General features: G+C 43.2%; 1 protein-coding gene and 1 pseudogene across 1 annotated transcript; one reads left to right on the top strand and one right to left on the bottom strand.

Moving 5' to 3' along the window:
* Positions 1-66,841: 66,841 nt before the first annotated feature.
* LOC124623434 lies at positions 66,842-66,958 on the top strand (annotated as a pseudogene).
* Positions 66,959-126,654: 59,696 nt separating this feature from the next.
* On the bottom strand, positions 126,655-257,594 carry LOC124622871 (ubiquitin carboxyl-terminal hydrolase MINDY-3 homolog). The gene is made up of 8 exons (XM_047148665.1): positions 257,463-257,594; positions 243,229-243,423; positions 208,950-208,999; positions 208,458-208,620; positions 163,721-163,879; positions 150,355-150,601; positions 135,189-135,367; positions 126,655-126,810 (listed from the first exon to the last, which is right to left on the bottom strand). The coding sequence occupies exons 1-8, from the start codon at positions 257,592-257,594 to the stop codon at positions 126,655-126,657; spliced, it is 1,281 nt and encodes a 426-aa protein (XP_047004621.1).
* Between the last annotated feature and the right edge of the window lie 30,764 nt (positions 257,595-288,358).

Here is a 288,358-nt window from a genome sequence, read left to right as displayed (position 1 = left end):
AACAACTGTCGCCCAGTGACATGGCGTACTGTCGTCCACAAAAATCCCATTGTCTTTTGGGAACATGAAGTCGATGAATGGCTTCAGATGGGCTCCAAATAGGCAAACATAACCATTTCCAATCAATGACCGGTTCACTTGGACCAGAGGACCCATGTAAACATAGCCCACGCCATTATGGAACCCCCACTAGCTTGCACAATGCCTTGTCGACAACTTGTGTCCATTAGTTCGTGGGGTGTGCGCTACACACGAACCGTACGATCAGCTATTACCAACTCAGATCGGGACTCATCTGACGAGGTCGCGGTTTTTCGGTCGTCTAGGGTCCAAATGGCGTGGTCATAAGCCCAGGAGAGGCACCACACGCGATATCGTGCTGTTACCAAAGGCACTCATGTCGGTCGTCTGTTGCCATAGACCATTAACGTCCGCCTGATTAGCTGAGTGGTAATGTGTTTGCCTACCACGCAGTGGGCCCAGGTTCAATTCCCAGCTCGGTTGGGGATTTTCTCCACTCGTGGACTGAGTGTTGTGTTGTCCTCCTCATCCTTCCATCATCATCACCTACATGAAAGTCGCTCAGTGTGGCGTCGATTGCAATAAGACTTGTAACCGGCGGCTGAACTTCCCCAGTTGGAGCTGCCTGGTCAATAATGCCACACGATCATTTAATTTCACTCATTAACGCCAAATTTGGCCGCACTGTCCTAATGGATACTTTTGCTGTACTTCCCACATTGATAAAAAACTTCATTGATACAATACAATGATAATTATACAAAATAACCCACTACCTGAACTAATAAGTGGGCCTTAAATTAATACGAACAACAATTGCAGCTTGTACTTTTGTTGGTGGCTATTACTATTGTTATGTGCAATGTTTATGTAATCTACAGGGTGATTCAAAAAGAATACCACAACTTTAGGAATTTAAAACTCTGCAACGACAAAAGGCAGAGCTAAGCACTATCTGTCGGCGAATTAAGGGAGTTATAAAGTTTCATTTAGTTGTACATTTGTTTGCTTGAGGCGCTGTTGACTAGGCGTCAGCGTCAGTTGATGCTAAGATGGCGACCGCTCAACAGAAAGCTTTTGTGTTATTGAGTACGGCAGAAGTGAATCGACGACAGTTGTTCAGCGTGCATTTCGAACGAAGTGTGGTGTTAAACCTCCTGATAGGTGGTGTATTAAACGTTGGTATAAACAGTCTACAGAGAATGGGTGTTTGTGCAAAGGGAAAAGTTCTGGACGGCCGAGAACGAGTGATGAAAATGTAGAACGCATCCAGCAAGCATTTGTTCGCAGCCCAGGAAAATCGACTCGCAGAGCTAGCAGAGAGCTGCAAATTCCACAATAAACCACATTGGCACTTATCTGTCTGTAACTACCTGAACGTCAACTACCCGAGGCGATGGATCGGCCGCCAGGCAGCCCGTGACAGAGCACTTCATCACTGGCCTCCAAGAAGCCCTGATCTTACCCCCTGCGATTTTTTCTCATGGGGGTATGTTAAGGATATGGTGTTTCGGCCACCTCTCCCAGCCACCATTGATGATTTGAGACGAGAAATAACAGTAGCTATCCAAACTGTTACGCCTGATATGCTACAGAGAGTGTGGAACGAGTTGGAGTATCGAGTTGATATTGCTCGAGTGTCTGGGAGGGGGGGGGGGCATATTGAACATCTCTGAACTTGTTTTTGAGTGAAAAAAAAACCTTTTTAAATACTCTTTGTAATGATGTATAACAGAAGGTTATATTATGTTTCTTTCATTAAATACACATTTTTAAAGTTGTGGTATTCTTTTTGAATCACCCTGTATTAATCTATTCTACAAAATGCTAAGTCTATTCTGCAGCGTTACAAGTGTGCCAGCAATACTACAAACCTACTGTTTTTGGCCTGCCCACCGAGCTAATCCCAGTGGGTGTGCCCCTGGCACTGGGCTGGCCCAAGTTCCTCTCAGCCACTGCAGTCCCTAAACATGTTAGTGTTGTTAGTGTATATCTACATTCTAATTTATACTACTAATACCTAATATCTAAATGGAAGTGCTGCATCAGGTTGACATTATTTATACACCTGCTTCCCTGATTATGAAGCGTGGCGGATCTCGGTCGTGACTGCGATCGGCCATCTGCACCCGGCAGTATTGGGCAGGTGCACCTCAGTCGTAATCGGTTTTTTGTTCATTGATCGTTATGGTACCTAATGAATTCCCTCAGATTTTTCTGTGATACCTCGTTTGCCAAGGTGTTGAGGACGTGATAGGTATCAGCACATTGTAGCAAGGAATATGTGTCTTGGTTCGGTAGTTGATGTCTCAGTTCAGTTGCCACATCATTGTATATTGGACACTCATAAATGACGTGGTCGAGTGTGCCGTCTTGAGCGCCACAGTCATACATGGGTGTAGCCCGTTTCTCAAATCAACATAAGTATGTCGGATTTTGTCCATGCCCAGTAAGGAAGTGCACCAGACCCCTACTCGCCTCGAAGTAACGCATCTGTAGTCACTCATCAGGCAACAGTTGAAATACCCTCCGTCTCGTTTCCTCTTTCTTCCATGACGTCTGCCACAATTCCTCCCCCCTTCTTATAATTGCAAATTTGTCGCTTACCTGTACCCCCACGATCTCCCTAGTCTTTTCAATCTTCACTTTCGTTATCCAGTACCATGCTGCCTGTTCTCTTATCTTGATGTCTAATGAACATAGCCCCATTAACACTGACAGAGCGCCCCCCCCCCCCCCCCCCAGGGGTTGTTCGGCACGCCCCAACAGAGCGTACCAGCATATTTCACTGCACCCTTCTTACAGTCATGGCAGGCATCACCCTCGTGACCTTGTGTGCCCAGAAACCAGTCCCATATCCTACAATTGCTGTTAAAATGCTATTATGGTAGAGTTTAATGAGAGTGGGTGACAGATGGAATCTTTTGTGGCTAATGTTGATGAGTTTATTTAAGACTTCTAAAGCTCGTTGAGGTTGGTATCTACATGAGATGTGTAGTTCCACTTCTCATCTATTATGACCCCTAGATATCTAGCCTCACGGCGCCAAAGAACTGGTGCACCCTCAATTCTTACAGTTGGATTCCTAATTAGACTACCTTTCAACAATAAGTATGTTCATTTGTGTGGTGCAACCTTCATTTTCGCTTAATGACACCATTCAGCGAGTGCTGTCATGGTCCGTTCTACTCTAGGTGCTAGTTCCTCATGGCTTCGGCCGCCGATCAACAGGAGGAAGTGGTCTGCATAGGCTCTCACGTCTAGCATGTCCTCACTGAGCTGTAGTTCTTCTAGCAATGGTTCTATGTTTACATCCCAAAAGAGTGGTCCCAGGACAGTTCTCTGAGGGAACCTTTTCGTAATGGTTTTACTTATTTTTCCACTAGGGGATGATAACCAGACCTCCCTGTCCTCACAATAGCTCCTTAGACCGCCATAGAGGGGCCCTGGGCCCTCCTTCCCACGCAAGTGGGAAAAGAGCGTGGGCCACCACAGGTTGTTGAAGGCGCCACTGATGTCTACCATGATGCCCACCACATACTTGTGCGGGGCTGAGCTGAAAATCTCAGCTGCCAGGGCAATAGCGTCAAACGCTGATCGCCCCAGCCGAAAGCCAAACTGCCTGTCGCTCACACCGCACAGTATCCTGTGTGCCATCAGTCTGTCAGCAAATAGCCTCTCCAAAATTTTCCCCAAGATGTCCAGGAGACATATTGACCTATAGGACTTGGCCTCTATAGGATCCTTGTCTTTCCCTTTCTTTATAATTACAACATTTGCCTTTTTCCAAATTTTTGGAAATTTCCCAAGCCTTAGGCACTCATTTAAAAGCCCCATATGAGGTGTAATAAGGGGAGGGGCGAAGAACTGCACAACCTCCGCTACTATGCCGTCTGGCAGTGGAGCCTTCCCCCTTTTACAGATTTGATATGTGCCGGCACTTCTTCCTCCGAGAAGGGGTACACCACGGTGTTGTTGGTGTACTCATCAAGATCATCCCAGAGGATTTAATGCTGCATTTCGGTGTCCTCATTTTCTTCATCATGTGGCAGCAGAGTCTGAAGGAGGACCTCGGCAGTATCTTGCCAGGACCCTGTCACTCAGCCGCCTTCACTGATGGTCGCAAGAACTGTGGGAGAATTTATTTTTCCCTTGACCAGCTTATAGGGTACACCCCAAGGGTGAGTAGCTAGCTGGTGCAGCACATATCTTCCCCAACTTTTAACCCTTACCTCCTTTAATTCTTTCTGGAAGACATCTTTGGCTTCCCAGTAACGCTGTAACCGGAATTGTTTTTCCTGCCAGACGACACCTCGCTGGTAGTAACTCCTCGCCCGTCTTACAGACTGACGCATACGTTCCAGGTCGGCAGTCCATGGAGATGGGGAGGCCGCAACAGCTCTCCTCCTGGTTCGTCCGGCAGTTTTCACCACTCTGACTATTGACCCTACCAGTTCTGTGGCATATCTATCCATGTCTTCGTCACTTTCAGGCAATGGAGGAACATCACACTCTCGATCTAGGCATTCCAAACCTGCTTTATTGAAGTTACATTGAACCTCCCATCTCATGCCCCAGTAACACTCCTCATCACTTAGGCTGAAAACGATCAGATTGTGGTCACTTGTTGACTTGATTTAGAAGTCTCCAGTTTTTAATGTTGCTAATGACACTTGGTGTTGACAGGGTGACATATACACTCCTGGAAATGGAAAAAAGAACACATTGACACCGGTGTGTCAGACCCACCATACTTGCTCCGGACACTGCGAGAGGGCTGTACAAGCAATGATCACACGCACGGCACAGCGGACACACCAGGAACCGCGGTGTTGGCATTCGAATGGCGCTAGCTGCGCAGCATTTGTGCACCGCCGCCGTCAGTGTCAGCCAGTTTGCCGTGGCATACGGAGCTCCATCGCAGTCTTTAACACTGGTAGCATGCCGCGACAGCGTGGACGTGAACCGTATGTGCAGTTGACGGACTTTGAGCGAGGGCGTATAGTGGGCATGCGGGAGGCCGGGTGGACGTACCGCCGAATTGCTCAACGCGTGGGGCGTGAGGTCTCCACAGTACATCGATGTTGTCGCCAGTGGTCGGCGGAAGGTGCACGTGCCCGTCGACCTGGGACCGGACCGCAGCGACGCACGGATGCACGCCAAGACCGTAGGATCCTACGCAGTGCCGTAGGGGACCGCACCGCCACTTCCCAGCAAATTAGGGACACTGTTGCTCCTGGGGTATCGGCGAGGACCATTTGCAACCGTCTCCATGAAGCTGGGCTACGGTCCCGCACACCGTTAGGCCGTCTTCCGCTCACGCCCCAACAACGTGCAGCCCGCCTCCAGTGGTGTCGCGACAGGCGTGAATGGAGGGACGAATGGAGACGTGTCGTCTTCAGCGATGAGAGTCGCTTCTGCCTTGGTGCCAATGATGGTCGTATGCGTGTTTGGCGCCGTGCAGGTGAGCGCCACAATCAGGACTGCATACGACCGAGGCACACAGGGCCAACACCCGGCATCATGGTGTGGGGAGCGATCTCCTACACTGGCCGTACACCACTGATGATCGTCGAGGGGACACTGAATAGTGCACGGTACATCCAAACCGTCATCGTACCCATCGTTCTACCATTCCTAGACCGGCAAGGGAACTTGCTGTTCCAACAGGACAATGCACGTCCGCATGTATCCCGTGCCATCCAACGTGCTCTAGAAGGTGTAGGTCAACTACCCTGGCCAGCAAGATCTCCGGATCTGTCCCCCATTGAGCATGTTTGGGACTGGATGAAGCGTCGTCTCACGCGGTCTACACGTCCAGCACGAACGCTGGTCCAACTGAGGCGCCAGGTGGAAATGGCATGGCAAGCCGTTCCACAGGACTACATCCAGCATCTCTACGATCGTCTCCATGGGAGAATAGCAGCCTGCATTGCTGCGAAAGGTGGATATACACTGTACTAGTGCCGACATTGTGCATGCTCTGTTGCCTGTGTCTATGTGCCTGTGGTTCTGTCAGTGTGATCATGTGATGTATCTGACCCCAGGAATGTGTCAATAAAGTTTCCCCTTCCTGGAACAATGAATTCACGGTGTTCTTATTTCAATTTCCAGGAGTGTATGTTTGTTCCAATTCCACTTCCACCTCTACAGGTGGGGGGATTTCCCAGTCTATTTGCCACAACTAGTTGGGAGGCCTTCTCCCCATTTGCATCCCTAGTGCCGCTGAACCATAGGGGGGATTTCGCATTCATATCAGAGGTTATGATGATGTTTCGCAGTCGCAATGCTGTGGTGACTCGTGTGAGGTGATCCAAAAGATATTCGAAATTACCTCCGTATTGGAAGTACATGTTGACGATGTAGACAAGCCCTGCAGGTGACTGTAGTTCCACGCCTTGGCAGTGGCTGTCTGATAGTTGTGTTAGAATTGTGACCTGTAGAGCCTTGTTTGCTACAATTAGAGCTGAACTGGCTCTTCCACGGTGTAAATTACCTGCCATGTGGCAGCCCTAAAGGAAATTTGCCAAGCTTGGGAGTATGGCTCAGGGGAGATTCATCGACTTTAACTGTATTGTCCACAGCCTACACTGTTGAGAAAGTGACTTTTCTGCCACATTTATGTCCTACCCGAACGACGTGCCTGAGTGCAGTTGCCAGGACAGCCAGCTACTCCAAGAGCGACAGCTGTATGGCATGCTCTAAATTGGGGTACACCCTTCTTGGGTCTGTACCCCTAGCTTTTATTTCCTGCGCTTCTTGTAGCAGTATTGTGCTGTTTACTGTTCTAACCTGTATTATTTGTTGTGACTGTTCTTCTTGCATCGGTATAGTGCTGTTAATTGTACAGGCACGTGAGCGTTTATCTAATGCTTCACCACCTTGAGTTACCACTGGCCAGCCCACTGCCACTGGTCGCCCCACATGTCTTTCCACTTCCTCTGTTTGATTATGCCCCTGGTTGAGGCAGGAGGAAACACCTGGAGGAGCTTGAGCCACTGGCCCAGTCTGAATGCACACATCAAACATCGTTGTTCTTTGGTCTCTCATCTCTAACAAAGACTAGAAAGTCTTTGAACTTGTATGCCCTCTCATCATCCCTCCTCCACTTACTCGCGGACTTTCTTTGCTTGACTATCCTGGTCACAAAGACAGCTTCAGCCATAGTCTATTCGAGATATCAAGCGCTATTCCAGCATTTTATATGTCGGGCAGTTTCTACCAGTGGCACTGCAGGTCCCCATGTGTGCATGGAATACAGATGCTTGGTTTTTGACAGTCTTTTCTTATATGATCCTCAGCTCTGCACTTGGACGATGCCAGCTTCCTGCTGCAGTGTTTGTGAACATGATCTGTGTCCCAACAGTTGTGGCAACGATTTATCACGAGGTAATCTCTAACATTTATAGCATGTAAACCTATGTAAACCTTGCCCATAAGCGTTAGTTTCTTCCACAGGGCCCCCGAGACCTTTGTGACGTGATGGACTACATCTCAGTCCCTAAGTCCTGTCCTGAACCTCTTGAAATCTTTCATGAAGGTATTAATGTCCGTGCCGTCTAAATTTTGTTGATAAAGGGTTTCACATAAGTTTTCATCCTTTAGAGACATGGGGACATCATATAGGACAACCAATGAGTTACGTTTCCAGGGTGGTTAGCATTTGATGGACTCACACAGCTTTTGAATGGCTAATAGTTTGTTCTTATCCTCCTCTGTGGCAACATCAACTATAACAACATTCTTGGTAGCTTTTACTCTATTTATTTTGATTTTTTCTCTAGCTGGGTTTACTGTTGTTGCAAAAATTTCCTGCAATTTTTTGACATACTGGCTGGGCATGGGTCTTAGAAAGACCGCTGTGTCTGGCCATTTGGAAACCTTTGCTATTGTGTCATTCGTTGATTGGGCCTTTGGTGCCCACTTGTGCAGCCACGCCAGCCCATGTGTCCACAGGTTCTACATCTGCATCTACATACGTCTCAGCAATCCACCATAGGGTGCGTGGCGGATGGTACCTCGTACCACAACTAGCATCTCTCCCTGTTCCACTCCCAAACAGAACGAGGGAAAAATGACTGCCTACATGCCTCTGTAGGAGCCCTAATCTCTCTTATCTTATCTTTGTGGTCTTTCCGCAAAATGTAAGTTGGCGGAAGTAAAATTGTACTGCAGTCAGCCTCAAAGGCTGGTTCTCTAAATTTCCTCAGTAGCGATTCACGAAAAGAACGCCTCCTTTTCTCTAGAGATTCCCACCCGAGTTCCTGAAGCATTTCCGTAACACTCGCGTGATGATCAAACCTACCAGTAACAAATCTAGCAGCCCGCCTCCGAATTGCTTCTATGTCCAACCCTCTATCCGACCTGATAGGGATCCCAAACGCTCGAGCAGTACTCAAGAATAGGTCGTATTAGTGTTTTATAAGCGGTCTCCTTTACAGATGAACCACATCTTCCCAAAATTCTACCAATGAACCGAAGACGACTATCCGCCTTCCCCACAACTGCCATTACATGCTTGTCCCACTTCATATCGCTCTGCAATGTTACGCCAAAATATTTAATCGACGTGACTTTCTTAACCTATCATTTTCCTTTTCCAGTTCTTCAATACAGCCTTCTAGCTTGGCATTGGCAATTGCCCATGCAGCCGGCTCATTTTTTATGGTCTGGACTGCAGCGTGACTAATTTTCCCATTCTTAATGCTTTAATCAAGGATCTGAGTGATCCTTGTATGCCTGTTCATAATGTTTTCCCCCGTTGCCTGACCTAGTCCATCTTGTGGAAAGATATCGGCTAGTATTGAAGCCCTCATGGGTGCACTGGAATCTCTTGTCTCATCTGTAGCCATCATGTATTTGACAAGCAAAAAAGATTGGGAGCCATGTCTCTTACCCCGAACCAGATCCTCTGACTTGGGGGGGGGGACTAACTGCAGTTCGCCCACTGGCCTCGTCCCTAGGCCAAGGACCCCTCAGAGCTGCTGGGTTCAGCGCCGTTTCCAGCACGCTGGTCCCCTTCAGTACCTGGTCGCAGTCGATTTTACTCGTCCTGCATCAGCAAGTGTACCCTGCACTCTGGGGAGGCAGATGCACCTCTCGCCCTTCACCCCTTACTAGCCCGAGCTTCCACTTTGCGGCCAAGGACCCACTCCTATTCAGGAGGTGGGCCTGTCACTCAGTCGTTCGGGGGTCTGGACCCATCTAACCTAACCTGGGCTGTGTTACCACCTCCCGGGCTTGGCGGAACATGCCTCGAAAGACCAGAGGCGCGGCGAGGTACACATGCCGACTTGGGACAAACCAGGCTACCAGCAGCAGAGACAAAGATAGAGGCGTGTCCCTGCATTCTGGGGAGCGGCGACGCCAGGCAGACGCAGCATGTCAGCAGGCCAGCAACATGCCACACACGCCCTACATCTGCCGCTCGCCCCAGGAGGGACAGGTTGTTGTGTCCCTTTTGTGCAGCTTCCCCTGCGCCATGCACCCTTTGCTTTCGTCTTGGGTTGGGGGACTTTTAACGTCGTCCAGGCCGTGAGGAGCGGCAGCAGCCAGACTGCAGGAGCCCAGGCTCATCGTTAGACTTGCCCTCACCTCCCCACCTGACAGCCGCCGCTAAACCCAGGAGAGACAGATGCTATGTCTCTCGTAATGCAGCTTCCCCTGCGCCACGCACCCTTTGCTTTCGCCTCGGGTTCTACATCTACATCTACATCTATACTCCGCAAGCCACCTGACGGTGTGTGGCGGAGGGTACCCTGAGTACCTCTATCGGTTCTCCCTTCTATTCCAGTCTCGTATTGTTCGTGGAAGGAAGGATTGTCGGTATGCTTCTGTGTGGGCTCTAATCTCTCTGATTTTATCCTCATGGTCTCTTCTCGAGATATACGTATGAGGGAGCAATATTCTGATTGACTCTTCAGTGAAGGTATGTTCTCGAAACTTTAACAAAAGCCCGTACCGAGCTACTGAGCGTCTCTCCTGCAGAGTCTTCCACTGGAGTTTATCATCTCTGTAACACTTTCGCGATTACTAAATGATCCTGTAACGAAGTGCGCTGCTCTCCGTTGGATCTTCTCTATCTCTTCTATCAACCCTATCTGGTACGGATCCCACACTGGTGAGCAGTATTCAAGCAGTGGGCGAACAAGCGTACTGTAACCTACTTCCTTTGTTTTCGGATTGCATTTCCTTAGGATTCTTCCAATGAATCTCCGTCTGGCATCTGCTTTACCGACGGTCAACTTTATATGATCATTCCATTTTAAATCACTCCTAATGCGTACTCCCAGATAATTTATGGAATTAACTCCTTCCAGTTGCTGACCAGCTATTTTGTAGCTAAATGATAAGGGATCTACCTTTCTATGTATTCGCAGCACATTACACTTGTCTACATTGAGATTCAATTGTCATTCCCTGCCTCGTGCATGTCAGTACAATTTTCCATTCTTACTACCTCTCGACATACCACAGCATCACCTGCAAATAGCCTCAGTGAACTTCCGATGTTATCCATAAGGTCATTTATGTATATTGTCAACAGCAATGGTCCTACGACACTCCCCTGCGGCACACCTGAAATCACTCTTACTTCCGAACACTTTTCTCCATTGAGAATGACATGTTGCGTTCTGTTATCTAGAAACTCTTCAGTCCAATCACACAATTGGTCTGATAGGCCATATGCTCTTACTTTGTTCATTAAACGACTGTGGGGAACTGTATCGAACGCCTTGCGGAAGTCAAGAAACACGGCATCTACCTGTGAACCCGTGTCTATGGCCCTCTGAGTCTCGTGGACGAATAGCGCGAGCTGGGTTTCACATGACCGTCTTTTTCGAAACCCATGCTGATTCCTACAGAGTAGATTTCTAGCCTCCAGGAAAGTCATTATACTCGAACATAATACGTGTTCCAAAATTCTACAACTGATCGACGTTAGAGATATAGGTCTATAGTTCTGCACATCTGTTCGACGTCCCTTCTTGAAAACGGCGATGACCTGTGCCCTTTTCCAATTCTTTGGAGCGCTACGCTCTTCTAGAGACCTACGGTACACCGCTGCAAGAAGGGGGGCAAGTTCCTTCGCGTACTCTGTGTAAAATCAAACTGGTATCCCATCAGGTCCAGCGGCCTTTCCTCTTTTGAGCGATTTTAATTGTTTCTCTATCCCTCTGTCGTCTATTTCGATATCTACCATTTTGTCATCTGTGCGACAATCTAGAGAAGGAACTACAGTGCAGTCTTCCTCTGTGAAACAGCTTTGGAAAAAGACATTTAGTATTTCGGCCTTTAGTCTGTCATCCTCTGTTTCAGTACCATTTTGGTCACAGAGTGTCTGGACTTTTTGTTTTGATCCACCTACCGCTTTGAAGTAAGACCAAAATTTCTTAGGATTTTCTGCCAAGTCAGTACATAGAACTATACTTTCGAATTCATTGAACGCCTCTCGCATAGCCCTCCTCACACTACATTTCGCTTCGCGCAATTTTTGTTTGTCTGCAAGGCTTTGGCTATGTTTATGTTTGCTGTGAAGTTCCCTTTGCCTCCGCAGCAGTTTTCTAACTTGGTTGTTGTACCTCGGTGGCTCTTTTCCATCTCTTAACGATCTTGCTTGGCACATACTCATCTAACGCATATTGTACGATGGTTTTGAACTTTGTGCACTGATTCTCAACACTATCTGTACTTGAGACAAAACTTTCGTGTTGAGCCGTCAGGTACTCTGAAATCTGCTTTTTGTCACTTTTGCTAAACAGAAAAATCTTCCTACCCTTTTTAATATTTCTATTTATGGCTGAAATCATCGATGCCGTAACCGCTTTATGATCGCTGATTCCCTGTTCTGCGTTAACTATTTCAAATAGTTCGGGTCTGTTTGTCACCAGAAGGTCTAATATGTTATCGCCACGAGTCGGTTCTCTGTTTAACTGCTCAAGGTAGTTTTCAGATAAAGCACTTAAAAAAATTTCACTGGATTCTTTGTCCCTGCCACGCGTTATGAACGTTTGAGTCTCCCAGTCTATATCCGGCAAATTAAAATCTCCACCCAGAACTATAACATGGTGAGGAAATCTACTCGAAATATTTTCCAAATTATCCTTCAGGTGCTCACCCACAACAGCTGCTGAGCCAGGGGGCCTATAGAGACATCCAATTACCATGTCTGAACCTGCTTTAACCGTGACCTTCACCCAAATCATTTCACATTTCGGATCTCCGTGAATTTCCTTCGATACTATTGCACTTCTTATCGCTATAAACACGCCTCCCCCTTCACTGTCCAGCCTGTCTCTGCAGTATACATTCCAATCTGAGTTTAGGATTTCATCACTGTTTACGTCTGGTTTCAGCCAACTTTCTGTCCCTAGTACTATATTGGTGTTGTGACCGTTTATTAATGAGAACAGTTCTGGGACCTTTCTATAGACGCTCCTGCAGTTTACTATTAGCACATTAATATTGTTATTCCCTGTTGCATTTTGCCTACTCCTACCTTGCCGCGTCTCAGGAGGCGTCTTGTCGGGCCTAGGGAGGGAATTCTCTAACCTAAAAAACCCCCTTGTGCACTCCACACGTACTCCGCTACCCTTGTAGCCGCTTCCGGCGTGTAGTGCACGCCTAACCTATTCAGGGGGACCCTACATTTCTCCACCCGATAGCGGAGGTCGAGATATTTGCACCCCAGATCTCCGCAGAATCGTCTGAGCCTCTGGTTTAAGCCTTCTACTCGGCTCCAAACCAGAGGACCGCGATCGGTTCTGGGAACGATACTACAAATAGTTAGCTCTGATTCCACCCCGCGAGCGAGGCTTTCCGCTTTCACCAATTCCGCCAACCGCCTGTACGAACTGAGGATGACCTCTGAACCCAGACGGCAGGAGTCATTGGTGCCGACATGAGCAACAATTTGTAGTCGGGTGCACCCAGTGCTCTCTATTGCCGGCGGCAGGGCCTCCTCCACATCTCGGATGAGACCCCCCGGCAAGCAGACAGAGTGAACACTGGCCTTCTACCCCGACCTTTCCGCTATTTCCCTAAGGGGCTCCATCACCCGCCTAACGTTGGAGCTCCCTATAACTAATAAACCCCTCCCCCCGTGTGCCTGCTCGGACCTTGCTGAAGGAGCAGCCACATGTCCACTCACAGGCAGAGCGGGCGATGCCACACGGTCAGCCTCCACGTTTACCCTCCGCCTCGTGCGCCGCGAACGCCGCTGAACCCGCCACTCCCCTTGGGGAGAGGGTGGCCCAACCGCGTCCGGTACCCGCGAAGATGTCTCGACAGCAGGGACAGTGGGTGAAGCATGTAACACCTGGGGTGTACCTTGCGACGCACCAGACTCCCCACTGCCGCTACATTCCGAGGCAGCAGCCTGAAGACGGCTGACCGCGGCCATCAACACGCTCAGCTGTTCGCGAACAGTGGCCAGCTCCTCCCGCGTCCGTACACAGCAGTCACACATCCTATCCATCCTGAGGAATCAATTTACTGAAGAGCGTTAATCAACTTTTAACTAGACTGCTAATTCACTAAAGGCGGCTGTTTATTGATTAAACTGTGGTTGCTAGCCACTTCTTGTAGAAAACAATGAAAATAGCACTCACTACCTGTCTCTGGACTGTATTGAAAACAAACACTAGCACTACTGGCACTATGGTTGACAAAGGGACTCTCTCTGACTGTATTCAAAACAAACACGAAATCTATGGAACACTATTAATAGCACTCGACTGGGGGCGTTTACGTCCTACCATGGCAGGAGTTTAACGTCCTTCCTCAACGTTCAACGCAGCCCGGAGTTGTAGCCGGTCGTGGTGGCCGAGCGGATCTAGGCACTTCAGTCTGGAACCGCGTGACTGCTACAGTCGCAGGTTCGAATCCTGCCTTGGGCTTGGATGTGTGTGATGTCCTTAGGTTAGTTAGGTTTAAGTAGTTCTAAGTTCTAGGGGACTGATGACCTCAGATGTTAGGTCCCATAGTGCTCAGAGCCATTTGAACCATTTTGAACCGGAGATGTAGAAGGATGTTGGACCGGTTTGTGGAGTTTGACATCAACAAGACGGTGCGGCACTCAAAGCCGAGTTGCGTTCCCTGGAGGGCCCCCACACGTACTGAGGGATCATGACCGACCATGTCTCACCCAACACTTCTGATAATTCGCGGTGGGCCAGTGCAGACCAGTGAGGATTGCACCCAGTTAAGGGCTAGCCTTTTAACGTCATGCTTAACGTCTCACATCGATTTACGCAGTTATTTCACGCTGTGTTGCTTGTCTATTAGCACTGACAACTCTTCGCAAACACTGCTGCTCTCGGTCGTTAAGTGAAGGCCGTCGGCCACTGCGTTGGGCGTGGTGAGAGGTAATGCCAGACATTTAGTATTCCCAGCCTAGTCTTGACACTGTGATCTCGGAATATTGAATTCCCTAACGGTTTCCGAAACGAAATGTCCCATGTGTCTAGCTCCAACTAGCGTCACGCGGTCAAAGCCTGTTAATTCCCGCGCGGCCATAGTCACGTATCGGAATCCTCCTCATATGAAGGTACACTACTGGCCATTAAAACTGCTACACAAAGAAGAAATGCAGATGATAAACGGGTATTCATTGGACGAATATATAATACTAGAACTGACATGTGATTACATTTTCCGGCAATTTTGGTGCATAGATCCTGAGAAATCAGTACCCAGAACAACCACCTCTGGCCGTAATAACGGCCTTGTTACGCCTGGGAATTGAGTCAAACAGAGCTTGGATGGCGTGTACAGGTACAGCTGCCCATGCAGTTTCAACACAATACTACAGTTCATCAAGAGTAGTGACTGGTGTATTGTGACGGCCGGTTGCTCGGCCACCATTGACCAGACGTTTTCAATTGGTGACAGATCTGGAGAATGTGCTGGCCAGGGCAGCAGTTGCACATTTTCTGTATCCAGAAAGGCCCGTACAGGATCTGCAACATGTAGTCGTGCATTATCCTGCTGAAATGTAGGGTTTCAAAGGGATCGAACGAAGGGTAGAGCCACGGGTCGTAACACATCTGAAATGTAACGTCCACTGTTCAAAGTGCCGTCAATGCGAACAAGAGGTGACCGAGACGTGTAACCAATAGCACCCCATACCATCACGTCAGGTGATACGCCAGTATGGCGATGACGAATACACGCTTCCAATGTGCGTTCACCGCGATGTCGCCAAACACGGATGTGAACATCATGATGCTGTAAACAGAACCTGGATTCACTCGAAAAAATGACGTTTTGCCATTCGTACACCTAGGTTCGTCGTTGAGTACACCATCGCAGGCGCTCCTGTCTGTGATGCAGCGTCAAGGGTAACCGCAGCCATGGTCTCCGAGCTGATAGTCCATGTTGCTGCTAACGTCGTCGAACTATTCGTGCAAATGGTTGTTGTCTTGCAAACGTCCCCATCTGTTGACTAAGGGATCGAGTCGTGGCTGCACGATCCGTTACAGCCACGCGGATGAGATGCCTGTCATCTCGATTGTTAGTGATGCGAGGCCGTTGGGATCCAGCACGGCGTTCCGTATTACCCTCCTGAAGCCACCGATTCCATATTCTGCTAATAGTCATTGGATCTCGACCAACGGGAGCAGCAATGTCGCGATACGATAAACCGCAATCGCGATAGGCTACAATCCGACCTTTATCGAAGTCGGAAACGTGATGGTACGCATTTCTCCTCCTTACACGAGGCATCACAACAACGTTTCACCAGGCAACGCCGGTCAACTGCTGTTTGTGTATGAGAAATCGGTTGGAAACTTTCCCCATGTCAGCACGTTGTAGGTGTCGCCACCCGCGCCAACCTTGTGTGAATGCTCTGAAAATCTCATCATTTGCATATCACAGCATCTTCTTCCTGTCGGTTAATTTCGCGTCTGTAGCACGTCATCTTCGTGATGTAGCAATTTTAATGGCCAGTAGTGTAATTGTCACCTGGCAATGAAGAAAGAACAAAACTATTCAACAATTTTATCCGTGTGGGTTGTAGCTACAGTAAATTTATGAAATGATTTCAGTCATTCATAATAACCTCGTATTTTTGGAGGGAGAGAGGGGTCATGAGATCAATGATCCCCTCTTGAATGCACGTCTGGTGACGTAGTGTCGTGTACGGCTTCCACGGTGCAGGCTACCCGTTGTGATGTTGGATAGACCTACCGAGGCCTGCCATTCTGCTCTTTAGACCTAAAGTGAGTAATTAGGCTTCAGAAGAGGAGGTGTGTGAGCAGCGGGGACGAGCTCCGGCGACCGGCGACTAGCGGCGACGTGGTGCGCGTGTGGTACTGCGGCCAGCCCAATAGGGCCAGGTAGGCCGCCGGGGACGTGTTCGGTGCGCTGTTTCGCGCGGACCGAATAAATGAAAAGCGAGAGCGCCGGTGCTAAGTGCCCGCGCCGCCGCACCAAGAGTGGCTCCATCACGTCACGTCACAGACAACAGCGCCGCCCTGATAACATTAAGGCGCACAAAGTGCCAAAAATTACATTTCCGCCGCGCCGCTGTCCTCGGGTGGAGCACGCCAGAGGCCCCGGTGCGCTTGCGGGTCGAGCCGGGCTGCAAAGGGTGGCAGCCCTGGCGGCGGCGGCGAGGGGCGCGTTTTTGATGGAAGGCGACGGCAGCGCCGGCCGCGCATTGTTGTCGGCAAAGGCTAAAAGCACATCAACACCGGCACAATGCCGCGCAGGGCTGCGTCAAAAGCACGCCCCCGCCGCTGTTTTATATAAAGGCTTCGTGTTGGCGAATATGATAAAATAAGCGCGCAATTGGATTTGGCGCCTCTTCGCCGCTGCGGGAGCCGAGTTCCCCCCCCCCCCCCCCTGCCCCACCGTCTCCTCCCACCCTCTTGCGGCTGACGCCTCTTCCGCCTACACGTGTGCCGGCCACCGGGGACAAATTGTGTCAAAAACGTCACACCCCTTTTCCCCCGCGGCGCAGACAACGCGGGACAGAGCATCGCGGAATTCTGACAGTATTTTTTTATCGAATCGTCCGTCCGCGTCGTCGGCGACGACAAAAATTTCTGGTTGCTCTGCGCCGTTCGCCGCCGGCAGTTCCGGAGGGACAGAGTAGGCGGGAATAAAAAAAAATAGAGGCGGTGGAAGAAAAAAAAGCGCTACACGCTCGACTGAGCCGGGCTACCGTCTGTCGCTTGTGTGATGCAAAGTAGCGCCCAGGACCCATCCTGCTCACCTCACTCCTCCTCCGTTCTGTTTTGAAGCATTCGCTTCAGGCCCTGTTGCCTCCTCGTAATGTGCTCATTCGTGCTATTAATGCGGATAATCCTCAAGTTTCAAAAACTTGTGGACTTTCGTAGGTTCCCCATGAAGGCGCGGAAGTGCAGGTCCCGACTAACAAGAGATCATCACTAACTCGACCTCGTATTTTTAGGGGAAAATGAATGCATGGACGATAGGGTACAGCGGGGCCAGTCCGTTAACGGCACTAATCCGCCTGAAATAAGAAATAAGTTTCTGACAAGGTATAGCGTCCCCAGTGAAATACACTCCTGGAAATGGAAAAAAGAACACATTGACACCGGTGTGTCAGACCCACCATACTTGCTCCGGATACTGCGAGAGGGCTGTACAAGCAATGATCACACGCACGGCACAGCGGACACACCAGGAACCGCGGTGTTGGCCGTCGAATGGCGCTAGCTGCGTAGCATTTGTGCACCGCCGCCGTCAGTCTCAGCCAGTTTGCCGTGGCATACGGAGCTCCATCGCAGTCTTTAACACTGGTAGCATGCCGCGACAGCGTGGACGTGAACCGTATGTGCAGTTGACGGACTTTGAGCGAGGGCGTATAGTGGGCATGCGGGAGGCCGGGTGGACGTACCGCCGAATTGCTCAACACGTGGGGCGTGAGGTCTCCACAGTACATCGATGTTGTCGCCAGTGGTCGGCGGAAGGTGCACGTGCCCGTCGACCTGGGACCGGACCGCAGCGACGCACGGATGCACGCCAAGACCGTAGGATCCTACGCAGTGCCGTAGGGGACCGCACCGCCACTTCCCAGCAAATTAGGGACACTGTTGCTCCTGGGGTATCGGCGAGGACCATTCGCAACCGTCTCGATGAAGCTGGGCTACGGTCCCGCACACCGTTAGGCCGTCTTCCGCTCACGCCCCAACATCGTGCAGCCCGCCTCCAGTGGTGTCGCGACAGGCGTGAATGGAGGGACGAATGGAGACGTGTCGTCTTCAGCGATGAGAGTCGCTTCTGCCTTGGTGCCAATGATGGTCGTATGCGTGTTTGGCGCCGTGCAGGTGAGCGCCACAATCAGGACTGCATACGACCGAGGCACACAGGGCCAACACCCGGCATCATGGTGTGGGGAGCGATCTCCTACACTGGCCGTACACCACTGGTGATCGTCGAGGGGACACTGAATAGTGCACGGTACATCCAAACCGTCATCGAACCCATCGTTCTACCATTCCTAGACCGGCAAGGGAACTTGCTGTTCCAACAGGACAATGCACGTCCGCATGTATCCCGTGCCATCCAACGTGCTCTAGAAGGTGTAGGTCAACTACCCTGGCCAGCAAGATCTCCGGATCTGTCCCCCATTGAGCATGTTTGGGACTGGATGAAGCGTCGCCTCACGCGGTCTGCACGTCCAGCACGAACGCTGGTCCAACTGAGGCGCCAGGTGGAAATGGCATGGCAAGCCGTTCCACAGGACTACATCCAGCATCTCTACGATCGTCTCCATGGGAGAATAGCAGCCTGCATTGCTGCGAAAGGTGGATATACACTGTACTAGTGCCGACATTGTGCATGCTCTGTTGCCTGTGTCTATGTGCCTGTGGTTCTGTCAGTGTGATCATGTGATGTATCTGACCCCAGGAATGTGTCAATAAAGTTTCCCCTTCCTGGGACAATGAATTCACGGCGTTCTTATTTCAATTTCCAGGAGTGTAATACGAAAAGACTTAAAAAACAGTATTTATAAAGAAGAGACATTTATAAATTGAATAATATATATTTTTATCATGTACCCGTAAAATAATAATTTCTCTGTGTAAGTTTCGAGTGAAATGATCTAAAGAGACGACAAGATACGCTCTTTTGTTAATTTTTTAGTCGTCTTCACTTCTTCTCTTTTCTTGGTTGCGGGTAGACGGACATCTTGCGAGTGCTGGCAAATGTATACATATTTGTACTAATTAGGCAGATAATATATTGATTTAATATTATTGTTCACTTTTAATTTGTAAGAGGTGATCCCGATTCATGTCCGCCTTCCTTGATTTAACCTGCATTCGAGCTAATTACAGTGCAACAATCGCAGCGGCCGATGCAGCCAACGACGCCATTACGTGACGATATTAACTTATAAAATTTAGCGGAAGCGAAAAACTCGCCCGCTATTAACATAATATACATTTTTCTCCACAGCCGCCCGACGCTGCAGAAAATACGTAGCTTTAAGATTCTTATTTTCAGTACCATAGCCGAGAGCCGGAGCCAGGACTCCGACTACGAAGCAATGGTTAACAGAGGTAAGAAAAAATAGTCTCGCGCGTGTGTGGGCCGCAATAGTAATTAATAACTAAAGATTTTTTGCTTTGAAGTGAGCTGACTAGCCGAGGAAATTAATATGAAAATCTTATTCCATTGTTCAACTTATATGCTCATGTTTTAAGATTCAGTGAGTCTAACGTTCATTAACGTAACAAATAGTTTATACTGAAGATTAATAGTGTTAACAAAAGGGAGAACCTCACAAAAGCGTTTAATTGTAAATCAAAATAAAATGAAATATAATTTTTTATTAACGCCCACCACGGAAGTCGGCAAAAACAAACAAATAATAATAATATATTAAATTACGACGGACGCGAGAAAGGTGAAGGTCGTCCTTACCTTCAGTGTGTGCCAGTACCTCTGTATCGCCGCATGTGGTTATACTAATGGTGTTTTCTGTTACATTATTGACAGGACAAAAGAACAAACTCTAAGAGGTTAGCGAATTGGGATGAACTGTTGCCACAGCTAAAGAATACAACCTGACAAATGAAGGTGTACCACGCACAACAACGTGGAACTTTAATCTCTTATGGTTACCTGTATAAGAACACAGGTTATGCAGTGTATGTGTATATCAACAAATACTGGTTGCCTTTTCCACAAAGGTCTGATATGTCGCATTTCCGCTCAGTCAGATTATTAGTTTAATTGATGTTTTACTGCTAAATACTAGATAACACGTTTCCTTGGTTTCTCTTCTGATCTAGAATTCAGATAACATGTTTTCTTGGTCTTACATACAAAAGGAAAAAGCCAATTGCTCCATTGTCTGATGAATATTGAAACAACCAGTAGTCTAACAAGTGTTATAGGCAGTTCCTCTGGGTAAAGTGCCAGCAATCTGCTACGTGGTTTCCGAAGAGTGTGTGGTTGAAAAGAACGAAAAATGTTTACTTGTGGTTTTGACACTAAAATACATTCGGCGGAATAGCCTCTTGACTGTGTGGAATTTTTATATATTGCGATTTCTGCTTTCTTCATATGTTTGTTATACTTTGTTTGTGTAAAGGAATTTCGACCTTGTATATACTCGAATGCATTCATAATTAAAATAGCGTAATTGGGCTTGCAAATGAAATGAGCGGAATATCCACGCTGTTCTCTATCAACCCCAGCAATCGATCTCGCCGGAAAATTTTGGGCCATAACTGTGGTAGTACTCTGCTATGAACTAGCGCTAGTACAAATACACGGCGCTCAAATTTCGCGCTCACCGGCTGGAGCATTTCCTTTTCCTGTAGAGTAGGAGGCAGCGGTGCCTTCAAATACTTTCCTGTCTGTAACACTAAATCCCTTTCTAAAGTCGTGGTCAATTCAAGGCGCCCGTCCTCCAGTCGTGCACGGGTTTTTAATTTATTATGCGCACTGATTGAGCGCTAAAAATCCGAGTTTGTTCGGGGGCATGTTTTGTGTGTGATGAATAGCCAGTAAAATCCAACGTCTTTCAGTATTTTGTATTATACAGGATAGAAATGAAACTACGTTCGAAGATGTATATGTTAGGCAATCAACATAACTAGATACCTATTTAAATATACACTACTGGCCGTTAAAATTGCTACACCAAGAAGAAACGCAGATGATAAACGGGTATTCATTGGACAAATATATTATACTAGAACTGACATGGGATTGCATTTTCACACAATCAGTACCCAGAGCAACCACCTCTGGCCGTAATAACGGCCTTGATACGCCTGGGCATTGAGTCAAACAGAGCTTGGACGGTGTGTACAAGTACAGCTGCCCATGCAGCTTCAACACGATACCACAGTTCATCAAGAGTAGTGATTGGTGTACTGTGACGAGCCAGTTGCTCGGCCACCATTGACCAGACGTTTTCAGTTGGTGAGAGATCTGGAGAATGTGCTGGCCAGGGCAGTAGTCGAACATTATCTGTATCCAGAAAGGCCCGTACAGGACCTGCAACATGCGGTCGTGCATTATCCTGCTGAAATGTAGGGGTTCGCAGGGATCGAATGAAGGGTAGAGTCACGGGTCGTAACACATCTGAAATGTAACGTCCACTGTTCAAAGTGCCGTCAGTGCTAACAGGAGGTGACCGAGACGTGTAACCAATGGCACCCCATACCATCACGCCGGGCGATACGCCAGTATGGCGATGACCAACACACGCTTCCAATGTGCGTTCACCGCGATGTCGCCAAACACGGATGCGACCATTATGATACTGTGAAAAGAACCTTGATTCATCCGAAAAAAATGGCGTTTTGCCATTCGTTGCCATCAAATTTTCGTGTTGTTCACAAATTGCAACACCTTCTAAGTTTTTCACGCTAATTAAGGCCGTATAAGCATGATCTTTTCCGAATGTACTTCTGATCAAAAACCAATACTGGTAGCTGGAGCGCAAAGTTCTTGTTAATCATCCCTTTGGCATTCTTGTGGAGATATCTCCATAGCAACTTTCATCCCCTAACAAATATTTCTTAATATGTAACAGAGAAGTAAAACACCAACTTTCATAAATTTAGCTATAAAATTTTTTTTATGTAACGAAATATTTAAAAAAAAAATTCATCCCCTATTACTCTTCCTTAGGGACCAAATTTCCAGAAACACTCAAACACGATTATTTAAATTTGCAACTGATAAGACAAATGCGAATCGACATAGCTGTAGCCTTAAAAATCCTTTGGTAGTGCTTTAGTAATATTTGTTTTCAAAACAACTGTCATCCGCTATTTTACCCCCTTAGTGGCTGCATTTCCAAAAATGCTGAAACATATATTTTTTATTTTCTAACTAAGAGTTTCCGTAGTTGTAATTTCGACATTGCTTCAATAGCGACATACTTTCAAAAAGCCTTTTACCCCCTATTTCGCCCTATTAGGAGTGGAATTTCGGACAATCCCTTCTTAAACGATGCCTATAGTGCAAGATCCACACACTCGCCGTACTTCAAGTTTCTGTCAGCGGTTTGGGCTGGGCGACGATGAGTCAGGGAGTAGAATTTGCAAAAACTAGGAAACATATTTTTTTTAATTTTCACAGATTTAGCTTTAAAAATTCTTTCATACTAAAATATTTTCATAAAAAATCTCATCCGTATTACATCACCTTAGGGTTTCAGTTTCCGAAAACACTTGAAAACAGTTTTTTATTTGTAACCGAGAAGTCAAACACCAGTGTCCAGAGATGTAGCTTTAAAAATACTTCGGTAGTTCTTCAATAATGATATACTTTGAAAAAAAGCTTTCACCCACTACTTCACCTCCGTAGTGTAAATTTCCAAAAATGCTGAAACACATATTCTTTATTTTTGATCGAGAAATCAAATACCAATTTTCGTAGGTCTGGCTTCAAAACTGCCTTAAATAGCGGCTTTTTTAATAAAAAAAAAACCTTCATCTCCTATTTTACCCCCTTTGGTTGGAATTTCGAAAAATCCCTTCTTAAACGACGCGTACAGCGTAAGATCCACACCTCCAAATTTCAAGTTTCTATCCATAGGCAGTTTGGGATTGCCGATAATGAGTCAGTCAGTCAGTCTTCAGGAGGTTTCCTTTTGTACATACAGTAGCAGATTTGTGAATCGTATCACGCCTCGGAATTCGAATACCTGGAAACTTCTGTTCAGACAATCGGTGGACGAAGCAAGTGAACTCTGTACGCACATATGAATCTTAAAGAGACACTCGTTGTGGAATGGACTAATTCCAGTTTGCCATTGTCGCAATCGAAAACTTCACCGTTACACTCGCGACGTTTGTTTCCGTGTTCAAATGAGACTGATAGCACGCTGGAACCACGTGACCGGCCTGCGCGACTCTGGTGGCCGGCAACACAACCACGGGCATGCGGCCATCAGATAAATGGAACACCCTGCAATAGGCACTAGATGTGTTATTCTTCAACGAGGTTGGCATGATTAAACTGTAAATCGATAATAATTAACGTCATGTCATGTTAGTTACTCAGTTGCTCAGCTTTACTCATTTTTATTTTTAGGCGTATATAGGAGCAAAATATCAGTGTGAGAGCACTGTTAAATATATTGCAGCGCCAAAGAAACCGGTATAGGCATGCGCATTCAAATACAAAGAGCTGTAAACAGGCAGAATACGGCGCTGCGGTCGGCAACGCCTATATAAGACAACAAGCGTCTGACGCAGTTGTTGGATCGGTTACTGCTGATACAATGGCAGGTTATCAAGATATAAGTGAGTTTCAATGTGGTGTTATAGTCGGAGCACGAGCGATGGAACACAGCGTCTCCGACGTAGCAATGAATGGGGATTTTCCGTACGACCATTTCAGGAGTGAACCGTGAATATCAGGAATTCGGTAAAACATCAAATCTCCGACATCGCTGCGACCGGAAAAAGATCCTGCAAGAACGGGACCAACGACGACTGAAGAGAATCGTTCAACATGACAGGAGTGCAACCCTTCCGCATATTGCTTCAGATTGCAATGCTGGGCCATCAAAAGTGTTAGCTTACGAACTATTCAACGAAACATCATCGGTATGGGCTTTCGGAGCCGAAGAGCCGCTCGTGACCGCACGACACAAAGCTTTACGCCTTGTATGGGCCTGTGTACACCGACATTGGACTGTTGATGACTGGAATCATGTTGCTTGGTCGTACGAGTCTCGTTTCAAATTGTATCGAGCGGATGGACGTGTACGGGTATGGAGACAACCTCATGAATCTGTGGAACCTGCATCTCAGCAGGGGACTGTTTAAGCTGGTGGAGGCTCTGTATTGGTGTGAGCGTGTGCAGTTGAAGTGATATGGGAGTCCTCATACGTTTAAATACGACTGTGGCAGGTGACACGTACGTAAGCATCCCATCTGATTAAGTGCATCCATTCATGTCCATTGTACATTCCGACAAACTTGGGTAATTCCAGCAGGTCAATGCCACATCCTATACGTCCAGAATTGCTGCAGACTGGCTCCACGAACACTCTTCTGACTTTAAACACTTTCGTTGGCCACGAAACTTCCCAGACATGAACATTATTGAGCATATCTGGGATGCCTTACAAAGTGCTGTTCAGAAGACACTCCACCCCTCGTACTCTTTCGGATTTATGGGCAGCCCAGCAGGATTCATGGTGTCACTTCCCTCCAGCATTACGTGAGACGTTAGTCTTCTCCATGCCACTTCATGTTGAGTCACTTCTACGTGCTCGCGGGGACCCTACACGATACTGAGCAGGTGCAGCAGTTTCTTTGGCTCTTCAGTGTAATGTTGAACGTATATGTGCGTAAGTTTGCCGTGTTACGTGTTTATACTACGTACTATTTTTCGCGGAGTATAATGTGTGCTCTCGAACAAGGTTTCATAACACGCTTCGCAGATGGGTCCACATCCCATATCTCTTCTCTCGGCTACAGCATCCCGCGAATAGGAGGACACGCGAAGCATACAACACTGTTCTCGGATTGGGATTCAAAATGGCGAATTTTCAGTGTGTGCAAGCAATGCCATGTTGTGTTGTTGTTGGCTACAATTCTCATAATCGCAACACTTAGGGACTCAACAATGATTCGTAGTTTCCCTCGCGATGCAGATCTGCAGAAGATTTGGCTGTCGAAATGCCGTAGAAAAGTCGCTGTGAATGTTGCAAATGCTAGATACGTGTCCTCGTCATTTCAAGGAAACTGATTATGTTAGAGACTTGCGTTCGGAACTACTGAAGTTCGGAACTACTAAATTTACCACGGAAACGAGTACTTAAGAGCGACGCATTTCCATTATGTAACTTGCCTTGCTGTAGTAGCGCCAGTGATAGCACATCAAGTGCAACACAAGAGATAAAGTAACGTTTCAACCAACGTTTTTGATTCATTGAAGAAGCATAGAGACTTCAGAAAAGGTTCTAGGCGCTTCAGTCTGGAACCGCGCGACTGCTACGGTCGCAGGTTCGAATCCTGCCTGGGGAATGAATGTGTGTGATGTCCTTAGGTTAGTTAGGTTTTAAAGTTCTAAGTTCTAGGGGACTGATGACCTCAGATGTTAAGTCCCATAGTGCTCAGAGCCATTTGAACCATTTGAACTTCAGAAAAGCATTCACCACGAAAAGAGAGTGCTGTTAAAAGTACCTATATTTATACACGAAATTCTTTGTAATGATTCAGATAAAGCCAGTTTACAGAATTCCGTAGCGGCATTACAGGGAAGATATGCTCGTCTGTAAAACATTTGCACGAAATTGCGAGAACGTCATAAAGATCTTCGATGTCAGTTGCTAAATATTTTCACCCATTCAAATCAGAAATTAGTTACTGTGTTCAAAACGGGTTCTGTAGTTCAAAGACGGCATTTACAAGTCGATTACTTGGCGTGCAGTTCCGCAAAAATTTTAAATTTTCTCAATGAATAACTCGGATATCATCTACCTGAACCGGCAACCTTGCGTTCTCGGATAAACCTCAGTTCCACTTGCCACCCAGATTATTTTGAAGAGTGTTTCAGATGAGTGAGCTAACTTAAATTCTTTCGACAAATAAGACCATTGTATAATTGCTTGAGTGAAAACGACAGTTCCCGTCTATTAGTTGAAGTTCTTTCGAACTTGTAACGAATTTAAAATTAAAGTATCTCCAGTATAGGTCTTGTTTACCCATTACTTTTTTTCTGAGCCAATTTAGAACATTGCAAGCTCGTTTCGAACATTTATTTCATCATCTAATTGAAAAAACGAGCTGTACTTTAAACTTTTCTTACATGTTCCGATTCGATAGATACCCAATTTTCTTTAAAAAATTAGCAGTGTGTGTTTATAAGGCGGATAAGTCAGAGAATGTAGCAGTAACATATAGCAATAGCAGAACAGCGACTTACATTTCGTTATTTTACTAGAAAAAAAGGTACCACAAATACGAGGGCGTCCTGCAACTAATGTCTCAGAATTTTTTATGTGAAAACTCTTAAAGTTTTTTTAAGTAAAACAAATGATATTAACATTCTGAGCTTTTATTCTTCTTGTCTACGGATTTCCATCCCTCTGCCACTAGTGGACTCCTAAATGTAGCGTCTGACATAGCGTTTTGTAACGTACCTTTGTCGGTGCGTGAGAAACAACGTGCTGTAATCGAGTTTCGAATTCGAAGAATCCACACATGCAGCACTGCCCCCTTCAGCATGACAATGCTAGACCACACACGAGCGCTGCGACATCTACAACAATCCGACACCTTGGAGTCCCTGTCATTGACCATCCTTCATACAGTCTCGACTTGACCCCATCCCATTTTCATCTTATCAAAACTGAAAGAACTGTTGCACCCATTACACAGCTTATCCGATAATACGGCTCTACTGTGCTTAACATTTGTTCGTAATCCACTTTATGTAACAGTAAACAGCAGTTTTATACCACTAAAATGATATTTTAATAATCTGCGAGTTTTCCAACTACTAGTCCTGGAAAGAAATGAATACAACCTCTTATGTAGGAAATATAATGTAATTTAATCTGGTACTGGGAAACATTTTTGCTACGAGCTGCGATTTTCGAGTAATTCAAGAAAAACGTAAAAAAGTAATCTCGAAATGCTGCCCCACCCCCACGCTTACACCCGCATGGATGAGGATTTTTGTTATGTTGTTCATGACACTCCTTCCTATGATAATACAAAAATTCGTGATTAGACCATTTTCCTCCTATTCGACCTTTCTTTTGGCCTACGAAAATTCGACAACGTGACCATGATATTTTGTTTTTTATTTATCTATTTAATCTGATCTGATTAGGGCCATCAGGCCGTCTGTTACATTGTACCAGGATTTAATATATACAGTACCTTTTTACATCATATTTTCCTGAGAAATAACAATTTAAATATGACAAATAGTATTAAAATTATTTGAGTGTCTACAGTCACAGCCGGCCGGAGTGGCAGAGCAGTTCTAGGCGCTACAGTCTGGAACCGCGCGACCACTACGGTCGCAGGTTCGAATCCTGCCTCGGGCATGGACGTGTGTGATGTCCTTAGGTTAGTTAGGTTTAAGTAGTTCTAAGTTCTAGGGGACCGATGACCTCAGAAGTTACGTCCCATATTGCTCAGAGCCATTTGAACCATCTACAGTCACAAAGTGAGTAAATGATACTCATATGAATTAATAAAGTTAATACTGGCATTACTTCTACTGCTGCTGCCACTAATGGTGATAATAATAATAATAATTATTATTATTACTAGTATTATAATTATAGTAATAACGACAAAAGTAATGATAGCGATAGTGGATTTTGATATTTGCGAATTGTTGAAGACAAGGAAAAATTACAGCCGTTATATTTCTGGAAGATAGTTTTAATGACGGTGGCATCATCTTGTGAAAAGTATTTAGGAGTTGAAACATTCGGTTCTCTGGGTGGGGCTATTTAAAACTCAGGAGGATGCTGTTAGCACAAAAAAAACACCTGACATTCAACAGATCAGGCAGTAAATATTGGATCCCTTCAGTAGGTATGTAAGTTAGGGAATATGAGGGGAGAAATCAGTGTGTTGACTTTGTACATAGTGAGAATTAGTGAAGAGCGGTGGCAGGAGGAATAAGTTGTTTGGTCAGGTGAGTGCAGGGTTATCAGTGCAAAATTAAATAGGGTAACGAAGGACAATGTAAGAGAGGGCCTGATGGCCCTAATCAAATCAGATAAAATAGATAGATAAAAAAATATCGTGCTCACGTTATGGAAGTGAAGAAGCATTACGTGCTCTGCTGAATGGAATGGACGTGCTGATGACTGAGGATGTGGGTTGAGTGTAAATCGAAGAAAGACAAAATTAATGAGAAGCATCTGAAATGAGGATAGCGAGGAACTTAACATCAGGATTAATGGTCAAAAAGCAGATGAAGTTAAGGACGGACGGAGCAAAGAGGACATCAGAAGCAGACCAGCACAGGCAAGAAGGGCCAAGGGAAGTCTACTAGTATCAAATATATACCTTAATTTAAGGAAGAAATTTCTGAGAACGTACATTAGGAACACAGCACTGTATGGTAGTGAAACATGAGGTGTGGGAAAACCTAAATAGAAGAGAATCGAAGCATTTGAGATACGGTACTACAAACGAATGTTGATAATTAAGTGAACTGATAGAGTAAGGAATGTGGATGTTCTGCGCAGAATCGGAAAGGAAAGGGATGTCTGGAAAACACTGACAAGGAGAAGGGACGGGATGATAAGACATCTGTTAAGACTTCAGGGAGTGACTTCCATGCTACTGGAGGGAGTTGTAGAGGGCAAAAACTGTAGAGGAAGACAGCGACTGGAATACATCAAGCAAATAATTGAGGACATAGGTTGCAAGTGCTACTCGGAGATGAAGAGGTTGGCAAGGAAAGGAATCCGTGGCTGGCTTCATCAAATCAGTCAGAAGCCTGATTACTCAAATAACAAAAAAACGCAGGAGTAGCTGTAATAATGAATAAAAAACTGAAATGTGGGTGCCCTGCAATGAACAGCAAAATGAATGCATTATCATAATCAAGAATATACAAAACGCTAATTTCACCATAGATAGTGAAGAGACTGATATAATGTATGATGATACAAAGCTAAAAGAGATGACAGTTTGATTGTGACGAGGAACTGAAATTTTAGAGTAAGAAAACGAAGAGAAGGAACTATAGTAAGAGAACATGGACTGGGGAAAAGGAAGGAGAAAGCCTGTTGAAACTTTGCACATAATAAAATTAAATCACTGCAAACAGTTGGTTTAAGAATATCAAAGAGGTTTATGAGTGTGGAGGATACATTGAGTCACCAGAAGGTTTTAGGGAGATAGGTTTAGAAACCACATTTTAAATTGTAAAACATTTTCGGACGGCAGATATTGACTCTCACCATAATTTATTGGCGGTGAACTGTAGATGAAAAGTGAAGAATGCTTTTGAAAGATGTATTTACTTTTGGCCTTCGGATATGATCCACTCAGCCAATCTCCAATACATGATGTGTTCACAAGTTAAAAGGCATATCCAATGACAAACATTGTAATAAACTAAAATGTCTCGCTATGTCAGAAATAAAACTATTCTCTTTATCACTGTTAATATGTAGTAATCTGTAATTTGGTTTTTCAGTTCTTTCAAAATAATTGAAGCTGTGAAAGTCTCCTCACTATTTCATTTTGTCTTCCGTCCGTGCTCATGTAAGGACGCATTTCTTTGGTATTCATAACTTAATCAATAATAACGATGCTATTTAAGTTCACTTGTGCTTTTATTTAGTAGGAATTTGGTTAAAATGCCTTTACTAGTGTAGTGTTCAGATTCTGCTTATCATTCAGCTATTTAACTACATTGGGAAGCGATGGTTTGGTGACATGTTGATTTCGCGTCATCAGTGCGACTTCATTTGTACATTTGCGCTTTCTACAAGTCGAACCTCGCAAACTAATTGTCTCATTAAGAAGTCCGGTTACTGTTTTTATGTTACGCAAATCATTTAAGTGTATTACACTCCATTTTACCACGGTCCGCGGTCACCAAGCTTTTCTCCTCCCGACTGACGACTCTTCGGCTAACACTGGAAGAAATCTTAAAAATGCAGGTAAAGTAACCGTCTTTAGACAAGGAAGAGTTTTTGTTTTTGATGTTGTGGACTGGTTTGATGCAACTCTCCATGCTAGCCTCTTCATCTTCGAGTAACTACTGCATGCCGGCCGGAGTGGCCATGCGGTTCTAGGCGCTGCAGTCTGGAGCCGAGCGACCGCTACGGTCGCAGGTTCGAATCCTGCCTCGGGAATGGATGTGTGTGATGTCCTTAGGTTAGTTAGGTTTAATTATTTCTAAGTTCTAGGCGACTGATGACCTGAGACGTTAAGTCGCATAGTGCTCAGAGCCATTTTCTTTTTAAATCACTGCAACCTACATCCTTCTGGTTCAAATGGCTCTGAGCACTATGGGACTTAACATCTGTGGTCATCAGTCCCCCAGAACTTAGAACTACTTAAACCTGACTAACCTAAGGACATCAAACACATCCATGCCCGAGGTAGGATTCGAACCTGCGACCGTAGCGGTCGCGCGGTTCCAGACTGAAGCGTCTAGAACCGCTCGGTCACACCGGCCTGGTACATCCTTCTGAACCTGCTCACTGCATTCATATATTGGTCTCCCTCTACGATTTTTACCCTCGACGCATTCTTCCAGTACTAAACTGGTGATCCCTTTGTGCCTCAGAATGTGTCCTACCAATCGATCCCTTCTTCTATTTAATTTGTGCCACAAATTCCTCTTCTCCCCAATTCTATTCAGTACCTCCTCATTAGTTACGTGATCTACCCATCTAAGCTTCAGTCTTCTTCTGCGGCACCACATTTCAAGAGCTTCTCTTCTTGTGTAAACTGTTTATCGCCCATGTTTCACTTCCATACATGGCTAACCTCCATACACATACTTTCAGAAAAGACTTCTTGGCATTTAAATGTATACTTGATGTTATCAAATTTCTCTCCTTCAGAAACGCTTTCCTTGCCAGGGCCAGTCTACATTTTATATCCTCTCTATTTCGTCCATATTCAGTTATTTTACTCCTCAGATAGCAAAGCTCATCTACTACTTTAAGTGTCTCATTTCCTAATCTAATTCCCTCAGCATCACCCGACTTAATTCGACTACATTCCATTATCCTCGTTTTGCTTTTGTTGATGTTCATCTTATATCTTCCTTTCAAGACACTATCCATTCCGTTCAACTGCTCTTCCAGGTCCTCTGCCACATCTGACAGAATTACAATGTCATCGGGAAACCTGAAAGTTTTTTCTTCTCCATGGATTTTAATTCCTACTCCAAATATTCCTTTGTTTCCTTTACTGCTTGCTCAATATACAGATTGAATAACACCAGGGATAGACTACATCCCCCTGTCTTACTCCCTTCTCGACGATTGCTTCCCTTTCATGCCCCTCGACTCTTGTAACTGCCATTTGGTTTCTGTACAAATTGTAAACAGCCTTTCGCTCCCTGTATTTTACTCCTGCCAACTCTAGAATTTTAAAGAGAGTATTCCAGTCAACATCGTCAAAAGCTGTCTCTAAGTCTAAAAATGCTATAAACGTAGGTTTGCCTTTCCTTAACCCATCTCCTGTGAGAAGTCATAGGGTTAGTATTGCCTCGCGTGTTCTTACATTTCTCTGGAATCCAAACTGATCTTCCCCGAGGTCGGCTTCTACCAGTTTTTTCGTTCGTCTGAAAGGAATTCGTGTTAGTATTTTGCACCGGTGACTTATTGAACTGATAGTTTAGGTACTTTTCACGCCTGTCAGTACCTGCTTTCTTTGAATTGGAATTATTATATTCTTGATGAAGTCTGAGAGTATTTCACCTGTTTCATACATTTTGCTCACAAGAGATGGCTGGATCGTCCAAAGCTTTTAGTAGCTCTAATGAGATGTTGTCTACTCCCGGAGCCTTGTTTAGACTTAGGCCTCTCAGTGCTCTGTCAAACTCTTCACGCACTATCATACCTCCCATCTCATCTTCATCTACGTCCTCTACCATTTCCATAATATTGCCCTCAAGTACATCCCCCTTATATAGACCCTCTAGAGACCGCTTCCACCTCTCTGCCTTCCCTTCTTTGTCTAGGTCTTGTTTTCCATCTGAGGTCTTGATAGTCATACAGTGGTTCTCATTTCTCGAAAGGTCTCTTTAATTTTCCTATAGACTGTATCTATCTTACCCCTAGTGACATATGCTTCTCATCCTTACATTTGTCCTCTAGCCATTCCTGCTTAGCCATTTTGCACTTCCTGTCGATCACATATTTGAGATCTTCGTATTCCCTTTTGCCTGCTTCATTTACTGCATTTTTATAATTTCTCGTTTTATCAATTACACTGAATATCTCTTGTGTTACCCAAGGATTTCTACTATCCCTCGTCTTTTTACCTACTTGATCCTCTGCTGCCTTCAGTATTTCATCTCCCAAAGCTACCCATTCTTCTTCTACCGTATTCCTTTTCCCTCTGCTTGTCAGTTGTTCCCTAATGGTGCCTCTGAAACTCTTCACAGTGTCTGGTTCTTTCAGGTTATCCAGGTCCCATCTCCTTAAATTCCTACCTTTTTGCAGTTTCTTCAGTTTTAATCGACAGTTCATAACCAATAAATTGTGGTCAGACTCCACATCCGCCCCTGGAAATGTCTTACAATTTACAACCCGGTTCCTCAATCTCTGTCTAACAATTATATAATCAGTCTGAAATCTTGCAGCATCTCCAGGTCTCTTCCACGTACACAACCTACTTTCATGATTCTTAAACCGAGTGTTAGCTATCTTTAAGTTATGCTCTTTGCAAACTTCTACCAGGCGACTTCTTCTTTCATTTCTATCCCCCAGTCCACATTCACTTACTATTTTTTCTTCTCTTCCTTTTCCTAATATCGAATTCCAGTCCCCCAAGTCGATTAAATTGTCGTGTCCCGCAACTATCTGAATTTTTTTTTTTATCTCATCATACATTTCTTAAATCTCTTCATCACTTGCAGAGCTAGTTGGCACATAAACATGTACTACAGTGGTGCGTGTGGACATCGTCTCTATCGTGTCTACAATAATGCTTTCACTATGCTAGCAGGAACACTATTTCATCGGGAAACCCTAATTAGTCACGTCCTTTAATATGTTCCTGCTGTCGGCACTGTGACGCATCCCACTTCCGAGCAGTTAGCTTCGAAAGATTTAATTTCAGTTATTTTATTACGCATTAATTCCACCTTTGTCTTCTCATGGGATAAATTCCTACATCACATACGCACATTGACCCAAAACTCGCATAGAATATTTAGATTGATTCTATACACAATAGTTAATGGGTAACATCACTGTAGAATTTTCAAAAAATAATTTTTACTGGCTCTAAAATATGAGGCAAAAGGTCTAACCCCTGAAAAAAAAATTGTTGTTTGGAATTCCGAGCTGTTCCTCTTGCGCCTCGCATGACCCGAAAAAGTTTACTTGCGCCAACTCGATACTGCCTGTACTGTGCAGGAACATCTTCGTTGCGTCTGCAGAGTGCGGCCGAGAGTTGTCTTGAGGTAGGAACCACTTGACATTTATGTTATGTGGGCTGCATGATATCTGCCGAAACCTCTCACCAGACTCTCATACTTGGCGGCAAACAGGATTTTCTAGACGTCTTTACGTGCTTACTGTGTGCTCAGAAACGCCTCGAAAACTACGGGGGCTACGTTGAAAGGTAGCGTAAGTGTTGTAGAATTTTGTGAAATAAATTGCTTTCTTTATCTGTACTCGATTCCTTTTTTATTACCAAGTCGTACTTATTTCCCGAACTACCCTCGTATATGTCTATAGAGTGGTACAATTAGTGTCTTTACTGTGGTAAATAACTGTTCACGAAGCACCAAGCACTACAGCAATGCTGGAAAATGATGTGATCGAGGTCCTCCTCCGCACTCAATCATACTGGGTGGGCCAGTCAGTTGTAGCCGACAGAGATGCAGTAGAAACTGAAGAAACTGCAGAAATATAAGATATTAATGAGACGGATCTGTGTAGGTTGAAAGAAACAGAGAGTGTAGAGAGGTTCCAAGTAGGTATTAGACAACTATTGACTGAAACAGGGGAAAGTAACACAATAGATGGCGAAAGTGCAGCTTTGAGAGAGGAAGCAGCGAAGGCAGAAGAAAAAGGCAAGGTGCAATACAAATGTTTGGATAACACATGTGATATTAAATTAAGACTGGTCATAGAAGAAAGCGTGATACCGCAGCAAGTGAAGCAGGTAAAGGGAATACAGATACGTAAAAAATGAGATTTCACAGAAAGTGGAAAACGGCGAGGAAGGAATGCCTATGGATATATGAAGCCGCAGAAGCAGGCATGAGAGGGGAAGGATCGAAAGCGCGTATAGCAGAATTAGAGACAGTTTTGGAGAAAGCAGAAGCAAGTATATGAATATCAGGAGCTCAGAGGGTAAACCAATTCTAAGCAAAGAAGAGAAAGTCAAAATGTGGATGCAATACAAAGAAGGGCTATATAAAGGAAAGAAATTTAAAGGAAGTGTTGTTAAAACATACAGAGGAAGTGAATGAAGATGAGATGGAAGATTTGATACTGTTTCACAGACCACAGAAAGACTTAGGTCGAAATAAATAACCTTACGTAGACGAAATTCCTTCACAAGTGGACCGTACGACTTTCCTATCACCAATTTGATTCGTGTTGACAGGTTATGTACGGCATGACTAGGACTTCAGCATAAGCAAACAGGAAGACGCAACTCTCTGTTTTCGAGAGAATCGAGTTTGAAAATTTTACGCGTGCTTATATACTCTGTGGACAAAGGCCTTGGCGCAGTGGATACACCGGTTCCCGTCAGACCACCGAAGTTAAGCCCTGTCGGGAGTGGCCGGCACTTGGATGGGTGACCATCCAGGCCGCCATGTGTTGTTGCCTTTTTCGGGATGCACTCAGCCTCGTGATGCCAACTGCGGAGCTACTCGACCGAATAGTAGCGGCTTCAGTCAAGCATACCATCTTACAACCGGGAGAGCGGTGTGCTGACCACACGCCCCACCTATCCGCATCCTCAACTGAGGATGACACGGCGGTCGGATGGTCCCGATGGGCCACTTGTGACCTGAAGACGGAGTGCTTCTGCTGCTCAGTGCGCTTGCTGATATTCAAGGGGTCTGCAACCGAGGAATAAGCACTTGCTTTCAGACGAGCGAGGTCGTTGGATCAAGTCTGCTTACCAGCACTTATTTTTTTCTCATTCCCACGTCATGCTAACAATAGATTTATTATGACTGTGCAAATTATCAGTATTTAATGATGCAGGTGTTATTTTCATAAACTTTATCCGGAGAAGAAAAGAAAACATATTCGTGAGGTGATTGGGAATAAAAAAAGGATACACAAGTACTTCAACCAAATCAGTACAGTAATTTTATTTATATTACTGTATCTACATTTGTGACAACTATAGTGTGAGACATTTGGAACACTGCACAAAGGATGATATTGAACACAGAAACAAGGAAAACAATAATTATTGCGCTGTACACCACCTGAATGAACGTCGAGTTTCTGAATAGGGATTTTGTTTTTCAAAGATCTGTTGCAAAACAAACTGCGTTTACATTCACAAACGGCCCTCGATTATCACAAAGTTTCGTGGCGTACCATGCAATCTGTTGTTAGAATTACGTGGGAATAAAAAGGAAAGTATACCAGCAGCGAGATTCTATTCACGTACTTCAGACTTATGAAACTACGCGCTTACTCGCTCTACTGCTGTGGAATCTTTCAATAACAGCGACCATACGACTTATATAAGCTCGCCTAAAATATTAAAACCCGATTTTCTTGGAAACGGATTACAATTGCGTACTCATGCTTACATATGTTGAAGTCCTAGCGATGCTTTAGACACCCTGTCCATATGAGTGAAATCAGTGACGGGAAGTTCGTAGAGTCTCCATGCCAGATTTATTAAAATATAAAAAGAACCAACCATATCAAGACTTCCACTCGGTATGTAGGATATGTGAGGCTTGATAAATACCTTCAGGCACCAAGATGTATGGTAATAGTTCCAGTCCCAAGTAAAGCAGGCGCTGATAGCTGTGAATATTACTGAACCATCTGTTTAATAAGCTATGGTTGTCAAATACTAACATGAATTATCTATCAAAGAAAACTGGTAGAAACATGCGACTGTACGCTGTTTAAACTTAAACCGTGTTGGTGTGTACAAATGCACGACGTAAAACATTATTAGTATGAGTCCCTTCAAGTCCCAAATGTTTCATATATAAATGCTCTCAAAATTTTTAAAGGTGCTGAGGAAGGCAGAAAGAGGCTGCTGGTACCCCACGTTTCAGCCAGAGTCTTTTAAACAGGAGTAAATTCGCCTTTTTTGTCACGCAATGCGAGCAGAGCATTTAAATACTGCAGCATGTACAAATAAAGCTCATACAGCAGCAAATTGACGGTCAGAAGTCAGCAGAAAATACTTGAAGTTCGACAGCTCGAAAATCTTACGTACAGGCGAAACTAAAAGTTCATAAGTTGCAATCACTATCAGGACAAACATTAACAAGTTCGTCACACGCTGAATATTACAGTTCACAGTTGCCTTAAAAAGCTTAAACAACGTTAAAATTCCTGTGGTCACGAAACAGTGACCTAACACCCCACAAATAATTCGAAATATTATCAGAGTTTAGAATCGCGGAGAGAACTGCGAGGCTTTTTCCTGTGAGGCTAAGTGAAAACCGAAGTTTGTTCTAACCCTGCGGGCTTAGAGGAGGAAATGTTTCCAAGAATTCTTGCACCGGTCATCCAAATGCACAATGCACCATACATTTTCCATCGAACAGCGGTGGCTTACCATGACGATACCAGCTCTGTGCTGGAGTTAATAGCTCACTCTGGATATTTATTGTAACAGCCATCAGAACAATGAAGGACTGAAACACATTTAATACTATTTTAATAACCAGTTAATAAGCTGGATATTCCGTACTCATTCAATGGGCATTTCCGACACTTGGTTTCTTAATGAAATATATTCGTTGTCTTTGTCATCGTATCTGTCTCTCTAGGCATTGAAATTTTGAAGATCTAGTGTATAAATAACGTAGAACTTTTGGAGAGTGTCGTTGGTAGGGTTCCTGCAATTAACTTAGGATCCACTTAGCAACTAATAAATAACGAAACCCTCCATTGCCAAATTTACCTTAATTGTAATTTTAATTAACGTGGAAGCCATAAAAACACCAAATATGGAGGCAAAATGTACGCACCTAAAAGCTACTTAAAAAAGGAATAGAATCATTTAAATTTGTTTCCACAAGAGGAGAATACAACGTCCCAATTCGGACCTCGCTGACACTTACATTTTACTGACATTAAATATAACAAGATAAATAATCATACATGTGACGAGAACAAATGAATAATACTATCAATCTTTACAGATGAGAGTAAGACTATATCCACGAAGGTTCGCGCCCTGGCAAGGGAGGTACTTAACTTCAACATATAAGTTGATTACAGTAAGCCCTAATTCCACTAGACAAACGTAGTAACGATATAAGCGAGCCAAATGTACTGATGTAGGACAGCCGGATGTGCCGTAGTAAAAAGGGCCACTATCAGCCCCGTCAGGACGCGACCCCCGTGAACACGTCAGTTTCAGCTACCTGCAACATACACAGAGTCATTTGTAGCTTCTTAAAAACAATTAACATGAAAAGCCGCAACGCTTAACACACTGATAAAATATAAACGACTACTTCACAGAACTAGCTCCTCTTTAGACAAAGCAAACAGCAGAATATTAATAACACGTAAAATACTTGTAACCTGTTACAAACTAAGGTAACACGTAATAGAATATCGTCTTGAGCTCAAAGAATACTCAGTTTGACTTGCCTGTTTATAGGTCTTACAACTCAACTTAATAGTGTCAGCTTGAGCAAACCCGCGAATACAAAACTTGAAATAAGACAGGAATAATGATTGAAGCCACTGACAATGCTAGGCTGCCACACAGAGGAGACAATAGTATTTTACAGCGGCACACAACCGACCTTACATCTCCAATTTAGTATAATCAGAATAAACAATTTTGTGTATAATAATTACTTACAGTACCATACAACCTCCGAATAACACTTATTACCCAAGGTAGGTGCTGGTATGGAAAGACACCTTTAATAATACAGAGTTCGAGTGTATTCACTTATTGGAAGGGTTTCAACTTTACATTCCTTTCCACACAGCTCTCTGTTTACACACTTCTATAACTCCTACAACTAAAGAAGGGAATATAAATGCACATATAACTGATACAGATTTAAGCAGAATAAAACAGTACCTTAGTATGGCGCAAATGGCTTCATTTGCTTTACACGTGGGATATCTTCACCATTCAGTAATTGTCTCTGAGCACTATGGGACTTAACTTCTAAGGTCATCAGTCCCCTAGAACTTAGAACCAATTAAACCTAACTAACCTAAGGACATCACACACATCCATGCCCAAGGCAGGATTCGAACCTGCGACCGTAGCGGTCGCGCGGTTCCAGACTGTAGCGACTAGAACCGCTTGGCCAACATTCAGTAATTCCGAAATATATTCAACAACGTGTGAGAGCAAGACGTCGCCGTGGTATCAGCTGTTTACTTCACATAATTTCCTGCACAGACACAAGGCAGACGAAGCGTTTTCACATGCAACAGCGGCGAGCATCACACATTTCCTCCGTCACACCATAGACACAGCTCTGTTTCAATGGCCAGTAACAAGAACCCATACATGTCCTCGCAGCAGAAAAGCCCCAAAACACAACAGTGCACCACCGCGATACCAAACCCTAGGTCCCATCAAGTCACTGCCGGGATCTCTCGCTCACCCTGCCCATAGCGTACAGGCGTCGTACCACAGGCCTCACGGTAAACGTCAACAAGCCACCTCCGACCCTGCGAATCCACTCACCTGTCTCTTTTCTCTCCCCGTTAACCACCCGACCACCGGCCTGATTCGCGGAAGGCAAAGATAGTGACCCTATAATCGATGGCAGCGATGCCATTGTAAGTGCGAGAACACTGGCGCCAGCCGCGCCACGGCTCAGTCGTCTTGCAATGATTCGTAACAAATGTCAACAAAAATTGTGTTCTTATCAGGGTCCGGTTCATCGTTACAGAGAAGGCAAATGGTCGACTTCGGCTTAATGGGAGAATGTTAGGAAAGTGTGGTTCATCTGTACCTCATATAAGACACTAGTGCGATCCATACTTGAATAGTGCTGGAGTGTTTAGGATTCGCATCAGGTCGGATTGACAGAAGACATCGAAGCAATTCAGAGGCGGGGTGTTAGTTTGTTACCAGTAGGTTCAAACAAAACGCAAGTATTACGAAGATGCTTCAGGAACTCAAATGGGAATTCCAGGAGACAAGGCGACGTCACTTTCGAGGAACATCATTGAGAAAATTTAGAGAGCCAGTATTTGAAGCTGACTGCCGCCAACGTACATTTCACGTTAAGGACTGCGAAGATAAGAGATATAAGGACTCGTATGGAGGCATACAGATGGTCGTTTTCCCTTCGCTCTTCTTGCGAATGGAACAGGAAAGGAAATTAGTAGTGGTACAGGGTACTCTCCGCCACGCACCGTACGGTGGCTTGCGGAGTAGGGACGTAGATGTAGAGGTGGATGTTTTTCTGTTGATGAGAGACGTCATAATACTCCCGCTGCAGACTTTACAATTTTATATACTTATTCACGTCTTCTGGTATGTCAGACGTGCTGTAACCATTTAACTTAAGCTTTATGTTCATAACACTGAGCAGCGTGATTAAAATTTTTGGGATGAACCATACGTTTTTATTATTGAATGTGGCTCTTCTCTACAAATTCGCTACTTTCGAAGTGACGTCATTTAGCTGCATTGTATGAACTGACTACGTCCCAATGCTGCATCATTTTACAGATACTCACAAAGGGAAGACTTCAGACACGGCTAATCAGTTCGTCTCATATTTGCCAGATTACTTGTGTACAACCCAAAATGAAAGTCTCCAAGATAGTTTGGTCCAACACCTCCCCATTTTTGAGAAAACCATGACGCGCAATCGACTCAAAATAGACGAGGTCGACAGATAACTGAAAATTGAGCGTTTCTCATCATCATGCGTATATAGGGTCCGGAAACGCTTATTTACCTAGAAATCGAGGAAAGAAACTGTTTTGACTGCCGCTTAGGTACCCATAAGGTAAGCGCTCTGCAACGAAAACGTCGCTGGTGTAACGACGAATATCTCTGGCTGGAGAACAGAGCCAATATCTCTGGCTGGGGAACAGAGCGAGTGAGTTCGAGTCCCAAATGCATTATTTTCTTCATTTTTTTTAAGATTCAAAATTGGCATAAATACAAGGGCTAATAAAGTAAGTAGAACAATAACGAATAACAAAGTAGGAAGATAAATTTCTCAAACGACTAGGACTAGTAAGGAATTAAAATTTTAAGCCTCGTTTTGTGAAACCAGTTCCCAGCAAGAGAGCTGCGAAAACGAGCATTCGACGCGCGTTATCGCATGAGCGAGAGAACGAAGCCCTGTCCCAGTTTGTAGCGTTCACAAAATAACGCACTAGTATACGGCGCAATATTCCGTCACAGTGTCCGGAAATTTTGTTGCCTTTACGTTTTCTTGCGCTTATAAGAAACTAATGATTAATTTTGTTCCCGTGGTGTAGAAGAGATCAGTGGTTTAACCGACTCCTCAAAAAATGTTCAAGTCACTTCCACCAAATTCGGTAAACTGACAGATTTAGAAATCATATCCTGAGAACATTTTAAAACCATACGTTGCTAATAACAATTTGTCTGATATTCGATTCCTGGGGTGGACAAAATAACACCGTTACGTATGATGGCATGTTTATAGATGACAAGAGTCAACCGACTTGGACGGCAGAAGTAATTCCTCCAAACTGCGCAATTGTATGCCAAATTTGTCATGTGTATTTTCATCGCTAAGTTAAAAACTTTATTTCGAGGATTCAGTACTGAAATCAGCTTCTGGAAATGCAGCGGAAACTGCACAACCGTGCAGATGCAACAACTATTCATGGCATAATGTATGATCAACTTTCAGCACCGATCTTTCAGGCAATCTCATAGTATGGGTGGTACGCATCAAAATTAGTTAACCAAAAAGAAATGTTTTTAATGTAAACCAAGTTGATTTTAGGCCGAGTATTCGAAAAGAACGATGTAATCGCGCGAAGACTGCGTTCAAAAAAAAAAAAAAAAAAAAAAAATGGCTCCGAGCACTATGGGACTCAACTACTGAGGTCATCAGTCCCCTAGAACTTAGAACTACTTAAACCTAACTAACCTAAAGACATCACACACATCCATGCCCGAGGCAGGAGTCGGACCTGCGACCGCAGCGGTCACGCGGAGACTGCGTTCATTAGATCTTCTTGTGTCCCGAGTATATTTGTGTCGAGTGTTTATTGACGAATACCATCCATCTAGTTGTTCGAAAGAAATGGAGGACGTGTGACAGACTAAGTCAAAGAGCCATGAAAAGCGATCAGTGTTAAATTTTTAATTTTGTAATAACCGAAGTGTTTTGAGATATTTATTTGCCTACCTTGTTAGTCTTCCTTATTGATTTACTTATCTATTAACTCCTCTACTCCTATCAGTTGCTAAAAGGAAAAAAAATGTAAACGACATAAGCGGCACTCAGAGAAGTTTTTTTCCTTGATTTCTAGAAAAATATGCGTTCGCAGACCCCATATATGATGATGAAAAATAATCAATTTTTAATTATTTATCGACCTCGTCAGTCTTGAGTCCATTGCGTATCGTAAACTTATAGGTGTGGTTTCCTCAAAAACAGGAAGCTAAAATATCTTAAAGACTTTCATTTTTGGTTGTGCACCAGCGACGTACCAAATATGAGTCGAATCGGCTGGCTGTGTCTGAGGGCTTCCCCTTGTCAATAATGTATCATTTATATTTATTGTGTTTCATTTTGTAACACTGTTTTTCTTGTGTAAATCTAAATTAATTCGCATGTACTTCTGAAAATATCACATATCATCGTGTTCGGCTAGGTTATGTGCGCCCCACACTCAGTCTGTTAATATTAGCAATAATCCGTCTGAGAATGTACAATTCGGAGCTCAGCTTTCTATGGTAGTGAAACACGGACTGTGGCAAAATCGGAAGAGAAGAGAATTGAAGTCTTTGAGAGGTGGTGCTTCAGAAAAATGTTGAAAATTAGGTGGACTGATAAGGTAAGGAATGAAGAGGATCTCCGGAGAATCGGCGAGGAAAGGAACATATGGGGACGCGATGGTAGGGCATCTGTTACGACATCATGGAGTGACTTCCAAGTCAATAGAGGGAGCTGTCGAGGATAAAAACTGTAGAGGCAGATAGAGACTGGAATAAATCCAGCAAATAATTGAATGTGTAAGTTGAAAAAAAAAAGAGACTTCCAGTGGCCATTAAGATTTATTATAAGCATATTTAGCAATGAGATTCACTCCAAAGCATTTCTGTGTTCTGCAAAATTTAATTTGTAGACAATGGTAGTGACAACAGTTCGTTGTAGGATAAACTCAGTGTTTGCCCGTTATAGTTAGATTATCTACTAAAATCTAAAGCCATATTTGACAGGCACATTACGTGCTTTATGTAATAACATACAGAGTCGTTCTGCTAGACATGGCTTCCTGGTGATTGGACTAAATTGAGAATATTTCTGAATCCGTTTGGCCGATAATAACAATCGATATTTTAACCTGCAACATTTTAGAATCTGATAGAAAAAACCTGGGAAGAATGAGGATTATGGAAATAAGAAGAGGACATGGTTCTGAGGTTAAAGTATCTGTAATTGTGTCTCAAGTAGAATTAAAAACAAACTTGTTTATGCTACTAGGTATAGAATTTTAGTTACCCTGAGCTCTGTGGTATATTGAAACGAGCCGTTTGCTTATTATTATGTAACTGAGCTTTATTTCTGTGCTCTGTAGCATGTCCTGCGCCTTTGGCGGACAAATTCATAATCTTCCATGTCTTCCAGGAATAGGCAACCTCCATTGTGATGTGTTGAGCTGGACAGGACTGCGACATGTACAAGTGACATGGTATCCATTGTGTTTTATCACTCGTGAATGCCCTGAATACACATTAGGATGACCTCTTATCTTCTCATCCAGTTAATGGTGTCCATCAAGTTACAGAACAGATAGATATTGACTTGCGTTATCAATGCTAATGTTACAGAAACTGCCTCTTCTTGTCATTGGTAAAAACCGCTGTGTGGCACTGCATAGGGCGCATAGTCTCCTTTAATCATTGCTGCTCAACCTCCAGTAGAGTCTAACATTGCTTGGTGGCAACTCAAAAAGTAGAAGCCCAAATCACATCTACATTCATCAGTGGCACACTAATCAAATCTGGTTCAAACTCGACACCGTGACAAATAAAAATGGTATAAAATTGCCTGACAGATCAAAACCGTGTAGCTGACCGAGACTCGAACTCGGGACCTGTAAAAGTAAAGTTGTGAGGATGTGTAGTGGGTCATACTTGGGTAGTTCAGATGGTACAGCACGTGTCCATGAAAGGCAAAGAGTGAAAATCTCATTCTGGGAAACTAGTATAATTAACAAAATGTGTGTAAAAATAAAGTCCTGACTTATTTTCTTTTACTACTAGGAACAAGATATTCTCTCACTGCCTGAATCTTTACTGTATCTGACTAGATACCTTCCACTGGGATAATGTTACCTAAAAACTTAATACTCCGGCAACGAAATTGTGATTTATCTAAATTTACTGCGACTCCAACCCGCGCATATATTGGCAGTGGTTCCCCTCAAACCTAATATTGGTCTGCCCACGACCTTTCACCAATCTCCTCAACATTTAAGGCAATCCTGTTCTTCAGGTCATAAGGGAGGATCGTGTTTAGTTGCCTATAATAGACCAAAGGGAAGCCCCCTGAACTGACAACATGTGCCAAAGCACAAAAATGTAGTATGTTTCCGACACTTGTAATGCAGTGCAATCTGCCAGTAGCTTATATGTAAGTTGATGGAAGATGACACTTGTATTCAGTAAAATTTTTGCAGTGACACTTCCAAGCTCTTTGGCCAGTTGGTCTCAGGCAAGATGACTGTATTAATCTGCTTGCAATAATCGAGGACCAAGATGATAGGGTCATCCTCCTTCAGTACTACTAAAATGGGGGCTATTATATGACCAAACTGCTCTTTCTGTAATACCTCACACCCATGTATCTCGAACCTCCTTTTCCACCTTTGCTTTGTATACACGAAGAGTGGAGTAAGGCTTAAAAAATTGTTATGCTCACATGCCATAAACTCGTATTCAAAAGTCCTAATTGCATAGGATAGTCAGAGTACACATATACTTGTGTAAGATGCTGTAGAACTCGCCTCAATCTGCCTCAAAACTGCATTCTACAGATTTAACACTCTCTCCTACTATACTTGCAAGAAATTCATCTCACCACTGCTGGGAGAGCAAAGTACCTAGCCCACTCTCACTACCTGTTCAATGTCAGCTTGCAACTCCATTTCAGTAAGAAGTTTAAGACAACTTACTTCTTCAGATTCTCCTCCTGCAACACAATCTTCAAAACGTGTTCTCCCAATAATCCCCCTAACATTCAACGTTGCTTCACCTCCAGTCGAGTCTAACATTGCTTGGTGGGAACTCGAAAAGTCAACGCCCAAAATCACGTCTAAATTCAGCAGTGGCACGATCATCAAATCTGCTTCAAACTCGATACCATGACAAATAAACACTACATGAGTCGGTCTCTTCACCTCTTATACTCTTGCTGAACATCAAAAATGGCTCTGAGCACTATGGGACTTAACACTTAGAACTACTTAAACCTAGCTAACCTAAGGACATCACACACATCCATGCCCGATGCAGGATTCGAATCTGCGACCGTAGCGGTCACGTGGCTCCAGACTGAAGCGCCTAGAACCGCTCGGCCACACTGGACGGCTGCCGAGCATCACTCCCTTAACTCTGCCCCTCTTAATGACAAAATTAGACAAGCCTACTTCCTCCACGTTTAAAACACACTCTCACTGATAAGAGAAAAGAAATGTCCAGTGTTGAAAACACAAGTTAGACCCAATGGATCCACAGGCATCGATATGACTGGATTTATTGCCAGAGCTTTTACTTCAATGACTTCACCTAAGAGTGTCTCCGTTAAGTATTTCTTACAGACAATGTTAACAAGTCCAACTTTACCTCCACCTCCTGTATCCTTATTCCTTCTGTCATTGACACTTGTTATTGGTGGGGTGCTGGCCTGTTCTCTGACGGATTGTTATGTTGATCCATGGACTGTATCAGAGACACCTTGCAGAACCACAAATCTGTTTTTGTTTCTTGCCTCATGTCTTTATTGGGGTTTGTTCCCATAATTCTCTCTGTTAAAGTTTCCCCTGTCCGGGCTTTCCTGATCATGTCTTCTCCCACACTCGTTATGGTGGTGATTCCATCTATTCTGTCGGTAAGGTTGGTGCCATACGAATAAATGATTTAGCCTATTGTACCTGTTTGCCGGCTGCGGTGGCCGAACGGCTCTAGGCGCTTCAGTCCGGAACTGCGCGACTGCTACGGTCGCAGGTTCGAATCCTGCCTCGGGCATGGAGGTGTGTGATGTCCTTAGGTTTAAGTGGTTCTAAGTTATAGGGAGCTGATGACCTCAGATGTTAAGTCCCATAGTGCTCAGAGCCACTTGAACCATTTTGTACCTGTTTCTACTTTGTCCTGTGTTTTGTGTTGACCCATCATAAGGGTTTTGCTGCGTCTGGTCATTACATACATTACTGTCTCCTACATTGTACTCTAAATCTTGCGAGAAGCTCTTGAAAGCCTCCACTTCACCATTGTACGAAACAGCCAAAATAATGAGCTTAAGATGCACAGGTAGTTTGGTGATCCAAATTCCGGTTAGCTCATTGAAGTGTTTTTGTGAATCGAATTCCAAGAACCACGTCAGGTATGTAAGTACCGACTGGTTGTAATTTCATGACATAAATGATGTCATGGTTGGCAGTACGTTGCAAAGCCACCGACCAGCAAGCTAATAAGAACGCCTGCCATACTTGTATGGTGCGTACGACACCTGTACAATAGGTCTCATTTGGAGTGTTGGCTCTACCTCTAAATGCCCACAGAAACTCAATCCTATACCCGCTACGCCATGTGGGAGGAGAAGAATTGCTCCAACCATTCCCTGGGATGGATGCCATTGAACGAATTACTAAAAAGCTTGAAGTTCTGCATCAACAATAAATGTTTATAGGCAGAGCCATCCATTTCTTGCTGTGGTGAAAATCCTTGGACATTCTTAGTATCATTAGCCCTGTTGATGGGTGCTTATGCTTCCAGTCCACAATCCCATTCATCCTCTTGCCCAGAATCTTCTGACTCTACCCCACAGCATCTATCGCAAACTACGCAGTTCTCTCTTTAATGGCTGTGGCCTAATCTTCTTTCTACATACGTCACACATTTGTGAAGCTCGTGTGTCAGTCTGTGATGCCACCAATTAATTTTGCTGTGTCCATCTTTAAAACATGTAAAGATAGAACTTCGTGATTGTCTATCACTGCAACAGATACCATACAATCACTACTTTCTTTGCTCCTTGCTGCTTCCTTCGTGATAATTCACTAGCTCATATTTTAAATCTGAGGTTAATATTAACGCTTCAAATTTCTGTTCTAGTTCCCAGGCTGCCGTTCCTTGTTTTGAAATCTGTCTCTTCGATTTCGGTTGTCTGTCCATACCGTTTCATGTTCAGTGCATATGTTTTTGTCACATTCTGTCGTCTTCTTGCGCAATTTCAACAAATGTGCTTTTACTGCCACACCCCTCTCCCCAATTTTGGAGAACCTAGCGTCTTGCTCTGATCATAGTTCATGGCTTACCTGGATAGTGAAAACATGGAACTACTCTTCCAGACTATCTCACACACCTCTCTCATTTCCTTCCGTAAGTGCTCAATTTGTTTTCTCGCTTCGTCCTGTTGCTTCGTTACTCTATCGTCGCTATCTGTAATGCCTCATTATGTTTTATCTCATCATCCTGTTGCTTTGATAGTCTGTCGTTTAATTTCTCGTTTAGTTTTTGTCATTTCCCCAGTTAAATTTTCGTCTGATCCGTTATCATGCTCATGACATCCTGTAAACAAGCCACCCGTGATTATTGACCTATGACTAAACCCATTTGCTGTTGATTTTTATGCAACTACGTTATTAGTTGAACCTGATATCGCGGCTATGGATTTAGCAATATCACCTAAATCATCATTGTTACTACGAAACTTCACGTGTGCTACTACATTCTAACATTCACACGCGTTCAGTGTCTCACCGTCGGCACCTCCAGTCATAGCACTTTGCTCGTCGGACAAAGAGGCTATTTTCAGTCCACCATGTACCCTTTGAACTACCAACTGAACGTTCTGTAATACGTTATATTTGAACAATCTGCGTTCATATACTCAGGAAGATTCCAACTTACATTACATTTTAGGCATTCCTAACTTCTTTTCCATCTATTCTGCATCGCCATGTCACGTAAATGTAGATATCCATACAAAAATAATCTACAAAGCCACAAAGCAAATAAAATAAAATAAAATAAAATGAAATAAAATAAAATCCATACAGATTTACATTTCCTAACCCATTAATGTAATCTACATCCTACAAAAATTCCATGTGGTGTCAGCAACAGAAAATAATTGCTACACTAGGTTTCCACACACACATAAAACCCATCCAAAAAATAGACTCTGTTCATCACAGTTTAACACATGAAAAAAATTCATGACGCTCATAAACAAATAATTCCCAAAAGTCTCTCACACACACACACACACACACACACACAATCAGTCACTCACTAACACAAACACACACACACACACACACACACACACACACACACACATATAACATATATGAGGACTACAAAAATAATTGGAACAAACAAACCGATAAGAAAGACTGAAAAAAACGCAGAAAAAACTTTTAAATATTTATTTATTATAAATCATACCTTCCATGTCTAACACTTTCACAAAAGACCACATTATTTTTAAAAGGTCCTGGAAGGTTTACCAATTGAAAGCATTTGTTTTTACTACTGGTTATGGAATTTAATTAGCCTGTGCTCTGTTCCTTAGTGAAACATGGCGTTTGCTTACTCTCATTCAACTGACCTTTATTTGTGAGCTGTAACATATCCTGTGACTGTAGGGGATAATTACATTATCTTTGGCCGTTAATGAAGCTTTACCAACTTTCAAACTTAATTTAGGCAACAGAAACACAACATGTTCTGTTTAAAATGAGGCCAAGTACTTTATCAATTAACAGCAGCATCGAACATGATGCCAGGCCAGACAAACGTGTGGTTCCTGAAGAGGGGCAGCAGCCTTTTCAGTAGTTGCAAGGGCAACAGTCTGGATGATTGACTGATCTGGCCTTGTAACAATAACCAAAACGGCCTTGCTGTGCTGGTACTGCGAACGGCTGAAAGCAAGGGGAAACTACAGCCGTAATTTTTCCCGAGGGCATGCAGCTTTACTGTATGATTACATGATGATGGCGTCCTCTTGGGTAAAATATTCCGGAGGTAAAATAGTCCCCCATTCGGATCTCCGGGCGGGGACTACTCAAGAGGATGTCGTTATCAGGAGAAAGAAAACTGGCGTTCTACGGATCGGAGCGTGGAATGTCAGATCCCTTAATCGGGCAGGTAGGTTAGAAAATTTAAAAAGGGAAATGGATAGGTTGAAGTTAGATATAGTGGGAATTAGTGAAGTTCGGTGGCAGGAGGAACACGACTTCTGGTCAGGTGACTACAGGGTTATAAACACAAAATCAAATAGGGGTAATGCAGGAGTAGGTTTAATAATGAATAGGAAAATAGGAATGCGGGTAAGCTACTACAAACAGCATAGTGAACGCATTATTGTGGCCAAGATAGATACGAAGCCCACGCCTACTACAGTAGTACAAGTTTATATGCCAACTAGCTCTGCAGATGACGAAGAAATTGAAGAAATGTATGATGAAATAAAAGAAATTATTCAGGTAGTGAAGGGAGACGAAAATTTAATAGTCATGGGTGACTGGAATTCGTCAGTAGGAAAAGGGAGAGAAGGAAACATAGTAGGTGAATATGGATTGGGGGACAGAAATGAAAGAGGAAGCCGCCTGGTCGAATTTTGCACAGAGCACAACATAATCATAACTAACACTTGGTTTAAGAATCATGAAAGAAGGTTGTATACATGGAAGAACCCTGGAGATACTAAAAGGTATCAGATAGATTATATAATGGTAAGACAGAGATTTAGGAACCAGGTTTTAAATTGTAAGACATTTCCAGGGGCAGATGTGGACTCTGACCACAATCTACTGGTTATGACCTGTAGATTAAAACTGAAGAAACTGCAAAAAGGTGGGAATTTAAGGAGATAGGACCTGGATAAACTAAAAGAACCAGAGGTTGTACAGAGATTCAGGGAGAGCATAAGGGAGCAATTGACAGGAATGGGGGAAATAAATACAGTAGAAGAAGAATGGGTAGCTTTGAGGAATGAAGTAGTGAAGGCAGCAGAGGATCAAGTAGGTAAAAAGACTAGGGCTAGTAGAAATCCTTGGGTAACAGAAGAAATATTGAATTTAATTGATGAAAGGAGAAAATATAAAAATGCAGTAAGTGAAACAGGCAAAAAGGAATACAAACGTCTCAAAAATGAGATCGACAGGAAGTGCAAAATGGCTAAGCAGGGATGGCTAGAGGACAAATGTAAGGATGTAGAGGCCTATCTCACTAGGGGTAAAATAGATACCGCCTACAGGAAAATTAAAGAGACCTTTGGAGATAAGAGAACGACTTGTATGAATATCAAGAGCTCAGATGGAAACCCAGTTCTAAGCAAAGAAGGGAAAGCAGAAAGGTGGAAGGAGTATATAGAGGGTCTATACAAGGGCGATGTACTTGAGGACAATATTATGGAAATGGAAGAGGATGTAGATGAAGATGAAATGGGAGATATGATACTGCGTGAAGAGTTTGACAGAACACTGAAAGACCTGAGTCGAAACAAGGCCCCCGGAGTAGACAATATTCCATTGGAACTACTGACGGCCGTGGGAGAGCCAGTCCTGACAAAACTCTACCATCTGGTGAGCAAGATGTATGAAACAGGCGAAATACCCTCAGACTTCAAGAAGAATATAATAATTCCAATCCCAAAGAAAGCAGGTGTTGACAGATGTGAAAATTACCGAACTATCAGCTTAATAAGTCACAGCTGCAAAATACTAACACGAATTCTTTACAGACGAAGGGAAAAACTAGTAGAAGCCAACCTCGGGGAAGATCAGTTTGGATTCCGTAGAAACACTGGAACACGTGAGGCAATACTGACCTTACGACTTATCTTAGAAGAAAGATTAAGGAAAGGCAAACCTACGTTTCTAGCATTTGTAGACTTAGAGAAAGCTTTTGACAATGTTGACTGGAATACTCTCTTTCAAATTCTAAAGGTGGAAGGGGTAAAATACAGGGAGCGAAAGGCTATTTACAATTTGTACAGAAACCAGATGGCAGTTATAAGAGTCGAGGGACATGAAAGGGAAGCAGTGGTTGGAAAGGGAGTAAGACAGGGTTGTAGCCTCTCCCCGATGTTGTTCAATCTGTATATTGAGCAAGCAGTAAAGGAAACAAAAGAAAAATTCGGAGTAGGTATTAAAATTCATGGAGAAGAAATAAAAACTTTGAGGTTCGCCGATGACATTGTAATTCTGTCAGAGACAGCAAAGGACTTGGAAGAGCAGTTGAATGGAATGGACAGTGTCTTGAAAGGAGGATATAAGATGAACACCAACAAAAGCAAAACAAGGATAATGGAATGTAGTCTAATCAAGTCGGGTGATGCTGAGGGAATTAGATTAGGAAATGAGGCACTTAAAGTAGTAAAGGAGTTTTGCTATTTGGGGAACAAAATAACTGATGATGGTCGAAGTAGAGAGGATATAAAATGTAGGCTGGCAATGGCAAGGAAAGCGTTTCTGAAGAAGAGAAATTTGTTAACATCGAGTATAGATTTAAGTGTCAGGAAGTCATTTCTGAAAGTATTCGTATGGAGCGTAGCCATGTATGGAAGTGAAACATGGACGATAAATAGTTTGGACAAGAAGAGAATAGAAGCTTTCGAAATGTGGTGCTACAGAAGAATGCTGAAGATTAGATGGGTAGATCACATAACTAATGAGGAAGTATTGAATAGGAGTGGGGAGAAGAGAAGTTTGTGGCGCAACTTGACCAGAAGAAGGGATCGGTTGGTAGGACATGTTCTGAGGCATCAAGGGATCACCAATTTAGTATTGGAGGGCAGCGTGGAGGGTAAAAATCGTAGAGGGAGACCAAGAGATGAATACACTAAACAGATTCAGAAGGATGTAGGTTGCAGTAGGTACTGGGAGATGAAAAAGCTTGCACAGGATAGAGTAGCATGGAGAGCTGCATCAAACCAGTCTCAGGACTGAAGACCACAACAACAACAACAACGGAACATGGTTTGCTAAATAGAAGTCCTAGGATTTGTCTAAGACTTAACAAATCAAATTTATTTTCCATTTCTACAAAAACCTAAATCGACACGAACCAATCAGTACTCTACATAAGACAATAATTGCATTCGTAGAAAGATTAACCATAAATATACGATTACAGTTAAGATTTCGTAAGGGAAATGCTTAAATACAGAATCAAACACTCAATCACTCATACAGCAATAGATTTATCAAGAGAGAAGCTATCACTCCATATTATCTACTAGAATTACTGCAGACTGGGCAGAGAAGCACTTCATCACCATGAATAGCTACTAAAGCCGCGAAAATTCGTTAAATTACAGCAGTTGTTTACAAAAAGCTATAGCCTGTCCCAGTATAATCTAACAGATACGTAGGCAGACAGGAAAGGTCACATAAAAAATCGTGAAATGAGATAAAATCGTAAATCATAAAAACAGAAAAAATTTAACCACACACGGGGTTAATCGTTCCATGTAAGAGAAAGAGAACAATCGACTAGAAGAGCACATGTGTCCACAGAAAACAGTCTTATAAGAAAATTGTAAAAAGACTTTAAATCCGAAATGAGAAAAACACACCGATATTTAACTGATACATTTCCAGGAGATGGTGCCCACAGCTCACATATTTTTGAAAAATGTCATGTTAAGCCCTTCAGCTGCTGATAAAATTCTTTACTTATTCAATCATTTTCCGTTGACTAACCATCATTAGATACACACCATCATGCCATCATTAGATACACACCATCATGTTACACGAAATATCGATTTATTAACGTCAGATGATAAAACCATAAATTAGATTCGGTTTTCATAATACAAACTGCATTGCCAGTCTATAAGAACTGTGCTAGGTAGTGCACTCGTTCATGTTACGAGTGCAATCGGCGTTAACGGAGTAGATAGTGCACTCGTTCATGTTACAACTACAATCAGCGTTAATACCGATTGTAGACGTAGTATGAACGAGTGCTCTACCTAGAACAGTTTTCATAGATTGATGAAGACTTGCATTATTTGTCTGTTCATGGTTTTATCATCTGACGTTAACGATTTTATATTTCGTCTAACACGATGCTGTGGATTCTTTTATGAACCTGTTGATGGTCAATCGACCGAAACTGGTTGTGTAAATAAGGAATTTCATTAACAGCTCAAGGTGTATTCATTTTACGAAGAAAATTTAGTCCAGTTCAGTGATGAATACAAATCAGCATGATCAAGTAAACACGTGACAGAACACTGACGAGCATGTTAAGTACGAATCACATTTAGCCACAAAAATAACACATGAATGAAAATATCACGCACGTTCTAGACAAACATTGAAGTTGTGGCTGACTACGCCAACAAAGCCATCGATCTTATCACAATATCACACGAAAATGTGGTTGAAACAAAGACCTAATTACAAAGTCTCCTAAAAATAGGGAAATATAGAATTCCGAAACCGCATTAGGCGCAAATAGACCCCTTTCAATTATCTATTGCTTTGAAGATGAAACAAGCTGGTGAAATATGTAACTAAGCATTGTTCCTTCGTCTTAGTACCCCACGTGGTAGCCAAACAATGTTTAGACAAAGTACTACTCATGTAAACATCATAAACACTCACGCAAATGCAAAACTATACTCAAATGAATAATGTAAATTTTCTCCTAGTATTCCAAGCATAAAACTCTAGCATAAAAATTAAAGTGTGACAAGATCATGGCAACCTGACTTACCCACTCTGGTAGCCTGAGAGGGGAAAGTTCTACCGCCACCTGATACAAATTCTTCTGTACTCTTTCATACAGAAGCATTCTGTCCTTCTGCGTAACCACCCTACGTTGGCAAAACTGCTGTCATAGACTACAAGATTCCCTTTAGCCGCAAGAGAACAGACTTGTCTCATGCAGTCAGGCCAGACACACAGAATCAAAGCACAGGATTACAACATGGGAAAAAGGATTCAGGTACCAAATATAGAGGTAATGATTTAAAAAATGGATCTTTTGCTTCCTTGAGGTACACTTGCATCACACACAGGAAACCCAGAAACAACACAACTACATGGCACAAACATATGAAATGGATCTGATGGAACCCTTTCAGAATTACAAGTGGCAATCAACAAAAAAGGGAGAATGGCCTCTTAGTTTTTGAAGTGGAAGCCATGAAAATGAAACATGTTATAGAAAGCACATATTTTGTATCATGATACTGCAATAGAATGCATATAATACAGAACGACACTGCATATGAAAATAAAAATAGAAGTATTCCAATCAACTAAATGAGGTTATAATTTATAATGCTCAGCTAGAATGAAATCAAAACTGAAAGATAAAATACAATTAGGACAAAAAAGATTAAAGATATAAAAGATTCAATGGAGTCTGAGCTAAAAGAATTTAAAGAACACACTGAGAGTCTTAAGGAATGAGTGGGATAAAGTATGCAGACTCTAAATTTTGAAGGAAAGATAGTAAAGTTTAAGAATTCAGGGAAGACATTCAGGATTGATTCCTTAGGTTTCAAAACTGATGTAAGTGAAACTTTTGTAGCGATAGGTAATTTGGCATTACAGAAATAACTTGAGTACTAGATAATATTTTAAAAGATAAGACAGTTCATTTGCAATAAAAGGAAGGATGAAATTATGCAGTAATATCATCAGCTGATCGTTGAGCAGAAAAATAATTGTAAAGACGAACAAATTGGGATGAAGGAAGTTACTTCACTGATGAGAAACAGAGTAGATAATATACAGAAGAGATCGCAGTGACATGTAGTAATGAGTCCTCAAATCATAGTTATAATGAATGGTGTCTGAGCCAAAAGGAAGCCTGCACTCTGTAATATTTCTTGAAGGTCTGAAAGAAAGGATGAAATTATACAATAATATTATCAGCTGATCGTTGAGCAGAAAAATAATTGTAAGAAGAACGAAATGGGGTTAAATGAAGTTACTTCACTGATGAGAAACAGAGTAGATAACATACAGAAGAGATCACATTGACATGTAGTAATGAGTCCTCAAATCATAGCTATAATAAATGGTATGTGAGCCAAAAGGAGGCCTGCACTCAGTAATATTTCTTGAAGGTCTGAAAAATGAATTTACGGAAGGATAGTCTCAGAAAAGAAATGAAAGAGGAAGCCGCCTGGTAGAATTTTGCACAGAGCACAACATAATCATAGCTAACACTTGGTTTAAGAATCATGAAAGAAGGTTGTATACATGGAAGAACCCTGGAGATACTAAAAGGTATCAGATAGATTATATAATGGTAAGACAGAGATTTAGGAACCAGGTTTTAAACTGTAAGACATTTCCAGGGGCAGATGTGGACTCTGACCACAATATATTGGTTATGACCTGTAGATTAAAACTGAAGAAACTGCAAAAAGGTGGGAATTTAAGGAGATGGGACCTGGATAAACTGAAAGAACCAGAGGTTATACAGAGTATCAGGGAGAGCATAAGGCAGCAATTGACAGGAATGGGGGAAAGAAATACAGTAGAAGAAGAATGGGTAGCTTTGAGGGATGAAGTAGTGAAGGCAGCAGAGGATCAAGTAGGTAAAAAGACGAGGGCTAGTAGAAATCCTTGGGTAACAGAAGAAATATTGAATTTGATTGATGAAAGGAGAAAATATAAAAATGCAGTAAATGAAGCAGGCAAAAAGGAATACAAACGTCTCAAAAATGAGATCGACAGGAAGTGCAAAATGGCTAAGCAGGGACGGCTATAGGACAAATGTAGAGATGTAGAGGCTTATCTCACTAGGGGTAAGATAAATACTGCCTACAGGAAAATTAAAGAGACCTTTGGAGATAAGAGAACGACTTGTATGAATATCAAGAGCTCAGATGGAAACCCAGTTCTAAGCAAAGAAGGGAAAGCAGAAAGGTGGAAGGAGTATATAGAGGGTCTATACAAGGGCGACGTGCTTGAGGACAATATTATGGAAATGGAAGAGGATGTAGATGAAGATGAAATGGGAGATACGATACTGCGTGAAGAGTTTGACAGAGCACTGAAAGACCTGAGTCGAAACAAGGCCCCCGGAGTTGACAACATTCCATTGGAACTACTGACGGCCTTGGGAGAGCCAGTCCTGACAAAACTCTACCATCTGGTGAGCAAGATGTATGAAACAGGCGAAATACCCTCAGACTTCAAGAAGAATATAATAATTCCAATCCCAAAGAAAGCAGGTGTTGACAGATGTGAAAATTACCGAACTAACAGTTTAATAAGTCACAGCTGCAAAATACTAACACGAATTCTTTACAGACGAAGGGAAAAACTAGTAGAAGCCAACCTCAGGGAAGATCAGTTTGGATTCCATAGAAACACTGGAACACGTGAGGCAATACTGACCTTACGACTTATCTTAGAAGAAAGATTAAGGAAAGGCAAACCTACGTTTCTAGCATTTGTAGACTTAGAGAAAGCTTTTGACAATGTTGACTGGAATACTCTCTTTCAAATTCTAAAGGTGGCAGGGGTAAAATACAGGGAGCGAAAGGCTATTTACAATTTGTACAGAAACCAGATGGCAGTTATAAGAGTCGAGGGACATGAAAGGGAAGCAGTGGTTGGGAAGGGAGTAAGACAGGGTTGTAGCCGCTCCCCGATGTTGTTCAATTCTTATATTGAGCAAGCAGTAAAGGAACAAAAGAAAAATTCGGAATAGGCATTAAAATCCATGGAGAAGAAATAAAAACTTTGAGGTTCGCCGATGACATTGTAATTCTGTCAGAGACAGCAAAGGACTTGGAAGAGCAGTTGAATGGAATGGACAGTGTCTTGAAAGGAGGATATAAGATGAACATCAACAAAAGCAAAACGAGGATAATAGAATGTAGTCGAATTAAGTCGGGTGATGCTGAGGGAATTAGATTAGGAAATGAGACACTTAAAGTAGTAAAGGAGTTTTGTTATTTGGGGAGCAAAATAACTGATGATGGTCGAAGTAGAGAGGATATAAAATGTAGACTGGCAATGGCAAGGAAAGCTTTTCTGAAGAAGAGAAATTTGTTAACATCGAGTATAGATTTAAGTGACAGGAAGTCATTTCTGAAAGTATATATATGGAGTGTAGCCATGTATGGAAGTGAAACATGGACGATAAATAGTTTGGACAAGAAAAGAATAGAAGCATTCGAAAAGTGGTGCTACAGAAGAATGCTGAAGATTAGATGGGTAGATCACATAACTAATGAGGAAGTATTGAATAGGATTGGGTAGAAGAGAAGTTTGTGGCACAACTTGACCAGAAGACGGGATCGGTTGGTAGGACATGTTCTGAGGCATCAAGGGATCACCAATTTAGTATTGGAGGGCAGCGTGGAGGGTAAAAATCGTAGAGGGACACCAAGAGATGAATACACTAAGCAGATTCAGAAGGATGTAGATTGCAGTAGGTACTGGGAGATGAAGAAGCTTGCACAGGATAGAGTAGCATGGAGAGCTGCATCAAACCAGTCTCAGGACTGCAGACCACAACAACAACAGTCTCAGAAAGAGACAAGCAAGTGTCTCGCAAAGGGGAATCAGTTTGAACACTGTTCAGATAGATGCACCTGAGTAGTACGAGAGTATCAAGAATTTGCACAAGCTCTCCTAGAACAGAAATGCTTGAGAGAAATGCAAAGGGATCTTAAACAGACTTTGGTGAGTGCACCCAATTATAACAGGTGGTCTGTGAAAACAATGAAACAGTACTGTTGAAGCATAAGTGAGGGATTTGTGTATATAAGCACATCATTCATAGAGGATAGCATAATACATATTTTCATGGACAAATTGCGTTTATAAAAGAGATTTTGCATGTTGCAAATAAATAAAAGATTAAGAGAATTTTTGGAAAGAAAAGAAGACATATGATGGTAAAGAGATAACAACAGATATGATTCTAGTCAGGATGGATGCCCTCACAATAAGAGGTACAAATTAATAGGATTATGATTAATGATTACAGAAGTAGAGTAGGCAGAGATTGTGGTCCACTCAGATGTGCAAGATTGTATCCAGGATCTGTGGTATGAGGCAGAACTGACAGTAGTTTAGTGTGAATGCAGAAATTGTTTTGAGATTTCGCAACGAATGCTTCTGAGAACAATTGCTACTAGTCAGTATCCATTACATGTTCCGTTTTCCTTTAGAAGTGTACTAAACTGATATGTCAGTCTCTATGGTGGAGCAGCATTCGAGTCCAGCTTGTGAAGAATTTCTTTTTCTATGGGGTGGAAGATGTCCCTTTGCTGCCCTTCCTTCACTCTCTGTCCCTTACATAAGCGAAGTGCTATAAAGGACCCAAGTGGAGTGTTATACAGTCCATGAATAATGAATTCTATGTTTTGGTTGGAACAAAAAAGATTAGGTGTAATGTTCCTGAAAGGCAATGTGCATGTACTATCCCAGACAGAAGATGAATCCTGATACAGATAGTGGAAATGCAGCAAATGATTATATAATTGAATTGTTCAAATTTTTTGAAAGGCTCACAGAGTTATGGAAGAGGGAAGGACGAAAGACTTGAAAAGAGATAAATGAATCTGAAGCACCAGGAACATTGATAATAGTGATACTGAAGCAGCAATACCGAACGTATATCACATGCTCGTGGTAGTTCTGGTGTGCAGGACACACTGAAGAAAATTGAGATAGTTACATTCACAAAGACAATACTGTCTTTTCAGATTTATCAAATCCTTTACAAAGTTAAGAATATAATATAAGTTTGGGATTATTTGATTAAAAGAGAAGTCGAAATAATTGGGAAACGAGAAGAGAGGAAAGAGGCTGGAATATGTGTAAAACAACAGACGCTGTAAGGACAGGGACTGAAGAGATAGGTAAGGAGTGAAAGAGAGTGGACCCAAGAAGCTTAGTAACAGACTTGCTGTGAGAGCAACATGCAGATGGTGATAAATGCATAGGGCAAAAAAATTGTAGAACATCAAATAAAAAGCTTTAATTGCCACTGGAAGAGAAATTAGCACAAATTCTGAAAATACTTCTGAGCTCCTGAAGAACTTGTAATATGCAGTGTAAACTCCTGTGTCAATTATAAAGACTGTTGGAACCATTAGTGAGTTAGGTAAACTTATTAAAAAGAAAACAGACATGCAGTTCATGGCAACAAATAAAAGTAGTATATATGTTACTGGTCATCCGTTATTTATATTTGGGTGTAATTCTTGAACTGAACTTCCTATTTGTGAGGTTTAAAATTGCAATTAATTTGCAAAAAATATGTTCTGAAAATAGAGCTTAAAGAAACACTTGCTAGTATCAAATTACACATAATCTTATATATGGAGAAGAATCACAAATAGATCATTTGAAAAGTAGAAGAAATGGAAAGGAAATGTATTTGGTGGATCAAAACAGGGTTGATGAACATTGTTGGCCTTAGAGAATGAAATAAATATATGAGGCAACCTCAGACAATGTGCAGGTGATAGAGGGCATAATTGGCAACAAAAGAATCAGCAAAAACAGTAATATAAAAAACAGGAAAGTATTTTTAGGTAGACCTGCAAACATGTTCAATTTCGAGTGCAGACTAAAACAAAAGTGCATGAATCATTTTCAGTTAAAATTTGTGTAACATACTGTAAGCACCATTATTTAGAAGTAAGGAACTTGAAAGAAATTGCATTGGCATCTCAGTAAATGAGTGCAAATAGTTAAAATATCCCTTTGACTGTTGCCTCTAAAAATTTGTGGCCTTTATATATACCATAACTTTTACACTGTAGTGAAAAGCAGACTGTCAGGCCAGTAAATATAGATAATACTGGGTGGAAATTTAATAACATCAAATACATTACCGCTCATGATCTACGTGCAGGCTGTTGGCAAGTTACTTAGGCCAGTGGGCTTCAGAAATAGGTATATAATAGGGGTAAATGCTACCACAACAAAGTTGTCATTTGTTGTAAATATCACTATTTCTGTGTTATTAATGATCTTGGCAGGTATCGGGAGCATGTACCACTGATGATACTGATCACAGGGCACTAACCTTCCCGAAAAGATGAGGCTTTAAAATTCTAGCGTGATTCATTGAGCTCTGTTTTCCAACAGCATGGCATCATATTTGTTAATAGAAAGGAAAATACTGTGGCAGGTGCTATGCAAGGTTGCCAGGAAATCAGAAGCCCATGAGGAAGATTATGGGGACAAATTATGTATATTAAAGGCATATTTGGGAATAAGAAATAAAAAGAATTTTAGAAATACGTACTCAGAGCCGAATGAGAATGAAATTCACAATTTAACTATAGGAGACTTGCGTAAGATAAGGATATAACTCCCAAAATTTTGTCACACATACAGGAGTCATGTTTACAAGGGCATATAAAACTACTGCCTTCTTGAGAGTTTGTTGCCTCAGAGAACATGTAAATAAGATTATTGATTATCCATACTTTGGCCACATAGGATTAAGGAATTTATAGACAAGTTAAAGGAAAGTGTGCAGTTTGGTGGGATGATTAAAAGAGTGTAAGATTAGGTGAGAAAAAGTGACAGGTGTCAAATGCCAAAACTCAGTAACATAATTCTCGATTTACCACTGCAGTATAGGAATTCTACTGAAATTGTCGAACTGGTATGTGTAGATCTTTATGGATCATTGCCAAAGGCAAATGGGAATGTTATTGGTTGCAGCAGAATGTAAGTACAGTAGATGGTATCTGTTATACATGAGAAGTGGGAAAATAGTATGAGTATTTGAGTACAATGGGGGGAGAATACTTTGTTATCGCATGGCAAATCAAAAATAGCCTTGTCTGATCAGGTCACAATTTCTATCAGAGCAGTGGAAGGGTGGAATGGTATCCCAATGGGTTAATACAATGTATATTTCACTCTATTAGCCTGTAAATAATCACTTAGAGAGATATTTGTGACAGCTAGACTTTGTTTATAATCTTTTGTAGAAAAAACCACAAAGCATAGTAAGGGGGAAATATTATGAGATAGATAATGTAATAGACATTGTGTAACAAGAAGCTACCAAATGTACTCCATGTGAGACTGTGTTGGGCCTGCAATCTTTAGGTTTAGCAGAGAAAATATATAATCCCTTAATAGGACACAAATCCAGTACAAAGACAAACTGAAAGAAATAAGGAATGGTTCATGGAAGAAAATTATAGGTTGAAAAAAAGAAAATGAGAAAAAGATAAAGAATGCTTATCAGGAATTTGAAGACATTCCTTGGTTTAAGGCAAAGAAAATAAATTCTGAATCATCCACACTTATTAACATATAAGAAGGCTCATGTTTGTTATCTTGGCTACCCAAGAATCGAAAAAGTAGTATGGACTGAAGAAACAGTGGATATGAAGACATACTTGCCAATAATAGTAGCAATAAAAATGTGAATGTTTTGCAGAGTGTGGGAAACGGAAACAAATGAAAACAAAACTTGGAAGCCAGGTGTATTATATGAAATGTAGTTAATGGAGGCTTTGTTTCGTTTCTGTTAAATGATGTTTAAATTACAAGATTAGATTATATTTTGAATTGTGAAAGATAATTTAGATTAGATTAGATTAGTACTTGTTCCATAGATCATGAATACGACACTTCGTAATTATGTGGAACGTGTCAGGTTAATAAAAGGTGTCTATAGAAGATATTACATTACACAAAATATTACATGACACTTAATATTTTTTTTGTCGGGGTTGGGGAAATTACCCACTTACTACATCCAAAAATTCATCTAATGAATAGAAGGAGTTGCCATTAAGAAATTCATTTAATTTCCTTTTAGACACTATATGGCTATCTGTCAGACTTTTGATGCTATTAGGTAAGTGACCAAAGACTTTTGTGGCAGCATAATTTACCCCCTTCCGAGTCAAAGTTAGATTTAAACTTGAGTAGTGAAAATAATCCTTTCTCCTAGTGTTGTAGCCACGTCCACTGCTATTACTTTTGAATTCGTTCGGATTGTTAATAACAAATTTCATAAGTGAATATGAAGGTCTCTAGCACTTTAAATAAATGTCTGCAGGATAATCTGGGATAGGCTCCAGCAATTATTCTGATTACAAGCTTTTGTGCAATGAACACTCTTTTACTCAATGATGAGATACCACAGAATATGATCCCATACGAGAGCAGAGAATGAAAACAGGTGTGGTAAGCTAAAATTTGCAATGACCCTAACAGCATAAGTAGCTGAACTCAAACGTTTCATCAGATCCTCAGTGTGTTTTTTCCAGTTCAACCCCTCATCAATGCATACACCTAGAAATTTTGAATATACTACCTTAGCTACCGATTTCTGATCGAAGTCTATATTTCTTAATGGTGTCATTCCATTTACTGTGTTGAACTGTATATACTGTGTTTTGTCAAAGGTTAATGAGAGCCCATTTGCAGAGAACCACTTAATGATTTTCTGAAAAACATCATCTACAACTCCACCTGTTAATTCTTCTCTGTTGGGTGTGTTAGCTATACTTGCATTATGAGCAAAAAGTACCAGCTTTGCACCTTCATGAATATGGAATGGCAATTCATTAATATATATTAAGAACAGCAGAGGACCCAAGACCGAACCTTGCAGCACCCCATTCTTGATTGTTTCCTAGTTTGAGAAATCACAGTTTTTTGCATATTATGTGAACTGCTTATTTCAACTTTTTGCACTCTTCCAGTTAGGTATGATTTAAACAATTTGAGCACTGTCCAATTCATACCGCAGTACTTGAGCTTATCTAGAAGTATTACATGATTTACACAATCGAAAGCCTTTGATAGATCACAAAAAATCCCTATGGGTGACTTCCGGTTACTCAGAGCATTTAATATTTCATTAGTGAAAGTATATGTAGCATTTTCCATTGAAAAACCCTTCTGGAAACCAAACTGACATTTTGTTAAAACTTTTTATGCAGTGGTTTAACAATGGCATACTTCAGTCTATCTGGGAAAATACCCTGCTTCAGAGAGCTATTACATAGGTGGCTAAGAATCCCACTTATTTCTTGGGAACAAGCTTTTATTATCCTGCTGAAAATGCCATCAATTCCATGTGAGCTTTTATTCTTGAGAGAGTTTATTATCTTCCTAGTTTCAGAAGGAGAGGTGGGTGGAATTTCTTCTGTATCAAATGGTGTGGGTAAGGCCTCTTCCATTAACTGTGTTGCTTCTTCTAATGAACATTTAGATCCTATTTTCTCTACAACATTTAAAAAATGATTATTCAAAATGGTTTAGACTTCCGGCTGGTTGTTTATCAAGTTTCCATTCACTTTGATGGTGAAGCCGTCATCCTGTACTCTTGGTTGCCCTGTCTCCCTTGTAGTAATATTCCAAATTGTTTTGATTTTGTTATCAGCGGTTTAATCTCTGACATGATGCACATGCTTCTGGACTTTTTAATAACCTTTCTTAGTGTAGCACAGTAGTTTTTATAATATTTGACTGTTTCTGGGTCATTACTCTTTCTTGTTGTTAGATACAGTTCCCTTTTGTGGTTACAAGATATTTTTATTCCTTTAGCAAGCCAAGGTTTTTTGCATGGTTTCTTATAATTAGATTTAACTACTTTCTTGGGGAAATAGTTTTCAAATTCTCTTACAAGTGTATCATGAAATAAGTTATATTTTAAATTAGCATCGGGTTCCTTGTGCACCTCATACCAGTCTAACTGCTGAAGATTTTCTGTGAAATTTCTAATTGTTGAGTCATTAACTGAATGCACAACTTTGGAGGGTAGTTTTGAATCACTGAATGGAGCTATGTCATATACTGTAACTAGCTGAGCATCATGATCAGAAACGCAATTCTTAACAGGACAAGAATTTATGTTGGTCTATAAAAGTGTTATCTATCAATGTGCTGCTGTCCTTTAGTACCCGAGTAGGAAAATTAATGACAGATGTCAAATTGAAAGAACCGAGCAAGACTTCCAGGTCATTCTTCCTATTACACTCTTTCAGTGAATCAACATTGAAGTCCACACAAATAATAATTTGCTTTCCACAATCACACAACAAGGCATCCAGGTTTTACAGGAATAAATGAAAGTTTCCTGAAGGGGACCTATATATAGTTACAATTATGAAAGAGCCCTCCTTCAGTTTAAGTTGACAGGCACATGCTTCTATATGTTGCTCTAGACAATACTTTTTTGTATCTAAGCTTTCTACTCAGTGATAACTTTTGACATATATGGTAACTCCTCCTCTCACCTTATTCTCTCTACTCATATGAGCAGCTAGTTTGTAACCACTGATATCTACCTTTTCCATATAAGACACATGTGAGGCTCAGACAGACATAGTATATCTATTACATTGTAAGATTCAATGTCATCTAAACAAACCAGGAGCTCATCTACTTTATTCTTCAATCCTGGGATATTTTGGTGAAAAATAGTAACATTATTATTTTACTTTATTTTTGTGAGAATCTACTTTTTTTCTTTAATCCACCAATATTTTGGTTAAATATGGTAACATCATTATTTACTTTCTTGTTGTGAGAATTTTGTGAGATTTGGACCTCTTTAGCTCCTGCCTGCCTGAACTTCTCATTGGACACTGATATTAAGCTAAAAGAGTGGTACATCCATGAGTACTAGTGTTCCCCCTTATGGATTTCGCTAACAAGCCTGCCAGTTTACCCTTCCCTTTCCTATTGAGGTGTAGGCCATGCCTTGTGAAATGCCCCCTATCAATAGCCTCGACAGGAACCAATCTAATGTCTGACAGAGTGGCCGCCCTAAGCAACTGATTCAACTCCATATTTACCCTCCTGGAAGAGCGGTTTAACTGGGGCTGTTCATGCCGCACGAAAGCAGGCACCAGCTCAACATTGGTATGGGTCATTGCCGAGGCTATTTTCACCAGGTCACACTCAATGCTGTAGCCCTGATCCCTGTCAATACTGTTTCCCACTCCACCAACTATCATCATATGATCCTGCTTTGTGAAACCCTTGCACAAGGAACCTATATCATCTACCACCTGGATAAGACATGCACTTGGCTTCAAAAAGTTTGTGACCTGGTACCTGTCACCTAATTTTTCCTGCAAAATCTGGCCCACACCTCTTCCATGGCTGCCACCTAGCAACAGAACTTTCCTCTTACTTTCTACTTTTTTTGTAACAGTTGGTTTCCTAAGGAGATTCTGTTGCATCTTAACCACATCTACTTTTACTGGAGCCTCTTCCTTACTTAACTGTGGTAGCAAGGCAAATCTGTTGGTTGTGCCAATTGGGAAACTGTCAGACACTGTCCTCTTTCTGTGGTCCCTGTTCCCATCTACCACTTTCCACCGCTGTTTACCCTCCTCTCCCCTTAACCTCTTCAGTTCCTCCCTTGCTCTGTCCAAATCAGCCTGAAGGGCTCTAATTTTCTCCTCCTGTTCAGCTATAATCCTATCTCTTGAGCAAACCCTGCAAAAGAATGGAAGAGTCTCGTTTGCTTCCCCAATTCCCACGCCGCTACAATTTCCCCAATGAAACCACCTGTCACAGCAGCTGCACAAAGCCCCTGAACTAACTTTCCTACTGCAACTCACACACTTAGTATCCATGGTAGTTTGAAAATTAGTTACGAGATTTACTAAGTGATAACGATAATATATTAAATACAGATGCAAAAGGACACTAAATATATTTTAGAAACTAATATGTAAGTAAAGTATTACCAAATGCACTTAAATTTGTGGTATATCGCTAAATATGCATGATCAAAAATTAGGCCTAAATAGCCGAATGTAACCAAAACGAACTTTTTGTCATAAGTGGAAGAATATGTAAATAAAAGAAAAACCTTTAATGGCAAGCTTGAAGAGCACACTAATGAACGTATTTAATTAAAGTGAGGCAAAACCGCGAAATATAAACAAAACGAACTTTTCGCGATTACTGGAACAATATGCAAATAAAAGAAAAACCTTTAATGGTGAGCTTGAAAAGCACCCTAATGAACGTATTTAATCAGTTAACGACAGCAAATGCACTTACAATTGCGGTATAATGTTAAATATGCACAATCGAAAAATTAGGCCTAAGCATCAGTAAGTAAACAAACGAACTTTTCGCGATTACTAAGACACTACGCAAATAAAAGAAAAAAACGTTTAATGGTGAGCTTGAAGAGTACACTAAAGAAGGTATTTAATTAGTTAAAAGTGTTCAACTACAATTAATTACAACCTAAATTACTTATCTTTCACAAGAGCTCTGTCTCCGTACGTGCGGCCTTGTGCATATTGTTTGTGTAGCTTGCTATTCTTGGAGTAATCAGAATGTATGGATGAGCAAAACGTGGAAACTGTGAGAGAAGTAATGCATGAGACAGTGAGAACTTTGGATGACAGTTTTCTTTATAAAGCGTTATATGTTAGATAAACAAAATGGAAAGTCATTCACTGTTGGTGTGTACTGTTTATTTAGGATTAAATAAGATCAGATGCAAGAACAGTAGTGACAAACTAAGAAACTGAAGGAAACTACAATATAGTATGGAAACATTATTACTATGCTACGTTTCAAAGTTGTGAACAAACTGTTAGCAAGAATCAGCAGAGGATCCAGTGATGCCCAGTGTGACAGAAGTGGCTAGTATCCAAACGCCAATCAGCAACATTACCTGCAAGCTCCACTGTGAAATAGATTCACTAACAACTGTTAATCAAATGCTTCAGTTGTGAGAGTTAAACATTCTGACAGACACTAAAAAGTGGACAGAGTGAACACTGGAAGCTGGTTAAGTTAAAGATAGAAGAGATAATATAGAAGAAGAGGTCCAAAATTTTTTATTGTAAACGTATTGTCACCTTGCTTTCAGAAAATATTACTTGTTTATTGGTACTAGACTATAATTAGAATATATGACAATATTTTAATGCTTGATACATAAAATCTATTTTATACAAATGAAATGACACAATGTCAGAGACTTAACTGGTCTTATACAAATATGATTTTATATACTGAAGCAGTGGGTGAAAATTTGTGCCAAGGCCATGAATCAAACACATGTCTCCCATTTACTAGGCAGGTGCGCTTGCCATTAGGCTACCTTTGCACAGCAGTTCAGGCAACGGCCTTGCCGCAGTGGATACACCGGTTCCCGTGAGATCACCGAAGTTAAGCGCTGTTGGGCGTGGCCGGCACTTGGATGGGTAACCATCCAGCCGCCATGCGCTGTTGCCATTTTTCGGGGTGCACTCAGCCTCGTGATGCCAATTGAGGAGCTACTAGACCGAATAGTAGCGGCTTCGGTCAAGAATACCATCATTACGACCGGGAGAGCGGTGTGCTGACCCCACGCCCCTCCTATCCGCATCCTCCTCGGAGGATGACACGGCGGTGGGATGGTGCCGGTACGCCACTCGCTGTCTGAAGACGGAGTGCTTTTTTTTTGCATAGCAGTTACAACTGTATGACTTCCTTCTCGATCCAAATTCTCAAAGTCGTCCCAGTCTACTTTATACATAAAATCTACACTGACGAGCCAAAGAAACTGGTACATCTGCCTAATATCGTGTAGGGCCCCTGCGAGCACGCAAAAGTGCCGCAACACGACGTGGTATGGACTCCACTAATGTCTGAAGTAGTGCTGGAAGGAATCGACACTATGAATCCTGCAGGGCTGTCCATAAATCTCTAAGAGTGCGAGGAGTGGAGATCTCTTCTAAATAGCACTTTGCAAGACATCCCAGATATACTCAATGGTGTTCATCACTGGGGAGTATAGTGGCCAGCGGAAGTGTTTAAACTCAGAGGAGTGTTCCTGGAGCCACTCTGTAACAATTGTGAACTTGTCGGCTTCGCATTGTCCTGCTCGAATTGCCCAAGTTCGTCGGAATGCACAATAGACATGAATGGATGCAAGTGATCAGACAGTATGCTTACATACATGTCACCTATCAGAGTCGTATCTAGATGTATAAGGCATCCCATATCACTCCAACTACACACACCCCACACCATTACAGAGCCTCCACCAGCTTGAACAGTCCCCTGCTGACATGCAGTGTCTATGGATTCATGAGGTTGTCTCCGTACCTGTACACATCCGCTCGATACAATCTGAAATGAGACTCGTCCCATCAGACAACATGTTCTCAGTCATAAACAGTCCAATGTCGGTGGTGACGGGCCCAAGCGAGGCGTAAGGCTTTGTGTCGCGCAGTCATCAAGGGTACACGAGTGGGCCTTGGGCTCTGCAAACCCATATCAATGATGTTTCGTTGAATGGTTCACACGCTGACACTTGTTGATGGCCCAGTACTGAAATCTGCAGCAATTTGCAGAAGGGTTGCACTTTCGTCATGTTGAACGATTCTCTTCATTCGCAGTTGGTCCCGTTCTTGCAGATTTTTTTCTGGTCACAGTAATGTCGGATATTTCGTATTTTACCAGATTTCTGATATACATGGTACACTCGTGAAATGGCCATACAGGAAAATTCGCACTTCATCGCTACCTCAGGGATGCTGTGTCCCATCGCTCGTGCGCCAGCTATAACACCACATTCAAACTCACTTAAATCTTGATAACCTGCAGTTGTAGCAGCAGTAATTGATGTAAGAACTATGGCAGACGCTTGTTTTCTTATATAGGCAGTGCTGCATTCTGCCTGTTTACATATCTCAGTATTTGAATACGCATGCCTATACCAGTTTCTTTGGTGCTTCAGTATTTTTTGTTTTTTAGATGTACTGGGAGCTCGGTAAACGAAAGATACGAGGGATAATACTGAAGAAGAGGGCTAAAATTTCTAATTGTAAATGTATTGCCCTCTTCCTTTAGAAAATACTGCGTGTTTGTTAGTGTTAAGGCTGTAATCAGAATATAAGGCAATCCTTTACTGATTGATAAATGAAATACATTTTGTTTGTAGATGGATAGAATACATTAATATGTTTGGTAGGATACAGTAATATATGCAATAGGACACATTCGTATGTCTAATAGGATACATGAATATACAAGAACACGTGTCTTACTATTGAAGGAAATAATAAAGTGATGTGAGAGGAGGAATGAATATTCCATTAGATTTGAGAATCAAATTGAAAGACAAATGAATGATAATAATTTTAAAATGAAAATGTGGCTGTTAAGTACCAATTTGGAGAATGGTCTTTTGTCTTCACAGACTCTTAAATTACTGAAAAAAAAGATATTTAACTAAGTATATCGTAACTACGATTTTAAATTATATTTCAAATATTTCTGAATTGCATTTTGTATTTGTTTGTGTAAGGATGTTTTACTTCCACACACACACAAACACATACATACACACACACACACACACACACACACAGACACACACACACACAGATATATATATATATATATATATATATATGTGTGTGTGTGTGTGTGTGTGTGTGTGTGTGTGTGTGTGTGTTTGTGTGTACCAGTCACAAGATTTTGAGTTTTGTTGTTGTAATAGTGCCATAGATTTATCTTGATGTTACTGCATTGCCACATGGGAATCATACAATGGTTTAAAAAAATCCCAGTATTTCTTTTTCACAAAGTTTTATATAGCATATTAGATGTTTGGCAGTGAACTATATGTGTAAAATTGTCTCAACACTGTTTCATGACTGACATAAGACTGCCCTCAGACTGACCTCTATTTCTATGATTTTAAACAATTACAGTTATTGTTATCTATCAAATTTTTAAATTTATACAATTAAAATTTTTGCAGACATCTTCCTAAATTACATAGAAATTTACACGAGATAAAAGTGAATAATTTCATACAAAGACAAGAAAGAATTAATTTCTATTAAGACTATAAATTACATGTTTTTTCATTGCAACAATATATTTTCTTAATTGGCAAATATCATTTTACTTACTTCAAGAATGATCACCCCATCATTTACAGGTGAACAGAGCGATTAGTTCTGTTGAATGAAAGGCCTAGTTTCTTTTCATTAAATTTTGTGGAACTAAAATTTTACGTTTCCATATAGTCATAATAACAGTTCTGTTAACTAACACCAATTAGAACATGAGCATATTTGGTTCTGACTGAAAAATCATCATGTCATATTTCTATTAGAGATACAAACAATTTTTTAGCTTGAAAATATAAAAATAGCTGTCTTTCAATGACTAAAAACATCGGAACTTTAATCATTAATTACTCCATAATTACAATAGCAAAATTATTCCTACCATGTGGCTGAAGTTTGTGTAATGTACAAATTTTGGTAGTATATCAGCTTTTCATCCAACATGTTTCCTTCATTCTGCATACTGGTGAGGCCCAATGTAAACAGTGTCAGAACAATAGCTTAAATCAATGTAAATTACTAATTTGCTGCAAAAAGTCTTCGGTGTTTTGAATCCAGATATGACAAAATAAAAACAGCAGTTTAAAGTGGTGTAAATTACTGATATTACACTTATCCCATCTTCAAGAGAGTGGGGATGAGACTGAAAGAGGATAGAGGATCCCAAAAAGGGTTGTTGTATTACATTAACACTAAACATCCCAGAAATGTATTTGAGTTCATATACTGTAACTTAAAATTTGATTACTAATTTGTATAATCTATATTCTTCAAAAAAATATGAGGTTAGAACCTTTGCCTGAAGTACAAACCAAACAACTAATTGTGTTAAAATGAATGGCACATACTACAAGTTGACTCCATTCATTTCTGGTCATCTATATAAGTAAATTGTGTTAGCGTGGAGGGTGCAAATGACATCTTGACTATGTTCATTTATATTGTTTTGGCTTTAAGTCGATTCATGTACATGCAACATTTAATTGGTCAGCAGAGGCACCTCTCACCTGTTTTTATTCCTTGAATCAGTTTCAACTAATGCATTCTAAACATTACCAAATATTTTTGTGCAAGTAACTTAAGACATGCCTCACAGTAGATTGTTGGAACCCATGCTATTCATATTGCAAATTAATGAGCTTGCAGACAATATTAATAGTAACCTCAGATTTTTGCAGGTGATGTAGTTACCCACAATGAAGAACTGTCTGAAAAAAACCTGAAAAAGTATTCACTGAGATCTTGACGTGTTAGAAAGTGGTAGAAAGGTTGACAACTTTCTTTAGCACTTCAGAAATAAAAAATTATGATCTTCATGAAACAAAAAATGTAATATACTGTGATTACACTGTCAATGAGTCGTAACTAGAATCAGTCAGTACATTCAAATGCCTGCATCTAGTAGTGATATGAAATGCAATGATTATGAAGATTCAGTTGTAGGTAAATCAGGTGGCAGGCTTCAGTGCAGTGGTAGGATTCTAGAAAAATGCAATACGTTTACAAAGGAGACCGCTAACAAAAACACTGGTCTGACCCAACCTAGAATACTGAGCCGTGTTGCGGCTCGCATTGGTGCCGTTGGTAAGTTGGCATAGTGGAATAGGGATAATGGCTTCTCGTTTTCTTCTAGTGTTTGCATTTGCTGGTGTTGTCTATCAACAAGTGGCAGCAGCAGCGGTTATCGATATCTGGTACCATGGTGCTATCTTTGGAAGAACATCAAGTGTTTCTGCGTTGGAGTGTGTCAGGCAGTTCGGTTAGGATGGAGCAGCAGTGAGGTCTGACAGAGCAAGGACATACCGGGATTGCTGGCAGCATGCAGGCACTGCTGGATCGAGGGACTGCAGTTGCGAGGGCGAAAACTTTGTTCTCCACCGGACCCAGGACGTTTGAGTTGAATGAACATTAACCCAATAGTGAACCTCCCACCTCCCCACTTTGAGATCACACCGTTTGTTAGCGTGTTGCTGCTCACAGGGTACCCAAGATAAAGAGCAATGAGTGGAGTGTTTAGAGTTGCCGATTTCAATTAACTGTCCTCCATCTTTATTATTAATCATTGAATTCCTGGTGTTTATAGATTAAGTTCAACCAGCGGTATTTTTCTGAGTAATGGCCGCTAACACTCCAGTTACCTGCCCTGGATGTTAGCATATTTTCGCAGCAGCGTACCTTTCCTCGCCTTGCCACTGCTGTCTGGTAACGCATGTAGTTCGACAGCCTCCTTGGTTGTGGTTCAGATATTTGTTTCCCTTGAACTACTTTGGTCATAGTGGGTCCTTCTCCTTCTGGATGTTCTAACACCGGATTCAGAGGATGCAGTGCTGTCCGCCGGTTCTGCCTTGCTGGGGTTATTCCATCATTGTGGCAGTTATCAGACGTTAAGCAGATGTTGCAAGAGCGTTGTCCAGTGTTTAAGTGAATACAACTCTTGGTTGCCTGTCTCATTGTTTACGAAACTGAGCGACTTTCCCAGGTCGATCCTAGGAGCATTGTCTGAGGCCCACTTCTCTCTTGATTTGATCAGATTGTGATGATTGTCAATACGTCCTTCAGCCATGAACACAAATTTGTCTTAAGAATTTTTAATTAGATATTGTCTGTTAATATGATTGTCCTTTTTTATAATATGTTAGTAAAAATTTGCTATCTAGTCTCAGCTGTCAAATTGTGTTGAGTAATTACTATTGGGGCCTTCAGCCAAGAAATAATTTGAATTCCTTGTCGATAAGGCCTTCAGCCGTGAATGCAATTTGTCTTAAGAATTTTTAATTTGATATTGTCTCTTAATATGATTGTCCTTATTCTATAATATTTTAGTAAGAATTTGCTACCTAGGCCTTCAGCTGACAAATTGTTTTGAGTAATTACTATTGGGGCCTTCAGCTGAGAAATAATTTGAATTCCTTGTCAATAAGGCCTTCAGCCGTGAATGCAATTTGTCTCAAGAATTTTTAATTTCATATTGTTTCTTAATATTATTGTCCTTTTTTATAATATCTTAGTAAGACTTTGCCATCTAGGCCTTCAGTCATCAAATGGTAATTGAGTTATTACTACTGGGGCCTTCAGCCAATAAATAATTTGAATTTCTGGTCAACAAGGCCTTCAGCTGTGAATGCAATATGTCTAAAGAATTTTTAATTAGATATTGTCTTAACAGTCAAATTTGATAATTATTCCTTATTGTCAACCTTATATGAAATTAGTTCCAAATAAAGTGTATGTGATTTAAAGAAACAAACTGAGCAACCAACGGTAACTGACTAAGGCCCTGTCCACACCGAAATCTGCGTTTTCCCTAAGTAAACACGTCTCAAATACTTTTCTAGAGTGTGGGATGAAACAAGACTAACAGGAGATATTGAATGTATATACAAATGAACACCACGAATGGCCACAGGTTTCTCTGACCCAAGGGAGGGCCTCATGAAGATACCAAGGAAGCTGAAGGGGCAGGGGTTTGAAGACAGACACAAAGTGTCCTATGAAAATCTACTTAAAAGGCTTCAAGAAGAAGTTTTAATGGAGTAGACCAGGAATATAACACAGTGTCCTATGTATCACTCCATTAGGGACCACAGAGTTAAGTTTACACTAATTAAAGACCTCCCTCAAAGAAAGTTGTATATCATCATTTCTCAAATTTTCAGCAAGTAAAAATAATTACTGGCTTTCTTTGGTACCATTTATTTGTGCGAGGGTTGAATGAAAAGTAATGCCTCCATCTTCGTTAATTGGGTTTGGATGGGAATATTTTAATAAATCAAGTGCAGAAATAATCCTCATAATGTGTCCTTTAATTACCAATATTCACTTTCCCACATAATCACCAGCCAATTGGATATATTTCTGCCAACGTTGAACAAGTTTTCTTAAGCAGTAACGGAAGAAGTCGACACTCTCTTCCCGCAACCATAGTCTCACAGTTCTCTCAAGATCTTCATTAGAAGTATCTTCTGTCACAATTGAATCGAGAAAGGCGCCACTCTCATTCTCATAACAGGAGATGAGTTCCTGGCAAATTTCAAGTCTGTGCACTTTCATTTCAGGAGTCAGCATCCGGGGTACCCATCGTGCACAGATCTTCCGATAGCCAAGTAAATCAATAATGTGACCCACACGTTCTTGTGAAAAACCGATTGTACTTGCAATTTCTCTCTGAGTGATACGACCATCGTCCTGAATCAGTCTGCAACTTTTTGCTTGTGAAAATCTGTGGTTGTTTTCACAGGACGTCCAGCTCTTTGTTTGATTCGCGGGTCAGATGTTCCCGCCTCGACATCTTTAAACTTACCCAACGACGTGTAGTACTCACATCAACACAATCACCATAAACTGCTTTCATTCTCTGATGAATCTCCTTTGGGGTGACACTTCTGCTGTTAAGAATTCAATGACTGCACGTTGTTTAAATAGTGTTGACCGACCGTCTGCGCAGGGTTCCATACTTTACACTGTAACAACATAAACGTTCAATGCTAAGGCTTCCTGCCAACTGGAGCTGTAGAGAAGCAGCTACGGAACAAGCCAGTACCTGCCGCATACCAATGTTGCCAACTGTTGAAGAGTTACAAAGGTGGAGGCATTACTTTTCAGTCAACCCTCACACGTTTTATTATGTATGATTAAGTGATACAGCATGTATTACAGAACAACAATACATATTTGCAATATTTTACAACGTTATCTTAATTTTTTTGTAGTTTTCTATATACGACATCGTGTATTCTGTAAAAGTATAGTACAGTATAATGTTGTATATAAAAATATTATTTTTCTCTTACAGTGGCAAACATAATGTAAAGTATTAACAGAATATATTACCTGATGTACTGAAATAATGTAATGTATTTAGTTAATTAACCTCTAAACTAAGAAAACTAATATTGCATAGGACAAGAAACAATAACAAAGAAAAAATGAAACAAAGGAATTCAATTGTTCACTCAAAAGGTAAGTTAACATAAAATTCCCTGTACATCAAGGTATTTACATATATCCAACAAATCTCTCATTTTCTCGGCCGATAGAGGAAGAAGCCCCGTACACAATAAATGAAACTGCATAACAGGTATAGAGATGTTAAGTTCATTTTGATTTTCTCTTTCGTTACTAGCAGAGAATGACGCACCCAAGGGTGAATGACATTATGACTAAGTCGCATATACACTGAATTTCTATAATCTGCACAGATGTTCAACCATGTAACTAGTAATTTTCAGTTTGGATCATGCTTCATAATTCATTTAAGAACATTGGCAGGAACAAAGTCATTATGCCTCATTTTGTTTGTAATAAAGGTGTACATAAATAACCTACACGTATTACATACTTCCATTCACAGATAACCGCGACATCCGTTACTGTTCTTTTTTTTTCGAGTTAGTGCAGGGCAAAAAACTGTTCCAAAACAATAAACTTTTGCTCTATTGTTATAAAATATCCTGTCAAAGCAAGGTAGTTGTACAAAAAGTATCATTGTCCCTTTGTTGTTTTGCGCAAAGCAAAGGAAACACCAAACAAATTATTCTAGTGTACAATTTTTACATTATAATGATATACAACGTTCTTCTAGGTACCACATTTGATGTAGTTTTTACAGTCACATCACTGCCAGCTTTAAAAGTATAAGGCTTCATGTTTCCTCCAACTTTGCCAGACATTCTGATTCCAGTTTGATGCATCTTTTTTTTCTTACTATGCTATTATTTAACGACGCAAAATCGCTCAGAGTGAAACTTACATCGGCCATATCCACCATTTCCATTGCAATACGTCGTTCTTCCAGGATGCTCAACTTTTCAACTACAAATATCTCAACTTGTAAACAGGAAAATGATGTGATGTGATGTGATGTACCACTTTTTCCAATGAAGACTCAATATTGCCAAAAATGTGATGTACACCCTTCCTTGAGGTAGGTCTTCAATTGCAGCAGGTGCAGAGGCATTTAAAAAGTCACTCCCACCCATGCTCCATATAAGTGAGTGGAATGGGAAAAATCCATCACAACTGCTACAATGCGAATGCAATTCATACTAGTTGAGAGAGTATATATGTAGATGTTCGAAGCGAGTGGTCAGGTGAGCATTGTTGAATTATGATGTGGATTGCATTGGGAAGAGGGAGTTATACCATACCATTACACCAGTCAACAGGAGTAGACGTGCAAATGCTGCGATGAGTGTACTTGATACGCAGACTGATCCGTGAAGGATTCAGAGCTGATGCAGAAATACGTACAAGGAATCTAAATGACAACTTGGTGATAATTATGACACTGAAGCTGAAGACAGCAACTTCTCCACCACAGCTGCATTGGTAACATGTCAGAATTGTTTCTGCAACTTTAGTTTGAGCTTAGTTTCTTTGTGAAACTGAAATATTCTATCATAATAAATTATGTTTTCAGTTAAAAGTGTATGTTCCATCTGGTTAAATTGGTTCCTTTTCATCGCAATCAATTCTGCACTTATTAAATAAGTAAACATTATTTTAGTTAAAAGCAAATAATTGTTCAATTCGATAAGGATAGTAGCTGAAGCAATGAATTTCTGCCAAAGCCAGGACCTGAACCTAGGTCTCCTGTTAACTAGGCTCCAATGCGCTGCCTGACACAAAGTCCACTTACAACTAAGACCATCTTGATTTTCCTCTTCTTACATCGTCAGTGTCGTTGAGGTTCTGCAATACTGGAATAGCACCACAACATTGTACGTAATGGGGAAATCCTGCCTGTATCTTATCACATTACGTACAGAAGTGTGGTGCTATTCCAGTATCGGGGACTCTCGGCAATACTGACAATTTAAGAAAAGGAAAATCAAGATGAGCTGAGGGGTGGAATGAGGTTTGTGTTAGGGAGTGCATTCGACTATGGTATTCCGTGCAGCTTTGTTAGCCACAATGCCAGGGCGGTGTAGCGGACAGCATATTAGTCAAGTAAGCAGGAGACCTGGGTTAAAGTCCTGGCGGTGACACAAATTTTAATTCATTATTTCAGTTTCTATCCTTATAGGAGATAAAACTGAGACTTAATACGTCTCCGGAAGATGTAATTACATGAGATGAATAATTGTTAAATTTGAAAGTCTGCAAATATTTGTATAAAAAGCGCTTTGTTCAAAACCTGTTCGACGCTGCGGTGTTGTGAGCAGCTTATTTAAAATATTTTTGATACGTTCCCATGAGTGAATACGTTTCTTGCCTTTCCATTCGTGACTTTCGATGTGCGTTTTCGAGCCCATATTTACTAGACATTTTTTCTTGTTTGGTCCATACTACCACCTCTGACAGTTGCCTACACTACAATCTTAGCAACGACAGCATGTATTCCACTGTCAGAGGTATCAGAACAGATTTCGCTTGTAATTTTCGACCCGTTCGTTTCCAGTATGGGCCCGTTACCTCAAGCTGATACATTTATAGCATCGTATTACAGTGCTCAGTGATTTATTATTCGTTTCCACTTTTTGCCAAAATGTTTTTTGACTATGTCTAAATTAATGTGTATTTATTTTGGAAGGTAATTCATTGTTGTTTCATTGTGTTCCGTTATGTGTTATCGTCCAAAACAAATCAGTTAATCTCGCCCGTAATCAAATCATAGTCATCAAAAATTAATCGTAGGCCTATCTAGCGGTTAGATTAATTTCAGAGAGAGAATCTGCCATGCCAAATTTTGACATCCTACTATTCACAAAGGCTCATATAGGCTAAATCCGGTGTCTTTAGCGTTGCCCTTAATGATTACATATCACGATCTGAAGCCATATTCGGTAGAATCGTTTCACACCTCATGTAGTAACTATACCTAAACACCAAGAGGAGTTTTGCTACAACGCCTTGACTTCCACCTGGCCAGCAAATATGATAGGAATCAATGAAAAGTGTAGCTCCACTTGCCATTATAGAAGGGTATAATATATTTTAAGTTTTACACACCCTTCTTTCTCATTAACAGATTATCGTACCATTATATTTCACAGAAAAACATTCACAAGCAACACAGAAAACAAAAATTATTTAAATTAAAACAGAAATTTGTCAGTATGACCGCAAAAGCTACATAAATGTTACAGAAGACACCAAAAACAGAAAGTACAGTAATTCATCTACAATTAGGTAAGAGCTAATCACAAAGCCAGTTTTTCTGTAGAATACTGAAGAGAAGCACTCTGGCTTGTAAATTACTGAGAAAGACGTCTTCTGGGCCAGGAAGTGTGTCCTATTAATTTTGATACAACCTACGCTCCAGAATGTAAAATAGGATGATACAACGTGTTCGATACGTTTAAATGTACACTAAGTTACTTTTGATATAATTAAACAATATAAATACTAAACAATGATGCGGATAACCCAGTCTTTGACCGGTCCTTTGTCACTCGGATTCAGGGAGACACTGACTTTCTCTCGTTTGTGAGTATTGTTCCTAGATAGCATCGTTCTGCAGAGAGACTCACACTACCATTAATTCATATCTAAGTTATATTAGACATCAATTCGATATGCCAACAACCATAGATCGATAGATCTAAACGTGTCAAGTATCTTTGCCAAGATTTAACATCCATGATGCATTTTCGATAGTCAGTTAAAAAAATGAGGCTCTTGTCACCCATCGATTTTCATCTGTATTCTCTCATCTTGCATAATGTAAGCACGTCAGTTTATTGCTCGTTGTAAATTTGCAGCACTAGCAATAGCATCTAACTTAATGTAAGTTTCATTTTTCGAAAATAACAACACTATCCTTTTCTAACAATATGTGATGTTTCTTTTTATGTTTCAGCTTTTAGTCACGTTGGAAAACGACTGGTTTGGTGATGTGTCGTTTTGAGCGTCATTATGTGCAGATCTGCATTCTACAAAGAATCTAAATTTATTGTCACGAAGTCCGATCAACGTTTTTAGTATAATGCAGATCATTCTGACGCATTATACTTCATTTGATCATGATCTGCTCCCCAACAACGACTCCGAGCCTGACAATTACTAAATTAGGAAATTGAAGAACTTCAATTCACCAGCTCTAGGGAGATTAATTAAGAATTGAACTTATTATGGTATATCTTTCTATATTCTCCTCCCGCCATGGCCGTTGTGATGTACCACACTTCAGAACAACTAGTTTTCGGAAGAAAGGAAGATTATCATTTCAAATCAATTACATTTCTCCTTTCTTATTGTATGGTATACTGTTTAATTTTTGCATGATTTTCTGAGGTTAGATAACTTTTTTTTATCAAGGTCTGTAATCATTTTTTGGCTTAGATTTTTTTTTAGTTCCGCTTTTGTGTTCAACATTTGTGATCGCTATGAACATGCTATGATGGCATGAATAATGGTCAAATATTTACTGCTTCCACGTGAATAAATGCTGTTAAATTCTTCTTACAACGATAGGTTTAAGTAAATCCCATCAATTGTGAATGACTGTCCTATGAAACTCAATGGAGGTCCTGAAGTTAAAGAAATATGCGCAGATGAATTCATTGTAATTGCAAATATGTTTATTTCTGATTCGTCATGCATGGCTAGTTTGGTTCCATTAAACACTGTCAGATGTGCCAAAATAAAGCAATATTTCCTTTTAAAATTTTACGGAAAAATACAATAAAAATGGGAGGGCCATAAAAGATTACAATGGTGCATAAGTCGTGATGCAATTTATGTGCCATTATTTTCTTATGTTCTTCCTGTTTTTATTTTGTTTTTGTGTCGCACTGTAACAAGTCATAAATAATGTTCCAGGAGCAATATTAAGTGTTTTACGAGATGGTAGTGCTAAGTAATTTGAATAAAACAGTCCATGTAACATGTGTCTATTTTTTAATTTGTTACAGACATATTTCGTTTCATATGTTTGCATTCTATTTGCTATATATAATTTATCGATTGTCATCCTTGTTTTGAAGTTCACGTTACCAAGTTGCGATTGAGTTTCTATAACTGATTTGTTGAAAGGTCTCTGTGATTTATTTGCCAATTCTACTGCGACTTTTAAGTACGACACACACATTTCAAAATGGTGAATGTGCCGATATGGTGTTTATGTACGGTTTTTACAGTTCATCCAGTACCTTGTAGAAGCAGATGCACATAGACGATTGGAATTTTATCGTTGGCTTATTCCAAATCGCCTAGTAATCTCCTTTATACTGTTTACTGATGAAAGCACTTTCACTCGTGATTGGCCAGTTCTTTTAAATACACCACACACATTTAAAATGGTTGAATATGCCGATATGGTATTAATGTACAGTTTTCAAAGTGGATTCAATATCTTCTAGAAGGAGATGCACGTAATCAATTGGAATTTTATCACTGGGTAGTTCCAAATCGCCTAGTAATCTCATTTGTACAGTTTATCTGATGGGACCACTTTCACACGTGATGCTGCAATAACACACCTAACTCACATCGGTGGTCCTGCAAAAATCCACACAAATGTTCTTTCAAGGGCAGATCTGGAGATATTACTGGCCATAGACATCACTCAGACAGTTCCTAGAGACACGTGTCATGTGTGGATGAGCATTGTCCTGTTGAAAAATGGACCACGATACTGTCACATCAGAAATAACACGTGAGGACGCAGGATGTTCATGACGTTCCGTTGTGCCAACAGTACTCCCTTAGTCAATATCAGACGTGACCTGAAGTCGTACTCTATGGCTCTCCACACCATGACGTAAAGGGTAACAGCGCTGTGCCTCTTCAAAACACTGGTTGAGTGGAATCTCTCCCCAGGTCACCGCCATAATCGCCGACGATGGTCACGAGTGTCCAAATCTGACTTCTGATTGTCTCTGGCAAATCGTGAGGGACAACACAGAATGTTTCAGTGAATCCATTACTTATTTTCGGATGGCATGTGCAGATGTGAAGGGATTACGACGTGACTGGTGCGCAATACGGCGATCCTTTCCTGTGATGTCAGACTTGTTCGACCAGAAACTCAACTACAATTATGCCTGCCCTAATGTTTCCATGCATTCCAACATCAAGACGGTGTCACATCCAAATGCCCCGCAAATCTGTATATTGCAAGGTTGGAGGAACTGCACAAATGGAGACCCAGAATGAAGCCCCTTTGAAACTGTGTCAGGTGCTTGTAACGTGGTCTCACTCGAGTATGCAGCATCTCTGTGTCCTTCACAATGCTTACGCAACATCCGACGCCGTTCAAGACCAATATACACTGAATTTGCAAAAGTCATGGGATATCTCCCAATATCATTTCGGACCTTATTTTTCCTCCCATAGTGCAGCATCTCGACGTGGCAGAGACTCAAGAAGTTGTTGGAAGTCCCGTGCTGACAGATTGAGCCATGCTGCCCTCATAGCTGCCAATAATTGTGGAAGTGTTACCGGTGCAGGATTTTGTGCACGAACCGACCTCTCGATTATGTAATAAGTATTCGACAGGATTGTTGACGGGTGAGCTGGATGGCAAAATCTTTTGCTCTAGTTTTCCAGAATGTCCTCCAAACCAATTGCGAACAGCTGCGCTCTGGTGACACGATGTATTGTCATCCACAAAAATTCCATCGTTGTTTGGGAAATGAAGCCCAAGAATCGTTGCAAATGGTCTTCAAGTTGTCGAAGATAACCGGAGTACCCAGTCCATTCCATGTAAATATAGTCCACATCCTTATGGAGCCACCACCAGCTTGCACAATACCTTGTTCACAAATTGGGGCCGGCCGCTGTGGCCGAGCTGTTCTAGGCGTTTCAGTCCGGAACCGCGCTGCTGATACGGTCGCAGGTTCGAATCCTGCCTCGGGCATGGAAGTGTGTGATGTCCTTAGGTTAGTCTAGGGGACTGATGACCTCAGAAGTTAAGTCCCATAGTGCTTAGAGCCATTTTGACAAATTGGGTCCATGGCTTCCCTGGATCTGCGCGACACTCGATGTGGTGTCACCGCCAGACACCACACTTGCTAGGTGGTAGCTTAAATCGGCCGCGGTCCATTTAGTACATGTCGGACCCGCGTGTCGCCACTGGGTGATCGCAGACCGAGCGCCACCACAAGGCAGGTCTCGAGATACGGACGGGCACTCGCCCCAGTTGTATGACGACATGGCTAGCGACAATACGGACAAAGCCTTCCTCTCATTTGCCGAGAGTCAGTTAGAATAGCCTTCTGCTAAGTCCATGGCTACGACCTAGCAAGGCGCCATTAGCCTTACCTAGTTGAGAGTTATCGTATAAATGTCTCAAGAAGAACGTTGTAAACCAACAAAGAATAAAGTTAAGTATATTCCAAAGCTACGCATTTTCTTGATAGCAGTCATAACGTATCCTGTTCCAGACTTGACGCCAGTCGGCGTGTGTGTACGCGTGCCTTTCGGCTCCCTTCTCAGTGTGACGTAACTAGCTTGTTACGCCACAACACTCGAACCCCATAATCGGCTCCTACTAACTGCAATCGGGACTCATTTGGCAATTCGATGGTTTCCCCGTCATTTAGGGTCCAACCAACATGGTCTCGAGCCCAGGAGAGACGCTGCAGGCGATGTCGTGCGGTTCGCGAAGGCACTGGTGTTGGTCTTCTGCTGCCATAGCCGTACTGTCCTAACGAATAAGTTCGCCGTACACCCTACACTGATTTCTGGGATTATTTGATGCAGCGGTCCTTGTCTGTTAGCAGCAATAACTCTGCACAAATGCCACTGGTCTCTTTCTTTACGTGAACGCCGTTGGCCACTGCGCTGTCCGTCGTGAGAGGTAATGCCTGAAATTTGGTATTCTCGGCACACTCTTGACATTGTAGATTTAGGATTACTGAATTCCCTAACGATTTCATAAATGGAATGTCCCATGCATCTGGCTCCTTTCATTCCGTGTTGAAAGTCTGTTAATTCACGTCGTGCAGCCATAAACACGTCAGGGACTTTTTCACATGAATTACCTGACTACAAATGACAGTACCGCCAAAGCACTGCCATTTTATACCTTGTATACACGATACTACCGCCATCGGCTATGTGCATATCGCTATCCCACGCCTATTGTCACTTCAGTGTGTACCATACCAGCCTGGTTACAACACGAGCAACACTAATACATCCTCGTGGCCCTAGAGTGTACCAACTCTCTAACATATAGGGATGCCAAGCAGAGATACCTCTACATTGTCAGGATTATGTTGTGAAACATGCAGAGCATCGGCTCTAAGAAAACATGGCTAGCAAGTTAATGTTTATTCATTCAGGTTTACAGTTCTGTTTCCTCCTCAGCTTCGGCTAACGCCACATGCCACTCACATTGTGAAGTCCCAATGAGCCCCAATGTCGTCTCGGATGGCAAAGCTGCTGCTCCAGCAATTCAGTTGAAGTTTTGCTGGGTCACGTTTGTAATTGCAGCCGAAGCTGTAGTGTGAGATTATGCCCCCACACCGTACCAGAGCTTCATCGCTCCGAAAGATGACGACGACCCATGTATTTGCGACCCAAACTGACATGTAGGTCCTGGCACTTGTAGGTGTCTCCATTTATGATCAGAAATAGGGCCGCAGATGGCCCTGTCACCCAGCAGTTACAATGATGCTGAGTAAGAAGCACCGTAAGATGTACTGGTATTGCTAGAACCTCAGTCTCTCCATCGACAAAGTGGTAGGGGTACAGTGCGAAGTCTCATGAGTGGCAGATCGTGGTTACTTGGTTGTTGTCATCTAAGGAGCGGCAAGCAGCGTGTTCACGAGAAGAGCTGGAAGATCTAATACATGGATGTGTGTAAACGGTAATAAACACTGAACTCTCGCTAATACGGCCCTCAGTAAACCGGCGTGTCAGTAATCCGGCACATTTCCAGCTTCTAGCCGTTCAACCTGAAATGACGCTTACAATAATGAAATTTCGTCTGTGAACAATGTTGTTAGTTAATTATAATGTTCAGCATTCCTGCACACTTCGAAATTGTGGCTTTCCTTATGGATCATTATCACGGCTTCTGAAGGGAAACGCGTTATGCTAGACCTCAAACGGAAACTCGAAATTAGATATGAACTGATCTTAGGTTGTTTGCAGAAAACCGTTGTTGCTGGCAACAGTGTTGGACAAGCAAGTATTTATGACCAAAATTCAGCAGAAAAGAGATTATCATAAGCTCACAGGAACGTTACGATGAAACTGATGAGGAAGAGGACATAGGAGGAGAGAACAGGAGGATATCTCGTCTCCTGGTGCTGAAGCTGGAGACGTCTTCCTGGAGTACAATATGCAACAATCAGAAACATGGCAGGACCTGTGAAATGCTTGTAAAGCCGTTGTGTGATAAAGCATACTACCATCACGTATCACCATGGTGACAACTAAAACTTTGGGACATGTTTCATAGTGAATGTCGAGTGATACTAATATGCATGTACACATTCAAGGACTAAATTTTCTGTAAAATGAATGTATCTTTTGATTTGATAACGTGTTTATACTAAATTTTAGACACTGTCAACAATCCGGCACTTCCGCTAATCCGACACCCATATGTGCGAGGAATGGCCGGTTTATCAACAGTCTAGTCTAATTGAATCGAGTGCTTTGGTACGAACGCCATCGATACTAATGACTAAGTGAATTCACAGCTGGAGAACTGCGATATTTATGAAGACAAGCGGGAGGCAATGATGTGAAACCGTCTTCGTTATAACCGAATGTGTCTCGCGTCTTCAGTAGTTGTCAGTAGTGTTTGTCCCGTTACGTTTACTTAACAATTTTTTACAAGCTATTAACTGCACCGCCAAGTCTCCGACAGGTGTTATTGCATTCGAAGTACAGAGTGTTGCTCCGTGTAACAAGAGGTAGCGAATATATCTGCATCGCGGGATTAGCCGAGCGGTCTCAGGCGCTGCAGTCAGGAACTGTGCGGCTGATCCCGGCGGAGGTTCGAGTCCTCCCTCGGGCATGGGTGTGTGTGTGTTTGTCCTTAGGATAATTTAGGTTAAGTAGTGTGTAAGCTTAGTAGTTAAGTCCCATAAGATTTCACACACATTTGAACTTTTTTTTTCGAATATATATCTGTCTCTCTTTCAGTGAACGTTTTGCTCAATGCATAACTTGTGCATGATGATTGGTGCTGATATAGCAACGTGTGCTTATGTTAGCGATAAACTCAGTGTTGATTGTTTCTTTCTGCTGCATAGCTATGTCACCACCTCTCCTTGAAGTGGCCTGTGGCTATGCATGAGTGAACTTATGAAAAAGTTTTAATTTCAAAAAATGGCTCTGAGCACTATTGGACTTAACATCTATGGTTATCAGTCCCCTAGAACTTAGAACTACTTAAACCTAACTAACCTAAGGACATCACACAACACCCAGTCATCACGAGGCAGAGAAAATCCCTGACCCCCGCCGGGAATCGAACCCGGGAACCCGGGCGCGGGAAACGAGAACGCTACCGCACGACCACGAGCTGCGGACAGTTTTAATTTCTTCCTCCTTTTCTAGTGTGGCGTAACAGACCATTTACGTACCCATCGATAGCTTGTAATGTATGCGTTAACTAAGTTGACAGTTATGTAACAAAATGGAACACCTACAGCCGTCCTTATGACGTCATTCATTGTACTGCTACCAGTTTCGGTGATTCAGAGCACCATCGTCAGGCCTTAGGTGACACTTGGCGCGGTGGCTGATGGGAGCGAACGTAAAGACATTTCCCGTTTAAAGTCGCTCTCATCAGCCATCGCACCAAATGTCAACTTAGTTTGCGCGAATATTACATGCATGGCGTTACATTGACATCCGACCCTTCTGAGTGCTTCACTTTCTTTGTCAGAGTGTGTAGACTGAGCTCATTGATAAAATGATCACTGCTTGTTACGCATGCATAATGTCTACATTTGATATGCGGGAATAATTGCTAGATTCTACACTACTGACCATTAAAATTGCTACACCACGAAGAAGACGTGCTACAGACGCGAAATTTAACCGACAGGAAGAAGATGCTGTGATATGCAAACGATTAGCTTTTCACAGCATTCATACAAGGTTGGCGCCAGTGGCGACACCTACAACGTGCTGACATGAGGAAAGTTTCAAACCGATTTCTCATACACAAACAGCAGTTGACCGACGTTGCCTGGTGAAACGTTGTTGTGATGCCTCGTGTAAGGAGTAGAAATGCGTACCATCACGTTTCCGACTTTGATATATGTCGGATTGTAGCCTATCGCGATCACCGTTAATCGTATCGCGACATTGCTGCTCGCGTTGGTCGAGATCCTATGACTGTTAGCATAATATGGAATCTTTGGGTTCACGAGGGTAATAAGGAACGCCTTGCTGGATCCCAACGGCCTCGTATCACTAGCAGTAGAGGTGACAGGCATCTTATCCGCATGGCTGTAACGGATCGTGCAGCCACGTCTCGATCCCTGAGTCAACAGATGGGGACGTTTGCAAGAGAACAACCATCTCCACGAACAGTTCGACGACGTTTGTAGCAACATGGACTATCAGCTTGGAGACCATGGCTGCGGTTACCCTTGACGCTACATCACAGACAGGAGCGCCTGCGATGGTGTACTCAACGGCGAACCTGGGTGCACGAATGGCAAAGCGTCATATTTTCGGATGAATCCAGGTTGTGTTTGCAGCATCATCATGGTCGCATCCGTGTTTGGTGACATTGCGGTGAACGCACATTGGAAGCGTGTATTCGTCATCGCCATACTGGCGTATCACCCGGCGTGATGGTATGGGGTGCCATTGGTTACACGTCTCGGTCACCCCTTGTTCACACTGACGGCACTTTGAACAGTGGACGTTATATTTCAGGTGTGCTATGACCCGTGGCTCTACCCTTCATTCGATCCCTGCGAAACCCTACATTTCAGCAGGATAACGCACGACCGAATGCTGCAGGTTCTGTATAGGCCTTTCTGAATACAGAAAATGTTCGACTGCTGCCCTGGCCAGCACATTCTCCAGATCTCTCACCATTTAAAGACGTCTGGTCAATGGTGGCCGAGCAACTGGCTCATCACAAGACGCCAGTCACTACTCTTGATGAACTGTGGTATCGTGTTGAAGCTGCATTGGCAGCTGTACCTGTACACGCCATCCAAGCTCAATGCCGAGGCGTATAAAGACCGTTATTACAACCAGAGGTGATTGTTGTGGGTACTGATTTCTCAGGATCTATGCACCCGAATTGCGTGAAAATGTAATCACATGTCAGTTCTAGTATAATATATTTGTCCAATGAATACCCGTTTATCATCTGCATTTCTTCTTGGTGTAGCAATTTTAATGGCCAGTAGTGTATTTACCCACTAACAGAGACTAAGTGCACCAATATGAAGTCGTTGAAGTCGCAGTGAGTAGGAACGCCTTTTTGCATCCGGGCTACCGAGAACGTCAGGTTGCACGGCGCACACAAAATATTAGCCGGAAGCCAGTAGAACAGGATTCGTTCTGTACATTCAGTGCGAATAAGGCAGTCTTTTATTTGTCACCGTTTCTCCTCCCGATTTTCGGAGACTGATTCCCTAAATCGCTCGCGACGAGAGAAGACAGTGACAATAATTGTCGGTCCTTTCGGCGCAAATCTCTACGGTTGCGGACGTCCAGAATTTCTGCCGGTGCGTCGCGTAGCGTGAGGCGCTTCCTCGTCGCGCGCGGACATTTATTAACGCTTTTAGCGCACGTCGGCCGCCAATTGGCACGTGTCTTGCGCGGCGACTTTTAATTGGCGCGGTCCACCTAGGCAGGCGTTCGCTTCGCACCTGGCGGTAACCTCGTTGTCGCGCGAGCACTTGTTCGCTGCGCGCTCCGCTCGCTAGCCGCTCTCCTCCCCCCTACCGTGGCGTGTGTTCCCAGACGGACGTGCGTGAGCACGTGTGCGGGGGTGACTTAATTGCGGTTTAGGTATTCCGACAGCGGCGTGCGCCGGGTGAGGCGGGGGACGGCTCTGGCCTACAGGGAGGCGTCCCCGCGGGAGCGCGGCTTGCAAATGGCTGGACGTCTGCTCGCGAGTTTTCGCAGAACACACGTGCCTGTGTGACAGGAGCCGCCGAACGAGCAGCACGCGGGACTACGTGCGTGACTCAAATTCTGACGCTGCTCTAGCGAGTGGGACACGTGCGGTAAGGACCGGACAGTCTACGATTTCTTCCCGAACTTAGCGGACCAGCAGTGGCAAACTGTTATCACAACATCTGGATTAGGGGAATTACAGACCAATCAGCCTCTGAGACTATCTAAGATACTTGAGTGTGAGTTATTTAATAATAACCGTAAGCTGTGATTTTATTTGTCTTACAAGGGCAGACGACAGATTCCAATTAGAAAGTGGTGATTCAGCGTATAGGATTATTGTTCGTATAGTTTGCAGGATATGGTTGCTAATGATTCATGAGTTGGTAATTTTCGCCAAGACGGCGTTTTCTATTGAAAGGGAGACCTTTGCGCCTAGTTTTTACAGCTACATACATAGTCTGCAAACCATCGTATAGTGCATGGCGGGGGGTACCTTGTACCACTACTGGTCTTTTCCTTTCCTATTTCACTCGCAAACAGCGAGGGAAGAACGATTGTCATTATATCTCCACACGAACCCTAATTTCTCTCGACATATCTTCGTGGTACTTACGGGAAATGTAAGTTGGCGGCGGTAGAATAGTTCTGCAGTCAATTTCAAATACCAATTTTCTAAATTTTTTTGTGTATCGCGAAAACGTCGTCGTCTACCCTCCAGGGTTCAAAAAAATGGATCAAATGGCTCTGAGCACTATGGGACTGAACATCTGAGGTCATCAGTCCCCTAGAACTTAGAATTACTTAAACCTAACTAACCTAAGGACATCACACACATCCATGCCCAAGGAAGGATTCGAACCTGCGACCGGTGCGGTCGCGCGGCTCCAGACTGAAGCGCCTAGAACCGCTCGGCCACATTGGCCGGCCTTCCCTCCAGGGATGAGCATTTGAGTTCACATAGCATCTCTTTAATACATGAGTGTTGATCAAACCCACCGGTAAAAAATCTAGTGGCTTGCCTGTGAATGACTTCATTGTCTTTCTTTAATCTGAACTTGTACGGATCCCAAACACTTGAACAGTACTCAAGAATTCGTGACACTAATGTTCTGTACACAGTGTCCCTTTTTTCGCAAAAAGAGAAGTTGACCATTCGACATCTCTACTACCACCCTTACGTGCTCCTTACATTTCTAATCGTTCTGCAGCGTTCTCCCTTGACATTTAATCGCTGTAACTGTGTCTAGCAGCACACTACCAATGCTGTATTCGAGAATTATGGGATGGTTTTTCCTACTCATTTGCCTTAATTTACATCTTTCTACACTTGGGAAGCTGCCATTCATCAGACCAACTAGAAATTTTGTCTAGGTCATCTTGTATCCTAGTACAGTCACTCAACGACAACACCATCCCGTACAGCAGAGCGTCATCAGCATAAAATATTGCTGCTTACCCTGTATGGTATCACAGATCGATACCACCACCACTGGCGTCTCATAGGCGGCAACGGAAACGCACGTTTCCGAGATAGCAGTCGCTTGGGGACCCGGGAGATCCAATGATGCGCGCCCACTGAGCCACAGCTTCAGCAGCTCCGACTTCGAGTGGCCTCTGCTGCCGCGATATACACTGAAGCGCCAAAGAAACTGGTATAGGCATGCGTATTTAAATACAGAGATATGTAAACTGGCGGAATACGGCGCTGTGGTCGGCAACTCCTATATAAGACAAGTGTGTGGCGCAGTTGTTAGATCTATTACTGATACTACAATGGCAGGTTATCAAGATTTAAATGAGTTTGAACGTGGTGTTATAGTCGGCGCACGAGCGATGGGACACAGCATCTCCGAGGTAGCGATGAAGTGGGGATTTTCCCGTACGACCATTCCACGAGTGTACTGTGAATATCAATAATACCGAAGAAAACGAAAAAAAAAGTGGTCAGCGCGACGAAATGTCATACCTAACGGCCCGGGTTCGATTCCTGCCTGGGTTGGAGATTTTTCTCCGCTCAGGGACTGTGTGTTGTGTTGTCCTTATCATCGTCATTTCATCCCCATCGGCACGCGTCAACTCGAAAGACTTGCACCAGGCGAACGGTCTACCCGACGGGAGGCCCTAGCCACACGACATTTCCATTTATACCTGGGATGTCTTGCAACGTGCTGTTCAGAAGAGATCTCCACACCCTCGAACTATTACGGATTTACGGACAGTCCAGCAGGATTCATGGTGTCAGTTCCCTCCAGCACTACTTCAGACGTTACTCGAGTCCATGCCGCGTCGTGTTGCGGCACTTCTGCGTGCTTGCGATGGCCCTACACGATGTTAGGCAGGTGTAGCAGTTCCTTTGGCTCTTCAGTGTAGGATGACCTGCAGCAGCTGTATGACCCAGTCTCAATTGCAGTATTCAGTCATCGTCAGCATGAGAATGTTTGCTCGTGCTTTACTAGCGGAAGCCGTACGCTGCACGACGCTATTTAGTTTGCTTCTTGAAATAACTGGACTTCATTGCTGTTTGTTGTTTAGTGAAGTTTCTTCGAAACGCTTGAAGGAAGCTACAGGTCCAGTAAAACTTTTGTTTACTGTATTAACGTGTGCATTAATCTGCTCCTGTTCTGCTTCCCTGTGACATCATCTGTTGCACTACTCTGTAGCCCTCCTCTCCTTACGGTTGTGTACGAAGTAGTGCACAACACACTGTCCGTTAGATCAATTAGGCATGTAGAGAATAGGAGCGATTCTACCACAATTCTCTAGGGCACTCCCGACGGTACCCTTGTCTCTGACGAACACTCGCTCTTGCGGTCAACGTAGTGGTTTCTATTACTTAAGAATTCTTCGAGCCACTCGCTTATCTGGGATCCTAGTCCGTATGCTCGTACCTTTATTGACAGTCTGCAGCGGGGCACCTAATCAAACGCTTTCCAGGGATCTAGGAATCCCGATTCTGCTTGTTGCGCTTCATCCACGGTTCTCAGGATATCATGTGATAAAAGGGCAAGTTGACTTTCGCACGATCAGTTCTTTCTAAATCCGTGCTGGTTCGTGCACTGAAGCTTTTCGGTCTCAAGGAAATTTTTTACATAGGAATTCAGAATATCTTCAAGAATTCTGCAGAAAACCGGTGTTAATGTTATTGGACTGCAATTTTGCGGATTCGTTCTTTTATCCTTCATTACACGAATCACCTCCGCTTTTTTGCAGTCGCTTGGGACTTTGCTCAGGGCGAGAAATTTGCAGTAAACGCAAGGTAAGTAAGAGGCCAATGCCATGAGCCGTGCGCGCTTTCGATATGTTATCTGAGGCGCGATTCGGCCTCTTTTACTGTAGCTAAGCAACATCCTGCTTAGCGTCGCGCCAGAGGGCACACGCGCGGACTGACGCCTCGATTCGACGCTACCCTGGATCAGCTCCACGTCAGTTGTTGCCGTCCCATAACAGAAGGCTGGCCATTCAGTGGTCGCTGCTTGCGGTTATGTGGGACGTGGGTTCTGCGAGCAATTGCCGGAGCTGAGTAGCATTTCGAGCAAAACACTGCGTTCCCAGTCTGTCAGTTTACATGCCTCAGTTACATGACGCTCGAATCTGGTGGATAATATCCTACATATTAGATCTGCTATTTGGTGTCTACGGAAATTGCGGGTGATTGCAATGGCTGGGCCATACGTACTTCCTTGGTGAGCATTTTAGTGTGTAGACTGTATTGTATGAGAATCTATTGGGAGTTACCTGTTGTGCTACTGTGTTCTTATACTTTGTGTTTCTTGCTTCAGTTAACCCCAGTGTTTCTAACAGGCATTTACCGGTAGTTCCATTCGTAAACTTGTTTTGCTTCACCCCTTTCGCTGTCTGCTGCCTTTGTGCTGTGAGCTTAAGTCGCAAACAGTATGAAATGATTCTGTGATGTGTACTCAGCATGTGAGCAATTTCAATTTGCATGTCACAATTTGAAGCTACATGGGTCTTCTGATTCAAATTACACTTACACATGTTTATATAAATTTTGTACATTGCTATGGGTTCCTGTCTGTTTATGTTACAAATATTACTGTTTGTTGGTGTTCAAGCCTCATTCATAATATAGGAGTGTTATGTCGGATGGTTTACGTCAAATGCATAGTGGGTTTGCAAGGTCTCTACGCAGCGACCAGGTCTTCTTGTCTCGCATTACGGAGCGTGTAAAGTTGGCAGCACATTCATGTCGCTGTATAAACTGAAAGGGTACAGTACCGCCCGACATTGAAAATAGGTACAACATTCTTCGTTATTCTTGTCAGAACAACATGTTTTGTAATAATAACTCAATTTCACTTAATACACCGAAGCCGGATACCAGTGTAGGAAAGAAGGGCAATTTATTTATTTAATTGATCGCAGATAGTGAATGTGCAATATATGATCATCTTTGAGACGGTCCTTTGCTCACCTTTGGTGGAACCAAAGAGATGAAATTTACCTGAGCTTTGAGCACCTGAAATGTGGCTGACCAATACGGTAGCATGGCGCTTTTCCACCTCGGCCGAGGTGCGAGATGACCTGAAGAACGGCCATGTTTCAGCACTCTGGCGCTGGATCTCGTGTTGGTAAGACCTGTCTTAGGTGTGCTCTGTAAAGACAAAAGAGTGGAGAGAATGGTATGCATGTGAAATACTTAAGAGTAGTTTGGAATAATTATTTCTCTACTTCAGGTACATTTGGGGGGAGAATTAAATGACAGTCAGGTAATATTAAGGGGATCGTAGTAATCTTCGGAAGTGACCAACGGTCACAATGAAACCACGTGTAGCAATAAGTTGAAATACTTGCGAGTGCTAGTACTAAGTTGAAATACTTGCGAGTGCTAGTACTAAGTTGAAATACTTCCGAGTGCTAAAGTTAAGCTTAATTACTGGCGTGTGTACTATAAGTTGGAAATATTTAAGAAATGGCGTGTGCAGGACTTGAAATTAGAGACGAGCACTTCCACGTGGTGAGTACTGTGTGAGTCTCAATCTATGTATGAGACGAAGGATAAAGAGAAGTACTCGTCCAAGGTATCAGTTGAGGACTCGCGTGTGTGACGAATATGATTTTAGTATTACTTTGCGTGTTATGTTTCCTCGTGACGCTAGATTCAAACTCTAATACTTAGAGAGAGAAGCAAGGTGAGTCAGCCGTCTATCCAGCAACGCCACTTGGCTTACGTTGCACAGGAAGACCTGCATATATCCTCCAGAGTTCGTAGTAGGAAAGAAAAGTTACGAAGTGGGGCAGTGTCGTGTGAAACTGGGATGAATACTAATTGAAGTGGGAAAGCTGAAAGTGAAGTGATTCTAACGTTGTGACTATTCTTTGTGATGTATTCTATGTTGCCAGTGTGATGTATTTCACGTAATTTAAGTATGTATGGTTTGCATGGCAGAGTAGCAAGATAGGTTCAGAGGCAGTGGGTTATGCATGTTCCTTTTTGTACCGCTCGGTCTGGAGTAAATTTTCGTGATGATAGGTGTGAGAGTCGAAGTGTGAGGTATAGCAAAAGATCTACCATCCTATCCAGAAAGTGCACTGTAGCGTTAGATAATTACGAGACCGTAAGATAGAGAATCACCAATGTAAAGCCATGCCCACTGGGCAGAGTTTCTCATGTGTAATTGTTGTATAAAATGTAATGGTGTGTTTAGGTTATCTTTGAATCATAATAGAATTTATCGGAATATAAAAGATAGTGAAAAGAAAAAGATTGGTGGCTTTGTTCTTCGAATAGTGTGTAGTCATGATATCCAGAATTTATAATGTGTGTGCCATTCATATTCAGTGCGATGGCCAAGTGTTGATCAAAGCCGTAGGGTAAGAAAGAAAATGTGGTATTGCCAGAGCGTAGTGAATCCTTTTCCGTTGCATAATATTCAAACAGGAGAATAATTTGTAGCTTAATTGTGGGTACTAGAGCTCATAATCAGTCATTGATGTTACTCGAGAAATAACAATAAATCCACTCGCTTGGCAGACCACTCATCTTGCAGGCCTGACTGCCTGATGCCACAGTATGAGCAAGGCATGTGGGTACCTGTCAAAACTAGTGGCCGGGATTCATTGTTGGTGGCTACACTTGTGTTTGTAGATGGGATTCAGCATTATTACAGTTACAATAATGAAATTAATTATATTAATTACAATTAAATACACTGTACTCGCCAATATCACAGTATGTGCTGGAAATCTTCTCTCTTTCTGGAAGGCATAGTTCTACACGTTTACATTTATTTACGAGCAGCTTTCCCAATGTTTCACATGTAATCGAATGCAGATAAGCAATCATCTCTGTCTTCAGTTCATCTATTGTCTTTGAGTTATTTCGATACACAAATATTTAACCTGCATGTCGAAAGAAACAGTCGGGTGGAGACAGATCCGGTGAGCGTGGAGGCCACAGAACTTTCGCAATTACTCTATCTCCAAAGGTATCATTTAAAAGACGTAGGAACTTTGTGTCGTATGAGCAGTACCACTGTATTGATGGAAAAATGAATGATTTATCTTATTTTCATTCAGCAGAGCAATAAATGGATAAACTGTCTGGATACAACAGACGTCACAAGTGATTGTAGTACTGAAAAAGATCGACACTATAAATCGTGCTCGCGTTACGGCAATCCACACCCAAATTCCTCTTAAGGCATTCTGATTTTCTGATGATCAAATTCGCGGATGTTGAGAATTAATGTAGCTAGAAACACTGTGTGATCAAAAGTATCCGGACACTCACAAAAACATACGTTTTTCATATTAGGTGCACTGTGCTGACACCTACTGACAGGTACTCCATATCAGCGACCTCAGTAGTCATTACACATCGTGAGAGAGCAGAATGGGGCGCTCCGCGGAACTAACGGACTTCGAACGTGGTCAGGTGAATGGGTGTCACTTGGTTCATACGTCTGTACGCGAGATTTCTACACTCCTAAGTATCCCTAGGTCCACTGTTTCCGATGTGATAGTGAAGTGGAAACGTGAAAACACGCGTACAGCACGAAAGCGTAAAGGCCGACATCGTCTGTTGACTGACGGAGACCGCCGACAGTCGACGAGGGTCGTAATATTTAATAGGCAGACATCACCTATCCAGACCAACGCACAGGAATTCCACACTGCATCAGGATCCACTGCAAGTACTATGACAGTTAGGCGGGAGGTGAGAAAATTTGGATTTCATGGTCGAGCGGCTGCTCATGAGGCACACATCTACATCTACATCTAAATGCATACTCTGCTAGCCACCAAGCGGTGTGTGGCGGAGGGCACAATTCGCACCAGAGTTATATTTCCCCCCCTCTATTCCACTCGCTGATCGCGCGATGTAAAAACGACCGTCTGAACGCCTCAGTACGAGCCCTTATTTCCCTTATCTTTGAATGGTGATCACTGCGCGATCTGAAAGTTGGTAGTAATAATACAGGTGATTCAAAAAGAATACCACAACTTTAGGAATTTAAAACTCTGCAACGACAAAAGGCAGAGCTAAGCACTATCTGTCGGCGAATTAAGGGAGCTATAAAGTTTCATTTAGTTGTACATTTGTTCGCCATTTCAGCCAATAAAGTTTTTGGTCCCTTTTTCTTCGAAGGTGCTACTGTAACTGGACTACAGTATCTGGAGATGTTAGAGAATTGGCTGTTCCCTCAGCTCGAACAAGAAGCACAACAATTCATATTTCAGCGGGATGGAGCGCCACCACATTGGCACTTATCTGTCCGTAACTACCTGAACGTCAACTACCATAGGCGATGGATCGGCCGCCAGGCAGCCCGTGACAGAGCACTTCATCACTGGCCTCCAAGAAGCCCTGATCTTACCTCCTGCGATTTTTTCTTATGGGGGTATGTTAAGGATATGGTGTTTCGGCAACCTCTCCCAGCCACCATTGATGATTTGAAACGAGAAATAACAGCAGCTATCCAAACTGTTACGCCTGTTATGCTACAGAGAGTGTGGAACGAGTTGGAGTATCGGGTTGATATTGCTCGTGAGTCTGGAGGGGGCCATATTGAACATCTCCGAACTTGTTTTTGAGTGAAAAAAAACCTTTTTAAATACTCTTTGTAATGATGTATAACAGAAGGTTATATTATGTTTCTTTCATTAAATACACATTTTTAAAGTTGTGGTATTCTTTTTGAATCACCCTGTATATGCTCTACATCCTCGGTGAAGATCGGATTTCGGAGTTTAGTGAGCAGCCCCTTCTGTTTAGTGCGCCGTCTATCTGCAAGCGTGTCCCACTTCAAACTTTCTATGAGATTTGTAACGCTCTCGCGATGGCTAAATGTACCAGTGACGAAACTTGGCGCTCTTCTTTGGACCTTCTCAATCTCTTGAATCAGACCCAACTGGTAAGGGCCCCATACAGACGAACAATACTCCAAGACCGGACGAACTAACGTATTGTAAGCTATTTCCTTTGTTGAAGGACTGCATCGCTTCAGGATTCTACCAATAAACCACAATCTAGAGTTGGCCTTACCCGTTACTTGTGTAATCTGGTCATTCCATTTGAGATCATTTCGAATAGTCACACCCAGATACTTGACGGACGTTACCGCTTCTAAAGACTGGGCATTTATTTTGCACTCGTAAATTAACGGGGATTTTCGCCTTGTTATACGCAGTAGGTTACACTTACTAATATTGAGAGATAGCTGCCAGTAATTACACACCGCATTTATTTCCTGGAAATCTCATTGATTTGTTCACAACTTTCGTGTGATACTACTTTCCTGTATACTACAGCAACATCGGTAAACAGTCTAAGGCCGCTGTCAATACCATCAACCAGATCGTTTATGTAAATCGTAAAAAACAGAGGACCTATTACGCCGCCCTGGGCACACCTTTAGTTGCGCTTGTTCCTGTTGAAGTCACCCCGTTTAGGACGACATATTGCTCCCTGTCTGGTGGAAAACTTTCTATCCAACTGCATATGTCATCGGATAGACCGTAAGCGCCGGTAAATGCCAAGCGTCGCCTCGCTTGGTGTAAAGAGCGTAAACACTGCACGATTGAACAGTGGAAAAACGTTGTGTTAAGTGTCGAATCAAGGTACACAATGTGGCAATCCGATGGCAGCGTGTGGGTATGGTGAATGCCTGGAGAACGTCATCTGCCAGCGTGTGTAGTGCCAACAGTAAAATTCGGAGGCGGTGCTGTTATTTTGTGGTCGTGTTTTTCATATAGGCGGCTTGCACTACCTGTTTTGCGCGGCACTATCACATTGATGTTCTAAGCACTTTCTTCCTTCCCACTGCTGAAGAGCAATTCGGGGATAGCGACTGCATCTTTCGACACGATCGAGTACCTGTTCACAGTGCACGGCCTGTGGCGGAGTGGTTACACGACAATAACATTCCTGTAATGGACTGGCCTGCACAGAGTCCTGACCTGAATCCTATAGAACACCTTTAGGATGTTTTGGAAGGCCGAATACGTGCCAGGCCTCACCGACCGACATCGATACCTCTCCTCAGTGCAGCACTCAGTGAAAAATGGGATGCCATTTCCCATGAAACCTTCCAGCACATGATTGATCGTACGCCTGCGAGAGTGGAAACTGTTATCAAAGCTAAAGCTGGGCCAACACCGTACAGAATACCAGCATTACCGATGTAGGGCGCCACGAACTTGTAAGTCATTTTCAGTGAGGTGTCCGGATACTTTTTGACACACAGTGTAGGTGAAACCAAGCCTCCCAGGTTCGTTCTAAAACATCAATTCCATGTTCGATAATAAATCGCTGAAAGTAGTCACAATATGCTATTCATTTCGCATGGTCCGTACAATGCATTGTTGCACAGCAATAATTTTATACAGTTACATCCCCAGTTTCTTGGTTACGGCCTTATGTGTTGTCTTACGAGAGCCTTTAACCACTTGCGATAATGTCCTCACTGATTTTGTTGGACTCCACAACATGATGTCTGAAATGTCGTCAAGCTTCCGTTCTGTTAAAACTGTGGGCCTACCAGTCCGAGGTGCATCATGAAACTGAACCTGTTGTATGGAATTCGCGAATTTAGAGTGTAACACCTGGAAGCAGGGAAACACAATCTAAATTTCCACCTCACATGGCCGGCCGAAGTGGCCGTGCGGTTAAAGGCGCTGCAGTCTGGAACCGCGAGACCGCTACGGTCGCAGGTTCGAATCCTGCCTCGGGCATGGATGTTTGTGATGTCCTTAGGTTAGTTAGGTTTAACTAGTTCTAAGTTCTAGGGGACTAATGACCTCAGCAGTTGAGTCCCATAGTGCTCAGAGCCATTTGAACCATTTTCCACCTCACATGCTCCGTAAAGTTTCCTCCTGCACGAAAAACCTCTCCCAGTAAAAACGCTCTCTCTGCAGTAGTAAGCATTCTCATTACACTCAGCTTACCCAAGAGCTAAACAATAACACAACTAACAGCTGCAACGGACACGCAACACTACTACCCTAGCCTACCACTGAGGTCCACGCAACATGTGCAGACGACACTTAAAATATTTTGCCAAGTTTACGTGCCCCATATGCGAGGCTTCATCTGTGGAGAGACTTTGCGGACGCGCTTTATTACTATTAGTTGAAGCCTGCTAGACTTTTTTTCTTAAATTTGTTTATACATCTTTTGTAGTTGCCCATCTGTTTGATAGTGTTCTTTAGTAGTGGCTGATTGCCTGCTCTGACCTGATAACTGTTTGTTTATGTTAATTTATTATTATGAAACATCTGCTAATGAAAATATTTTTCTCTCCGTTTTAATTAATACTGTGCTTGTTAATCTATGTTGGAACAGGATAACCGGAGTGTGGTGAAACTACATAGCTTGCTAGGTTCAGTTAAACTGTTCAGTTCCTAATTCTAAAATTGCATTGTTCATTTGTTTGCATTAAGTGAATCTTAATAGTTGGGTATATTCAGCTAAATTGTTCAATTTCTAATTCAAAAAATGTACCGTTCATTTGTTTACATTTACTGAAGTTTCACAGAAGTACTAAATCTATGAAACATATTCTCAGTTGCAAATACAAACGACCAGCAGCTGTATAAGGGATTGATGAATCTAAATTTATGGTGTACTGTGACCCGTGGGCTTAACCATTTTGGCTATCTACACAAGACTCATGGTCAGAGCCAAACATACATATATCATCGTTCTTTCATCACATATTATGTAGTTCTTGTACAGGGGAGAACACTTTAATTAAAGTTCACTGTCTTGCATTAGCGGATAGTTATGATATTATGTTGCCTGTATTGTACACCACATGCACTGCAATATCGTATCATCAGAATTACAAAGATGTTTTATATTTGCAGCACCATCTTTTAATAAATAAATTGGCTTATTAGGTTCGAAATGTTATTTATTTGTGCAACCTGGCATCTCATCATTTCCAGATCCTTGCTAGCTACAGCATCTAAATGGCAGCCGAGTGTGGTTATAGAGGTGTGTGAGTTGTCGTACCAAAAGAGGCATAAAAGATTCAGTTTATGGTTGTACTTTTTAAATTTTCTTTTAAATTTTTGTTGTTGTTTTATACTGTTTATGTGTCTTTTGGTCCCAGTTGATATAGGATCCAATCATAAATACATATAATAATGTTTAATATGGAAACCTTATTAGCAAACGTCTCAAGAAGTTCTTTACCAGTTTACTTCATTACCAATTTACTTCAAGCTGTTGCACGATGCTCTAATAAACATTTGGATGGAGATAGGCTATGTATTTATCTAGTTGCAACTGGTTGACTGTATTATACAATCATATTCCTGTACAGTTCCTGTCCCCCAGCCATGTTTAAAAAAAAATTATAGGACACGCACACACACACACACACACACACACACACATATATATATATATATATATATATATATATATATATATATATGACAATAAGGACATATTATTAGCAAAAGTTTTAATAAGTTCTTTTAAAAGTTCTTGACCAATTCACTTCATATTTTTATACGATGCTCTAATATAAATTCATACTCACATAGGCTATGTATTTTTTTAAACAAGAAATTGCAGGTTTCTGTTAAAACTATCTATGAGAAAGAAAATGCTGTGCTGTGTTCTGAAAATGTGTGATTTTTTTAACTTTTTCACAGTCATTTTGATTTTCTCTCAAATACACACATCAAAAAAAGTTTTGCATCACCCTGTTTCCCAGAACTCTGAAGATAAACGTTGGCTGTGGATATTGTGTCACAGACACAGTCCCTTTGACTGTTCAGAGATGTCACTAAACCTGTCCAAAGATGTAAACAACCATGCATGGGCAGTGCCTATTGGACGGAGGGGGTCCGACAGCCGATCAGTTCCAGTCATTCCACCAGGAAGGAGGTACACGGCTCGTGTTGTCTGTAGTTCAACCATGCCTAGACGATCAATACCCCGGTTCGATCGCGTCTGCATTGTTACTTTGTGCCAGAAAGGGCTCTCAACAAAGGAAGTGTCCAGGCGTCTCGGAGTGAAACAAAGCGATGTTGTTCGGAGGTAGGGGAGATACAGAGAGACAGGAACTGTCGATGACATGCCTCGCTCAGGCCGCCCAAGGGCTACTACTGCAGTGGATGACCGCTACCTACGGATTAAGGATCGGAGGAACCCTGACAGTAACGCCACCATGTTGGATAATGCTTCTCGTGAAGCCACAGGACCTCGTGTTACGCCTCAAACTGTGCGCAACTGGCTGCATGATGCGCAACTTCCCGACGTCCATGGCGATGTCCATCTTTGCAACCACGACACCTTGCAGCGCGGTACAGATGGGCCCAACTACATGCCAAATGGACCGCTCAGGATTGGCATCATGTTCTCTTCACCAATGAGTGTCACATATGCCTTCAACCAGACAATCTTCGGAGACGTGCTTGGAGGCAACCCGGTCAGGCTGAACGCCTTAGACACACTGTCCAGCGAGTACAGCAAAGTGTAGGTTCCCTGTTGTTTTGGGTTGGCATTATGTGGGACCGACGTACGCCGCTGGTGGACATGAAAGGCGCCGTAACGGCTATACAATACGTGAATGCCATCCTCCGACCGATAACGCAACCATATCGGCAGCATATTGGCGAGGCATTCGTCTTCATGGACGGCAATTCGCGCCCCCATCGTGCACATCTTGTGAATGATTTCCTTCAGAATAACGACATCGTTCGACTAGAGTGGCCAGCATGTTCTCCAGACATGAACCCTATCGGACGTGCCTGGGATAGATTGAAAAGGGCTGTTTATGGACGACGTGACCCATCAACCACTCTGAGGGATCTACGACGAATCGCCGTTGACGAGTGGGACAATTTGCACCAACAATGCCTTGATGAACTTGTGGATAGTATGCCACGATGAATACAGGGATGCATCAATGCAAGAGGACGTGCTGCCGGGTATTAGAGTTACCGGTGTGTACAGCAATCTGGACCACCACCTCTGAAGGTTTCGCTGTACGGTGGTACAACATGCAATGTGTGGTTTTCATGAGCAATAAAAAGGGCGGGAATGATGTTTATGTTGATCTCTATTCCAATTTTCTGTACAGGTTCCGGAACTCTTGGAAGCGAGGTGATGCAAAACGTTTTTTGATGTGCGTATAGTTTTCATCTTTATATACATGGTGCAAGGGGTATAAGCAGAGAAATTTTTGTATGTGGTACCTTAATGTGTACTACAGGCATCAGTGTGTTTGTTGTCGTTGAAAAGTCTTCCCACAAACACGTCACAAATTTTACGGCCTGCCGTGTTCTGAATGGTTGTACCTGTACCACTATGTCGACTACGTCTGTCGGTATAGAAAAACAATTTTGCGTCCACACTTCAACACCTGACCTGCTGCACGGGGGAAAATGAGCGTTGATGGCTTGCTTTTGTCACACATACTCGTACTTGTAGGTACTAACGAACCTGAAATGATACAACTTGTAGTAGCTACGATTATTATTCTGCAAAAGAAGGAAATACTGATGTAATGCCGTTCAATATACCCGTTACACTTATATCCATTTCACTCTGTATAATTTTAAACAAAAACTGTATAGACAACAATCTGCTATTTTGTTTTCTTCCTCATCCTTCGTTTTAACAAAAAATAGGAAAGTAGTCTTTATGGCTTATTCGGCTATGATTAGAGTACTACAAGGAATCTGAATCGTACGAAACATTGTAATGCTACCTGTTCACAGACTAAAACTATGCAAAATACTGTCATTCAAGCTACTACCGTCAAATATCCAGCAGCTGGCGAGGTCCCTCTCATTTCCCATATACCAATGATACTAACCATTTTACCATTCATTTTAAGCGGCTTCATTTCCCAATCAAGGGTTCGTTTGCAATAGCAATAAACACAGCTCAAGGTCAGAGAGAGAGTGAAGGAGGAGATGGACGGAAAGGGGAGGGACGAAATGGACATAAAATGCTCTAATGAATGTTCATCTATTAAATATTCAAATGAATATAATACATATATAGATATGTAATATATAAATGAGAACCATTGTTACCAAAAAAGGCAGAATGTTCTTGACAGATTTACTTCAGATTTTTACACGATGATCTGATGGAAATTTGGTCAGACATTGGCTGCATATTTTTTAAATATATACAATGTGTAAATATATACTTAATATATAAAGGGCAAACGTTGTTACCGAAAATCTCGGAAAGTACTTGACTGATTTTCTTCAGATTATTATGTGATGAACAATTGGTGGCACATAGGCTATGAATTTTCTAATATATATTGTAAACATCTTAGCAAAAATGTCGAAAAGTTCTGTACTGGTTTACCTCAGATTTTTACACATTATTCTAGTAGGTGTTCTAATGGGCGTGGACTGTTTTTTAAATATATATAGTACATAAATAGATTTATAAATAAGATATGATAAGGAAATGTTGTTAGCAAAAATCTCGAAAAGTTCTTGACCAATTAACATCCCGTTTTTACACGATATTCTAATAAACATTCAGTACACAGGCTATATATTTTTTTAAACAACAATGTACAGGTTTTCTGTTAGTACCGAATCTGAGAAAGAAAATGCTGCAATGAACTCTGCTGAGAAAATGCGTGGTATTGTTTTCATTCCCAGTCAGTCTTAAGTACGGTAGCAGGCCATTTAAACCATTAGACATATTGTTTCGCCTGTATAAATTGTTCTCGTTATATATATTTTCTGAATTAAAAACAGTCTTGGTTGCAGTTTTTCCTTTTATTAACAACATGTTTAGTATTCGTGAGGCATCTTCAGGTTATTAATAAGGAAAACAAAATAGGCGAAAATTAGGGTATAGTCCTAACATGCACGATTACTAACCTTAAAATTTTTCTTTTACAATATTTAAAAAAACATAAGATAACTTTTAAACAAATAATGAAACCGAATGAAATTGAATGAGAAGTCGTACCATGAGACCAAAATGGTATAATGGTAGGACCACACTGACAAAAAAGTATACACATTTAAACATAATATACAGAGATTCTGCTGCAACTTCATGGCAGGAGTGGCAAGTGGGCACACAGGCGATCAATGGAATGAGGCACGCATACACTGACTCCAGAGGACACACACAGGTGGCGTTCAAATCAGTTATATGACTTTCAGCAAATGTAATGCTTCCAAAAATATATTTTAGAAAAAGTTTGTGTATACAACAGTGTGCTGTTTTGTTTCTTTTTCCTCACAGTCGGATCTCATACAAAACAGGAAAGTTTTATTTATGACTTATCAGCTTATGATTAGACGACTACTACTACTGCATCTTTAATTTTCAATAACAATAAACAAGGCTCAAAGTGAGAGGGGGGGGGGGAGAATAATGACGGAGACAGAGAGGGGGCAGAAGGAAATGGAGAGAGGGAGAAGAGAAGATGGACAGACAGAGGAGGGAGGAGGAGGAGATGGACAAAGAGAAGGGGAGGAAGCGATCGACAGGTAGTGTAGGGACAGTGACACTAGGACATATAACCAATTCCCATACATATTCAGCAATTGCGAAGCATTTACGGGTTCACTGGTTATTTATGAAGCTACCAGATCACTTGGAAGATACACACAAAGCCGTAGACCTTCGTTCCAGACAACAAACGAATCCAGTGTAAGTATATCCACATAAGTTTTGGATTTAGTAATCTATATTATTAGTGGAGGCTCGAATGATTGCCAATAAAAAAATAATTACTAGTAGATCTCGAACTTCAATGCCTAGAAATGTTACAACATGTAGTAGCAGCCTAGTACAGAGGGTCGCTGGAGACACCTCTGTGTGAAGTCAATAAAGCTTTTGGGAACCTTGAAGCAACTTCGACACTAGTAAAACATTATAAAAATTGAATCATTCTCTGACAACGTTTACAAGTCGCCGTTTTTCTGCACTAGACTCGGCTGTTGCTCATTTAACTGTGTGTTCGATTCTAGCTGACGTGTGTCTCGCTCAACAGTTACATGACCGGGAGGTTTAGTGACCTCGATACCGCGGTGGGTTGCCGACGAGTAGGCATGGCTACTGGAGTGTCCTTGGTCCCATTCCAAGCTCTACGATGATCCTTGGTGACCCATTCATGATGTACCTGGTGTTGGAAGTCAGGTGTTTAGTTGACCACCTCGTTATTGGTTGGTAGATTTCAGCACCTGGAGGCACCTGAGTGTTGAACAGGAACGTGGATCCCATGGGGCCCTGTTGTTTGCTACTGCAATGAAGTTCAATGTGTGTGTGTGTGTGTGTGTGTGTGTGTGTGAATTCCTAAGGGACCAGTGCTGAAGTCATCAGTTCCTAGACTTACACACTGCTAAAACTAACTTATGTTAAGAACAATATACACACCCATACCCGAGGGAGGACTCGAACCTCCGGCGGGAGGGGCCTCTCAAACCGTGACATGGTAGCTCTAACTGGGCGGCCACTCCGCGCGGCGAAGTTCAATGCTGGCATCACCCTGCAATGTGGTGTTGTCGATAGACAGTCAGTTCCTCCACCACAGTAGGTGGCGAGTGGTGTGGAGTTCATCCGGTGATGGTCATCATCTTCAGTACTTCTTAGCTAGTTCATGGACTGTGCTGGATTATCTAGGTTATAGACTGAATACAGCATCGTAATCATGGAATCGAGTGCTATGCTGTTACTGCCATTGATCCCAATGATCAACTCATCATGAAAGCTGGAGTACATAAAGGGAGTTACCTGAGGCTCAGTTCATAATGACGATATGCACTATGTCATCAAAAGTATCCGTATATTTCGCTGAAAATGACTTCCAAGTTTGTGGCGCCCTCCATCGGTAATGCTGGAATTCAATATGGTGTTAGCCCAACCTTAGCCTTGATGACAACTTTCACTCTCGCAGGCATACGTTCAGCCAGGTTCAAAAACGGTTGAAATGGCTCTGAGCACTATGGGACTTAACTTCTGAGATCATCAGTCCCCTAGAACTTAGAACTACTTAAACCTAACTAACCTAAGGACATCACACACATCCATGCCCGAGGCAGGATTCGAACCTGCGGACGCAGTGGTCGCGCGGTTCCAGACTGTAGCGCCTAGAACCGCTCGGCCACTCCGGCTGGCGTTCAGTCATGTGCTGGAAGGCTTCGTGGGGAATGGGAGCCCATTCTTCACGGAGTGCTGCACTGAGGAGAGGTGTCGATGTCGGTCGGTGAGGCCTGGCACGTATTCGACGTTCCAAAACATTCCAGAGGTGTTCTATAGGATTCAGATCAGGACTCCGTGTATGCCAGTCCATTATAGGGATGTTATTGTCGTGTAACCACTCCGCCACAGGCCGTGCATTATGAACAGGTGCTCGATCGTGTCGAAAGGTGCAATCGCCATCCCCGAATTGCTCTTCAACAGTGGGAAGCAAGAAGGTGCTTCGAACATCAATGTGGTAGTGCCACGCAAAACAACAAGGGGTGCAAGCCCCCTCCATGAAAAACACGACCACACAATAACACCACCGCCTCTGAATTTTACTGTTGAGCTGGCCGTCGTAGCCGAGCGGTTCTAGGCGCTTCAGTCCGGAACCGCGCGACAGCTACGGTCGCAGGTTCGAATCCTGCCTCGGGCATGGATGTGTATGATGTCCTTAGGTTAGTTAGGTTTAAGTAGTTCTAAGTTCTAGGGGACTGATGACCTCAGATGTTAAGTCCCATAGTGCTCAGTGTCATTTTACTGTTGGCACAACACACGCTGGCAGATAACATCCACCGGGCATTCGCCATACCCACACCCTGCCATCGGATCACCACATTGTGTACCGTGATTCGTCACTCTATACAACGTTTTTCCACTGTTCAATCTTCCAATGTTTACGCTCCTTACACTAAGCGAGGCGTCGTTTGGCATTTACCGGCGCAATGTGTGGCGTATGAGCAGCAGCTCGACCATTAAATCCAAGTTTTCTCACCTTCCGCCTGTCATAGTTCTTGCAGTGGATCCTGATGCAGTTTGGAATTTCCGTGTAATGGTCTGGATAGATGTCTGCCTATTACACATTACGACCCTCTTCAACTGTTGGCGGTTTCTGTCAGTCAACAGACGAGGTCGGCCTTTATGCTTTTGTGCTGTACGTGTCCCTTCACGTTTCCACTTCATATCACATCGGAAACAATGGACCTAGAGATGTTTAGGAGTGTGGAAATCTCGCGTATAGACGTATGACCCAAGTGATACCCAATCACCTGACCACGTTCGAAGTTTGTGAGTTTCACGGAGCGCCCGATTCTGCTCTCTCATGATGTCTAATGACTACTGAGGTCGCTGATATGGAGTACCTGGCAGTAGGTGGCAGCGCAATGCACCTAACATGAAAAACTTATTTTTTTTGGGTGTGGAAACTTTTGATCACACAGTGTATGTCCTCCTTATTCTGCTACATTCACGTTACAGGCTATGTGCTCTTTTGAAAGAGATAGAATTTCTGGCGACATGTCTTATGAAATAACAAATATGCTTGTCTCACTTCCTTCGCTCTTATGTTGCAGTCTTCTCTCTAAAAAATGGCTCTGAGCACTATGGGACTTAACATCTGAGGTCATCAGTCCCCTAGAACTCAGAACTACTTGTACCTATCTAACCTAAGGACATCACACACATCCATGCCCGAGGCAGGATTCGAACCTGCGGTTGTAGCGGTCGCGCGGTTTTAGACTGAAGCGCCTAGAACCGCTCGGCCACACGGCCGGCAGTCTTCTCTTTGCTGAATGCGTATTCTCACTCAGCAGATGGTGTCAAAACGTGTCGATGACCCTGTCCCACTTGTAACATACTGGCTGCTTCTGCCTTTGTCTCTGACATGATTTGTTTTTTCCTGTGGCAATGTTACTGAGTTTCAACAAAACTTTCTAGCTCCCTACTCGTTACTATTCTGTGCTGTAATATTAGGATGGTTTTGATCTTCATGTTTACGAGTTATACAGGATTTGTAAAGATGTTCGGGAATAGGGGAAATTTTTACAGCTGATAAATGATGCGTGTAGAAGAGGGAAGGAGGATACGGAACGAAAGATGGAGTGTACGGCATTATAGAACTTGTAGAGGATGGTAAAATTTTGTAGGTGCTCGTTCGAACGTTAAGGGAGCCTTAAGGCAGGAAGTACGGCATTAGCATAACGGAGAGTGAGGCTGGATCATATCGTGCCAAGTTGCGCAGGCTGTGGCGCGTGCCCTGTTTTCCTGCGAGCGCGCAGTCTGTAATAAGACGCGGCGCTCCTGTTATTGCCACTGTTACTCGGCTGATTTCCATTCGCGAATAAAGACGCGCGGGCGCGCTCTGTCGAGTTGGGGCGCGGCTCGAGTTCCCTCCGCTTTCCGCAGACACGTCCGGAAGGATGCGTAAAAGGGCGGCTAACAAGCAGACGGCAGAGGCGGGGGGCTGCCGCTTTATGCCCCCGTAATTGGCGGCGCTGAATGTGGCCACTTAGTAACGGGAGCCCGCGCTCCGTTTGACGCGTGTGCGCAAATGTACTTAATCGCGTCAATGCGGGGGGAATCTCTGGAGGGAAACAAGCTGTCCAGCGCGCCTGTCCCCCCTGTCTCCGCCACGCTTATTGTCTTTTTGCTGTCGTACAAGCGTGAGGAAAACGTGTTCTGAGGACACTATCAGCTACACTACCTCGTCGAAGTATTAGGAAAAAGTCACACAATGCCTTTTTCGATTAAGTGAATGATTATGTTCTTTTGTTTTGTAATGTTTTGACACAGTAGCAAGAGTATTTCACAATGCTGATTCTATTCTTTTTTAGGCTTTCATATCCCAGTCGGTAAAAACGGAAGCCTTACATCAGTGGTCGTCAATCTGCAGCCAGTATTTTATAATAACAAGTATCTAGCAACTAACAGCCGAATCCTAAAACTTGAAATAACGTTAAAAGCTTCTTAAGAGTGAAGTTTTCCCGCTCAGTGACAAACAAAAATACTTACAGAGACAGCAATATTTTAAAATGTTCTTAATTTTAATTGACGTTGGTGAATTTGGCCGTGAGGTAAGTAAAGTTGGCTGATTACCTCAGGGGCAAAGGGGTAAATAGCGCGGCCACTGTGGAGTTAAAAGATGTGAGATGGGGGATTATTTATTGTTTGTGTTCCAGTACTGACAACTCAACGATATGCGCGAATCGTGCCGATCAGTTACTAGGGTGTAAATTTTGCCGCGGAAGTAACATGTATTCGTGAACGCCCATTATAGAGTCGGTCATTTTCAAATTCGGTACATATTTGTAGCAAGGAACATGAAATTAAATAAAGACTGTTCTAAGACGTCGCAATGAGTAGAAGGAAAATCACATTCAAAACATTTCGTAAGTATCTGTGATCATGTCTCATATTGCATAATGCATTTAAATGTGAGTAGAGTTGCTGTTATTCGCCAATTAATAAAAAAAAAATGGTTCAAATGACTGTAAGCACTATGGGACTTAACATCTGAGGTCATCAGTCCCCTAGACTTAGAACTATTTAAATCTAACTAACCTAAGGGCATCACACACATCCAAGCCCGAGGCAGGATTCTAACCCGCGGTCGTAGCGGCAGCGCGTTTGCGGACTGAAGCGCCTAGAACCGCTCGGCCACAACGGCCGGCGCCAATTAATCATCCGCTCACAAAGATAGCACAAAAATAATTCGTCAGACAATTACAGTGTCACAACTTTGGGGTCGCTGAGGGTGGCAGCAACCTGAAATCGAGAACATTCGATTGAAGTATTCCGAATGGTGCCGATTCTTAACGGTGGCCAACATACCGTACCCTTACAAATGCTAATATATTGGGGGCTCAGAATGCACTAATTTACGTAGGTGAACAAGTAAGAATAATATCGGTACATACGCTGCCGAGGTGCCGCCATACAGTGTCGGTATTGACTCTTGTGCAAAATGTTTGATGACCGGTTCCTTATAAGATCACTTTGTTGTTTGTCTGTCCGACTGTTACGACCTATTTTTCTCAGGAACGGGTAGACGTGTCAAGTTGAAAATTATGTCACATACTGAAGTGTGCGCTCTCTTGGGGGTGTAAATAATTGAAGCTTCTAAGTCAACGAAATCAAAAGTTACGACCACTTATGTAATACATTTTGATACTCGAAAACTCACTCACTAAAAACCTAAAGGGTACAATGTACAGTGCGGTACTATTCATTCTTCTATCAGTCATCACCTACAAATCTTCTTCAGATTTAATAATTAAGTAAGAACTTCAATTTAATTTTCGATTTTCATACGAACTGCAGGGTGTTTAAGAATGTTTTGACGATTTCAAATTTCAATAACGCGCGCTAAAAACAAGATTCAGGGACGGTGGCGCCATCTATTAGTAGTGCGAAGTGTCACGTTCACCCTATGTACAGGTCAGTAATGACGTCATACCGGTGGAAGCAACATTGTGCATCCGAGGTGGAGTGCTATTTTTGCTAAGACGAATGCGGGTTGATACGTGTGCCTTTCGTAAGCATTTCAATTTCAGTCGCGATATATAGTTTCCGTTCATGAAACAACACTGAACTGGCTAAGAAATTTCGGTCCAGCTGCCAGTGCATCGAATCGAAAGTCAAACGGCCCTCAGAAAAACGTTCGGACTCCGTGCCAGAGCTTTACCTATGGGATTATTTTAAGGACAGAGTGTACTCCGACCGGCCGAGAAGCTTGAAGTAATTAAAAGATCGAATTCACGATAAAATTTCCAAAATTCTTGCGGCACTTACGAAAGGTCTGTTGAAAAACATGGTGAAAAACCTCGAGAATCGTGCAACCCCGAATGGTTATTTGTCGGATGTAGTATTCCGTACGTTAACTTGAATAAATATTGTACCTTGTGTAAAACGATCAGCTTTGTTTCGCGATTAATTTGTGTGTTATCTGAAGTCGTCAAAACATTGTAAAACACCCTGTACTAAACCCGCGTTTGAGTGCGTACCTAATCACTCTTGCCTTAAAGCAACCACCACACATTACTTTTATTATCATAATTTAAAAACTTAAGTGATGCCTGAGCGCACACGATCGTAAAAATTAAGTTCACTGATCTTTAAACTCTGGCTCCACGAACTCAAACATTATTGAGTAACGTATTTTAAACATGTATAAATAATTGGTGTTGCTATTTAGCGCTGCATGTTAATACAACTCGCAAACTAATAAAATAAACGCTAACTGCAGTTGCTGGTGGGAAATTTCGCAAAAAATTTAAGCTTAAAACTTAAAAGTAAATCATTCCCGAAAGTATTGGACACCCACGGATTGATATCTTGCCGGTATCAGCATCAATAATAGACAAAAACATCGAGATTCGAGATTCCCGGAATGGATGAACTATCTATATACATAATTAATTTTTTACGGAAGACTCAGAGCGCGAGTCCTATTTGCACTTGGTCAATTTTTTTTTATCTACATCGATTTTGTAGATTTTCCTTTCTCTTTTTATCTATTGATAGTCAAAAATGAGGACTTACTGTTTGAAACTGGTTGCGGGATTGTTAGATACTTTTGTGATTGTGTCGCAAAAATATAAAACAGATATGTGGCCATGTAGAGGAGGTTAAAGAATTCAAATGCCTTGTAATTCGAGAAAGTGGTTTGGAAAAATCTGATATAGAAGAAATTATACGTAAAATGGGAAGGGCATATGGTATAACTAAGGACCATTACAATAAAAAAATGCCTGTCAAAAAATGTAAAAATAAAGAGTTACAATACAGTAGCAAAGCCAGAATGTCTGTAAGCAAACAAATATCTAACATTAAACTGTTAACTTAGGTAAATTAGAAACACTGGAAAGGAGAATCATTAGGAAAATATTAGGTCCAAGAAAAATTAGAAATTACGAAGTAGTGGTTAAATTTATCAAAACATTGAAGACATATCAGAAGCAATGAGAAAAAGGAGACGTATTTGTTGGATGTCTATATCGAATGCAAGACACTGAATTAACCAAAAAGATCTTCAAATATTTCTGGGTTAAGGAGTCAACAAGTTCAATCCACGAAGTATAAAAGGATGTAGAAAAAATAAAATCTTCAGAAAGAACTAACAGAGAAATGTTTCAGGAAAAAGTATTGGAATCGGAAGGCTTCGAAGGTAGGAGAGTGAAGGAAACTGCTCTGACGTGGTCAGAAGACAAGGAAAATGAAGCAAAGTGAACAGATGAAAGAATATTGGGAAAAACAAAAGAACAACGAATAAGGAATTGAAATTTGCACATGGTCCTTAGTTGGACCATTGGAGAAGAAAAGTAAATTACAAATGTATTTAGGCGCTACCTGATAGCAGGTATTTCCTTCATAATTTTTCTTGGGTGGGGATCACAATCATATTATCTTTAGAAAATGTCACTGTCACATTGATTGTGGAAATTAATTATTTATAAAGCTCACGATTGCGGTTTCAGTCTTTAGCCATTTTCAGTTGAAAAACAGAAAATAGAGCACACACACAAATTTGCATGTCTTCAGTTACACGCAAATATCAGTTATAAAACGACACATTTCATAGTTTAGAACATTTCAAAATTACAATTATTTTACATATAAACATTTGATGATAACATGGGTATCATGAATAACTCAATGATTTCAACAAGAAAAGGCGAAAATCCCTTGTTTCAAAAACCGATAAAACTTGTTTCATCCTCTAGCACAGAAGAAAAGCATTACATTCATAAGAAAATAAATTAAAGATAATCTTTTCTACGAAGAGTGAGCGCAGCAGTTTTGGAAACTTTAATCCGATTGCCCAAGAAATCGGAGTCAACACTTAATTCGATCTGTGACTTATATTGAGACATGGAAAAGAGTGTATTCCTCATGTGGGTCAACTTGGAGACGATGGAAACATAATTCAGTGATGCTTACTGTGACGAAAATGGCGAACTTTTTCGTTGGGGAAAGTGACGAGCATTAAAAAACTACAATTGCGAACCTGGACTATGCGGCAGGAAGAGGATTAATTAGGGGAAGGACAAGATGTAAAGTGGTAAAGCTGTCAAATACTATTGAAATAAGGCCAAATGTAATCCGCGTTCTTCAGAACTCCTTTACACGAGAACGTATAATTTAATCTACTAATGATTAGGTACAACGGAGGAGCTTAGCACTGTAAGCAAATTGTAAGGGCGACTTGTAAGTTTTACATGTTACTGGTGGAAAACTGCAGTAAAAGTGCACGCTTCGCAATAATAATCTTGAAGTGAGCATGTACGTTGTATTCACATACACAGAGTTTCACCTGATTTTCAAATAAAACAGTCCATTCTGACATTTATCGTGGTTACAGAAACCCTGAATATGTTGGGAATGTGTAAGAAAACAGTATCAACTTTACGGCACTGAAGTATTTTAAACCGACTTTTAGAAATCATTAAATTTAATCCAACAAGAGGCGCTATGCCTTTGTGGCCGATAGTCATTTTCTTCAGTCCAACGCAACACGCAGATATTACGCACCATAAGCGGACAGTTGCCTAGCATAGGTGTAGCATGAAGACACAGTGTGCCTTTACAGTTGCTTCCCTTCTCTCGAGCAAGCGGTATCAACAAACGAATAAAATTTCAATGGCTTCTGTGTTTTTTTGAAGTTTTATCAGATTTAATTCTGAGAGTTTAACAGTTAGTGAACGTATTTTGCTCCAAGAATTAAATAAAATATCCTTACTCAGTTAAAAGCACGTAGTTTTTTGTGCAGGAGTTTAACTTCACCACGTCAAGAAGTCATGGAATAGCAACACAATATTGCATTAGAGTCTGAAGACTTGTTGAAATTTTCGAATGAAATATTACTTAATTACATTTCTCACAGCCATTTTTAACAGATACTTTACAGTTGTAGGAAAGCTCACTGTTTCTTCAGTTACGTGAGTAGTGGATAACTGACTTGCCTGATCTCAAAAAAAAAGTTTATATACATATATGGCCGAGTTCTAATGTTTTATAATATTCCAAGTTTTGTAGGCTTCTGATGATGACAGATTAGTCTTTTGAACCCAGTAAAGAGAAATGAATTCCCTAGCTGTGCAAGTCACTAATGTATTTTATTCTGAAAGGTATAAAAATTATTTGAGGAAGACCAAAAAGGGGATACTAGATGCTATCAGGTGGGTGTTACAGTATACTTACGAATATACACACGCTGTGGAGTAACACTATTATGACCACCTATTAACACCAAAAGTACCTGAAATACGCTACACAAACACACACACACCATCCACTTAAATGAAACACTCTCCATGCATAAATGAAAGCATTCTGTTTGTGCTGCTTTCCACAGATGTTGAAGATTGTGTTGTGGCGGATTCATACAGCGAAAAGGCAATCTTGCTGAGTCCATGGGTGTAAGATTCAGAGAATATTTGGGCCAGAGAACTAACTGAAGTCTTTATTGTTGATATACCACCATTTCCGGACCCAAAACCAGTAGCACGATGTATCATGTTGCTGAAAGTTCCTTTATTCCCAGCGAAGCCAATCACAATGGTGGGATGAGCTCAACCTCAGACGACGCAAACGTAAATTAGAGCATGGAATGGAAAATGTAAATCGTAAATGGCTGCACTATAGTAATGTTGGATTTGATATTAGATGTAACATGTTTAGCATAATGAATGTAAATGTAAAATATGAAGAATTTCTGGTCAGATGTAAGACAGGGTCTGAAGGCTCTGATTTTGCCATGTGAAATAAATCAGTTAATAAAAATTAAATAAAAGTGAGCCATACCCCTACGTATTTTGATATCCGCACACTACAAAGTGAAGAGACACTTGGCTTGAGAAATCAGCAGTCTTCTTTTGCTATCCTCATCAAAAAGTCTCCACATTGTTTGAATATCATCTCGTAGCAAATTTTAATTCTGGCGCATAGAGCATATACAAATTTCCCAAGACAGACCTATCATACACATAGTAATATTTGCTAGTAGATGCTTCACATGATGTATTGGACGTCAACAGAAGATCATCTATATTTTGAAAGAAGTTTTATGCATTGAAGAATGACGTTACATTTCGTGTAGTGGCGCAGATTTGTTTGCGACACTCGTCTTTCGAGGCCACCGATCCAATGTATGTGTAAAGGGTTGTTTTACCATTCTAAAGTGTTGTAAAGTAGGGACATTGTTCATTGGTAACTGCAAAAAACTCATATTTAGTTATATGTCATGACCGAGTGGCGGGAGAGTACGTGACACCTCAGCTACGCGAGCTACACCAAGTACCCGAGCTGTGCGCCGACGGCCATCATTCCAACGAGAAGCGTGTACGTGTTGCCCCGCGATCTTCCAAGAACTGTAAAGTGAGAACGAACGAAATAGACTATCTATGGAATTTTTTGCTGTGTAACAAAAAGATTACTACTTGTAAATTGAGCTGTCAAATACACGCATCAAAAAATGTTTTACATCACCTCGGTTCCGAGACTTCCGGAACCCGTACAGAAAAGTGGAATAGATATCAACATAAACATCATTTCCGCCCTTGTCCTTTTTACTGCTCATGAAACACATACATTGCATTTTGTACCATCATACAGTGAGACCTTCAGAGGTGGTGGTCCACATTGCTGTACACACCAGTACCTCTAATACCCAGTAGCACGTCCTCTTGCACTGAAGCATGCCTGTATTCGTCGTGGCATACTATCCACAAGTTCATCAAGGCACTGTTGGTCCAGATTGTCCCATTCCTCAACGGCGATTCGGCGTAGATCCCCCAGAGTGGTTGGTGGGTCACTTCGTCCATCAACAGCTCTTTTCAATTTATCCCAGGCATGTTCGATAGGGTTCATGTTTGGAGAACATGCTGGACACTCTAATCGAGCGATGTCGTTATCCTGAAGGAAGTCATTCACAAGCTGTGCACGATGGGGGCACGAATTGTCGTCCATGAAGACGAATGCCTCGCCAATATGCTGCCGGATATGGTTGCACTATCGGCCGGAGGGTGGCATTCGCGTATCGTACAGCCGTTACGGCGCCTTTCATGACCACCAGCGGCGTACATCGGCCCCACATAATGCCAGCCGAAAACAGCAGGGAATCTCCACCTTGCTCCACTCGCTGGAGAGTGTGTCTATAGCGTTCAGCTTGACTGGGTTGCCTCCAAATACGTCTCCGACGATTGTCTGGTTGAAGGTATATGCGACACTAATCGGTGAAGAGTGCATGATGCCAATCCTGAGCGGTCGATTCGGCGTGTTGTTGGGCCGAACTGTGGCTAGGCTCTGAGCACTATGGGACTTAACATCTATGGTCATCAGTCCCCTAGAACTTAGAACTACTTAAACCTAACTAACCTAAGGACATCACACAACACCCAGCCATCACGAGGCAGAGAGGGCCGAACTGTATTGCGCTACATGGTGTCGTGGTTGCAAAGATGGACCTCCCCTGGACGTCGGGAGTAAAGTTGCGCATCATGGAGCCTATTGCGTACAGTTTGAGTCGTAACACGACGTCCCGTGACTGCACGAAAAGCGTTATTCAACATGGTGGCGTTGCTGTCAGGGTTCCTCCGAGCCATAATCCGTAGGTAGTGGTCATCCACAGCAGTAGTAGCCCTTGGGCGGCCTGAGCGAGGCATGTCATCGACAGTCCCTGTCTCTCCTCCATGTTCGAACAACATCGTCTTGGTTCACTCCGAGAGGCCTGGTCATTTCCCTTGTCGAGAGCCCTTCCTGACACAAAGTAACAATGCGAACTCTATCGGACTGCGGTACTGATCGTCTAGGCATGGTTGAACTACAGAAAATACGAGCCGTGTAGCTTCTTCCTGGTGGAATAACTGGAACTGATCAGCTGTAGGACCCCCTCCGTCTAACAGGCCCTGCTCATGCATGGTTGTTTACATTTTTGGGCGGCGTTAGTGACATCTCTGAACAGCCAAAGGGACTGTGTCTGTAATACAATATCCACAGTCAACTTCTATATTCAGGAGTTCTAAGAACCACCGTGATGCAAAACTCTTTTTGATGTTCTAACTAAATCTATGTGATAAATATTCATGTCAATACAAAGTCGTTAATTGTTTTCTCCGTGTAGTTAAAGATCACGCAGAAGAAGCTACGTTGAGGGAGTTTCACATGCATCTGTCTTGTTTCTAAATTAGTGGAAAGGCAAAGGAAAAGATGGGTTAGAATTAAAAGCAGACCTTTCTTCAGCTGATATACCATATCACAGTCCTTAATATTATTGAGATGGGAGAAGGTTCAGTCCAACTGTTTGTGCCTACCACAGGCGAAATTTATTGCTTTGACAACAATATTATGGTGGTGGTTGCTCAGCTTCTACACGTCTTTTTTGTTCTCTTACTGCAAAGCAACATACCTGCAGTCTCCATTAACAACTAAATGGGGAACAACACTCGACATCTCTGGTGCCTCAGTTCTGTAGCGGGGTTATCAACGCAAAATGTCACACTCATCATGTTACAACTGAAGGATGCAAGTTTGGAAAATGTCTGGTTATCCAGATCTAGGTTTTTCCTGCTTTTACTAAATAGCCCCAGGCAAATTCTGGCATGGTTCTTTTCGAAGGACACAACCGATTTCTTTCCCAATCCTTGAAAAATGTCCAGCAAACAGTATATTTCCAGCCAGTGTCACGCCTAAAATGATACTGCCAGATGGCTCAGTCGCAGTGTCTCACTGAGGTCTTGCTGTTCTTGAGTGTTGGGGCAAAGAGCTGGTGAATATTGTCTGTGTGGCTTGCACACATTTAGGGGCAAGCATACATCCAGGGGCAAATTATCACCCTCCCCCTCCACTTACCCTGTTGTTATGCTAATTCATTTATGATCGCCTTGTGGTTGATTTATGACCCTTTCGGAATAATCTGTCCTCATGAAAAATCCCCCACTCCTCCCCCTTCCCTACTCCTCTGGGAAAAGGGATGTCAATCCCAGGACACTTTTTTTGCACACCATACCCAGTTCTGTTCTGAGCCACTTTTCCCCTTCTGGGAAATTCTCCAGCCCACATCCCTCCCCATTCGCTCCTGGAAACACTGAAACCCTTTTGATATAAAAATATGGCGGGAAATAGCTCAGTTGCAGTACCTCCACTCTTAGGTCAAAACCTTATTGCCTCGATCCCATCCCATTCTTGAAATATTGGCACACTTTTGATTGATAGACTCAGGTGAATTGATCCTCACAGCTCATTTGCATATTTGGTGGGAAATACCTCATCAAATTGATTATTTTGCAGGGAAAAGTGCTCACTTAAAAAACTGACCATGACTTAACATTTCTCCTTCATCCACTTGGCAGAAAAAGGTCAGATCATCCATTAAAAATCACATATCACTCAAAACCGAACTGACAGTTACTCTACAGCCCTGGTGCTTCAAACACACACAGATCATGGTCCAAAATATGCTACCACAAGTGACTGAAAATGCTTCACTGGTCTAATTAACATAATAATTGTGGTGAAAAACATTATTTATAAACAATGAATCATAATGCAACACACACATGAGAATCACACTTACATTTTGCAAATCAAGTAGTGAAATTTTGAAAAAAAAAAAAGAACACTCGCCAAAGCAATAAATATATCTGAGGTCTTGAATCCACTGACATTTGAGAATACAAGCACCCTCCTCCATGTACTGCCTATAACAAATGCAACATACGCGACTGCGATGGCAGCCAAATACCTACTGAGCAGTAGCTCACAATACAACCGCCCAGAGAGTATCGCGACAGCAGGCCCAACCTACATTTTTTGTGACTGCCCACACGCCGGCCCCCAAAGTAATTCTCCTGAGGAATGATACCAGATGTTGACTTCCTTTGATGTCACAGTCCAGGGACTGCGGCGTTCTTTGATAGTTGATACCTCCTCTCGCTCTGAAGTGGTTACCTCCTGTTGTAACACTCGCACCTCATACCCATAGACAAGGGTGTTCCACTCTCCCTTCCCCTACTTCTCCTCCCCACTTGTGAACTGATGGGAAAATGACTCAGTCTGCGCTAAGCCGCTGGAGAGGAGAAATATAAGGTATTTATTTGCTTTATATATTTCTGAGGGTGTTATCCTGCTGGATTGTCCTACAGCTGCCTCCACCCTCCACCACTACCCCCCTCTCACTCAACCCACACTTTCTCCGAGCACATGCTTGTGAGTATACGTTCAACTTGCTGTATGCCCTACACCACAATATCACATGATGAACACCTTACTTTCGAGAATGATATCCTACAGCTGTCTCCAAACTCCATTGCTTCCAGCTCCGCCACCGCCATAAATGTATTAACCTATCGCACATCTCTTGTACATGTCCACCGTCTGTAAAATCGATAATACATCCTAAATTAATAGAAAATTTGGTGTGACAACTACCGATCACTGCAGTTTGTCCACGTAATTTCGGAACGACCTCCTGAATGAAAGTGAGGACTATTTTGGGTCAAACTTCTCACTCCAAAACATCTATGATATAAGCTGTTGTGTGATGGAAACTTTCAGTATCTAATGCCATCCTACCAGCTATTAAATAACATAATCATGATGAAATAAATCGGTCATGGTTCCATGAGACGAGATACAACTGATTTCTTTCAGTTTGTTGGACTAACTGGTATAGTTTGAGGGCGGTCCATATAGTGATATTAACAAATGTAGTATCTAAATTGAAATTTATGGGATAAATATCTCATCAATTTGAAATAAAATTGTGCTTTAGAAAAAAATGTAAGGGTCTGGTGTTTGTAGCTAAAAAATAAAAAATGGAACATATATTTCTAGGGAGGAGGTCAAAAGGGATTACAGTAACCTGCTTGAGTTTTGAAGATGATTTTGCAACACTTCCACAAAAGTCTGACAGATGCAGTTAATCAAATAAAGTTTCTGGAGAGAACAGCCAATACAGCTGGTCTCAATTTCAATTGAAAAAACAAGATTAATGATAAATACAAAAAAATTATCGTAATAGATAGAAACAGAACTAAGTTCGATAGAGTGAGCTAGTAAAATTAAATATCTTGAAGAAACCATACAGAAATACTGTTTACAAAAAACCGAGGATGTATTATTAAAATGACGGATTATTACAAATAGTGGGGGCAATACAAACCAGACATTGCTGGAAAATGAGAAGCAACGAGAGGACACGAGAAAACATGCATAAAATACCAGAAGTGGTGGCAAAGTGAGGTCTAAGCTTTTTTTGAGACTTTTCTGAAGGCACAAGAAATAAAAATCAGGAACAACACGGGCAAACAAGGAAAGACAACTTGGGAAGAAGATGGGTGGAGTACTTGAAAAATAGGAACCATCATAGAAAGAAGAAAAACTAAAGTAGTTACATGATCCTAGTCGGACAATACGAAGTTTTTTGAATGGCAGTATACGAAGGAATACTATAAGTGTTATGTATATTCTTCTGTAATTCTGTATATATTTCACCACAGTTTCACAAATGGCAATTTGGAATGCACTGTAATTCACAGAGAGACGTGTTTCTGGTGTCCTGAATCGCAAAGAAGGAATTTGCGTTGGAATTGAAGTCCTGATGATTCTGTGACTTCACAATGTAGGTGGTATACTAAATGATATTGAAAACACAGTCGACGGTTCTCATTACTAAGGTTCCGTGAAATACATTGTTGAAAATTGGCTTGACCGTCCATTACATTATTTCTTTTTGAATGAATTAGAGAAGCTATGAGTCAGGGTGGGAAATACGTTGAAGGAATATGCACTTTTAATACCCTAACGATATTCTCTGTGCGAAAACCAGGAACATTTCTCCCTACCTGTCCTCCACTTGCTACTAGCGCACTGAAGGTGCACAATCAATCCGCGTGTACACCCCGCTGCGGAATACGAAACAGAAGCTTCGCACAGTTTGGCGAAAGCTGCTGAACACAGGCGACATTACCTCAACAAGAGTGGCAGTCACGAAATTACACATCTCAAGGTCACACCCGCTGCCTGCGGTCCGCAGGCGCTCAAGTACTGTGGTTTGCCCACTTCATAGCTTCGTTGCCGCACTGTTAACAGTGCAGTAGGTCAGCGACATATGTAGTTCCGTCTACCGTTGAATGGTGTTTAGTAGTGTGCGAAATACAGGAGAAAGGGCCTAAGTGTTGTGCCATTTCAGTTGGTGTGTGTAAGGGGCGAAAAGACATTCGAAAACAATCTAAAACTGTCGCATCGAATGTACTTGTTTTTTACTGATCTGGCTAATAATGAAGAAACCAGGATTAAAATACATTTTGCACAAGTTCATAAGATGACAACTAAAGCTTATAGTATTTCGGATCGACTGTATTCGATATTAACAATGCAATAAAGTCGACAGACTCGCTAGACTTGAGCATGTGTATTGGTTCTCCAAGAAAAAGCATGTAAATGAAAACGGATATGTCTATGGAATTTGACGATTTTTACAAAAAGTTAGTTCGTAGAATTGTACTTAGATTCTACGACAGATAAAAGTATCTGGCGAATAGAAAAATACAGGCTCGGCGAAAAAATTAGTTATTCTGGCTCAGAGACGTCCGTTCGTTGTCATCTCTCTCTGCTTACCTAGTTTTTTATTCAAAAATTGTAATGGGGGATGAAAATTTTTAAAGGAATGCAGAAGCATCGTAGTCGCAAGAACGAAATTTTGAGTAGGATGCGCTTGTTGTGTGTTGAGAACAATAGTCTTGTAGTATGCTTCGATAAAAATTGGATTTCACAAAACCAACGCACAAACATGTTTTGTTCGACTTCAACGGAATTAGTGCCGTGAAAGTACATACTGTTACTTTTGTATAGTGTATATCGACCATTTGAGTAATGGGTGCGATGACGAAGCGTCAGTAAGAGCTGAAAAAAAATATTCTGGAGGTGGGGAATATTAGCGGCCGTATAAAGGATAACAGTCAGAACAAAAATCATGATGGGGCACACATGTAATCTCGCGCTGACGCGCTCTGAGTCTCTCGCAAATAGGATGCGTCCATACGTGACATAATACAATAATGATGCCTCAAATGTTACCATAATTAATTTTATAGTTTTGTTAACAACTTTCTCGTTGTAAGTTTCTACAAGGTCCAACAGAATGCAAATTCATCAGTGACGTCATTTTTCGTTATACATGCGGAACAGTTTCACAGCTCTTATGGTATTTTATTTTTTATCTCAGAATAATTTCATGTTTTCACGAAAACAAATTGCATCACATGCATCTATAAACTTTTAGAATGTTCATATATTTTTTTCAGTCGAAATATGTAAGTGGTTCTGTTTTATGAACAGGTTGAAAAAAAAATTATTTTTCTTCAACATTTCTTGTAACTTCAGTATTTGTTATTTTTTTCGTAGCAGCTGGCATGAATATTCTTTTGGAAAGCCCTTCATCATATTCTAGACTATAAATATAGATGCCTAACGTTTTTTCGGATTTTTTGTTGACATTTGAAATTACCATAAACTGCCAATGCTGTAAGACGATCAGATGACCCCGCGATGCCTATTTTCTTGACGGCCGCTGTAATGTCACAACACACAGCAGCCTGTAGCCTGTGGAGCACAAAGGGCCACGCATTTGGATTCTTTTTTTATAGACCACAGATTTCGTTTGATAGAAGTCAGTAGATCTGCGAACTAGCTCAAGAGTTCTCTTTTAATAAAAGAGACTTCATACTGTGATTTGAATGGGTTTATAGGTACACACCGCTTTGGAGAATTATGTTATCACTGGTTTCTATACAAGCCTTTAATGTAAAGCTCGATTGTAAGTACCTTCCATCATAACTGCAGTTACATTTATAACTGCATCCTTGGAGGTTGGAGGAGCTTTCTTTCTTAAAAATCGCTCCATAGTTAACTTAAACACAGTCGCGTGTAAGTCTCACAATCAAATTAAACTTTACGTCACAGTAATAGCATTCAAGAATCAGCTCGTTGTGATACGCATGCACCGGTTTCAGACGCAAGCTTTCTTCGTATCACATCATTTAACGTGTCGTCCCCAAATAAGCGACAATACCAACAACAAACCGTTCACTGCGTAACGACTACTGCAGTACCGCACATTGGTACACTACATAAGTTGGCAGTAGTTGCAAAGCGGCATGAAAACTTTCCAATAATCACGGACAAGACCCAATTACATTACAGAGATGCTACTTTTATCAGCTTCCTGACAATCATTTTACTTCAAAAATAAAGTAAAATATGGTAATTATTCTACTGATATCGGTAGGGTTTTGCTTGCTTGTACGCTCTGAAAAATGTTGTTGTGTACTAACAATTGTACGTGCACCGCCGTCTGGGAACCCCTGCTCTACATTTTGCTTTGCGTTGTGACGTAGCTAAGCGCCATGTCTCTATAGCCCCATAGAACGGGCTACACGTCAGTTGAGTCGCAATCTACGAGTGCTCAGGGTCGTGGGGCATGAAAGGGAAGCAATGGTTGAGAAGGGAATTAGACAAGGTTGTAGCCTGTCCCTGATGTTATTCAGTCTGTAGACTCAACAAGCAGTAGAGGAAACCAAAGAAACACTTGGAGTAGGAATTAAAGTTCAAGGAGAATAAATAAAAACTTTGAGGTTTGCCGATGACATTGTAGTTCTGTCAGAGACAGCAAAGGACATGGAAGAGCAGTTGAACAGAATGGACATTGTCTTTAGAGATGGGTATAAGATGAACATTAAAAAAAGCAAAACAGGGATAATGGAATGTAGTCGAATTAAATTAGGTGATGGTAAGGGAATCAAATTAGGAAACTAGACACTTAAAGTAGCAGATGAGTTTTGCTATTTGGGCAGCAAAATAACTGATGATGGCCGAAGTAGAGAGGATATAAAACACAGACTGGCAATCGCAAGTTGAAGAAGATAAACTTATTAACATCGAATATAGATTTAAGCGTTAGGAAGTCTTTTCTGAAAGTGTTTGTCTGGATTGTAACCATATGTGGAAGTGAAACATGGACGATGAACAGTTTAGACAAAAGGAGAATATGAGCTTTCGAAACGTGTGCTACAGAATAAAGTTGATTATGGGATGGGTAGAGAAGGTACTGAATTACATTCTGAGGCATCAACGGATCACCAATTTAGTACTGGAGGGAAGCGTAGGAGGTAAAAATCGTAGGGGGAGACCAAGAGATGAATACAGTAAGCAGGTTCAGAAGGATGTAGGATCCAGCAGTTACTCGGAGATGAAGAAGCTCGCACAGGAGATAGTAGCATAGAGAGCTGCATCAAACCAGTCTCAGGACTGAAGACCACAACTGCGAGTGACGTAGGACCAGAGGAAAAGCTAGCCAGTTTTCAGCGTAGTGCCACTGTGTAACCACCAGCCGCCACAAGCAGGGTGTCCCAAAAAACACCGACAACGCTTAATATGTTGTGCACAAAGGCAAAGCGAGCAGCTCTCAAGAACGAACCCATATCCTGAAACGCGCGTCTCAGGCACTGGAGAGCGTCGAAGTATGAGAACGAACAGTTGTGACAGTTTGGTCCTATTCATTTTGGTGTCTGTATACGGAAGGTATGAAACCCTTTAGCCATCTGTGTACTGTGAATGGACGACCTGAGCCTAATAACATTCCTGTGCATGCGCTACATAGCTCCACATACCATTGTGCACATCCTACTGCGGACCTTGTGTGGTCTGCCTGTGCAATAACGTCAAACCGACACACGCCACATCATTCCACGTTCTCGGCCCTCGTGCTTGGTACTTGCAAATCCTATCCCCAGTCTACTGTCTGTCCTCTGGTAAGTATCAGAACGTGATGCGGGCCGTCCACGCTCGGCTCTAACCCTACAGTTGGATGAGCACGTGCTCACAATGTTCGAAAAGCACCCAGCCACCACCACTAGGAAGGTGTCAGGGCGCTGCACACGGGTAACAAACAGTGCGTGTGGCGTGTTGTAAATGAACATCGGCTCCATCCGTACTATCTACAAACAGATCAGGCATTACAGGAGAACTACCCACGACAAATACAGTTTTCACATTGGTATTTACAACACCGTATTGCAGCCACAATTCCTGACTTGGTGCTATTCAAGGATGAATACACGTTTACTAGAGACGGCACAGGTGATTCGAAATCACTTACACAGGGTCGGTATTTACGTCTGGGCAGGGATAATTGGTGGCCATATCATTGGGCCATATCTACTGAAAAACGGACTAACAGGACCGATGTACCTCACATGTATTAGAGATGTTTTGCCGACCCTATTGGATGTAGTGACACTAAATGTTCGGATGGACATGTGGCTGCAACATTCCATGGTCAGCTTGGTCGCCAGATCTGACAGCTCTCGACTACTTTCTGGTGGGTAGTACGTAGAGTATGGTCTGTGGCGTACCTATAACGTCAGCGGAGAATCTTGTTGCCGGAGTCCACGGCGAGACTGAAATACTTCAAAGACAGCCACAAGTATTGGCTCATGTGCGAGAGGCTCAACACCACCGGTGTAGGTTCAGCATTGACTTAGAAGGTACGCAGTTCGAAGCCCGTATGTAATATAGACAGTGCGATGTGCTACTCAGGTTAATTGGCGTAGTGTGTAATGCACACCCATCTCAGACTTAGACGCTCTCTAGCTAACAGGAAAGTAAAGATGCTTCTGCCATACAACTCATAAACAGTACACGCCATCCACCAATAGTAATTTTACCTACCGCCGTTCGTGGATAAAAGCGGCCGCACTTCTTCACCTAGCAGTTGCCAATTTGGTGCAGATCATCCACGTGCCGGAACAGTTGTCTACTATCGCCACTGTTACATCCCAGCAGCTATTAACGAATTTCGCCGGACAGTCAACGCCGAGTGTCAAAGTGTTTATCATTATTTGAGATTGAACTACAAACAGTCTGACAGAGTCGAGACTATACAACTATTTGATTAGTTCGCCAACATTCACTGAGCTACTTTAGAACAGTGAGTGTTCAGTCCTTTCACTTCAGTTCCACGCCATATTATTAAACTATAGACCAGTATTTGTACACACATTATTTTAACAAATGATTATTTGTCACTATGGCGTTACCAACATTATTTGTGTTTTACTTTAAAATCGCCCTGTGACGAGTCTGGTTGCATGCGTGCAAGCACATCGCCTCGAAACAGCAACTACTTTTCTGTGGTAAGAGTTTCGCTTCCTATTACCTTTTACGTTGGGTACGAAAACTATACTGTTCAAAAGAAGTAGGCGAACATGTGTATGAACGTTCAGTATTTTAAATCTGTTTTGATACAGGCGTATTGGATGTCTTGAAATCTTCGCTTTGTAATATCCACGACACTATGTTCTAGCCACAAGATGTTAAAATGAACTAAGTGTACAAACTTCAACAAATATTATCGATATTACGTATAAAAAAGACTGTATCGTGTAAAAATGACAATAATTATTTCATTATTTCTATAATAATTTAATTTCTGTGTGAATTTAAACTATTGTCAGAGAACTACATTCATAGACAACGACAATTATAATATTTTTTTGTTATCTGTGATAACTGCGGTTCAGTTGTTCTTCCTGTGCTAACCGATGAACTGTTAGGACGTGAGACGTGTGAGGTCTGTAAAGAGAAAACCTGTAACTATAATGCCTAGACGTGGATTTGTATTTATTTCAATTGTAATCCAATTTAATTAATGTTTTTAAGTGTTAATTTTCAGCTCCGCAATTAGGAGCGCAGCCATTAGCGCTAGTAATTTGCAGCGGAGTTTACTAGTAGCTGATATAATGAGAATAATTTTAAATGCTAAAGAATAGAAAGCAAAAGGCTTAAAGACTTTTATCTAAATATATTTACTTGATATAAAAGGAATCGAGAATAACAATAGACAAATTGACTATCGTCTGTTTGCCGCCATCTTAGCAAAAATATCTCAGCGGCAGTTTTGAACCGAGAATTTTAACAAAAATAAATGTTGTTAGAGATAAATGAATGGAAGTAAATGTGAACTGGTGGTCCCGAATCTACTTTAAAAGACAGAATTCAACTCAGATCGAATCTTTAAAAATAGTGCTCACAGCACGTTACGTACTATCAATTTCTTATTTGCTGATATATGAAGCCTAATTACTTCGGACGATTTACATGAAATATTTTAATAGGAGACATACATCAGTGTTGTGCGTGGGTAGTATTTTGTGACTAAATGTTCCTTTTGCTAGAGAAAACAGTTGTTTAAAATCTGATAAATGATATGCAATTTAGTGCCACTCACGCGACTTTACAGACAACATTTCTTCACAACGTCATGTGGAGATTTCTTTAGCAGAGTGACAAATATTAGCCGGGATAATCATTTTTGAGATCAAACCAATTGTTACGCTGACATTAGGTAACTGGTTATATATATATATATATATATATATATATATATATATATATATATATATATATATGTATATTGCTCAATAGAGTATGGCAGACGCCCAAAGTGATGTTCCCCTATTTCTGTTGAGCAATATATTTGGTGCATCCGGCAGAGTGCTGTGCCTCATAGTTTGTCGCTCGTGTAGAGTACCAAAACGAGATATAATCAGAGAAGAGGATTTATTTTAGGAGTACAGAAATGAGATGGTGAGCAGAGAATGCTAGTTGAGCGAGGGCGGGGCGCCGGCGAGCCAGCGTAGGCGGATGGCGGGCCACTTGGTCTGCAGGCAGCCCAGGATGTCGACGGGCGGCCGCTCCTCGTAGCTGCGCGCGTCCTGCTCGTCCTCCAGAAACGCCTGCGCCACGCGGTACACCACCTGCCACAGCGCGCAACACGTGGACGGCCTGTACAACTACGACGAAATCATTTACAAACTGTGAGACCTGAGTTTCTCCTGGCGTATACAACTTTCAAATAACTTCCGGGAATTTAGCCAGGTAACACTTTCAGCGACCGCCGATATTTCGGCGGGAGAACACCCCGCCATTTTCAAGGCAAACTGCAACGGACAGGCGACGTACATGCAAATTTAAAACCTCGGTTCTCGGACTGAAGCTGGAAAGATAACACACACACTGAACACTAGTGCCACCAAAGATGACCAAAGTCAGAGCTATATGTACTGAGCATAAACGGCACACACGATTACAGCAGCCAAATAGATCTGCTATTGCTGAACATAGCTTGGATACTGGTCATCCCATGTTATATAATAACACTGAGATGTTGGCATGCTCGTCCAGCTATTGGGACAGTGTTATTAATGAGGCAGTTGAGATTAAATTAACAGGGATGGAGGTTTCTGTTTAAACTCTGTTTGGAATCCGGCTCTCTCCCTTGTCAAAAAACAGAGGGACAGAGTCAATGCTACCTCACCTGCGAATTCGTAGTCTCACTATCGATAGCTCTTACTTTGGTCATCTTTGGTGGCACTAGTGTTCAGTGTGTGTGTTATCTTTCCTGCTTCAGTCCGAGAACCAAGCTTTTAAATTTGCGTGTGTGTCGCATGTCCGTTGCAGTTTGCCTTGAAAATGGCGGGGTGTTCTCCCGCCGAAATATCGGCGGTCGCTGAAAGTGTTACCTGGCTGAATTCCCGGAAGTTATTTGAAACATTTCAAAACTGGTTGGTCGATCATATAGGAGGCGTGGGAGAGGGTGTGTTAATGGACTACACAGCAGTGTCACATATCCCTCATATTTACCAGAGACATTCAATAAGTAATGTAACATTTATTTTCTGAAAGCAGGTTGGTTTTATTCAGGATTCCGGTATACCATGTCATTTCCCGCTCTTTTGGTTACAAAACCCTATTTTTCAACATAATCTCCGTTCAATGCGACGGTGTTACACCACCTCAATGAGAGGGCCTGTATGCCCGCATGTTACCATTCTACTGGTCGACGCCGGAGCCTGTGTCGTGATACATCAATAACCTCTTCATCATCCAGGTACTGCTTCCCGCAAAGTGTATTCTTTGTTGGGCCAAACAGATGGAAGGGGCGAGATCTGGGATACAGGGTGGATCCCAAGGGCACACACCTTTGGATACCAAAACTGGTGACGATTATGTCAGCAGTACCGACAGATACGTCCAGTTGAGCACCGAGGTGTCTGATCGTGATCCGTCGATCACCTCAACGTGTCCACACGTTCCAACATTGCAGGAAGATGGGTGGATCCCAAGGGGCACACAACTTTGGATACCCAAACTGGTGAGGACTTTGCCAGCAGTACCGGCAGAGCCGTCCAGTTGAGCAGCGAGGTGTCTGGTCATGATCCGTCGATCACCTCAACGTGTCCACACGTTCCAACATTGCAGAAGGATGGGTGCATCCCAAGGGGCACACACCTTTGGATACCCAAACTAGTGACGATTATGTAAGCAGTACCGACAGATACGTCCAGTTGAGCAGCAAGGTGTGCGATCGTGATCCGTCTATCATCTCAACGTGTCCATACGTTCCAGCATTGCAGGAGGATGGGTGGATCCCAAGGGGCACACAACTTTGGATACCCAAACTAGTGACGATTATGTAAGCAGTACCGACAGATACGTCCAGTTGCGCAGCGAGGTGTCTGATCGTGATCCGTCGATCACCTCAACGTGTCCATACGTTCCAACATTGCAAGAGCCACAGCCGTGTGCGGCCACCCAGCCGGCATGCGGGGATCAGACATGGTTGCGCGACCTTGTTGCGATGATGGCAGACGCTTCGCCCAACGTTCACTGTGCTTTTGGTCACTGTCAGATCTCCGTAGACATTCTGCAAGCGCTCATGGAAATCTGCGATGCTGTGGATTTCTGGCAAAAGAAACTAAATGACAACTCTTTGCTTGGAACGTACCTACGTTACAGACACCATTTTGAATGTTACGTATAGCCCCGCAACCTATCGGAACTTCTTGAAACTCTAGGGGCTGGAACGGAAATATCCCACGATGTCCCACAATAAATTCCATATTTTTTCAGCCGAAATTGGCCGAGAAAAAAAATGTATTGCATTACTTATTGAATGCTCCTCCTAGTGACATCAGTCGGAAATTTGATCAAATTGTGATGGAGTCGTAAAATCGAGACACTGAAAGCAATGTTGATTCAAGAGATGATAAATAGCTGAATAAACGGTACAAGTAAGCATATGGGTCAGACCAGTCTGCAGGCCGGTGGGCAAACGAAGGCCACTCGGTGCTCATCTTTTGGCGAAAGGCGCCTGTCCCTCCACCTATGATTCCACCCCTCCCCTCGGCAACCAGATACAAGGTTAGAAAGACAGTAATGGAATAAATAGAGTGGAAATCCATCACAGTAAAAGATAAAGACCGGCAGTAGTAAAATAAGGCGAGGGAAATAACTAGTTCCGTAGATGGATGGGACACAGCATGCATTGGGAGCAGTCCCTTCCTCCTAGAGAGTGACTGTCTCCATAAATTGTGCCCTTTTATTTACTTGTAATTTTTATCGCATAACGATACTGGTCTTGTCGTAACGTATTACTAATGACTGAGCCATTCCATTTCATATACTTACAAAATTATTACACCCGGATAATTGTATGAAGTGCCTGCTTCTAACTGTGAATAGCTAATATAGTATTTATGGGATACTTTGTTTTGCCTTTAGTGAAATGGACAATTCTGCGTTTCTGAACATCTGAAGCAAGTTGCTAATTCTTGCAGCACTTTGAAATCTTATCAGTATCTGCCTGAATATTTGTGCAGCGTTTTTGAGACGGTACTTCATATAAAGTGCATAGTCTATGGAAATCCAGAGGTTGCTATTAATGTGGTCTACCCGTTCATCAATATACACCATGGGCAACAAGGGTCCGGGCCCAAACACACGTCTACATCTGTCGATGGCTCTCCGTTCATGACTGCATACTACATACGATCCAACAATGCTACTGTACTTTCGATAAGAAGCATATGTGTGGTATGGTGTCAAATACCTTCCGGAAATAAAGAATCACTGTACCTACCAGACTACTTTGAACCAAGTCTGTTCGAAATATCTCATTTTGTGTGAGCTAAGAATTCACGATTGTAGAACCCACGCAGTCTTCAGTGAGAATGGACGATAGTTTTGCCGATCAGTTACCTTATAAACAGGAATGCCTTGCGCTTCTTTTTCAATCACTGGGCACAGTTTTCTTGTTCAAGGAACCTAAGGTATATAATGGTAAAAGTGGGAGCTAACTGAAGTTCAAATTCCGTATTAGAATCTGACGTGCATCTCATCAGGATCTGGGGTCCTGTTTTACACCTAGCGATTTTAACCCTTTCTCGACGCATGTCACTCTAATATCTTTATACCTAATCTTTGTATTGGTGCATGAGGTACATTTGTATATTCTCAATTGACGAACACTTGTAAACGTGTAGCTAAAGGACATTAGCAGTTATCTCACAAACAGCTGCATTCATGATCATGGAACAAGCGCCAGATTAAAGCTTTTTTTTTTTAAAAAAAATTCTATAACAATAAAACTGTAATATAAAGCGCCATTTTAAAATACAAATACTTGAGAACTCAGTTTAAGTATGTCTCTTAAATTATTCAGATCGCAAAGTCAAGGATTATTTAGGTCGCAGAGTAGGGAATGTCAAAAAGATAGCATTAAAAATTAAATGTCGCATGCCAGTGTTGACTGAGAATCCCATGGAGTGCGTTGAGCCTCCTAATTGGAAAGAGTGTTCTTTTTCCGCGCACACTGGCCCTTTCCCTTGCAAACAGACACGTCAGATTTCTATCTCATGTGTATTTATGATTGTGAGTGAAAGTAATGACTATGTTTATCGTGCAATGTTCCGTTTGTGTCTTATGATGATGAGAGAAGGCAGAGGATGAAACCTGTTGCCGGCACCTAACCTAGTCCTCTCGCATAGCACCAGAGGGAACCGCCGACCTTAAGGTCCTCACCTGATGGACGGATCAGTATCAACAGTTTCACTTCTCATCACTTCATGAGACACTGCGGACAGATCTGCAATTTAATCCAAGACATTGATGTAAAAACTGGTGATCAGGGACTTCTACGCCACCATTTCTCCTCCACCTGACGTCCAAATAGCGCAGTGAAAATTTCATCTGCCGCCAGGACTTGAAATGGCGTAACACCGAGTCGAGCGCCACCTCCTGGGCTTGTTTTAGCGATCTCGGCTACAGTGGGGCATAAAGAGCATTATTTAATAATAAACGATAGTGAAACTTCCTGGCAGATTAAAACTGTGTGCCCGACCGAGACTCGAACTCTGGACCTTTGCCTTTCGCGGGCAAGTGCTCTACCATCTGAGCTACCGAAGCACGACTCACGCCCGGTACTCACAGCTTTACTTCTGCCAGTATCTCGTCTCCTACCTTCCAAACTTTACATAAGCTCTCCTGCGAACCTTGCAGAACTAGCACTCCTGGGGGATGTCCGACCGAGACTCGAACTCGGGACCTTTGCCTTTCGCAGGCAAGTGCTCTACCATCTGAGACGTGCTTCGGTAGCTCAGATGGTAGAGCACTTGCCCGCGAAAGGCAAAGGTCTCGAGTTCGAGTCTCGGTCGGGCACACAGTTTTAATCTGCCAGGAAGTTTCATATGAGCGCACACTCCGCTGCAGAGTGAAGATCTCATTCTGGAAACATCCCCCAGGCTGTGGCTAAACCATGTCTCCGCATATCCTTTCTTTCAGGAGTGCTAGTTCTGCAAGGTTCGCAGGAGAGCTTCTGTAAAGTTTGGAAGGTAGGAGACGAGATACTGGCAGATGTAAAGCTGTGAGTAGCGGGCGTGAGTCGTGCTTCGGTAGCTCAGATGGTAGAGCACTTGCCCGCGAAAGGCAAAGTTCCCGAGTTCGAGTCTCGGTCGGGCACACAGTTTTAATCTGCCAGGAAGTTTCATATCAGCGCACACTCCGCTGCAGAGTAAAAATCTCATTCTGGATAAACAATAGTCATTCTGCAGTAAACGTCATAGGTCAATGATTATGTTGTAAAATCGATGCTCAGGATCTGTGGCAGAAAAGTCTAACCTCTTTCCATTTTCTTGAGCTCAACACCTCATTCATTATTCATTGCGGTGAGGTGCTGACTAACGAGGAACCTCTACAGTGCGAGGTTACAAAAGGCCAGTCATGTTTATGCCATTCGTACTGTCTACCATACAACCATATTATTGGCTTATAACGGCAACAGGGTCGGGACTGGAGTTATCTAATGGTGAGCAAAGCATGACTCTACGGAGCGTCGACGAGTGACTTACAGGTGCTACAATGCTGTGGTGTTGATACCAAGCAGAGCAATGTCATCGATAAATAAAGCAAACACTACTTTATAAACACAACAATAGTTGGTGAAGTTGACATTTCGTCAGAAACGAAACCAAGGAATTTCACAGGTGAGAAAGAAGTGACAGATGAAATATTAACGTTTTTGCAACATGAGTCAGTGGAATGTGTGGTGTCGTGTACGCCCGACTGTACGGACAATGTACATGAGTACAATCAAGACGATACGTACTTAGCAGGTAAAAGCGATATCGAAACACGTGTCGAGCCATGAAGTTCATCACCCTTGTCGAACAGGGAGCCATAAATCCCGTCTCTATGCAAAGGAAGAAAAGGACAATCGTTGTCCAAGATGCAGGTACTAAATAGAATTACGTGCATGGAAGATCATCCGCAACACAGTAAAAAAACAATTATGAAGAGATTTCCAATAAGCTCGCAGTAACAAGACCGTGTAGTGCATAAGAAAAACTACGGACATTCAAGGGAGGACAAGGCGTATTTGTTGCAAAAAACGTTTCGAGGATACCTCATATAGTTTGCAGGATGTGCACGATAATAACCTACTACGTTGTGCACATCAAATTGCGTGCGACATAGACTACAGTGATTTCAAGGGAAGCAGTGGGTGGTTGCATAACTTCAAACAGTGCTACCGAACTGGAAGACCTAAGGTAACTAAATGTAAAACGAAGTGTCAACTTGACAGTGCACAGCAGACTGCAGAATCAGCCCTAAGATTTTTAGATGAAATATACAAACTTATCCCATCGTTCAGTAAGGAATTTGTTTTCAGCTCCGACCAATCGGGATTCGAAGAGGAAATACATATGAAAGGAATCCCGGAAATTAGAGGTACCTAGAGAGTTGTATCAAAATCAACTAACATCAATGCCTAACGCGTTCGCATACAGTTATGTCGAACGTTAATCTGGATGGTAAAGTGGCTGGAAAGATGTTTTTGTGCTGGAAGCAGTTGGAGGTGCTCTGCCCTCCCTCCCTCCCCCCCCCCCCCCCCTCACGATTCTTTCTTGTGTGCATGATCTCGCAAGAGCAGTAGGGAACATTTACGTCACACCAAGCAAGAGTGGGAAAAGGATCGTAAGAGAATTACGAGGGTCACTCCAAAAGAAATGCACACTATTTTTGTAAAAATACAGTTTTCATTCTGCAGTTGTGAAAGTTTTACAGTGTGTTGATACATCCTTCCCGCTTGTTTTCAAACTTAGTTCAACCTGTTTCCGTGAATCCATGAGTGGCGCCGTCACAGCATGTCTTCAAGATGACTGCTACACTTGTTCGTCAGAAGCAACGTGCTGTCATAGAATTCCTGTGCTGTGAAAACGAGACAGGGAAACATCCACAAGAGGTTGAAAAAGGTGTATGGAGATGCTGCTGTCGATAGCAGTACAGTTAGTCGGTGGGCAAGCAGGTTACGTGATGAAAGCTCGCACGTCAATATTGAGCGGCAGGCCACGTACTGCCCACACTCCAGAGTCCAGACAATGTGCAGAGAGTTAACGAATTGGTGACTGCTGACAGACACATCACAGTGAACGAATTGTCACGCTACGTTGGGATAGGGGAAGGAAGTGTTTGCAGAATACTGAAAGTGTTGGCGTTAAAAAAGGTTTGTGCCAGGTGGGTTCCCAGGATGTTGATAGTGGTTCACAAACAAACAAGAAAAACGGTATGCAGCGAACTTTTGGAACAGTACGAGAATGATGGAGATGAATTTCTTGGAAGAATTGTGACAGGTGATGAAACATAGCTCCATCATTTTTCACCAGAGACGAAGAGGCAATCAATGGAGTGGCATCATGCAAATTCACCCAAGAAAAAAAATTTAAAACCACACCTTCTGCTGGAAAAGTTATGGCTACGGTGTTTTTCGATTCCGAAGGACTCTTGCTTGTGGACATCATGCCAAGTAGAACCACCATAAATTCTGATGCATATGCGACGACACTGAAGAAACTTCAAGCTCGACTGAGTCGTGTTCGATCACATCGGCAAAAGCAGGATGTTTTGCTGTAGCACGACAATGCACGGCCACATGCCAGTCAAAAAACCATGGAAGCGATCACAAAACTCGGATGGACAACACTGAAACACCCGCCTTACAGTCCTGACCTGGCTCCATGTGTCTATCACCTCTTTGGGAAACTGGAAGACTCACTTCGTGCAACAAGGTTTGAAGATGACGGCTCCCTTGTGCACACTGCCAAACAGTGGCTCCAACAGGTAGGTCCAGAATTTTACCGTGAGGGCATACAGGCGCTAGTTCCAAGATGGCGTAAGGCAGTTGAGAGGGATGGAAATTATGTGGAGAAATGACAATATTGTTCCTAAAGGATGTATCTAAACATGTAGTATAAAAGATGGATTTTAAAAAAATAGTGTGCATTTTTTTGGAGTGACCCTCGTACATCTGTGGTATGAGCACTGCTTTTGCCCGATAGCTGATCAAAGTAACTTTCCTTTAGAGCAGACTGTCTCTCTCGAGAAATTTATACTGCCTGCCTGGAACCACCAGACAAATTCAGCCTCTGGGTGTTTGTTATTTCTGTACTTATAAAACATATTACCGCACTAGCTGCTGATACACCTTAAAGGATAGTCAGCTTCACGATGAACTCCACGACATACTGTTTTGAATTCGGTTGCGTGCTATCACGTTCCGTCAGTTCTCATCACTCCGTTGTGCCAATATGATTCTATAAGCATTTTTTAAAGAGTGGATACCTAGCTTAACGTCCTGCACGGTTTGTAACTCTCAAGACGTTCGCCTTCGATTTTGATGGTGCGAACCTTTGTGATGGAGACGACCTGGTGAAATGGACTACGTACTTTGAGGTGTCTCTCGGTAAGCTGAAGCGCCATTCGGCCAGGTAGCGGTGCTACAGCGATGCTGACGACTTACCTTGCCATCGGGCGCGGAGCCGGACAGCCCGTTGTAGTGGTACAGGATGAAGGAGGAGGGCAGCGGCTCCGAGGGCGGACACAGCTCGCGCAGGAAGGCAGACTCCAGCACCACGCCGCACCCGTCCGGGTCCAGCTGCTCGCACAGCACGTCCGTGAAGTCTCCGTCCGCCGTCATGCCTGCCACACATCGCCATCTCAGCTGCTGCTGAAAAGGCTTTTACATACCGCTTCGCTTTGTTAATTTCCAGTACGATATACAGGGTGTTTCAAAAAGAATGACCTGATGTTGGAGGGTAATAAGTACTAAACATGGGACGTGCCGGGAAGCAAATGTGTGTTGTCTGAATGGATGTTACCTGGAGTTTCGGAAAACTGCCGTTAGGTGTCAGTCGATGCGTCTTCTCAGTAGAGAGCCTGTATAGGGAGAGTGTGGCCAACCGGACGATACGGCGGCCATTTTTCTGCCAAACTGCGGGCGGAACTTTCGAATGGCCAGTAGTGGAGTAGTGGGGTACACACTCACCGAATCAAAAGCACAAGACAACATGGCGAAATCATTCGTTAAATGCCTTTCTTTACAGCTATGATATACTCATAGTAGCCTACTAAGTACAGCACAGGAAAATTTGATACAGTGGCTATAAAAATTATTCGTTACTTGCATTTATCTCCTTTAAAGTTCGTTTACTAGACATATTGCAATGAAAGTAACGTAAAAAAAATAGTGTATAGCATTTGTTTTGTATCGGAAGTGCATAACGCTAAAGATTTAATGTACTTGTATTACGTCAGATGAATGAAAGTCGTAAGCAGTTTTTACTTGTGGCGTATTAGATGTATTAGTACTTCTTGTCACGTCTTCAAACTTTTTGCATGTCACAAGTAAACAACTGCTTGCGACTTTCTTTCATATATATACTGAATACCTCTCGTAGACAACAAACGAAAAACATTACAAAAATCAGGTAATGTTAAATGTAGGCTACTGTAATAACGACCAAGTATAACAAGAAAACTACCGTATCCCTTCTACCCCACAGTAAGTAGGCCTACTAAAAACTGTCTCTGCTACGGTCGCAGGTTCGAATCCTGCCTCCAGCATGGATGTGTGTGATGTCCTTAGGTTAGTTAGGTTTAAGTAGTTCTAAGTTCTACGGGACTGATGACCTCAGAAGTTAAGTCCCATAGTACTCAGAGCCATTTTTTTTAAAAAACTGTCTTCAAGAGTACCTACAATTATTTACTGCGAATAATGTTTCAGCAACCATGACAACTACGGAAAACGTGCTTACAACTTGCCTGCGTCAACAGTCAGGCAATAATACTGAAACCGAAATAATGCCTAATGTTCTGATTCGGAACGAAATAAAGTTTTACGCTATAAAGTCGAATGAGCATAGCACAACAACTACAGGAACTTTCCGTTTCCCGCTAGGACTGTCAGATATTGGCTTCAGAAAAGCTTGTGATGCTACCAGTATGCACGAACTGTTAAAAGAAATAAAAGCTTAAAAATGCAGTAAATTGTTAATAGGCCTACCTGTTTTACGTGACTAAAAATATTTTAAAAAACTGACACCTTAAAATCAACTTGTATTTAAGATCGCAAACGCTAATTACGTATTAAAAACGATGTACAACTGAATCGAACATGCATGCACAACGCATAACAAGTCTCTCAATAATTGAAATACCTTTTAATCGTTTCCAAAAGTCCTCTGAACTTCAATTCAACTCAAAAGCACGGCGAACATAGGAAGCGCGAGAGACGTTTGGCAGAAAAATGGCGCCAAAGCTAATCAACCAATCACGGGCAACTTCACTTATGGCCACTCTCTGTATACAGGCTCTCTACTTCTCAGTTGGCAGTCAATCAGAAGTAAGATGGCGTCCGTTCAACAGAAGGCGTTGTGTGTGCTGCAGTTGGCTACGAGTGAGTCAGTGACTTCGTTACAACCCGCTTTTCGTCGGCGTTTTGGCACTGATCCGAACATTTGAAGAGACAGGATTTTTGTGTAAAAGCAGGAGTCCAAGTTGATCTCGCACTTCTGATGACATGGTGGGAACAATTCGGCAAACGATTCAGCGGAATCCACGAAAGTCTACTCGCCGCGCTTGAAGAGAACTGGCGACGTGTCATACGACTGTCTGGCGGCTGTGAAGGTGTCGTTTTGTGTATAAACCATACAGACTACTATTAGTGCAAGCTCTTCACATTGATGATAAAAGGAACTGGTTTGACTTCGGCAATGCTCTGCTGGAGGATATGGAAAACGATACATATTTGTCGCGGTTAATTCTCAGTGATGAAGTAACATTTCATGTCAGCAGTAAAGTAAACTGACATTACGTGCGCATATTGGGAATCCAGAACCCTCAAGACATTACTGAACACGAAAGAGACTCACCTAAAGTGAAGTTCTCTGTGCCATTTCAGCTGAAAAGGTGTACGGGCCCTCATTTTTTGAGGACAACAGAGTGCCTCGAATGGGCTGTCTCCAAAACTGCAGAATTGGCAATCTCCAAAATTTCAGGAGGACTCCCACGACTATTTTTCAACAGAATGGAGATCCATCACACTGGCACCACAACGTACATCAGTCTGTCAATGACACTCTGCCTCAGTGCTGCATCGGGTGCGTGGGACCCCGAGACACTGCCCTCCGTGCTTGGCCTCCAAGATCGTCAGATATGACCCCGTGCGATTTTTTCTTATGGTGATATATAAAGGAAAGTATGTTCATATCCTCTTTTTCTCGTGACATAGAAGAAATGAATAGCATAACAACCGCCATAACTTCTGTAAAAAACAGATATGTTATGAAAAGTTTATTACGAATATAGCTATCGTCTAGGTACTGTTCGTGCTGCTGCTAATTCACAAATAGAGGATTGTCATAGATTAGCTAAAACTTAAAGATATTGCGAGTATTTTGCAATTTATCTCATATTTTTAGTATGTTTTTGTCAATAAATGTGGAGTTTTGAAATCAGATCTTTTTTACACCCTGTAGTATGAGACTGTGCTGCACTACATACTAATTACGAAGGTCTGAGCATAAGGAATAGATTCTCAGGTATCTGAGTGGTTTGATGACTTTAAGTAAGGCATATTGCGAAACAAATTTAAGCATAAGCACTATACGTGCCCTCTCAGAACATAGCAGCGTAGCAATATACCAGAAAACTTGCATATGTGGATGACTTGGCAACTGAAACCAGGTATAAATCTATAGAGATGACTGAACAAGTATTATCAAAACAGCCTGAGAACCTTGAAGTATACGACAGAATGCAAACAAGGCGGAATGTTCGTGTTTCCGTCTGAATAACAAAATTATTAATCGCAAGCTGCAAATAACCTTCAATGGCTCTCAAATCAGGTATAATCTTCGCTCAAAATATCTACTTATTACACCAGACAGGATTCTCGCCACAAACAGCACTTAACCAGTACAGTTGGAAAAGTTGCTTCAAGGAACAACATAATACAAAATCTCTGCGGGTCGTCATTGGTTGCACTAGCGAAAACTCTCTGATGTTCAACCTTGGGTCTAGTGTGCATCAGAACAGAATATGGCGTTCCACTATGCCTCACGAGCCATCCTGTTAGTAAACCTGGATACCCAACGGAACACAACTAAGAGGATCATCTGTGGCTGCAATAAACCCACCCCTAATGACTGCTGCCAGTACTCAGCAACATTCTCTCCCTCCCCCCTTTCCCCTCCCTCCAATAAGAGGCCTCGCTGCATGACTAGAAGAAGACAAATAGTGACCCACTCCTGCCCATCCACAAAGACATTGCTAGTGCATCGTCAACAAGAACCAAGTTTTGCCACCCTACAGTCAGGGTGAAACGCGTCTACCTGCCTCTGTCTGACTCGATTCCTGCGAGATTAATTCTGGCACTTTTAAGAATATAAACAAGGACGTATGTGAAATGACTGCTATCAGACTCCACCTGTTTCTGTATAGTTTGAAGTATCTGCTGCTATAGAAATGTACGAGCAGTTTCGAAATCCTGCCAGGTAGTGAGTGGAGGAACGCGAGTTTGTCTTCGGTTTAATCATCAGATTTTCTCTGGGTAGAGAGATTACAGGCGACTGTTTCTCTGTAGTACACAAGTTGGTCCGCTTGACTGTTCGCTTTTTCGCGATCGGTAGGAGAAAGAAAGTGCCACTCTTGATTCTGGTTTGTTGGGGTCCGAGCCAAGCTTGCTAAGATTTAGTTTCACGGAGGATGCTTCTGGTAGGATATTCATTCAGTTAGGCATTGGTAGATTTCCCAACTCTTTTCAGTTTTATTTCATTTGTTGGTGCTTCGATATTAACTTTTGGTAATTCGTGAGTTGAGTTTTGGTTCACTTCTTGATGTGTCTTTGTGTGCTTGCTTCCACACGGAAGTCGGTCGACTTCACCAAAATTAATGGAATGCTTCACAACTCGAAATTTTTCATTGAACTAATGATTACTTTTCACTTTTATTTAAAGCGCAGTCTAAAATTTTAATTGGTGTCTTGTTTCTCTTCGTATAATGTGTGCCCGGTTATGAGATATGGTCAGGCGAAATTTCATGGTAGTTTAATTGTGCCACTTTCCCTACTTGAAACAGTTTGTGACATGCGCTCCACGAGGTACGGTGTTTTGTAGCCACACACATTTCTTCGTAGTTTTTTCCACCGCTTCTTGGTATTAAAGTGCTTCCTATCCTAATTTAAACGAATTCTAAAGGTCTTTCCACGATTTATTTTACGTATTTCGATGCATTTACCTTTTTTGTATCTGGTACAAGCGGAGCAAGAGATTGTCAACTGATTGTTGTTCAGATACTGAGGCGTTCGTAAGCGGTCTTTTTTAAAACTCTTCCTAATGTCGTAAAAGACCGGCAACGCGAGAGCAGTTTATGTAATGTGAATTTTCGTGATAGTAGTCTGTTGTGTTGGCACTCACATGTCAGACGTTATGTTCTTGCTCATACAACTGCCAGTAACGTATGATTAATCCCTTTTGGAAGCGTATCCGCATGCTCGGCGCAGTTATTTGATTAATTTGAGAACGGAAGAAAAAGCCAGTTAATCAACAGTTCTGTACGATCTATTCTGTTCTGCGGATCACCTGTGATTGTTAGAAATCTGAATTGTGTACGCTGCATAGTCTACGCGCTATAGCTTTGTTTTATTTCAGTGATCTTGCAATGTATATACCACGTTAATGAAAAAGAGGACCTTAGGTAGACTTCCTTCCTCATTAAATTTCGTAAACAGTAAAGCTTTCCCCCTGCTGCTATCGAGTGATTTTGGAATGGGATGCGCCTATTATTCGTGTACTAGGGCCAATGAAAAAAAATCCGTTGCGTGAAACTATCTTTCATGACGTATAATGGTACTCTGGCTAAGCACGGTCCAATCAATATCAGGAACACGACCACGAGTCCAGCTCAAAAAGCGCGGCATCTTACAAAGGTAGCGAAGGACCTGAATTCTATTAGTTTTGACGTACAACTTGAGTGGGAGATGTCTGGAGCAGCACCAGCAACTATTAGTTGTCATCTTAATATGGCTAATAAACCCACCAGCTTTGACTTGCTGAGTAAAGTCTGGAAAACTGCCAACAGAACATATGCTGGCATTGACAGAAGTGCAAATGTACTGTTTAAATGGAGTAAACTGTCTACACCCTAATGTGGTTGTGGAAATGAGCGCCAGACATTCTTCCATATCGCTCAAGAGTTCAAAAAACGAGTCTGTCAAGATGCCGTGCTGGATCTGCTCCATCTATCCCCAGCTATGATATAGTGTACTGAACAATTAGATATTAATATACAGTTTCCTCAATGTATTTAAGTTTCGATTTTACACTTTCCTATCTTTCATCATTGAAATGTTCCTATATATGCAATATTTTGTCTTGCACGTGCATATGCTGCACGATAAGTAAAATAAATATGCATTTCCGGTCGTTTCATGCCTTTTTTGCTGCAATTCAGATACTGTATTGATAGTTATTAACCGAAGCTGGTAGTGATAATAAAAGACATGCAAACAGAAAGTTACATACGAACGCAGAAAGTGATACTTAGTAATTCAACCACTGTAATCCTGGGACGTAATTCTGACTGGGGAGTAATCACAGCGGAGGTTCCTCAAATCTTAATCTTAAGTCCACTATTATTCCTCGTGTATGTCAACGATCTTGCGTCTAATATACAACAAGCAGAATTACTTCTTTTTTCACATGACACTAATATAGTAATCAATCCAAACACACATACAGAAACAGAAGAACTGGTCAACAATGGACGTAAAACTATCATTGCCTGGTTTTCTGCGAATGGTCTAACCCTCAATTTTAAGAGGAGACAACATAACTCAGTTCTGCGCATCTATGAATACTACAGCAATGGTAAGTTTTAACACATGGTGAAGAAATAATAAATAGGGTGAAAACTTTAAAACTCTTAGGTGCCCATACTGATGATAATATAAACCGGAAAAAGCACATTTTAGAACTCCTCAAATAAGTTAGTTCAGCGACATTGCGCTTAGAATCATTACAAAATTGAGGAGAGACAGATCAGTAAGTTGACATATTTCCCATATTTTCATTCACAAATGCCGTATGTAATAATGTTCTTGGGTAGCTCTTCTTTAAGAAAGAAAGTCCCCATTGCTCAAAAACCTGCTATGAGAATAATATGTGGCGCTCACCCACTATCATCTTGTACACATTTGCTTAAGGAATTAGCCATTTTGATTACTGGTTCACAGTACATTTATTGTTTCGTGAAGTTTGTTGTAAGTTATCCACTACAGTTCAAAAGGAACTACGACATACATATTACAATACCAAAAGGTTGCAGTCAACACAAAAATGGATGCACAATGGTGAAACTAAAATTTTTTATCACTCACCCAGAGATATAAGAAGTCTGACAGACAGCATAGTAAAATTTCGAAACAAATTGAAAAAGTTTCTCGCTGACAAATCCTTTTATTCCGAAGAAGAATTCGTATTATTGTAATGTGTAAAAGGTGGTGAGTAGCAATTACTAACTCACATCTGTGCGAGGGACGTTCAATAAGAAAGGCAATATCTTTTGTTCCTCGGCCAGTTTCGGTTGAAAAAAATGCGGAATTTGCTATGGGACATCGTGGAATATTCCCGCTTCAGCCCCTATAGTTTCATGAAGTTCCGACAGGTGGTGGTGCTATATGTAGCCTTCAAAGAGGCGTCTATAATAGATGTGCGTTCCATGCAGAGAGTTATCATTGAGTTTCTTTTGGCGGAAAACGAGAGCATTGCAGATATTCATAGACACTTGTAGAACGTCTACGGAAAGCTAACAGTGAACAAAAGCACGGTAGTCGTTGGACGAGGCGTCTGTCATCATCGCAACAAGGTCTCGCAAACCTGTACGATCTCCCACTTGCTGGCCGGCCACACACAGCTGTGACTCCTGCAATGTTGGAACGTGCAGACACTCTCATCCGAGGTGATCGACGAAGCATTATCAAACACCTCGCTGCAAAACTGGACCTCTCTTTTGGTAGTGTTGATACAATCGTCCATCAGTTGGGGTTCTCCAATGTGTGTGTCGGCTTGGTTCCTCGCTACCCAACGGGAGACCGGAAGAGCAGCGAACGACCACCTGTGCGGAATTGCTTGCGCTTTATGAAGCTGATCGTGACAATTTTTGTCGAACATCATCACAGGCGATGAAACTTGGGTTTATTACTTCGAACCAGAAACAAAACGGCAATAGAGTGGCGCCACACTACCTCTTCTCCAGAGGAGAAGTTCAAAGCTGCTCCCTCAGCTGGTAAAGTCAAGGTGACAGTGATCTGGGACTCGGAAGGGGTTGTTCTCCTTGATGTCTTCCCTCCTGGTGCAATGGTCGACTTGGAAGTGTATTGTGCTACTGTCAAGAACTGGAAGAAACGAGTTTAGCGTGTCATCGCCACAAAAATTGTAAGGTGGCTATAATTTCGCACCTTACAAGAAGTCATCCACATACTTTGCCGTGATCTACAAACACAATTAGGTATCATGTGATAGGTTGTACATCATATATATGAATATATAAAGGAGACTGACATTTTCATGAACACCTTGTAAATAATTGTTACGCTTATTGCATGAAAGGTGATGGAATGTCTTTTTTATCATACTAGTAGAGGTTGGAACGACAGTGGAAATGTAACGGCAGAAGAACTCAAGCCCTGGGTGGAAGGCCCACACAGGTGTGTTGGTCCTGCTTAAACACAGGAAATAGGAAGACGGACAGCGTAGCACCTAAGCACTGGAGCACAATAGAGTCGCGACCGGCCAGTGTGATGTAACCGAACAGGAAGGATTATATTTCGCAAAATATGGAAATCTTGGACGCAGGTGAGAGGAATGAAGAAGCGGCACCTCGGAAAACACGCAGGCTGGGTTATTTACAAGGATTTTTACTCAGAAGCGTACCATTGTACGAGTATAGGTTTTTCCTCGCAAACTTTCCGTGCTGAACAACAAAACGCTAAAATATGGTTGGTCGGCGTTCGGAAGAATCTGTAGAGAGGGAGAATATTCCGTGGTTTCGGGAATATGATTCGTTTTCGGAATTGCGATGATGGGGAGCCAAGCCTTGCTGTGATGCCAGCGGTGGAGAGACGAGGTCTTTCATTGTGAGCGCCCGTGTGTGACGGTCGCTCAGTATCAGCTTCTTGTTGGTACGGACAGATTTGCTGTCTTTGCTCTCAGTAGAATTTATAGTGAACTTATACGATTCTGGACTCCACCTCCGGGTTGGAAGTAGTCGTTGAGTATGCAGCGTTCAGTAATTGAGAGCACTTCTTCTGCCTATACTTACGTTGAGACGTTATCTGAACTCCATCCTTGTGGCTGGGAGTTCGCGTTTCTCGTCTGTAGAACACAGAGAGGAGAAAACAGTATTAGAGTATAGTAGTCAGAGGACTGCCTTCAGCCGTCCTACTCTTTGAATGAGTTTACTTTGTGGCTGGAGTTCTTCCACCGTCGCAGACGTGTATGAGAACCATCACTCCGACGCACCGGACGCAGTACATACGGTGATATTGCTAATTGCTTATTAGGGGCCATAAGGCTAAACAGCTGTGATCATGTAGGATTTATTTCCACTGACGTTGCACTCCATTGTAGATCATCTTTAAAAGTAGTGACTTCTTGTGTTTGGTACATAGATGATGTCAGTCATTTCTCGTTATTTATATTAGATCGCGCAGTCATAATAAAAGGGTAGAGTTGTTCAACGGATCAGTAATTTTGGTTAGGAAATATAAACATTTGTAATTAGGGATTGTTTTCAATCTACAATAAATGTATAAGAAGCATCAACGTTTATCATTAGTATAATTACTTCCCTTAATCATTCGCTTCTGTTTAGGTTGTAATTTATATGTTAAAGAGCATTAAGAGATCCTAAGATCTGCTTCAGGGGGTAGTCAGTCAGGCCCAAATCTTCATTTTAGCGTTTATTATTTTCCGTTGCGCACAGTTACTTTACACCCGCCAGGAGTAGCATCTTGGAAAATGAAAACAATTTCTCCTTCTCCACAATAGCGTAAGGCCTCACACAAATCTGCGCACCCGAGAGGAAGCTCACGAAAGTTCAACTCCTCCACCCTGTAGCTCGGATCTCACATCTTCCGCATTTGTTTATCCCAACGAAGGATGCACTGCACGGGAAGCAGTACTCGGGTGAAGGAGAGGTTATTGATACAGGAAGACGTTGGCTGCGACATCGACCAGTAGAATGATACTATGCGGACCCACAGGTCATTTCAGTAAGGTGGCGTAAGGCCGTCGCATTGAGCGAAGATTATGTTAAACAAAACTATTTTGCAGCCAAAAGAGTGGGGAATAATGTGGTTTACTGGAATCCTGAATAAAACCAACTTGCTCTCAGCAAAAGAGTGTTGCGTTACTTATTGAATACCCATCTTACATTAAATAATAATAATAAACTTCATAAAGTTCAGCATGAAGACATATTTACAAATTTTACATCGCTGACATGCCTGCAACCAGATAGCGCAAATTTGCTTATGCTGACGACTGGGCTCTGGCAACAGCTCACAGAAACATAGAAATTGCCGAAGATATCCTTACGAGTGACCTAGGGATTCTCAGCGAGTACTTTAGAAAATGGAGGCTACAGCCTAGTGCTACAAAGACGGAAGTATCTGCCTTCCATTTGAACAACAAAATGGCCAACAGAGAACTACATGTATATCTAGACGGGAAAATACTAAATCACAACAAACACCCAAATTACCTTGGGGTTACCCTAGATAGGACACTAACATTCAAAGAACACCTGACGAAAGCTGCAGCGAAACTTAAAAAACGCAACAACATATTGCAGAAGCTCTGTGGCACCACTTGAGGCCCCACAGCATCTACCTTAAGAACATCCGCACTTGGCTTGATGTATCCAGTGGCAGAATACTGTGCCCCAGTGTGGCTCAACAGCAAACACACACACACACACATGGTAGATAGCCAACTTAATGCAACAATGCGTATTATATCAGGCACAATCAGGCCGACACCTACAGTGTGGCTGCCCGTTCTCAGTAACATAGCCCCTCCTAACCTGCGCCGAGAACACGCTCTGGTTAGAGAACTTCAAAAAATCATGACTAACCCTCAATTACAAATCCATGAAAATACTCACGACATCCAAGTAAACCGACTCCGGTCTAGGCATCCTCCACTAAAGACCGCACAGGCGCTGCACCAAACCAACTTTAAAATAAATGACCGATGGAAAGAGGAATGGGAGAGCAGAACAGCTGTAAACTGCCACAGTATGCCATGCATCTTTAGTAAACCAAAAGGATTTGATTGCCCTCGCAAAGTCTGCTCAACTCTTAATCGCATCAGAACCAACTGTGGGAGATGCGCCGACTCCTTACACAGATGGGGTAAACTTCCTTCGGCCGCTTGCGACTGTGGAGCTGAGAGACAGACGGTCAAACACATCGTGCAGGAATGCCCACTAAGGGCATGTGGGGGTGACCCACAGGATTACCTAATGGCGACCCAAGAGGCAATCGACCATAGAGGGTGTTACAAAAAGGTACGGCCAAACTTTCAGGAAACATTCCTCACACACAAAGAAAGAAAATATGTTATGTCGACATGTGTCCGGAAACGCTTACTTCCCATGTTAGAGCTCATTTTATTGCTTCTCTTCAAATTACATTAATCATAGAATGGAAACACAGCAACAGAACGTACCAGCTTGACTTCAAACACTTTGTTACAGGAAATGTTCAAAATGTCCTTCGTTAGCGAGGGTACATGCATCCACCCTCCGTCGCATGGAATCCCTGATGCACTGATGCAGCCGTGGAGAATGGCGTATTGTATCACAGCCGTCCACAATACGAGCACGAAGAGTCTCTACATTTGGTACTGGGGTCGCGTAGACAAGAGCTTTCAAATGCCCTCATAAATGAAAGTCAAGAGGGTTGAGGTCAGGAGTGCGTGGAGGCCGTGGAACTGGTCCGCCTCTACCAATCCATCGGTCACCGAATCTGTTGTTGAGAAGCGTGCGAACACTTCGACTGAAATGTGCAGGAGCTCCATCCTGCATGAACCACATGTTGTGTCGTACTTGTAAAGGCACATGTTCTAGCAGCACAGGTAGAGTATCCCGTATGAAATCATGATAACGTGCTCGATTGAGCGTAGGTGGAAGAACATGGGTCCCAATCAAGACATCACCAACAATGCCTGCCCAAACGTTCACAGAAAACCTGTGTTGATGACGTGATTGCACAATTGCGTGCGGATTCTCGTCAGCCCATACATGTTGATTGTGAAAATTTACAATTTGATCACGTTGGAATGAAGCCTCATCCGTAAAGAGAACATTTGCACTGAAATGATTGACACATTGTTGGATGCACCATTCGCAGAAGTGTACCCGTGGAGGCCAATCAGCTGCTGATAGTGCCTGCACACGCTGTACATGGTACGGAAACAACTGGTTCTCCCGTAGTACTCTCCATACAGTGACGTGGCCAACGTTACGTTGTACAGCAGCAACTTCTCTGACGCTGACATTAGGGTTATCGTCAACTGCACGAAGAATTGTCTCGTCCATTGCAGATGTACTCATCGTTCCAGGTCTTTCCCAGTCGCGAGTCATAGGCTGGAATGTTCCGTGCTCCCTACGACGCCGAACGCCTTCCTGTCGGGACACCTTCGATCTGGAAATCTGTCTCGATACAAACGTACCGCGCCACGGCTATTGCCCCGTGCTAATCCATACATCAAATGGGCATCTGCCAACTCCGCATTTGTAAACATTGCACTGACTGCAAAACCACGTTCGTGATGAACACTAACTAACCTGTTGATGCTACGTACTGATGTGCTTGATGCTAGTACTGTAGAGCAATGAGTCGCATGTCAACACAAGCACCGAAGTCAACATTACCTTCCTTCAATTGGGCCAACTGGCGGTGAATGGAGGAAGTACAGTACATAGTGACGAAACTAAAATGAGCTCTAACATGGAAATTAAGCGTTTCCGGACACATGTCCACATAACATCTTTTCTTTATTTGTGTATGAGGAACGTTTCCTGAAAGTTTGGCCGTACCTTTTTGTAACACCCCGTGTATTATCTAAGCTGGACGTTTGTTTGTGATTGCTCTTCTGTGAGTGTAAATTTATAATTGCTGGTCTCCTTATATACAAACTGTTATTTATTGCTCTGTTTATATACAGCGTGAGTCACCTAACATTACCGCTGGATATATTTCGTAAACCACATCAAATACTGACGAATCGATTCCACAGACCGAACGTGAGGAGAGGGGCTAGTGTAATTGGTTAATACAAACCATAAAAAAATGCACGAAAGGTTGTTTTTTAACACAAACCTACGTTTTTTTTAAATGGAACCCCGTTAGTTTTGTTAGCACATCTGAACATATAAACAAATACGTAATCAGTGCCGTTTGTTGCATTGTAAAATGTTAATTACATCCGAAGATAGTGTAACATAAAGTTGACGGTTGAGTACCACTCCTCCGCTGTTCGATCGTGTGTATCGGAGAGCACCGAATTACGTAGGGATCCAAAGGGAACGGTGATGGACCTTAGGTACAGAAGAGACTGGAACACCACATTACGTCCACATGCTAAGACCTTTTTATTGGTCTTTTTCACTGACGCACATGTACATTACCATGAGGGGTGAGGTACACGTATACACGTGGTTTCCGTTTTCAATTACGGAGTTGAATAGAGTGTGTCCTGACATGTCAGGCCAATAGATGTTCAATGTGGTGGCCATCATTTGCTGCACACAATTGCAATCTCTGGCGTAATGAATGTCGTACACGCCGCAGTACATCTGGTGTAATGTCGGCGCAGGCTGCCACAATACGTTGTTTCATATCCTCTGGGGTTGTAGGCACATCACGGTACACATTCTCCTTTAACGTACCCCACAGAAAGAAGTCCAGAGGTGTAAGATCAGGAGAACGGGCTGACCAATTTATGCGTCCTCCACGTCCTATGAAACGCCCGTCGAACATCCCGTCAAGGGTCAGCCTAGTGTTAATTGCGGAATGTGCAGGTGCACCATCATGCTGATACCACATACGTCGACGCGTTTCCAGTGGGACATTTTCGAGCAACGTCGGCAGATCATTCTGTGGAAACGCGATGTATGTTGCAGCTGTTTGGGCCCCTGCAGTGAAGTGAGGACCAATGAGGTGGTTGCCAATGATTCCGCGCCAAACATTTACAGTCCACGGTCGCTGTCGCTCTACCTGTCTGAGCCAGCGAGGATTGTCCACGGACCAGGGACCAGTAATGCATGTTCCGTTGATTCACTGCCCCGTCGTTTGTGAAACCCGCTTCATCGGTAAACAGGTAGAACTGCACTCGATGATTAAAATCATCATCATGTAATTGCTGATGTAGTGACACATGAAACGGGTGAAAGCGGTGACGATGCGGTATGCGCATGACACTACTTTGACTCAGTCCACCGGCTCTCGCAATGTCCCGTGTACTCATGTGTGGGTTCATGGCAACAGCAGCTAACACACCAACTGCACCCGCTTCTCCTGTGACGGGCCTGTTAAGGACCCGTTTGCGTGCTACGACCATACCTGTTGCATACAGTTGGCGGTAGATGTTTTGCAATGTGCGGCACGTTGGATGCTCTCTGTCCGGGTACCGTTCTGCATACACCCTGCAGGCTTCAGCTGCATTTCGTCGACACTCGCCATAGATGAGTATCATCTCCGCCTTTTCAGAGTTCGAATACACCATGGTCACAGTTCCTATAACACTACTCTATCACAGACGTCTGGTAACACGGTGTACCACAGTTGGTCTGCGTGCGGAAACGAATGCAGAATAACAATAGCAGCAAGCGCTACATGCGGACACTGCGACAGCTAGACCAAACCACAACAGTGCACTACAGCCACACTCGTAAACACGGTCATCATCGTAAACATGTCCCTGCAAATGCTGCTCGCCGACCGTGGCCCGTGTTTGTTACAACACACAACTGAACGTCGGAGGTTTCAAGCGTCAACTTTAGGTTACAACATCTCCGGATGTAATTAACATTTTACAATGCAACAAACGGCACTGATTACGTATTTGTTTATCTGTTCAGATGTGCTAACGAAACTAACGTGCTTCCATTTAAAAAAACGTAGGTTTGTGTTAAAAAACATATTTCCGTGCATTTTAGTATGGTTTGTATTAACCAATTACACTAGCCTCTCTCCTCACGTTCGGTCTGTGGAATCGGTTCGTCAGTATTTGATGTGGTTTACGAAATATATCGAGCGGTAACGTTAGGTGACACCCTGTATATGTGATTCTTTATAAATCGAGTTGTTTCTGTAATTTTTACTGTGATGTTATGAGCCATACGCTAAATAAATAAATAAAATAAATATTCGCGATGTGAATGTAAAATGACTCGTTCTACAGCATTACGATATGTCACGCAAAACGACCCATGGAACATGAAAGTAACTAACTACAGCTGCATGGCATGCATTTTGTAAAAATATCTGCAGTACTTAGGTGTCGGACTGTACCGTTAAGGATGTGGGTTTGAGCAGTGAAGCGGTAGTTTATGTGACTGACCTAGGGCGGCGAGCACATCGGGCAGCAGAGCTCTGGGCACGAACCCGCCGCCGTCGGCGTCGAACTGCCGGAAGACCCGGCGCGCCTGTTCTGTGGGAGCCCAGTCTCCAGCGAGGCGCCTCTCGGCGGAGAAGAGCACGGTGAGGTGCGTCTCGCTGGCCAGCAGCCACACCGGCTGGCGGGGGCTCTTCAGACACGCCCCCACCTCGCAGTGGCGCGCGCGCTCCATCACCGTCAGAAAGCCCACCTGCGGCATGCGCCACGCTCCGCTATACGCTCCACCCTTCACAGTAATAATTGGATACATTTTCCGCTTGTGCAAGACACCGTGTAGCATCTCAACTACTGGGTGTCATTGTATCCACAGTTACAGTTTGACAGAATTAGCCATTAATATATTCTACTATAAAAAGACTAGTCGTTGTTTAAGATTGTTACCAAAAATCTCTAAAAGCACTAGACCGATCTACTTCAAAATTTTAACGACACTCTTGGATGGACATGGGCTATATGTACACTACTGGCCACTAAAATTGCTACATCACGAAGATGACGTGCTACAGACGCGAAATTTAACCGACAGGAAGAAGATGCTGTATATACAAATGATTAGCTTTTCAGAGCATTCACACAAGGTTAGCGCTGGTGGCGACACCTACAACGTGCTGACATGAGGAAAGTTTCCAACCGATTTCTCATACACAAACAGCAGTTGACCGGCGTTGCCTGGTGAAACGTTGTTGTGATGCCTCGTGTAAGGAGGAGAAATGTGTACCATCACGTTTCCAACTTTGATAAAGGTCGGATTGTAGCCTATCGCGATTGCGGTTTATCGTATCGCGACATTGCTGCTCGCGTTGGTCGAGATCCAATGACTGTTAGCAGAATATGGAATCGATGGGTTCAGGAGGGTAATACGGAACGCCGTGCTGGATCCCAACGGCCTCGTATCACTAGCATGGCTGTAACGGGTCGTGCAGGACACGTCTCGATCCCCGAGTCAACAGATGGGGACGTTTGCAAGACAACAACCGTCTGCACGAACAGTTCGACGACGTTTGAAGCAGCAAGGACTATCAGCTCGGAGACCATGGCTGCGGTTACCCTTGACGCTGCATCACAGACAGGGGACTGATGACCTCAGATGTTAAGTCTCATTGTGCTCAGAGCCATTTGAACCATTTCTGAACAGACAGGAGCGCCTGCGATGGTGTACTCAACGACGAACCTGGGTGCGCGAATGGCAAAACGTCATTTTCTCGGATGAATCCATGTTCTGTTTACAGCATCATGATGGTCGCATCCGTGTTTGGCTACATCTCGGTGAACGCACATTGGAAGCGTGTATTCATCATCGCCATAATGGCGTATCACCCAGCGTGATGGTATGGGGTGCCATTGGCTACACGTCTCGGTCACCTCTTGTTCGCACTGACGGCACTTTGAACAGTGGACGTTACATTTCAGATGTGTTACGACCCGTGGCTCTACCCTTTATTCGATCCTTGCGAAACCCCACATTTCAGCAGGATAATGCACGACCGCATTTTGCAGGTCCTGTACGGGCCTTTCTGGATACAGAAAATGTTCGCCTGCTGCCCTGGCCAGCACATTCTCCAGATCTCTCACCAATTGAAAACGTCTAGTCAACGGTGGCCGAGCAACTGGCTCGTCACATTACGCCGGTCACTACTCTTGATGAACTGTGGTATCGTGTTGAAACTGCATGGGCAGCTGTACCTGTACACGCCATCCAAGCTCTATTTGACTCAATGCCCAGGAGTATCAAGGCCGTTATTACGGCCAGAGGTGGTTGTTCTGGGTACTGATTTCTCAGGATCTATGCACCCAAACTGCGTGGAAATGTAATCACATATCAGTTCTAGCATAATATATTTGTCCAATAAATACCCGTTTATCATCTGCATTTCTTCTTGGTGTACCAACTTTAATGGCCAGTAGTGAATATTAATAAGTATGTATCCACACACACACTATAAAAATGCATGTATGTGAACATCTCCTAACCTCTGTACTGATTTCAACTTGTGAGTAGGCTGTTCAGGTTTTTATGTTGGTAACGCCACGTAGCGCCCTGTACGAAAACCACTGACTGTGCTGTGTGCATTCTGGGGCTGGTTGGCATTGTCGGAATATTCGCTATTGTAGTGTCGTGCTGTTGGATGTGAATAGCACGTAGCGTTGTGTAGTTGGAGGTGAGCCGTCAGCAGTGGTGGATGTGGAGAGAGAGATGCCAGAGTTTTGATAGGTCACTATAAGCGGACGACCTGGACGTGTGTCCGCCAGAAAAAGGAAATTTGTAAAGATGGATGTCATGAATTGATAGATATATACATCATGACTTTTGAACATTATTAAGGTAAATACATTGTTTGTTCTCTATCAAAATCTTTCATTTGCTAACTATGCCTATCAGTAGTTAGTGCCTTCAGTATTTAGAATCTTTTATTTAGCTGGCAGTATTGGCACTCACTGTATTGCAGTAGTTCTAGTAACGAAGGTTTTTGTGAGGTAAGTGATTCATAAAGATATAGGTTATTGTTAGGGCCATTCTTTAGTGGGGATTATTGAAAGTCAGATTGCGTTGCGCTAAAAATATTGTGTCAGTTTAGTGATGATCAGAACAAGTAAAGAGAGAAATGTCTGAGTACGTTGAGTTTTGCTCAGCTGTTTGAAAATCAAATAACGTAAAAGTTTTTCCAGCAGCGTCATTTTTAAATTTTTCTAAGAGGACGTTTCAAACTAAACTTACTATCTGGAAAGAATCGCTGTGGATTTAAGAACCACCTACCTATCAAAGGGGTGGGGGTGAAATAGTAGTAGAGCCCAACAGGTGCTAATACCATATACTTTGTTTATCCAGTATTTGAGAGTGAAAGCACTTCATGACTTGTAACAAACTTTACACATAATTTCAAAACTTTATGAAACTTTTGCTCGCTGACAACCGCCAAAAAATGATGAAACGACAGAAGTTTGTCGCTTACTACATTTTCGCTGTTCGTTCAGTAAAATTGCCGCATGAAGCATGGTGATTTAATTTATTGCCTCTTTACTACTAAATGTATTCGCGACTCATTTTGCAAACAGTATTCTCATGTACCACTGAATGTCCCAGCAAAATATATCATTGTAGGACCCGTAGTTATTGAAATATGACCCCATAAACAGTGAGGTGCGTAAAAAACTGGCGTATTATTTATGACGTTTTAAATTATTACTTCCTTACAACTAACTCTGTTCCAACACTTTTCGGAGACAGTATCCACGTACGCGATCGGGCGTTTACAATTAAAGTGCTGCTACTTACAATTAAAGTGCAGCTACTCACCGAATTACAAAAGTGGTTCACATGGCTCTGAGCACTATGGGACTTAACATCTGAGGTCATCAGTCCCCTTGAACTTAGAACTACTTAAACCTAACTAACCTAAGGACATCACACACACCCATGCCCGAGGCAGGATTCGAACCTGCGACCGTAGCAGTCGCGCGGTTCTGGATTGAAGCGCCCAGAACCGGTCGGCCACCGCGGCCGGCACCGAAGTACAATTTGGGGTATAACTATCATATGGCAGCGAAACTACGAATATATGTTAATGCATTAATTCGGAACCGATTTACGCAGGAAAAAATTAGCTCCAACTGTGGCCACCGGGTGCAAATCTGGCGCTGCACATTGTTTGTATAATGGTATGAAATCCATACTGTCATTGACAAGCCATAAAGTGAGTGAACAGCACGGCAATCGAGAAGAGAGGACGTGGGCTGTTAGGGAAACTGTTTTAGGTGAACAGCAGCAGTTACAGTGCAGTATTGTGGGAGTATCGATGACTGAAAGGCCTGAGGAGCCGATGTCATTATATGGTTTAAAAAAGGTGATAATGAAATTCGAAAATACGGGTGAGCTTGGTGTGACACTTGGAAGGGGAAGGCGTCCTATCCCGGTGGAAGTTATTGACGAATTTGCTGTTGCTCTAACTGACCACGCAGAACGTGCTCTGGGTAGTGCTAACGATCGTGCAGTATCACGAGAGTTGTCCATTCCATGGTCAACATTACGGAAAGTTTTGCAGTCTGTTTTACCCGTACAAGATCCAGACGGTGCAGCAACTGAAACCTCGTGATTCACAACAACGTTGTGTAGTTGCTCTTCGGTTTCTGACACGGATCGAAGTTGATGACATGTATCTGGGCAATATTCTATGGAGTGACGTGGCACATTTTACACTGCAGGGTGCAGTGAACACACAGAACTGCCGAATTTGGGGTAGTGTTAAACCGCATATTGCCCAAGAAGAGCCATTGCACTCGCCGTATATGACTGTGTGATGTTGTTCCACAAACACTTTTGTTTTTGTTCCGTTCTCCTACGAATAAAATACAGCCAGAGTGCCTGTTAGATATACCGAGGCGTCGTTGTACACCATGTGATTCCTGCTGTGGAAGAATTCAATTGTGTGGAGACCGTAATGGGGAACACCTCACATCACTTGCCCAGTGAAATATCTGATTAATGCAATCTTCCAAGAAAGTGTTATATCCAGAGGTTTTCCAGATGCGTGGCCAGCAATAACACCTGATCTGAATTCACGTGACTATGGATATGTAAAAGAATGCGTTTACCAGGGATACGTTTAGTATCTCCCTGATCTAAAGGCAAGTATACAGAAACAAGTTACTCAGACTCCAACGGAACTGCTGCGAGCAACTGTTGATCACGTCGTCTTCCAGCATCTCACTCACGTCTCTGATGCTCACAGTGAAAAAATTGTATCAGTGGCGGTTATTAATAAAATCAATATTATGTCTTTCCCGTTTGCTTGACGTTTTATGCCCATGTCCTGTTTCTAATCCATTTCTGTACGACTTTCTTTCATTCACAGCGCCAGATTTGGTGGCCAGAATGGGAACTAACTCCCCCCCCCCCCCCCCCCCGATGTAAACAGGATCAGCATTAACGCATTAAAGTATTTACCAAGTTTCGCTGCCATACCACAGTTACAGCCCACAGTGGACATCAGTGAGTAGCTGCACTTTAAGTATAACCAGCCAGTACCTAGAAATATACAGGGTGATTCAAAAAGAATACCACAACTTTAAAAATGTGTATTTAATGAAAGAAACATAATATAACCTTCTGTTATACATCATTACAAAGAGTATTTAAAAAGGTTTTTTTTCACTCAAAAACAAGTTCAGAGATGTTCAATATGGCCCCCTCCAGACACACGAGCAATATCAACCCGATACTCCAACTCGTTCCACACTCTCTGTAGCATATCAGGCGTAACAGTTTGGATAGCTGCTGTTATTTCTCGTTTCAAATCATCAATTGTGGCTGGGAGAGGTGGCCGAAACACCATATCCTTAACATACCCCCATAAGAAAATATCGCAGGGGGTAAGATCAGGGCTTCTTGGAGGCCAGTGATGAAGTGTTCTGTCACGGGCTGCCTGGCGGCCGATCCATCGCCTCGGGTAGTTGACGTTCAGGTAGTTACGGACAGATAAGTGCCAATGTGGTGGCGCTCCATCCTGCTGAAATATGAATTGTTGTGCTTCTTGTTCGAGCTGAGGGAACAGCCAATTCTCTAACATCTCCAGATACTGTAGTCCAGTTACAGTAGCACCTTCGAAGAAAAAGGGACCAAAAACTTTATTGGCTGAAATGGCGAACAAATGTACAACTAAATGAAACTTTATAGCTCCCTTAATTCGCCGACAGATAGTGCTTAGCTCTACCTTTTGTCGTTGCAGAGTTTTAAATTCCTAAAGTCGTGGTATTCTTTTTGAATCACCCTGTATATAATTGTACGACATATAGTTGAGGATATACGACGTCATAAAAGCTAAAATGCGCGAAAAACTGTCGCGTGATGCCTGACGTTTAAATTTATTACTTCTTTGCTAGTAACTCTATTCGTAACGAATTTTGCAAACAGTACCCACATATGTCGATGATTTTACATACAAAAATATATCATTGTACGACATATAATTCAAGAGTTACGTCACAGACATTGAGTTGCGTAAAAATGAAACTGCAGGGCGAAATTTGCTAGAATACAGCTGCAATATGTGTACAAAAAAGTGTGAAATATGTTACATATGTGGGAAATATATTTGACATGTACGTACACGGGTAAAGTCACTGGTAAACAGCTCATCCTAAGCCCCTGGAATGATTCCAACCATATTCAGCACACTTATTATTTACGATCTTGAAAAAAACACTGTTAGGGCAAGAACCACCAGCCTCCCGTTGGAGTGATAACGTGGAGAGAGCCGGGGGAGAAGATGGTCAAACAAAGAGGGGGATGAGGAAATTGGTACAGATAGTGGGAGGAGTAAATTGACAGAGAGAAATGGTTCAAATGGCTCTGAGCACTATGCGACTTAACTTCTGAGGTCATCAGTCGCCTAGAACTTAGAACTAATTAAATATAACTAACCTAAGGACATCACACACATCCATGCCCGAGGCAGGATTCGAACCTGCGACCGCAGCGGTTAGGCGGTTCCAGACTGAAGCGCCTAGAACCGCACGGCCACACCGGTCGGCTTGACAGAGAGAGGGGAGGGGGAAATTGACAGCGAAAGGAAAGGGGAGATGAACAAAGACAGGGGAGGAAGGTGTAGGAGGCGGAGGAGGAGGAGAAGCTGGACAAAGAGAATGAGAGCAGGATATGGTAAGAGAAAGGAGGAGAGAGAAATGGGCAAATAAGGGGGAGGACAAGATGGAATAAAATGGGGGAGGAGGGAATGGTCTGGGGGTGGCTGGGTGGGGGGGTTAGGGGGAAAGGCAGTTGGATGTAGAAAGGAGTAGGAGGAGATGTACAGAGAGAGGGTACAGGAAGAGATGGAAAGAGAGTAGGGGCGGAGCGAGTGGACAGAAGAGGGGATGGAGGAAATGTACAGAGGGGGAGGGAGTGAAGGAGGAGATGGACAGAGAGAAGGGAAAGGAGGAAATTGCGCTGACAGAAGATTGGAATATATACATACCTGGGCAACGCCGGGTACTCAGATAGTATAATATATAAAGGGCAAACTTCGTCAGCAAAAATCTTAAAAATTCATGAGTAATTTAATTCAGGATTTTGCACTCTAATAAGCATTCAGACGGACATAGGCAACATATTTTAATATATACAACATATAACTACATACTGTAAAAGTGGATGTATGTATGTATCCATGAATGCATATATGTACTTAAAATTCCAGTTTCAAAACGCTGTATCAGAATAACGTCAAGTTTGAAAAATGCGTTAGTGACGAAGGAGTAAACGTCACGGAACAAAAAATAATTTCATGGAAATTTGACAAATAGACGGCGCTGCAAGCGCCTGAATATGCACACCACCAGACATGTGGCATGCAGCTTTTCCTTAGTTGGCCTCCGAGACGCCCAATACGATGTCTCCGTGAAGGATAGCGCGCTGCCAGTAAAGCTATTTTACAAGAAAGATGACTGCGTGACAGTAGACCTGCAGAAGCTCCGGCCATTCAAGGGTATGAAGAAAGGTACTGGTCTGATGACGACTAAGGGTCTGGAGAAATTGATTGCAACATCCGAAAAGACAGGTCGTTTTGAAGTGCAGTATGTCAGAGGGAGGAAAGCAGTTGATCTGATCCGGGCGAAGTTGCCGAGCGGTTCTAAGCGCTACAGTCTGGAACCGCGCGACCGCTACGGTCGCAGGTTCGAATCCTGCCTCGGGCATGGATGTGTGTGATGTCCTTAGGTTAGTTAGGTTTAAGCAGTTCTAAGTCCTAGGGGACTGATGACCTCAGAAGTTAAGTCCCATAGTGCTCAGAGCCAGTTGATCTGGCGCCTGTCTAAGTGTTTCACTGCACTGCAGTTCGGGTCGAGCGGTGATGTGTTAGCATGCAGTGGACGGCGAATCGAACATGCCTGTGAGCACAGTGCATAAAATCATACGAAACAGCCTGCACTGCTCTACACGCAAAATCACCCACGTTTAGATGTTTGCAGCTGACCTGCCAGCAATACAAACGTTCGCTCTGGAATTTCTTGTTCGCATGGAAGTGATCAATGAATTGCTACAGAACCTTCTGCGAAAAGACGAATCCCATTTCCATCTCGAAGGATATGTGAGTACGCAGAATTAGAAATGTAGGAAACGGAAAATCAGCAAGCACATCAACGGTACCGCTTCACTCTGCAAACGTGACTCTGTGGTGCGGGTTGACAGCATCGTTTATATTTTTTCTGGGAGATGAGTCCTGCGGGTTCTTTTCCCTGCACCGTCACTGGTAAACCCTATGAGACTTCTGCGCACCAACGTTATTTTAACCCTTCAACAACGTGGACATGTGGGTAGGATCATTATTATGCAAGATGGCACTCCTCCGCACATTGCACAGCCAGTGAAGCGGCTGTTGCGCAGTTATTTCGGAAATGCTAGAATTATCAGCCATCGAGGGCCGCGGTAGCCGCGACGTCTGAGCGCCTTGCCACAGCTCGCGCGGCTCCCCCCGTCGGAGGTTCGAGTCCTCCGTCGGGACTGGGTGCGTGCGTTGTCCTTAGCGTAAGTTAGATTAATTAGTGTGTAAGCTTAGGGACCGATGACCTCAGCATTTTGGTCCCATAAGAACTTGCCACAATTCCCAATTTCCAATTATCAGCCATCATTTCCCTACAGCCCGGCCGTCCAAATGACCTGATCTTAATCCGCGTGGCTTCTGGCTTTGGAGTTATCTGAAAGATATTGTATTGTAAGCTCCAGTTACGAACGAAGCTGAATTCAAGGCACACATTGCGCAACGCTTTCTGAACGTGATCCCCGACACACTCCTATCTGTTGTGGAACGTGCTGTTTCCTGATGTCAACTTATGGCAGAAAACGGTAAACAGCATACTGAACATTTCTTGGGCCGGCCGAAGTGGCCGAGCGGTTCTAGGCGCTACAGTCTGGAACCGCGCGACCGCTACGGCCGCAGGTTCGAATCCTGCCTCAGGCATGGATGTGTGTGATGTCCTTAGGTTAGTTAGGTTTAAATAGTTCGAAGTTCTAGAGGACTGATGACCTTAGAAGTTAAGTCCCATAGTGCTCAGAGCCATTTGAACCATTTTTTGAACATTTCTTGCGCCAGTCTCACGACGGTTAGAATCACATGTCTTTTGCTATTTATGCCGTTTTTGGCCCTAGGACTATTAAAAACAGATTTTTCCCATCCGATGTATACGACCTTGCCGTGGTGGATGGGCTTTCCTAACTAACACTGTCACAACTGTTGACTCTGAACTTGTACAGTCATGCACCCTGAACAGTACGGATCGTATAATGTGCAACTCAAACCATAGGTGTCCAACTGTGATTCATTTGTCATTTGTAGCCGACCTCATTTACATTAAGACGCTTACAGCGCTATCTATTCGAAAATTTTCGTTGTTTTTTTTCCCCATGATGATTTCCCTTCGTCAATGATATGTTGCTCAAATCTGACAGCGTTCTGAGCAGTGGTTCTCTTTCTACAGCGTTTTCAAACTGGAACTTATGAACATTATGTATGTACGTTCCACATCTCGTAAACGACTGGATAGATTTCAATTGGGTAGTAAGTTATACTATCTGCAAAGAAATACTGTGGGTAAGAACCAACAATATCCTATTATGGTGGGGGTGATAACTTGGAGAGAGAACGGGAGAGGAGGAGATGGACAAACAGAGAGGGGGGAGGAGAGGATGGACACATATAGAGGGGACGAGGAGATGGGCAGAGAGAGGGCGAGAGGGAAAAGGACAGAAGGGGAAGAGGAGGACGTGAACAGAGAGAAGGGAAAGGAGGAGATGGACAGAGACAGAGGGAGGAAGAGATGGATGGAGTGAGCGAGGTGGACAGGGAGAAGAGAGGAGCAGATGGACATAGAGAGGTGCAGTAGAAGATGGATAGTGCATGGTGGTTGAGGAGATGGACAGAGAGACGGGGAGCAGATCGACAGGACGAGGGGCAAGAAGGAGATTTACCATAGAAAATTAGAACCATACCCGGGCAGTGCCGGGTACTCACAAGGGAAATTCCCCATTTAGTGGGAAAATGACCCAGTGGAGAGCCCGCCAAAAACTGAACACAAATCAGGCTTGAAACAGGAAGAAGGTGTACTGAAGAGTAAAAAAAGAAGCAAAGTAGAAGCAGTGAACAGTCCAAGCTCAAGATGTGAAACATCGGCCGAATCCCAAGAATCACAGCGTCGTGGTTGTGTGGTGGATTGCGAAGGAGGAGATCCGTGTTGAAATCTCCCTCGTACCCCATTTTTTCGTTTTTACGAAATTATGAACTTCCCGCCCAGTGATTGACGTGTCTGCTTTCCTTCTGTAGTCTTGGAAATCATAGTTCGTAATTTTGTGAAAAAAAGTAGGGGGGCACGACGAGGATTTGAACACGGATGTCCCATTCGTATCCCAAAACCGTGGCCACATAACCACGACGCAGTGGCTATTCAAATTCCCTCGACGTTGCACATCTTGAGCTTGGGCCGATCACTGTTTAGATTTTGCTTCTTTTTTCGCATTCCAGTACTCGTTCTTCCTGTTTACATTCTTGATCTGTGTTCAGTTTTTGACGAGCTATCTACTGGGCCATGTTACCACTAAATCTAAACGGTGTGCGATGGGGAGTTTTCTTTGTCAGATAGTAGAATGTGTAAAGAGGAAATGTTGTCGGCGAAAATCTCGGAAAAGTTTGTAAGGGGTTCATTATGTAAGAGGTTTACTGTTCACTATCCTACTGGAGCAAATGTAATTTCGATGTATTGTTCACGCGCTGCCTGCGATATAAAATATCTCTGCTGCAATAGAATCGTAGGTCAGAGCAGTGTCGGCAGCAGTAGTAATCGTTCGCTCCTTCAGAGCAGTCGCAATAGTTCGTTCTTATGGAGCAGTCGTAGTAGTTCACCGCTACAGTACAGTTGCTAGCCATGTAAGAGCAATAGCAGTCGCCGCTGGTGCAGCGCAGTTCATTGCCATGAAGTGTAAGGCAAATTTTGTTATTCTTCGACGCCATATGCGTACTTAAATTTGTTGCCTGAGACGTTAATAGGAATGTATTTCAATCTTTTTGTGATTTATCAGCACTAATTGAGTCAGACTTGTAATGTTCACTTTTTTATGTTATGGTTTGCAGAATGTTTTCAATAATAAGGTTTATCAGAACATAATTTTTTTACCAGTCATTTACTTGGATTTAAATATTTTACAAATTTTTCCAGGTCATAGTCATATGTTGTTTAATAATCAGAGGACCAGCTATGCAGCTGTGCCAACAGGCAAAGTCAGTTATTTTTTCAAATAATGCAAATCTCATACAAATGTTGTTCATTAGTAGTAGATAGGCCAGCATAGCACTAAGCTGTGGCATTTAGGAGCAGATATATAGACAGCGTTATCCGGCGACACCATCATGAGGTAATAATTTTTCAGTTTTTTCAGATTGATTTCACACGGCCATGGCGCAGCGCTGCTTACGTACAAAATTTATCAGTTTCAATTCTCAGTCAATTTTGTACCGGAAATTTTTAAATACGGGAGGGTTACAAATTCTTGACCGATTTAGTTCAATTTTTTACACGATACACCAAAAAATATTCATATGAACATGGGCTGTCTTGTGAAAATGTGTGGTTTCGTTTTCTTTCTCGGAGTCCGTTTCAACTACGACAGCAGAGCATTAGCAAATTGTTTCTCCCAAACGTTTTCCTTCTCCTTGTATATCTATAAACAAAAATTGTATACACAACAACGTGCTGTTTTGTTTTCCTCCTTGCTGTGGGTTTTATACAAAAGAGGAAAGTTGTAATTGTGGCTTGCTGACGACTGAGACAATTATGTTCCTTATCTTTCCCAATCTTTTTATATGCTTGTTTTTACACCTTTCTCATACTAATGTAATTTCTTCTATTCGATTGCACTTGTCACTTGAAAATGGTACTTCTATTGAAATTATCGAGTTCTGGAACATGGAATTTTTAACATTCGTGGCGAAGTGTATTCCTTCGAGAAATCAGTATTTAAGATTCAATCTTTTTTCTATTGGTAGAAGAATATAAATAAATAATTAATTGTGATTCTTCAACTTCTCCCGGCGTATTTCTTGCTCGAACAGTCCATGGGTGTACTGCCGGTCCATAGTGTCCAACGGGCGCAATATTTCGGCGATCAGATATGTCGGCATCGTCAGGTGCGCTGACGAACTGAGCTCCTCAAAAGAAGAGCGGATGGCACCCTGGGCCATGGGGTATACAGGAAGAAAAAGCACACCGACCTGTATTTGCATGCAAATAGCTGCCACCATGCTTCGCAGAGGAATGGGGTACTAAAAACACTGGTGCACAGAGCGCGCACCATCTCGGACGCAAAGCTGGAACACCTCAAAATTGTATTTCGGAAAAACGGGTACTCGGAATGGCAGATCAGATGCGCTCTCCGCCCCACCTCTACAGTACAGCGTGTGGAGATGGACGAAGTCACGGAGGAAGAGATAGCCACCGCCTATATACAATATACTGGCGTACTATCGGAGAAAATAGGACGAATATTGAGGAAACACCGAGTAGGAACTGTCTTTTGCCCGCCCAATAAAACACGAGCGTTACTGGGAAGTGTCAAAGGCGATCTCGGTTTGCGGAAGGCCGGCATATACCAGATTCCCTGTGAGTGTGGGAAGACTTACAGTGGACAGACAGTGCGCACCATAGAAGATCGTTGCCGAGAACATCAGAGGCACACTCGACTTATGTACCCCAACAAGTCGGCAGTCGCAGAGCACTGTTTGTCCGAAAATCACGAAATGGACTACCAACATACCAGGGTCTTGGCACAGACATCTAAATACTGGGACAGCGTCGTTAGAGAGGCTATCGAAATTCGTACCAGGGACGGACTCATCAACAGAGATTGCGGCTATAACCTCAGCAACGCATGGGAACCAGCACTGAGTCTAATTAAAAAGAGGCTCAGCAAAGAAAACGAACGAGCGACCAGGGCGGACGAGGCAGTTACACCGACGCCACCACAGACGCCGACGCCAGCCTCTCAGCGACGGCGACGCGCGACCGCGGGCGCGGACCGCGGAGAGAAGGCCTCGCGGGGGATCGGGATTTAGAACGACTGCCCACCCTCAGAAGCTCAGTTCGTCAGCACACTTGACGATGGCGACATGTCTGATCGCCGAAATATTGCGCCCGTTGGACACTATGGACCGGCAGTACACCCGTGGACTGTTCGAGCAAATAATTAATTGCTCTTGTGTTATCAGCGAAGAATTAAAAATTCAGTGAGTTTAACAAGAACAGGGAAGATCAAAAATGCGTGCAGGAGACTGACCTCGCTTTGGCGCTCGATGCCCCTGAGCAGCATGCCGTCGATGTGGCGGTCTCCGTCCCAGACGTTGCTGACGGCTCGGCCCGTCAGCATCAGGTTGATCAGGCTCTGCCCGCCGTAGCCGTGCTCCGGGTCGATCAGCGGTTCCGACGGGTCGTTCACCTGTCGCGGACAGGACAGATGTGCCAATGGAAATTAGAAATTTGTGGCAAGTTCCTATGGGACAAAACAGCTGAGGTCATCGGTCCCTCGGCTTACACAACACTTAATCTAACTTAAGCTAACTTATGCTAAGGACAACGCACACACCCATACTCGAGAGACGACACGAACCTCCGGTCGGGGGAACCGCGCGAACTGTAGCAAGGTGCCTAGGACGGTGCGGCAATGTGCAAATCAAAGATGGTTCAAATGGCTCTGAGCACTATGGGACTTAACATCTGAGGTCATCAGTCCCCTAGAACTTAGAACTACTTAAACCTAACTGACCTAAGGACATTACACACACCCATGCCCGAGGGCAGGCGACTGGAGCGGTCGCGCGGTTCCAGAATGAAGCGCCTAAAATCGCTTGGCCACAGCAGCCGGCAATGTGCTAATCAACATAACGCTTCTATCTGGCGACAAAAAAATTGATGTATCACCTGAGGCTCTCAGTTTCTCAGCTGGTAATCTAATGAACTCTTGCTCAGTCAAATAGCGTAGTGACGGTATGGCTTCCACACATTTCCCTCTTGAGACGTCCCAGAGAACACAGCTCTTTCTTCCACCAAAGTGTCAAATGTTTAGATGAAACCTATAGATCACCGCGCTGGATATGTGTACAGTGCATAATGGTGTTGTTATGGTTTATTACGGCAAAGGAAGCAAAGATCTGGTGAAGAGATACTTGTAAGTTATCTAAAATACTAAGCCAATATTCTGGGCCATGGTACCTGCACACAGCTGAACATTGCGTTATCTAACGACTTTTGAGGCAATAAAAAATTTGATTTTCAATATTTCTTACAAATACCGAAGTAATTAAAAATAATTAAAATGCTGACATAATCTGCTTATGATGAGGTATAACCTTATGTTAAAGGTTCAACACTGTAAGACAGGTATTAAAGTACGAGGGTTGGAACTTAAATAGTGGCAACTATTCATTCACAACCGATACAAAAGAGTTACGTTTTGCACCTGTTACTGTCCTTCAAAGTAGTCACCAGCGTTGTGTAGAAACCTTTGCCAGCGATGTGAAAGGCATAATATACCGTTAGCAGAGCCTGTTCTGTTGATGGTGCGAATGGAGCGGTCAACTGCCTGTCGAATCTCAGGAACAGTTCTGAAGCGAATTCTATGAAGTGGTTCCTTCATCTTCGGAATCAAATCAAAGTCACAAGGACTTAAATGCGGGGAGTATGGTGGATGGTACAGTACTTCCCATCCCATCGGCCGAACAGAGGAGCCACAGCTTGCGCTGCATGCGTCCGCGCTTTGTCGTGCAAAATGATGGGTGGATTACGCAGAAAGTGTCGCCGCTTCTTTCGCAACGCTGGTCGCAGGTGATGCTCCAAAAACGAACAGTAATACTGTGCACTGACGGTGGCATTCGCTTCAGAACTGTTCCAGAGATTCGACAGGCAGTAGACCGCTCCATTCGCACCATCAACAGAACAGGCTCTGCTAACTGTATACTATGCCTTTCACATCGCTGGCAACGGATTCTACACATCGCCGGTGACTACTTTGAAGGACAGTAAAAGGTGCAAACATGTAACTCTTTTGTATCGGATGTGAATAAATAGTTGCCACTATTTAAGTTCAAACCCTCGTATTAAACTTTGTATATGTCTCGCAGCGTAACTCAGCACGCGCAAATTACCCAGTTCAATGGAAAAAAGTTTATCGCTTACTACATTTTTGTTATTCATGCAGAAAAACTGCCGTATGAGGCATATAACATTTCGAATTGTCACTACTTTTCTATTACCTCCATTCGTAACCCATTTTGCCGACAGTATCAAGATATACCACTGAATGTACCAGCATGATTATATCATTGTACGGCACACAGTTCAAGAAATATGACGCAACTATGCCGGTGCGTCAGATACAGCGTGCTGTAATCGAGCTTCGAATTCGAAGAGTTCGTCCGCAGATGGAGCATCCTCTCTTTCAGCACGACAATGCCTGCCCACACACTGGTGCTGCGACATCTGCAGCAATCCGACGCCTTGGGTTCACTGTTATCCAACATCTTCCATACAGTCCCCGACTTGGCCGCATTCGAGATCCACGGGTTTCCAAATACCTTGGAGGACTTCACCTAGTGATGAAGCGGTGCAGGCAGATGTGAAGCTGTGGCGCTCTCAAAAAAATTAAACGTTCTACAGTGACGGTACCAGCAACCTGGTCTCTTGTCGGGAGAAATGTGTTCAGTGCCAGAGTGACTAGGTTGAAAAATAAATACATAGACATGAAGAAAAAAGATGTAAAATGTTAATACCGTTTATTTGAAAAGGTTTATGACTTTACAAATATATACAAAAAAAAAAAAAAAAACGGAGGCTTTACTTCAGCTCGCCCTCGCAGTTCAGGAAACATGACGTCATAAACATTGGGATACATGAAAAACTAGTTTTGTTTGAAACGGAGCGGAAAATACCGATCCTGTGCTCATCCAGCGTTTTATAACGACAGCATTTAGCTACTAACATATTTTCAAACTTTTTTTTTTAAATTTTTACTCTCGTACGCGCTTAACGTTGGTACTTAAAGTATTAACTCTCTAGCAATTAATCATCAGTTTGAAGTTGTTTTACACAGGGGTGTTCGACTTTTTAAAAAATCGGGGGTTTACTGGTATTGACTTCTCCGTATCTACATATACAGACCGTGGGCCGGTATACAATGCATGGTGGAGGGTACTTCTTACATTTTTTAGCAATTATCTGTTTTATTCGACCTGTGTATTCAGTTATTAGGGAAAAAGTACTGACTACGAGGTCAGACATAAAATTTTAATTATGATCTCGAAAAAATAAATTTATCTAAATAGCTTTCCGTTTGTTTGCAGGTACATGTCTGCAGTCGTGCTACACAGAAAGCCTTATGTCCAGTGCTGTAGCACGCCCCTGGTAGCGTCACAACAGAATAGTACGGTCTTTTGACAAAGCGCTCCACTATGTTTGCTCCTGTACTAACGTGCTCTACCATTAGACGCAGGGCTTTCAATGACCACCACGACTGCAGTCGTGTTCCTTCAAAAAAAAAAAAAAAAAAACATTTAATTATGTAGCTTTAGTTTTTCAATGTAATAATGAAAACTAACTGACTATTCGTCGTATGCACTTCAGTACTGTCAACTGTACACGAAGTACCTTGTTGAATACAAAATTCTCCTGCGGTAAAACTTGAAGTAGTGTAGTGTTGGTAGTTACAGAATCGATGGCACGTATCGAAGTATAGAAGTACCACCACTTTTTAAGTCTCCAAACCTGAAACAACTGACTGTAGTATGCTGCAAAGAAGCAGTTAAAATTTCGTATTTGAAAAGTCGCTGTCTACTTCCACAGAACAAAAACAAAACAAATACCGCCCGAATAGGCTGTGAAGGGCCAACGGTACCGACCGGCAGCCATGTCATGCTCAGCCTTTAAGTGTCACCAGATGCTGAAGGGCTTGTGGTCAGCACACTGCTCTCCCGGCCGTTGTCAGGTTTTTTGACCAGTGTCGCTACTTTTCGGTCAAATAGCTCCTCAGTTGGTGTCATAAGGGCTGAGTGTATCCCGCTTGTCAACAGTAATCGGCAGATCCGGGCGGTGACCCACTCAAGTGCTAGCCAAGCCCGACAGCGCTTAACTTCGGTGATCCGACGGGAACCGGAGTTACCACTGCGACAACGCCGTTGGCAGGCAGTACAAAAGGAAGTTGAGAAATTTGTAACGTATATACGTTAAGTATATCAGATTTTATATTGGTACTTAATAAACAGTTACAATTTTTTCATAACATGTATGCAATTGCTTATAAAAATGGACTAATCAGAAGGTTGGCAGCTACCGGTGTTACTTTACAAAACATTTATTTTTCATTTTTATTTTTTTTACAGATATGAATTTGGGGAAAGGAGTCCAGGAGCGAGAAAATATCGCAGTTATACTACGGACAATTTAGGGACAGAACTTACGGCCGTTCAGAAGGGAATGTCGTTGTGAAACGCAAAGAAAAGATTTGGCACCCGCATGAAAACCAGTTCGAATAAATTTAAAGGAAAATGAGCTGAAATTATTGGAGCCAATGTGTTACCAATCAGACTTAACAGAAATGAATGATAAGAGGCCATAATGAACCATAGTGACTGGGGACAACTCCTGGATTTAAATGACGTAAGAGCGACTGCAAAGTCATAACTTGATAAATGTGAACTGGGGAGCTTAGGTTCAAAATAAGTTACCTGGAGACGACAATGTCCAGCTACTTGAAAAAAGAAAGAAGACCCATCTATAAAAACGTATCTGCTCAAATGTCCAAAGGAAGTGGATAGGAATGATGTTTTGCTTATTTTGGTACTTTCAAAATAACCCTGGCAGGTGTTCCATCCGAAAATATTGATAACTACGACAACACACACAAAAAGAGAGAGAGAGAGAGAGAGAGAGAGAGAGAGAGTTTCGGCTGACTGCTTATATTAACAGTTAATTTTGGATATATCTTCTGCAAAAACTTGGTTAATTAAGTTGTTATCTGAGCTCGTTATTTTCGAAAAGTGGTCTAATTGTAGCCTGATTCTGAAGTTAGCTAACGCACTTGATTAACTGAGCAAACAATATTATGTTAATAAGAATGTAAGAGTAATTAATTAAATATTATTTCAAGCACGGTAATCTTATTTTTTAATTTTTTAAAATTCAATGAACAGACGTAACTTATGAAAAACACGCCATATTCAGTTCTTTCGTTTTTTTCCTTCCCAGACACCAGTCCTGTACCTTGAGCCATGTGCAATTATCACCCTATTAATATAGTTCTGCTTGCAGTACAGTTCCACGTGAGTGAAGTCGTTCCAATCTGAGGCTGCTCTACATACTAGACATTTATTTTTTAATTACGTATATAAAGATAACTTATTTATCATTAATATAACATGCACACATACCTAGCAACGAACATCAAAATATCAAACAAATCAATGATACACAAATAATACTTTCGTAACAGAATGTGCAAAATTTGTTCAAGTCACCCCAGTTGGTGGTACGTGAATTCATGTCTCTCATCTTCTTCTTGTGGTCACTGTGCGAGATACACAAAAGAGGTAGCCGAACTTCGCGCTATTTTACCAGAATGTCGATTGTCTAAATTTACGCAACAGAGTTTCACGAGAGCAAGGTCAGTTTACTTCTGAAGATTGCCATTTGTGTTCCCTGGGAATTTTCAAATGGGCTATACCGATCTCTTACAAACCTTTTAAGGCATCTCTCAGTTCATTCGGTGTCTGCCGACTCTGGAGAAGCACTGCAGAACTGGTCGCACAAATGTCTCGTATGGGATTTCCTTTGCAGATGCAATGTACTCTCACGAAGTCCTCCCAATAAATCCAAATCTTTCATTCGCTGTTTCTACTACAGAATTTACGTTTCGTCCCATTTCAAATTGCTTTTTAGTATTATCGCTGACATATTAGGCGCTGTGACGCGATTCATACGTCTTCCTTCTTTCTTTCCATTCGCGTTAATCCTGTCTAGTATGGACTCCGCTGTACTCATGTTTAGGCAAATTTGTGTATATTTAAAGAGGATGCCTGGTCTCGAGATTTCAAAAAGTCGTTTTTTTGGGTATTGCGACTACCTGTAGTCTTAAGAATCTCTAATCAAACGGATTTTGTCAAGAAATTGTTTTATACCTGAAAAAATACTTTTCAATGGAAGTGCTTGTACGCCCACTCCTGCTGCTCTCGGCACTTGGACCGTTAGCAGTGGATCAAAGCGGGTTCTAGCACAAATAATTAATTTGTGGCGACTGTGTTATCCCCACCCCCCTATGACATTACACTCTCCTCCACCCCATGGCAACGCCAGGAATTTTTTTGGTGGGAAATAGGTCATGGGGTTACCTCCACTAACCTAACTCCCCCACATCACCCCACTCCTATGACGTCACCCACCCGCCTCCATCCCCTCCCCCATTTGTGGATTGGTAGAAAAAGACTCAATCTGTGCAGAACTGCAGGAGAGGAAGGGATAAGGTATTTCATTATTTATTTTGGAGAGAAACATATTCTTGGTGGTGTTATACTGCTGTTGGATTATCCTTCACACTCCGTCATCCCACGCCCCCACACTCTGCCACCCTCCACTCCCACTTTTTCCAGCTGCGCATGTGTATATTCAACTTGAAGTTTGAATACGGACTGCTCTAGTCCACAGTGCCGCCACCAGAGGATGTTTGAAACTAACCCCAGTCCCCCCCCCCCCCCCCACATGTTTCACCACTCCCCTCCCCACCCTTTCCATCGCGAAAATTGGCGGCAAACACTCAGTGCACACTGAGATGTTGGTGTGTAAGGATCTCCCATGTGGTCTTGTTCATATGTCACCAGAGAGCGGGAAAAGTTCAGTCTCAATGGAAGCAGTTGTGTTTGTGATGTCTTCAACAGATGAGATGTTGGTGCTGAACAGGGAGAAGTTTAATAACATTATTACATGCAAGCATGCAGATGAGGCCTCTGTCCATATTTCTCCACATGAGGATTGGATGGGAAAGATAGCGGAGGAGAGTAAAGAGAAGAATACTTTTCAGGAAATAATGCTGATACAGCATGATGGGTTGAAGAAGCATTTCACAACTCACACAGACAGTTATGCTTGTGATGGAACAATCGTTTGTTCAACGATCCCAGACCAATTGAGCTATTTCACAATATCACCACTAGAGGGCGCCTGAAACGAGTTTTGTTCCCTTACCACTTCCCATGGAAACCAATAGGGACGCAACATCCCCCCTCCCCACTCGAAACGATATGAAGTGGACGTTGTAGCCAGCTGGTGTCACTCGATCTCAGTCAGTGGAAGAAGTAATATGAAGCACCAATGTGAATGAGATTATCATCATTGCAGAAGAACTGGAGAAGTAAGTATTTGTTTGGCTCCACGTGTGTGTCTCTTCCTTGTTCAATAGTAGTAGTTCTTATCGTGGTTCTGCTTTGTTCACTAGTGGTACCTTTCAGCTTGTCGGGATCTCCTCCAACAACAGCGAGCTCCAAACTACTGGGACTTGTAGCACCACTAGTGGCAGCAGCGACCATCAACTTATTAGGACCTGTAACACCAGCAGCACTGGTGACAGACCCTGTAAAGGAATTAGTCTGCATGTTGAAGTGGGACAATGAGCTGTTATTATCCATCCTGTTTGTCGATTTGTATAATTAAGACACCCACCCAGTCCCCGACTTCCAGAAGAAGTGTGCTGAGAGTCCTACTCCACACAGTGCAGGTCAATACTGGTCTCCAACATAAACACCATCCCAGAACATTCCGGAGTTACTGCAAGGACAGAAGGTGAATGTGGTGGGCGAGAAGCTGTCATTTCCTCCGTTGCTCCAATGCTATTCACTTCAAGTTATTATTTAACAGCTGGTGCTTCAGAGCACTCAAATATTGGTAAAGAAGCATTGGTGGACAGTGACTGGTGTGTTGTGTTAGAGATTGAGAAGTGTTAAAGTGCAGTTTACAGAGTTGGAATGGGATGATTCCCCTCTGTTCAAACTATGTGTAACTACCTCCATGTGAATACTATGAATGTTGATGATTTAGAACAGTATATCAATATGGAGTTGTCAGAAGCTAATGTACTGGCAATACCGTTGAGAGAAATACATGCTGAATTCTGTGCCTACTGCACCTGCAAAAAAAGTTTTCCTTTCTAAATTCTGTACATGAGGGAGGAAAGAACCAATTTTTTTTTATGTACTGCATGATTAATCAGTAACAGTGTGTGTCAAATCGTATATGTGGTTTTTTAAAATTTATTTCATACCTCCCATAATACCCCAAGTAATGAAGCACTGAAGCTAGTATTTTCATTGCAATGCCTATAATCACACAACAGGAGAGAATTGTTTCCATCATGTCATCACCAGTCATTGTCAAACTGAATGATGAATTAGCCTTATATATATATATATATATATATATATATATATATATATATATATATATATATATATATTCTCTGAGTACCCATTGTACCTCAGTTGGTTAAGTCACTGAGCCATAGTGGTTACATGCTTTTTCCATAAAAGCCATTAGTACACCACAAGCCATGGCAGGGTGGGTGAAGCATCCTTGAAACAAAGACTTGGTTGTTAGTGGTTGGTCCTGTGATGATGTAGCAGAAGACCAGAGGAAGAAGAAGAAGATAAAGAATGGATAGTCCTTCCTCAAAACAAATGTACTCATGACACTGCCAAAACACCCAGACAGAGTCAGTTTCGAGCATGTCTGTATTTTTTCAAAAATGCTGTTTCACGCTAAGTATCAGTTACTACAGAACATACTCAAGGGCGTAGATGGTATAACATACAGGACATTCAGTCAAAGCAATCAAATTCCTCCAACAGATAGAGTAAAGCCAAACACAGTGCTCATACGAGGGCTATCCACAAAGTACATTAGGTTTTGGAATTAAAAATAAATAAAGTATTGGAAATTTTTTAAATTATATACAGATGAAAGCCACACTTAAATACTACTTTTCTACATAGTTGCCATTTAAATGAAGGCACTTATCGTAGCGATGGACGAGCTTGGAAATTCCTTCGTCGTAAAATTCGGCCGCCTGTGCCTTCAAACACGTAATGACTGTCTTTTGGGACAGAAAAGGTGTGATTTTTGTGGATTTCCTGGAAAGAGGCACTACAATAAACTCTAAAAGGTATTGCCAAACTCTGCACAACCTCAGAAGAGCAATACAAAACAAGCGCAGGGGAAGTTGGGCTCAAAGATCTTGCTGATTCACGACAACGCCTGAGCCCACACGGCAAATGCCACTCGTGAAGTTCTCGAATCTTTTAAGTGGGAGTTGTTTCCTCATCCGCCGTACAGTCCCGACCTGGCACCGAGCGACTTCCACTTATTCCCAGCAATGAAGAAATGGTTGGCTATGCAGCGTTTTGATGACGACGCACAGCTTCAAGAAAAGGTAACCACGTGGTTGAAGGCGTAGGCGGAATCACACACAGTACAGATTTGTTGTTATTGATAATACAAGAAAACTTCCAGGAGTTTCATTATATCGAACCATGAAAAAAGTGATGGGTACAATAGTATGCATCACACATGGAAAAGTTCACACCTATGTCTAGCACTCAGCCTGAGAGGGTAGGTATACATAGACAGAGAATGTGTCTATACATAGATAGAGAATCTCAACCACTCGAACGGACAGTTAAGGACCTGGAGATGTACACCCACACCCTTCTGAGGATGATCAACGACTTACATACTAGGGTTAAAGAACTATAGACATTCACCCAGATCATTCTGAGAAAGAAAGCAGACAACTTAGCTGAAGACAGCGCATGTAAGAAGCAGTTTGTAAAGGAGTCCGCTTTGTGTATAATATGTCGACTAAGCATAAAATCATAGAACTATGGAAGGTCATTTGAGACAAAATGTGGTTGCTAAGGTTAGGACATTTGAATCAGGAGCAGCCACTGAGGGAAACATTTAAACTAGTTACTGAATGTTGGGAAAGTCTCTGTGAAACCATACAATGACGACGATGATGAAAGTATTGCGGATTTCATTAACCACCATAGTTATGCCTGGATAGACAAAATGTTCAGGATCAGAGGTATAAGGCCATACATGTTGGGTGCGCAGCCTGTAGCTTTAAAGGAAAAAACAATACAGATAGGCGATAAGGAATTTCAAAGAACACTGGGTCTACTGAACCTCATTTTTGTAAATCTTCAAAAATAGTAAAATTTTCACCCAAAGATCTGGATTTGTATGGTGTGATACTACAACTGACCGCTGTACACAGAAAAGCAGAAAGCAGGAAACCAACGCAGTACAAAGTACAGAGACAATATAAAACCACTATTATTAGACGGTCTGTATAGCAGTGGTGAAGGTATTGACATTCAACATAAAAGAGCTCAGTAATATACTACTATAATCACAATGAGCTAACAGATAGACTATTACTGCTCATGGCATCAGCTGCTGTGGGCAGTACTGCTCATTCAAATGAATTTGTCTCAGTAATTTCAGAGCTTAGACAGAGAGGTATGATCGAATAAGTAAGGAGACGATAGTTCAAGAACTGCACAGAAAAGTACACAAAACTTAACCTCGTAGGTACGTTACGATTAAAGGCTTGGATGACTTATGGCAGTCTGATCTTGTAGATGTGAGGGATAGTCACAGAGAAATTTGTTAACATCGAGTATAGATTTAAGTGTTAGGTAGTCTTTCTGAAAGTATTTGTTGTAGTGTAGCCATGTTTGGAAGTGAAACAAAGACCATAAACAGAGTAGACAAGGAGAGAATAGAAGCTTTTGAAATGTGGTGCTACAAAAGAATGCTGAAGATTAGATGGGTAGATCACGTAACTAATGAGAAGGTACTGAACAGAATTGGGGAGAAGAGAAATTTGTGGCACAACTCGACTGGAAGAAGGGATTGATTGGTAGTACACGTTCTGAGGCATCAAGGGATCACCAATTTAGTATTGGAGGGAAGCGTGGAGGGTAAAAACTATAGAGGGACACCAAGAGATGAATACACAAAGAAGATTCAGGAGGACATAGGTAGCAGTAGTTATTTGGAGATGATGAGATGCTCGCACAGGATAGAGTAACCTGGAGAGCTACACCACTACTCGACATTCACCCACCTGAAGGCGAGCATTGTGGAACATCTGAACAGAACAGTGAAAGCCAAAATGTGAATGTGGTTTAATCTCTGTGGTTCATACAAATGAACAGATATCCTCCTAAACATAATCACACAGTATAATCAAGCAAACCTCATACAATAAAAACAAGCCCCACTGATGTTAATGACAATGGACTCATGAGCACGGTATATTACTGTATTAAAATGCTAGATCCCTGTAAACAGAACTATAAAGTGGGTGATTTGGTATGCATCTCAAAACACAAGACAGCATTTGAGAAGCCAGTGTCCAAAGGGCCGAGAACAAATCTCGGAACATATATTAAAGGATAGCACTATTGCTCAAATTTGAGGAAGCTTCTGCACAGAGTGTGGATGCTGCGCTCTCAGAATGCTATACAACAATTCAAGCAAATAACATTAGTGGTTTTATTTCAATAAAGTAGGTTAACGATATTTGAATGTACAAAGGTGTCGCAAGTGATGGGCGACATGCAACATAAATCCAAGTCCTTGCTATACACAATGTTGAAACAAGCAATGGATATGGATTACTACAATCTGATATCGTAGCACTCTCTGCTAGGCCGTGTTAATACTATGCAAATCCGCTAATGTCTGGCCGATGTTGGCAGAAGCGGCGCTTATATTCACTTCTTGCAGGTGTTGCTCCTATCGTTGCGTGGTCCGAATCAGCGTACCATTGGTCGACGTCGTTTCACTGCCTTCTCTGGCCTTCCGTTCTTCATCTTCGTTCCGTCGCTTGTGGTTACGCCAGAACACAGAGGAAGTGCAGAGGAGCTAAGAGCCATATGTGTTTTCCGTAGAGTGGGTCATAAAACGTTGAGGTAATAGAACACTGGTTAAAGGGCTTGGTTTTCCTGCGACACAAAACAGTTGGATCGACGCTGGCGTTTGCTACCTAATGTGGTGCAGAGAGTACAACCAACACTGTAGGATATCATGCACCATAGGAGACACATTATAGGAGATGGTGGTATTGTCGACAAAATTTCAGGTGAACTGTATACAGCTTCAAAAATGGTTGGCTTGTGGTGACAAAGGGATTAACCTACTTGATCAGGCATGTTTGGAACAAGACATCTCATACGCAACACATAATAATCTCCCCAGATGTCATGTTGCCGATCGAGTTTTAACTGGTGAAGCCAAGACAATATGTGCAAGATGGACAGTGGTATTGGACTGTGCATTGCAGCATTTGTAACAGATAAATCCATGTGCGATAAAGTTAAGTTGGGTGTGGTTTTAAACCACGTTATGAACACCACTTGCCATGCACTGGAGAAGAAGATGATGATGAAGAAGAAGAGGTGTCACAAAAACTACATCTTGACAGCAATGTATGTAGCTAACAATGCTATGAAGCATAAACAACCAGTTTAAGCACACAGAGTTCTACCGATATTATCCACATCCTCATTCCAGCCGTTGCAGGTCTCTCAGTGATGGATTCACTGGCTGGTGCGGTTGCAGCTATTGCCCAAACAGACCTCTCAGAAGCAGTGGGAGGAGGCATCTCAAGGTGTGAGCAACACTGCGGACACTCGCGGTTTCTATGACAATGAGCACAGACAGTTCATATTTAATGATTTTGCTTTTGTAGTATACACAGAGGATGCCGGTATAATAGAGAGATCCTCAGGAAACCTTGTATTGCCGAGACCTTTCAAGACTATGAGGTGTGCTAAAACATGGAGAATGGTTAACATATTTCTATCATGGAATGCACTAGGGTAATTCTGGTACCCCTATAAAGGTATGGTGACATTATTTCAGTTATTTCACCTCATGGATAGCATCATCTATGCCAAAGGCGAGGAGAATATTATCACATGGATGTGTCGAATCTTCAAGTTTGCAGCTCTTCAAGACCTGGAATTCTGCAGGTGTCCTACTCTCCATAGACACACGAGCATTTGTGAGAAAAATATTATTATGTCTGCTTATGAACATGTAAACTTACTTTTAAGTTGAAGAGAAGTAAATGAATTTCTTACTTTGCATTCTGTGTACATTTTTTTTACTATATAGTTTTGCCCAGGTGCCACCATCTGTCGTTTTACTCAAGCACGGGTGATATAAGTTTAGACTTGTTTGCTATATGTCTGTCGAAACGGATATGCTCATGTGCCAGCTGCTCTCATAACAGAATGCATGCTGCTTGATAGGCATATTCACATGCAACCGTTACATGCAGTTTGTTATTCTCCATATTAAACCTGACAGCAGCACTCATATCTGGAAAAATTAGTGCCATTTGTGTGTCTCAGACATGCTTTATATGCACAATTCAATGCAGGTGGTTTTCTGAAAACAACAATAACAAAGACATATGATAACGAATTTTTTCATTTATTCACTTATCAAAGATACAATTTGATTTATGAGATACAGTTTGGTATTTTTAGACACACACAGACACAGATGACTGTTTCAATGTTCAGTGATACAATTTCGTTCTTTTTACACATTCCATTCACAGACAGAGCTTGATTCTTTGTGATACAGATGTATACAAAAGTTCAATGGTACAGTTGGGTTTTGAATACAATTTGGTTCTTTTAGAAAAACAGGTACTTTCATAATTTACAATGAGACTGATCTGCAGGACAGAGGTCCTTTTCTTTGTAATTACAATCCATAGTCCAACCAACTAAGTGCTTCACACTGTACTGGTTATGAGATCTAACAGCCAAAGCAGAGGTACTATTCTCCTGCACAAGCACTATTACTAATAACTTTAGCCTGTAGTCCAAGCAATTTTAAGTAACATAGTAATTTGACTATGTATACAAGTACAGTATTAGCAGTGCATGTATCCAAAATATCTACAAGTTGAACTGGAGTGGAAAAATAATACTAAAAACTAATCAGACTGGAATGGCTAGTAACAGGTGACAATTAAGAACTAGACTATTTACACATTTTTTGTGTGATGTTTGTCAAACAGTTAATGAAATACAAAAATATTCAGTAGCTCAATTTTCCTAAACATTTCTCCTACAGATTTTTATAATTGTTTTCTACTGATTTAACAATTTTTTTTCTAAACAGACACACACATCAAAACTATATACAAGGCACACAGGGTATACAGGCCCAGTATGGCACACATGGTATGCATGAAAAGGAAATATTTATACTGTGTGGTGTGCGTGGAAAAGACCATGGACTCATGAGCACGGTATATTACTGTATTAAAATGCTAGATCCCTGTAAACAGAACTATAAAGAACTATATATATATAGTTGGTTTTATATATATATATATATATATATATATATATATAAACTATAAAGAAAAAACACACTGTGTGCAATCTGCTGCTATTTCCATTATGATAAACAGGCCATACTATTCCATGCACATTCATTTCCCTTACACCCTGATTCACTCCCTATCGTTCCCTTCACCTATCTCATGAAGTGAACATTGTGAGTATGGGCAGTTGACAATCCAGTCCTCACGAATGATCCGCTTATTGTCATGAGGTGACAGACCAATTTTAGACTACAGCACAGTGTACACCTCGTGAACTTGTGACTGAATACTAATCTGCAGCACCATGTGCCATGGATGAGTCCGAGCAGCCACAATGGAGCACCATGAGTACCACAGTACAGGCACTGCATGTAATCTTCAATAGTGAGGGCTCTTGACACATCATGACGCACACCCTTAGCCTGCCTCTGGGTGGCACCATCTGGCAGTGCATTTCCTTACCCCATAATGCCCACCCCATTCAGTTCTAATAAATATCAAGATGGCTTCTTAAATTGTGCATAGTTTTGCCGAAAATCACAATATTCATTAATTAAAAACAACTTTTTCAGTCATACATTGGTATTGAAATCAATACACTCCTTCAGCCAGGGTTTCAGATTCAAGAGAATGGAATGCCTAATTCCAAGAAGAAGCACACCTAACCCACCCCATACCTAACCAAAGACACTGCTGGAGGTTACAGAAATGAATAACATACCTGTGTTTGTCCCCCAGCATTATCATCAACTTTTGGACGGAACCTACTCCGCATGGAAATAGTTGTTGCTCTGGACATGGTATCAAATTGGCTTGTGTATCATGCAAATTAATAGGGTATGTGAGGTCTGCCTCCATCAACATACCCTACATCAAAGTCATCTGTCATGCCACCTTTTTTGAATATCTCACCTAATCCTTTTGAGATCTTCTTCAGGCACCCACTTAAATGTGTCAATCGGCAGTGACTTTGCATGGCGAGGCTGCACAAGTCATTCACATCCAAATACATATGATAACAAGATTCATCGGATTCATTGAATATTTCATCCATCTGCAGCTTACTTGCCTTGATGTGCCTATGGATACATTGGAAAAGTTCCCCACAGATACCGCCTTCAAGGAAAAGAAACAAGTTCAGATCAGTCAATAATTTGATGGTTTTCTTCATTTTCCTGAGCCTTACATCCCAAGACATCCCAGGTACTGTGTACTGCAAGACAGGGTTGAGTTTGTATTTGCTCGTGCATGCAGTTCGGAACTTCTCGAAAATATCCACAAGCAAATGTACATCTGTCTCCATGTACAGTTTTGCATAATCGCCCAAAGATGGGATACTGAATTCCTGCCAGGCATTCACAGCATGCTCATGCTCTGCATCCGATATGGCATCGCACATGAGATTACTCGAGAATGCAGTTATATCATGTAGTTTTGTTTCACTGAGTTTTGCCATACTACCCAGATATTCATTAGGGAAAAACCCTTCCTAGTCGCAAGTTGAAACTTTACATTATCGGGAAATACACCTCAGGTGATGTACAAGTCCTCCTGATGCATTGTTTCAACAAGTTTCTGGAGCAGTGCCTGCTTAAAGCGTAGTGAGTCAAGGAAACGGAAAGTTATTCCAGACAGGACACTAACCTGATCTGTCTCCTTGCTTAAATTAGCCAAGTGCTCAACAAGCATCATACCCGCTCAAATTGTGGAATAAAATGGATATCTGTCATGGTAACTGATACTTCAGGTTGCATGCATTGTGAACTGCACCACATATCTTCCCCATAAGATGACAGAGGCCCAATGAGGAGTTTTCACTTGCTTTTCTAAATGCAGGCTACAGACATTACAGTCTATTGTGTTGTTGTTCAAATCTTTATTCTGTTGTGATTCGGTCATGGGGATGATGTCATTGTAAAGCTTATTAACTTCCCATGAAAGTTTTTCCAGCTCAGTGAGCAACAAAACTGCAGGCTTATCCCTGACATATGATCTGTGATGGTAAAGACAGGAATCAAAGGTATGGTATGTTTACATGCAGCATGTGCTGATCACATTCTGGTAAATTGAGGTTTTGTGGGTAATATTTCATTGTCATTATTATCTGGCTTGTTCTTCTTTAGGCTGAAAATGTTAACCAAAATACCACAATGCTGATTCAAATTTTGGTGTGTCCTGACAATTGATGGGGAAGTTAATACCATCGAAGTTCTAATAATTATTAATATCACAGACATGGTGTTTCCTGGATGCTGCGGATTTGTCTTGTAATGTCTTTCACAAGCAAGGACAGACCAAGCGGAACAGGTGTTGTTTGTTTTATTCTGGACATTAATGCAGCCCTTCTTGTCAGCTATATCTTTCGGTAGCTTGATATAGCTGGACCCTCCATTTATTAGGTAATGAAGATGTGAGTGGATGTCAACATGTAATACGTGGCTGAGTGCTTTGCTGGGTCCCCTAACGGCCATCTCTGAAAAGCTAGGTCTGAACAGCACTCTAAGATGGGACCACTCGGTGATTGAGGTGCTCTGTGATACCATTCCATTGTTCCCAAAAGATAGACAATACTTTTCTCCTCGAGAGCACCTTCCTCTTTGGGCGGACGCAATAGTTAACAGTGTAGTACTGCATTTTATTTCACAGAGGGATATCATGGATCATTTATGAGTTTGATGTGCTCTCTCTCCATGACAGGGTGACACGCCAACGGGAAACTTATAACATCCTTGCACCATCCTGCCAGATTCTTGAGCCTTGTAAACAAGATGCAGTCATCAAATGCATCCTCAATCACTACATGATCTAGTTGTGGTATTTCATGTCCTGTAATAGGATGGGGGAGGAGACTGCTACTAGACATGTCACTGTTACTAATAAAACTAACCAAAAGCGACGTTAGTGAGGAGCATCTGCCCTCTGGCTTGACAGAACGAACAACCCTATAGGGGAGAAGCCTGCTGGAACTGTGGGTTGCGACGGCACTGTTTCTCTGACCTGTGGCGGATGGACCAGTGCCTGACGGGTAAAGCAGCCACATACCTGGCACCCACATGGGGGTGTGAAGATAGCCCCCCTGTCAGATGTTGTGGCTGACTGGATGCAGAATGAAGAAGTACGTTAATTAAACACGTGAAACACATAGACACTTTGCCTGTAGAGGGAGGAAGAAAAAACACTGATACCACAGAGAGAGAGGGAGAACACATGCGAACATAATAATTTACCTGAGTATGCAGCGCCACTAATGTCATCGTTCTAGTTGCATATGCCCATTCACGAAGGGACAGCTCAAACTCTGACCCACCCTGGCTTGCGTGCAATCTTGGTATTTCAGAGTCGCCTGCACTGCTAGTCTGATTTGCAGAAATGGTTGAAATTGCTCTGAGCACTATGGGACTTAACATCTGAGGTCATCAGTCCCCTAGAACTTACAACTATTTAAACGTAACTAACCTAAGGACATCACACACATCCATGCCCGAGGCAGGATTCGAACCTGCGACCGTAGCAGTCGCGCGGTTCCGGACTGAAGTGCCTAGAACCGCTCGGCCACCGTGGCCGGCTTGCAGAAATCATGTGCTGGAACAGTAAACCAGTTTGTTAGAGAAAAACCTCGTCTCTCCTATACTGCTACACAAAAACTAAATATATTTTAGCACTGCAGGAACTATTTTTATTTCTACTTACATGATTGCTCCAACATCTCATTATCTACTGGAGGGCGTTCCAGTACTTACTGTTGCTGGTGAACATTCCAGCATCTGTCCTTGCTGGTGAACGGTCTGGTGAACGGTCTCCAGATGCCTATAAGTGAAATCATGTGCATCTAGAATGGTTGCTACAACAAGGCGAAACCTAAAATTTTTTGAACGTTGATTACACACATATACACGAAGATTACACAGCTACTATAGATTTCTTCAGTGCTTACATGACATAAGCGATGGAAAATTCAGAGCTGGAGGCTGTTTCACTACATGTTGCCGCTGCTGTTTCTTTACAGCCTCCAGCATTGCCTTGTACTCAGATAGTATTCCTGGCAATCAAGCTGCAAGATGAAGAAACGTGAACATAAAAAAATCCGAACATCAAACCATTACTACTACTGCTGTTACTACGAGAACAAATTATGCAATTTTTTTTTTACACTTGCAAGGCAGTCCTGGCTGTGGGTTTTTCACTGGAAGCTGGACCTCAATAGCAAGAGACTGGAAGGTCCGCCACGGTCCAGCCTCCTCCTCTTCATGTCTCTCCTCAGACTCCAGAACAAAACCATGGAGATATTCTGTAAAAGAAACTAAATTATTGACAGTAAATTGTGAAAATGTATGTTTTGGAGTTATAACTATAAATAGCTAAGAAGATCTACAACGAAAATTCCCACCAATCTATGAAATCTGAATTATACTTACAGGAAAGCTCATCTTCCACATCCACACAATTGGGTTTGCCAACATTACTGCTGCTGCCGCTGTTGCATCACTTCACGTTTAAGAATCAGTTACACACATGCACAATCATACACGCACAGAGAGAGACACTGGCACACACAATTAACACTGCCGCAGGCGAAAGTCGAAAGAGCATGACTGGGGTGGGTAGAGACTTATATAGACTCACTCCACGCCACATTTCACAGCCAACCTATCACAGGGGTTCATTTTGATTGGACATTCGATCAGGAAGCGCGGTTGAAAGAAAGTTCCGTGACATCGCCCTTATTTATGAGGACTCGAGGCTGTAATGAGACAAGTTGTTACAAGTCTCTCTTTCCTCCTCTCTCTCTCTCTCTCTCTCTCTCTCTCTCTCTCTCTCTCTCTGTCCGGCAGGTCGCAGAGTTCTAGAAGCCTCTTGATCGACTGTGAGGCATACTGCCATTCTACTCAGTTCCCATCTTTATTTTGCTGAGAGAGCATCAATTGCGATGTGTTATAAGGCTTGAGATGGTGAACACCAGTGGAAGACATTTTCTGGCTCTCTAGACATGAGAAACACGTATGATTATGAGCATTAAAACCTTAGTTGACTTTGTAAAGTACAAGGATGATCTGGAATCTGTTGTATCACTGACATCAGTATTCATTAAAAAATACGAATCGAAGTACCAGTTTCCGCTAGTTTCGAGTTTTCACGTAAAAATCTTCGCAGACGAGCTAAGTTCCCATTTACTCAATGGTTTGCAGCACGTCCCTCGCAATGACCTCGCTAAAGTTTCGGCTCTGTAAAGATATAGTTTCTGTTCTTTATCTTCGGAGTTACACTGTGCAGGTGATAAGTAGCATCTTGCAATGTGATTGCTATCGAGAACAGTCGCGTATAACCATGTGAAAATTGACGAAATTCTAGAAATTTTCATATGCTACAGGGTGATTTCTGCATAAAAAGGTCACAAATATCATCTTTTCTGGCATGTACAATCGGATATTGCAGCTGATGTCCGTTTCCTGGCTGGTAAAATAATTCGTGAATGAGGAAGCTTTTTTCAATGGCGGAAAGTAAATATTCTTGTAACCTTGCAGACAGGAGATGGTCGCAACTCGTTGCAGAAACCACGGCAGCAAGCAGGCCCAGCCATAAATAGTGCTCTCAGCAGACTCCTTTCTGCCGGAGGAACCAGTTAGGAGAGTGGCTGCTGTTTGCGGAGGGAACTCCAGTCATGCATCGGGCCAGCGCATGAGGGGTGCCGTTGCCTTGTGATTGTTGGCCACGATGGATGACTGGCCGACCTTTCAGGGGGTAGCTAACATTGCGACTATATATGGTGCAAGTGCTTCTGTTTTTGGGATCTGTGTCTTTTCACAGTATATGTATGAGATTCTGGTGGTCGACAGCTACATACAGGATGATTTTGTTTTCGAAATGTGGTGCTACAGAAGAATGCTGAAAGTAGATGGCTAGATCATATAACTAATGGGGAGGTATGGAATAGAATTGGGGAGGAGTTTGTGGCACAACTTGACTAGAAGAAGGGATCGGTTGGTAGGACATGTTCTGAGGCATCAAGGGATCACCAATTTAGTATTGGAGGGCAGCGTGGAGCGTAAAAATCGTAGAGGTAGACAAAGAGATGAATACACTAAGCAGATTCAGAAGGATGTAGACTGCAGTACGTACTGGGAGATGAAGCAGTTTGCACAGGATAGTGTAGCATGGAGAGCTGCATCAAACCAGTCTCAGGACTGAAGACCACAACAACAACCACAACAACAACAGCGTTATGGTATGGTGGTACAATCATTTGTGGTGATATAGCCTGCTTGAAAACTGGTTTCCTGCCGAAAAATTCAAGCTTCCCGCGACAGCAGCAGAGCAGTGTAGTTGACTATACGTCTTTGGCGATATTTTCTGTATTTCATGATCTGTAGATCAGTTTTGCAGAGTTTAACTGTCAGTGCAATATGACTGCTGAATGTTTTACGTCGATCTGTACAAAGAAAGTTATCTACTGAAATTCTCGTAATATGTCCATCTGTGGAAAGTGGCAGACAGTGACCCCACACAATCAGCAGCATTTTGGCGGGTAAATTCAGTACGAATCAAAAAGAATGCTCCGGTCACAGGAAGTTCTGTGATGTTAGAGAGTCACAAGACATCGTCTGTGGGAGTCTCTACAGACAGGTCCGAACAAGACAGGCAAAACAATGCAGCTACAGAAAGTTCCTTGATGTCAGAGAGTCACGTGTTGTCTTCTTTGTTCGAGTGTTCAGAGACAAGCCCAGGCAGACCAGCCTACTCTGGTTTTGGACAGGTACGATGTCTTCTTTGTTCCAGTGTTCAAAAAATGGTTCAAATGGGTCTAAGCTCTATGGGACTTAGCATCTTAGGTCATCAGTTCCCTAGACATAGAACTACTTAAGACTAACCAACCTAAGGAGATCACATACATCCATGCCCGAGGCAGGATTCGAACCTGCGACCATAGCAGAAGAGCGATTCTGGACTGAAGCGCCTAGAAGCGCTCAGCCACAGAGGCCGGCTTCGAGTGTTTAGAGACAAGTCCAGCCAGACCAGCCTCCTCTGGTTTTGGACAGGCTGAATGCTATCCACCACTCACCATTGTGACTTTTGAGCATAATTAGACCAGCCGTTGTAGGATATCGAAAATTCATTGAAAATTCCAGCCATTTTTCTCATCTGTACAACAGTGCTCGAATTCTAGGAGAATCTTTTAGACATCCAGTATGTTTTGTGTCTATTTTTTTCACAATTTGTTGTGGGTTTCGAAATATTTCATGAACTTTTAGATATGCAATTGTTCTGACTTTCCTGTCTGTGCTTAGATAAAAGCATGTGTTTCCCTTTGTAGATTTGTGTTTCGAAAAGTAGGAACATAAAAAATAATTGCCTTAACTTCCCTGACTGCCTCAGCGAAAATAAACTAAGCCCATTCAGCGTTTCAGAAAAGTGATGGCACCACAGCAACTGTAGGACTTTGAAATATCTCTGACAGTATCTTTAAACAAGCAGCTGAAACTCGAAAAGTGCGGTGTGGGGGATTGTGGAAAGTGTGTGTGTGTGTGTGGAGGGGGGGGGGGGGGGGGGGAGCTGTAGAATAGTTTCAAGTACTCCCTGGTGGTGGTATTGTGGACTAGGGCGCTCAGTCTGCAAACTTCAAGGCGAACATACACATGTGCAATCGGAAAAAGTGGTGGTGGAGTGTTGCAGAAAGTGAGGGCAGGGAACTGCAGAGTGTGCAGGACAATCCACCAGCAGGCTAACACCACCAAGAACACATTTCCCACCAAAATAAATAAATATATAAATACTTTATGTCCATCCTCTCCTGCAGCTCAGAACAAGCCGAGTCTTTTCCTGCCAATTCACATGTGGAGGAGCGGGTGTAAGGGGGTGGGTGATGTCATAGCAATGAGAGAAGCTGTGGGGGAGTTAGGGTAGTGGAGGTAGCCCAATTTACCTATTTTCCACAAAAGAATTCCCAGCATTTCCAGGGGGTGGAGGGGGTGTGACATCACAGGGGGGTCGGGAAAGCCCGGCCGCCATTTTGAATAAATTATTTGTGCCAGAACCTGCTTTGTTCCTCTACTGCCATTTGCCATTGCAATCGATATCTTTTTTCTGTAAAGCCATTGGAACATTCTAGGTAAAAGATGTCTCAAGTATTTGCATTCAACAAAAGTGAGATGACAAAAGCCAAAGGAGTTTAATGAATGGCAATCTGCAACATGATTACTGTTCTGAAAATTGGTAGAAATGGAAGCAAGCTGAGATGAACGAGACACTGCATACTTTTGATCATACGGCACCACTGAGAGTGAAATTACTGAAGCTATTACTGATGTGTACAAACATATGACACATCACAATTTGATGGAAAGGTGCCTTGAAACCTATACGCAAAACAACAATGCAGCAATGAATTTATTAATTTGGACTTAAGCTCCTAAACACAAGTTTTCGAGTGTAAAAGTCGTCCAAATTGCTGACAATCCGTCATGTGTCATTTTTAACAACGGATTTAACGGTTCCCTGCATAAAATGAAAGTCATGGGAGTAGTTATCGGCACTGCCACTGCCATGGAAATTGACGAAAAACGCTCCAAGCGTTCGGACCGTCGCTCGCTTCAAAACAGCGCTAAGGCTAGAGTTGCGGTTAGAGCCGCACTTTGAAAATCAGGAAGGCTTCCTGTATGGCTGAGGAACAGCAAATTAATGATAAATTGAAAATTTTAAAACGAGGAAATCGAACTCAAAACTTTGAATGCGTATTTCTCGAGACAACATCTTTTAAACTGATTCTCATGAAAAAAATCCTACCTACTAAAATTGGATGCCATTTTGGATTTAATAAAATAGACACTTGTAATTTTGGCGCGAAGCTAAAATAACTATACATTTTTCATAATGTTTTTTATTTATTTATATTTTAAAGCAACAAAATAGGCTGAGTTTCAGGATCTATGTTTTCAAGTGGCTGTCCTTTTGAAATGCACTTCTGATTAATTTGATTATCGAGGTTCATGACGTAGATAATTTAATTCTGATAATGTCAGTATGCTTAATTTTGATTGCAGACCTATGCTTCACTCTCTATCCTGTGAACTGTTTAGTTGCGCAGACTGTGCAGAAGTATTTTGGCCGCCATTTTGTGCTGCATATGCTCGTCAATTTACTAGCCAAATATTATTTACATAGTGTTTAAGATATATGCATTTGTTTGTTGGTGAAGATCAGCATGAAAAAACATTTTTTGTGGAATAATGGTTGAACGGAAGCATAAAGGAGTGCTTCGAGACCAGAAAACGCCCTTAACTTGGCAGCAAATTGCCCTTCATATCGTCGCAGTCGTCAGCTACCTAAAGACGCGTTTACACCTGTACTGCTGTGCTTGTCCCACACGCACGCAGAGGCATACGTGTAGACACATGTCCCTTTCTCAGCTTGTGTGCAAGAGTGATCTCATTTACACCTACATTATTTTCCAGTGTCGGAAAGCGAGCACACAACGGCTATATTACAATCTTTCTCAAACGATTTTACGCAAAGTACTGGATGAAAAATTTTGATTCTTCTGTAGCCTTAAATACCAGTTTCAAGATGAACTACCCATCTTTTCGTTAATGGTCATAGTTCTAGCGATATTTAAGGGTTACATACGTCACCACCCGAAATCCGAGTAGTTTGCAATTAGAAACAGAGACCACGACGAGATTTCATTTGGTGCATATAAGGTCATGTATTGCTGTGAATCAAATGTAGCTAACAAACTGAATTTAATGTCGCACAATGGAAATGTCGTATTGAAGAAAAACTTCTTTGAGTGGCCCAATCAATCATGAAAGTAGCGGTACCACAACACACGTGAACATATTAATGACAGGGCTCATGTCACTACAAAAGAAACTAGAAGTCGCTATAACAATTTGGTTAATTACCGTAAAACAACGAACAAATTAATTACCTGACGAGATAAGCACGCAAACATTTGATAAGTGAACTAATTATTTTAATTTTGAAATCTGGGATTGGCACAGGTGGGTGGACACATGAAAGCATAATCATAAATCTATATCGTGGATACGGTCAATGACTGTGAAAATGGTTAAAGGTGTGAAATGAATGGCCTCAGAAAAATAATTACAAGCACCAGTAAAATCGTTAAGGTGTATGGTGTAAGCAACTAGCTGGCTATGAACCTTTAAACTGCGTGATTAAACCTGACGTAAGTTAATTAGCCTTGTCGCCCCCCCTCCCCCCCAATTCAGTGACTGCAACGCCAGCTCGTTCTTACCTCTTCTATATGGTGTGAATGTGGCAGTAATAGCTGGAAATTCTGAGTGCAGCTCGCCCTCTGTACTCAGACCTAATATGGAGACATCCTTCTGCGGGACGCCTTGGCAGGGAGCATGTCTCCCAGCATCAAGTCTACCCTCTTCTGTTCTGGCAGCAAGAGCCATATCGCTTAACTCTCCAAAACTTGGCTGTTTCTGCCACAGTAAGATTCTCACCGGCCAATTGCAGTAGACCTTTCAACTTCCGATTAACAACAATTCTGTAAATAAGTTAAACATACTGCTACTCTCTTGGATATTTTCATGGTTAACTAGTAATGCAGACCAGTTCATAAAATCTCAGGAAAGAGCACGACAACGACGAGACATTAAAACAACGACAGATTTAAAGGAATAAGAAGAATAATGGCTGGAGCAGTGCTGGACCACCGAACTGTAAAACAATATCAGCCACTTTGGTGTTACCCGCTAGTACTAGAGGCAGTGTGTAAGCTAGTCTAACTTTTTGCCGTAAGGTGGCCGAATTAGAGCAATCCCATAGGCTGTGGGTCACCACACTGACAGGGGGGAGCATTCTCACAGTACAGGATGTGGCAACAGATCAGCTAAGTGTGGCCAATGTGAAGAAGCATGAAGAAAAGACTGGCACATGTTCATGGTCCCCTTTATTCCCAACATTTTTTTTCAGATAAACCAAGGCACACAATTCCATGTTCCAAGCTTCCAACAACTGATGGCACAGTGTCAATCTAAGGCCTGGCTCCAGGACCCCCATCTTAAAGACGGAATCCTAGCAGCCAATTTGGCCAAATGATCAGCATGTTCATTCTTTGGGATCCATCCCGACGTGACCTACAGTCCAGACAAAGACAAACGACCATCCAGCATAACGGATATCAGAAAGGAGATCCTGGTTAGTTACAGCCAACTGGCACTGAGGATAGCACTGGTCAATAACCTGAAGTATACTCAAGGAGTCACTGCTGATTAAAACTATCTCGCCAGTGCAAGAACGAATGTGACTGAGGGTTCGACTGATGGTCACTAGTTCAGCAGTGAATACACTGTATTTATTTGGCAGGAAGCATAGTTCACGACACCTTGATTGTGTGTTGGCAAAATCGATTCATCTGCCAACTGTCGGGCCATCAGTGTATACCACTTCTCAAATCGAAAATGCACCAAGAATGGCCAAGAACAAGCGGCGAAAAACCATGGGATCAACAAAATCCTTCGGTCCAAAGGATAGGTCGAGACAAATCCGAGGATGGAGTACACCCCATGGGGGCATAAGCGATCATTCCCTGACAAAAGGCGGCAGTGGGAAAGGGTGGAGTTCAGAGCAGAGACACAGCACACAAACTGCAATCGTGACTTCAGTCCTGGGCCTCTCTCGCAGGAGTTGGAACTTTCCACCAGGAAAAAGAACATGATAGTTCAGGTGTTCAGGGGAGCAGTGAATGCATATATGATAACTGAGCAGCAGCTGTTGCCATCTGATCTTTAGTGGAGGGAGGGAGTCCAGCCTCTGCGAGTAGACTCATCATAGAGCTAGTGTGAACGGCACCTGTCCGAAGTCGGACCCCGCAGTGGTGTTTCAGGTCCGGCACCCACAATGCCGAGCCATATCCCAGATCCACGTAATCAAGATGAGACAAGATCTACATCTCAATATACTACATACTCCGCAAGCTACCATATGGTGTGTGGTGGATGGTACCCTGTACTACTAACAGTCATTTCCTTTTCTGTTCCACTCGCAAATACAGTGAGTGAAAAATGATTGTCTATATACCTCCGTGTGGACCCTAATTTCTCTGATCTTAACTTTGTGATCCTTATATAAAATGTACGTTGGCGGCATTAGAATCGCTCGCTGTCAGCCTAAAATGCCAATTACTACATTTTCTTAATAGTGTTCCTCAAAGAGAAAGAGAATGCCGCCTTCTCTCCAGAGATGCCCATTTCAGTTCCCCAAGCATCTCCGTAATAACTGCATGTTGTTCGAAGCTTCCGATAACAAATCTAGCAGCCCACCGCTGAATTCCCTTGCTGTCTTCCTTTAATCCAACTTGGTGCAGATCCCAAACCCTCTAGCAGTACTCAACAATGCGTCGCACTAGTGTCCTATAAACGATCTCCTTTACAGATAAACCACACTTTCCTAAAATTCTCCCAATAAACTAAAGTCGACCATTCACCTCCCCTACCACAGTCCTTACATGACCATCCCATTTCAAACTGCTTTGCAGTTTTACACCTAGATATTTAATCAACGTGACTGTGTCAAGGAGCATGATACTAACACTGTATTTGAACATTGTTATTCCTACTCATCTGCATTTACTTCACTCTTCTACATTTTGAGCTAGCTGCCATTCATCACACCAACTAGAAATTCTGCCCAGGTCGTCTTGTATCCTCCTACAGTCACTAAACAACACCTTCCCATACACCACAGCATCATCAGCAAACAGCCTGTCTGCCAGATCATTTATATAGAAAGTAACAGAGGTCATATCACGTTTCCCTGAGGCAATTGTGACGATACCCTTGTCTCTGATGAACACTCGCCATCGAGGACAACATACAGGGTTCTATTACTTAAGAACTCCTCCAGCCACTCACACAGCTGGGAACCAAAGCTTAGTGAGGCCACAGAAGCGTAGAGTGATCTGCACCACTGAGGTAGCATAGAGTATTATGGTGTAACCAGCACATTCACTTAAGTTGGTGAAGATGGCGAAGCCAATCATGTGGGCATTGAAGACAAATCCCAAAAAGTGATAAGACACCACCACATTGAACAGTTGATTATTGAGGAAGGGTTCTGGTTGTGGATCGACAGTACTGTGACAGCGACAGAAGTGCATAATGTATATCTTGATACCCAAAAACCGGCATTCTGCAACACCCACCGTTTGAGGAGCGATGGTGAAAGCAAACACCATCACCATTCAAGGAGGGTGGGACTGTAAAGCCCATAACCGTAGCTAGACCATTGATAGACACTAGAGAAAGGGGCACAGTCAATATGGAGTCCTTTGGGATTCCATTTGCTGTATATGTGGCTGGGGTACTGTGGAAAGCACCAAATTGAACCCGGAAAGGACGGTGTGATAAGAAGTTCTGGACAAAAATCGGGAGTGGGCCCCGAGATCCCTCTCATGAAGGTAACGAGGATGCGATGACACCATGTGGTGTCATAAGCCCTTTTCACATCAAAGAAAACAGCGATAAGTGTAAGTAGGCTGTTTATGTTTTCTTATTGGCAATGTTACGTAGCGCTCTGTATGAAAATCACTGGCTGTGCTGCGTGCAGTCTGTGGCTAGTTTGCATTGTTGTCTGCCATTGTAGTGTTGGGCAGCGTCAGCTGGCTGTTAACAGCGCGTAGCGTTGCGCAGTTGGAGGTGAGCCGCCAGCAGTGGTGGATGTGGGGAGAAAAATGGCGGAGTTTTGAAATCTGTAAGACTGGATGTCATGAACTGCTATGTATATTATGATTTTTCAACACTATTAAGGTAAATACATTGTTTGTTCTCTATTAAAATGTTTCATTTGCTAACTATGCCTATTAGTAGTTAGTGCCTTCAGTAGTTTGAATCTTTTATTTAGCTGGCAGTAGTGACGCTCGCTGTATTGCAGTAGTTCGAGTAACGAAGATTTTTGTGAGGTAAGTGATTTGTGAAAGGTATAGGTTAATGTTAGTCAGGGCCATTCTTTTGTAGGGATTTTTGAAAGTCAGATTGCGTTGCGCTAAAAATATTGTGTGTCAGTTTAAGCACAGTCATGTATAATTGTTCTAAGTAAGGGGACGTTTCATATGTCGACCCTTAGCCGAGGATACCTCACTGGAATCTTCTGATTTTTTCTTGTAGTTTGTGTAATTAGTCTAGCTTTTGTTTATTGCTAACGCGTAATTATAGAGAGAATTTCCTTTGTAGTTGTAGTTTTTCATTGTCGTACACAGTTGTGGCATGCATGTAGATTTGCACCAAGTATTTCGAAGCTGCGCTTGCAATTAACTAGATATTATTTTCAATGCTATGTTAATGTGTTTTGTTATTTTGCTCTTCAAATTGTGCTTTTCTGTGTTGTCGTGTGAAATGTTGTGACAATAATGGCGTGTGAAAAAAGTAATACTAGGCTTCAAAGTAAACTGAGAAATGACAGTGAAGACGAAAGCAGTGTGTTAGCGCCGCAGAGTAATGAATTAACTAATATTCAAAGTAGTAATTTGGTAATTGTGCATAGGGAAATGGAGTGGGCTGCAAACAATGGTGTAGGCAGTGAAACAATTAGTGAACAGGGAAGCATTATCGATCGATCGGTCGGCAACAGCTCTCCTCAGGAATCCGAAATGACAGAACACAATATTGCAAATACTGTAGACTCAGGTTTTGGGTCTTCACCGTTTTCTCAAATGAGTCAAGACACATTTTCTGCTTGTCAAAACGTGAATGTTGCCGGTGAAAATGCACTGCCAAAAGCATAGAGAAACACATTCCAGACACTAATACATTATTATTGCAATTAATGCAACAAATGGAACAAAATCAGAGACAAACACAGCAAAAGCTTCAAAAGTTAGACACAATGGAACAACACCAGAGACAAACACAATGGAACAAAATCTTCAAAAGTTAGACACAATGGAACAAAATCTTCGGAAGTTAGACACCACACTTGAACAAACACGTGAAGATTTAACTACTGAGTTACATAACATTGAATCGAAATGCCTAAAAGTCTGTAATGACGTAAAAACACAAATTTGTGAGCATTTCCAACCTATCTTTTCGCGTCATGAAAATGCATTACAGAATCACGAAGCAGCCATAAAAGAACTGCAAATTATTGTTCATGAAAATCATGAGACCTTGCAAGCCAAAATTGACTCAGTTGCATCTACCGATTCGGTTACGCAACTTGCAAAAACTCAGGAAAACTTAAAGGACACAGTAGATACGATTTCATCACAAATGGGCACTCTGAAACTTGGTTCAGAAAAACACACAGAGGAAATAATTTCACTATCGGATAAAGTAGCCCAACTTTCAGATCAGTTCACTAACTTATCTACAAAGGTAGATGATGATCTGAATGACACAAGACCTGTACCTTTCACTGACACTGAAGAGTATGAACAAATTAGAAAATTCAAACAAAAAATCAAATCAATGCACAGTACAAAAGAGAAATCCAGGAAGTACAAGATCAGTTGGCACAAGTAATACAAGAATTACATATTTCAGAGGACACTCGCGCTCCAGTATGGGAAGAGGGACATAGAAATACGGAAAAACCACAAAATAATAACACAGGACACTTCGTAAATTATGAAAGAAATTGGCAAGGTACACCGAATTTTGAGATGGAACTGCCGAAACGAAGTAACAATGACCGAAATGCGACTTGTCGACGTGATGATTTTGACTATAAGCTGTTCATTACTACACGTAAATTCAAAACATTTAAGAATTCCGGCAACGACATTCATTCACAAGCATGGCTTCATCAGTTCATTCATTGTTTTCCTCCCAACTGGTCATTAGAGCACAGATTAGAATTTATGTGTGGCTATTTAGAGAATGAACCAGCTGTAAGAATGCGACCGGTCATTCACGATTGTCACAGTGAAGGAGAATTTTATCATGCCTTCCTCTCAGCATATTGGTCTCAAGCTACACAAGACCGAGTAAAACATAGCATCATAATGGGAACATCGTCGCCATTCAAGGAGGGTGTAACTGTAAAGCCCTTAACCGTAGCTAGACCATTGATAGACACTAGTGAAAGGGACACACTCAATATGGAGTCCTTTGGGATTCCATTTGTTGTATATGTGGCTGGGGTACTGTGGAAAGCACCAAATTGAACCCGGAAAGGACGGTGTGATAAGAAGTTCTGAACAAAAATCGGGAGTGGGCCCCGAGATCCCTCTCATGAAGGGTAACGAGGATGCGATGACACCATGTGGTGTCATAAGCCCTTTTCACATCAAAGAAGACAGCGATAAGGTGCAGTCGACGGGGAAATGTCGTCCAGATGGCGAACTCCAAGCAGACCAAGTTGTCAATGGTGGAAAGGCCTTGGCGAAAACCACCCTGAGACAGAGCCAAAAGGCTCCGAGGATCAAGGTACCAACACAGAATCAGGCTCACCATACATTCGAGCAACTTAGTGAGACTAATGGAGTGACAGTGGCCCATCTCAAAGGGGTGTTTCAGTACCGGGATGATCACACCTCCTCTCCACTGAGATGGGAACTCACGATCGATGCAGATACGGCTGAAAATGGCTAGAACATGACGTTGCCAATCCACTGATATGTGTTTCAAAGGGCTAGGACACTGAAGAATTTTCATAAATTGAATGGAGCATTACATGGCTTTCGGTGGTGTACAGTAGAAGGTAAGTGAATTCACTCATCCTATGTTTGAGGACATGAAATGAAGGCTGATATTTCTCAGACACAGAGCCTGGAGCACAATGCAGAGCAAATGTTTGGCAACAGTGACTGGGTAAGCGTAGACAACACTGTTCAGTGTGGCAACAAATACGCTCATGGGGGGGGGGGGGAGGGAGGAGGGCGGGGATGGTGTTCATAGAGACGTCTGATCTTTGTTCAAGCCCGAGAAGGAGAGGTCCATAGTCCAATACTAGTAACATACAAGTCCCAGCATTCTTGTTCTGTCGTTTTATTAGGTGGCGGAAGAGTGCCTGGAGCTGTTTAAATGTAATGAGGTGCTCCATCGGTGGATGTCACGTATGACGTTGGAGAGCTTATCTGCGATCTCTAATAGCCATGGCAGTTTCGGATGTCCACCAATGTTCTGTCTTTAAAGGAGGTCCCAAGGAAGTGAGACCACTAATGGACATCCAGATGAATGATGCTGAGGGAGAGACTGGACGACTGTTAACTGATTACTGTCACACAAGTCACCATGGACTCCCAATGGCTGGAGGGGAGAAGACCAGGGTTGCAGAGGAAAGATCAACAGCACTATAACATCCATATGTCACACTGAAGTGTGTGGGAGCACCAGTTACAAGAAACAAAGATCGAGATCTGTGAACAAGTTTTCGATAACTTCGCCTTGGCCAGTGGTCGTGGTTCCACCCCGCAAAGGGTTATGGGCACTGAAGTCACCCAACATTAAGAAGGGAGGGGGGAGCTGAGAAATCAGTGTTCAGCGTCAGAAAGGAGACACAGATTACAGACCTTAAAATCCAGAGACGTCATCACATGAACAACCACAGCCTCCAAAGATGGATCGTTTTCCCTGTAGACAGAGGGCAGAATGTACATGCAAACTACACCTGACACTCAAATTCAGTGTGATTCTTAAAATAGCACCAATAGCCACAGAGGGTAGGAGCTTGCATTGCTGGACTTTCCTGGAGGGCAATGCAAAAAGCAGGAGAAACAAATAAGAAAATAAGACATGTAGAAACTCAGTCAGGTAGTGAAAAAAACGGCTGCAGTTCCTCTGGAGAATCATGCTGTCAGTATCCTGCAGAGACATGAAGGGACTAAGGAAGCAAGTCAGGCCCCAGGCTCACCTGCTGCACTAGTTGTGAGAATACACCATCAACACACAATGATTCAGAATCAGATTGTGTGTGTGTGTGTGTGTGTGTGTGTGTGTGTGTGTGTGTGTGTGTGTGTGAGAGAGAGAGCGAGAGAGGGGGGGGGGAGGAATCCAGTGCTACAGAAGCCACCAGAGGCTCCGCCTTGGATACAGAGGCGGGACATGTGGGGTCTGGTGGCAATGGGACCACTGGAGTCTCCTTCTTGGAGGACTTCCTTAGATGTTTTAAGGTCTACAAGGGGTTGCCTGCCTTAGTTTCAAAGAGATAGGAGGAATGTGAACCCTACAACCAGCAGCTTGCGGCTACTTTAACCACTGGCTGATATCCAGTTGCAGATAATCAGAAAGTGGCGAGAAGAGTGTCCTAAGGGATCCCTTCCAGGCGAGAGATGCCAGAGGAGGGTGATACTTCTCCAGCCAAGGTTTAGGGATAGATGTCCTCAATGGGTGAGAAGTCAAAGCTTCCAAAGTGGTGTGGGAGAAGCGTTAAGAGGAGGGCCCCCAACCACCAGGGGAACAGGGATAGCTGAGTGCCCCAGGGCGCGATACAGAAGGCACAAGCAGTAATGGTACTGACGCTAAGGATGCCGTCGCAGCCATAGCATATGTCGTTATATCTTATGTGCAGGATGCAGACGATGATATTTCTGCTTGGCCTCTTAACACATTCTTTTCTTAACACATTCTTGTATTTTCTTTTCTCGTTGGAAAATGGTGCAGTTCAGTGAACAGGTGGAACTGTGCTCTCTGCAGCTGATATAGACAGGGGGAGTAACACGAGGAACATTTGTGTTCAACTGACGTCCACAAGCCCTCATCACATCGCTACACTATCACCATGACATTTCCAGGGAGCGAGTCACCTTCAGACGTCAATATGAAGACACAGGCTCTGAGCACTATGGGACTTAACATCTATGGTCATCATTCCCCTAGAACTTAGAACTACTTAAACCTAACTAACCTAAGGACATCACACAACACCCAGTCATCACGAGGCAGAGAAAATCCCTGACCCCGCCGGGAATCGAACCCGGGAACCCGGGCGCGGGAAGCGAAGACGCTAGGAGCAACCCTATTGACCCTTGGTCCTCATAGTACATGACTGGCAAAATGCACATCCTATCGCTCCAAACTGGCACATAATTCATCATCCATCTGCAAAAGAAGGCCGTGGTGGAAGGTAATACTCTGTACCATACTGAAACTGTTATGCTAGGGTGACAGTTACAGGAATGTGACCCAGTTCGTCACAGGTGAGTATTGCCTGTGAACTGAACCACTCTTCATTTTCAAGATGGCTGCTACTACCAAAAACCGGTCCTCACGATGTTCTGAAGAGAATAATGGCTTTATAGACAAAAAGGACCCCCAATCAGCCCTAGAGCAAGTATTTAACCCCTTGTCTCTTAGCCCTACATTTCTTCCATGGTGTAGCTGTGGATGGAAACATTTTTTGGTCATATCTCTCTGCATTACAAGAATCTATTTTTTCCCAGTGGAAGAAAGCTTGCCGGCAGCAGTGGCCGAGCGGTTCTAGGCGCTTCAGTGCGGAAACGCGCGACTGCTGAGGTCACAGATTCGAATGGATGTGTGTGATGTCCTCAGGTTAGTTAGGTTTAAGTAGTTCTAAGTTCTAGGGGACTGATGACCTCAAATGTTATGTCCCATAGTGCTCAGAGCCATTTGAAACATTTATTTGAAGAAAGCTTAATCCCACTTCATATGCTAGTCATCTGCCATGGTGCCAGCCACTCCAAGTGGGGCCTCTCCCCAAAGGGCACCACCCTACCTCAGCGAAGGCTACCTTGCCAATAATCCATTGCTTGGAACCCCATGTGCCAGCCACAACAGGCATCGCTCCATGCAATATGTGGGGAGTTTCCAGCTCAGCCACCAATAGTATGATCACTGAATGATCAGGGGCTACTGCCATGAGGTACCTGGCGACCTCCCCCCCCCCCCCCCCCCCCCCTCCCTTCCCACAACGGGATGGCTACTGTGTAGGGTTTTGGGTGTATTATCATTGGCAGATAGGAAAAGTCCAAAGACTGAAATGCACAAAGGTGAAGTATACAACGCATTGGGCGACCTTCCATGCGTGTTTTTGTAACATCACCACTTCACAAGCCGTCCGCTGTGGATGAGCGTATCTAAGCGCTTCAGTCCGGAACGGCGCTGCTGCTACAGTCGCAGGTTCGAATCCTACCTCGGGCATGGATGTGTGTAATGTCCTTAGGTTAGTTAGGTTTAAGTAGTTCTAAGTCTAGCGGACTGATGACCTCGGATGGTAAGTCTCATAGTGCTTAGAGCTATTTGAACCATTTCCATACTTCTATAAAATTTGTAGGAGGATTGGTTGGTCAAACCTAAGCATGCAGGTTTGGATCAAAAGGTCTGTAAAAGGCCAGAAGAAAAATAAGGAAGGTTCAAAACGAAAAGCAAAGTCCAAATGTGGTCAGCAGAAAGAAGACCATACGATAGAAAGCAAATGGGAAAAAGAATAGAAGAAGCATGGGCTCGCCACATGGAAAGGGAAGCAGTGCATCAAGGACCCGTGTTGGCCAAGAATGTACTCACAAGAGATTTGTGATCCCCCTATGAGACAATGGTTAGTGGATAGTAATAAATTTAGACAACATTGTCTATGAAGTGCAGCGATCTAGTGCCATATTTAAATTAAGATCAACAGTCGAAATCCCATTAATATTTGCTTTTTTATCCGTTTCGGCTTATGCAAAAGCCATCTTCAGAATTTTTGGCCTCCTACGGCGGGTGCTGGCGGCTGCTCGGTTTTCTCGCGATACCACGATCGTACTCTGTAAACCGAGAAGCCGCCAGCCCCAGCCATAGGGGCCAAAAATTATGAAGATGGCTTTAACATGAGCCGAAACCGGTAAAAAACAAATATTATTTGGATTTCGATTGTTGATTTTAACCTATATAGTGGATAATAACATTTCTTAACTGGAATAGCCTGCCAAGAATTCGACCTGAACAGAGTGGAACACCTTTGGCATGAGTTAGATCGTTGACTTCATTCCAGATATCATTGTCCAACATCACTACCTTCTGTGACTTCGGCTATCGAGGAAGAATGGGCTGCCATTCCACTAAAGACATTCAGACGCCTCATTGATAGTGTCTTTCGAAGATTTAACCCGTCATAAAGGCGGAGGATAGACGCACCCCATATTAATGTCGACAAAAAGGTGTTTGGATACTCTTGATCAAATAGTGTATAAGGACAACTCTTCCCTACATGCATCATTTAAACCAATAATGCTGGCTTTTCTCCATTGTGGAGGCATCTGCAATAACACGAAAACACTTTTTGAGGTTATGTTCCACTTGTGTGCCTCCATAGGGTGGGTAAACTTGCATTCGAGCCCTGCCTTCCAGGCTGTGACGTCAAACACCGACAGGACTGGAGCCCAAGTAGAGCTCGCATTAAATAACTTGACCCATGTGCAGAAACACAATGTCGTCCCAAGCGCTGGGAGACTTATTCCTTTGTGTCGGAAAGGGCAGCCACTTCAGTTTCCTGTCGATTGCTGTGCCGACTAATTGGTTTGTTATTAGCCCTACACACGAGCGACGATCTTTGACGACATTGCAGCGATAAAGCATGCAATCAATCGCTCGCTTCTACTCCGCCACATACAAGCAATTTACCAGTATTTCTAACGCCACGGTCGTGAAGTTCTGATATGGAAGATGAACTGCTGTGTTTAGCAACGGTAGCAGTTGATCTCAGTTTTTCCGTCAATGCACGGAAAAAACGGGAAATGTTATTATTTAAGTTGGTACGCAAATACTTCCTAAAGCAGTCAATTCCTCTATCATTTATTAGTCTGTGGCTTAACCGCAAGTATTTACACAGGTTTTTGAAATCGAGGTCTCTATAGAAATAATCGGATGCAGCAATGCTGGTTTCTGTAAATCTAGTTGAAAACTGTATGAGACAGGAAGAGATTATACGAAATGACAAGGTACAGAAGTAGAATAGCTAAGCTCCAAACATTTCAAGTAAGAGGTTCAGTTAATACCTCATTATACTTAGAAGTTGAAAAGCTTTAATAAGGACCTAATTTTATAAATAACTCAAAATCGCCAGAAGGAACCCTCTATATAGTGAATATTGCTATGAGCTTCTCAAGAATTTATACTTCTACAGCAAAAAACGAGCGAGGTGGCGCAGTGGTTAGTACACTGGATTCGCATTCCGTAGGGCGACGGTTCAAACCCGCGTCTGGCCATCCTAATTTAGGTTTTCCGTGATTTCCTAAATCGCTTCAGGCACATGCCGGGGTGGTTCCCTTGAAAGGGCACGGCCGATTTCCTTCCCCTTCCTTCGCTAAACCGAGCTTGTGATCCGTCTCTAATGACCTCGCTGTCGACGGGCGTTAAGCACTAATCTCCTCCTCCTTCTACAGCACACGTTTAAAAACTGCTGATACTGTAAAACCTTAAGGTGACAACGATTTTGTACTTGTAATCCTTCTGGGAACTCTGGCTTCAGCTTAACGTTTCAGAATGGTTTGTGCTACCTGAATAACTATAATTTCTAATGTAAAGTTCTTACCGTACGTGGGTGCAGCATATAAGTCGCCGCAAGGCAGTTAAATTGTCATACGTGGTATGCGATTGATCAGATCATAGTGATTCCGCACAAACAGCGATCGATCGCTGCGGTCTGCGATTTGCCCACACACATGCAGCCTGGGGACTTATCGCAAGGTTACAGGGGTTTTCCGACCATGGTATCTCCATTACTTTTTTAGATGCCTCAGGCATCGTGGAACTTGTGACAGAGCAGTTTTACGTATTAGGTTTTCCGATCAGATCCTACCCCACAGCTGATTTACGCCAGTCGTTCACCAACAGCGGGCGTATTGTCACCGTCAGTCACGCAGTACCCTCGCCAACCGCCTTTGTTTCCTTATAGTTTCTTGACGCGTACGCTATTTAAGTTCTATACACTGTGAGTAATGGAAGTAATCACAACGGAAGAGAAGCCATGCCTTCTCAAGGATAGTCATCGCTAGCGCAATCACGAAAAGTATGATAAGTATACGAATTTTTTGTGCGTGAATTCCGAACAGAGCAAACGCGAGGCTGTTTAAGAATTACAAATGGCAGAATCAGGCCTAATCAGTAACATTCATTCCCATCTGACAAAGCAGAAGTGCAAATTAAGATGGCCCAGCGGTTCTGGGCGCTACAGTCTGGAACCGCGCGACCGCTACGGTCGCAGGTTCGAATCCTACCTCGGGCATGGATGTGTGTGATGTCCTTAAGTTAGTTAGGTTTAAGTAGTTCTAAGTTCTAGGGGACTGATGACCACAGCAGTTAAGTCCCATAGTGCTCAGACCCATTTGAACCATTTTTTGCAAATTAAGAAAAACATTGATAAGATTTCGTCGAAAATGTCTTAAATTTATGAGAACTCCTGCATTGTGTTAAGCAAGCAGAGAATCTATTGGAACGACGAAGAACCTTGGCACTAATTCAGAGATTCAACTGAGCGAAGATAATCTCAAAGTAACTGAAGATAATAATTTTTTGAGAACTGGCGATACGTGTGTTCCTGAGAAAAGTATCCTGGTGTTCGGCTGTGGAGAAAATCCAGAATTAAAATGGAACTGTTCTTATGGACAGGACAGTTGACAGTTCTGTGACAATTCAAAGTTCTGTACGCCATATACAAAAACATAGGAAGCACAGAAGAAGAGTCGAAGGTATTTCCTGTTTTATTTTCCTTGCTCTCAGACAAAAATCAAAATACACAAGAAATAATTTATTCTGGACTAATAAATAAGGCGTCTGGGTGGTAACCGAAAGCTGCAGTGCCAGACTGAAGTGTGTACAATTAAAGCAAAAAAATAGTGTTCCTGGAACATCCCTTTCCGGCTGCAATTTTCAGTGCAACCAGTTTGTGTGGGAGAAAATATAAGAATTGGGATTAACGGACGAATACAGGGATAGAGAAGAACTCCGATTGTTTTGTCACTTCTGAGCTGCAGCGGCACATCTTTTACGAAATAGTGTTGATAAAGCGCGGCTGGTAATAATAGAGGAAATGCCCAGTGGAAAATGGATGTAAAATCCTAGTATACCAGCTGAAATGTGGAATGTTTTTAACCTGCGGCACAGGACCACGAATGCTGTCGGAGATTGGCACAGGAAACTAAACTCCTCATTAAACCAAAAACACTCGAAAGTACGCTTTCCGATAAATAAGCTGGAGAAGGGAGCAGTAAATGTTGTTTTTGAAATTAAGAAAGCTTCCATTAGCCAGCTTCTTCAGAAAAGTAGAAAAAGATACGTAAATCTTGAGAAATGGAATTTAAGATGATATTTTAAATGTCTATCTTCATTACAAAAAAAAAATTGAGTGAGAAGGCAAAATTCGTAAAATAAGACAAGATGTTTAGTCATTTGCTGCAGTAATGCTGCAAAATGAGAAAAAGTTAAAAATAAAACATAGAAAATATATTTGAATATGTCTATGTACTAAGTACATAACCACCCCTAAGACTGATAAAATTTGAAGGAATTCCCTTATTACAAAACGGTCGACAACGCCTCCCCCAATATTGCGGCATCCTTTGATGGCCGGAAAGGCCAAGGCTAAAATATTTTTGGTCGGAATCACCGCCTTGACGACGGGTCGCAAGACCAGGTGAGAGGCGCGCCTATCCGTCGCTGGTGTGTGGAGGCCACGAAAAGCGCGGTATACCTTAGCTGAGTATGCCATGATTTCTTGTTTTGTTTGGTATTCTAGTCAGAAACTAACGATTTTGGAAGTTTGTATCCGTCAAATTATTAGTCGAACTGGCATAACCCGTTAACATGGTCGTTCGCAGACTGGGCAGCCGCAGTTTAAAAATTCTGTAAGGTACTGCTTGCGCTTAGGCTTTAGATGTGGAACTGCGCTTCCCCTATCGCGTGGTGGCCGTTCGCAATGCAACTCCCACCATGAACTTCGTCCCCTTGGGTTGGGTTGTTTTGGGGAAGGAGACCAGACAGCGAGGTAATCGGTCTCATCGGATTAGGAAACGATGGGGAAGAAAGTCGGCCGTGCCCTTTCAAAGGAACCATCCCGGCATTTGCCTGGAGCGATTTAGGGAAAACACGGAAAACCTAAATCAGGATGGCCAGAGGCGAGATTGAACCGTCGTCCTCCCGAATGCGAGTCCATTGTGCTAACCACTGCACCAAGTCCATTGTGCTAACCACTGCACCACCTTGCTCGGTCGTCGTCCCCGTCTCTGCTAGTCAGTTCGCTTATGCGGTGTTGCAGTAATTTCGTGCGTACTCCAGCATTCAGAAAGCTGTACAAGGGGAATAGCACCTGAGCTATCACGCAAAAACACGCGAAGTTTACTGCAGAGAAGCGGCCTAGTAGCCAGCCAGCAAGTAAGCCTATAAGCCGTCCTCATGCGGGACGAAGCTGGTAACGTTTAAGTGGACGCGGACGGGTCATCCGATCTCACGAAAGACAGCGCCATCGGCACACGGAACGAGCTGATTAATGTGATTTGCCCTCTCAGCGCTCTGCAGCGATGTTGTCGGCTTTATTTGGCTCTCAAACCACACCGTTTGTTTACGAAAACGGATGTGCGTGAAATAGCAGCGTTAATTCTGTCAGCGAATGACGTAAAGAAAAAAAAAGGAAAAAATCGGGCTTGAACGGCAATTTGCAGGAAGAGGAAAACCACATAATACTGTACAACGATCTGAGATACATAGTACAAGAAGTTATTGATTAACTCAAATGAATTTTCACTCCATCTGCGGTATTAAAATGAATAGAGTTAAGATATAATGTCTAATGTCAGATTGCGCATGCTTAATATCCATATTTCGCATTGACTACCAACATTTTGAAATAACGTACAACACACAGAGTTCTAGGTCAAGATTCGTTTCATAATTTCATTCGAATGGAGAAGAGATTTTTGGAAGCTGTTCACCGTCACTCAAAAACATGTTTACCGTCAAGACACAAACACGGACCAGGCCATAACCCAGATATACGCATATATATTTCACAGAAATTTCGTAATAGCAAAAACTTCCAGTGTGTAAGCCGTGTTTACATTCTGGTATAGTCTGGCAGTTCGTTAAGATTTCCGGCCATTGGGGCAACATTCCTGTTGTTCACTTTTGCAACAAGAATTGCAGCAAATACATTACTTATAACACGAGTAAATAACATCGACATCTGAGATATTACTTCTATTAAACGGATAATAAATACCTAAAATGATTTTGAAAACAAAAGGTGAAAAAAATATGTTTGGAAGGAGGTGGACGCGTATCAGCTACATTCACCTTCACAACTCCGAGGTCACAATCCTAACAGCTGTGTTACACTCCTGAAACAGAAACCGCGTGTCCGTATGTAGTGTAGACTGTCTGAAGACTGTATCTACAAAAACATCATTATTTGATATTTTACCCGTGATTTTATTACAACAAATTGTAGCTACGACGACGTGTTTTGGAGAGATCCTCACTTTGCTGATGCTTTTAAACAGTTTATGTACTGTATGAGAAAGAAAACCAATCAAATACGATGTTAAGCCATACGATATGGCGGCCCCATTGTTCTGCTAGTGACGTAAAACGATGTCGCATCACACTGAACACGATCCTCTCCAAGAGGTAAAAATCTGACACTCCAGGTTCCTTGTCTCCAGCTCCACAGTGTAGTGGAACGTGGAATTACACGCTACGACGTCACCAGCACTTCGTCCGATGCCAACGAGATATACGGGCCCCTGCAACAAGGCCCTTGCAACAACTTGTGGGCGACACACAAGTCGGCTTGTCCGTCACACTTCGCACGTGCTCGGCTCCGTGCAGGGCCCATGGGAAACCAATATTTAATTGAAAAGGTTGTAAGTAGGCTGTTTAGGTTTTTATTATGATAACGCCACGTAGCGCTCTGTATGAAAGTCACTGACTGTGCTGTGTGCAGCCTGTGGCTGGTTGGCATTGTTGCAATATTCGCCTGTGTAATGTTGGGCTGTTGAATGTGAACAGCGCTTAGCGTTGGGCAGTTGGAGGTGAGCCGCCAGCATTGGTGGATGTGGGGAGAGAGATGCCAGAGTTTTTAGCGGACGATCTGGACGTGTGTCCGTCAGAAAAAGGAAATATGTTTAATTGGATGTCACAAAATAATATAAATCTTTTATTTAGTTGGCAGTATTGGCGCTCGCTGTATTGCAGTAGTAATTCGAGTAACGAAGGTTTTTGTGAAGTAAGTGGTTCATGAACGGTATTGGTTATTGTTAGTCAGTGCCATTCTTTTGTAGGGATCCAGAATGCGATTTTCACTCTGCAGCGGAGTGTGCGCTGATATGAAACTTCCTGGCAGATTAAAACTGTGTGCCGGACCGAGACTCGAACTCGGGACCTTTGCCTTTCGCGGGCTAATGCTCTACCGAAGTACTGGCAGCAGTAAAGCTGTGAGGGCGAAGCGTGAGTCGTGCTTGGATAGCTCAGTTGGTGGTCCGGGCGAGATTGGCGGACACAGTTGCTGCCGAAACCCCCTCCATGCACCACGTGGTACGTGAACGCCAACGACGACGCAGGACATTGATCAGGGAACTAATCTCTGAAACTGGCCAGCAAGTTGTGCACCAGCGTGATATTGCGCATGTGTTTACCGACTATTTCCGCCAGTTATATGGACCTGTACATGTGAACCACGAGACACTACATGATGTCATCTCGGAAATGCCAGATAGAGGACCACCACTGGATGCAGAGACATTCATCACCGCGATAACAGAGGACGAGCTGACAGATGCAATTGCCAGGGGGGCTCCGAACAAGTCCCCAGGACAGGACGGCTTCCCAATTGAATTTTACCGCGCCTTTGCATACGTCATGGGACGGACCTGGATTCAGATGTACAACGAACTCCTGTTACCGCCGAATTCACGGAGGGTATCATCATCCCAATACCCAAACCACGCGGTGGCAGAAATCCAGGAGATTATAGACCACTCACTCTCTTGAACTGCGACTATAAGATTTTCGCGCGTATCCTTGGGGCTCGCCTGCGGTCTTCACTTTCTGATAGACTCCTCATAGATCAAACTTGCCTCGGCGGTAAGAGTAACGTACACACGGCGCTCGGTGACTACCGAGATATCATCGCATTAGCAGCGGCATGCCGAGTGCGTGGGGCACTCGTCGCTATTGACTCCGATCATGCATTCGACAGAGTGGATCATACCTTTTTGCATGCGGTGATGGGCAGATTGGGAATCCCACAGGCCTTCATCCTAGTGATCATGCGACTGTTACACGGCGTACGATCAAAGGTCTCGGTGAATGGGCGGGGCACTGACTACATTGTTATTTCAAGGTCAGTTCGTCAAGGTTGCCCCCTTTCGATATTTTTGTATGCAATGGCTTTGGAACCCTGTCTATATGGTCTCCGAAGACGGTTGGAGGGCGTGCCGTTGCCACAACTGACCTTTCATTGCCGCGCTTATGCTGATGATGTGATGCTGGTGGCACGGACAGGCGAAGAAGTACGTACGGCGTTGGCATGGATACAGCGATACGGGATGGCGGCAGGATGCGTGCTTAATCTACAAAAATCACGCTGCATGAATGTCGGTCGAGGATTACAACCGGGGGAGGAAGGCCCGCTCATCTTAGTTAAGACCATAAAATGCCTAGGTATTACGTTCCACACGGATGTGCAGCGGACAGCAGCGGATAACTACCGACGCATATTGAAGCTGATGCGGACAATGGTGCTGTTACAGAAATTAAGAGCGTTGGATATGATTCAGAGGGTGACCTATGTTAACGTATACCTAGCACCGAGACTCACTCACGTAGCGAATGTCCTGCCTTTAGCGCGCACAATGGCATCACGGATACAAGCAACTTTCGGAACCTACGTGAGTGTGGGACACCTGTTAAAGATCCGATACACAACGCTTACGCTCCCACCTGGAGAGGGTGGACTTGGTCTAGTGAACATATATGAAAAGGCACGGGCGTTATTCGTCAGTACGATTTTCCGACAGTGGCGCGGTCAATTTCGCAATATCTCGGGTGCGTTGGCCGATGTACTAGCGCCCACTTCAATGCTGCCCCCAGTCGATGTGGGCCATATTTCATCGAAGCTGTCACATTTCAAGTCTTTTTTTTTTTTGGAGCTTAGCTATGTCAGAGATTCCTTCCCAACAACACGACTACCGACGACGCGAGACGTATACCAACTCTTACTGCGCCGGTGCCCCAGGAATACCCTGGAAAAGAAGTACCCAGACAAGAACTGGCGACAGATATGGCGCGTTATACGGAACGTTTACCTCCCAACGTCGGTACGCTCAACATGGTATGTGGTGATAAATAGGAAGTTCGCAACGAAATCAACGGCGGCACGCGATTCATTTGGCAGACACTCCACTATGTTTAGGCTGCGCAACAGTGGACACTGATGAACATCGTTTAGCATGTAGTGGGACGGCTCCAGTGTGGCACTTGGCACAGCAGATATTGGCGTTCCTGTTACGCTCCGCCCCTCACACAATTTCATCAGACACGCTTTTTTTCCCCCAAGAATCTTATTTCCCGGTCCAAAAAACCAATGCAGTGACATGGGTGCGGGGAATGGTGGTGGGCTACGTGTATAACGAATCGGAAAAGGACAAAATTGATTTTTGACATTTTCTCCTGGATGGACACACGAAGCTGCAACAGCATAAGAAATATAGGCAAGACTTCGCTAATTACTTGCGACTTACATCTACCGACCCGCCGGCCAGATGGGGTGTGACGGGTGAGAGATGAGATAGACGAAGAAGCCGAGATAGACATCGATCACACTTACGGACCCTTAGTTAATTTCGAGAAGACGACCCAGTCTTACACCAACGTCTGGAGAACGAGTCGATAGATGGCTCTCTTGCTCTATCGAACGTCGGGTCGTGAGCAGGTGTCGCCCCCGACACGAATTTCATTTCATTGCTACCGGAGCATGTTTCTTTTGTATTTGTACTATCCGCAATTGTCTTCATGTCTTTCATTTGAGCATTTTCAGTTTTATTCATTTCCTTAATTAATTAAGTTCCTAATTAGCCACTATTTGTCAACATATGGTCTTTTTAGACACTATTTATGCGATAGTACAACAACATGTATGTCAGCAAAGGTGGTAAGCCAACATTGGATACAAAAAAAAAAGTTGGTAGAGCACTTGCCCGGGAAAGGCAAAGGTCCCGAGTTCGAGTCTCGGTCCGGCACACAGTTTTAATCTACCAGGAAGTTTCTTTTGTAGGGATGATTGACTAAAAATTGACTAAAAATAAGCAAAGAGAAAACTGTCTGAGTACGTTGTGTTTTACTTAGTTGTTTCTGTATCAAATAACGTAGTTTACCAGCACAGTCTTTCTTAATTTTTCAAAAGGGACGTTTCAAGGTGCCCCAGTAAAGTCTTAATTTTGACGTGTGACCTGCATGCATTTAAACACGCAGTCAAGTATTATTAAACTCGCCTGAAATAGGTACTCCCTCTCCGCCGGAGACTGCTACTTCCACTCTTAAGAACTGGAGCATCACTTGCTGTGACGTACGCGCCACAGCCTGTCTTTCTCTCGGGCCTCCTCCTCGTTCACGTCCCGTGAGAGGACGGCTTTTAGCGAATCTTAGCCTATGAGACGGGCGTGCAGACTGACCTCGAGCAGGAGGTTGGCGGGCCCCCGGGAGGCGAGCAGCGAGTAGAGCAGCAACAGCACTCCGTACGTGCCGCGCAGAGCCGACACGTGCGTCGCGAAGAAGTGACGCACCTCCGCGCGCGTCTCCAGGGGCAGCACCCGCAGCTCCTCGTGGAAGAAGTCGGGGCCCACGTACGCCTCTATCCCCTCCCCCTGCGTCGGCAGCTCCACCAGGATGTACGCGCGATCCGACAGGTCGTCCACCGCCTGCACACAGCAGCAGATGAAGGCGTCTGCGGACGATATTGCACAATTTGAGTATTTGTGTGTTACATGTTTGGTTAAATCTGTAAATCGTCAATTACAATAGCCTTATTTGTAATTTTTTGTAGGAACTGTTAGACTACACAAGGGGCGTTTCAAAGTCCGAGAGATGGCACCACCGGCGCATATCGAGGTCATGTTTAGTTAGTAGCATCTTTGAAAAGAATGCACGACAAGTTTCAGCCATATTGGTCTATTTCTTTGTGTTTGGCATTCGTGTGAATTAACGAAGTCGAGTGATTGTCAAAAAATGGACGAAAAAGAATTTCGTGTAGTGATTATACATTACTTTATGAAAGGTAAAACGCCTCAGGAGACTAAAGCACTCCGTCTTCAGGTCACAAGATCGCCGTGTCATCCTCAGCTGAGGATGCGGGTAGAAGGGGTGTGTGGTCAGCACACCGCTCTCCCGGTCGTTGGTTGGTTGGTTGTTTTGAGGTTTAAGAGACCAAACAGCAAGGTCATCAGTCCCTTGTTTCAAATATGCTCCATTCCGCTAATGGGACATCTCAGTAAAGTCAGAACAATAAAACGGAAAAAGGGAAAAAAGTAAAAGGGCAGTCACGTTGTCAGTGGTAAAAAAACAAAATGAGGGAAGTCGGCAAGAGAACGAACCCAACACTACGCTGAAGCAGCATAGGCAAGACCACCTGTGACTTAAAAGGTACAACTGCTATAATGTGGAAAGTACGTATGGGAATAGAAAGACTAACCAAGCCTTAAAAAAAAGGGTAAAAACAGAGTAAAAGGGGAAGAAAAGAGGATTTAGGTCAGGGAGGTGAATCGGGAATCTCCGAACACTGCCTACAGTGGGAGACACCCAAACACTCACCGCCCTGCCCCAACACCAGAGAGAGATTAAAAACCTTAAAACTGAGAATAAAAACCACTTTCCCAGAGGAAACCGAGAACCAGAGAGACCATCCGGGAATCGTCAGCCAACATCAAAGGCGAAGTGTGGGGGAGTCTGTACTTAGCACGCAGAGCCAAAAGAAGGGGGCATTCAACCAAAATGTGGGCTACTGACTGGAAGGCTCCACAACCACATAGTGGGGGTGGCTCATCACGCAAAAGAAAACCATGGGTCAGCCTGATATGGCCAATGCGGAGACGACACAGTGTGGTTGAGTCCTTTCGGGAGAGGCGAAAGGAAGAACGCCACGGGCCTGGTGTCACCTTAATTGTACGAAGTTTATTAGACAGGGGAGTAGCCTCCCAAGAATTGGCCCATGACTGTGCGAAGTGGGATTTGATGTGAAGCCGTAAATCCTCTGCAGGAGGGGTTACAGAAAAGGGGGGTAAGTAACTGCTCCCCCAGCCAAACGATCAGCGAGCTCATTACCCGGGATACCCGCATGGCCAGGGACCCAAAGGAAGTCAATGGAACAAGCAGCACGGTGAATATCAGCGAGATGGTCATGGATGGCAGAGACCAATGGATGGCGCGAAAAACACCGGTCAATAGCAAGAAGGCCACTCATCGAGTCCGTACATAACAAAACGCAGTTGTGTTGGGATTGTTTAATAAAGGTAAGGGCCTGGGAAATTGCCATCAATTCCGCAGTAAACACCCCACATGTAGGTGGCAGCAGATGACTTTCCGTTCCAACAGAGGACGTGAAGGCATACCCAACATAATCAGCAGATTTAGAGCCATCAGTGTAAAAAACAACAGCATCCCGAAACTCCCATAAAATTTGGCGGAAAAAGGACCGGAACACCACAGGGGGGATGGAATCTTTCGGACCTCGGCAGAGATCTCTCCAAATTCGAGGCCGAGGAACTAACCAAGGAGGGGTGGAGGGGAGGGAGTGAGGAAGACAGGACAAAGAAGGAAGCTGAAAATCACGGCAAAGAGAGGCAAGGCGCAGCCCAACGGGTAAACCCGCCCGAGGGCGGTAGTTGGGTGGGCGACGTCCATGGTCTGGGAACAGGATAGAATAGGAAGGATGAGTGGGAGAGGAACGGATAGTGAGTGCACAAGACACCAGAAGCTGGGACCGCCGAACAGAAAGGGGGGGGATCCCAGCTTCAACCAGGAGACTATCAACAGGGCTAGTAGGGAAGGCACCGGTGGCCAAACGGATACCACGATGGTGGACTGTATCCAGCACGTGCAGTGTGGAAGGAGCAGCTGAACCATAAACTTGACAACCATAGTCGAAGCGAGACAGAACTAGAGCACGATAAAGTCGGAGGAGGAGGGAACGATCCGCACCCCAAGAGGAGTGGGCAAGGAAGCGAAGGACATTGAGTTTACAGAAACATCCTACCTTCAGGAGCCTGATATGGGGCAGCCAAGTGAGCTTGTTGTCGAAAAGAAGACCCAGGAAACGAAACTGTGGGACCACAGGCAATCGTTGTGCAGCGAGATAGAGCTCTGGATCAGGGTGGATCGTAGTACAGCGACAGAAGTGGACCACTCGCGATTTTAAAGGAGAGAATTGAAACCCGTGTGAGAGGGTCCATGCAGAGGCACGCCGTATAGCCACCTGGAGCTGCCGTTCTGCAGATGCCATCGAGGAGGAACTAACCCAAATGCAGAAATCATCCACATACAGGGCAGGGGCGACCAAGGGACCGACAGAGGCCACAAGTCCATCGATAGCAATGAGGGAAAGAAGGACACTCAAGACAGAACCCTGTGGGATGGCCGTCTCCTGGGTCTGTGGAGAACTAAAAGCAGTACCAACTCGAACTCTGAACGACCGATGGATCAGGAACTGGCGGATAAAAATCGGGAGTGGGCCCCGAAGACCCCACTGATGAAGGGTAAGTAAGATGTGATGGCGCCAGGCCATGTCATAGGCCTTGCGAAGGTCAAAAAACACTGCAACCAAATGGCGGCGCTGGGAAAAAGCCTGCCGAACTGCGGATTCCAAGCGAAGTAAATGATTGATTGGAGATCGTCCCTCTCGAAAGCCACACTGGTAAGGGGACAATAGATCCCGAGATTCGAGGACCCAATTGAGCCGACGGGCTACCATCCATTCAAGTAACTTACAAACAACATTGGTCAAACTAATTGGTCGATAGCTGTCAACAGATAGGGTGTTCTTACCAGGCTTCAGGACAGGAACCACAATGCTATCCCTCCACTGAGAAGGGAAGTCACCCTGGAGCCAGATACAGTTAAACACCCGAAGAAGATGGTGCCGTTGTGGAGCACTGAGATGTTGAAGCAGTTGGTTATGAATGGAATCTGGGCCAGGAGCCGTATCATGAGAAGAAGATAGAGCAGAAAGAAATTCCCATTCAGTAAAAGGTTCGTTGTAAGATTCTGACTCACAGGTGGTGAAACATAAGGTGGGAGCTTCAGCCCGCTGTTTTTGATGAAGGAAAGCAGCTGGATAGGAGGCTGACGCTGATGCCACTGCAAAATGGGTCGCAAGATGTTCTGCAAGAACTAATGGGTCCGTACAAATGCCATCTGGGAGGTGAAGGTCTGGGAGGGTGGACTGCCGATGGCAACCTTGGAGAGAGCGAAGTGTAGCCCATACCCGTGACAGAGGGACAGCAGAACCAAGGGAAGAAACAAATCGTTCCCGTCATATCTGCTTGCTCTGTTTGATTAAATAATGGGCTTTAGCGCGAAGGCGTTTAAAGGTAGTAAGGCTGGCTACGGATGGGTGCCTCTTAAAGTGTTGCAAAGCTCGACGGCGATCACGGATGGCAATGGCAATGGCCGTACTCCACCACGAGACTTGCCGACGACGAAATGGTCCAGATGAGCGCGGGACAGCAAGGCTAGCAGCGCGAACAATCGCGTCAGACACGTCACGTAGGACGTCATCAATACAACCCGACAAAGAGGGAGAAAACACGACCTGTGCAGTGTATAGAGGCCAATCGGCGCGTTGGAAAGACCAACGAGGTAACCTGTCCATCAGGGAGTGGGAAGGGAGCGTGATAATCAACGGGAAATGGTCACTATCACAAAGGTCGTTGTGTGGCGACCAGTGTAATGAAGGGAGGAGAGAGGGAGAAGAAAGAGAAAGATCAATGGCAGAAAAGGTACCATGATCGGCACTGAAATGAGTAGGGGAGCCATCATTAAGAAGGCATAGGTCATGGTCAGCAATAATTTGGTCTATAATAAGACCTCGTCTAGATGGAAAGGCACTGCCCCACAAAGGATGATGAGCATTAAAATCCCCAAGGAGGAGGAAGGGAGGAGGAAGTTGCTGAAGAAGGGCGGTTAAGGCAGCAGGTGTAAGAGTCCTGTCAGGAGGGAGATAAAGATTGCAAACTGTGACTGCAGAGTCTAGGTGGACCCTAACAGCAACCGCTTCCAATGTAGTTTGAAGAGGAATCCATGTGCTAGCAATGTCGGTACGGACCAACGTACAAACGCCACCAGAAGCCCGAAGGGGTCCGACCCGATTTCGACAGAAAACACGGAACCCATGGAGGGTCGGTGAGTGAGCATCAGTAAAATGGGATTCCTGGAGGACCACACAAGCTGCAGAGTAGGACGAAAGAAGGGATTTCAATTCTGGAAGATGACGATAGTATCCATTACAATTCCATTGGAGAACCACAGAACGATGGGTTAAAAGGGGGCTGAACACGCTAAATCCAGCCATACCGCCGGGTCTCCACCTGTCACCGACAAGGAGGGGGCGACATCCATGAACGACAGGTCAGAATCCGGTTGTGAAGTCGGGGGAGGGACCTCTGGTGATATCAGAGGCTCTTTGTCCCGGGACTTATGTTTCTTCTTCTTTTCAGGCTGATATCGAGGAGGGCTGTGTGGCATAAAGGAGCCAGCTGCAGCAAGATCAGGAACAGAGAGAGACCGGGCGACCTGGGGGCCGACAGACCGCGGCTCTCGCGGTCGTCGCGCGGCAGCAGACCTTTGGCCTGGAAGGTGCTTGGAAGGGGCATCCCGGGAGAAGCGCCCTTGACCGGCAGACGCCGAAGGAGTGGGACACTTCTCCAGCTGGGGAGGGGGAGCAGCGCCCATAGGAGAAGGTGTGGGAGCCGCAGGGGATGGAGGGAGGAGAGGGGTACGGGATGGGGGTAAGGAAGGGGGAGGAAGGGGTGAAGATGTAATCAAGGCGTAACTAGATGTCATGGACACAGGGTGAAGTCGTGCATATTTCTTACAGGCCTCTGTGTAGGTTAAACGATCGAGGGACTTATACTCCTGTATCTTTTATTTCCTTCTTATATACTGGGCAATCTGGTGAACGTGGAGAATGACTACCATGACAATTTACACATACAGGAGGGGGAACACAGGGACTCCCCTCATGGAGTGGACGTCCACAGTCACCACAGAGAGGGGCCTGGGAACTGCAGGAAGACATGTGGCTAAAACGCAAGCACTTGAAACACCTCATAGGAGGTGGGATGTACAGCTTCACATCACAGCGATAGACCATAATCTTAACTTTCTCAGGGAGGGTATCCCCTTCAAAGGCCAGGATAAAGGCACCAGTATCAATACGATTGTCTTTAGGACCCTTCTGAACACGCCGAACAAAGTGAACACCCCGCAGTCCGAGATCGTCCCGAAGTTCCTCATCAGTTTGAAGGATGAGGTCCCTGTGAAAAATCACACCTTGTACCATATTTAGAGACTGGTGGGGGGTAATGGACACAGGAATTGTGCCAAGATGGGTACAGGCACGAAGGGCCGCAGATTGGGCAGCTGAAATAGTTTTTATCAGCAACGAACCCGACCGCATCTTGCTCAGGGAGTCCACTTCGCCAAACTTGTCTTCAATGTGTTCCACGAAGAATAAAGGTTTGACACTGGTGAAAGTATCTCCATCAGTCCTGGTGCAAACTAGATAACGGGGGAAAGGTTTTTCCCCTAGACGACGGGCCTGACCCTCTTCCCAGGGGGTAGCCATGGAAGGGAAGGCCGAAGGGGCAAGAGAAGCAGCACCTGAGGAATCAGTTCCACTCAGAGAGACGGCCACAGAAGAATGGCCAGAGTTCTGGACCCGTATGCGTTTCATTTGCGTAGCGTCCGCCCTGATACCACCCACTCCGATCAGGGGCTCTCCTCACTGGCGCCACCCAGCCACAGCAAGGGCCGTCTGGCACGGCGGCCATTGCCGGGAGTTCCGATGCTCCAGGATGACGAGCAACCACTCCAAGGCATGCATGAGGAGGTCACAGCTCAGGTATCAGAAGTGTGATCCCTGTGTGTTCAGGGGGCTCAACCAAAAGGGTACATAGCGACCCCACCACATGGGCTGGCTACCGTGCTGGCTATGCACCCTAGTATCAGACAACGACGTGAAAGAAAAGGTGGAATGTACTAGGAGGGCGCATGTCGGAGACACTAGGTAAGGTGCTCTTCCCCAAATGGCTCACGCTACGGAGGAGAAATTTTGTAATGGAGGTCAAACCCCAGAGGGGGACCAATGAATGCCAAAAGGAGGAGATGATTATGCAACAAAGCCGAATTGGAAAACCAACAGAACCAGGAGGATAGCGGGGCCAACATAAGCAGGGACACCAAGAGAGGGAGAGGAGAGGGCGAGGGGAAAGGAGCAAGGAGGGGAAAGGATGAGAAGGGAAAGGAAATGCAGCCCTGGAGAGAAAGAAGGCTGCCTGGGGGGTCTCCCGGTCGTTATGATGGTTTTCTGTCACTGGAGCCGCTACTATTCGGTCGCGTAGCTTCTCAATTGGCATCACGAGGTTGAGTGCAACCCGAAAAATGGCAACAGCGCATGGCGGTCCGGATGGTCACCCACCCAAGTGCCAGCAACGCCCGACAGCGCTTAACTTCCATGATCTGACGGGAACCGGTGTATCCACTCCAGCAAGGCCGTTGCCTTCAGGAGATTAAAGAGAAGCTTGATAAACATTACGGTGACTCTGCACCTTCGATTAGAACAGTTTATAAGTGATTTCAAAATTTTCGGCGTGGCCATATGGGCACAACTGATGCTGAACGTTCTGGACGCCCTGTGGAGATTACGAATCCGGAAATCATTGATAAAAGCCATGATATGGTGATGGATGACAGAAGAGTTAAGGTGCGTGAGATTGCTAGTGCTGTGGGAATCTCGAATGAACGGGTACATAATATTATAATATTTTGCGTAAACATTTGGACATGAGAAAGCTATCCGCAAGATGGGCTCCGCTATTGCTCACGCTTGACCAGAAACGGGATCGTGTGAAGTGCTGCAAGGATGGTTTGCAGCAGTTCAGGAAGAATCTGTAGGACTTTAAGCGTCGTTTCGTCACAGTGGATGAAACATGGATACATTACTATACTTCTGAGACCAAACAACAATCTAAACAATGTGTTATCAAGGGAGAATCTGCACCAAAAAAGGCGAAGGCCATTCCTTCGTCCGGAAAGGTTATGGTGACTGTCTTTTGGGATTCGCAAGGGATAATCCTCATCGACTACCTGGAAAAGGTGAAACTCTTACAGGTACATATTATTCATCGTTATTTGACCGTTTGAAAACCGAGCTGCAAGAACAACGCCGGCGACTGGACCACAAAAACGTCCTTTTTGATGACGACAATGCACCAGCACACACCTCAGCAGTTGTGGTCGTAAAATGATTGGAAACATGTTTCACATCCCCCCTATTCTCCAGACATGGCTCTCTCGGACTGCTATTTATTCCCCAATTTGAAGAAATGGCAGGCAGGATAAAGAATATATTTAAACGAGGAGGTGATTGCAGCAACTAATAGTTAGTTTGAAGACTTGGACAGTTCCTATTATTCGGAAGGTATCAACAAATTAGAACAGTGTTGGAAGAAGTGTATAAGTGTAAAAGGAGACCATGTCGAAAAAAAAAGCTTTACCCCAAACACGTAAGTACTTTTTATTTTTGCACAGACTTTTCAAACGCCCCTCGTATTACACTGACAAGCCAAAACATTATGACCACTGCCCACAGCGACGTTGGATGCCGCCTGGTGGCGTTGTGGTCACCTGATGCGGGAACAGAAGTATGTTAGCGGAGCAGACACGCTGGGGATCACCCCAGCGCAGATATCGGCTGCAAGTGGGGAAATCATTTCAGATAAGCGACTTTGACAAAGGGCAAATTGTGATTAAGCAAAGTCTGTGAACGAGTATCTCGAAAGCGGGACGCTGGTCGAATGTTCACGTGCAACGCACGAGAAATACAGCGTGTGGTCAAAGGGACTTCCATTCGTCAGCGCCATCTACCGTGGCAACGACGTATTTCCGGACACATTTTATAGCACTCCTGGTATGCCATTTGAAAAAATAAAAAAAAAAATAATAAAAAAAAATCTTGATAAGTCGCAGAAAAAGTTTACTTGTAACATTGTCCCTACTATTGTGGGTTAGCACCGTCTTTATCAAAAAGTTAGTGGAAAAGTTTTGAGAGCAAATATGTGGCTCTTACTATCTTGCATCAGAGAGTAGTTAAGGTAAACATATTTCTGGAAATTGAAGCTGGGACCAATATTATAACTGCTCATTGCTCCAAATGCAGCAATGTTCTGCAATTGTTATACATTATTAAAGCCTACAACGAAATAAATAGTACGCACCAAATGATGATATAACAAGAAGAATTTAACACATAGGCAAATTCACAGTTACCGTATAATTATAATATACTTAAATCTTAGAAGTTAGTAGACAGGACACAACTACTACTTAGCTAACTACACACAGCTTTTAGCACCCAGTTGTTCATGCCACCATACTTCTGCGATAATGAATTTCATTCATCAGATATATGCTTCCCTTTAAGTTTAAGAAGTCATAGAATTCTGAACTACTGTATTTGAAATTAGTTTTCACCATCGTTATTGTTTTCGAAGTCTGTAGTTTAAATTGAGTTTTTATGTACATACGTTAATCATCAAAGAAAATACACGTTCGACTGCTGCAGTTGGACCAGGAACAAATAACGCAAACTCCACAGTGTTAGAAATATTGTCATAAGATATACCTTTGAATGTGAAGTCTCAAACATCTGTACCCAAGGAATTTCAACAACAGTTTTTTCTATGCTCCATTTCTCAATTTGTCGAGATGTGACAAACGGCTGCATGTTAAAACGTTCCAGTAACAAGTCATTGTCTTTAATTTTGCAGTTTGATAACACATTTGCAAGAGACTCTTAGCGCGTTTGTACCTCATCCGGCGTAGGTATATAGTCCAAATGACCCCATTGTAGTATGAAAATGCATTAAAATGGACCGTACACTGTTCAGTGTATTACGCACTGTTATCATAAAATTCACATACGGTGTCGGTAAAATTAATATCTACGTCAGATTTAAGTATGTTTAAAGCACTTCATACAAAGTGTGGCACGAATCTTATTTCTCGTTTTCCTGTCATATTGATTCTTAAATCGTGAAATGTTCCTCTGCTCCTTATTTGCAGGGATAAGTTATTTTATTGTAATTTTCAAACAGTAATTTCATATATAGGAAGCTGACTTTCGAAAAACTACATGGCACCGATTGGGAGTAAGAAAGCTCTTTCGAGTGAATGAATATCAAAAATAATAGCTGGGCTAAGCTCTTTGGAGCGGGTGTGTGTGTTTACTCATTGCGCTCGTAAATATAGGTGTTTTCTCGTGGAAAAACAATTTGTTAAGGCAATATTATAGCTTAAATAAGTACATTAGTATCTATTGTGATCTATGTATTGAAGGTGTCACTTTTACTTGCGAAGTTCTCGTGAAAAAATAACTGTTATAAAGTGCAAGCCGTTAGCGTGTGTGTTTACTCAGCGCGCTCGTAAATATAGGTGTTTACTCGTGGAAAAACAATTTATTAAGGCAATACTGTAGCTCAAATAAATAAATTAGTATCTATTGTGGGAAATACGGAAGCGTCCGATCCCACCCGTCTGCTTTGACCCATGACGTCACAAATGTGGCGGAAACAAAAACAAACACACACACTTTCCACAAGAAGCCTAATGACACTAACGGGACAAGCGCGGGAAATGGGGTGTTTTGGGTGGGGGGCAAACTAAATATAAACAAATTTAGACGCCTTGCGTAGCTACAACGTGTAAGTGAAGACAGCCATGCATGAATACCCACCCACCTCCCCAGGGGTCGTAACCCCTGCAACCCATAGAAGATAAAGATGCTTCAGTAGCTGATTAGTGTTTTTTGTCTTTTTAAAAAAAATCTCACGGGATAGAACGAACAGATCAGAAAGATAAATGTAATACACTAAAACAGAAATTCGAGGAAACAGATAATTAAAATAAGTAGTAAGTGTTTTTAAATTTAAAAAAAAAATCTTACGAGATAGAACGAACAGATCAGAAAAGTAAATAAAATAAGATAAAACAGAACTGGAGACAGCCACACTCAAACCAAACTCCGCGCCGTCATGACGTCACACACAACACCCTTACGTCACGGGTCAAAGCCGACGCGTGGGATCGGACGCTTCTGTCGACGCCTATTATGATCTACATATTGAAGGTTTCGGTTTTTCTTGTGTAGTTTTCGTGAAAACATAACTGTTCTAAAGTGCAAGACTTTGGCGTGGGTTCGGTATCGTTGTTGACCGCAGTAAGTTATGTAATTATTCAATAATTTCCGGGTAGTGTCCGTGTAGCTTTATTGTAGAGTATCGTACTGGTATAGTTTCCATTTGGCTGTTGTTTTCTGTGTTTCTATACTTCCGTACAGTTAATTTTCCATATTGTGCAGTAAAGTCGTTGAGTGGTGTTTCTGTTTCCATTAGAGTATTTATACATAATTCAGTGATAGCGCCTGTTCAAATTTGTCTTTAGAAAATATCGAGCCTCTTCAGTTTCTTACTCGTTTCGTGATTTCCGTCACTATGACCTACGCCAGCAATTAACTCCGCGCTGTTTGCATACGCCTGCTGCTACATTCGCCTGACGTCCAGATGTTCTCTGCTCATCTCACCGCAAGCAAGTTACTTTCTGCTAATTATTAATTGGTGTAGGGGAATTGTTTGTAGTGTAATTTGTATTGTTTGTATTTGTGTTGTTTGTTTGTAGTGTAATTTGTATTGTTTAACCTGCCGTCATGTGTGACAAATGTGGATGTTGTAAATTAGTGAGCACGGGAGTAAAAGTCAGGATTGTGGGTTTGTGTTTCACTGGGGAGATTGTAGCGGGGAAGCTGTTATAGTGCCAGATGAGGCTCGTCAATGGAGTTGTAGATTATGTAGCCGTGACAAGAAAATCTTGGAAAAAGATTTGTCCCTTCAGGCTGAACTAGAAATTGTGTAGTTTGAATTAGACAGGTTAAAGGGGGAAAGAGACAATGAGAGCTGGGAACAGGTAACAAGTCGTAGTCATAAGGAGAAAACCTCAGAAATCACTTTTCAGATTCCAGTGAGCAATAAGTTTGATTTGTTACCTGAAGTAGAAGAGCCTCAAACAGTTTTTGAGCAAAGTAGGGTGTAGCAGACTCGTAGTAACAATTGTAATGCTAGGTCGGGAGTAAAGTCAAGCAGAAAGAAAAGAGTCCTCCTGTTAGGTAGCAGTCACGGGAGAGGTGTAAGCCAATTGCTACAGGATAGGCTAGGAGTCGAGTACCAGGTCACAAGCATTGTGAAACCTAGTGCTAAGCTTAGCCAGGTTACAGAAAACCTAGGGGACTTGTGCAAAGATTTTGATGGCGAGGACCATGTTCTTATAGTAGGAGGAGCAGGAAACAGCCTGGTTAGCAATTCAGACTATAGTATTAGGTGTGACCTGGAAGTAATAGGTGCAGCAACAGCTCACACTCATATGGGGTTTGTGGATGTTTTGCAGCGCCATGACTAGTCCTGGGTTAATACGGCTGTCAACCGTGTTAACAGAGAGCTTGAGGGGGGGGGGGGTGTTACTGTTGCAGAAACTAAATCTCATATCTGTGCTGTGCCTGCTGATGCAATTGGGAGGTGTGGTTACACTAGTCATGGCCTGCACCTAAATAGGAGGGGGACAGATGGATAAGTTGATCTTCTTCCAGAAAATGTAAGGGGGGCCCAAATGCACCCAAGAAAAAATACCTGTGATAACTGGAGTCAGAGGGACACATTTTTTAGGTTTAGAGTCAGGTTACAGAGAGAGAGTATTGAAAGAGATTAAAAAAGAACAGTGTCATAATGTCTGTAACAGTATCCAAAGAAATAAAATTTGTGTGTTTCATCAGAACATTAGAGGACTGAAAAATAAGATAGATGAGCTTCTTGTATGCCTAGAAAATGGGGTAAATTCTTAAGGTATAGATGTTTTTGGTCTCTCTGAACACCACGTTACCGCAGGGATGGAGAAGTTAAATTTAAGGGATTACAGATTAGCATCTTATTCATGTAGAGTCAACATGGAAAAAGGAGGAGCTGCTACTTAGATAAAAACTGGACACAAAGTCAAAAATATTGCAACAAATAGTTTTTGTGTAGATCCGATCCTTGAAGCATATGCTTGTGAGTTGCTACTGCAGTATACTTCTATAGTAATTGTAACAATCTACAGATCCCCTCAAGGTAAGTTTCAGCTATTCATGAAAAATCTTGAGGCATTATTGAGCTACCTGTCAGACAAAAAGCAGCAGTTAGTGGTTTGTGGTGATTTTAATGTTGTTGTTGTTGTGGTCTTCAGTCCTGAACTGGTTTGATGCAGCTCTCCATGCTACTCTATCCTGTGCAAGCTTCTTCATCTCCCAGTACCTACTGCAACCTACATCCTTCTGAATCTGCTTAGTGTATTCATCTCTTGGTCTCCCTCTACGATTTTTACCCTCCACGTTGCCCTCCAATACTAAATTGGTGATCCCTTGATGCCTCAGAACATGTCCTACCAACCGATCCCTTCTTCTAGTTAAGTTGTGCCACAAACTTCTCTTCTCCCCAATCCTATTCAATACCTCCTCATTAGTTATATGATCTACCAATCTAATCTTCAGCATTCTTCTGTAGCACCACATTTCGAAAGCTTCTATTCTCTTCTTGTCCAAACTATTAATCGTCCATGTTTCACTTCCATGCATGGCTACACTCCATACAAATACTTTCAGAAACGACTTCCTGACACTTAAATCAATACTCGATGTTACAAATTTCTCTTCTTCAGAAACGCTTTCCTTGCCATTGCCAGTCTACATTTTATATCATCTCTACTTCGACCATCATCAGTTATTTTGCTCCCCAAATAGCAAACCTCCTTTACTACTTTAAGTGTCTCATTTCCTAATCTAATTCCTTCAGCATCACCCGACTTAATTCGACTACATTCCATTATCCTCGTTTTGCTTTTGTTGATGTTCATCTTATATCCTCCTTTCAAGACACTGTCCATTCTTGTCATCGGCAAACCTCAAAGTTTTTATTTCTTCTCCATGGATTTTAATACCTACTCCGAATTTTTTTTTGTTTCCTTTACTGCGTGCTCAATATACAGATTGAATAACATCGGGGAGAGGCTACAACCCTGTCTCACTCCCTTCCCAACCCCTGACTCCCTTTTATGTTGCCGGCCGGCGTGGCCGAGCGGTTCTAGGCACTACGGTCTGGAACCGGGCGACCGCTACTGTCGCAGGTTCGAATCCTGCCTGGGGCATGGATGTGTGTGATGTCCTTAGGTTAGTTATGTTTAAGTAGTTCTATGTTCTAGGGGACTGATGACCTTAGAAGTTAAGTCCCATAGTGCTCAGAGCCATTTGAACCAATCCTTTCATGTCCCTCGACTCTTATAACTGCCATTTGGTTTCTGTACAAATTGTAAATAGCCTTTAGCTCCCTGTATTTTACCCGTGCCACCTTCAGAATTTGAAAGAGAGTATTCCAGTCAACATTGCCAAAAGCATTCTCTAAGTCTACTAATGCTAGAAACGTAAATTTGCTTTTACTTTCTAAGATAAGTCGTAGGGTCAGTATTGCCTCACGTGTTCCAATATTTCTACGGAAAACAAACTGATCTTACCCGAGGTCAGCTTCTACCAGTTTTTCCATTCGTCTGTAAAGAATTCGCTTTATTATTTTGAAGCCGTGACTTATTAAATTGATAGTTCGGTAATTTTCACATTTGTCAACACCTGCTTTCTTTGGGATTGGAATTATTATATTCTTCTTGAAGTCTGAGGGTATCTCGCCTGTCTCATACATCTTGCTCACCAGATGGTAAGAGTTTTGTCAGGACTGTCCCCACCCCCAAGGCTGTCAGTAGCTCTAATGGAATGTTGTCTACTTCTGGGGCCTTGTTTTGACTGAGGTCTTTCAGTGCTCTGTCAAACTCTTCACACAGTATCATATATCCCATTTCATCTTCATCTACATCCTCTTCCATTTTCATAATATTGTCCTCAAGTACGTCGCCCTTGTGTAGACCCTCTATATACTCCTTCCACATTTCTGCTTCCCTTTTTAGCTTAGAACTGGGTTTCCATCTTAGCTCTTGATATTCATACAAGTGGTTCTCTTTTCTCCAAAGGTCTCTTTAATTTTCCTGTAGGCAGTATCTAACTTACCCCTCGTGAGATACGCCTCTACATCCTTACATTTGTCCTCTGGCCATCCCTGCTTACCCATTTTCACTTCCTGTCGATCTCATTTTTGAGACGTTTGCATTCCTTTTTGCCTGTTTCATTTACTGCATTTTTATATTTTCTCCTTTCATCAATTAAATTCAATATTTCTTCTGTTACCCATGGATTTCTACTAGCCCTCGTCTTCTTACCTACATGATCCTCTGCTGCTTTCACTACTTCATCCCTCTAAACTACCCATTCTTCTTCTACTGTATTTCTTTCCCCCATTCCTGTCAATTGTTCCCTTATGCTCTCCCTGAAACTCTGTACAACCTCTGGTTCTTTCAGTTTATCCAGGTCCCATCTCCTTAAATTCCTAGCTTTTTGCAGTTTCTTCAGTTTTAATCTACAGTTCATAACCAGTAGATTGTGATCAGAGGCCACATCTGCCCCTGCAAATGTCTTACAATTTAAAACCTGGTTCCTAAATCTCTGTCTTACCATTACACGATCTATCTGATACCTTCTAGTATCTCCAGGCTTCTTCCATGTAAACAACCTTCTTTTATGATTCTTGAATCAAGTGTTAGGTATGATTAAGTTATGCTCTGTGCAAAATTCTACCAGGCGGCTACCTCTTTCATTTCTTCCCCCCAACCCATATTCACCAACTACGTTTCCTTCTCTCCCTTTTTCCTACTGTCTAATTCCAGTCACCCATGACTATTAAATTTTCGTCTTCCTTCACTATCTGAATAATTTCTTTTACCTTATCATACATTCCATCAATTTCATCGTCAGCTGCAGAGCTAGTTTGCATATAAACTTGTACTACTGTAGTAGATGTGGACTTCGTGTCTATCTTGGCGACAATAATGCTTTCACTATGCTGTTTGTAGTAGCCTACCCACACTCAAATTTTTTTATTCATTATTAAACCTACTCCTGCGTTACCCCTATTTGATTTTGTATTTATAGCCCTGTATTCACCTGACCAAAAGTCTTGTTCCTCCTGCCACCGAACTTCACTAATTCCCACTATATCTAACTTTAACCTAACCATTACCCTTTTTAAATTTTCTAACCTACCTGCCCGATAAAGGGATCTGACATTGCACGCTCCGATCCGTAGAACGCGTTTTCTTTCTCCTGATAACGACGTCCTCTTGAGTAGTCCCCGCCCGGAGATCCGAATGGGGGACTATTTTACCTCCGGAATATTTTACCCAAGAGGACGCCATCATCATTTAACCATACAGTAAAGCTGCATGCCCTCGGGAAAATATACGGCTGTAGTTTCCCCTTGCTTTCATCCGTTCGCAGTACCAGCACAGCAAGGCCGTTTTGGTTAGTGTTACATGGCCAAATCAGTCAATCATCCAGACTGTTGTCCCTGCAGCTACTGGAAAGGCTGATGCCCCTCTTCAGGAACCACACGTTTGTCTGGCCTCTCAACAGATACCCCTCCGTTGTGGTTGCACCTACGGTACGGCTATCTGTATCGCTGAGGCACGCAAGCCTCCCAACCAACCGCAAGGTCCATGGTTCATGGGGGGCGGGGATTTTAATGTAGATTTCTTCAAACATACGGATAGGAAAAATGAGCTAGAATATTTGTTTGTTTCGATCTAGTATCTGCTGTAAGGTTTCCAACTCGTATGCAGCAGGATAGTAGGTCACCTATCGATAAAATTTTCATGGACAGTGCTCAGGCAGAAACAATTAGTTATTAATGGGCTATCTGATTATGATGCACAGTTAATGGCAATAACATATATATCACCTTACATGATTCAGGCAGGTTCACAAAAGGCAGGGAGACTTATTAATGTGAATACAGGATACAGAGCTTTAAGTGCAGCCTAGAAGAGGTAGAATGGGATGAAGTATACACAGAAAATGATGCTGATGCCAAATTCAATTTATTCCACCGCAATATTTGAGAGTTGCTTTCCTGAAACGTTATCCAAAGAAGCCATTACAGAGTCAAGTAAGCCATAGATTACTAAGGGAATTAAGGTCGCCTGTAAGAGGAAGAGGGAAATATATCGACTGGCCAGAATAAGTCAGGATCCGACGTTACTTGCTTACTACAAAAGTTACTGGAATATTTTAAGGAAAGTCATTAAGAAGTCGAGAAGTTTATGTGTTCTGACAGAAATTAATAATTCGGATGATAAGATTAAAACTATATGGAATATTGTCAAACAGGAGACGGGGCAGCCTGACAGTGCACAGCATACCATAGCAATAAAGCTAATTGATTATGTGAGTGACAATTCACAAGTTGCAAGTATTTTTAACAATCACTTTCTTAATGTAGAAGTAAAAATAGGATTAAAGGGTTCAGTTGAAGAAGCAAAAAAATATGTTAAAAGTGTCATTCCCCACTGAAATTAAGGGAATTATAAATATACTGATAAACAAGAGCTCATGTGATGTTGATGGAGTCTCTAACAGAATTTTGAAGTGTTGTTCTAATTTAATAGGTGGAGTCCTTGGCGATATATGTAATGCTTCGCTGTCACAGGGAATTTTTCCAGACAGATTGAAATACGCAATTGTCAAACCTCTTCATAAGAAAGGCCACAAAAGTGTCTTAAATAATTATTGACCAACCTCATTGCTGACTTCGTTTTCTAAAATATTCGAAAAAGTTATGTATTCAATGGCAGTCTCACATTTAAGTGAAAATAATTTACTCAGTGTGTCACAGTTCGGATTCCGGAAGGGTTACTCGACTGAGAATGCTACCTACACATTTACCCATCAGATAGTACAAGTCCTAAATAAAAAATTATCGCCAGCTGGTAGTTTTTGTGATCTCTCCAAGGCATTTGACTGTGTGGATCATGTCGCATTCTTAGAAAAACTCGGGTTTTATGGAATTGAAGGCTATACACACAGCTGGTTTGGATCGTATTTAATGAACACAAAGCAAAAAGTTGCGCTAAATAGCACAAATAATGTTGGGAGGGTTGTAAATTCTAGTGAATGGGGAGTTATCACAAGTGGAGTCCCACAGGGTTCAATTTTACGTCTTCTGCTGTTCCTTATTCATGTGAATGAATTCCCACTTAACGTTCGGCAAGCGGAAATACTACTTTTTGCAGATGACACGGGTGTTATAATAAAGCCCATTCAGAAAAAGCAGCTGAAGATATTACCAAGGATGCCTTTCAAAGATTTATTAAGTGGTTCTCAGAAAATGGACTCTCCCTTAATTTTGAAAAAACTCACTATATCCAGTTCTGTACAACGAATAGAGTCATACCGACAATTGATGTAGCATATGAACAGGGCTCAGTTAACAGGGTAGATTTCTCCAAATTTTTGTGTGTTCAAATTGATGACAACTTGAACTGGAAGAAGCATATTACTGAGCTTCTCAAACAACTAAGTTCAGCTTCGTTCGCTCTTCGTATAATCGTTAGTCTTGGTAATAAAAAGATTAGCCTCCTAACGTACTCTGCATATTTCCACTCAATAATGTCTCATAGAATAGTTTTCTGGGGTAACTCACCACTTAGACACAAAGTATTGATTGCACAAAAGAGAGCAGTGAGAATAGTTAGTGGTGTTCACCCAAGGACGTGATGTAGGCAGCTTTTCAAGGAGTTAGGTATTTTAACTGCACCATCAGAGTACATATATTCGCTAATGAAATTCATTACAAATAATCCATCTCAGTTCGCGAAGAACAATGATGTTCATACGTACAACACTAGAGGGAAAATGACCTTTTCTAGCCGTTATTGAAGCTGTCAGTTGCTCAAGAAGGAGTACATTATTCAGCAACAAAAATCTTTGATCATTTGCCCAACAGTGTAAAGTGTCTGGCAGGTAGCAGATCAGGTTTTAAATCTAGCTTAAAATCATTTTTTTTGGACAACTCCTTCTACTCCATGGACGAGTTTCTATTTCAGAAATGGTAAAAAAAAATTGTACTCTAAATTTAGTTGCATGTATAGAACTAAAAATTTCAGTAATATTAATATCAGCACTATTCGCGTGTGTGTATATATATATCTTGTAATCTGACTTGTTCCACATCATATCGATAAAATAATCGGGAAAATGATCTACGGAACGTGACATAACTAAAGCTAAACTAAACTAAAGCTTCTCCAACCTCTAAAACTGTTACGTGCTGTCCTTCGATACTGCCATATGGGAAGTCCTAAAATACTCATACCAACGAGCGGACCGAACTCCAAAAATCGGAATTGCCCCGGACAAATCGGGACGTCTGGTCACTTTAGAGTAGTGTATCAGACATTGTTACTATAAAAAAACTATAACAGTAATATTCATAAAGCAATGGTTTCAGTTGTATTGTAGTAACTGATTTAATACACCAAGACTTTCGTGTTTGTTTTCTTTACCATTAGGAAACAGAATATTAGCTAGTCAAAATTTTGCACATAAATAAACTAAAATTCAGTATGTGTAAAACACTCAAGAAGAAACTATGTGAGTTTTTGTTAGTTGTAGTCACAATTTTAACAAAGCAATTTTGAATCTTGGTTACCTTATTATTCACTTGAAGCCTTTATAGACGCAATGATTTACAGGAGGTATGTAGCAAGCAAATATATAATTTTTATTAATAGGAACTGGCTCATCACATATTTTTGCTAACTCTAAGGTGCTAGTAATTGCCTCTCTTCCTCTTTTTCGTAATGAAACGTTTAAAAAAAAAATCAGCATTCACAGCCTTCCTGGGCTTACACTGCAACAAGATAGTTCCCGTCCGTACTCGATGAGAGTTTCTATCGTTTGTCTTCGTGCGTGCCAAAACCTACCTACGCCAACAACGTCGCCGGATCTCTCTCCAATTGAGAATGTTTGGAGCATTACGGACAAGCGCCCTACAACCACCTCAGGGTTCTGACGATACAACGCGCCAGATGGACAGAATCTGGCACGATATACCTCAGGAAGGGCGTCCAGCAATCCCGTCAATCAATGCCAAGCCGAATAAACGCCTGTAGAAGGGCCAGAGATGGACAAATGTAGTACTGACTTGCTCAGTTTGTGAAGTTATTTCTCTTGAATAAATCATCCAGTTTCCCTGAAATTGCAATAATTTGGTTGTCTGTTCATGTAGATCACGTCTGCCGCCTGAAAATGTAATCATTTGCTTGTGTGTGAAATTGTAATCATTTGCTTGTGTGTACACGTACATCATATCCACCGATTTCGATGTCATTCCTATAGTTCCTTCGTGGACCGTCGTTTTTCTTTTTTTTCCCCTTCAGTTGTATTTTAAATTTAGTACTGCGTTGGTAAAAGGGCGACAAGGCAAAGCTGATTCATCGGGGAACGGAGTGCTCACTGCCTGCCAACTACTGCCCAGTACGTGCGGTAATCAGACAGACGCAACACCCATAATTCACTTTAAAATTGTGGGGTCTGAAATCCCATGCAAATGACGGACATTAGTGGTATTAATAATTAAATAGCTCTCTGCTGCTGCTTTAGTGACACACTCATCCGTTTCATTCATTTACATTCCATTTGTAAATTGCAACGGAAAAAGTGTTCAAAGCAAAGCGATCTCTCGCATACGTTTCAAGTAAGAGACCACGCATTTGACCAAATGAACAGAAGCATGTTACTAGCCTGACAGCAGTATTTCACAAACGTATTATTGACTCTGCTGTAAAGGACTTAGCCCGTAGCTGCAGTGGAGCAGACCGGCTGACAGACAACAGGTGGCGTATTTCCTTTTCCGTGTTCAGTAGGAGGTAATAGTGCCTTGAAACACGCAAGGGTTTGTTGCCCTAATTCCCTCTCTATGCTCGTGTTCATTTCGAAGCGCGTGTCCTCCAATCGTGTACAGGTTTGAAACGCGAACTATTCTTCCAAACACGTGATTATGGCCACGCATGGAAAATAGCAATGAAGCCATTAATGAGACGGGGATTGAATGTCCTAATAGAGATTAATTATAATCTTTGTCCTAATAGAGATTAACTATTATCATTCCCATCGAGTCAATGTCGAACAAGCATTGAGCCTGGTGCGTTGCTATGCTGTAAGGTAATTTGCATCTAATTTCGAACACAGCATCACAGCTGCAGCAGCCACATCTTATCATGAGGTGGCTATCATTAAGGAATGTGAGAAAAACGCTTACATTACGTTGTGTAATGCACAGAACGTCCTCTTGACTATCAAGTTACGTTTATGTATGAACAATGGCGTCATCGAAACTACGGGACGCGGGACGTCAGTGATGTTATCGTCGTTTTAAAGCAAAAGAAGATTGAGTTATCTAGCATAAATGTGTATATTTCTTTCAAATAAGACTCTACTGTGTGTATTATACTAATATCTATTAAACAAAGAGTGTTTAAGGTTGGGATGGCTGATGAAGTGGGGTTCTGGTACAAGTTGATCTTGTGATCAAACAAATGACAGTATTATATTCATATTTTCTGCAACGAAAATTGGCGTTCTGCCTGTTGTCATTTTGTACACAGGCAAGTCTCAAGAAAACTACATAATGCCTTTCAGTCTGCAAAAGATTATTTAGAGGAGAATTGGCAGAAGTTTTTCCACCCAAGTATAGTTATTACGTATGACAGCAGCGTTGAATGCATTGCCTTATGAACTATATTTCCAAACAGCAGGTTACTGCTCTGCATAATTCATGTCAATCAAGCTCTTTGGCTTTGTTGCGGAGAAAGTCATCATCACGTTATTAAAGATCTAACACATTTGTGTATGATGTTTAGCATATTATATCTTAACACAGAGGAATAACGCAAATAATTACAGTGAATTCTAAGTACCAGTTTTTAAAGACGTAGTACTGAAACGCTGTAAAGTTTTTAATATGTGCGCTTTACTGGACTTTATCGTGAACACCTTTGAAGAATACCGCAAGAAATGGTTGGTTCATTTTGCAAAAGAGAGAACGAAGAATATTACGTTAGCATATGAAAAGTTATGCAATGCAAGTAGCAATGTTGAAGGCACTGTAAAGGTGATGACAATACTTACTTTGTCAAAGAGAATACCAATCTCTACAGTGTTAACTGTGGAATGAGCAAGGTGCGATTGTTGAAATGGAGCTGGGGCCGATTCTGCGCTGCAGAAAAAATGACTGGGACTGTACTTAGTACATTACTATATTTAAATGATTCTGATCTCAAATATTTGCAAAATACGCTCTGTGTGACCAATTTTCGCCATAATTCTTCGAAAATATTACGGGTGAAACAAGTGCAAAGAATGAAAGCAGGCAGACTGACTATTATACCAGATGAAGTACCAGAAACATTTAAACTTCCAGTTAAACGAGAAGAAAGCAGCGTAACTATCAGTAATGAAAACTTTGATAATTTTGTCCAAAATATTAAAGCCCAGTGACAACGAGTTAATGATATCTCGGAAAGCGAATAAAATGCTGAACATACAAAAATTCTCATCAAGTTTGGATCTTAACTTGTCAAAGTTACAGACTTGATCAAGTATTATATCATTTATTGTAGAACAACAAAGAAAAAAATCCGGCGAAGATCTCGAAAAATTAGTGAACAACATACATCGATCGCTCGCCTCAAAGAAAGCGGTCTTCCAGGCGGCAACGGAAGGAATCAGTGAGGACGACCATCCAAGTCTGAACTGATGAAAAGAAAACTTGTTCACAGAATTGCGTCAAATGTTGATGATAACGAACCTCCTGCTACAAAGCACTGATTTTATAGAAATGCATTATTATATTTTTATCTACACCTATTTATACTGATTGCATTACATACTCTATACATCTTCGAATGTAGTTTTATTTCTATCCTATATAACAAAAATACTGAAAGACTTTGCATTTCACTGCCCACCCATCACACTCAAAACGTGCCTCAAAACAAACACGGATCTGTAGCGCTCAATCAGTGCGCATGGTAATTATACACCCGTGCAAGACCGGAGAACACGCGCCTTGAATTAAACATGAGCTTAGTGTTACAAGCCCGAGCGTGTTTCAAGGCACCTTTGCCTCCTTTTCTTCACGAAAAAGGCAATACGCCACTCGGTGCGCGCGAAATTTGAAAGCTGTATTCAGAAAAGTCGTAGGAGAGTATTACCACAATTATGGCCACAATCTTAGGGCGAGGTCGATTGCTGGGGCTGACAGGCTATTGGGGGGGGGGGGGGGGGGGCTATTCCGCTTATTTCAGCTGTACGCCATAGATGACATAATGCAACACTTTCTAAAAAATCTGTCAAAATGATACAATTATGATATTTGAATTATTAATACATTGCCAGTATATAAACTATCTTGATTCCTTTACACGAACAAGTATAACAAACATCTGAAGAAAGCAAAGATCACAACATATAAAAATTGTGGAGCTATTCCACCCAGTCAAGAGGCTATTTCGCCTAGTGTATTTCACTCTCAAAATCACAAGCGTTTATCACAAATAAACATTTTTCGTACTTTTCAACCCTTATACACTTCTGAAACCACGTAGCACATTGCTGGCATTTTATCCAAATGAGCTGCCTGTAACACTCGTTACTGCTTGCTTCATATCTTCCTCAGACCGTAAAGCACTTGGCTTTTTCCTTTTGCATGTAAGGACCATCAGAAACAAAACCAAGAAAACGAATTATCCGGAATTTAGCAGTAAAGCATCAATTAAACTAATAATTTGACTGAGCGGAAATAGCCCAACGTGTACTGAGCTAAATAGCCCCATATGCAGACATTTCGAAAGACGCGAAGAATCAGACCTTTGTAGAAAAGGGCAGCAATATTTGTTGATACGCACATGCACTGCATAACCTGTGCTTTCATAAAGTTAACACTAAGAGATAAAAATTTCAAATTATTGTGCTTGGTACACCTTCATTTGTCAGGATGTATCTTTAACTTTGTCAATAATCCATCACATCGTGGGCTTAACCGAACGAAATTTTAGACCAGGAGCAAGCCTCTCGTCAGAGCTGCGGCCTGTCGAATAACTTAATTTACATACTAAACATTAATATCTGCAGAAACGGATCAGACTTACAGATGGCGTGTGGATAGCATTTCTCTTACACGTGCAGGCTAAGGATGCTGGCCGAGCACACTATCGCAGCAGTGTGTGTAAACATCAGATGCCGACATTTCAAGGTCAGTCGATTGCCTCTGGGTGTCCCAACAACTTGACCCCCCTTGATATCGATCTCTTTGGTTTTTTGCTATGGCTACAGTTCAAGCAACTGGTCTACACCAGTGTAGTAAACGATATGCTGACGCTAAAGGATTTCGTGTCCAACGGATGATACGAAACGGAAGAACAATCTTCCTTACAGTGAAGGGCAGAGAAGTTATGAATTGCTATGCATCTCCTATGAAGAAGTTGTTTGTTTTGTTTCAGGGCGCAAAAACAACTAGGGTCATATGCGCCCATGTCAAAACTGTGGAACACGAAGACAAAGAGAGGAATTAAAAACGACCACACGTCAGTCCCAGTCCACGGAAGAGAAGACGGCTAGAAAAGGAGACGAGAAGAAAGGTCTATGAAATAGAGAAACCGAGGCCCAAAACTAAAACTTAAATTGTCTTCGCCATATTGCTACGACGGATAGAAAGTAAAACGCGGTCGACAGTCCCCGAGTCGTTCGCTATGCATGCACGTCATGTTGAGGCACTCCTAAGAACAGGTACTCAGACCGCAGAAGGTAAATGTTTCGTGACCCATAATCGTTGCACTTATTCTTCTGCGTTCGATGTGTATAGCGCGAACAAAATAACATGGCCCGTAGGTGCAGTAGGGGAGGGTAGAACGGTTGCGGGCTTTGGAAAAAATTGCTACGCACCCTCCGACTCATTAGAGTTGCAATATTAAAAGTTTTGGCTGGTTTCGTTGTCTAGGGGCTGGGATACGTAGTTGCCGCATTACAAGCCAAGTACTGCTGAGTCTACAGTATACAATATGAATGGACAGTTGAATCGAATGGTCGAAGGTTCCTATCACTCGGCAATTGCGAATTCATCGAGAAATTTATAAATGAAAGATTTCAATTAAATAAAATGTGCAGGTGCTATCTTAACGACTTTAAATGATGAGTACGATAGTAGATGTACTTTTGGGAATGCGGCATATTTCTGAAAACACTTATTGGTGTCGATGGTTCAGCAATTAAATAAAATATAAGCTGAGTAATAGGGAAACAATGGATTCCTACTGTAAGTAATTAATTATGAACAACAACATAGCTCGCGAGACATTCACTTGTAAACGCACACTACGTCTTCACTGGAAATCACACAAGAGCACAGGTCGGCACTCCGAAATATTTGTATCTCTCGCGATCACGCACAAACTGCTCAACTCCAAGTCTTGCCCGCGACTGTCCGTCCGCCGCGCCGTCCAGCACTTTCCGTGTCCTGTCCAGAACTGACGCACTCTCCCCAACCACCTCGTGTCCTCTCCAGAAACGACGCTCCCATCCAGTCTCTGCATTTACGAGCGCTGTGATTGGCTAGAGCGCTCGCGCCAACGCACCCACACACATATTTAAGCACGGCCGAAATACTGGAGTTACATTTAAATAACTAAAATTAAATATTCCTACGGCTGGACCATAAACACGCGCTAACACACATTATTAAATGCATAAACAATTGTTGTTGTTGTTGTGGTCTTCAGTCCTGAGACTGGTTTGATGCAGCTCTCCATGCTACTCTATCCTGTGCAAGCTTCATCTCCCAGTACCTACTGCAACCTACATCCTTCTGAATCTGTTTAGTGTATTCATCTCTTGGTCTCCCTCTACGATTTTTACCCTCCAAACTGCCCTCCAATACTAAATTGGTAATCCCTTGATGCCTCAGAACATGTCCTACCAACCGATCCCTTCTTCTAGTTAAGTTGTGCCACAAACTTCTCTTCTCCCCAATCCTATTCAATACCTCCTCATTAGTTATATGATCTACCAATCTAATCTTCAGCATTCTTCTGTAGCACCACATTTCGAAAGCTTCTATTCTCTTCTTGTCCAAACTATTAATCGTCCATGTTTCACTTCCATGCATGTCTACACTCCATACAAATACTTTCAGAAACGACTTCCTGACACTTAAATCAATACTCGATGTTAACAAATTTCTCTTCTTCAGAAACGCTTTCCTTGCCATTGCCAGTCTACATTTTATATCCTCTCTACTTCGACCATCATCAGTTATTTTGCTCCCCAAATAGCAAACCTCCTTTACTATTTTAAGTGTCTCATTTCCTAATCTAATTCCCTCAGCATCATCCGACTTAATTCGACTACATTCCATTATCCTCGTTTTGCTTTTGTTGATGTTTATCTTATACCCTCCTTTCATGACACTGTCCATTCCGTTCACTGCTCTTCCAAGTCCTTTGCTGTCTCTGACAGAATTACAATGTCATCGGCGAACCTCAAAGTTTTTATTTCTTCTCCATGGATTTTAATACCTACTCCAAATTTGTCTTTTGTTTCCTTCACTGCTTGCTCAATATACAGATTGAATAACATCGGGGTGAGGCTACAACCCTGTCTTACTCCATTCCCAACCACTGCTTCCCTTTCATGTCACTCGACTCTTATAACTGCCATCTGGTTTCTGTACAAATTGTTAATGGCCTCTCGCTCCCTGTATGTTACCCCTGCCACCTTCAGAATTTGAAAGAGAGTATTCCAGTCAACATTTCCAAAAGCTTTCTGTAAGTCTACAAATGCTAGAAACGTAGGTTTGCCTTTCCTTAATCTAGCTTCTAAGATAAGTCGTAGGGTCAGTATTGCCTCACGTGATCCAATATTTCTACGGAATTCAAACTGATCTTCCCCGAGGTCAGCTTCTACCAGTTTTTCCATTCGTCTGTAGAGAATACGCGTTAGTATTTTGCATCCGTGAGTTATTAAACTGTTGTTCGGTAATTTTCACATCTGTCAGCACCTGATTTCTTTGAGATCGGAATTATTATATTCTTCTTGAAGTCTGAGGGTCTCTCGCCTGTCTCATACATCTTGCTCACCAGATGGTAGAGTTTTGTCAGGACTGGCTCTCCCAAGGCCGTCAGTAGTTCTAATGGAATGTTGTCTACTCCCGGGGCTTTGTTTCGACTCAGGTCTTTCAGTGCTCTGTCAAACTCTTCACGCAGTATCGCATCTCCCATTTCATCTTCATCTACATCCTCTTCTATTTCCATAATATTGTCCTCAAGTACATAGCCCTTGTATAGGACCTCTATATACTCCCTCCACCTTTCTGCTTTCCCTTCTTTGCTTAGACCTGGGTTTCCATCTGAGCTCTTGATATTCATACAAGTGGTTCTCTTTTCTCCAAAGGTCTCTTTAATTTTCCTGTAGGCAGTATCTCTCTTACCCCTAGTGAGATAACCCTCTACATCCTTACATTTGTCCTCTAGCCATCCCTGCTTAGCCATTTTGCACTTCCTGTCGATATCATTTTTGAGACGTTTGTATTCCCTTTTGCCTGCTTCATTTAGTGCATTTTTATATTTTCTCCTTTCATCAATTAAATTCAATATTTCTTCTGTTAGCCGAGGATTTCTACTAGCCCTCGTCTTTTTACCTACTACGTCCTCTGCTGCCTTCACTACTTCATCTCTCAAAGCTACCCATTCTTCTTCTACTGTATTTCTTTCCCCCATTCCTGTCAATTGTTCCCTTATGCGCTCCCTGAAACTCTGTACAACCTCTGGTTCTTTCAGTTTATCCAGGTCCCATCTCCTTAAATTCCCACCTTTTTGCAGTTTCTTCAGTTTTAATCTACAGTTCATAACCAACAGATTGTGATCAGAGGCCACATCTGCCCCTGGAAATGCCTTACAGTTTAAAACCTGGTTCCTAAATCTCTGTCTTACCATTATGTAATCTATAAACAAATCTATAATCAACCAAACAAACAATTAAAGAAACATATATCAAAAGAAAAGAAGTAAGGCCAGGAGCTTAATGTCTCTTGTGCTTTCTAAAACACAGTAAATAATTGACCAGTTTCTTCATGAATAGCATATATCGGATATTAACAAAGACATAGATGAATCAATACATTTATAAGCATGCTGCTACCGTTTTCTCGTGTAACTGTGGAGTACTTATGGCCTGATGCGATAGATAGTAATCGGCCACTATGACCCCCAATAACTCATGTACTATTTAAGTTACATGCCTGTAATTCATACCAATTTAGGTTTCCACTAATAGCTTTCTAACGACACGGCGATCGACAAGATCGGATGAAGCGTTTATATTTTGGAAATGCGTTGCTGGGTGTTACTTGTGTAATTTACCGTCAGATACTAAAATGGTTCAAATGGCTCTGAGCACTATGGGACTTAACACCTGAGGTCATCAGTCCCTTAGAACTTAGAACTACTTAAACCTAACTAACCTAAGGACAGCACACACATCCATGCCTGAGGCAGGATTCGAACCTGCGACCGCAGTAGTGTGCGGTTCTAAACTGAAGCGCCTAGAACCGCTCGGCTACTGCGACCGGCGTCAGATACTAAACTTTAAACCAATAAATATATTGAAAATCTGATTACACCTTCAGAATCGTCGTGCAAATAATAATGTACTTGTTTCTTTTTGAGGTAACAAGGTTCATCTGGCTACTATTAATTTCTATACAGACTGTGAAATGTCTGCCATTAAGGTTTCACAAAGTCCGCCATCTTTGGCACTTCCGGCGTGTCTCCTTCATCGATACAAAGCACCGTCATCGTCACAGCGGAATTCCCAGCCACATGGCCCGACCATGCGCTGGGGCTACCCCTCTCATCCGGCTTACGTTTGCCACCAAGTGTTTGCTGCCGTTTTGACGAGCGTCCTGTGCGGCCACGCCAGCTTAGAATATTTTCAGGGCGCCACAATTCGCCCGTTACCTCACGGTATTGGTGGGATTTCGACTGTGGAAGATTACCGTGCGGTAGGAGAGGTGGAGGTCGACAGCTGACGCCTATGCACAAACACCTCTCATAACTCGTACGCTACAGCTAGCGAGTCTCAGACGTTCATGTTAATACGATATGTCAGTACAGCGAATAATTTGAATAATATAGCTGTTCAAAGTCGGTAGTTTCTCACCAGAGTTCTGAAAAATTAATAGATGTATAAACAAACCATCAGTCAAAGCAAAACAAGATTAACCATATGCTGCCAGAAAGAAATTTCATGAAAACAAAAAAGGGGGTAAAAATATAACGAGGCAGACAACATTGCTTACTGTGCTACTTACAATGTGAAATAAAAATAAATTTAAAAAAAAACGCGTACCACAGGATGATTCCGTCAACAGCATTCCGACAACCCGAGGACATATGGCAAGACCTACAGTAGAAATATCTCCCTTGTCAAAGGAATCCACTGGTGTTCACACACATTCCGGGAAGGTCATGATGGCCTCCTCCTTCGACTGCAGAGGCTCCCTGCTCGTCGGTGTGGAATCATAATCAATGCACTGCACTACGAAGACGCTTTGCAGAAACTGCACGCACCATAAAGTCAAAACGCCCACGAATGCTGTCGGACGGAATCAAACTGTTGTACGATAATGTCCGTCCCCACACTGCCAATCGGACGAATGCTACGCTTCAGATATCTGTTTGGGAAACACTACAACATCCTCCACATGTTCACATCTTTGTCGATCTGAAGAAAGACATGCGTGGACGCCGACAACGGAACCATGGAATGGTTCTATTCAAAAGTATTCACCACACGTGTTAACAATTATTCCGCTGTTTCGTAGAAAACGGTCGGCCACTGACGGATCCACAACCGCACCCACTCTTGCCCTTTCTCGTCCGACTGCATCCGACATCCAAGCATGTTTTTCTTCCAGTCACCAAAGATGTGAAAATCATACGATGAAAAAAAAAAAAAAAAAAAAAGGTTCAAATGGACCTAAGCGCTATGGGACTTAACATCTGAGGTCATCAGCCACGTAGACTTAGAACTACTTAAACCTAACCAACCTAAGGACATCACACACATCCCTGCCCGAGGCAGGATTCGAATTTGGGACCGTAGCAGCCGTACGGTTCCAGATTGAAACGATTAGAACCGCTCGGTCACAGCGGCCGGCCATACGGTGAAAGATCGGAGCTGTAAGGAGAATGTTGCAGTGTTTCGGTTGGTTGTTTGGGGAAGGAGACCAGACAGCGTGGTCATCGGTCTCATCGGATTAGGGAAGGATGGGGAAGGAAGTCGGCCGTGCCCTTTCAGAGGAACCATCCCGGCAGTGTTTCGGAGCAAGTCGCTGGCGCGTAGCGAAGCCTTCGTCTGACTGACAGTGTGGTGGCGGGCGTTATCGTGTAACAGGATGATTCCGTCCGACAGCCCGAGGGCAAACTGGAAAGCCAACAGTGGAACCATTCCTCATCTCTCGCGCCAAAGAAACCGACAGCTGTTCACGCAAGTTCCCGTAAAGCCGTCGGCACACGGACCGTGCATCCGAACGTTGAGCGTTGAGCGTGCCGAGTTTCTGACGTCATAGCGTGGAATAGCACGTTCGGGAGTCTTTCCGAACGTGCAGAGCAATATCTGGCATATCAGATATTCTGAGCATGCGTCTGAGCGTTGACCAATGAGATGGCACAACGCCACCTACGTCACATCCACGCCGTGTCCCTTCAGTACAGAGTTGTGAGGCGCCATATTGGCATTCATTTCAAGCCTATATGTATATATGCGGTTTCTGAGGACCAGCAAATTGAGAATCCCTGGAAAAACCGTTGTTAGTTGTGTGATTCGTTCCAATAAATAATGAAAAACATCACATTCGTGGCAAAAGAATTATTGTAACTTGGGTATTATGAAAGTAGGCTATTTGAAGGCAGCGACACACCGAAGATTCACCCAAAACAAACTGATCTTGGTACAATGTGTTATAATTAAATTTCAATTAGTAACAGTTATCTACGATTAACGATTTTAGTACGGCATAACACAATATGGCGAACTACGTAGAGCGTGTTGTTGGTTATCGTAATGAATACCGTCTCTGCACTGTAATTAGTTTTTGTTGGGGCGGTGGTTCGCGTCTGAATACTTCCAATTTTTTTCCCCTAACATTCGCGCTTTTATTAGGTTCTGATACTTTATTATTGGTTTAATATAAGTATATGTTATAATATTTGATGTTATGTAAATATAAGCTCAACTTTTTTTTGAGGGTGACTTCGTTCGATTGGCTTCATCTGCAGGACAGCTTGCGTTACTTGTATACAGACATTTTGCTCCTTTATCTTTTACGCTTCGTAATTCACATGTTGCAAAGACTCTGCTACTGGATAGGAATAGTGATCAAGTAAGACTGACCTTGGGGTTTTACTAAAATGTGGGAATGATGAAATAATGTTTATCTTATGCGGAGAAGTATTCCAAATTTGTACCGCAATATTTTTAATGGAAGTTTTATAAGCCTGTGTCCTTATTGATTGGACATGGTACGTTCCTTTTCGAGGACGATGAAGGAAATATGCATTTTAACAGGGCTAACATGGGATTTTTACACGCGCCCATTGCGTAAACAGTGTGATTTACGAACTAGAAACATCCCTCAACTGCCGCAGGAGTGCGTTGCTATCGCGTATACCACGTTGGGGCCCACGTACCGTGTACAGAAGTCGCATCGTTCCTGAGCATTCAGCAGCATGTTGAACTTGGCCGGCTCAACGTTGACGTTCGACAGCACGGTCCGTGTGACCTCACTCTTCAAACGTAAGGGCTCTCTGCTCGTCGAGTTCCTCAAGCGTGGGACCACAATCAATGTGCAGCGCTGTAAAGACACTTTGCAGAAACTGCTACAGGCCGTAAAGTCAAGCCGCCCGGGAATGCTGTCGGGCGGAATAGTCCTGTTGCACAATAACGCCTGCCGCTGCCAATTGAACGAAGGCTAGCACTGCAGCATCCTCCATACAGTCTTTCACTGTGTGATTTTGACATCGTTGGCGACCTGAAGAAGGGAATGCGTTTGTGGACCCGTCAGCAACAGACCGCATTCTACGACACAGGAATTGATGGTGTCGTCTCCCAGTGGGATAAATGTCTTAACACGTATGGTGATTACTTTTGAGTTGAATTACACCACTGGCCATTAAAATTGCTACACCAAGAAGAAAGGTAGATGATAAAAGGGGTATTCATTGTACAAATATACACTCCTGGAAATGGAAAAAAGAACACATTGACACCGGTGTGTTAGACCCACCATACTTGCTCCGGACACTGCGAGAGGGCTGTACAAGCCATGATCACACGCACGGCACAGCGGACACACCAGGAACCGCGGTGTTGGCCGTCGAATGGCGCTAGCTGCGCAGCATTTGTGCACCGCCGCCGTCAGTGTCAGCCAGTTTGCCGTGGCATACGGAGCTCCATCGCAGTCTTTAACACTGGTAGCATGCCGCGACAGCGTGGACGTGAACCGTATGTGCAGTTGACGGACTTTGAGCGAGGGCGTATAGTGGGCATGCGGGAGGCCGGGTGGACGTACCGCCGAATTGCTCAACACGTGGGGCGTGAGGTCTCCACAGTACATCGATGTTGTCGCCAGTGGTCGGCGGAAGGTGCACGTGCCCGTCGACCTGGGACCGGATCGCAGCGACGCACGGATGCACGCCAAGACCGTAGGATCCTATGCAGTGCCGTAGGGGACCACACCGCCACTTCCCAGCAAATTAGGGACACTGTTGCTCCTGGGGTATCGGCGAGGACCATTCGCAACCGTCTCCATGAAGCTGGGCTACGTTCCCGCACACCGTTAGGCCGTCTTCCGCTCACGCCCCAACATCGTGCAGCCCGCCTCCAGTGGTGTCGCGACAGGCGTGAATGGAGGGATGAATGGAGACGTGTCGTCTTCAGCGATGAGAGTCGCTTCTGCCTTGGTGCCAATGATGGTCGTATGCGTGTTTGGCGCCGTGCAGGTGAGCGCCACAATCAGGACTGCATACGACCGAGGCACACAGGGCCAACACCCGGCATCATGGTGTGGGGAGCGATCTCCTACACTGGCCGTACACCACTGGTGATCGTCGAGGGGACACTGAATAGTGCGCGGTACATCCAAACCGTCATCGAACCCATCGTTCTACCATTCCTAGACCGGCAAGGGAACTTGCTGTTCCAACAGGACAATGCACGTCCGCATGTATCCCGTGCCACCCAACGTGCTCTAGAAGGTGTAAGTCAACTACCCTGGCCAGCAAGATCTCCGGATCTGTCCCCCATTGAGCATGTTTGGGACTGGATGAAGCGTCGTCTGACGCGGTCTGCACGTCCAGCACGAACGCTGGTCCAACTGAGGCGCCAGGTGGAAATGGCATGGCAAGCCGTTCCACAGGACTACATCCAGCACCTCTACGATCGTCTCCATGGGAGAATAGCAGCCTGCATTGCTGCGAAAGGTGGATATACACTGTACTAGTGCCGACATTGTGCATGCTCTGTTGCCTGTGTCTATGTGCCTGTGGTTCTGTCAGTGTGATCATGTGATGTATCTGACCCCAGGAATGTGTCAATAAAGTTTCCCCTTCCTGGGACAATGAATTCACGGTGTTCTTATTTCAATTTCCAGGAGTGTATTATACTAGAACTGATATGTGATTACATTTTCACGCAATTTGGGTGCATGTACGCCTGGGCATTGAGTCAAACAGAGCTTGGATGGCGTGTACAGGTACATCTGCCCATGCAGATTCAACACGATACCACAGTTCATCAGGAGTAGTGACTGGTGTATTGTGATGAGCCAGTTGCTCAGCCATCATTGACCAGACGTTTTCAATTGTTGAGAGATCTGGAGAATGTGCTGTCCAGGGCAGCAGTCGAACATTTTCTTTATCCAGAAAGGACCTGCAACATGCGGTCGTGCATTATCCTGCTGAAATGTAGGGTTCCGCAGGGATCGAATGTAGGCTAGCGCCACGGGTCGTAATACATCTGAAATGTAACGTCCACTGTCCAAAGTGCAGCCAATGCGAACACGAGGTGACAGAGACGTGTAACCAATGGCACCCCATACCATCACGCCGGGTGATACTCCAGTATGGCGATGACGAATACACGCTTCCAATGTGCGTTCACCGCGATGTCGCTAAACACGGATGCGACCATCGTGATGCTGTAAACAGAACCTCGCTTCATCCAAAAAAATGACGTTTTGCCATTCGTGCATCCAGGTTCGTCGTTGAGTACACCATCGCAGGTGCTCCTGTCTGTGATGCAGCGACAAAGATAACCGCAGCCTTGGTCTCCGAGCTGATAGTCCATGCTGCTGCAAAAGTCGTCGAACTGTTCGTGCAGATGGTTGTTGTCTTGCAAACGTCCCCATTTGTTGACTCATCGATCGAGACGTGGCTGCACGATCCGTTACAGCCATGCGGATAAGATGCCTATCATCTCAACTGCTAGTGATACGATGCCGTTCGGATCGAGCACGGCGTTCCGTATTACCCTCCTGAACCCACCGATTCCATATTCTGCTAACAGTCATTGGTTCTCGACCAACGCGAGCAGCAATGTCGAGATACGATAAACCGCAATCGTGATAGGCTACATCCGACCTTTACCAAAGCCGGAAACGTGATGGTGCGGATTTCTCCTCCTTACAAGAGGCATCACAACAACGTTTCACCAGACAACGCCGGTCAACTGCTGTTTGTGTATGAGAAATCGGTTGGAAACTTTCCTCATGTCTGCACGTTGATGTTGTCGCCAACCTTGTGTGAATGCTCTGAAAAGCTAATCATTTTGGATATCACAGCATCTTCTTCCTGTCGGTTAAATTTCGCATCTGTAGTACGTAATCTTCGTGGTGTAGCAATTTTGATGGCCAGTAGTGTATTTCATGGCCCCATTGTGACGGGTGTTAGGTTTTCATTTGACTGTACGTTACAATAACAAATGAATTTTTGTTGAGTCATAGAGACGGGACTTATACACGAAGAAAAGTGACTTTTCATGAAAAGTGCTGGTAGTATCAAGTGTGTCAAATCAACGTAAAAGCAAAATTTTGAGCATTTGTGCGCTACCTGGCAGACGATGTGCGTAACGGCGTCGATGAGCAGCTGGTCCACCCCGTCAGGGTCGACGCGCCGCCAGTCGAGTGAGTCTCGCTGGCAGAGGATGGAGCGGAGGATGAAGGCCTGCACCGCGGCCAGCACGGCGCACGGCCCGCCCTCGAGCTGCACCAGCGCCGTCGGCTCGTGCGGGCTGAACGAGAAGCCCTGCGGACGTCACCGGCAGCGACCGCAAACCAACGTACAAACCTAGCGACACTTTGCCATCTCACTAATATAACTACAGGCTCCGGCAAAAAGACCTTCCGTATTTGGTTTGAGTTGTAGTGGGGAGACTGATGTGCGATAAATACGGGGTGTTCAAAAAGTCTCTCCGCAGTGCCGTATGATTGTTAGCCGCGCGTGCCGTATGATTGTTCGCCTGCCTTAGTTACTTCCCCTCAAGTGGACTCTCCCAGCATTCCAATATTCCGTTTATCTCAGTCAGCGTCAGTAGTATCGTTGGTATGTGTCGTTAGATGTTGACGTGAACGTTTCAGTCTAGTTCCTTTGTTTCGTTTTTTTCGCTGTTAAAATGCTAACCATTGAAGAACGTGTGTTTCTACTCGAACAAGTGTTCAAAGCTGGCGGCAAATACACTACTGGCCATTAAAATTGCTACGCCACGAAGATGACGTGCTACAGACGCGAAATTTAACCGACAGCAAGAAGATGCTGTGATATGCAAATGATTAGCTTTTCAGAGCATTCACACAAGGTTGGCGCCGGTGGCGACACCTACAACGTGCTGACATGAGGAAAGTTTCCAACCCATTTCTCATACACAAACAGCAGTTGACCGGCGTTGCCTAGTGAAACGTTGTTGTGATGCCTCGTGTAACGAGGAGAAATGCGTACCATCACGTTTCCGACTTTGATAAACGTTTATCGTGTCGCGACATTGCTGCTCGTAATGACTGTTAGCAGAGTATGGAATCGGTGGGTTCAGCAGGGTAATACGGAACGCCGAGCTGGATCCCAACGGCCTCGTATCACTAGCAGTCGAGACGACAAGCATCTGATCCGCATGGCTGTAACGGATCGTGCAGCCACGTCTCGATCGACGAGTCAACAGACGGGGACGTTTGCAAGACAACAACCATCTGCACGAACAGTTCGACGACGTTTGCAGCAGCATGGACTATCAGCTCGGAGACCACGGCTGCGGTTACCCTTGACGCTGCATCACAAACAGGAGCACCTGCGATGGTGTACTCAACGACGAATCTGGGTGCACGAATGGCAAAACGCATCATGATGGTCGCATCCGTGTTTGGCGACATCGCGGTGAACGCACATTGGAAGTGTGTATTTGTCATCGCCATACTGGCGTATCACCCGGCGTGATGGTATAGGGTGCCATTGGTTACACGTCTCGGTCACCTCTTATTCGCATTGGCGGCACTTTGAACAGTGGACGTTACATTTCAGATGTGTTACGACCCGTGGCTCTACCCTTCACTCGATTCCAGCGGAACCCTACATTTCAGCAGGATAATGCACGACCGCATGTTGCAGGTCCTGTACGGGCCTTTCTGCTTACAGCAAATGTTGGACTGCTGCACTGGACAGCACATTCTCCAGTTCTCTCACCAACTGAAAACGTCTGGTCAATGGTGGCCTAGCAACTGGCTCGTCACAATACGCCAGTCACTACTCTTGATGAACTGTGGTATCGTGTTGAAGCTGCATGGGCAGCTGTACCTGTACACGCCATCCAAGCTCTGTTTGACTCAATGCCCAGGAGTACCAAGGCCGTTATTATGGTCAGAGGTGGTGGTTCTGGGTACTGATTTCTCAGGATCTACGCACCCAAATTGTGTGAAAATTTAGTCACATGCCAGTTCTAGTATAATATATTTGTCCAATGAATACCCGTTTATCATCTGCATTTCTTCATGGTGTAGCAATTTTAATGGCCAGTAGTGTACATAGTTTCAGTTCGTCAAACATTTAGTCCAGTTTTCCCGGAGGCAACACTCCCACATCGCGATACCGTGCGAGATCGCGATACCGTGCGAGATTTGTTCGAAGTACGGGTTCAATGATAGGTGCACTGAGAAATGGTCGTCCTAGCGTTTTGTTTGAGGATAAACTACTCGATATTTCCGATAAAATGTCCATGAGTCCGAACAAGTCAGTAAGAAAACTCGCCCAGGAAATCGATGTTAGTGTCGGAACGGCCCTAACAGCTGTAAGGAAAAATTAGAACTTTTCGCTTACAAAGTGACAGTCGAGCAAGAACTGAAAAATATTGATCATGGCAAGAGATTGCATTATTGTCAATGGTTCAAAAATTTCATTCAACAAAATGAAAGGGACATTCTTAATGAAACGGTTTTCACTGCTGAGGCGTGCTTTCATTTATCCGGGTACATGAACTCGCAAAATTCTCTTATGTGGAGTACTGCAAATCCATTGTGTATTCATGAGGAACCACTTCATTCTGTGAAAATAGGAGTTTGGATTGCAACTTCTAGACGTCGGATTGTGCGTCCCATATTTTTCAACGAAACAATATTTTCAACAAGATGGTGCACCCACGCATACAGCTCGCGTTTAAATGTCACTGCTTGCTGATTTTTTTGGTGATCGCATAATTTCACAGGGACTTTGGCCTCCACGATCGCCTGACCTAACACCACCTGACTTTTTCTTCTGGAGTGCAGTGAAAACAACTGTCTCTAAAAACCGTCCAAAATCCATCGATGAAAACTGCAATATCCACTTTCACTGCTTCTGTTACAGAAGAAATGTTACAGCTTGTGTTTGGAAACTTGATTAGACGAATTGAGTTGTGTCTTCGACAACAGGGGGGACACTTTTAACATTTAATGTGAAAATATGCAAGTAAAAATGAATATTAAATAAATCAATAAGTTATATTTCACTGAGTTTTATTTCGGTATATTCATTGCGGCATACGGCACGCGCGGCTAACATCATACGGCACTGCGGGGAGACTTTTTGAATACCCCGTACGAACAACTTTAGATACACAAATGATACTATACTACTAACAGAAAGTGAAGAAGAGGGAAATGACGAAGAGTTAAAAGACACTCTTGCTAAAGCTGAAAGAAGAAATTGAAAAGGCCAGTCTTAGTCTAAATGTTAAGAAAAAGAAAATTATGGCAACCATACTTACCATTCCATAGCACAATAGCACATAGGAGGCGAAACAATTGCGGCAGTGTCTACATTCAATTATCTCTGTCCCAAATTTCTGCTGATAGTGATTGCAGCCAGAAAATCGGGAGACGCTTGCTAATTGATAGAAAGACAACGTCAAACCTTGACACGGTTTTGATGGAGTAGAAATATAACTTTAGCAGCAAGGGTCCGTATTGTAAGGGCTAAGGTCTTTCCAGTTGTGATGTGCCATTATAAAGGCGGAAACGTGAAGTACAGACAACTTTGAATAGTGCTGCGGTTCTAGGCGCTACAGTCTGGAGCCGAGCGACCGCTACGGTCGCAGGTTCGAATCCTGCCTCGGGCATGGATGTGTGTGCTGTTCTTAGGTTAGTTAGGTTTAATTAGTTCTAAGTTATAGGCGACTGATGACCTCAGAAGTTAGGTCGCGTAGTGCTCAGAGCCATTTGAACCATCTGAATAGTGGTGCTTAGAGTCCCATGCACTGCAAAAAGAAAGAATAGGTCAATATTAGAGCAAATAAAACCAGAGTGCTCCCCGGAAGGCATCATACCGAGACAAAAGCTGACCTTCTTTGGAAACATCATGAGAAGACATGTTTCATTGGAAAAAACGCTAATGCTGGGGAAGATCGAAGGCACTAGAAGAAGACGTCAGAGGATGAGATGGATGGATGGTATCACAGAAGTAATGTGTTTCAAATTGGAAAGCGTACGGGAAAAAGCAGCGTGCTTTGATTCATGGGGTCACAGAGAGTCGGAATCGACTCAATGAAGAGAGAGAGAGAGAGAGAGAGAGAGAGAGAGAGAGAGAGAGAGACTGGTGCGGAGGAGGTGCCGATCAATAGCGCTGGATTTGCCATTCTCAGTAGCCACAGTGGCTTGGCTAGTATCGTGCGTTTCTTATGGAGGAGTATATTCGTAACGGTGCTTCAGTGACTACTACTCAGCGAGCATTTCACATCCGGTTAGAACTTGTTCAACACGATTCTGTTCCTGACAGAAAAGCTATGGTAGTTTGGGTATCAAACTTTACAGCATCAGGTTCTTCACTGAAAAGAAAATCCACTGGCCGACCTCGGAAACACCGGGAAATGTGGCGCGTGTGAGAGCATCCGTCCAGCACTCTCCGAAGCGTTCACCACTTAAAACATACAGCTGCCCTGGGATTGTGTGACAGCAATGTAAGAAGAATCCTGCACAGAGATCTTCACACGCAGAAATACAAAATGATTACCCAAGAATAAAGTGAGAGAGATTGTGAAACACAAAGTGCGATGTATGAGGAAATTCCACAGAACATTCGCCAGGCGCTGTTTTGATTTATTATGGTGAGACCCACTTCCAGGTGCCAGGTACTATAATAAAATTTCCGCTGCTGGGCAGCAGAAAACAGTCGGGAACTTCACCAACGACCACTTCGCATTTATCAAGTAACAGTTTGGTGCACCGTTGCTGAATATGGTGAGTGGGTTCCGTATTATCGAAGAAAATGGTATGATGGTAACGGTTAATTCAAATAGCTTCTGTTAAGTGATAGAGACCTTCCTCTGACCTAATTTAAAGCAGTTTGTTAGGGACGATGAAGAGGGAGACGTTTGGCTCCAACAAGATGGACCCACAGCTCACACTTCTCGGTGTTCTCTGGAAATTTTGAGAGTTCTTTTCTGGACATCTTCTGTTTTCCCAAGGAGACATCGCCAAGCCTTCAAGTCATCCGATTTATTACCTCGTGTTTTTTTTCTTTCGGGACATTTAAAACCTCAAGCGTACAAAAATCGCCCCACAACCCTGCAAGCACTTGACCAGGCAATCACCAAGGAAGTGGCTGTCACTCCACCGAAAATGACACGAAGAGCTATGGACAGCTTCCTGGAAAGGTTTCGTCGATGTGTCAGCAATGGAGGATGCCATTTACTGCACATAATTTTTAAAACCAACTAATGTAAAATGGCACAGTATTTGTTGTTCAGAAATAAAAGTATTTTCTGTATATCTTTATTTGTTTGCAACTAACTTTTGAAATACGGGAGGTCTCATTGTCGGACTACATAACAGACAAAAAATTAGTCACCAACTCTACACTGTATCCCCCCCCCCCCTTCATTGATCACCCTGCACTGATGTTGCAGCTCTTATCACCTTCCTCCCATCTCCACAACTTTATTTCTTTTCCCAGGGTAGTTTCAACCGTTTTCCCCTCCAAGACCATGAAATCGTTTCTGAGCTCTCTCCAGTACATCAGCTTTTTGAAATGGATGCCGACCTACTCTTTCCTATGTAGCTGCAAACCTAACCACGTACGATGACATCCCACATCTTTTTTCTACCATTTCCCATCTGCATTTAAATCCATCGCTTGGAAAATGTTGCCAGAATTCCACAGCAATGCCATCCTTACAGGTTTCAAGGTCCCATACAACACTATCTCATCAACACTAATATCATTAAAGTTTTGCTAATAACAGCCTTGATCGCATTAATATTTTATATAAACTGCCAATGTACTCGGTATTTTAATTTTATTTTATTTTAACGATGTAATTATGCACATTTTATGACAGAGCCAGCACATAATTTAATTCATACAAACGCATTTTGGCTGCGTATTATGGTGTTATCTTTTAATTTCACGAATGATCGATGTGTGTTCGATTCTTACATCATATTCTTGATTATTGGATGGCATCCTTTGCACCAGCCAGCCTTCACATCTTTGGTCTACAGAGGAATCGACGTAAAATGTCGCCTCCATAGTTACCAAGCTGGCGTCCCACCATCTATCACCTACAGAGGGCAGCCAACACTCACACGATCAATATCATGCTTAACGAAATTTTTATCCAAATTTTCTCTGTTATATAGAAGTTTTCTTTTAAAATGAACAAATGCCCTAGTTATTCTTTTATGGACAAAATCAGTGTATTTTAGAAGTAGCTTTTGTTACTTGTACTGACGATTCATAACCATTGGACAGTAATGACGCCATGCTGGAGACAGGGGACGGGGTTATCATTATTTAACCACGAGCAGCTGAGCCACTCTCAGCAGTAGAGTACATCTCTCTAGAGTAGCCTGCTTAGCCAGCCCAGCTGCTGCCACCATCACGGATATACACATATCAAAAAAAGTTTTGCGTCAGCCCGGTTCCAAGAACTCCAGAGACAGACGTTGAATGTGGATATTATATCAGAGACACAGACTCTTTGACTGTTCAGGGATGTCATTAAACCCGCCCAAAGCCGTAAACAACCATGCATGAGCAGCGCCAATCATACGGAGGGGGGTCCGACAGCCGATGAGGTCCAGATATTCCACCAGGAAGGAGGCACACGGCTCATGTTGTTTGTAGTTCAACCAGGCCTACGTGGTCAGTATCGCGGCTCGATAGCGTCCGCATTGTTACTTTGTGCTAGGAAGGGCTCTCTACAACAGAAATGTCAACCGTCTCGGAGTGAACCAAAGCGATGTTGTTCGGATATGGAAGAGGAACTGTCGACGACATGCCTCGCTCAGGCCGCCCAAGGGCTACTACTGCAGTGGATGGCCGCTACCTACGGATTATGGCTCGGGAGAACCCTGACAGCAACGCCACCATGTTGAATAATGCTTCTCGTGCAGCCACAGAACGTCGTTTTACGACTCAAAATGTGCGCAATAGGCTGCATGATGCGCAGCTTCACTCCCGACGTCCATTGCGAGGTCCATCTTTGCAACCACGACACCATGCAGCGCGGTGCAGATGGGCCCAACAACATGCCGAACGGACCGCTCAGGATTGGCATCATGTTCTCTTCACCGATGAGTGTCGCATATGCTCCAACTAGACAATCGTCGGAAACATGTTTGGAGGCAACCCGGTCAGGCTGAACGCCTTAGACACACTGTCTAGTGAGTGCAGCAAGGTGGAGGTCCCTGCTGGGATAGATTGAAATGGTCTGTTTATGGACGACGTGACCCACCAACCACTCTGAGGGACTACGTCGAAGCGCCGTTGAGGAGTGGGACAACAACCTGGACCAACAGTGCCTTGATGAACTTGTGAATAGTGCCACGACGAATACAGGCATGCATCAATGCAAGAGGACGTGCTACTGGGTATTATAGATACCGGTGTGTACAGCAATCTGGACCACCAACTCCGAAGGTCTCGCTGTATGGTGGTACAACATGCAACGTGTGGTTTTCATGAGCAATAAAAAAGGTGGAAATGATGTTTATGTTGATTTCTATTCCAATTTTCTGTACAGGTTCCGGAACTCTCGGAACCGAGATGATGCAGAACTTGTTTGGATGTGTGTACTATTAATAGTAATTATTTTATAAAAACTTCACTTTGTTATTATAATGGTTTTGCTACCTGTAGGCTGGTTTACTAGTTTCTCTGCAGAGTACAAGGTCTGAAGATGGTCTACAACAATATCGGTCACCAGTTTAAATAAAATATTTATGCAATCAAATTGTTACTGGCAAAACTTTGTTGATACACCTGAGATCGCTGTTTCTCTAGAAAAATGTTCCAGAAAAGAACTGAGATCATTGTTTTTATTCTTATAAACAGGAGCACATACGTCAAAAAAAAATTAATGACCGCCAGTAACACCACAATAGTACCATGTAAGTTTACTTTAACGCTCCTGTCTCGCTGCTGGCACCCCACTGCTCACTACATTACACGTCATTGCTCGCCGTGAGCCTTGTTACATTTATTTACCTTGCAGCCTCGCTGCTCATTGGTCGTCCGGAGTATTTATGTACCCTGAAGCTGTTAACACGAGGAGCGTTCAATAAGTAACGCAACACCTTTTTTCTCAGCCAATTTCGTCTGAAAAAATGAAGAATTTGTTGTGGGACATGGCGGAGTATTCCCAGTTCAGCTCCTAAAGTTTCGTGAAGTTCCGGTATGAGGTAGCGCTATACGTAGCCTTCAAAATTATGTCTGTGACGGAGGTGCGTTCGAAGCAGAGAGATATCACTGAGTTACTTTTGGCGGAAAACCAGAGCATCGCAGATATTAATAGTCAGGGTACTCAAAGGTATCTGCCGGCTACGTTCCTCTCCATCTAACAGAAGACCATAAAGAACAACGAAGGAGCATCTGCGCGAAACTGCTTGCGCGTTACGAGTCTGATTGAGACAATTTTTGTTGAATGCATGGATTGGCGCCACTTCACTTCTCCTCCGAAGAAAAGTTCAAGGTCGCACCTCAGCCGTTAATGTCATGGCGACTGTCTTTCGGACTCTGATGAGATTATTCAGTTCGATATCCTCCCTCATCGTGTAACGATCGACTCTGAAGTGTATTGTGCTACCCTCAGTAAATTGAAGAAACGACTTCTGCGTGCTCGTCGTTACAAAACTGCAAACGAATTTCTGGCTTCTCCATGACAACACAAGGCCTCACACAAGTCTATGCAACCGAGTAGAGCTGACAAAACTTCATTAGGCACTTCTCCGCCATCCACCCTACAGCCCGGATCTCGTATCTTCCGATCTCCATCTGTTTGGCCCGATGATGTACGCACTCCACAGGAAGCAGTACGTGGATGATACGGTTTCTTGATGCAGCAAGAAGTTGTCTCCGACAGTTGAGTGCTACCATGTTTGCGGACAGGCTCTCCTAGAAAGATGGCGTAAGGCCATCGCATTGGCTGGAGATTATGAAAAATAGGATTTTGTAGCAAAAAGAGTGGGGAATAATATGGTGTCTTGCAACGCTGGATAAAACAAACCTGATTTCATAGAAAAGGGTTGCATTACTTACTGAAATCCCCTTGTATAGCTAGCAGAGTCAAACATTGCACTCCTGGAGTGATCTTGAAGCAGCCAATCACGGCTCAAGTTTCAAGACATGCAGCGATGGCCATAGCGCGAAACATGAACCAGCTTGATATCATCGCCTGGAGAGGACTGCAGCGAGCAGCGATGGTGCAGGTTAAGACGGCCGGTATGACTCAATGTGCTTCTTTCGCCATCGCTGGGCAATGCCGGCGAGCAAGGAGGCAGCAGAACAAACATTCTCCACTGTGTAACCTCTACCTTGATAAGGACAATGACTGGAGTAGGAAGAGAGTACACGTGTTTCTTGAGGTTAACCCACAGTGAGCCGCAGCCACTCATTGATGGTTACGTCGTGTAGAGCTACTGTGACGAATGGCTTTTCACTGGGTAATTGACACCAAACGTCAGTTCATATAGTTCCTTTCACATTGTCGTTAGAAAACTGGTTGTGATTGACCAGCATTCATTCACATAATTACTGTCGGGTTTCAAAATGTCATTGAATAGGTGTGACGGAGTGCTTTTGCGACATTTCGTGCAATAAAACTGGAACGAGTGCTGCTTTCTTTGACAAGTTTCACTCGCGGCTCCCCGGGACAATCCACGCAGTTTCTTAAATCGTGATTCAGAAATAAATGATATTCCCAACAGAACTCTAAAGCAGTTTCCACAGTAGACAATATTGTAAGAGTACTAGAAGTGTACTCTGCACAGGCTTCGCTCATCTCTAGAACACTACTGACACAAGCTCACGTTGTGTTGTCAAGAACGCTGTAAACAAAATCGATATATCGCGCTATGACAGTCACGCGCTCGATATAAAGGGTGTTTCACAATTCATGCTACACACTTCTAGAGTTTGTACAGGGGATTTGATAGATCACGTTTTACGTCGGAACACATGTCCGGAAACGATTCGTTTCCTTTTAACGAGGAAAATAAGATGTACAGATTTCACTCCTATTTGTTATTATATTACAACAGCTGTTCGGTATCACGACACCCTGTTTCGGTGCACACAGTGTACCTGCGCAGTAAGTTCGCATAAACTCTGTACAACAAGCGTGGAGCATGGTTAATTACTTCTGCCGTAGCCATAATCAGTGCATCCAGATCTTCCTCTGACTGGACAGGAGTCTCGTAAACAAGACCTCATGTGGACCCACATGTGGGGACGCGCACGGTCGCCAGCAATACAGGCGTACTTACGTTGATTCATTGTGCGTTCCAGAACGACGAGATCACCCAGTGAATAACACGAAAACATTTCCTAGACGCTAACACACCCTCCTCCAGTATGGTGGCCAAGAATGTGGTCCACCTCGACTACGTGCAGGTGGTTTTGGACGCGAACTGCAAAATTTACTGCTACGTCATCAGGTTGGAACCACAATTCGTCCCGAATGTCCAGTGGATCACCCTACAAAAAATCTGCCATCACTTGTTGCACAATTATCAAGTACCTGGCACCCGTTAGGTGGGAAGGAAGGGTGTATGGCCCAATCACAGGATCATCGTAGATACCTGCACGGACATGATATCGACGGTGTGCATAAATCTTTGTGTAAACGGGGATTTGCGGTATTCTTGATCCAAATGTGGCTATTTAGAGAGTTCAAAACACCTTCCATGTTGAAATGCGCTTCAACGGTGAACAAAATTCGCCTTGAAAACAGAAAAAAATCCACACAACGGTGTAAAATCAAGTACAGAAATTGACACGTGGCACAAGAGCGGCCGGACCATGGCATATAGCTTCTGGTGAGACACACGCAAGTCACGTGTAATGGCTTGAGTACTCCTCGATGGGAGACTGATGACCTTAGCTGTTTAGTCCCCCTTAAACATCCTAACAACCACAACCACTCCTCGATGGGTTGTCTTGAACTTGATAAAGCAGTTCCTCTTCTAGTACATAAGTGCGCCGCCTTTTTGGAACACCACAGTTTGATCTATCGCTTGCGCTTGTGTATTTCACACTTTCCTGCAGCCGTTGTTCTTCTCGGTAAACATGGGATGACTGGAGTTAAAAAAAAAAAAAAAAAAAGGCTCTAAGCACTATGAGACTTAACATCTGAGGTCATCAGTCCCCTAGATTGAGAACTTCTTAAGGGTCAACAGAAACCTCCGATCTTACTCGTCTGCTTTGACCCGTGACGTAAGCGTGTTGTGGTGTGTGACGTCATTACGGCGCGGAGTTTAGTCTTGTTTTTGTTTGTGGTGCTCTCTGGTGGTGTGTTCATGGTTTTCGTTTGTTTTAATTTAATGCTCATTGCTGTATGTCGGGTGAGTTTGTTATTGAGTGTATTTGGTTGTGGTTTTTTGTTTAGGAATGGATATGAAAGACCGCCTTAATAGTGTTCGGTTGAGGGCGATGATGGGCGAGACAGCGTTAGAACTTATCAAGTTCTTACAACTATTCGGTTTAATCGCCGAAGTTGTTAAGTGTTCTCTTTGCCTTGAGGGGATGAAATTGGTTAAAGTTCCGGCCTCTCGGACCAGCGACGGATACATGTGGTGTTGCCGGAAAGATGGCGTATGGCGTTCTATAAGGCGTGGTACCTGGTTCGAGAAGTCTAGATTGGGCATGCGTGAGATTGTGGTTATTACATATTATTTTTGTTATAGATGCCCACAGAGTTTTAGCGCGTTTGAGACTGGTGTGAGTGAGAGGACTGTTTTAGACTGGTATTCCTTTTGTCGTGAAGTGTGTTCGGAATTTATTAAGTACAGGGGTAAGTTGGGTGGGCATGGGGTGCTTGTGGAGGTGGACGAGTCGCAGTTTGGTAAAAGGAAGTATGGGAGGGGGAAGTCTGTGGCTGGTCTTTGGGTGTGGGGGGCTGTTGTTCACGGGGGTGGGGGTACTGAATGCGTTTTTAGGGTTGTGGAGGGGAGGTCGAAGGCTGAATTAGTGGGGTTAATTGAGGAGTATGTAGAGCCCGGGTCCACAATAGTTTCTGATGCTTTTTCTTCTTATAGGGGGTTGGGTGACAGGGGATTTAATCATTTAGTAGTGAACCACAGTCTAGAATTTAAGAATTATGATACTGGGGCTTGCACTAACACAATTGAGGGGATGTGGGGGGCGGTTAAGTCAGTTCTTGGGAGGGGGAAGAGGCGCTCTTCCAACCATCAGTCTCATTTAGATGAGTACTGTTGGCGGAAGAGTGTCCCAGAGGCCTATTGCATTTTTCGGGTTTTTTTAAGGGCTGTGGGTAAAATGTATAGGCCGAAAGTGGTTAGTTAGGGTGCATTTGTGTGTGATTGTGGTGGCCAATCTAGTTTGTGGGGCTGGAACTTTTTTGAGGTAAGTTCCGTTTTTTTTTGTTTTTGATGTGTGTTTTGTGTCAACAGAAACATCCGATCTCACGCGTCGGCTTTGACCCGTGACGTTAGGGACCTACACATTGATCTGTAGCGTAGCCCTGAATACGAGGTTAGGTTGGGAGGTTTTTTTTTGGCGGGGGGGGGTCAGGGGGGGGCGCAGCCCCCCCCCCCTGCCTGGCCTCGAGTACCACTTGTTTATTATTATCTTTGTTCGATCGTAATTTATGTGATTGGGAGCTGTTGTAGATGTATGTAGGTGTAAGGGAAGTGTTGGTTTTTTAGGTTGGTGTTGGGGGATGTGATCGGTAGGTTCTGTTGAACTATATAGGTCAACGGAAGTGTTCGATCGTAATTTATGTGATTGGGAGCTGTTGTAGATGTATGTAGGTGTAAGGGAAGTGTTCGTTTTTTTTTTTTTTTTTGTATTGGAGGATGTGATCGGTAGGTTCTGTTGAGCTACATAGGTCAAGGGAAGTGTCCGATTCTGGATAGGAATGTGTTTTTTGGTATTTGGTCAGTTTTGTGATGTTGATTTATTTCGTTGTTTTGCGTGGTTTTGTATGGCGGTCGGTGGCTACATTTGTGTATATTTAGTTTGTCCCCACCCAAAAACCCCCAATTTCCCACGCTTGTCCCGTTAGAGTCATTAGGCTTTTTGTGAAACTTGTGTATTTCAGTGTTTATAATACGTATGCGATGTTTTTATATCCGCCATATTGGATAATACGTATGCGTTGTTTTTATATCCGCCATACTGGAATTGTCGTTTATAGTCGTTTCCGCTACATTTGTGACGTCATGGGTCAAAGCCGACGGGTAAGATCGGACGCTTCTGTATTTCCCTTCTTAAACCTAAGGACATTACACACGTCCATGCCCGAGGCAGGATTCGAACCTGTGACCATAGCAGCAGCGCGGTTTCGGACTGAAGCGCCTAGAACCGTTCGGCCGCAGCGGCCGGCGATGACTGGAGTCACACGATTTGGAAAGTACTCGTGGTACAGACGTTCAGCTCCTCTTCCATTACTGCGAGCTTCATCGTAAACAAACGTATCGATGTACTCCGTGAACATGTACTCAGGCGCCGGCCGCGGTGGCCGAGCGGTTCTATAAGTTCAGTCCGGAACCGCGCAGCTGCTGCGGTCGCAGGTTCGAATCCTGCCACGGGCACGGATGTGTGTGATGCCCTTAGGTAAGATAGGTTTAAGTAGTTCTAAGTTCTTGGGGGACTGATGACCTCAGATGTAAAGTCCCATAGTCCTCAGAGCCATTTGAACCATTTTTTTGTACTCAGGCATCCCGTTACCACAGTAATAGTCACTGTGACATCAACTGACGCATCACCAGGAAGCATAACAGCAAGGCAGTTGGAAACAGAGGGCGTCACGTGACATCGTGTCATCGCATCTGTCACGAACGTGGGTAGCCTACCATAAGAAGCGAACCGAGTAAGAAACATCTAGAGCGCAACTGAGAAGCCCTTGTTTTCCTTGTAACATGAAAACGAACCGTTCTCGGTCATAGGTTCCTATGTAAAACTTGATACAGTAAGCCCCCTCTAGACTCTAGAAGTGTGTAACATGAACTGTGAAACACCCTTTATATTGCTTGCAGCGAACCTTGCAAATTACCAATGACTCTTGTTGCACAATTATCTTAACGAGGGACGATATGTGTAACTTACTTTTTGAAATCCGAACGTAGTTGTAACTGGAAATATTTCTTTTCACGATGCATTAAATTCTCGTAATCACAACTCACTGGTTTATTTACGTTTCAAAATGTAACTGGGGATAAGAGGTTATTGTCGCCATGTTCCTTACGTCATGTCATGAAGTCCACTCGTCACTGGTCAAAGGCGACAGCCAATATAAGAATTCATACTTCATGCGAAGTAAAGATTGATTCTAGAAGGTTAGGCACGCTTTGTATGTGTGCAGAAGATACCTGTGACCAGGAGCGGAAGACGGGGTCCTTGCCTCCGGAGCGCCCCCACAGCAGGTGCCGCACGTCCTCCAGGTCTGCAGACATGGCGCCGCCTTTGGCGCTGCCTCGCGCCCCCACCACCAGACGGCCCATTGCACGCCTCCTGTTGCCGGGGAAACACACACACGTCGCTTATTGTTACCAGTACCAGCAGCAGGAACTAACTTCACTAGGATAAATGACATTACACAGGTACGTGTGTTATCTGGAGAAACTGGTTCAACTTGAACAGACGACCGAAACCGATAATAAGACATGGGCATATATTACTTACACGTATATGGCAGTTATAAGAGTTGAGGGACATGAAAGGGAAGCAGTGATTGGGAAGGGAGTGAGACAGAGTTGTAGCCTCTCCCCGATGTTATTCAATCTGTATATTGAGCAATTAGTAAGGGAAGCAAAAGAAAAATTTGGAGTAGGAATTAAAATCCATGGAGAGGAAATAAAAACTTTGAGATCTGCCAATAGCATTGTATTTCTGTTAGAGACAGCAAAAGGATCTGGAAGAACAGTTGAACGGAATGGACAGTGTATTTAAAAAAGGATATAAGATGAACATCAACAAAGCAAAATGATGATAATGGAGTGTAGTCTAATTTAATCAGGTGATGCTGAGGGAATTAGATTAGGAAATAAGACACTTTGATATTTGGGGAGAAAATAACTGATGGTGGTGGAAGCAGAAAGGATGTGAAATGTAGACTGGCAATGGCAAGGAAAGAGTTTCTGAAGAAGAGAAATTTGTTAAAATCGAGTATAGATTTAAGTGTCAGGAAGTCGTTTCTGAAAGTAATTGTATGGAGTGTAGCCATGCATGGAAGTGAAACGTGGAAGATAAATAGTTTGGACAAGAAGGGAATAGAAGCTTTTGAAATGTGGTGCTACAGAAGAATGCTGAAGATTAGATGGGTGGATCACATAACTAATGAGGAGGTATTGAACAGAATTGGGGAGACGAGGAGTTTGTGGCACAACTTGACAAGAAGAAGCGATCGGTTGGTAGGACATGTTCTGAGGCATCAAGGGATCACCAATTTAGCATTTTAGGGCAGCGTGGAGGGTAAAAATCGTAGAGGGAGACCAAGGGATGAATACACTAAGCAGATTCAGAAGGATGTAGGTTGCAGTAGGTACTGGGAAAGGAAGAAGCTTGCACGGGATAGAGTAGCATGGAGAGCTGCATCAAACCAGTCTCAGCACGAAAGACAACATCAACAAACAATATGATACTGAAATGTAGGCAGGAGTACACGATCCAGTCACATTAATGTGAGCACCGCCTATGAGCAACGTCAAGTTACAGTAATCACTCACAGATGGCAGGTGGCAACACTAGCGATGGAGGGTTCATTGAGCGTGTCGGTGGGACGCGGAAAACATTGCAGTCGTTGTCGTAATGCGGAATCGGAGCGAGTAAGCCGACGCCCAAAATGACATCATCTTTCGGGCCAAGGCTCGAAACGGCTAAGTTTGTACACTGTTCGCGTGTCACCCTGGTCAAATTATACCGTCCGTAGCAAAATTGAGCTATCCAAAACTGGCGCTGAGGCAAATACGGTGCACCACGGACCTTTGCAAGGATGAATAGACGTGCAACTGTTGAGTTACTAACCGTCCCACCGAGCGAGGTGGCGCAGTGGTTAGCACACTGGACTCGCATTCGCGACCACGACGATTGAAACCCGCGTCGGGCCATCTTGATTTAGGTTTTCCATGATTTCCCTAACATGCTCCAGGCAAATGATGGGATGGTTCCAGTGAAAGGGCACGGCCGACGTTCTTCACCATCCTTCCCTAATCCGATGGGACCGATGACCTCGCTGTTTGCTCTCCTCCCTCGAAACGAACCAATCAACCAGTCGACCGCCCAGATGAACTGAGGAGCTACCAATACAGTCTTCTCAACAGCCGTTCAGCGAACAGTGTTGCGTGTGGGCCTCCACAGCAGGCGCCTGATTAATGCACCCATGCTCACTGCTGCTCATCTGGACGAAGACGAATCTGCACGGCGATAGGAGCATTTGGACATCCCCTGAGTGGCAACAGGTGGCCTTTTCAGGTGAATCACGCTTTTATGTTCCATCGGAAACATGGTGAACGCTCTGCAACAATCGTCGAAAGGGTCCAGGCGCAAGGCGGGAGTGTTACAGTATGGGAAATGTTTTCGTGTCATTCTTAGGCGATCTGGTCTTTCTGGAACGCACAATGGATCAACATAAATATGCATTTAATGCTGGCGGCCATGTCCATCATCATACAGAGTGCGTTCCATAAGTAATGCGATCATTTTTTTCTGACGCAACGGTACACCACAGCGTGTTGTAACCGACTGGGCTAAGTGGAGGGGGGTGTTAGCTTCAGAACGCTCTTGGCTGCGAGCTGCCGGAGAGTCAGGACGTGCGTTTCCGTCAACCCCGTTTTGAGTTTATGTAACACGGTACAATGGATCATTCTGTAGAGCAACGGTACGCTATCAAATTTTGCGTTAAACTTGGGAAGTCCGCCACCGGAACGTTTCCATTACTTCAGCATGCCTTTGGGACTGATTGCTTGTCCAAATCACAAGTTTTCCGATGGCACAAGTCGTTCATGGGGGGCCGAGAGGAGATCACCGACGAACCTCGCAGTGCACGGCCATCAACCGCACGAGTCGACGATAATGTGACGAGTGTGCGCCATTGTTTGGACTCTGACCGACAGCTCAGCCTTCAATTGATAGCACAAACTCTAAACATGTCAAAAACAACCGTTTTACTCATTGTGACCGAAGACTTGAACATGAGAAAGGTGTGTGCCAAACTCGTCCCAAAAGTGTTGACCTACGAACACAAGCACATGCGAGTGGTTCGGTGCCGAGAAAATGTTGGAAATGTATGAAAATGATCCCCATTTTTTAAACTCAGCTATCACTGGTGATGAGTCGTGGATTTCTGAGTACGACCGTCAGACAAAAAGGCAGAGTTCAGAGTGGCACACCCCATCGTCGCCCCGTTCCAAGAAGACACGCATGAGCAAGTCCAGGATCAAAACCATGCTCATTGTCTTCTTTGACGTCAGAGACATTGTCCACCACGAATTCGTACCTACTGGGACTACAGTGAACTCAGCTTTCTACTTGGAAGTGCTCAAAAGACTGAAAAAGACGGTCTCACGCTGCCGAAGCGACATCAAGTACAAGTGGAAAGTTCACCATGACAACGCGCCGAGTCACAGCGCCTTCATTGACAACGACTTCCTGGCCAGGACCAAGACCCCATTGGTTCTCCAGCCTCCCTACAGTCCTGACCTGGCTCCCACTGACTTTCTTCGTTTCCTCGGTCAAGAGGATTCATGAAAGGAAAACATTGGGACACGATTGAAAGCATCCAGGCGTATGTTACACCAGCTCTAAAGGACATTCCGGAAAAGGCATTCAAGGATGCCTTCCAGGCATGAAAACACCGCCTCCAGAAGTGTATCGACGCAAGAGGGTGCTATCTTGAAACTTTTTGATTATTTGTACGAATATTTTCAATAAATGATTTTTTATGAATTTGGTCGCATTACTTATGGAACGCACCTTCTGTGTAATTTTTTTTCCCTTGGCACTATGGCATCTAACAGCAGGACAATGCGACCTTTCTCACAGCTCGCAGTATACGCGCGTGGCCACTGCAGTTAGCTGATCATCTCTGTTGAGCCTTTCGTGCTTACGACATGAACCTGTTGCGAAACGCACTGCTCTTCTTTGGATCTTCTCTGTTTCCTCTATCAGTCCTGTCTGGTACAGATCCCATACTGACATACGTACATACAGTCCTCCAACAGAGGTATTCGACGATATGTATTAGCACCCATAAACGAAAAGGTTCGCAGTTGCTTGCAACATGTGCCTGAGGCGGAACAGCCTAACTGGACCCATTTAAACACGTAAATTTTAACCATTAACAGTAACTTCTGACATAGAGGTCTATGAAAATATGTACTTGTGAAAAAGTTACGAAGAAAATAATTTCGGAATCTTAATTACACTAATGTGCAGAAGTCCGTTAATTGGTAGGAACATTTTATATGGTATGAATCTTCTGTAACCAGTAAATATAACAAGTGTATTGTTAACATTTGATACCTAAGCTTTTATACACGCTTCAGTTAAGGTATACACTAGAATTCACTCATGTGTTTAATATATAAGAGTCAAGGTAATTACTGAAATGTGTCATTTGTTTTAGGATGAGAGTTTTAATTGGAATTTAATCAAAAAATCATTTTAAACAGTGCCGAGGATTGTTCGGGATTGTTAAGAAAATATAAATAGTTACAGCCATGTTGGCAGGAGATGTCAGTCTGGTTTTGGTTTTTGGGCAGTGAGCATGTAGCTGCTCCATTTGTATTGTAAGTATTGTTTACTTCTGTAATGATGCTTTGATTTTGTTTTGAAAGTATAATAAATATATCGAAACATTATACAAGATTAATTATTAATTTAACGTCATAGTTGAATTTATAGTGACTGTTAATGGATTCAGGACGACGACTGCGGAAGATCATGAGTAACTATGAGTAACCCCATTATTAAGTAAAAACAATACGAGTAGTTAAGTTACTTTTTATGCCGTTAGAAGAGAGAGGCGGATCTCGCTTTAAGATACCAAAGAACCGTTTCAGGGGCGCTGGAGACCGTACATCTGCTAGTGCTGATTCCTGCTCACATCATAGGTGTGCCACAACAATATTCGTAATTTTTTCGGACGAATGTGGGGTCGTTTCCTGCGACATCTTCTCCAGATTTAAACACGGCTTTCGACAGATCCACACTACACTGCAACTCATCAAATAATGAACAGCTGTTGTGGTCCATGTGGATCCATATATAATCAGACTGGAAGATATTAATGTAGTGGATTAGCCAGCATCCTTTTGCAAAGTGTAACTTATCTCTTCAGTTTTCAGGTCTGCAGAAAATCCAACTCTAATGACCCGCTCCTGCAGACCTAAGCATTAATGTAATTTATTGCATGGTGCACCCGTACACTGCCCGGTCACAGTAACGTGACCATCTGTCAAAAGCCTGAATAACTATCTTACGCAGGGCAGACCGCTGCGAAAAGTGCAGGAAGAGAGGCACTGAGGTACTGGAAGGTACTGATCGGGGTGGGGAGCCATGTCGACTCCAGCGACGCGGCCAGCTACGCTGGGGTTCTCGGTCTAAGTTCCAAGATGCGAACAGTCCGAGCAAGGTGGTCCCACCGATTCCCCATTGATTTTAAATTCGAGGAGTTTCGTGACTAGGGAAGCACGGTAAACACATCCTGGTGCTCTTCACCACGCACTTACTTTGGGAGCTGTGCGACACGTTGCATTGTCCTGTAGGTGCTATCGTGCAGAGGAAAAACAAATTGAATGTAGGGATGGACATGATCAGAACGATAGTTGCATACGTGTGTCGATAATGAGATCACACATGGAATGCCGGCCGCTGTGGCCGAGCGGTTCTAGGCGCTTCAGTCTGGAACCGCGCGAGCGCTACGGTCGCAGGTTCGAATCCTGCCTCGGGCATGGATGTGTGTGATGTCCTTAGGTTGGTTAGGCTTAAATAGTTCTAAGTTCTAGGGGACTGGTGACCTCAGATGTTAACTCCCATAGCGCTCAGAGCCATTTGAACCACACAGGGAATGCCAGGCCTTAACACTCCCTCCTCGCCGGCCGGAGTGGCCGTGCGGTTCTAGGCGCTCCAGTCTGGAGCCGAGCGAGCGCTACGGTCGTAGGTTCGAATCCTGCCTCGGGCATGGGTGTGTGTGATGTCCTTAGGATAGTTAGGTTTAATTAGTTCTAAGTTCTAGGCGACTGATGGCCTCAGAAGTTAAGTCGCATAGTGCTCAGAGCCATTTGAGCTCCCTCCTCCACACTGGACCCGTCCGACGACTGCTGCAGGGTGTTTGCTTTGGGAAGTTTCACGCCTTACACACCAATGGCCATCTTTCCGATTGAGCATAAAACCTGATTCATATGAAAAGACCACCTGTCGCCAATCATTGGGCGTTCAGTTACGGTACTGGCGCGCAAACTCCATCCTTCGTCGCCGATGAACAGCAATCAATATCGTTGCTTGAACCATGCGCCTGCCGCAGAGGCCCAAATGCAGCAACGTTCGCTGAACGGTCGTTGAGGAGTGTTGGTAGCCTCTTGGTTCAACTGGGCGGTCAACTGCCCGACAATTGCACTCAATTCGCCCGTACACATCTCCGCAGCCTTCGTTCCCTCCTGTAATCTATGGCTTGTGGTGGACTACAATTGCCTCTGTGCCAGGTATGCATAGCGCCACTTTGCAATTCAAATACACTTTAAACATGATGGCACGTGAACTGTTTACACGCTTAAACATTTCCGTAATGCTTCCACCCTCGGCCGAGCGCCAATGATCATATCCTTTTGGACGTGAGATAAACCGCTCTTTTTTCGCATTACGACAGCAGCTGCACTGTTATCCGCGTCCTCCCGACACGCTTTATATACCCTACACTGCTAGTGCTGTCATCTGCCGTCTGGAAAAGGTTACTGCACATTGACGTCACTTCCGAAGTAAGAGTGATTTCAGGTGTGCCGCATGGGAGTGTCGTAGGACCGTTGCTATTCACAATATACATAAATGACCTTGTGGATGACATCTGAAGTTCACTGAGGCTTTTTGCGGATGATGCTGTGGTACATCGAGAGGTTGTAACAATGGAAAATTGTACTGAAATACAGGAGGATCTGCAGCGAATTGACGCATGGTGCAGGGAATGGCAATTGAATCTCTATGTAGACAAGTGTAATGTGCTGCGAATACACAGAAAGAAAGATCCGTTATCATTTAGCTACAATATAGCAGGTCAGCAACTGGAAGCAGTGAATTCCATAAATTATCTGGGAGTAGGCATTAGGAGTGATTTAAAATGGAATGATCATATGAAGTTGATCGTCGGTAAAGCAGATGCCAGACTGAGATTCATTGGAAGAATCCTAAGGAAATGCAATCTGAAAACAAAGGAAGTAGGTTACAGTACTCCTGTTCGCCCACTGCTTGAATACTGCTCACCAGTGTGGGATCCGTACCAGATAGGGTTGATAGAAGAGATAGAGAAGATCCAACGGAGAGCAGCGCGCTTCGTTACAAGATCATTTAGTAATCGCGAAAGCGTTACGAAGATGATAGATAAACTCCAGTGGAAGACTCTGCAGGACAGACGCTCAGTAGCTCGGTACGGGCTTTTGTTGAAGTTTCGAGAACATACCTTCACCGAGGAGTCAAGCAGTATATTGCTCCCTTCTACGTATATCTCGCTAAGAGACCATGAGGATAAAATCAGAGAGATTACAGCCCACACAGAGGCATACCGACAATCCTTCTTTCCACGAACAATACGAGACTGGAATAGAAGGGAGAACCGATAGAGGTACTCAAGGTACCCTCCGCCACACACCGTCAGGTGGCTTGCGGAGTATGGATTTAGATGTAGATGTGGATTAATGTGACTGGACCATGTACATTCATGTACACTAACTCATGGATTTTTTTCCCCCGAAAATTACCTTTCTCTCGTCGCTTTCACAAAATGACTGCCCCCTGGAGCGTGCCATCCGGACGCCGGCCTTTTGCTTTTAAAAGCAGATGACAAAGCGCTGCCGGTGTTGCTGATTTGTTTTAGGAGGGAGCAGGCGCTGATGTGAGCGCATTGGGAGTGTTTGGTGGTAATTGCCGGCACACTGGCGGGCCTGGGGCGTAACGAGGCGCCATTGTGCCGGCTTGTGCGTGTATCCGGCACCGGCACGGCCAAACGGAACACCGAGTATCCGGTGTCGGCTGACAGCCGAGTTAACGCTGCTCCTCTAAGGCCTGCGCGCTCATTTGTAGCACAGCTCCGGTTTAGTCCCATCGGACTAAGAGAAATCAGCTAAATTTCGATTACGCGATAAGTCACACAAATCTGAAGGCTGTAAATTCAACTAAATACTTAGGGATTACAATTACAAATAACCTAAATTGGAACGACCACATAGATAATATTGTGGGTAGAGCAAACCAAAGACTGCGATTCATTGGCAGAACACTTAGAAGGTGCAACAGGTCTACTAAAGAGACTACTTACACCACGCTTGTCCGCCCTATTTTGGAGTATTGTGTGTGGTGTGGAATCCGCATCAGGTGGGACTGGCGGATGACAATGAAAAAGTACAAAGAATGGCAGCTCGTTTTGTACTATCGCGAAATAGGGGAGATAGTTTTCACAGACATGATACGTGAATTGGAGTGGCAATCGTTAAAACAAAGGCGTTTTTCGTTGCGACGGGATCTTCTCATGAAATTTCAAACACCAGTTTTGTCCAACGATTGCGACAACATTCTGTTGGCACCCACCTACATAGGGAGAAATGATCATCACGATAAAATAAAAGAAATCAGGGCTCGCACAGAAACATTTAAGTGCTCGTTTTTCACGCGTTGCTGCTGAAGCTACGCAAAGATAGTACTCTGTGCCAATGATCGATTCCAAACAATTTGGTTTGCCGGATTGGTGTTTAAAGATTATGGGAAGTCCTGTGTTGTGGTGTAACGTCCCCTTTGAACAATTATACAGGACTGTGCTTAAACTGACACACAATATTTTGTTAGCGCAACGCAATCTGACTTTCAAAATTCCCTACAAAAGAATGGCCCTGACTAACATTAAACTATACCTTTCACAAATCACTTACCTCACAAAAATCTTCGCTGCTCAAGCTACTGCAATACAGCGAGCGCCACTACTGCCAGCTAAATAAAAGATTCAAACTATGGAAGGCACTAACTACTGATAGGGATAGTTAGCAAATGAAAGATATTAATAGAGAACAAACAATGTATTTACCTTGATATCATCATATATAAATATAGCAGTTCATGACAAATTTCAAAACTCCGCCATCTCTCTCCCCACATCCACCACTGCTGGCGGCTCACCTCCAACTGCGCAACGCTACGCGCTGTTAACATCCAGCTGCCCCTCTACAATGGCAGACAACAATGCAAACTAGCCACAGACTGCACACAGCACAGCCAGTGATTTCATTTTCATACAGAGAGCGCTACGTGGCGGCGGCGTTACCAATATAAGAACCTAAACAGCCTACTTACATAAAGAAAACATAAACAGCCTACTTACATAGCCCCCATGCTCCCCACAAAAAATTTTACAAATTGGATTGGGCAGTGGCCAATACAGATTTGAAAAATTTTTTTCATAATTGCAATAACAAAGAAATCAAATGCACACACTTATTGATACAATGTTGGTCAAAAGCTAAAATTGTCTCACAGTCCATAAAGACAGTCCTAATCGTACATAACAGGAGAATAGCAGTGTTTTTCTCAAAGTCTGAGCAGTAAAAGAAAATGCACACGGAAGTAGCGGATTTCCATGCAGTCTTGAAGAAGTAGTGTTGTCCTTCCAATGGAAAGACAGTGCTGACTCTCGACATGCAGACAGGTAATGGGCCACAACAGAGCAAACCCACAGCAGAGTCAGTCGAAATTTTGAAGAGTATTGGTAGGTAGGTCATCACAGAGCAGACCCACTGTAGTCCTGGTAGAGATTACGGTATTGGTGGGCCACCAGAGGTGCAGACCCACTGCAGACCTTGTAGAAATAATGGCGTTGGTGGGTCATCAAAGATGCAGACCCACTGTAGTCCTTGTAGAAATAATGGCGTTGGTGGGTCATCAAAGATGCAGACCCACTGTAGTCCTTGTAGAAATAATGGCGTTGGTGGGCCACCAAAGATGTAGACCCACTGCAGTCCTTGTAGAAATAATGGCGTTGGTGGGTCATCAAAGATGTAGACTCACTGTAGTCCTTGTAGAGATGGCCAGCAGCCATCTGTTGTGACTGTGCAGGTGCACAATCACCGTTGAAGAGTCTTGCGGATAATATAGCAAGTCCATAAACCACCACTTGTGCACTCACAAAGTTTTTGGAATTGTCCTTAGAACGAGCAATGCTGTTATCCAGTCCCTTGCTGAATTAGTAACACACGTGCAAACACCAACAGTCCCAACTTCTCACATATTGTCCATACAGCCATCTGTTGCGTCTGAAGTTATTCTGCCTCCCTTGATAATACTTGTTTTGGTTCCCATATTGTCTGTTTCTCTGATTGTCTCTGTGATAGTCATTACTACGGAAATGCGATCTTTCTCTGTAACTATTATTACTCTGCCAACGGTTGTCGTACGGGTGGTGTCTATTTTGGTCACGATTTGCGTTGTAAGAATAGACCAGTCGTGTCCGGTTATTGTTTCTGTCGTCACGGAATTGTGACGGATGTGACCTGTAATTGTTGTGTCCTTGTTTTCGCGTTCCGCGATTGTCAGTGTCACTTTCCAGTTCTTGTAACAGTCCCTGAAAAGCTTCAATGTCGTCTTTGCAACGTCCTGCCAAAATAATGTGTCGTAAATGTTCAGGCAATTTGATTAAGCAAATGCGGATAAGTTCTGAGGGGCTGTATGGGTTTGACAGGTACTGATTCTTGTGCAACATGTCTTCAAAATATTTCATAAGACTGGAAAATTCAGATTGTTCGAAACGTTTCATCATTATGATGCTTTGTTTTACTCGGTCTTGTGTGGCCTGAGACCAATATGCTGAGAGGAAGGCATGGTAAAACTCTCCTTCACTGTGGCAATCGTGAATGACCGACCGCATTCTTACAGCTGGTTCATTCTCTAAGTAGCCACACATAAATTCTAATCTGTGCTCTAATGACCAGTTGGAAGGAAAACAATGAGAGAATTGATGGAGCCATGCTTGTGGATGAATGTCGTTGCCAGAATTCTTAAATGTTTTGAATTTACGTGTAGTAATGAACAGCTTATAGTCAAAGTCATCATGTCGGCGAGTCGCATATCGGTCATTGTTACGTCGTTTCGGCGGTTCCATTTCAAAATTCGGTGCACCCTGCCAATTTCTTTCATAACTTCCGAAGTGTCCTGTGTTATTATTTTGTGGTTGTTCCGTATTTCTAAGTCCCTCTTCCCGTATTGGAGCGCGAGTGGCCTCTGAAATACATAATTCTTGTATTACCTGAGTCAGCTGATCTTGTACTTCCCGGATTTCTCTTTGGTGTTGCGTATTAATTTGATGCTGATTTTGTTTGAATTTCCTAATTTGTTCGCACTCTTCTGTGTCATTAAAGACTACCGGTTTTGTGTCGTTCAGATCATCATCTACCTTTGTAGATAAGTTAGTGACCTGATCCGAAAGTTCGGCTACTTTCTCCGATAGTGAACACATTTCCTCAGTGTGTTTTTCTGAGCCAAGTTTCAGAGTGTCCATTTGTGTTGAAATCGAATCTACTGTGTCCTTTAAGTTTTCCTGAGTTTTTGCAAGTTGCGTAACCGAATCGGTAGATGCAACTGAGTCAATTTTAGCCCACAAGGTCTCATGATTTTCATGAACAATGGTTTGCAGTTCTTTTATGGCTGCTTCGTGATTCTGTAATGCATTTTCATGACGCGAAAAAATAGGTTGGAAATGCTCACAAATTTGTGTTTTTACGTCATTACAGACTTTTTGACATTTCGATTCAATGTTATGTAACTCAGCAGTTAAATCTTCACGTGTTTGTTCGAGAGTTTGTTCCAATGAGTCTAACTTTTGAAGCTTTTGCTGTGTTTGTCTCTGATTTTGTTCCATTGTATCTAACTTTTGAAGATTTTGTTCCATTGTGTCTAACTTTTTAAGATTTTGTTCCACTGCGTCTAACTGTTGCTGTGTCTGTCTCTGGTGTTGTTCCATTGTGTCTAACTTCTGAATCTTTTCTCCCATTTGTTGCATTAATTGTAATAACAATGCACTGGTGTCTGAAACATGTTCCTCAGTGCTTTTCGGCAGTGAAGTTGCACCGGCAACATTCACATTTTGACAAGCGGAAAATGTGTCTTGACTCATTTGAGAAAACGGTGAGGACCCAAAACCTGAGTCTGCAGTATTTGCAATATTGTGTTCTGTCATTCCCGATTCCTGAGGCGAGCTGTTGCCGACCAATCGATCGATAACGCTTCCCTGTTCACTACCTGTTTCACTGTCTACACCATTATTTGACGCCCGCTCCATTTCCCTGTGCACAGTTACCAAATTACTACTTTGAACATTAGTAAATTCATTACTCGGCGGCGCTGATAAGCTACGCTCGTCGTCACTATTATTTCTCAATTTAGTTTGGAGCCTAGTGTTACGTTTTTCACACGCCATTATTGTCACAATATTTCACACGATAACACAGAAAAACACAATTTGAAGAGCAAAATAAAATAACATAGCAATGGAAATAATGTCTACTTAATTGCCAGCGCAGCTGCGAAATACTTGGTGCAAATCTACATGCATGCCAGAACTGTTTTACTGTACAACAATGGAAAACTACAACTACAAAGGAAATTCTCTCTATGATTACGCGCTATCAATAAACAAAATCTACACTAATTACACAAACTACAAGAAAAAAAATCAGAAGATTCCAGTGAGGTATCCTCGGCTAAGGGTCGACATATGAAACGTCCCCTTTGAACAATTATACAGGACTGTGCTTAAACTGACACACAATATTTTGTTAGCGCAACGCAATCTGACTTTCAAAATTCCCTACAAAAGAATGGCCCTGACTAACATTAAACTATACCTTTCACAAATCACTTATCTCACAAAAATCTTCGCTGCACAAGCTACTGCAATACAGCGAGCGCCACTACTGCCAGCTAAATAAAAGATTCAAACTATGGAAGGCACTAACTACTGATAGGGATAGTTAGCAAATGAAAGATATTAATAGAGAACAAACAATGTATTTACCTTGATATCATCATATATAAATATAGCAGTTCATGACAAATTTCAAAACTCCGCCATCTCTCTCCCCACATCCACCACTGCTGGCGGCTCACCTCCAACTGCGCAACGCTACGCGCTGTTAACATCCAGCTGCCACTCTACAATGGCAGACAACAATGCAAACTAGCCACAGACTGCACACAGCATAGCCAGTGATTTCATTTTCATACAGAGAGCGCTACGTGGCGGCGGCGTTACCAATATAAGAACCTAAACAGCCTACTTACATAAAGAAAACATAAACAGCCTACTTACAGTGGTTCAAGTAAAACGGGTCAATCACAGCACTTCGTGCCCCCACCCCACCCCGCTCCCCTTACTAGGCAAGATAATCTAGGTGAAAAAGTTTAAGCAAGTGTGTAGCATACTGGAAATGAGCGTTTGGCGTCATTGGCCGGGAGGTAACTTGCGGGGCAGGTCCGGCCGCCTTGGTGTAGGTCTTATTACATTCGACGCCACATTGGGCGACCTGGGCGCCGGATGGGAATGATGATGATGATGAAGACAACACAACACCCAGTCCCTCAGCGGAGAAACTCTCCGACCCTACCTTTGGGAACACTACCTTGGGGAACGCCAGAAATCACTTCTGTTTTACTCGAATTGAGCGTCCAACAAACCAAATATCATCATTATCTTCATACAGTTGTTCCTAACGGACATCTATGGGCCGAACTGATCATGTGGAGGCAGCTGTGTACTGTCTGGGTCGATGCAGCCCTCTGTGTTGCCTCCAAAATAGCGGCACGCATTTCTGTTGCTTGCTGCTCGAGGTACCTATGACGCACAATTTGTAGGCAGTGATCATCACCTGGTGTTGTTAACGGAAGAAAAGAGATCTTCAGTGTTTTGTATCTCACGATAGAGGATGAATGCGCGAATGTCGTCGCAAACGTATTCATCAAAAGCAGAACACAGTACCTCCATGGAGAGTGTTCATCAGAGACAAGGGTACCGTCAGGAATGCCCCAGGGAAATGTGACAGGACAGCTCTTATTCTCTATATGCACTATATGATCAAAAGTATCCGGACGCGCCCAAAAACATACGTTTTTCATATTAGGTGCATTGTGCTGCCACGCACTGCCAGATACTCCATATCAGCGACCTCAGTAGTCATTAGACATCGTGAGAGAGCAGAATGGGGCGCTCTGCGAAACTCACGGACTTCGAACGTGGTCAGGTGATTGGGTGTCACTTAGGTCATACGTCTATAGCGAGATTTCCACACTCCTAAACGTCCCTAGGTCCACTGTTTCCGATGTGATAGTTAAGTGGAAACGTACAACGACGCGTACAACACAAAAGCGTACAGACCGACATCGTCTGCTGACTGACGGAGACCGCCGACAGTTGAAGAGGGTCGTAATGTGTAATAGGCACACATCTATCCAGACCGTCACACGGAAATTCCAGACTGCATCAGGACCCACTGCAAGTACTACGACAGTTAGGCGGAAGGTGAGAAAACTTGGATTTCATGGTCGAGTGGCTGCCCATAAGTCACCCATCACGGCAGTTAATGCCGAAAGACGCCTCGCTTGGTGTAAGATAGCGTAAACATTGGACGATTGAACAGTGGAAAAACGTTGTGTGGAGTGACGAATCACGGTACACAACGTGGCGATCCGATGGCAGGGTGAGGGTATGGCGAATGCCCGGTGAACGTTATCTGCCAGCGTGTATAGTGCCAACATTAAAATTCGGAGGCGATGGTGTTATAGTGTGGGTGTGGTGTTTTTCATGGAGGGGGCTTACACTCCTTGTAGTTTTGCGTGGCAGTATCACAGCACAGGCCTACATTGATGTTTTAAGTACTTTCCTGCTTCCCACTGTTGAAGAGCAATTCAGGGATGGCGATTGCATCTTTCAACACGATCGAGCACCTGTTCATAATGCACGGCCTGTGGCGGAGTGATAACTCGACAAAAACATCCCTGTAATGGACTGGTCTGCACAGAGTCCTGACGTGAATTCTACAGAACACCTTTGGGATGTTTTGGAACGCCGACTGCGTGCCAGGCCTCACCGAGCGACATCAATTTCTTTCCTCAGTACAGCACTCCGTGAAGAATGGGCTGTCATTCCTCAAGAAACCTTCCAGCACCTGATTGAACGTATGCCTCCGAGATTGGAAGCTATCACCAAGGCTAAGGGTGGGTAAACACCATATTGAATTCTAGCATTACCGTTGGAGGGCGCCACGAACTTGGACGTCATTTTCAACCAGGTGTCCGGATACTTTTGATCACATAATGTATCTAGGTTTAACGTGCGAAGCGATGTGAAATGGCATGAGTATGTAAGGATTGTGGTAGGGAAGGCGGATGGTGGACTCCGATTTATTGGAAGGATTTTAGGAAAGAGTGGTTCATCTGTAAAAGTGACCGCATATAGGAAACTAATGCGACACATTCTTGAGTATCGCTCGAATGTTTGGGATCAACACCAAGTCGGATTGAAGGAAAGTATCGAAGTAATTCAGAGTAGGACGCTAGATTTGTTACCGGTAGGTCGGAACAATGCGTTAGTATTACGCAGATGCTTTGGGAACTGAAATGGGAATCCCTTAGGGAACGCGACATTCTTTTCGAGGAACAGTATCGAGAACATTCGGGGAATCGCCGCCTGAAGCAGACTGCAGGACGGTTCTAATGATGCCAACGTACACTACGTGTAAGGACCGCGAAGAAAAGAGAAATTAGGGCTCGTACGATAGTAAATAGACAGTCGTTTTTGTCTCTCTCTATTTGAGAGTGGAAGAAGAAAGGAAATAACTGGTAGTGGTACAGGGTACCCTCCACAACGCACCTTGTGGTGGCTTGCAGATTTTCTACGTAGATGTAGAATTCGACGAGCAATGAAAATGCGTACACCATCTAATGTACCCTTTGAGCACGTTTACAGAATGAAGTAGGCTATAGCCGCTGCACTGTACCGTTCATTATTGAAGACACAGCGCGCTCAACTGAACCGCATTAATTGCAAGAACGCAGGATTGCTTTTTACCTCTCTTAACCGTTGACTGTACGCAGCAATTTCCATTGGTCAAAAGGATACTGACAAAGAGGTTTGCAATAAATAAATAAATAAACAAATAAAAAACATCTAACTATGACAATTAACAAAAAAGAGACTAGGAAAAACGCTAAACTGAATCGCTTGTTTCTGAAGCGGACAACTCAAGGTTGATAAATTACTCAGGAGAAGGAAGAATCCTTCGAGACCAATTGTTTAGTTATTTAATGTCGATTTTCTTTCTCCTGGTATGATTCTATCACCTGGAGTTTTCCCCTTAAATGAAACTAATAACTAATTAAATTTTTGAATGCTTTTGAACCTAAATCACTCAATATGTTTTAGATGAACCAAGTAACTCATAAATGTCCAGAAAACTTTGTTTAAAATTCATACAAAAACAAAACTTGCTACGAAAGATGACCGCCCACTTGTTGACGATAGCGTCTTACAGTTACACAAAAACCAAGCAAACCATCTCCAAAAGATGACCACTTGTTCATAAAACTGTATAAGTTTACATAGAAATGAGTATAGGACATGTTACAAAAGATAATTGGCCACTTGTCCACAACCCTGAGGCGCTCATATCAATGTTTTCTGTGGAACAGTTAATCAGACTTTACATCAAAACCACATATTCAATCAGGATGATTCCAGGACTGCCATATGTTTATTTCTTAAGCGTGACGACTCCTGGATTTGTCCCCTATCAGAAACTGTTAGAAAGCATTTCGAATTTCAGTCCGACCTCTATAGGTGGAACGCAATAACGGTATCCGGTTTTTGTTCCAATCGATACTGTCACGTCTGAGTTAACTGAAACTAACAAAAACCGCACTTTCAATTTTCAGAAATTAGTGCTTCAATTGATCTGACGATTCTGACGCGAAAATTTACCAGGAATCTGACAACGCTGAACATATTCCATAAAAAATAAGTTAACAAGCTAGCAGAATTGACAAAAAAGGTAATCGTTTAGTGGAACACGCTCGTAGCAGCGGATCAGTCTCGTTTCCACGGGCGTCTGCTCATCTCCAACGTGCCAGAAAAGCCTGACCGTTCGATAACAGCATGTCCACCAATTCCTGCCTGAGAAGCTATACGGGAGATGCCAGAGAGCATATTGAAATTGTCCGTCTTTGACAACTCACAAAGCAGTTTATACGTCACGTCGTATTAATACTCGTCTGTATTTCCACTATCAACTATATCTCTAAATCGTAACGAGAAGTTTCATTAAATCGATCAACTTAATGATACAGGAAAGAAGTTGGATACAAACACGTTCGTCGGAAAGAGTACTTGATTAATACTGCAAGTACGTGTACTTACTAAATCTGTTCAGGCAGTAATGATCACCTTCAAAGTTAGACTACACGCCTGCATCTGTTCCTTCAACTACTTAGAGCATTTCCGCAATACGTTTCTCGAGAGGTTGCTCAGCAACTCCACCAAGTTCGCTTTTCACTGAAGTGCATGAGCACATCTGTAGTAACCGTTCGTCCACTACACCTGAGCTATTGATTCTTGTGGAACTTTCCACAGCGTAAGGACACTGTTGAAAGTAAAAAAACAAGTCGCTCTCAAATATGTTACGAGAAATACATACGTACCTCGCTTACTTCGAAAGTTCAAGTTAATGCACATTGTTCCACTGTGAGTCACTAGCAGGTTATCACGCAACTTTGATGACAGATTACGTATGTTTACGGTGCTGTGTTCTCAACAACAACAACAACAACAAAAAAGGTTCAAATGGCTCTAAGCACTATGGGACTTAACATCTGAGGTCATTAATCCCCTAGGCTTAGAACTGTCCGACGCAGGATTCGAACCTGCGACCGTAGCAGCAGTACGGTTCCGTACTGAAGGGCCTAGAACCGCTCGGCCGCAGCGGCCGGCGCTGTGATATCCATTTTAGACGAGAAACGCTAAAAATCTGAGTATCACAAAACGTTTCACAGGAGCATATGTGCCAATAATGTATAAACGGCGCTAGTGGATCAAAAAATACGCAGGACAGCCAGTGAAACAAAAGCTGAGATTTGCATCGAAGGAAAATACACAATGATTTAACATTTGGAACACATTAAAATGATGTGCAAAATCCAGCCAAGAGCCCGAATATCTTCGTTTTACAGCTGCAATATCTTGCTCTTAAGGCAGACCGACACAGTCCCATTGCCGACCCGAGGTGCTAACTGCAGAGCACAGCTTAAGAGAACCGTCATACTTCCTTCGACTGGTGCGTCTGGGACATGTCATTTAACGTGCAAATGCGCAATACAAGTAGTTAAGATCCAAAGGCAGACGTCAGCCTTCTCATTGTTAGAGTGATAAGTGGACCAATGATGGCAGTTCAGGTCGTAGCATGGCACCAGCTGGCTTGCCTAAAACTGCAGCGGCTTCTCGTGGTGTGGGTATATGACACAAAGAAGTGTGCCTGCTCGGATCACTAGGGAACTACACTGTCCAGTCACATTACTCTGACCACCTGTCAGAAGTCTGAATAACCACATTTTGCAGCGCGGCCCGCTGCGAGACGAGAGGGAAGAGAGTCAGTGTAGTTCTGGAAGGTACCAACAGGGATGTGGACCCGTGCTGACTCCAGTGCTGTGTCCTATGGGCGTGAAGACGTGCAGCGATACGTAGACTGAGAGCATCCCAGAGGTACTCGATGGGGTTTAGGTCTGGAGAACAGGCAGGCCACTCCATTCGCCTGATGTCTTCTGTTTCAAGGTACTCCTCCACGATGGCAGCTCGGTGGGGACGTGCGTTATCATCCATCAGGAGGAAGGTGGGACCCACTGCACCCCTGAAAAGGCGGACACACTGGTGAAAAATGAAGTTCCAATACACCTGACCTGTTGCAGTTCCTCTGTCAAAGACATGCAGGGGTGTACGTGCACCAATCATAATCCCACCCCACACTATCAAACCACGACCTCCATACAAGTCCCTTTCAAGGATATTAAGGGATTGGTATCTGGTTCTTGGATCACGCCAGATGAAAACACGGCGAGAATCACTGTTGAGACTAAGCTGGGACCACTGTTCCAATGACCATGTACTGTGTTCTTGACACCAGGCTATACGGGCTCTTCTGTGACCAAGGCTCAGTGGAATGCACCATGCAGATCTCCTGGCGTATAAAACATGTCTGTTCAGTCGTCTGTAGACTGTGTGTCTGGAGACAACTGTTCCAGTGGCTGTGGTAAGGTCCGGAGCAAGGCTACCTGCAGTACTCCGTGATCGTCTGCGGGCCACTGATGGTCTTCTTGTGGTGTTGTACACTGTGGACGTCCCGTACTGTAGCTCCTGGACACGTTTCCTGTCTGCCGGAATCGTTGCCATAATCTTGAGATCACACTTTGTGGCACACGGAGGGCCGTGCTACGACCAGCTGTGTTTGACCAGCCTCCAGTCGCCCTAGTATTCTACCCATCACAACGTCATCAATATGTGTTCTTTGAGCCATTTTCAACACACAGTCACCATTAGCACGTCTGATAATGTCTGCATACTTACTCTCTACACCGTACTCTGACATGCACCAACACACCTCTGCGTACGTGAACTGCTGCCAGCGCCACCGTGCGACGACCGCAGGTCAAATGCACCGCATGGTCATACCCCGAGGTGATTTAAACCCGCAAACAGCCCACCAGAGCGTCGTTTCACCATGTATCAGCATTATCCTTAATTTATGATCATGAGTGTAGCTCGATCGATCTCTATTGGGTTTAAATCCGGGGAATTTCTTAGCCATTGGCGTACGTTAAACTCATCCGGGTGCTCTTCGAACCACGCACATATTGTGTGAGCTGAGTGACCGTTGGGCTGTCCTGCTGGTAGATGCCATCGTGCCGAGGAGAAACAAATTTAATGTACGGGTGGTCATGGTCCCCAAAGGTAGATGCATACCTGTGTTGATCCACTGTGCCTTCGAAAAGGACGGGATACCCCGGGAAACGCCACGAAAACATTTCCCAGATCATAACGGTCCCTCTTTCGCTCTTTCTACGATTGTTGCAGCGCGTTTGTTTTCAGAGTATAGAACGTGATTCATCTGGGTTGGGTTGGATTGTTTGGGGGAAGAGACCAAACAGCGTGGTCATCGGTCTCATCGGATTAGGGAAGATCAGTTAAGGAACTCGGCTGTGCCCTTTCAAAGGAACCATCCCAGCATTTGCCTGGAACGATTTAGGGAAATCACGGAAAACCTAAATCAGGATGGCCGGACGTGGGATTGAACCGTCGCCCTCCCGAATGCAAATTCATCTGGAAAGGGTACATGTTGCCACTCAGTGGACATCCACCGAGGTACTTGAGCGAAAATTTCAGCCTTCGTTGCCAGTGAACAGCAGTCGGCACGGTTGCATCAACATGGCGGCAGCTGCGGAGACCCATCACACGCAGCAAAACAAGCTGAATGGTCGTTGAGGAGACACTGTTGGAAACTCTGGGCGGTCAGTTGTTCAACAGTTGCGCTTCTACTTGACTGTACACATCTCCACAGCTATCGTTCACCCCAGTCATCTGTGGGCTGTGGCGCAGCACATTTGCCTTGGCGCCTGTTTTGGATAGTGCCATTTTGCGATGCGCTGTGCCCTAAAACCACGGCGGCATGCGAACAGTTTACAAATTCAGTCATTTCGGAAACGTTTTCACCCTTGGCCTGAAAGACAATGATCATGCTCTTTTGGATGTTAAATAAGTCGCTCCGTTTCTGCATTACGACAACGACTACACTGTTTTCCACGTCCCCCCCCGACACGTTTCATGTATCTTCCACTGCTAGTGCTGCCATCTGCCGTCTGTGAGTGGTTACTGTACGTTGACGTCGAACATAGGCGGTGATCACATTAATGTGACTCGATCGTGTAGGAACGCCATCTATTTATAACAATTAAAGCAAAGCAAGTAGCAAAGATCCTTGATTAAGTTGGTAACTATGGCGAATAAATGGGCTGAATTGCAATAATAGATTTCGCAAAAGGACAAAGGGTAGACACATACCGTCACCGTACCTTCAACAGAGCTCAAATCTTTTCGAGCAGAAGTCAAGAACAAAGCCTACTCGTAAAGTAACTTTCGTTTTCTTATAGTGTGGGTAGTAGTAGAGATAGTGGCGCCGCTCTTGCGGTAGAATGCACCTTGAACCAGTACGCTGTGAGCTGCGGAGAATCAAGGTCGTGTCTTTGTTCCTCTCCGAAGCACGTGCATTCAAAATGTGTGCTGTTATCACAAGTCCCGTCAACTATGAGGTACGTCTATAGTAAGGTTTCTTGTGGCAAGAAACTGTGAAGCTAGTCAAAATTCATCGCGAACTTAGTGCATGGGTCATAAGTAATGAGTGAAGGTGGTGTAAGATAGTGGTGCTGTATGTTCAAAAATGGTCGAGACAATGTCCTTGATGAAGACAAATTTGTTGATCGAGTATGGTGAGTGCAGATCTGATTTGTTTGATTGACGAAACAGGTTAGAGAAAACCGTAGATTTGTGTTCATTTTCCACAGATTAGTCTTAATTTTCTGAGAAAAGTGATTACCGAATATTTAGTCTAGTGCAAATTTAATGTCTGATGGGTGCCTGAACTTCTTTCTGAAGAACAAAAGGCTAAGCGATGGCAGAAGCTTTCTTGTGCAGTATGAAAGAGAAGGTGAAGTTTTTCTCGATGAGATTGTGACAGAAGATGTGGGTATGGTATGTGAATGCAAGAACAAAATTTCAGTCAATGAAGTGGGGCCGTACTAGGAAAACTGACAAAGTGTTTACAAATACTTTGTAACAGGAAACTGAAGGCAACTGTCTATGGGGACATAAAAGGAATTTAGGTAGTGGAGTTCTTCGAGAGAAATGCCGCAATCGATGCTGAAAATTACTGTAACACACTAAAAAACTTGGAAAGAGCCCTTCTAAACAAACGTCATGGCTTTCTGACAAATGTCTCTGTGTGGATCGAAACTATGTGGAAAAATAAATTAGAGAGTGTACTTTCACAGTATTGTAAAACAAATTCTATAACTTCATTCACATTTTTTTTAAATAAACGAAAGTTTGTTTTTGAATAGCCCTTGTACAGTCAGCTAAAACATAATTTAAATGGTCATTTGTGTTATGATTTTCTCGTGGAAATCATCATCTGCAGTTCATGTAAAATATCTCCTCTGTTAAATCGATCATAATAATATGTATATTTAGTATAGAATATTACACTAGTTTTGTGCGTGTCTCATTTATAATGTGTATTTTACGTCCTGATATGCTTATAAAAATATGTCAAAATTAAAATTCTATTATTTACACTACAGAATGTATGTTTGTAGCTGGTAGTATCCATGCTATGATTTTCTGAAAAGATAGTGGGGCCTAATGGACACCCTCAACACCATAATAATGTAGAAGAACGGTGGCTAGCATGACCCACTTTAGCCAAATTAATATAAAAATTTTGTTGTTGTTTGGAATGAAGTATAACCTTGATTTCAACATTATTTATTGTGTAAATGATGAAAAAAAGATTTCTAAGCAAAACGACACAAAGACAGAAAAGTTTTTCTAAGACCTACAATTCGAGATGTTAAGAAAAGTGTCGGCTAGTATAGGCCTTAGAACAAAATATATATTTTTAAATAAAAAAGGTATTTTTGTAGTTCACTAAAATGTTATTTGTTTCTTCGTCAAAATAAAACAATAAATAAAGTAAAAACACACAATAGAAACTTAAATTTATTATAGGAAATGCGATTTTGGTTCTTGAGTCAGTGTCTGCAAATGCATGTGCCCCGCCCTCATATCTTTCGCACAAATCCAGTTTTCTTCAAAAAACTCCCCACAAACCATGTTGATTCGGAAACCCATCTGAGGTGTCGTAGATGTCTACTATTTCCATACAATTGACTTTAAACTCCTTTGCAGTGTACAGGGTGTACAAAAAGTCCGGGAACCCTTTCCATTATTTATTGCACAAGACCCAAAACTGTACAGATATCATACACATTTAATTTTGAAGAGAAAATCTAAAAGTTTTTTTTTTGTATACCGCCACAGCGTAGTTTGGTAATTTGCCGATACTCAGCGCTAGTCGCAAACATGGTGAGTTCGGGTGCGGAGCTTTCTGTGTGTTGGAGTTGGGCAAAAACAAGTGTGCTACAGCTGTACAACGGATGTTTAGAACCAAGTACGGTAAGAAGCCACCAACAAGGAAGGCAATTTACCACTGGCACAACAAATTCGTTACGACGGGTTGCTAGTGCCCGGCAAAAGAGAAGCGGACGGGTATGGCAAGAATTCGGTTTTTATCCGCAGCTCGTGGTCGTGCGGTAGCGTTCTCGCTTCCCACGCCCGGGTTCCCGGGTTCGATTCCCGGCGGGGTCAGGGATTTTCTCTGCCTCGTGATGACTGGGTGTTGTGTGATGTCCTTAGGTTAGTTAGGTTTAAGTAGTTCTAAGTTCTAGGGGACTGATGACCATAGATGTTAAGTCCCTTAGTGCTCAGAGCCATTTGAACCATTTTTGAAGAATTCGATTACCGTATTGACGTCTGCCGGGTCAATCATGGTTCACATATTGAATGTTTGTAAACAAATCTTTCAGTTTCCCTCCCCCCCCCCCCCCCCCCCCCCTCCCGTCGGACGTTCGAGTCCTCCCTCGGGCATGGGTGTGTGTGTTGTCCTTAGCGTAAGTTAGTTGTTAGTTTAAGGGGATACGGAATCACCTATCCCCGCAATGTTAATATATGCCTACTATAGGGAACATTTTCTCACAAACTACTGGAGACAGAGAGGTAAAAATTTTACTGTATGTGCATTCATATGTTACAACAATACTGAAACAACAGTTTATTGTCAAAGTATTTTCTTACAGAGATATTGTACATTTATTTTTAAGTAAATTTTTTCCATCGCTTTTTACTAGACTATCACCCCTAAGTCTTTTGTAAATCAAGTAATTAAAAAATCGTTGTTTCAGTATGTAATAGGGACCTATGTCACTACGTCATAAAAATTTCAGACTTCTAGGTTGACCAGTACCTGAGATAATGTTCCTAGATGAAGTAAAAAGTAAACTTACGGGAAACGGAGAAAGAAGATTAAAACATTCCTGATCCGTAGCTAATACCCCCTTCACAGTCTTCATAATCATCTTGAAGTCTTCTTTTGGCACCCCTCTGCACCTGTCTTGCTTTTTTCACTAATGTCTTGATTATATTATCAGCATGCCTTAGTCTGTGCTGATCTAAAAAGAACATAGCACGTACCGTACGGGAACCAACACACATACCCAACTTTTGAAGGACCTGGTATTTAGTTATATTTCCAAGATTGAAGGTTGCCACAGCATCATACACACCAAAATGTAGTGTATTAATTCCGACAAACACTGTTTTTGGGAGACGATGCCATATCACACTATTCAAGCACTCGTTGGGGTTCTGCGTTTTTCCGTGAAGACATTTCATCAGAAGACTTCTGTCAGCCAGATCTCTGAAAATGGGCTTTATTTCTGCCATGATGGCTGATGGTAGACTGTGGTGGTGAATGTATTTCTCTCCTGTTGTTAGTCCCCTATTGTATTTACACCAGCTGTTTTCACCTTTGGGGCACAAACCATGTTGTGGATGCTCATCCGTGGATGCGGTGTGGAAATATAAAGCCCATATAGCTCTCCTCATTTCTTCAAGATTGCCTGTATTTTGCCTGATTGCAAGGCCATAGCAGTTCTGAATGTGTTCTATTATGGAATCAGTCAATCTTCCTCTGCCATCCAAGGTTTTCCCATCATCTAGTTTTTTCCCTTTCATAACTGATTTTAACCTTCTCAGCCTGGCACCCATTCTCTTCTGCACATGTCCTATACATTCAAGTTTGCTTATATTTACACTGTTCCCATATGGTTTGCTTTCAAAAACTTCTTTGAATGCTTTAGAGTCACCATCTCCCAGATATTTGACATAGCGAACATTATACCACTGTGAAGAGCGATGAAAAATTTTCTTCACCCCAGCAACCTCCATGCCACCACTACTACCATAATAATTAGCAATACAGTCATCACTGTGTTCATTTTTCAGCCTGCCTGTGCACCTACAGTATTTAGACATTATTGCAACATCAATAACCTTGCCAGTATCAACACTAGTTGCTGTTACAACACCATTGTTGGATGTGTGGCCCCTTTTCTGCCACGTGCCATCAAACGCCACTGTGAGGTCACGACTGCCGTCATTTTCTTCCACTGCTTCTTCCACAGCAACCTGCATTGACTTCTGTGCTACATCTTCAACTGCAGATCCTAGTACATAATTGTAAGCTTCAAACTTTGAAGGTGCACTTGGAAGATTTAGAACACCACATAGCATATCACCAGCTGCTTTGCCCTTACCAATTGCTCGCAATCCATAAACTAACCTAATATTTACACTATAAAGTTCAGTTTTCTTGTATCCATTATTTACAGTTACTGAAACCGAACTTGGAAACTTACAGCTGTATTTACAAACACTGCATATTAAATTAAACTGGGCAGCCAGGCCAACATGGGATTCTACTTTCAGAGAAACGTTTCCATGACATTTTTTGCAGCACAAACTGTTTTCAAGAGCTTCACACAATATATTCGTATCAATGAGTTCAAAAACTTCATTCCCTCTATCAAGTAAATTATATTTCTCTTCCAAATCTCTTAGTTATTTTTGAGAAGCACTGTTTTCATTTGGTGTAAGTTCGTTCGGCAAATCAGTAATAAGTGGATTCACATTTTCCAACAGTGATGATGATGAACTGCTTTGCTTTGCTAATGAATCATTATTTCTTTTCTTTTGCCAGTTTACACGCTTTTTAAATACTTTTGCTTTAGCTCTAGGCATTTTCACTGCGAAAAATGAAGCACTAAATACGAAATAACTCAACAACAACTACTTTCTTATATCACACTGTTTACAAAACAGTCCCGCCACAAAGTCAAAGAGTAACTTGAGGAAACCAGAGAGAAACATTTTCGGGCAACTAGTGTATAAATAGTCGCTGGAAACCGGGATATTTGAATTCATGTCACTTTAAAGGTACTGCCAAAAAGTTCATGGTCAGCCACGAGAGACGTGTATAACTAAAGCGCAATGCCCGATCTCACAAATATATAAAAATAAAATACTTATAATTGTAGTAGAGCTATGTATGATACGTCATTTTAAAGAGGAAACATGGCAGAATATAATACGCCAATAAAAAAAATTAGATTTTTTAACCCAAAATCCGATTCCGTATCCCCTCAAGTTAGATTAAGCAGTGTGCAACCTTAGGGACCGATGACCTCAGCAGTTTCGTCCCATAAGACCTTACCACAAATTTCCAGCGTTTCTCTTCCAAATGCAATACGTATGACATCTGTATAATGTTTAGCTCTTGTGCAATAAATAATTGAAAGCGTTCCAGGACTTTATGTACACCCTGTATTTCTAGGAACATTAAAACGATCGACGACAGCCCTTTGGGTTACTTCGCCTTCCAAAAAGCTTGAAACCGCTCGCTTCATTGCAGTCTCAGAACAATCCCCTCAACCCTCACCGCCAAGCTTCTTCTTGAACCTTGGCAACGTGCTCTAAAAACAAATAAAAAATTTACTTATGTGACCCATGCCATCCGACCTTGGTATGGCCCGTACTACCCAACTGACACTGCACATTAAAATGTGCAGGAATCGAAACTGGCTTGACTGAGCGGGTTTTTGTTGTTACAATACCATTTACATTAGACTACTTAAATACTGGGTGGTGCAGCTACACAAGGAAGTGTGGGCTTCAGTTACCGTATGGCAGCGGAACGTGGCAGATACGCTAAAGCGTTAATGAGGAACCGATTTATGCTACGAAAAAATTAGTTTCAATTGGCCGCCAGGTGGAAATTTGTCGCTGTACGCCATCTTGCCGACGTCTCCGGTGCTCATAACGAACAAACTGCGTAAACGGCGGTGAATAATAAAATCAGCATTATGTCTTTATCACTTCTTTGACCTTTTCTGCGGGGTCTTTATCACTTCTTTGACGTTTTCTGCGCATGTCCCGTTCCGAATCCATTAGTGTATGGAAATACTGCCATACGTCTTTCTTGCAAAGTGCCAGATTTGCACGTGATGTGCACAATTGGAACTGATTTTTTTTCCAGTGTAAATCGGTTCCGTATTAATGCACCAGAATATCTACGACGTGATGCAACAATTTTTTTCTGAGCCGGCCACTGTGGCCGAGCGGTTCTAGGCACTTCAGTCCGGAGCCGCGCTGCTGCTACGTCGCAGGTTCGAATCCTGCCTCGGGCATGGATGTGTGCGATGTTCTTAGGTTAGTTGGATTTAAGTAGTTTCTAAGTCTAGGGGACTGATGACCTCAGACGTTATAGTGCTTAGAGCCATTTTTTTCTGAAAGCAGGTTGTTTTTATTTAGGATTCCAATACACCATATGACTCCCCACTGTTTTGGCTACAAAACCCTATTTTTCAACATAATCTCCGTCCAATACGACGGCCTTACGCCAATTTACTGGGAGGGTCTGTCCTCTACTGGTCAACGACGGAGCCAATGTCTTGCTGCACCAATAACCTCCCCGTCATCCACGAACTGCTTCCCGCGGAGTGCATCCTTGATTGGGTCAAACACATGGAAGTTGGAATGTGCGAGTTCCGGGCTACGGTGGGTGAGTAAGAACAGTGGAATGGTTTTTTGAGCTTCTCTCGGGTGCTCAGGCCTTGCGTTGTCGTGGTAAAGGAGAAGTTCGTTTGCATTTTTGAGGCTACTAACACGCTGAATAAGTTTCTTAAATTTCCTGAGGGTTTCACAGCCGTGTACGACAGGTCGGCACTTGGAGGAACGGACACGTTTGCGATTATGACGGACGCCTCGCCCAAAGAGTCACCGTGCTTTTGTTGATGGCCACGTCTCCTCAGACTTTCTGCGAGCGCCTATGAATACGTGTGATTCTCAGGTTTTTCGCCAAAATAAAACCAATGACAGCCCTCTACTTAGAACGCACCTCCGTCACAAATGCCATTCTGAAGGCTACGTATAGCGCCAGCACGGAACGGAGTTCATGAAAGAAAGGGACAGAAGCCAGAATAATACACGATATCCCGCAACATATTCCGCATTTTTTTCAACCGAAATTGGGGGAGAAAAGAAAGAGTTGCATTACTTACTGGATGCCCCTTGTACCAAATTTCGTCGTTGCTGTTGTTGTGGTCTTCAATCCAGAGACTGGTTTGATGCAGCTCTCCATGCTACTCCATCCTGTGCGAGCTTCTTTATCTCCCAGTACCTACTGCAACCTACATCCTTCTGAATCTGCTTAGTGTATTCATCTCTTGGTCTCCCTCTACGATTTTTACCCTCCACGCTGCCCTCCAATACTAAATTGGTGATCCCTTGATGCCTCAGAACATGTCCTACCAACCGATCCCTTCTTCTAGTCAAGTTGTGCCACAAATTTCTCTTCTCCCCAATTCTGTTCAATAGTTATGTGATCTACCCATCTAATCTTCAGCATTCTTCTGTAGCACCACATTTAAAAAGCTTCTATTCTCTTCTTGTCCAAACTATTTATCGTCTATGTTTCACTTTCATACATGGCTACACTCCATACAATTACTTTCAGAAACGACTTCCTGACACTTAAATCTATACTCGATGTTAACAAATTTCTCTTCTTCAGAAACGCTTTCCTTGCCATTGCCAATCTACATCTTATATCCCCTCTACTTCGACCATCAGTTATTTTGTTCCCCAAATAGCAAAACTCCTTTACTACTTTAAGTGTCTCATTTCCTAATCTAATTCCCTCAGCATCACCCGACTTAATTCGACTACATTCCATTATCCTCGTTTTGCTTTTGTCGATGTTCATTTTATATCCTCCTTTGAAGACACTGTCCATTCCGTTCAAATGCTCTTCCAAGTTCTTTACTGTCTCTGACAGAATTAAAAAGTCATCGGCGGACCTCAAAGTTTTTATTTCTTCTCCATGGATTTTAATTCCTACTCCGAATTTTTCTTTTGTTTCCTTTACTGCTTGATCAATATACAGAATGAATAAGATCGGGGATAGGCTTCAACCCTGTCTCACTCCCTTCCCGACCACTGCTTCCCTTTCATGCTCTTCGACTCTTATAACTGCCATCAGGTTTCTGTACAAATTGTAAATAGCCTTTCGCCCCCCTGTATTTTACCCCTGCCACCTTCAGAATATGAAAGGGAGTATTCCAATCAACATGTCAAAGTCTACAAATGCTAGAAACGTAGGCTTGCATTCCTTAATCTATTCGTTGCTGTACGATAATTACAGCCCGCAATGAACCTCTTTCAGTATCTGCGCTTTAATTATAACCATTCGGTATTAATACTAGTATGATAATATTACTTCTTGTCTCCAACAGTAATAACTAATGCTGAAAATTATACCGTTCACCAGCATCGACCCTCAGAACAAATAAAATTTCTGACACGAGCTCAACAGCTACATCAGTCAAGTTGTAGCAAACGGCAGAGTGAAGTCCGCCTTTTATTCCGAGCACTGCACGTGTTCGCTGTCCAAATGCAAACTGGAGAAATGCCGAGTGGTCCAAAATACCCGCCGGCCTACATTAACTACCGCTCTCCTATACAAGGCATTTTCCTAGAATGCTGCGAATATCGGTGATAGGCCCAGCCGTATAAATGAAACGAACACTCCGCCACAGTTCGCTTTACGCAGTAGAGCAGAAGAGTGCCAAATCACGCCGGAAGAGCGGATCGGCCCTAATGTCACGGTACGTCGGCACAGCGTATGTGCGTTTCGCGACTCGAACAATTGCGCGCTGGTTCCGGAAAACTGGTTTTTGTTAGGTGTCGGGTGCAGTGGGGCGGCGCGGAAGCGAATCAGAATGCCCCCCTCTGGCGCGGCCACCCTCCGGTTGCCGGCTGAGTGGCTTTAAAAGCTTTTTAATTAGGTGAGCCGCGTTATAGCGCGCGAGCACGGGCCGCTTATTATTTACAACTGGGCACGCCACTCCCCTGGTCTACCCTCCAGCCTCTGCGCCGCTAATTACATGCGGGGGTATTACTGGCAGCCAATTACAGGTGCGTCTCTGATCACTCGGACAGGCTGCGCTGCACCATAAAATACGAGCGCACGGCTGCAAAACCCAGCCTGATAATAACTCTGAGCGGCACGTCCTTGTGTTACCCAGCTACGTAGTTCAATAACTCGTACTTTTCTTTACAACAGGAGGCCGAAAAAAGACCCATTTTTACACTACGGGCCATTAAAATTGCTACACCACGAAGATAACGTGCTAAAGACGCGAAAATAACCGACAGGAAGTAGATTCTGTGATATGCAAATGATAAACTTTTCAGGGCATTCACACAAGGTTGGCGCCGGTGGCGACACCTACAACGTGCTGACATGAGGAAAGTTTCTAACCGATTTCTCATACACAAACAACAGTTGACCGGCGTTGCCTGGTGAAATGTCGTTGTGATGTCTCGTGAAAGGAGGAGAAATGCGTACCATCACGTTTCTGACTTTGATAAAGGTCGGATTGTAACCTATCGCGATTACGGTTTATCGTATCTCGACATTGCTGCTCGCGTTGGTCGAGATCCAATGACTGTTAGCATAATATGGAATCGGTGGGTTCAGGAGGGTAATACGAACGCCGTGCTGGATTCCAACGAACTCGTATCACTAGCAGTCGAGATGACAGGCATCTTATCCGTATGGCTGTAACGGTTCGTGCAGCCACGTCTCGATCTCTCAGTCAAGAGATGGGGACGTCTGGAAGACAACAACCATCTGCACGAACAGTTCGACGACATTTGCAGCACCATGGACTATCAGCTCGGACAGCATGGCTGCGGTTACCCTTGACACTGCATCCTGATGGTCGCATCCGTGTTTGGCGACATGGCGGTGAACGC

Source organism: Schistocerca americana, chromosome 7 (assembly GCF_021461395.2).
Source record: "Schistocerca americana isolate TAMUIC-IGC-003095 chromosome 7, iqSchAmer2.1, whole genome shotgun sequence".
Taxonomy (NCBI): domain Eukaryota; kingdom Metazoa; phylum Arthropoda; class Insecta; order Orthoptera; family Acrididae; genus Schistocerca; species Schistocerca americana.
Note: the sequence above shows the minus strand (reverse complement) of the source record. Positions and strands in the feature narration are given on the sequence as shown.

Excerpts from the sequence above, each read along its gene's own strand:
- LOC124622871 (XM_047148665.1), bottom strand. The coding sequence starts at position 257,594 with ATGGGCCGTCTGGTGGTGGGGGCGCGAGGCAGCGCCAAAGGCGGCGCC. Across the intron at positions 209,000-243,228 it reads TTACGCACATCGTCTGCCAG|CACTCGACTTCGTTAATTCA; the intron begins GTAGCGCACAAA and ends TTTTTTGACAAT. Across the intron at positions 163,880-208,457 it reads CCGCCAACCTCCTGCTCGAG|GTGAACGACCCGTCGGAACC; the intron begins GTCAGTCTGCAC and ends TGTCCGCGACAG.